Source organism: Bos grunniens, chromosome 5 (assembly GCF_055505025.1).
Source record: "Bos grunniens cultivar Pamir isolate PY7600 chromosome 5, Bosgru_T2T1.0, whole genome shotgun sequence".
Taxonomy (NCBI): Eukaryota; Metazoa; Chordata; class Mammalia; order Artiodactyla; family Bovidae; genus Bos; species Bos grunniens.
In genome coordinates, this window is record NC_141169.1 from 14,947,220 (window position 1) to 15,235,577 (window position 288,358).

At 36.8% G+C, this 288,358-nt stretch overlaps 1 pseudogene; it reads left to right on the forward strand.

Moving 5' to 3' along the window:
* Positions 1–216,530: 216,530 nt before the first annotated feature.
* On the forward strand, positions 216,531–216,631 carry LOC147371339 (U6 spliceosomal RNA; annotated as a pseudogene).
* Positions 216,632–288,358: the final 71,727 nt, after the last annotated feature.

The window sequence follows — 288,358 nt, forward strand, 5'->3', positions numbered from 1 at the left end:
TTTGCATATGATTTCCTCTAGGAGTTTTATAGTTTCTGGTCTTACATTTAGATCTTTAGTCCATTTTTAGTTTATTTTTGTGTGTGGTGTAGAAAATGTTCTAGTTTCATTCTTTTCCAAGTGGTTGACCAGTTTTCCCAGCACCACTTGTTAAAGAGATTGTCTTTTCTCTATTATATACTCTTGCCTCCTTTGTCAAAGATAAGGTGTCCATGCTATGCTAAGTCACTTCAGTTGTGTCCAACTCTGTGCGACCCCATAGATGGCGGCCCACCAGCTTCCCCCGTCCCTGGGATTCTCCAGGCAAGAACACTGGAGTGGATTGCCATTTCCTTCTCCAATGCATGAAAGTGAAAAGTGAAAGTGAAGTCGCTCAGTCATGTTCGACCCTTAGCGACCCCATGGACTGCAGCCTACCAGGCTCCTCCATCCATGGGATTTTTCAGGCAAGAGTACTGGAGTGGGGTGCCATTGCCTTCTCCAAAGGTGTCCATAGGTGCATCAATTTATCTCTGGGCTTTCTATTTTGTTCCATTGGTCTATATTTCTGTCTTTGTGCTGCTATAATACAGTCTTGACTGTAGCTTTGTAAGTATACCTTGAAGTCAGGCAGGTTGATTCCTCCATTTCCATTCTTCTTTCTCAAGATTTCTTTGGCCATTCAAGGTTTTTTGTATTTCCATACAAATTGTGAAATTATTTTTTCTAGTCCTCTGAAAAATACCGTTGGTAGCTTGTTAGGGATTGTGTTGAATCTATAGATTGCTTTGGGTAATATACTCATTTTCACTATAGTGATTCTTCTGATCCATGAACATGGTATATTTCTCCATCTATCTGTGTCATCTTTGGTTTCTTTCATCAGTGTTTTATAGTTTTTATATATAGGTCTTTTATCTCTTTAGGTAGTTTTATTCCTAAGTATTTTATTCTTTTTGTTGTAATGGTGAATGGAATTGTTTCCTTAATTTCTCTTTCTGTTTTCTCATTGTTCAGTTTCACCAGCTCCTGGAGTTTACCCAAACTCATGTCCATTGAGTCAGTGATGCCATCCAGCCATCTCATCCTCTGTCGTCCCCTTCTCCTCCTGCCTCCAATCCCTCCCAGTATCAGAGTCTTTTCCAATGAGTCAACTCTTCGCATTGTTAGTGTATAAGAATACAAGGGATTTCTGTGTGTTAATTTTATATCCTGAAACTTTAATATATTCAATGATTAGCTCTAGTAACTTTCTGGTGGTGTCTTTAGGGTTTTCTATGTAGAGGATCATGTCATCTGAAAACAATGAGAGTTTTACTTCTACTTTTCCAATCTGGATTCCTTTTATTCCTTTTTCTTTTTTGATTGCTGTGGCTAAAACTTCCAAAACTATGTTGAATACTAGTGGTGAGAGTGGGCACCCTGTCTTATTCCTGACTTTAGGGGAAATGCTTTCAATTTTTTATCATTGAGGATAATGTTTGCTGTGGGTTTGTCATATAAAGCTTTTATTATGTGAGGTATGTTCCTTCTAGCCTACTTTCTGGAGGGTTTTTATTATAAATGGATGTTGAATTTTGTCAAAGGCTTCTCTGTATCTATTGAGATAATCATATGGTTTTTAATCTTTCAATTTGTTACTGTTGTGTATCATATTGATTGATTTGCAAATATTGAAGAATCCTTGCATCCCTGGGATAAAGCCCACTTGGTCATGATGTATGATCTTTTTAATATGTTGTTGGATTCTGTTTGTTAGAATTTTGTTGAGGATTTTTGCATCTAAGTTCATCAGTGATATTGGCCTGTGGTTTTCTTTTCTCTGGTATCTTTGTCTGGTTTTGGTATTAGGGTGATGGTGGCCTCATAGAATGAGTTTGGTAGTTTACCTTCCTCTTCAATTTTCTGGAAGAGGTTGAGTAGGATAGGTGTTAGCTCTTCTCTAAATTTTTGGTAGAATTCACCTGTGAAGCCATGTGGTCCTGGGCTTTTGTTTGTTGGAATATTTTTAATTACAGTTTTGATTTCCATGCTTCCGATGCATCTGTTCAGATTTTCTATTTCTTCCTGGTTCAGTTTTGGAAGGTTATACTTTTTTAAGAATTTGTCCATTTCTCCCATGTTGTCCATTTTATTGGCATATAGTTGCTGATAGTAGTCTCTTATGATTCTTTGTACTTCTGTGTTGTCTGTTGTGATTTCTCCATTTTCATTTCTAATTTTGTTGATTTGATTCTTCTCCCTTTGTTTCTTGATGAGTCTGGCTAATGTTTTGTCTATTTTATTTATCTTCTCAAAGAACCAGCTTTTAGCTTTGCTGATTTTTGCTATGGTCTCCTTTGTTTCTTTTTCATTTATTTCTGCCCTAATTTTTATGACTTCTTCCCTTGTAGTAACCGTGGGCTTCTCCATTTCTTTCTTTTTTTTTTTTTTTTCTAGTTGCATTAGGTGTAAAGTTAAGTTATTTAATTGATTTTTCTTTTGTTTCTTAAGGTTAGCTTGTATTGCTATGAACCTTCCCCTTAGCACTGCTTTACTGAATCCCATAGGTTTTGGGTTGTTGTATTTTCATTTTCATTCGCTTCTATGCATATGTTGATTTCTTTTTTTATTTCTTCTGTGATTCATTGGTTATTCAAAAGCATGTTGTTTAGCCTCCTATGTTTGTATTTTTAATAGTTTTTTTTCCTGTAGTTGACATCTAATCTTATTGTATTGTGATCAGAAATGATGCTTAAAATGATTTCAATTTTTTTGAATTTACCAAGGCTAGATTTATGGCCCAGAATATAATCTATCCTGGAGAAGGTTCGTGTGCACTGAGGAAAAGGTGAAATTCATTGTTTTGAGGTGAAATGTCCTATAGATATCAATTAAGTCTAACTGGTCCATTGTATCATTTAAAGTTTGTGTTTCCTTGCTAATTTTCTGTTTAGCTGATCTATCCATAGGTGTGAGTGGGATATTAAAGTCTCCCACTATTATTGTGCTACTGTCATTTCCCCTTTCATACTTGTTAGCATTTGCCTTACATATTGCAGTGCTCCTATGTTGGGTGCATATATATTTATAATTGTTATATCTTTCCTGATTGATCCTTTGATCATTATGTAGTGCCATTCTTTGTCTTTTTTCACAGCCTTTATTTCAAAGTCTATTTTATCTGATATGAGTATTGCTACTCCTGTTTTCTTTTGGTCTCCATTTGCATGAAATATCTTTTTCTAGCCCTTCATTTTCAGTCTGCATGTGTCCCTTGGTTTGAGGTGGGTCTCTTATAGACAGCATATATAGGGGTCTTATTTTTGTATCCATTCATCCAGTGTTTGTCTTTTGGTTGGGGCATTCAACCCATTTACATTTAAGGTAATTATTGATAAGTATGATCCTGTTGCCATTTACTTTATTGTTTTGGTTTCGAGTTTCTAAACCTTTTCTGTGTTTCATGTCTAGAGAAGATCCTTTAGCATTTATTGAAGAGTTGATTTGGTGGTGCTGAATTCTCTCAGCTTTTGCTTGTCTGTAAAGCTTTTGATTGCTCCTTCATATTTTAATGAGATACCTGCTGGGTATAGCAATTTTCGTTGTAGGTTTTTCTCTTTCATCACTTTAAGTATGTCTTGCCATTTCCTTCTGGCCTGAAGAGTTTCTATTGAAAGATCAGCTGTTGTCCTTATGGGAATCCCCTTGTGTGTTATTTGTTGCTTTTCCCTTGCTGCTTTTAATATTTGTTCTTTGTGTTTGATCATCGTTAATTTGATTAATATATGTCTTGGGGTGTTTTGCCTTGAGTTTATCCTGTTTGGGAATTTCCAGGTTTCTTGGACTTGGGTCCTCATTTTAGGGAAGTTTTCAACTATTATCTCCTCAAGTATTTTCTCATGGCCTTGTTTTTTGTCTTCTTCTTCTGGGACTCCTGTGATTTGAATGTTGGGGCATTTAACATTGTCCCAGAGGTCTCTGAGGTTGTCCTCCTTTCTTGTAATTCTTTTTTCTTTTTTCCTCTCTGCTACATTTATTTCCACCATTCTATCTTCCACCTCACTTATCTTCTGCCTCAGTTATTCGACTATTGGTATCCTCCAGAGTGCTTTTGATCTCAGTTATCGCATTATTCATTATTGATTGACTCTTTATTTCTTTAGGTTCTTGTTAAACATTTCTTACATCTTCTGAATCCTTGTCTCCAGTCTATTTATCTGAAATTCCATTTGGTTTTCAAGATTTTGGATCATCTTTTCTATCATTATTCTGAATTCTTTTTCAGGTAGACTCCCTATCTCCTCCTCTTTTGTTTGGTTTGGTGGGCATTTATCATATTCCTTTACCTGCTAAATATTTCTCTGCCTTTTCATTTTGTTTAGATTCCTGTGTTTGGGGTGGCCTTTCTGTATGCTGAAAGTGTGTGGTTCCTTTTTATTGCTGAGGTTGCTCCCCGTGGGTGGGGTTGGACAAGTGGCTTGTCAAGGTTTCCTGGTTAGGGAAGCTTGTGTCTGTATTCTGGTGGGTGGAGCTGGATCTTGTCTCTCTGGAGTGCAATAAAGTGTCCCATAGTGAGTTTGAGGTGTCTATGGGTTTGGTGTGACTTTGGGCCACCTGTATTTTAATGCTCAGGGTTATGTTCCTGTGTTGCTGGAGAATTAGTGTGGTATGTCTTGCTCTGAAATGTGTTGGCTCTTGGGTGGAACTTGCTTTCAGCATAGCTATGGAGGCTTTTAGATGAGCTCTTCTCAATTAATATTCTCTTGAGTCAGGAGTTTTCTGGTGTTTTCAAGTTTTGGATTTAAGCCTCCTACATCTGGCTTTCAGTCTTATTCTTACAGTAGCCTCAAGACTTCTCCATCCATACAGCCCTGATGATAAAACATCTAGGTTAATAGTGAAAAGATTCTCCACAGTAAGGTACACCCAGAGAGGTTCACAGAGTTACATGGAGAAGAGAAGAGGAGGAGGGAAATAGAAGTGACCAGGAGGAGAAGAGGGGGAGTCAAAAGGAGAGAGACCAATCTAGCCAGTAATCAGTTCCTTAAGTGTTCTCCACAGCCAGGAACACCCAAAGAGATTCACAGAGTTAAGTAGAGAAGAGAAGGGTTGGAGGGAGGAGATAGAGATGACCTCCTTTTGAAGAGAATGGAATGCCTTTCTGCGTGCCTGGTGTCCTCCACCAGCATTCAGAAGTTGTTTTGTGGAAGTTGTTCAGCATTCAAATGATCTTTTGATGAATTTGTGGGGGAGAAAGTGGTCTCCCTGTCCTATTCCTCCACCGTCTTAGGACCGCCCCTGGAGTAGGGTCTTAATAGAATTCATTTTTCAAACAAGAAAATTTCTCAAGAATAAAAATGAACAGTATTAATAAATCAATAATTATATGAAGTGATAAATGCTTTGACAATACTTGGAAGTCAAATGCATAAAATGATTAGCATCTTGATTTATTCATACTCTTTTTTTCCCCCTTGTTTCTACCTTGGTAGAGTGGTTAATTTAGAAAATTAATAAGAAGGAATTATTCTAAGGCACAATGATTTTGTGTGAGACATTCTTCAGCCCTATATCAATAGCATCATTCTCTGCATTTGCAATCTGTTCTTATACTCAAGATATTTTAAGCTACGGAACCCAAATTTCTATATTAGTAAAATACAAAGTATGAAATATATGAATTCTTCAGTCCAGGAAAAAAAGGAGCCATAAAGTCACTCTGCCTATAAGGGGTGTTGCAGAAGCAATTTTCAGGTTCTTTTGCATAGAGCAGAGTTTATTTTTAAAATATAAGTTTCTTTTATTATTATTATTATTATTATGGCCTTATTATGCACTTCTTTTTTCCAAGTACTTTACATGCATCACTTCATTTTTCTTTTGCAAAACTTGTGAGATAGACATTATTATTTTATTGTGCTCATGAAAAAAACTGAGATGATGCTCAAACTCTTCTTATGATGCTCCACTGTATCACATTGCTTGAAGCTATATTATATGCTTCCTTAACTAAGCTACTAAATCAGTGGAATAAATGAAAAATAGTTATAGATCTCCCTTACATGGGAGTTTATATAGCACATGCCTCCCAACATTTGTGAGAACATTTTATCAAACAACCTACAAACCTGTTGTCAAGTCAAAATGATAAACAAATAAGGCACTTTGGATGATATGAGCAAAACTTGCTCAACCATACTGTAAATGATTTTTCAGCAGCTACCAATTATGAGACACTGAAGTAAATAAGATGGAAAAAATCAAGTTCGTATCTTCTAGGAACCAACATAAGGCATCAAGATAAAATAGGTTAAAACAGCTCTGTGCTGTGCTGTGCTGTGCTGTGCTTAGTCACTCACTTGTGTCCGACTCTCTGCAACCCCATGGACTGCAGCCCATCAGGCTTCCCCCGTCCAAGTGGATTCTCCGGGCAAGAATACTGGAATGGGTTGCCATCTTTCCCCTCCCCATTTCACCCCCCCCCCAAAAAAAAAAAGAAACCCAGCTTTACTGCATGGTATTATTAGGTTAGGAGTACAGCTGTAGTGTGTTTCCTTGGATGGAAAATGATAGAAAAGGGCCTTGCAAGAAAAAGGAGTGAACTTTCTAAAGGATGAAATATTTACTCTGTCTTCAGGAAAAAGCAAATTTCTTTTGTTGGGTAGACACGGACACACACAAGACACAGATACATATGCATACGCATACACCTGTACATTTACATATATGTGTGTAGGTAGTCACTTGGGTACTCATATCTATACATATATGCATACAACCTTAGAGGCTATGGAAAATCAACAATGAAGTGACCTTCTTTTAATTATAAAAATCTATATAGCATTTCTAATTCTAAAGTCTTTTTGAATCTGAGGTACAAGAACATTTTTTTGACCACAGTATATTTAATCATCAGACTTTCATCATAAAAAAATCCTATGGATATTATTTCTGTAAAAGGAAACAAAATCCCCTTGAAACTTTTCCCAGTATTTCTTAGGAAATTGTTATTTTTGTCATCGCATTTTCAGGACATTCTGAAAAAAATAATAAAGTTGTAAATGATAAGGCTCAGGTTAATATATTTGCCCTTTAGAAATAATGAAGGACCCATTCAAGAAGCTTTATCTATAGGGAATATGTTTTTCAGAAAATGACATATTTTATAGCTGAAATTCAAAAAGGGAGGTGGGACAAGGAGAGTAAATGTGTGTGCTACTTTATTTAAAATGACATTTAGAAGGAGAGTGAGTAAGAAGAAAGGGATCTGGTTCAGATATACTCAGTATTGGAAAATAAAACAAACAGTGTGTGTCTGTTTTCTTAAACTTTGACATTTCTTGTTAGAACTTTAAGACCTGACTCACTGGAATGAAAGACTGCAAATTCATTATTACATGACTTTATGTTTCTGTAACCCATTACATTCTACAGACAACCATTTTTATTATCTTTAATGATTTTTAATAGGCTTAATATATTGGAAAAAATATACTCACTGAATCGTTTTGCCTTAAAAATACCAACGTACAAACTTCCAGAGTACTGGAGTGGGTTGCCTTTGCCTTCTCCACATAATGTACATAACTACATATTATTTTTTAAATAATGAGGAAGACTAAAGTTTCTTTTCTTTTTAGGTTATTTTATTTGACTATCAAAAAGCATGAAAATTCAACTCACTAACTGGTTACATTTTAGAGATTTGGGGCAATATTTTTGCTTGAGTACATTCTTTTTTCAAAGAGACACTGAAGCATGTGACATAGAAAAAAAAACTAAAATCATATTAAAAATGTGGAAAATTGTTTGATAATATTTAGAAGTCAAATGCATAAAATGATTTCCATTTTAATTTATTCATACTTGTTTTTTTCCCCCATATTTCTAAGTTGGTATGATTGTTAATTAGAAAATTAATAAGAAGGAATTATTCTAAGACACAATGATTTTACATAAAGCATTATCTTTTGTCCTATGGCAATAACCATCCTCAGCATTTTGCAGAGTTTATTCTTATACTCAAAATACTTTAAGCTAATAGAACACAACTTTCCATATTTCTAAAATATGGTGAGCATATTTATATACTACATATTCACTATTTCACAACTATGTACTTAATATTTTTACTAATGATGTACTCTAACCATGGTAGTATAATTACAAATTTTTTTTACAAATATTTTTAATGAAATAATATGATGTAAGATATTTTATCACATGTGAAGTAAACTTATAAATCTGTGGATTAATAAAGTTTCAATGACCCAGTATAGTTTGTCAAATACTAACAATAAGTTTAATAAAATTCTTTTCTAGTGGAATACTGTGAAATTTTTAAAATTTATATTCCCTATTTACTTCTTTTATTAATTTGTGGCATGATTATTTAATATGTTAAACATTTGTATATTCTTAGTATACTGCTTAGGAATATTAATAAAATTATTCAGTCCAAAGTATACCTTCTTAATATTGGTTAATTTTAAATATTGTGTATTAATTTATTATTGAACATCATAACAGTCAATTTTATTGATACTAGATGATGTATTGTGGGCTTTTGAATACCTAAATAGACAAAAGCATCACATAACTATTTATTTAAAATAGCATAAAGGTGTAATAAAAATAAGCTCTATGAAGCAAAACCCAATCATTACTAGGTTTATCTTTTTTATATTAATTGCCATTCAAAACTGAGCATACACATATATATGCATATATATATATATATATATAATTTCTGAGCAAATTTAGAATAAATTGAAGATACGTATGCTACATTATTCCTAAGCACTCAGTATATGTTGTCTAACAATAAGAACAGTGACATACATGACTCTAGTACAATTATCAAAATAAGATTACTTAACCTAATTTAATCTAAATATAATTAATAAATGTACAGATATTTATAAATTTATAAAATTTAATTTAATACCATTATTTGGTTTACAGACCCTAACACCTTTCCAGTTTTCCCAATAATGCCCTTTATGTATAGCCTTATTATCTATCTTGATCCATGGTCTACTCGGGATAACACATTGCATTTAGTTTTCATATGTCTATGGCCCCCTTAAACTAAAAGCAGTTTGTCAGTCATTGTCTTTCAGGAATTTGATATTTTAGAGGAGTGAAGGCTAGTTATTTTGTAGAGTGTTCCTCACTTTAGATTTGTTTGATATTTCACTATGTTTAGCTGTATCACATGAGTAATATTGTGCCCCTCTCTTTCCCAAATAAAGGAGTGTTTCTCACATTAAAGATAAGGCACATTTGAGTTAAGCCAGTGACTCACATGACCATAGATAAGAATAAAGACAGTCCCAGAAACCTCAGCTTTTTGACTATGCCCTTTTTAAGTTCTCCAGCACAGTTAGAAGTCACATGATTATTATACTTTTATACTTCTTTACGATGATAGTCTATTGTAGCAGACCCTTAGTCTGTCAAAAACTGATCTTCAGTGGGTATTTTATTAATAACAACAAAGGCTACTTAGAATATCTTTTTGCCATAATGGACTATAAAAATGCCAGTCTCCATATTCTAATGGTCTTGAGGGTATCAGTGTCTTCAAACTGTCAGGAGGATGACCAAACTCGGACTGCCCTGTCTCTCAGTGCTTGCTGCCTGTAACAACTTCTGGTATCAAATGTTTCAGGAGGGTTAGGGGAGCAGAAGACATAAGTTCTTAAAAAAAAAAAGAATTTTTTATTTTGTATTGAGGTATAGCTGGTTAAAGATGTTGTGATAATTTCAGGTGATGTGAACAGTGAAGTGATACAGCCATACATATCCATGTATCTGTTCTTCCCTTAAACTCCCCTCCCATCCCATAACATTGAGCAGAGTTCCCTGTGCTATAGAGTAGGTCCTTGTTGCTTATCCATCTTAAATATAGCAGTGTGTACATGTCCATGCTAGACTCCCTAACTCTTAAAGTATCTCTTAGGAATGTCTCCCAAAGCTGTACTTCACAAAAATAGGACATCAAATTGTCACTGCCTTATCTGTAATTTTGAGGAAGGTGGTGTTGCTGTGACTTGAATCAGGAATCATAATATCAGAAGCATATCATACTTCAGAAACTGTATATCCTCCAAACAATGTGTGACATCAGTGAAATGGATGCTTCATGTCTTCCTTCTTGACATCCTTAGTTTAGTGACTAATACTTTGCTAATATTAACAAATAAAAGCAATGCCTTATGTGACCCTGCCTGTCAATAGGAACTACAGAACCAAGAGAAGTTTGAACGCCACCCTATGCCCACCTTTGCTATCCCACACATATACATGTGGCTTGCCAAATAAAATTTTTACCTACAACCAAATTACAAAGGAGTCTAGAAAATAATATGACATTGGAAGAAAAGCTATGACAAATCTAGACAGCCTATTTAAACACAGAGACCTCACTTTGCTGATAGAGGCCCATATAGTCAAAGCTATGGTTGTTCTATTATTGTGTATGGATGTGAGAGTTGGACCATAAGGAAGGCTGAACGCTGAAGAATTGATGCCTTCAAACTGTGGTGCTGAAGAAGATTCTTGAGAGTCTCTGGACTGGAAGGAGATCAAATCAGTTGATCCTAAAGGAAATCAACCCTGAATATTCATTGGAAAGACTGATGCTGAAGCTCCAGTACTTTGGTCACTGATGTGAAGAGCCCACTCATTTGAAAAGACCCTGATGCTGGGAAAGATTGAAGGCAGGAGAAAAGAGGACAACAGCAAATGAGATAGTTGGATGGCATCCCCGACTCAATGGACATGAGTTTGAGCAAACTCCAGGAGATGGTGAAGGACAGGGAAGCCTGGCGTGCTGCAGTTCATGGGGTCACAAAGAATTGGAAATGATTTAATGTCTGAACAACAACTAGAAAATGCAATTTGGGGCTTTATCGTCTCTACAGTGCAAAGAAGCATACAGTACAAGTTATACTGATGCACAGTCTCCATTACAGGATCTATTGCAGAGTCCTCAAAGCTTCATTTCTTGGCATCTTCAACCACAGTTTGATTAACACAGACTCTGAGTTCTACCTCTTTCTCCCAGTAATTCTAGTGTCCCCTTTATTGCTCTCTCTTGCTTTTTCTGCGTCACCTCTTTGCTTAAGTCATGACATCATTCTAGAAAATCTTTTAGGGGAATTTATTTTCAGCAGATAAATCTAAGCTGGTTGTCTTCTCTGGGATGCTGTGGAGCATGCAGGAACAACTCATGTTATGGTTTAGGAAGAGATACAGGTGGTGCTTGTGGTAAAGAACCGGCCTGCCAATGCAGGAGACATAAGAGATGTGGGTTCGATTCCTGGGTCAGGAAGCTCCCCTGGAGGAGGGCATGGCAACCCACTCCAGTATTCTTGCCTGGAGAATCCCATGAGCAAAGGACCTGGAGGACTATGGTCCACAGTGTCTCAAACAGCTGGACACGACTGAAGTGACTTAACATGCACACACAGCTAACTTCCAGTGTAGGCTTCACTTTTGTTGTTCCTCAACCAGTCAAGCATTATAAGTAGACCAAAATCTGCATGCCTTCATTTTCCTATAGGATGATATTTACTCTAGGAAGGTCCTTATGCAATTACACTTATGGTGAAGGGAGAGGGCCTATCCAATTGCTATAGAAAAAGCAGCCTGGTTATACTCATGAATATAACTCAAGGTGTGGCTCCTAGTATGCATTCTATTATCTCTTTTATATTCAAATACTTAGATATTTTTCTCATTTACACTGAAGAAAATAGTGAGTAATCAAATAATAAGCAACTTAGCACAAGTCATATTGCTGCCCAATTCCAAATTCTGAGTATTTTTGGTTTTACTCTATGTTCTTCAGAACATTCAGAAATTATTCTAAAGAGTCAACAAATTCCCAATCTGCTTTTTCGTATTAATGCATTAACTCTGTAATTTAGTTTTATGATTTTTATATTTTTAATTGAAATTCTACATTTTTCTCTAATTTAATATTTAAGTAGTTACTGGAATATCTTTATCTTCAAGATGTGTGAATTTCCCCAAATGTATATAATTTTTAATTTTGCTAAACAAAATTTAACATATGCTGACAGCCTGAGTAGAAGAAATGTATTCTCTCATATTTATTTCTTCCAGTTTTGTTGAGATATAATTGGCAAACAGCACTATAAAAGTTTAAGATGTGCAGCATAATGATTTGACTTACATACATCATGAAGTGTTTACAATAATAAGTTTAGTGAATATCAATCACCTCATATAGAAACAAAATTAAGAAATAGAAAAAATATTTTCCTTGTGATGAGAAGTCAGAATTTACTCTATTAGCAACTTTCATATATAACATTCAGCAATGTAAATTATATTTATTGTGTTGTACATTACATCCTTAGTACTTTTTTTTAATTTTTATTTTTTTAATTTTATTTTATTTTTAAACTTTACATAATTGTATTAGTTTTGCCAAATATCAAAATGAATCCGCCACAGGTATACATGTGTTCCCCATCCTGAACCCTCCTCCCTCCTCCCTCCCCATACCATCCCTCTGGGTCGTCCCAGTGCACCAGCCCCAAGCATCCAGTATCGTGCGTCAAACCTGGACTGGCATCTCGTTTCATACATGATATTTTACATGTTTCAATGCCATTCTCCCAAATCTTCCCACCCTCTCCCTCTCCCACAGAGTCCATAAGACTGTTCTATACATCAGTGTCTCTTTTGCTGTCTCGTACACAGGGTTATTTATTTCCATCTTTCTAAATTCCAAATATATGCTTTGTTATACTGTATTGGTGTTTTTCCTTCTGGCTTACTTCACTCTGTATAATAGGCTCCAGTTTCATCCACCTCATTAGAACTGATTCAAATGTTTTCTTTTTAATGGCTGAGTAATACTCCATTGTGTATATGTACCACAGCTTTCTTAGCCATTCATCTGCTGATGGACATCTAGGTTGCTTCCATGTCCTGGCTATTATAAACAGTGCTGCGATGAACATTGGGGTACACGTGTCTCTTTCCCTTCTGGATTCCTCAGTGTGTATGCCCAGCAGTGGAATTGTTGGATCATAAGGCAGTTCTATTTCCAGTTTTTTAAGGAATCTCCACACTGTTCTCCATAGTGGCTATACTAGTTTGCATTCCCACCAACAGTGTAAGAGGGTTCCCTTTTCTCCACACCCTCTCCAGCATTTATTATTTGTAGACTTTTGGATCGCTGCCATTCTGACTGGTGTGAAATGGTACCTCATAGTGGTTTTGATTTGCATTTCTCTGATAATGAGTGATGTTGAGCATCTTTTCATGTGTTTGTTAGCCCTCTGTATGTCTTCTTTGGAGAAATGTCTATTTAGTTCTTTGGCCCATGTTTTGATTGGGTCATTTATTTTTCTGGAGTTGAGCTGTAGGAGTTGCTTGTATATTTTTGAGATTAGTTGTTTGTCAGTTGCTTCATTTGTTATTATTTTCTCCCATTCTGAAACTGGGAATTTTGTATCTTTTGGCTGCCTTCATCCAATTTCCCTTCCCCCATCCCACTCCCAACTCTTTTAACAACAAATCTGATCTCTTTTTCTATGAGTTTGTTTGTTTCTTTTCTAAGTATAATTAATCTACAGCACTATGTTAGTTCCTGTTATACAACATAGTGATTTGATTGTTTTACACATTTAAAATAAAATGATCACCATGATAAGTCTCATTATCATTTGTCACTGTATGAAGATTACATAATTATTGACTACATTCCTTATACTGCATATTTAGTACCCAAGACTCATTTATTTTGCAACTGGAAATTTGTACTTCTTAATCTCCTTCACTTCTTTTCTCTCTTCATTTATCCCTTAAATGGAGGAAAATATTTTTTGTGAGTACTTGGAAAAATGAAAAAAGTCTGCTATTATATATATATATATATTTAAAAACCTCTGTAAATGAAATGGTTTTCCCTGTATAATATTTTCAAAAACTTGTATTCAGCCTATTTTCTATAGCTGTAATCATTCTTTCATTAGTTGGTTTTCTGATGACCATCCTTAGATTACTTTCCACTTAAATTTAAGCCATTTCTTTTCAGATGTTCCCTGAGCTAGTGCAATTGGCCATTTCTCTGCATCCTGCATACTATACGGAGGGTTATGCAAACTCTGAAGGATTAGTAGTTTCACAGAAGCGAAGGAGAGATACTACTAGGATTCAGATATTTTCTCAGTCTTTGCCTTTTCTTTACCTGCCAGCCATGAGCAAATTAAAAGCTTCCACCACTGACCTCAGCACACATTGCCAGTGTCTGAAACACCAAGCACTGCCTAAAGTTACTTTAGGAGTTACCTTCTAATTTATGTATGATGAGATTTGAACTAGACTTCTTGTTCCATTTCAGGGTGTCCGGTGGAATTCAGAGTACCCTTAGTTTTCTCGGCTCCTAGGAACACTGGGTTGTAGTTTTCCCATCTAACGCTTGGTTCAGCCAACCTGTTGACTAAATCACTGGCATATAGTTCCTCTCCCCAGTGGCTCATTGGCAAAGAATCCGCCTGCCAATGCAGGAGACACAAGAGATACGAGTTCTATCCCTGGGTCTGGAAGATACCCTGGAGTATCAAATGGTAACCCAATTCATTTTCTTGCCTGGAATATTCCAGGGACAGAGGAAACTCTGGCTGCAGTCCATGGTATCACAAAGAGTTGGATACAGAGCACACCCAGGCCCTCTCCAATTCCATGCTAGGATTTCACTCAACTTTAGATTAAGGCCTGGTCAGCTGAGGGTTCTGATTTCACATCTTTCATGCCAGTACTTCTCAGAGTCAAACTCTGCTTCTGGAATCCTCTGGCAGACACATGTGGTCCAATACCATATCGTCCACAAGTAATATACAATTTTTTATCCATTTCCTAGGCAATTTGATAATTTATTCTAGGTTTAATATGGAAAACTGTCTCAGTCTGTATTGATTTTTTTCTTTTCCTATTATTTTCCTTTGGTTGCTGTTGTTCAGGGCTCAGCCAGGTACGTCTCTTTGCAATCCCATGGGCTGCAGCTCGCCAGGCTTCCCTGTCCTTCACCATCTCTTGGAGTTTGCACAAACTCATGCCCATTGAGTCAGTGATGCCATCCAATCAGCTCATCCTCTGTCATCCCATTCTCCTCCTGCCCTCAATCTTTCCCAGCATCAGAGTCTTTTTCAATGAGTCAGCTCTTCTCATCAGGTGACCAAAGTATTGGAGTTTCAGCTTCAGCATCAGTCCTTCCAATGAATATTCAGGACTGATTTCCTTTAGGATTGATTGGCTTGATCTCCTTGCTGTCCAAGGTACTCTCAAGAATCTTCTCCAACACCACAGTTCAAAAGCATCATATCTTTTTTGTCACTCAGCCTTCCGTATGGTTCTACTCTCACATCTATACATGACTACTGGAAAAACAATAGCTTTGACTAGATGGACCTTTGTCAACAAAGTGATGTCTCTGCTCTTTAATATACTTCTAGGTTTGTCATAGCTTTTCTTCCAAGGAGCAAGTGTCTTTCAATTTCATGGCTGCAGTCACCATCCACAGTTATTTTGGAGTCCAAGAAAATAAAGTCTGTAATTGTTTCCATTTTTTCCCCATCTATTTGCCATGAACTGAAGGGGCTGGATGCCATGATCTTCGTTTTTTGAATGTTTCCTTTGGAATCTCCATGAAAAATTATGAACATACTGGATTTTGATTTCCAGCCTCCTCTCTGTGTGTTCTCCATTTCTGTCCACACCTCAGTCCTGTGTATTTCCTTCCTACTTCTCCCTTCAGAGCCAAATATTTTTATTCACACTTTTCTCAAAAATCACTGTGAAAAAGGATCCCATAAATTCATTTACACAATAAAGTGTAAGAGATATGGACTCAGAGACAACAGAGCTTGGGTTGACAGAATGAAGATGTAAAAAATCTAGTATATAATTAACCTGTGATTTCTGAATTGGTCCTACACACCACACCAAATGACTTCCATTTTGTTGTAGATGTTTATGGCCATCACTGAGAGGATTTAATGTTGCTTTTAGGGAATAATTATCCTTTAATTCCTGTAGAATAATTTGATTTTATGAATCTTTAAAGGTGTGAAAATGTCAACAAACATGGAAATTTATAGAAAATTTCTCTGGTGTGCTTTTGGCCTCTGTGATAAACCAAAAAGTCTGCTTTTTTGTTTGTTTCAAGGTGTATTTTAATTTAATGGGACCAGTACTTTTACAAGTTCAGAATCCTAGATTTAAATAGCTCTTTTGGTGATCAAGATACTTTATTGATCTCCATTTACTACTGTCCAGACCACAGACTAAATCAGTTCTCTATTTTGGTCCATTATGATACCCACCAGTTTTTCCTAAACAGAACTTTTTAGGTGATAAAACTGATAACTCAAGGAAAAGGGCAACTGTGACATTTAACAAGGACAAAATAAATGGTTCAATTTAAGGCCAATATTACTTTGCAGAATATGAAATGCCATACCTTTAGTAGTCCCAAAAGGCCAACATTTTTCAAAATCTCTCTGAAATGCTAAGGGATATTTCATAAAAGACTACAATCTTCATAAAATATATTTTTCTAGTAAATAGTTTCTGGCTTCCCATTTAATACATATCTTCTCAAAGACTAAAATTCAGAAAACTGAAATCTTCTTCATTCAACCTACTTTCATTTTAAAGATATACTCATTCTTTTAAACATCTAAATAAACATGTATTTTCTTTTCTGCAAGACTGCATTATTTTCCACAACCTCCAAACCAATTAATCATTTCACTTCACTAATTGCTCTAAGTATTCTCATTTTCATGAAAGCAGAAACCACCACTGAAAGATTTTCTTTAAAACTCTGCATACAATAAGATAGTTACGATATTGTCATCAACATACAGTGGAATCTAACTATATCATCTCAGAGTTTTTTTGTAAATCTACAACTGCTCTTAAAAACACTTTTTGCTACCTTGTTTTATTAATTGAATGGAAGTGAAAGTCACTCAGTTGTGTCCAACTCTCTGCGACCTCATGGACTCTACAGTCCATGGAATTTTCCAGGCCAGAATACAGGAGTGAGTAGCCTTTCCGTTCTCCAGGGGATCTACCCAATGCAGGGATTGAACCCAGGTCTCTCACATTGCAGGCAGATGCTTTACCAGCTGAGCCACAAGGGAAGCCCAAGAATACTTGAATGGGTAGCCTATCCTTTCTCCAGCAGATCTTCCTGACCCAGGATTTGAACTGGGGTCTCCTGCATTGTAGGCAGATTCTTTACCAACTGAGCTATCAGGGAAGCCAATTGAATGGAAAATTCTGTAAATTCTACAGTGCTTCACAATTTTCAAAAGTTTAACACATGATTTCACATAATTTCATAATAACACTCCTTTTTAAATCTCTTACCCCTGTATAACCCATCCCCATCATCCCTCTTGTCTCCCTACTGGTAACCACTAATCGGTGTCTAAATCTGTGAGTCTGTTTCTGCTTTGTTATTTTCATTTGTTTTAACTCTTTAGATTCCACATATGAGTGATAGCATATAGTATATGTCTTTCTCAGTCTGACTCACTTCGATTGATATGGTAATCTCTGAGTCCATCCATGTTGCTGCAAATGGCATTATTTCACTCTTTCTTATGGCTGAGTAATATTCCATGTGTGTGTGCGTGCACGCATGTGCCTGTGTGTGTGTATAACATCTTTTTATTTATTCATCTCCTGCTGAGCACTAAGGTTACTTCCATGTCTTGGCTATCATAAATGAAACTACTATGAACATGAGGATGCATGCATCTTTTCAAAGTAGTGATTTTGTTTTGTTTTGTTTTTTTCCCAAATATAATCACAAGTGGAATTTCTGGGTCATATGGTAGTTGAATTTTTAATTTTTTGAGCAATCTCTATACTGTTTTCCATAGTGGCTGCGCCAATTTATATTCGCACCAACAGTGTATGAGGGTTCCTTTTTTCATATCCTCCTCAACATTTATTATCTGCACTCTTTTTGATGATAGCCTTTCTGAGAGCTATGAGATGATATCTCATGGAGGATTTGATTTGCATTTTCCTGATAATTAGTGATATTGAGCATCTTTTAATGTTCCTGTTGGGAAAATGTCTACTCAATTCTTCTGCCCATTTTAATTTTTTTTTTTTTATGTTGAGATGTATGAGCTGTTTATATATGAAAGAAGGCCTGCTTTGACTAGAATATTGTGCCTTTATGAATACTCTCCTTTTTATAGAAAAACTGAGAGGCAAAATGCAAAGTGAAATATTGCCTATTGTTCATAGCTGGTATATTTCTCTATTTAATTGAACTACTTTTAGAATAATGGTATGTGTTTTTCTATAATGAATCTTAGTCTGTCATTTTATTTTCCTTGGTACCACCTTAATTTTTTCTTCAGAGTGTATTGCAATGATCACAGTCCAAACGTGTTATGAATTATAGAAGAGGGAAAAACATCCTTTTATCTCTTCCACTTCTATATCTTAGAAGCACAAAGTGATTAAGCCAGTTCAGTGGCTTACGAAGCATCAGATTGAGCATTCATTCTGACTATCATTTCTTTCCTCTGGTTCTTACTACTCAATGCTGAGACAAGATAGGAAAGAGTTCATCTTATTTCTCCTCTGAAAATTTGAGACGAAATACTATATAAGGATGTAACTGTTAGTCACTCAGTCGTGTCCGACTCTTTGCAACCCCACAGACTAGTAGCCCACCAGGCTTCTCTGTAAACAAACCATGAATAAATGTCAGGGTATAAAATTAGCATGTAAAAAAATAAATAAAATAAATAAAATTAACATGAGATGAAGCGAACATCTTCCCTGAATGATTAATTAATATTCCAAAGCTTGAAATGTTCTAACTTTGTAATTAAAAATCTTTATGCTTCGCTCAGTGTATGATATTATACATAGGACTTAATCAAATGTGGATTTGTCTATAGCTGTCAAAATAAAACAATAGATATCCTACCCTAATAAAGAAAAGAAATGTGAAACTCATTCAGCATGCCATCCCAGAGTGGAAAACTGAAGTAATTACTGCTGTCTTCTCTAAATCTGACATGTGTAGAATTACAACTATGTAGGTAGCTTTTCAAATGAAAGTCAAAGGGAAATCAGGCTTCGCAGGTGGTCCAGTGGTAAAGAATCTGCCTGCCAATGCAAGAGACAAAGGAGATGAAAGGTTTATCCCTGGGTAGGAACGATTCCCTAGAGGAGGGCATGGCAATCCACTCCAGTATTCTTGCCGGGAAAATCCCACACACAGAGGAACCTGGTGGTCTGCATTTCTATGGGGTCACAAAAGGGTCAGACATGACTGAACACACAAAACACACAAAGGGAAATCGTGTTGCTAAAGAGTAAATACAAATATTTTAAAATCACATATTTTATGTGGTCCAAATACATCCTAAATTCTTTTTAACCATTGTTCTAAAACACTGTCAGTTTTCTAAACTTTTGATGCCAAATTATTTAGCTCACTTTGTTAAAGCATTAATAGAGATGTTAGAGTGATGTTTTTAGTTGTATAAATAAATACAATTTAAGGTTTATTATGATATTTCATGCACACAAAATGTGTTAATGGTCATCATGTTAATTAGTAAGGATATATAAATATGGCAGTTAAAATATATGGACCTTACAGAAAAAGACAAACTCTAAATCATACTGATGAAAAGAAATTAGAGGAAAAGTTCTATAGGTTCAATTTAAATATAACTCATTTGGTTTATTAATTTTTATATTTATTAACTTTCTAATAGTATTCTAACAATTTTTCTACAATGACTTTATTAAATAATGAAACTAATACCTTATAATATGGATGGTAATAATAATAACTTTCCTTCTGAGAGTGACTTCTATCCCTTAAGAATCACTGGATCATTATTGGCTTATGTTAGGTCACCTAATATTAATAATTGCAAGTCATATGAGCTGGATGTTATTATCTCAATTGTACTGATCTGAAGATACAGTCTTTTTAAGGTTCATTCATCTTCTCCATAATCCTATCATTTTTAAGTGGTAGTGCTAATATTCAGGGATAAATATTTGAATGTAAAGATTATGTCCTTTCATTAACCATATTCCCATTTTTTATTTAATTTAAAATACAATTATTAATTTTCATATATAAATTAATTAAATCAAAATTTAAATTTGCAGTTTAGGAAAAGTTTATGCAGATTTTATACATTTTATCCCATCAAATCCTCTGTGAAATAGTATTCTTTTATTCTCATCTAGTGAATAAACAAACTCAAATTTTTTGAAGTTACTAAATTTGCCCCAGTTCACAAAATTGAATCAAATAGCTATATCCCTGATCCTTTCTGTTACCAGTGTCATGTCTTTTGAGCTGATGCCTCCCTTTCCTAAGAATAAAAGAAATTTAATTTCTTCATTAATATATTAAAAATATTTTGAAACACGTGGATGTATTTGTTGTATGCAATTTGTAAAAGTTAATATGACTTTAAAAAATATTTTTGCATTCCATAATTTTGATATTTATGTGATGTTTGTTTTATATTTACTGGTAGCAAAAATGAGCATTTAGTAATTTAAACACAGTCAATCACTTTTGATATTTAAAATATAAGAAGGTATCTAACTCTCCAACAATGTAAAAGATTGAGATACTATAGATATAACTCAAAAAACTTACCAAAATTTGTTAATTTATGTAATTTTAATATGGAGTATCAACAGTGTTTTAATGGAATATCAACTTTGCAGCTTTTTAAAAAACTTTGAAATCACTTCACAGACAAAAGGCATCCATTTCCAAAGTGATTATTATAACCAATATCTATTCTGAAGTGTTGAAAGTTATTATGAGTGGTAGAATACATTATCCCTCTGGCCTTATTAATAAAAAAATATTATGAGTTTTTTGCATATATCAAATGTTACATATAAAAATTTGTGCTAATCATCTATTTGTTCATTTTAACCACATAATGAGATTCAGTTCAGTTCAGTTCAGTTGCTCAGTCGTGTCTGACTCTTTGCGACCCCATGAATCACAGCATGCCAGGCCTCCCTGTCCATCACCAACTCCCGGAGTTCACCCAGACTCACGTCCATCGAGTCAGTGATGCCATCCAGCCATCTCATCCTCTGTCATCCCCTTCTCCTCCTGCCCCCAATCCCTTCCAGCATCAGACTATTTTCCAATGAGTCAACTCTTCGCATGAGGTGGTCAAAGTATTGGAGTTTCAGCTTTAGCATCATTCCTTCTAAAGAAATCCCAGGGCTGATCTGCTTCAGAATAGACTGGTTGGATCTCCTTGCAGTCCAAGGGACTCTCAAGAGTCTTCTCCAACACCACAGTTCAAAAGCATCAATTCTTCAGCGCTCAGCCTTCTTCACAGTCCAACTCTCACATCCATACATGACCACAGGAAAAACCATAGCCTTGACTAGACGGACCTTTGTTGGCAAAGTAATGTCTCTGCTTTTCAATATGCTATCTAGGTTGGTCATAACTTTCCTTCCAAGGAGTAAGTGTCTTTTAATTTCATGGCTGCAGTCACCATCTGCAGTGATTTTGGAGCCCCCAAAAAATAAAGTCTGACACTGTTTCCACTGTTTCCCCATCTATTTCCCATGAAGTGATGGGACCCGATGCCATGATCTTTGTTTTCTGAATGTTGAACTTTAAGCCAACCTTTTCATTCTCCACTTTCACTTTCATCAAGAGGCTTTTTAGTTCCTCTTCACTTTCTGCCATAAGGGTGGTGTCATCTGCATATCTGAGGTTATTGATATTTCTCCCGGCAATCTTGATTCCAGCTTGTGTTTCTTCCAGCCCAGCATTTCTCATGATGTACTCTGCATAGAATTTAAATAAGCAGGGTGACAAAATCCAGCCTTGATGTACTCCTTTTCCTATTTGGAACCAGTCTGTTGTTGCATGTCCAGTTCTAACTGTTGCTTCCTGACCTGCATACAGATTTCTCAAGAGGCAGATCAGGTGGTCTGGTATTCCCATCTCTTTCAGAATTTTCCACAGTTTATTGTGAATAATGAGATTAGGAGATACTTATACAGTAAACCTGAGAACTGGGTTCAAAGAGTTTTAATTGGAGGAATAACAAGAAAAGTATTGAAGTAAAGAGCAATACAAATAGAAAAAAAAAAATAGACCTACTTCTCAACCCTTAACACTACGAAAGTAAATTCTTAAAACTCAACAGAATGAAGTGTAAGATTAATGAATCTCAGCATTATTTGTTAATAAGCAAAAGACTTGAGGCCTCATTATCCAGTAGATCATGAGACACTTTTCACATGATGGTGGTTTCATAGTTCCTAAGAGCCACAAAAGCAAGAAAGTCTTAGTAAGCAAGGACTTTAAAGTTCTTTGTTGAATCATGCTAATTTTTCCCCATTGGCCAAATCAACTCACAGTCACCTTGTTTATTGTCCCATGGCCAGGAACATAGTCAGTATAAGAAGAGACTACCAAGGATGTGGATATATAAAGGTAAATTATTGCAGCCATTTGCAACAATCTAGAGTTCAAATTTGGAGAAGGAAATGGCAACCCACTCCAGTATTCTTGCCTGGAGAATCCCAGGAATGGGGGACCCTGGTGGGCTGCCGTCTATGGGGTCGCACAGAGTCAGACATGACTGAAGCAACTTAGCAGTAGCAGCAGCAGAGTTCAAATTGATTTTTCTTATCTCAAGTTTGCACTCTGTTCACCACAGGACCTGCATCTGAAAAACACCAGAAAATATATCAATAGTCCCAACACTGTTGAGGCCAGACCTCTCAGGCCCCAAATGAAATCAAATGGCTTATTCTTTATCTTACTGGCATCTCCATACTGCTTGATGAAATGTTTCTTTATTCTCCCTATACTATTCTCTAACAAATCTCTAAATGTACTTCTGCTGCCAAGTCACTTCAGTCATGTCTGACTCTGTGCGACCCCATGTACTTCTAGGGTCAGTATTTTGCCTTCCCACTTCCGCTTCCTCTACTATATTAAGAAAGCGTTAGTTGCTCTGTCATGCCAGACTCTGCAACCCTATGGACTGTAGCCCGCCTGGCACCTCGGTCCATGGGATTCTGATTCTCCAGGCAAGAATTGGAGTGGATTACCATGCCCTTCTCCAAGGGATCTTCCTGACACAAGGATCTAACTCACGTCTCTTATGTCTCCTGCATTGGAACGCAAGTTCTTTGCCACTTAGTCAGTCAGTCTTGTCTGACTCCTTGCGACCCCATGGACTGCAGCATGCCAGGCTTCCCTGTCCATCACCACCTGCCAGAGCTTGCTCAAACTTATGTCCATCGAGTTGGTGATGCCATCTATACATCTAATCCTCTGTCATTCCCTTATCTTCCTGCCTTCAATCTTTCCAAGCATCAGGGTCTTTTTCAATGAGTCAGTTCTTCGCATCAGGTGGCCAAAGTATTGAAGCTTCAGCTTCAGCATCAGTCCTTCCAATGAATATTCAGAACTGATTTCCTTTAAGATTGACTGGTTTGATCTCCTTGCAGTCCAAGGGACTCTCAAGAGTCTTCTCCAACACCACAGTTCAAAAGCATCAGTTCTTTGGTGCTCAGCTTTCTTTATGGTATAATTTTCACATCCATACATGACTACTGGAAAAACCATAGCTTTGACTAGACATATCTTTGTTGGCTAAGTCTTTACCACTAGCGCCATCTTTAAAGTTGATCTTCCTAGCACAGAATCTTCCATACTTATTTTCCCAGCCTCAATCCTTATGACCCTCTCCCATTCCCATTCACTCAAGTTTATTCCTCAGAACTGCAAGTGGTAGTTTGACGACTGTTTTTTCAGGTAAGCTTTCCATGTGTTTTCATTGTATCCCTCTTCAGTTCAGTTCAGTCGCTCAGTCATGTCTGACTCTTTGCGACCCCATGAATCACAGCACGCCAGGCCTCCCTGTCCATCTCTTAGAACTCATCAAAACCATACTTAACTAAGTCATCAAAAGTCTACTTACTCTTTGGTCAAATTATTTAGTGTTGTTTGCTCCAATAAGCACCATGAATGCAAGGACCACATCTGAATGCCATTTTTTAGTAGTAATTTTCTCCATAAACATTATTGTTATAGATGTCTCAATGTCAGAACAGACATGAATATTCTTTCATCTCTTTTTCTTCCCACATATCTCCATCTCCAAATGATTTCCCATTTTCTATGCAAAACAGAACACCTTTTTTTAGAAATTCAGAGTTTTAAAGCTAGTAATATAAACTGGGTTCTGCTACGTCATTGTGTCCAAGTCATCTGTTCTGTATTGGTTAATATTATTTCTTTCAGATGACAGGAAATGCAATTCAAACTGGCTTAAACAACAACACAAAAAACTTTATTGCCTCATGTAACTGAAATGTCCAGCTGTAAATTTTCAGGTGCAGCTTGATCCAAAGCCTCAAATATTGTCAACAGGACTTATTTTCTCTACATGCCTTGGCTCTAAATATGCTCTACAGGCTTTGTTCTCAGGCCCCAGACTTTTAGGTTTGAGTCCAACAGGGAAGAGTCTCTGCTTCTCTTTCACTGGCCCCAGGAAGCATCACATTGTATCCCAATGGCTTTGTCTGGGTGTTCATCACTTAGCCATCACTATGTGCTGCAGAATGTTCTATTTTATTTGTTCAAACTTGATCCCCCACCTGTCTGTCCTAACCTTGAAATTAGAGATAGAATTCCCTGTGAAAAATTTGGATACTTTCTCAAAAGGAAATGACAGAACCATTTTATATAGCTACCAGATGAAGAATATGTGGGAAATTCACACAATATATGTATCTTCACTATGAATCACACAGCTATAAGGCATTTACAGAATCATACATGATCATATTTATATGAAAATGAGAAGAGGAAAGATATATGCATTTGAATGCAGAGTTCCAAAGTATAGCAAGGAGATATAAGAAAGCCTTCCTCAGTGATCAGTGCAAAGAAATAGAGGAAAACAATAGAATGGGAAGGACTAGAGATCTCTTAAAGAAAATAAAAGATACCAAGGGAATATTTCATGTGAAGATGAGCAAAATAAAGGAGAGAAATGATATGGACCTAATAGAAGCAGAAGATATGGCATTTGTTGGTATTAGTTTTCGAGTTTAAAGTTACAAAAGTTAATTTTTGAAGCACTAATTTTGCATTTAAAATGTCATTCCCTTGTGTTTGTACTCTCACTGTGTTAAAAACCACCCTATAGAATGAAACTCCTGCGATTTAAAAAAAAAAAAAAAAGAAGAAGAGATGGCAACAATACACAGAAGAACTACACAAAAAAGATCATCATGACAGATAACCACGATGGTGTGATCACTCACCTAGAGCCAGACATCCTGAAATGTGAAGTCAAGTGAGCCTTTGGAAGCATCACTACACACAAAGCTAGTGGAGGTGACGCGATTCCGGTTGAGCTATTTCAAATCCTAAGATATGATGCTGTAAAAGTGCTACACTCAATAGGCCAGCAAATTTGGAAAACTCAGCAGTGGCCACAGGACTGGAAAAGGTCAGTGCCATTCCAATCTCAAAGAAAGGCAATGCCAAAGAATGCTCAAACTACCGCACAATAGCACTCATCTCACATGCTAGCCAAGTAATGTTCAAAATTCTCCACGTCAGGCTTCAACAGTATGTGAACCATGAACTTCCAGATGTTCAAGCTGGATATAGAAAAAGCAGATGAATCAGAGATCAAATTGCCACCATCTGTTGAATCATAGAAAAGGCAAGAAAGTTCCAGAAAAGCATCGACTTCTGCTTTATTGAGTACACCAAAACCTTGACTTCATGTATCACAACAAACTGGAAAATTCTTAAAGAGGTGGGACTGTTAGTCCAACTTACCTGGCTCCTGAGAAATCTGTATGCAGGCCAGGAAGCAACAGTTAGAACTGGACATGGAACAACAGACTGGTTCCAAATCGGGAAAGGAGTATGTCAGGGCTGTATATTGTCACCCTAGTTATTTAACTTATGTGCAGAGTACATCATGTGAAATGCTGGGCTGGATGAAGCACAAACTGGAATCAAGATTGCCAGGAGGAATATCAATAACCGCAGATATACATATGCCATCACCCTTATAGCAGAAAGCGAAGAGGAATTAAACAGTCTCTTGATGAAAGTGAAAGAAGAGAGTGAAAAAGTTGGCTTAAAACTCAGCATTCAGAAAACTGAGATCATGGCCGTAGGTCCCATCACTTAATGACAAAAAGGTGGGGAAACAATGGAAACAGTGAGAGACTTTATTTTGGGGGGCTCCAAAATCACTGCAGATGCTGATTGCAGCCATGAAATTAAAAGATGCTTGCTCCTTGGAAGAAAAGCTATGACCAACCTAGACATATTAAAAAGCAGAGACATTAGTTTGCCAACCAACAAAGATCTGTCTTGTCAAAGCTATGGTTTTGCCAGTAGTCATGTATGGATGTGAGACTTGGACTATAAAGAAAGCTGAGTACTGAAGAATTGATGCTTTTGAACTGTGGTGTTGGAGAAGACTCCCGTGAGTCCCTTGGACTGCAAGAAGATCAAACCAGTCAATCCTAAAGAAAATCAGTCCTGAATATTCATTGGAAGGACTGATGCTGAAGCTGAAGCTCCAATACTTTGGCCATCTGATGAGAAAAACTGACTCACTGGAAAAGACGCCGATGCTTGGAAAGATTGAAGGCAGCAGAAGAAGGGGATGACATAGATGAGATGTTTGGATGGCATCACTACTCAATGGACATGAGTTTGAGCAAGCTCTGGGGGTTGGTGAATGGACAGGGAAGCCTGGCATGCTGCAGTCCATGGGGTCACAAGGAATTGGACATGACTGAGTGACTGAACTGAACTGATATTTACATCATTTACTCTTACCTTTTGGTTACATAAACATGAAAAATATTATGCAATGAAACTCCAGAAGATCAATTTCTCTAACTGAAGAACATTTAATAATCTTTATTAGATATACTTTTTTTTTTTCTCCAAAGAGTTGAAGATAAAATGCAAAGCATAGAATTACTGATTTTGTGTTTATCTTATATATTCACATAGATATGTCAAAGTTCATTGTATATGTTTCTGATTATCCCTTCGTTGAAAGATATTACATATTCAAATTTTCTCACTTCCAAAATTAGCAGAGTAAAGAAATAGCTAATTTTATGTTCTAAGAAATATGAGGAGGAGAGTGGGAGGGATACACTGCATGCACTAAAAATATTGTGGTAGGAATTCCAACCCAGAGGTCAATTCTTACACTATTTGGAAAAATAAATTGCAGAAGTAGGAAAAAAAACCTGTGGCTGGAGAAAGATTCTCAAAGGTATGGTAAGAGGAGCATATCAGTTGGTCTTGGTTCTACCACTTCCTATCTGACTTTGATGGGCTTCCCCAGTATAGTGGTAAAGAACATGCCTGCCAATTCAAGAGATGCAGGTTTGATCCCTGGGTTGGGAAGATCCTCTGGAGTAGAAAATGGAAACCCACTCCAGTATTCTTCCCTGGAAAATCCCATGGAAAGAGAAGCCTGGTGGGCTACAGTCGATGGGGTCTCAAAGAGTAAGATATAACTGAGCATGCACACGTGAATCTGACTTTGATAAATTACTGAATATCTCTGGGCTTCTGTTTTCTTGTCTGTGAAATGGGAATGATAAGATCCACCTCTCTTGTATTGGTAACAAATATATGTGGCAAAATAATACCGAAGGTAATCATTGCTCCAATTCCTGAGGTAAAGGCAGAAGAAATGATGATTAGAACAAAGAAAAAGTTAAAACAAATCATCTAGACACAAAAATAATGTCAATGTAAAATTATGAAATTTATGCTCTTATGCTTTCTTTCTCCAAATATTTTACTCAAGAAATGAAATCAACTCTTGTTCACAGATGTCACTCTCCCTACTTTACTTAATTCTGCCAGTATTTTTCTTTTCACTGTGTTGAAGTTATGTGTGCCTGACAACAGAATCTACTCCAAACACATGGATAAGTTTCCCACCTGAAAGTGCAGTAAATACCCAAATTACTCAAACAGTTATCTAAAGTCTTTATGTCCCATTTTTCAAATCATGTCTAAGACTGTTGGGTGTATTTGAACAGGTAAAAGGTTAAATAAAAGCAACAGCAAAATATCTGATCATCCCATCAACATAGATGAGAATGTCAGAATAATTATAAATTATTTTATGAATTAATACTTTCTCTTACCTCCCTTGAGACTATGTTCATGTTATTAATTATTAATTGGTTAACATATCAATAAGGATTTATTTGAGGGTACAATTCTCTAAGCTTTTTGAAAAATCAGTTGGATTTAAATTTGATGGTGCACCTTTCCTAGCAAATATACAGATGAAATTGGTAAGTCAAAAAAATATTTTATCACTGACTATTATGATTATTAAAGTACTGGAAAAATTATTTGACAACTCGTTTCTTTTTCATAAAGATATCTAATTTTCTCTTTGAAAGTAGAGTCTCTTTGCCTCATAACCACAAAGACTGAAAGAAATCTTGTTTTATCCCCAAGTCTTCAAACTAGGATGTATTTTTATGAATGTGGTTCTTAAAACTACACATGTATTTAACTTGGTTTTTGATTTCACAATCTAACCATTTAAGCCATGACTGATAAATACATAAAATATTGTTCATATAATCTAATGCCATTCTAGATTTTATGTATAGAAAAATATAGACCTTTTGCAGATCACACAGAAATAATACATTCACACATTGACATCAGTCCTCCATGTGCTCTTGTACAATGGCCTGTGCCCCCCACTACACCCCCCCACCCCACATACACATACAGCTTAAAGCTTTTCCTCCTCTAAAGTAAGGGAATAAGACTCAAAAGTTTCCATATTTTTTTGCCTCTTTTACTGTCTATTCAAACATTCTATCCTGCCACATCAGTGTTTCTCCTTTTTCCATTTCCATTTACTCCCAATAATTTTCTGTGTGAGATTTCTACATGCTTTAACATTGAATTTGAACATGATTTTTATAAATGGTACAATTATGAATATTATTTGTTTTATAGATTTGGTAATTAACTCTTGAAAATGTAGTTTGATAAATTGAGAGAATTAATATTTGATATAAAAACACAACTAATGATTTTGTCAGAAGTTCCTAGAAAGCATGACTGCAATGAATCATGAGGTACTCAATATTAAAGTTATTTTATGTTTCCAGTGAGAAAATATTACTTTGTATTATATTTACATACAATTTTAACCTCTTTTAAACACTCTTTAATGTATTTCTTTAATTCCAATTTTTCCAATTATACTATGGGACAAGGGCTAGAATCATACTTAGCTTTTTTGCTGTGGCATAGAAATGTCTGACTTACACTTGTTTGTTATTTAGTCGTTAAGTCATGTCCCACTCTCTTGTGACCTGCTGAACTGTAGCCCACCAGGCTCCTCTGTCCAGGAGATTTCTCAGGCAAGAATACTGGAATGGGGTGCCATTTCCTTCTCCAGGAGATCTTCCCAACTGAAGAATTGAACCCATGTCTTCTGCATTGGCAGGTGGACTCTTTACCACTGAGCCACCAGAGAAACCTCTGACATACACTAGGTACTTGCTAAATGTTGGTTGGTTAGTGAATAAATCTTTTAAAAATTAAAAACAAATAGAGCTTGCACTTTTAACATCCCATCTTATAATTTATAAATTTATAAAATGTATATAAATTTTATAAATTTATCACTTGGTGATAAAAGTTCTTCCTGACATAGAAATTGGGTTATTTCATACCCCTACTTATATGTAAAAAAGTTATCTCTTTATTCTAACATTCAGAATAATTACCAGATCATTTTAAATCTCCTTTTATCCAATCTTTATCCTCCACAATATTCTCCCCCACACTTCCTTGCCTCTCTATTTCTGCTGTTATTACCTTGGCTTACAATTTTATCCTCCTACTGATATCTCACAAAACTTCATGGTACAACTTATTATATCACTCAAAACTTCCAGCCAGCTCAAAACTGCAACCTTGAATAGTGAAAAAATCACACCATTATAAGATATTCTGACTATATTATGATCCAGAGACTAACTGAAGAGGAAATGGGCTTAAGAAATGTTCCTTCATTTTTGTTGTCTCAATTCTAATGAAGACATCTATAGTACCTTTTGTTCAAGCATCCATGGTTAGTAAACACTATGTTGCATCCCTCTGAAATTATGGACTATGGAAAGAGGGGAGCCAAAGTTCATAGCTGAGGCAGAGTTCTGATATGCAGTTACACTACTGCATAAATTCTGTTTGAAGATCTGATTCCTGATATATACACAGAACCAGTCAAGTAATGGACAAAATTATTCACAGCTTATCAACAACCTTCATAACTGAAGCCATAGATCCTGAATGGTAAAGGCTGTAACTAAGCTACACAAATCTTATGATTTGCTCATTTATGTGTTCTTAATCACAAGAATTTTCATCTTTTTACTTCACTATGGCTCTTTTTCTATTTTAAAAAATGTTTCCTTTTACATTATGTTGGGTCCTCTTTCACTGAAATGCTATCACAACTTTGCTTAATATGTAATACGAAGACATGACTTAAAATACCTTGAGAGTCACAGAATTAAGTGGTTAAGAGAATGTGTTTTGTAGTCATACAGACCTTGCCATAAATTTTGCAATGACACTTTCCTGCCAAGTGATCATGGATGAATTTCTTAACTGCTCTGAGTCCCAGTTTTCTCCACAGAAATCTGAGGATAGTAGATATACATACATGATAGCTTTGTTGCCAAAAGCTACTGAAAATTCTTGGTAAAAAATGGGGATTCAAAAAAAATAGGGATTCATCATCATGGGGAATACAGTCTGGTATCGTGGGCACTGGTCAAGGCTATGCTCCTAGCAGCATGACTAAAAAGATCACTCATCTGTTTTAATAACCAACACCATTAACTCTATATTGGCAATAAAATTAAACATTTTTAGTCTGATTCATACAGTTGGTGTGAAGATTAGAAAAGAGCAAAAGCTAATAGTTTAATCTGAATATTTTTTATTATTGCACAGTTATATTATTTTTAGTTATAAAAATTTGTTGATTCAGGTGCTGATAATTTTGATTTACTAGCCCCAAGAATCATGAGAAATAAACTTCTATTGTTTAAGCTAAGTGTAGGACACAAAATAGAAAAAGATGAGGTCTTTATATAGGGAGTTTTCACATGCCATTGTCTTAAATATGATGTGGCTTCAAACATGGAGGGATAAGTACAGGAATTAGTGCCCAGGAAATAATAAACAAAAATCCAATAATAAATGCTTACTTCTGGGAGTAATAGATGCATGAGTTAAAAAGGGAGCAAGATGATAATGACAGCATTATCTTGGAAACAGCTAGCTCATTTTAGGTGACCAATTCTCAGGAAATCATTTTATTCTATTTAATAATTAACATTCATGTTCTATATCTCCTCTAAAAGTTTCAAATATTATACACAATTCTAAAAACAATAGGTAGTTGTTGATTAAATATTATTTTCTAATTACTATGTCGATAAAGGACATAAATGGTATGGACCTAACAGAAGCAGAAGATATTCAGAAGAGATGGCAGGAATACACAGAAGAACTGTACAAAAAAGATCTTCACAACCCACATAATCACGATGGTGTGATCACTGACCTAGAGGCAGACATCCTAGAATGTGAAGTCAAGTGGGCTTTAGAAAGCATCACTATGAACAAAGCTAGTGGACGTGATGGAATTCCAATTGAGCTATTTCAAATCCTGAAAGATGATGCTGTGAAAGTGCTGCACTCAATATGCCAACAAATTTGGAAAACTCAGCAGTGGCCACAGGACTGGAAAAGGTCAGTTTTCATTCCAATCGCAAAGAAAGGCAATGCCAAAGAATGCTCAAACTACTGCACAATTCCACTCATCTCACACGCTAGTAAAGTAATGCTCAAAATTCTCCAAGCCAGGCTTCAGCAATATGTGAACCGTGAATTCCTGATGTTCAAGCTGGTTTTAGAAAAGGCAGAGGAACCAGAGACCAAATTGCCAACATCCACTAGATCATGGGAAAAGCAAGAGAGTTCCAGAAAAATATCTATTTCTGCTTTATTGACTATGCCAAATCCTTTGACTATGTGGATCACAATAAACTGTGGAAAATTCTGAAAGAGATGGGAATACCAGACCACCTGATCTGCCTCTTGAGAAATTTGTATGCAGGTCAGGAAGCAACAGTTAGAACTGGATATGGAACAACAGGCTGGTTCCAAATAGGAAAAGGAGTACGTCAAGGCTGTATATTGCCACCCTGCTTATTTAACTTCTATGCAGAGTACATCATGAGAAACGCTGGACTGGAAGAAACACAAGCTGGAATCAAGATTGCCAGGAGAAATATCAATAACCTCAGATATGCAGATGACACCACCCTTATGGCAGAAAGTGAAGAGGAACTAAAAAGCCTCTTGATAAAAGTGAAAGTGGAGAGTGAAAAAGTTGGCTTAAACCTCAACATTCAGAAAACGAAGATCATGGCATCTGGTCCCATCACTTCATAGCAAATAGATGGGGAAACAGTGGAAACAGTGTCAGACTTTATTTTTTGGGGCTCCAAAATCACTGCAGATGGTGATTGCAGCCATGAAATTAAAAGACACTTACTCCTTAGAAGGAAAGTTATGACCAAACTAGATAGCATATTCAAAAGCAGAGACATTACTTTGCCAACAAAGGTTCATCTAGTCAAGGCTATGGTTTTTCCTGTGGTCATGTATGGATGTGAGAGTTGGACTCTGAAGAAGGCTGAGTGCTGAAGAATTGATGCTTTTGAACTGTGGTGTTGGAGAAGACTCTTGAGAGTCCCTTGGACTGCAAGGAGATCCAACGAGTCCATTCTGAAGGAGATCAGCCCTGGGATTTCTTTAGAAGGAATGATGCTAAAGCTGAAACTCCAATACTTTGGCCACCTTATGCGAAGAGTTGACTCATTGGAAAAGACTCTGATGCTAGGAGGGATTGGGGGCAGGAGGAGAAGGGGACGACAGAGGATGAGATGGCTGGATGGCATCACTGACTCGATGGACGTGAGTCTGGATGAACTCCGGGAGTTGGTGATGGACAGGGAGGCCTGGCGTTCTGTGATTCATGGAGTCACAAAGAGTCGGACACGACTGAGCCACTGAACTGAACTTAATTACTATGTCAATGTGAAATATATGAGATATTTTATATTTGAAGGGAAAATAAATATAAATCTTGATATCAAGGAATATTTTTCCTTGGAAGTCTCTACCTTCAAATACAAGCTTACAGAAGATCTTAAATATTAGTCTGAGTGATATCCCTGCTATGTGATAAAATCTGCAAAACTGTCACTCTCCTCTTCTTTCAACTTATATCTGAAACTGAATTTTCTGACTATTCATCACCATGAATTTATTCCTGTAACTGGATTTTGTCATATTTTTATTCCCATGCTCACTATTAGTTATTGTTGTGTTTTTTTTTTTTTAATTTAAACACAGTCACATAATAATTACCTGAGAAGAAAGGTAACTAAATGATATGATGCCCTTTTTTTGCCACAAGTTATGCATTGATTTTGGTTTAGATGTAAAACTTGGCACATACAGGCAAACAAAGAACAAAGAAGCATGTTGTTGGAATGAGTTTTACATTGGCCTCTAAGGATGGTCTTTGAGGCATAAGCTTATAGAAAGCTTTCTTACTGAGAGTTTTATGCATTCCCTCCTGCTGTTTTATCCCCTCCACTTGCTTATACACTAGAATCATTGTGGATTTCTATTTACAGAAATTCAGTTGTGTTATTAGGCTCAAACCATGACTCTTTCATATTTGAAATGCTGCATTTATTTCCACAATAAGCTATTTACATCAAAATCTATAAAATTAAAGAAAAGTTATTTAGAGGTTTCAAATGACTCAATGTAGTAGGAATCCTGAACCACATTAAACTGTTACAAGTTGGTCAAGTTTGCATCTTTCTCCTCATCTCAGTGACTTGCTTCTGCATGGAGTGTCTCTAAAGAACAGAAAGACACCACATAAACAGATGTGAGCAAGTGTGAGTTTGGATAGAATGAAGACATATCACAAGAAATATGGGCAAGATGCCCAGCATTCTGCAGAGACACCTGAATTCTGTTTTCTTTGCAATATGTAAAGTTTCCATGTCCAGTGGAGTCCCTTCTGATTTAAACTTAAGTAGAATACAAGAAATATTCCAGTTAGTTTGATGGTTTTCCTTTTGTGTCCATAAGCTTCATGAGGTCAGAAACTGTATTAGCTTTTCCTGATCCATTTTGTCATAACAAATACTCCCAAAATTTCACTGGCTTAAAAAAAAAAAAAAAAGTTTTTTATTTGTTCACACTATATGCAAGCTGTGTGTCAGCTGAGGCTCTGTTCCACATGTACTCATTCTGGAATCCAAACGGAATAAGCAACCACTATCAGTCATGTCATTCTCACTGCACAGAGAAAGGAAATAATGGTAAAAAAAAAAAAAAAATTGCATGGTTCTTAACATCTCTTCTTGGCAATGACATACATCACTTTTCCTTCCACGCCATTGGTCACAGCCAAGAATATGGGCAACCTTGATGTCACTTAAAACAAGAAATGGTATTTTCCTACTTAGATGTACACTGAAAATCATATGAGAATGAGAAACTAAAGAGGAAATCAAAAGCCTCTTGATGAAAGTGAAAGTGGAGAGTGAAAAAGTTGGCTTAAAGCTCAACATTCAGAAAACGAAGATCATGGCATCTGGTCCCATCACTTCATGGGAAATAGATGGGGAAACAGTGGAAACAGTGTCAGACTTTATTTTTCTGGGTTCCAAAATCACTGCAGATGGTGACTGCAGCCATGAAATTAAAAGACGCTTACTCCTTGGAAGGAAAGTTATGATCAACCTAGATAGCATATTCAAAAGTAGAGACATTACTTTGCCAGCAAAGGTCCATCTAGTCAAGGCTATGGTTTTTACTGTGGTCATGTATGGATGTGAGAGTTGGACTGTGAAGAAGGCTGAGTGCTGAATAATTGATGCTTTTGAACTGTGGTGTTGGAGAAGACTCTTGAGAATCCCTTGGACTGCAAGGAGATCCAACCAGTCCATTCTGAAGGAGATTCAGCCCTGGGATTTCTTTAGAAGGAATGATGCTAAAGCTGAAACTCCAGTACTTTGGCCACCTCATGCGAAGAGTTGACTCATTGGAAAAGACTCTGATGCTGGGAGGGATTGGGGGCAAGAGGAGAAGGGGACGACAGAGGATGAGATGGCTGGATGGCATCACTGACTCGATGGACATGAGTCTGGGTGAACTCCAGGAGTTGGTGATGGACAGGGAGGCCTGTCATGCTGCAATTCATGGGGTCGCAAAGAGTCGGACATGACTGAGCGACTGATCTGATCTGGTCTGATCTGAAGGATTATATTCCTCTTAGAGGAAGTTGTTGTTCAGTTGCTAAGCCATGTCTGACTCTTTCGTGACACCATGAGCTATGGCCCACCAGGCTCCTCTGTCCATGGGATTTCCCAGGCAACAATACTGGAGTGGGTTGCCATTCCCTTCTCCAGGAGACCTTCCCTACCTGGGGATCAAACCCACATCTCGTGCACTGGCAGGCAGATTCTTTACTGCTTAGCCACCAGGGAAGTCCTCTTAGAAGGGGGGCATCAAATAACTAGAAATAGTAATATGATCTAATAAAACTTAGTTTGACATTCACTACTACATGCCTTGAATCTAGGGTCGTTTCAGTCATTTTTCGTTGTTGTTGTTTAGTTGCTAAGTCATGTCTGACTCTTTTGTGACTCCATGTGACCCCATGAGGCTTCCCTGTCTATGCAATGTTCCAAGCAAGAATACTGGAGTGGGTTGCCATTTCCACCTCCAGGGCATCTTCCCAACCCAGAAACCAAACCTGTGTTGCCTGAACTGGCAGGCAGATTCTTTACCACTGAGCCCCCAGGGAAGCCTTTCGGTCTTTTAATAGCACTGTTACCGAACTCAGGTTTGGCTGCTCACTGCTTAAACACCAATACTCTAGAGACAAGTGTTGGCAGGAAAGGAAAGGTTACTTTATTTAGGAGGCTTGCAACTGGGGGATAAGGTGGACTCCTGTCCAAAAGCCAACTTTCACCTGTAGATCAAAGGGGAAGAGCTTTTAAGCGGAGTTTCAAAGGTGTACATACGGAGGGAGGGGACTATGTGTACAATAGCATAGGTAGCTTAGATAAATTGTTCATCTTGAAGTTGTTCAGGAGAAGGCAATGGCACCCCACTCCAGTACTCTTGCCTGGAAAATCGCATGGACGGAGGAGTCTGGTAGGCCTGCAGTCCATGGGGCCACTAAGAGTCGGACACGACTGGGTGACTTCACTTTCACTTTTCACTTTCATGCACTGGAGAAGGAAATGGCAACCCACTCCAGTGTTCTTGCCTAGAGAATCCCAGGGAAGGGGCATCCTGGTGGGCTGCCGTCTATGGGGTCACATAGAGTCGGACACGACTGAGGTGACTTAGCAGCAGCAGCAGTTGTTCATGCGGTAGTCTGCTCAGTGTCATCTTGATTGTTTTAAGTACAGTTGATCCTTAGTCCCAGGTTGATTTTTTTCCCATTTTCATGAGGCCAGTTCTTGGAATTGTGCAAGATGGAGCAGCTCATGTCATGGTTACTGTCTGAGCATCATGTAGTTAACTTCTTCCACTTGGTTAAAACCTTGGTATCTGCAAAACAAAGGATACGGGTCATATGGGTATCTGAGCTATATCCTTTGTTTTACAGATAGTCCTTGAAGAGGAACTAAAGCTCCTTGACTCTGCTTAATGGCTGAACTATTATTATTTTGTCCTATTTGAATGTGTGTGTGTGTGTGTGTGTGTGTTTGTTAGTCACTCAGTCGTGTCCGACTCTTTGCTACCCCATGGACTGGAGCCCACCTGGCTCCTTTGTCCGTGGGATTCTCCAGGCAAGACTACTGGAGTGGGTTGCCATTTCCTTCTCCTATTTGAATATTTCCCTTTATTTCTGGATTTTTTTTTAATTTTTCTGATTAAATTATTATTTTTTTTTTTTAATTTTTGGAACTAGGGGGAGGCCTAGGAAGTTTAAGTTATTATACAAACAAGAGTCAGGTGGAGAACATGAGGAGGTGGGGGGCTATCCCAGGAAGGCCTCACAGGGTCCTTCTCAGTTTCAGTACTTCATTCATTCACTGGGTATTCAGGCATTAATTTATCAACTTGCCACTATATGCCTGGAATACACTAGATGTTAAGGATACATTAACATTAATTCCTGGAATCACAAGAACAATACAGAGATTGTGTTGCAAGTACATTACAGGGAGACAGAATACCAGGTGCCTGAATGAGTTTGAGGAACAGCCAGGAGACTAGGGAAGCTAGAGCTGAGGCAGACAGAGAGGATATGGTAAGAGATGCAGTCAGGAAAATATCCATTCACCAAAATGTGCAGCAAAGATAGTCCTTTACACATACACATTTTGTTTTCTATGAGTAGGAAATCACTGAAGGACTTTGAGGAGTGACAGGATCCGACTTACATTTTAGGAACATTCTGGATGCAAAGCAGACTAACTGCATTGGGAAACTAGTTATGAATCTGTAATGAAGTAGATGAAAGATGGCAATGATTCATGCCATGGGGAAGCAGTGCTGGTGGGAAGAAATGGTTTGATTCCAGATATATTTTAAAGCTAAAACCTATTGGATTTCATTGTGGTTTAGATGTAGAGTATGAGACAAGAGATACCAAAGATGACCTATAATTTTTGCCTGAGTAAATAAAAGATTGATGAGGTGGATTAACTGTGCCAATGAACCCAATTTGTTCTCACCTTCCTTTATCCACATAGTTTGAATACAAGGATATTCCTTTAAATGCTTCTTTGCTGAATGTGTGCCTGGACATGTGACTTGTTTTAGGCAATGTAACAGTAATATGTAATACTTATAAATGCTTGCATATTGGGGGTGCCCTCCTGCTCACCTGGAATCCCAAGCCTCCATGCTAACAAACCCAAACAGAAGTCCACCTGATAAGAAACATACAGCCCAATCACTCTTGTCTCTGATAATAACCAATTAATCCCTCAAAGAAAGAATCAATTTAGCTGATCTGTAGCTAACCTCAAATGAATGAGTGAGCCCAGCTGATCCTAGCTCAAATTTCCAACCCACATAAATATTTGCTAGCTAATTGATTTCTGTTTTTAGTCACTACCTTGTCTGTGTGGCGGGGGGAGGGGGGGCGGTGGTGGGGGTAAGGGATTGCTAACAGAGTGGGATGGAGAAATGTTACATAGCAAAGCTACCTAACATAATGAAGTTACTATAAACTTTGATTGGGATGATTTTGTGAGGATCATTTTTAAAGATGAAGACTAGAAGATTATTTTGGACATGCTAAATGTGTGATGGTGATTCCCAGGTGGCTCAGTGGTAAAGAATCTGCCTGGCAATGCAGGAGTCTAGATGTGAGTTAGAGCCCAGGTTGGGAAGATCCCCTTGAGGACGAAATGGCAACCCACTCCAGTATTCTTGCCTATTAAATTCCATGGAGAGAGGAGCATTGGGACTACAGTCCATAGGGTTGCAAAGAATCAGACACGACTAAGTGACTGAATACACAAATGTGTGACTCCTGTTATGTGTTCAAGTAGAAGAAATGAACAAGGGAAATACAGTACAATTGGCAGGCAGCCTTAAGGACTTCATCAAGTTTAGTGATCAGTTAGCATGTATGTGTGTTTTTCTCCACTTGTATGAATAGAGAATAAGAGTAGACAGAGAGCTAGCTTGCTAGATATCTGTTATATGGTGAGATGTTTGAATCAGTTCTAATGAGGTGGATGAAACTGGAGCCGATTATACACAGTGAAGTAAGCCAGAAAGGAAAACACCAATACAGTATACTAACACATATATATATGGAATTTAGAAAGATGGTAACGATAACCCTGTATGTGAGACAGCAAAAGAGACTCAGATGTTTAGAACAGTCTTTTGGACTCTGTGGGAGAGGGAGGGGTGGGGATGATTTGGGAGAATGGCATTGAAACATATATAATATCATATTAGAAATGAATCGCCAGTCCAGGTTCGATGCAGGATACAGGATGCTTGGGGCTGGTGCACTGGCATGACCCAGAGGGATGGTATGCGGAGGGAGGTGGGAGGGGGGTTCAGATTGGAAACACAGGTACATCTGTGGTGGATTCATGTTGATGTATGGCAAAACCAATACAATATTGTAAAGTAATTAGCCTCTAATTAAAATAAATAAATTTTAAAAAAAGGAAATTTTGCAGGTCAATGAAAACCAATCGGAATAAATAAACAAAAAGTCTTCATGGTCTTTCAGTGTATCCCCTACATTTCAAATTTTATAGCCAGGCACTAATTAGGACCTATAAAACCCATGCTTGCTGCTTTGAGATTTAAAAAATAAAAATAAATATTAGATAACTTTTATTTATTTCAAAAAGAGATTAATAAATATAAAACCAAGTGAGAAAAGGGGTTTGGAGATTGAGACTAATCAATATACACTACTATGTATAAAATAGATAACTAACAAAAACCTATGTATAGCACAAGGAACTCTACTTGGTGTTCTGTGGTGACCTAAATGAGAAGAAATCCAGAAAAGAGAGGATATAAGTATATGTATGGCTGGTTCACTTTGTTGTACAGCAGAAAATGACATGGTAGTGTGAATTAAATATACTGCAGTAAAAAAATGAAAAAGTGTAATGGATTGAATGAAAGACTGCCTGATACTATAAGTTTAGAAGAAATGAGGAGATAGTAAAAATCATAAATAAAAGCAGCTGTAGAAAATTTCGTTAAGTAGGATTTTTGGTGGTAGACAAAAAGTAGGAAAGATCATTCACAAAGACATAGAAGACATAAAAGTAGACTAAAATTACAAGCTGGATGGTGATTATTAGACAAACTTTGGTAAGTCTTACCAATCGGACTCAAGGGTAGTGGTATGCTGGTAAATATTAACAATTTGCTTTTCAAAGGTTGGGGAGGCTGGTTGTCTTGTAACATTTGCTGTTTTCCATGCTGTACAATAAATTCTACCATCATTGCCAATTTCACACTAACAATATAGGTCAACTGACTTGCAAAGTTCCTGGAATTGAGCTATCATGCCTTTGCAGGTCACTAAATGCCATATCCAGCAAGCCCATCACTGATAGACATTCTTATAACTAAAGCAGAAATATCTTTGTGATTTTGAGAATTCTATATCCTGGGATATTAATCCCTCTAGATAACCTGGAAATTTATTTTTTATTTAATCCAAGAACATTTCTAAAAAGTTAAAATTACTTAGGTATTCAACTAAATGTGATTGATGTTCTTTGCCTCAGTGCTAGAAGGCAGTACTCAACATTTAGTTCTGACCTCTGTTGAGTTGCAACTCATTGAGCTCTGCTTGTGTTTGGGCTTTTGGTCTATCTTTGGTGAAGATAGATAGGAGGCTACAGAGGTGAAATTTATGTTGACCCCAAGTGCTTTGTCCCTAGCTTGGAATTGGGCATCTGTGAGGGGCAGTTCATGTAGACAGAAAAAACAGAATTTGAGGTCAGGCTGGAGTTTGCTTATGAACTCCTTCATTTATCTCCTCTGTAACCTTGTAAAATTAAACTCACTGTTTCCTCTACTCACACTTCTGACACCAGATGTGTGTTTTTTTCCCCCACACCAAACAATTTTCAATTCTTGGCAGACACTGACTGGGTGTCCTACAATTTAACTCAACTCTGATACTAACAGCACAGAGTTAGAACAGACTTCCCATGCTAATGGCTTAGTCTCACAAGACTAGAACCCTCCTCCTAGATGTCAGTTGTGAATAGTGGGTCCCCAGGTGACCCCAGGTTACATTTCATGCAAAGATGGGCTTGATAAAGGACAGAAATGGTATGGACCTAACAGAAGCAGAAGATATTAAGAAGAGGTGGCAAGAATACACAGAAGAACTGTACAAAAAAGATCTTCATGACCCAGATAATCACGATGGTGTGATCAATCACCTAGAGCCAGACACCCTGGAATGTGAAGTCAAGTGGGCCTTAGGAAGCATCACTACGAACAAAGCTAAGTCGAGGTGATGGAATTCCAGTTGAGCTATTTCAAATCCTGAAAGATGATGCTGTGAAAGTGCTGCACTCAATATGCCAGCAAGTTTGGAAAACTCACCAGTGGCCACAGGACTGGAAAAGATCACTTTTCATTCCAATCCCAAAGAAAGGCAATGCCAAAGAATGCTCAAACTACCACACAATTGTACTTATCTCACATGCTAGTAAAGTATGCTCAAAATTCTCCAAGCGAGGCTTCAGCAATACGTGAACCGTGAACTTCCTGATGTTCAAGCTGGATTTAGAAAAGGCAGAAGAACCAGAGATCAAATTGCCAACATCCACTGGATCATCGAAAAAGCAAGGGAGTTCCAAAAAACATCTATTTCTGCTTTATTGACTATGCCAAATCCTTGGACTATGTGGATCACAATAAACTGTGGAAAATGCTGAAAGAGATGGGAATACCAGACCACTTGACCTGCCTCTTGAGAAACCTATATGCAGGTCAGGAAGCAACAGTTAGAACTGGACATGGAACAACAGACTGGTTCCAAATAGGAAATGGAGTACGTCAATGCTGGATATTGTCACCCTGCTTATTTAACTTCTATTCAGAGTACATCATGAGAAACGCTGGACTGGAAGAAACACAAGCTGGAATCAAGATTGCTGGGAGAAATATCAATAACCTCAGATATGCAGATGACACCACCCTTGTGGCAGAAAGTGAAGAGGAACTCAAAAGCCTCTTGATGAGAGTGAAAGAGGAGAGTGAAAAAGTTGGCTTAAAGCTCAACATTCAGAAAATGAAGATCATGGCATCTGGTTCCATCACTTCATGGGAAATAGATGGGGAAACAGTGGAAACAGTGTCAGACTTTATTTTTTTGGGCTCCAAAATCACTGCAGATGGTGATTGCATCCATGATATTAAAAGATGCTTACTCCTTGGAAGAAAAGTTATGACCAACCTAGATAGCATATTAAAAACAGAGACATTACTTTCCCAACAAAGGTCCATCTAGTCAAGGCTATGGTTTTTCCAGTGGTCATGTATGGATGTGAGAGTTGGACTGTGAAGAAGGCTGAGAGCTGAAGAATTGATGCTTTCGAACTGTGCTATTGGAGAAGACTCTTGAGAGTCCCTTGGACTGCAAGGAGATCCAACCAGTCCATCCTAAAGGAGATCTGTCCTGGGTGTTCATTGGAAGGACTGATGCTAAAGCTGAAACTCCAGTACTTTGGCCACCTCATGCGAAGAGCTGACTCATTGGAAAAGACCCTGATGGTGGGAGGGATTGGGGGCAGGAGGAGAAGGGGATGACAGAGGATGAGATGGCTGGATGGCATCACTGACTCGATGGACATGAGTCTGAGTGAACTCCGGGAGTTGGTGATGGACAGGGAGGCCTGGTGTGCTGCGATTCATGGGGTTGCGAAGAGTCAGACAGGACTGAGTGACTGAACTGAACTGAAATGATGTTACCCAAAACTTCTACCCAAATTGGTGATAAGTCAGAGGTCCCCATAACCCCATCCTCAAGTTTAATAATTTGCTGAAACATCTCACAGAATCCAGGGAAAACAGTTTATTTACTGTTATGTAGTTATGGTAAAAGTTATTTCAAAGAATGCAAATGAACTGACAGATGAAAAGATATATATAGGACACAGTCTGAAAAGATCCCGAGTACAGGAGCTTGTGTCCCTAAAGTCAGACTTTGTCACTTCCCCAGTATATAGAAGTGTTCTCAGTCTGGAAGATCACTGAACCACTTTTGGTTAGGGTTTCTAATGATCAGATCAGATCAGTCACTCAGTCCTGTCCGACTCTTTGCGACCCCATGAATCGCAGCACGCCAGGCCTCCCTGTCCATCACCAACTCCTGGAGTTCACTCAGACTCACTTCCATCGAATCAGTGATGCCATCCAGCCATCCCATCCTCTGTCGTCCCCTTCTCCTCCTGCCCCCAATCCCTTCCAGCATCAGAGTCTTTTCCAATGAGTCAACTCTTTGCATGAGGTGGCCAAAGTACTGGAGTTTCAGCTTTAGCATCATTCCTTCTAAAGAAATCCCAGGGCTGAATCTCCTTCAGAATGGACTGGTTGGATCTCCTTGCAGTCCAAGGGACTCTCAAGAGTCTTCTCCAACACCACAGTTCAAAAGCATCAATTATCGGCGCTCATCCTTCTTCATAGTCCAACTCTCACATCCATACATGACCACAGGAAAAACCATAGCCTTGACCAGATGGACCTTTGTTGGCAAAGTAATGTCTCTGCTTTTGAATATGCTATCTAGGTTGGTCATAACTTTTCTTCCAAGGAGTAAGCGTCTTTTAATTTCATGGCTGCAATCACCATCTGTAGTGATTTTGGAGCCCAGAAAAATAAAGTCTGACACTGTTTCCACTGTTTCCCCATCTATTTCCCATGAAGTGATGGGACCAGATGCCATGATCTTCGTTTTCTGAATGTTGAACTTTAAGCCAACTTTTTCACTCTCCTCTTTCACTCTCATCAAGAGGTTTTTTAGTTCCTCTTCACTTTCTGCCACAAGGGTGGTGTCATCTGCATATCTGAGGTTATTGATATTTCTCCCAGCAATCTTGATTCCAGCTTGTGTTTCTTCCAGCCCAGTGTTTCTCATGATGTACTCTGCATATAAGTTGAATAAACAGGGTGACCATATCCAGCCTTGACGTACTCCTTTTCCTATTTAGAACCAGTCTGTTGTTCCATGTCCAGTTCTAACTGTTGCTTCCTGACCTGCATATAGGTTTCTCAAGAGGCAGGTCAAGTGGTCTGGTGTTCCCATCTCTTTCAGCATTTTCCACAATTTATTGTGATCCACATAGTCAAAGGATTTGGCATAGTCAATAAAGCAGAAATAGATGTTTTTCTGGAACTCTCTTGCTTTTTCCATGATCCAGAGGATATTGGCAATTTATGAAGGCTTCATTATATAAAGATAATTGATTAAATAATTGATTATTGTTTATTAACTCAACTTCCAGTCCATCATGCCCCTGGAGGTTAGGGGTAGACTCAAAATTTCCACTCCTCTAAACGTATAATTGGTCACCCTGGCAACCAGCTCTTAATCCTTAGAAGCTTTAAAAAAAGTCACCCCTTTAACATAAACTTAGATACAGTTGAAAAGGGCTTCTTATGAGTAGCAAAAGACACTTATTTTCATTAATGCTACAGATCTGATTCAAGAGCCAAGAACAAAACTATGTATAACAGAATACATGCCTATTGCTCTTATCACTTGAGAAATAACAAGAGTTTTAGCAGCTCTAGGCAGGAGTTGTGGAGAAGGCAATGGCACTCCACTCCAGTACTCTTGCCTGGAAAATCCCATGGATGGAGGAGCCTGGAAGGCTGCAGTCCATGGGGTCCCTGAGGGTCGGACACGACTGAGCGACTTCACTTTCACTTTTCACTTTCATCCATTGGAGAAGGAAATGGCAACCCACTCCAGTGTTCTTGCCTGGAGAAGCCCAGGGACAGCAGGGCGTGGTGGGCTGCCGTCTATGGGGTGGCACAGAGTCGGACACGACTGAAATTACTTAACAGCAGCAGGCAGGAGTTGAGTTGAAGACCAAACTATATATTTCTTATATCAAAGTAACCTTGGGGTATTAGTTAATCTCTCTGAGTTTTCTGTAAAACAGGGCAGTATGGTAATAATGCATACATAACTGAGTCCAAGTGCTCACTGCACTAAGGACAATAAACTAAAAAATGAGTCATCATGTCAAGGAATAGTGATTTTATTTGAAAAGCCAGTAGACCAAGAAGATGGCAGAGTAGTGTCCCAAAGTCTCATCTTCCCTGAGTTAGAATTCAGGCTTTTGTTATACTAAAAGAGGAGAGGATGTGGCTGGTTGTTGGGAACTTCTTGGGCTGGTCAGACCTAGAGGGGATGTGGTAATCCTTTGTTCTTGCAGCTGTGCACGCAGGTCTGGTTATGGTGTTCCTGTCAACCTCCAACAGTATAAATATTATTCTCTGGTCTGCAACTTTTCAATCTCTATATGAATGGAAAAGATTATACCTTTAAAGTCAAGTCTGGGGAAAAAAGCCTTGAGAAAGGGCTATTATGTATATTTCATGCTGTGGACAACATGTACCTTACAAAGATGCAGAACTGGCATGACTAAACACAGGCAACAGAGCACAAAGATTGGGCCTCTGCGAATAGATCCAATATGGAGTCAGGATTGTTCTTCTCTGTTACACTTACTATGTAAAGTAGTTTATGCTGGCATGTGATTATCAGCTGATATCCAGTTGCTCTTATTGTTTATTTAAATTTTAATTAAATCGGTATCTCTTTACAATTCTGTTCCAGAGTGACCTCAGGTGAGTTAACTAAGATTTGATATTTAATTTATACTTGAACATTTAATTAGACAATTAATATACACTGTCCCTTAAGCCTCTGCCATTCTATGATTTCATGAGGCTATCACCCAAGTCTCTCAGGCTGTTTGTTGCTCTAGCATGTTAATTGTTCTTTGCTTAAAACCAGCATTCATGTACAGATGACTTAGTACATAGAATTTTGCTTGAAGTTAGTGGACTCCCAAAATTTCTGCCATCTTCCATGCTTTACTTGTATTCTCAATCCACAAATAAGCTCTTCAAAGCTAAAGAATCCAGTGTGATAAATATTACTCTCAAGTGGTTATTTAAATTAATAAGATTAAGTAAAATACAAAATTTAGATTCTCACTTGCACATGGCACATTTCCAACGTTCAGTATTCACATTAAGGATACAGAAGCTTTCCATCATTGCAGAAAGTTCTATTTGATAGTGTCGCTGCTCTAAAATTATTCATGAGATATGACAACTCTTTTAACTATGGCACATAAAGTCAAACTTCTGATCTATGGGGATGGGGAATAAGACTTCGGACCAATATAATAACTTCTAATCATTTATTTCTTCTCAACTCAAGATCTATGCTCTTAGGTTGCAATATGAGAAAATTCCATCTTGCTTTCTCTGCTATATCTAGCCTCAGAGGTCTATAGCTATAAAATAACTTATATCTATATCTTTGTCTATATTTGTATCTAATCTATACCTATAAATAGCTAACATCATTTAGAAGACTTGTGCCATAAATGACTTTAAGTGCTCCATCCACTCATTATTTGCAGAAAAGGAAACTACAAGTCACACTTGTCTCACTGTTTTTAGTGGAATAGCCAGGAGTATAAATGAACCAATTGTATGTGCAATTCTTCACTTGTATACTGTATACCACTTCACATTCTTAGAATATACAGGTTTTCTAGGAGTAACTTTCCCATAGATCATACCGTCTCCTCTTGATTTAACCATGATGAATAATTAGAAAATTAAGATCAGGAAAAAAGCCTGATTTATATTTGTGGTGGACCATGAATGTAAACCTAATGAATGAATGCTAATGAATGTTGTTAATGAAATATACTTTGCCTGTTTAATAAAATCAAAGCTTTTTCATTGCTGTTTTTCAATCTTAAGCCTAATATCTAATATATATTATATAGTTGAATATATCTTAAAGTTGTAGCTATATTGTCCTAAGAAAAATACATTTATATTTTTGGTATATGTTCCTTTTATTGGTAATGGAAACTAATTAAAGATTTGTTTCCTTGAAAAACAGTTCTCCCCCAAATTTCTGCCTATCTAATGAATTAAGTAAATCATTGAAGAAATTCCATGAAATTTATTATTTCAAACTTATTATAAAACAAATAATAAAATAGTAAAAAGAAATAAATCATAAAAAACAATAAATAATAAAAAACAAATTTATTATTTCAAATATACCCCACTTATTTCAAACTATAATATACACTAGATTCATGGTCAGATCTGTATCCTAGTTGGGGCTTTTCTTTTCTTCTGTAGGAGAACAATATAGGTTGTTGTTGCTGTTGTTCAGTCACTAAGCCGTTTCTGACTCTTTGCAACCCCGTTAACTGCAGCACACCAGGCTTCCCTGTCCTGCAAATACCATGGAGTTTGCTGAATTCATGTCCATTGAGTCAGTGATGCTATCCAACCATCTCATCCTCTGCCTCCCCCTTCTCCTCTTGCCCTAAATCTTTCCCAGCATCAGAGTCTTTTCCAATGAGTCTGCTCTTTGCATCAGGTGGTCAAAGTACTGGAGCTTCAACTTCAGCATCAGTCCTTACAATGAATAGTCATGGTTGATTCCCTTTAGGATTAACTGGTTTGATCTCCTGCTGTCCAAGGGACTCTCAAGAGTCTTCTCTAGCACGACAACTCAAAAACATCAATTCTTTGGCTCTCAGCCTTCTTTATGGTCCAACTCTCACATCCTTATGTGACTACCAGAAAAACCATAGCCTTGACTATACAGAGCTTTGTTGCCAAAGCAAGGTCTCTGCTTTAGCAAGCATCTTTTAACTTTATGGTGCAGTCACCACCCACGGATTTTGGAGCCCAAGGGAATAAACTCTGTCACTGTTTCTACTTTTTCCCCATATATTTGACATGAAGTGATGGTACCCAATGTTATGATATTAGTTTTTTTTAATTTTGAGTTTTAAGCCAACTTTTCACTCCCCTCTTTCACCCTCATCAAAAGGCTCTTTAGTTCCTCTTCACTTTCTACCATTAGAGTAGTATCATCTGCATATCTGAGGTTGTTGATATTTCTCCCAGCAATCTTGATTCCAGCTTGTGCATCATACAACCTGGCATTTCTTATGATGTACTCTGAATATAAGTTAAATAAACAGGTAACAATATACAGCTTTGATGTACTCCTTTCCCAATTTTGAACCAGTTTGTTGTTCCATGTCTGGTTCTAACTGTTGCTTCCACTCTTGCATACAGGTTTTTCAGGAGGCAGGTAAGGTGGCCTGGTATTCCTATTTCTTTAAGAATTTTCCACAGTTTGTTGTGATCCACACAGTCAATGGCTTTAGCATAGTCAATGAAGAAAAAGTAGATGTTTTTCTGGAACTCTCTTGCTTTCTCGATGATCCAGCTGATATTGGCAATTTGGTCTCTTGTTTACCTGTCTTCTCTAAATGTGGCTTGTACATCTGGAAGTTCTCAGTTCATGTACTGTTGAGGCCTAGATTGAATGGTTTTGAGAATTACATTGCTAGCATGTGAAATGAGTGCAACAGTACGGTAATTTGAACATTCTTTGGCATTGCCTTTCTTTGGGATTGGAATGAAAACTAACCTTTTCCACTTCTATGGCCACTGCTGAGTTTTCCAAATTTGCTGGCATATTGAGTGCAACACTTTCATAGCATATTCTTTTAGGATTTGAAATAGCTCAGCTGGAATTCCATCACCTCCACTAGCCTTGTTCAGAGAAATTCTTCCTAAGGCCCTCTTGACTTCAGCAGAACAATATAGGTAGATACTGGAAATAGAAATATTTCAGTTGCCTTAAGAGTAATGTTAAATTTAAAGGAAAAAATAGTTGTCTCCTTACAAAAGATTAAAAATATTATTTTTGTGTGTTTGTTTTTGCTTACTTAGAATAATCTTCACCAGAAAGATGGATGTTTATCTCTTCTTCCTTATGTCCAGACGTAGATGACTTAGAATTTATGCACTTGTATGAGGAGCAGCATACTGGAGTGGTTTAAAGCATTCATTAATAGAAGTCAGCCTGCCTTGGTTTGCCTACTATCTTCAGTGTTCTTCTTGACCTTGGGTAAGTAATCTAACCTCTCTGCAACACAATTTTTTTATTTGAAGGATGGGAATAATAATTATCTTATCTGAAAAGAGGGAATAATAATTATCTTATCTGAAAAGAGTAGCTAAATTATAAATTAATTTATAATTAAAGGGTTTACAGATGTGCCTAGAGTAGTATGCTCTCCATGATCAATCTCTAAATTAAACTGAGATGCTTATAAAAAAGTATAAAATATTACCATATGAATATATAAATTTATTTTTAGTAGATAGTAAAAGGGGTCATTGTTTTTTAATTGGATGAAAAATAATGCCTTATGTAAGTTTCTATTTTTTATTTCTTTATACAGTAAATAGTAAATAAATTGTATAAGTTAAATGTGCTCTAGAGAAATTTTTACAGTAAAAGAACTTAAAGATTTTGTGTTTTTTACATTTTCTAAGAAATAAGCAAATTATATTTATATTACTCAAAATAAAGGATTTTCATAAGTATTTTTGCTCCTTATACAAAAATATCAAGTGAGATTTTAAAGTGATAAGATTGGCCTTTTCTAAATAAGGACCTCATCATTGGTTAGCTGTTTACTAGAAAATTATAATTATATTCAGAAGAAACCCAATACAGTAAACAATCTTAACTAAAAGCTAATTAGTTGGTAACTCTTAAATTTGTATTTTGCAGTTACAGAGCTTATCTAATATTTCTTGTAGGAGTTTTTAGTTTCAATTTTAAATTACTGCTGGCATCAGTGAAGGTTTGGACAGAGAAATGGAAATTACACTATGTTTTCAACAGAAAATGTGCTATAGTGATTTGGTTTCACATTTGGAGGACTGATGAAGCAAAAGGAACATTAAAGTGACATAAAGGTAGTAACAGTCGGAAGTAGCTACCGGGCATAGGAAGCAGCATTACTAGAATCTAAAAGCTTGGGGTGGGGCCAGAACAAGCCAGCACTCAGACCCTCATAGGAGGGTTGCTGGCTGGCTGATGCTAGTGACACAAGAGCTCAGAAGAAGGGCACCGAGAGTTGGGGCTAAGATCCTGACGAGGCAGCATTGTTCAGCTTATTAGATACCTGTGATAGGGCCTAATGAGGCTTGGGCTGAGAGTGATGTAAAGCTGGAACCAGTTACTGTCGCCTAGGTGAAGTACCCTTGTTTGGGCTATGCTGACAGAAGCAGCAGTAAGTGGAAAGAAGAAAGTCCCTTCTCTCTTCTTCCCGCTTCCAAAGTCCCTCTCCTGCCACATCTCCCTAGTGACAGAGAAAGATAAGGGAGAAATGTATCTTTTTTTTTTTTTTCAGAGTTCCAGCCTCAACATCAGGAGGCTGAGAACAGAAGAATAACCAAAGGCTTTATAACTGAAACATGATTAATAATGAGATGATTATGAATGTGAAAAAGTGAAAGTGAAGTCGCTCAGTCGTCTTTGACTATTTGCGACCCATGGACTGTAGCCTACCAGGCTCCTCCGTCCATGAGATTTTCCAGGCAAGAGTACTGGAGTGGGTTGCCATTTCCTTCTCCAGGAGATCTTCCCGACCCAGGGATTGAACCCGGGTCTCAAGCATTGTAGGCAGCCGCTTTACTGTCTGAACCACCAGGGAAGTATTTTTCAGAGTTCCAGCCTCAGTATCACGAAGCTGAGAACAGAAGGATAAACAAAGTCTTTAGAACTGAAACTTTGAGATGATTATAATAATGAGATGATTATGAATGTACCCAATGCTAACGGCTCTTAATCCATCTCATGAAGCCCCCACCATGCTTTTTCTCCTGTCTCTTTCCCTCTCTCTGTCTCCAGCTAAAGTACAATGAATGTTTCCTCCCACTTTCTGAAAAACCTTCTTGGTTTTCATGCTGAAAAACTATATCTCAAGAAGCTCCTTCCTTAGTCCTCAGCAGACTAAGCTGTTTGGTCACCTTACCCTAGAAATCAATATTTATTTTCTATTCAGTTCAGTCACTCAGTTGTGTCCGACTCTGCGATCCCATGGACTGCAGCACACCAGGTTTCCCTGCCCATCATCAATTCCCAGAGCTTGCTCAAACTCATGTCCATCGAGTCCTTGATGCCATCCAACCATCTCATCTTATGTCGTCCCCTTCTCCTCCTGACTTCAATCTTGCCCAGCATCAGGGTCTTTTCCAATGAGTCAATTTCTCACATCAGGTGGCCAAACTATTGGAGTTTCAGCGTCAGCATCAGTCAGTCCTTCCAATGACTATTCAGGACTGATTTCCTTTAGGATTGACTGGTTTGATCTCCTTGCAGTCCAAGGGACTCCCAAGAATCTTCTCAAACACCACAGTTCAAAGCATCAATTCTTCACCACTCAGCTTTCTTTATAGTCCAACTCTCACATCCACGACTACTGGAAAAACCTTAGCTTTGACTAGACAGACCTTTGTTGACAAAGTAATATCTCTGCTTTTTAATATGCTGTCTAGGTTGGTCATAGCTTGTCTTCCAAGGAGCAAGTGTCTTTTAATTTCATGATTTCAGTCACCATCTGCAGTGATTTTGGAGCCCAAGAAAATGAAGTCTCTCTCACTGTTTTCATTGTTTCCCCATCTATGTGCCACGAAGTCATGGAACCAGATGCCATGAACTTAGTTTTCTGACTGTTGAGTTTTACGCCAACTTTTTCACTCTCCTCTTTCACTGTCATCAAGAGGCTCTTTAGTTCTTCACTTTTTGCTATAAGGGTGGTGTCATCTGCATATCTGAGGTTATTGATATTTCTCCTGGCAATCTTGATTCCGGCTTTGTGCTTCATCCAGCCGCATGTTTCTCATGATGTACTCTGCATAGAAGTTAAATAAGCAGGGTGACAATATACAGCCTTGATGTGCTCTTTTTCCTATTTGGAACCAGTCTGTTGTTCCAATTTTAAGTACAATATATAATTTTATATTTTCTATTAAATTGTAAATAACGGCAAGGGAATTACATAATCAAAAGAACAGAAAACACGTTTTATTATAAATAGGTGTATACATCAGTAAGTTAGGCATACTAACCCAACCACTACACTTTTTTTACGATGATTATTGGCCTAGGAATGTACAGAAAACTGATGGTATAGAAGAGTATGTGAGAGGAAACATTTTAATTCTCTTCTCATTTGAGTGAAACTATACAGATTGCCACTGCCTGATAGTTGGAAAGATGTCTGTACCACTGTGAAGCCATAAACAGACAGATCACTGTATACTGAAAATCAGAGTGTTCTGGAACTGAATGTTGCCAAGTTCTGAATCAGATGAATGTTGGAATTATCAGTGTAGGCAAAGAGTATATTGGTTACCATATTGTCCACAGATGGCCATCCTTTTCACTGTATTGAAAAATATCTGACAGGACTTACAAGTTCAAGGGTAACATGCTGCCTTAAAATATGAATGCTTTCTGTGGGAAGTGATGTGACGGAGCACCCTGCCTTGTCTGAGTCATCTTGAATACGTCATGGTGCTGTCCTCATGTTACATGTCTGAGCTGTCACATGTCCTCCTTCACGAACATCTTTATGCCGTTTTAAGCAATTTGAAGTCGAACAGCCTACTTTTCTTTCATAGTCAAATTATTTGTTGTCTTTGATCTTATTACCCTTCAGAATATTTTTTACTGAAATTTAAGCCTCGTCAAGATCTGATTTCTTACTACCTTCTCAAACTTGGTTTCAGCTCCTCTGCTCATCCTCTGACATCTGGTAATACATGACCTAGTTCAAATTCAAATGTATCCATTGAGGTGAAGGCTAAGCTAGGGTAATTATAATAAAGGGATATAAATATATATATTTTTCCCCATGGAATAGTTCAGCTAGTTTAGGCTAGTGAGACAGCTGCACTCCCTGAAGTCATCCAGGGATCCAGGGTCTTCCCTTCATGTATTCTGTCATTTATTAGATGTCCGTTCTGCTTCATGGGTTTCCCTGGTGGCTCAGATGGTAAAAATTTGCCTGCAGTGCAGGAGACCCAGGTTCAAACCCTGGATCAGGAAGAGCTCCTGGAGAAGGGAATGTCAACCCACTCCAGTATGCTTGTCTGGAGAGTCTCATGAACAGAGGAGCCTGGTGGGCTACAGTCCATGAAGTCACAAAGAGTCAGGCCATAACTGAGCAACTAAGGGAGCGTGTGCATGTGCACACACACACACACACACACACACATGGGGTCTTCTGCATGGTCCAAATTGAGATTGCATTCCAGTCTGCAGGAGGAGGAAAATGAGATAAAATCCAAGGCAGCTGTTTATCTTGGCTCATAAGATAGGAAGAAGGTGCATCAATCAGTCTTCCAACTTTGGCCATTCAAAGCTATAAGGGAAACTGGGATCTCTAAATATCAGCAGCTAGGAGGCCATATCCTGAGGAAAAGGAAGAAAACAGATTGAGGGGTAACATCAGCAATGTTTCAGTGAAGCCCCTCATTCTATGGAAGCTTCAAATTGCCTAAATGAATAGAATCAATTCCTTTATTTTCTATGCTTTGATCATAAGAATGGTATTGCACATATCTCATCATATTATTTATTTCAATGTCTACTTCAAATAAGAGACTGAAAAATCCTTAAAATAAGGATAGAGATTTCTTCATTTATGTGGAAGACTCTTGAGAGTCCCTTGGACTGCAAGGAGATCCAACCAGTCCATTCTGAAGGAGATTGGCCCTGGGATTTCTTTGGAAGGAATGATGCTGAAGCTGAAACTCCAGTACTTTGGCCACCTCATTCGAAGAGTTGACTCATTGGAAAAGACTCTGATGCTGGGAGGGATTGGGGGCAGGAGGAGAAGGGGATGACAGAGGATGAGATGGCTGGATGGCATCACTGACTCAATGGACGTGAGTCTGGGTGAACTCCGGGAGTTGATGATGGACAGGAAGGCCTGGCGTGTTGCGATTCATGGGGTCGCAAAGAGTCAGACACGACTGAGCAACTGAACTGAACTGAACCCTTGCATGTGGTAGATGATCACTTCATGTTACTGAATTAATTTGAATAGATTGATTGTGTTGTTGTGAAAGCAAACTAGATACAGAGATTTTGACCCAACCTTGCTTTATAGGTGAACAACCTAAGGCCCTAACACAATCAAATGATTTCCCAAAATCTAGTTCCTGATGAAACTAGGATTAGAGCAAACTCTTTTATTTCTGGTTCAATTTTATTAAAGTAAGCCAAGAAATGGTGTGGGTCTGCTCAGGCATGGAAACCATTCATTTACAAAGTAAACACCATTTGATTGACATTGTGTTTATTGTGTATTTTTTAATGTTAACATTCAAATGCATCCTTCAGCGTCCTGATGCATCTTGACAATATGCATATGCTAATCCTTTGATTAAATTGGCATCATTTTACAATGTCCAGTTGGCCTCTTTCCAGTAAATATTGCCATCCTTAAATATCAAGCTGGTTCTTGATAGTCTTAAAACTGAGATTGTTATCATATGAAAAGAGCTAAAACAGTAAAAACTTTATGACTTTTAATTAATAAGATGAATTTATTAGAACAGTGGAAATATGCACAAATGATCGTGGAGGAATATGTATGGAGATGGTGCTGAAAATAATCAGAAAAAAAAGTTTTAGAAACTCAGTGTGCGTGACTACATTATATATAGGTTCTAGAATCAGTACACTTTAGTCACACCTTGGCTGTACTGCTTAGTAGCTCCACACTTTCAGAAAATCACTTTGTTGCAAGTCTCAACTCCCACATTCCTAAAATAGGAGTAATTTCTTAAGAACAACTTTTTAGAATAATTGAGCTAACATTTTTCCTGGAATGAAAGTGTTAGTCACTCAGTCATGTCTGACATTTTGTGACCGATAAACTATAGCCCACCAGGCTCCTCCCTCCATGGAATTCTCCAGGCAATAATGCTGGGAGTTGGACATTTCCTTCTCCAGGGGATCTTCCCAAACCAGGGATTAAACCTGGGTCTCCTGTATGGCAGGCAGATTCTTTATGGTCTGAGCCACCAGGGAAGCCCTGGATAGATTAAGCAAATAATAAATGATAGTTTTATTACTATCAGTATAGATCTAAGTGCCCTATAAAACATGACTGTAAGTAACATAAGCTAATGAAATTATTTTGTTTAAATAAGCTAATAACTCTGAAAAGTGAAAGTGAAAGTCGCTCAGTCATGTCTGCCTCTTTGAGACCCCATGGACTGTATATGGGTTGACATTCCCTTCTCCAGGGGATCTTCCCAACACAGGGATCAAACCCAGGTCTCCCACATTGTGGGCAGATTCTTTACCAGCTGAGCCACAAGGGAAGCCCAAGAATACTGGAGTGGGTAGCCTTTCCCTTCTCTAGAGGATCTTCCTGATCCAGGAATCCAACCAGGGTCTCCTGCGTTGCAGACAGATTCTTTACCAACTGAGCTGTCAAGGAAGCCCAATAATTCTGAAATGATCCATAAAAAATGATTGTTCCTCTAAATTCAGCCACAAGCATTCAGATTATTTTTTTTATCTTTGCTAATATACAGAGAAAAATGGCATAGTTTTTGAATTAGTCTACAATATGTTCAAAGCAATAGAGCAAAGCATGAAAATCTAGCACACTCCACTGGGAAAACAAGCAGTTGTTAGAGCAAGTAATCAAGAAATGCAGAGATTGGCAAATGCCTTAAAAGTGATGGGAAACAAACACATGGATTTTTTTTTTTTTTAAGGGAGAAAGATGAAAACATTTTCACCGCCAAAGTTAAAGAATAAGAGAAATTAAAACAAAGAGAGATAAAAGAGCCGTTTGTTTTCACTTGTATAGCTCTGAAAGTAAAGCGTTTTTATCATCTGCCACTTTCATTACCCAACTAATATCAGCCCTTGAGTACCAGACTGCTTACCAAAATAATGACCTCGAAGAGATTTTGAATTATACAAGTTCCTCCAGTGAGCTTTGAAACTTACTAATAATTGAATTTTTTGATGAAATGTTATTTGCAGAATTAATTGAGGTAAATGAAAATTATGTAGCTATTTGCACTACCATAGAATTATAGGAGTTTATACTGATTAACCCTGTCATTAATTTGTTGTTGAGGATTTAAAAGAAGGACTTCCAATGGGTTAACTGTGAATATTTGATTGAAATATTATAAGACCATAGTTTGTAATTGCAGGTTTAATATAACATTGAAAAGGTTGGATTCAAAGATAAAGAAAAGCACAGATATGAAACCCTCATAATAATTGGTCCCTGAAATTCTTATTACATTTTATACCATTTCATTCTATCATTTGAAGGTCTCAGTGATTACACTTTTATTTTATTTATAGATGGATGAAGTGAGGTGAATTTTTGCATGTTAGTTATACTTGTGATTTTTGAAGAAAATCTAAAACATAGATACTTCAGAACTGGGTTTCCATAAACTAAAAGAATTCTTACCAAAACATGCTTGAATCTATTAATATTCAAGTCTGTCTAGAATGGGACAATACTTTAGTAAAAGTAAATGTAAATTAAAGATTAATTGCTTTGGGTTTTAGTGGAAACATTTATTTCATTCAAACAGAGGAGATTGTGGTCGTAGAAAATCCTTATGTTTTGATATATTTTTATTTCTCATATCACATTCATATCACCCTTTTCTAATGAGTTATTGCTTAGTTGTTCAAGTGAAAATTCTTTGAGATATATTATTCAAAAGGAATTGACACTATAATTATGTCCCTTAGAATTTAGAACCTAAAAGAATAATATAAACCTAAAGAAAACCTATATGAACAATTCACAGTTAATTTGTTCACACTTCAACCATCAAAAATTTTAAGTAGATCTTAAAAATATTTTATTTTTTAAATCAATCGTCTAAGGCCACAATAATCATGCACAGAGCTCCTGTGAAATACTGATGTAATTGTATTGCTCAGTCATCTGTGGGCATCAGCTCAGTAGACTTCAGATCGGTCCACCCATGATTTTGCATGTTAGATAAATGTTGAAATCTGCCAGGGTGACTGGAGTGAGCCAGTGGTGATGGTAGAGACAGAAAGACTCAATAAGAACACAAGCAGTCATTGAGATACAGAGTGGGAATCCACTCTACAGCATTAATATCCACAACATCCTATTGGCCAAACAAGGTACAAATTTACATCAACATCGCAGTGTGGGAGAAGTTCCTCCTTTGTAGTTACAAGGATTGTAGTGTCACATGACAAAGGGTGTAGATACAGACTAAAGAATTTTTAGAAACTATGATATTATATTTTTCATATTTCTATAATAAATTTCTTTTTTTTACCCATCAGCCAAACAGTCTATATGCAGGAATTATGCAGTAACAGTTAAATAATATATTTATCTGACTTGTATTTCTGAACTATGTGGCAACTATACCTGCTATTTCCCAACTGGAAAAAAAGAAAGTTCTGTTTTGATCATTTTGGCTACATTTTACCAGTATGGGAACAATGAATGAAGCATCAAAAAATTAAACTTCAATAACCTATTGGATCCCACACCATTCGTTCATTTCAAACAATGTGGAAGGCTGTCCAGTCACATTGTAAGGATGCTTCCATTTAGATAATTACCTTTCCAGTGGGAAGTAGAGTCACAGAAATAACTGGGTGATAATATGCATTTTCCTCCACGGAAAATCATAAAAATTTGGAAAACAAAAATGTGAAGATCAAGTAAATATTAAAATCTACTTCTCTTTACTACAGTTCTACAGAGCATAATTACAAATCCTTTAAATATCTGTAGGAAATAAAATTTCTTTAAATCTCAGATCTAAAAAGAAGTATAATTCTACTGCAGAGGCAATAAAATTAAATTATGATATGAATAATTCAATGAACTAATATTTTTATCCATTATCTCAAATTTTCTTACTAAACAGCTATATTTTTCAGAATGAAGCTGGTATTAATTATGTCTTAAATTGGAAAATTTCTTCCCTAACCTTTTCTCTTAAATATCTTTAAATCCATGGCCTCTTTTCAAATGCATTACTCAATAAATGACTTGATTCCAAAAGTAATCATTGACCTTTAATAGAGGTAATTTTAGACTTTATCTATAAACAACAATCATTCAAATGAAAAGCTAAAAGAAAAATGGTATTTTCTATTTGGAATTTGCATTACTGTTTCCATGCTGAATTTTTAAAATAATGGTCAGTTTGGTTTGTTAATGCTCCATGGAGCAGAAAATTTGTCTTGTTCACTGATAGATTGCCAGAACCTGGGATAGACCTTGGTATGGAGTAGGGACTCCATAAATATTTTTTTAAAATATTTGTTGACTAAATGAATGATGTTATTATGTAATTGAATAGCATTTTTCCTTGATGATTTAAGCATAACCAATAGACAATCTTCCACCGTCCACATAACTGGAAAATAATAAAGACATATTCTAAGGGCTGTCATAACATTCATAAATTTCTTGAGAATGACATGCATAATCCTAAAATGAAAATCAGAGCTGAAAAGAGTTCATGCCATTTTCAACTTTCATACATTTTTCAGATTTCTTTCTAGGTTAATGTTTGTTTGAACTCTTCAATGTCAAATCGGAATGGCTCCTTTTAGTTACTTTGGCAATCAAAGCAGAACATATTGTTAAATTAAAAAATCTAAGACAACATTTACCTTTAATTAGCTTTTATATTAATAACTTTGTAAAATTTGGAGAGAAATGTTATTTGCAGTAAAGTAGGAATTGCATGGCTATTAAATTTGCCAAAGAACATCCATAAGAATGTAACTTTAAAAATTAATAATGTTTCCAATATTTCAAATACAGCTACTTATGAGATTTCCAAGGTCAGTAGAAAATTATTGTTTTGTTTTTATGCTATCATAAAATTCAAGTTGGATTCAATGTGTGGGAAATGAATCTTGAATTTCTTGTGATTTAAAAGAATTACACCTAATAAAATTATTCTAGGTGAATTTTTTTTTTCCAATTTTATTTTATTTTTAAACTTTACATAATTGTATTAGTTTTGCCAAATATCAAAATGAATCCGCCACAGGTATACATGTATTCCCCATCCCGAACCCTCCTCCCTCCTCCCTCCCCATACCATCCCTCTGGGCCGTCCCAGTGCACCAGCCCCAAGCATCCAGCATCGTGCATCGAACCTGGACTGGCAACTCGTTTCCTACATGATATTTTACATGTTTCATTGCCATTCTCCCAAATCTTCCCACCCTCTCCCTCTCCCACAGAGTCCATAAGACTGTTCTATACATCAGTGTCTCTTTTGCTGTCTCTAGGTGAATTTTTATCAAAGGTAAATTTATTGCATTCTTTTTCTATCCACTATATAATTAGTTTCTTCTAATAAATATTATGATAAAATTATAAAGTTGACTGCATTTTTAGGCAAAATCAATCTAGAAAACCACTTACATCTTTGAGAGGCAGAAGAAAAGATAAGGAGAGGGACTGATCAGTAGACTCAAATTACTGTAAATTTTCTGATTCTTAGGTTGAGTAGATAGTTTATAAGCAGTATTTATATTACTGTGTTTCATAATAGCATGCTTATAATTTATATGTATATTACATATCTTTTATGCAGGGAAAAATATTAATAGTAAAGTCATTTTCAGAGACAAAATGTAGTTACTTATAAATGCTAATTTTACTGAACTACTTTCATCTCTAAAAGAATATTAAGACAGAGGAACCAGAGATCAAGTTGCCAACATCCGCTGGATCATCAAAAAAGAGAGTTCCAGAAAAACATCTATTTCTGCTTTATTGACTATGCCAAAGCCTTTGACTGTGTGGATCACAATAAACTGTGGGAAATTCTGAAAGAGATGGGAATACCAGACCACCTGATCTGCCTCTTGAGAAACCTGTATGCAGGTCAGGAAGAAACAGTTCGAACTGGACATGGAACAACAGACTGGTTCCAAATAGGAAAAGGAGTACGTCAAGGCTGTATGTTGTCACCCTGCTTATTTAACTTATTTGCGGAGTATATCATGAGAAACGCTGGACTGGAAGAAACACGAGCTGAAATGAAGATTGCCGGGAGAAATATCAATAACTTCAGATATGCAGATGACACCACCCTTATGGCAGAAAGTGAAGAGGAACTCAAAAGCCTCTTGAAAGTGAAAATGGAGAGTGAAAAAGTTGGCTTAAAGCTGAACATTCAGAAAACGAAGATCATGGCATCTGGTCCCATCACTTCATGGGAAATAGATGGGGAAACAGTGGAAACAGTGTCAGACTTTATTGTTCTGGGCTCCAAAATCACTGCAGATGGTGACTGCAGCCATGAAATTAAAAGATGCTTACTCCTTGGAAGAAAAGTTATGACCAAACTAGATAGCATATTGAAAAGCAGAGACGTTACTTTGCCAACAAAGGTTCATCTAGTCAAGGCTATGGTTTTTCCTGTGGTCATGTATGGATGTGAGAGTTGGACTGTTAAGAAAGCTGAGTGGTGAAGAATTGATGCTTTTGAACTGTGGTGTTGGAGAAGACTCTTGAGAGTCCCTTGGACTGCAAGGAGATCCAACCAGTCCATTCTGAAGATCAGCCCTGGGATTTCTTTGGAAGGGATGATGCTAAAGCTCCAGTACTTTTTGGCCACCTCATGTGAAGAGTTGACTCATTGGAAAAGACCCTGATGCTGAGAGGGATTGGGGGAAGGAGGAAAAGGAGACGACAGAGGATGAGATGGCTGGATGGCATCACTGACTCGATGGACATGAGCTTGAGTGAACTCCAGGAGTTTGTGATGGACAGGGAGGCCTGGCGTGCTACGATTCATGGGGTCAGAAAGAGTCGGACACGACTGAGCGACTGAACTGAACTGAACTTTCATCTCTAAAAGAATCTTGCTGAAAACACGTCAGAAGAAATACTTTTCGGATTTTTTTCCTGGGGAAAAAATATAATCTTAATTTTTGGAAATGAAATTTATGAATATTATCTAATTCAAGTGTGAATAACATTGTCTCCTGACAACTTGGGAGAGATTAGTGAAGGACTTTATACAACCTTTCTAAATGGAAAATAATTCTATGCTGTTAAGTTATTTTGATTGAAGGAAAATACCCTTTTATTTTTCTTATGGTTAAATTTAAAATTAAGAAAACTGCACTCTAAGAAACAACTTATTTATTACTTATGATGATTCTTGTCTCTAAATATGAGGTTAAGAAAGCATATGTGTTTATTTTATGAATAGACACAGAATTGTACCAAAAATGAAACTGAAAGTGATTATTAGTGATCAATTTTGTCAGTTACAAAAACTCAACAATTTATAGGTTATTATATTATAATATTATAAATATAAACTATAATATATTATTTATATAATTGTTAATATATAATAAAGTTATGTGTACATAAAATACACAGTTAATGTTGAGACAAAAATTAACATTAAATTGAAAAAATATAATTAGATGAAACAATGATAGGTGCAAATCAGTTTTCAGATATCTAGGAAGTTTAGCTTTCTAATTCAAAAACATCAATATGAAACTGCTAACATATCATATACTTTGAAAATAAAATTATATAAATATTAACAAATTGCAGTAAGTGACATAATTATATTACATTATGTTAGGCATACAGTTGCAAAATACAAATGATGCATAGGGTTTCAAAGATTGTTATTTTTTATCATTCACACTTTCCTTCTTATTTCAGAGAATAAATTGACATTTCTCTATCCCTCCTCACTTCTTACTTATTTAGACAGATGTTTGCTGGTTGTAAGTAAGAAAAAAAAAAAAAAAACTCATGTTATTTAAGCAAAGAGAGAAAAGGACATATGTGTGCTTAGCTGCTCAGTGCATCCAACTCTATGCGATCTCATGGACTGTAACCTACCATGCTCCTCTGTTCCTGGGATTCTCCAGGCAAGAACAATGGAGTGGGTAGTCATCCCCTTCTCCAAGGGATCTTCTCAACCCAGGGTTCAAACCTGGGTCTCCTGCATTGCAGGCAGATTCTTTACCATCTGAGCCACCAGCGAATCCCCAAAGGGCATGTTACTAACCCATATAATAAGTCAATCAAGAGAAGTTTTTTGATTTTAGATATTGCTGGGTCTAGGAATTAAACAATGTCAAAGGGCTTCAGGCCTCTGTGTCCCTTGATTCAGCTTTACCTTTACTCTGTTTAGAGAAATACCATTAGGCCATCTCTACCTGTAGAGTGAGGATGATGCCTGTTCACATTTAAGTAGGTCCAGGCTCACGATCTCTCAGCTTAGTGAGCTTAATGAAAAGTGAAGGCATTTTATCCAATAATTCTGGAGAAATTCGCAAAGCTAATCTTCACTGGCCTTTAGTCACATGGATGTATAACCCTAAAAAATGGTTCTCAAAAGAAAAATTAACTTGAACAAACAAAAAATTCTGAATAGTTCGATTTTCTTATATATAAAACCAGGATAATGAGAGTGTCTGCTTCCCAGGGTTGATATGAATTAACTAGATTAACACACAGAATCTGCTTAGGACAGAACCTGATTCATATTTGACTGATTATCACTGGTATTGTTAAACCAGAAATCTGCCTTACATATCTCCATTTCTTTACGTTTGACCAATCTGGTTTGTTTGGTGGGAATTCTTGTCTTCCCGGTAATATGAAGTCCATCACAATGTCATTATCACCAAGAATACATATCACATTTTGCAGTCTTATAGCTCATTGTTCGGAGAAGGCAATGGCACCCCACTCCAGTACTCTTGCCTGGAAAATCCCATGGACGGAGGAGCCTGGTGGGCTGCAGTCCATGGGGTCGAAAAGAGTCAGACACGACTGAGCGACTTCACTTTCACTTTTCACTTTTCATGCATTGGAGAAGGAAATGGCAACCCACTCCAGTGTTCTTGCCTGGAGAATCCCAGGGATAGGGGAGCCTGGTGGGCTGCCATCTATGGGGTCGCACAGAGTCGGACACGACTGAAGCGACAGCAGCAGCAGCAGCAGCTCATTGTTGGTGTCCATTAGATGTAGCACTTAATGTTTACTATGCTGAGTTAAAATCATATCTATGTGTATCTTTCTACCTATGTATCCTGCAGGTCTTTTTCCTCTGTATTCTCCATGGTATCTACTTTAATATGATGTTATATTAATGGTGTTATATTAATATGAATGCAAATTTTTTTAACAGTTTGAACTGAATCTAGATATTAAATGTAAAATAAATTAAAAATTAAAAATCGTCACACAATACTGAAATTCAGTATATTAAAAAATTCGCTCAGTTTAACTTCTGTTAACTATGCTAAAATGCATAGGAAATATTTATATGCAAATTATTTCAACTAAAAAACACCTGTGTTAAGTGCTATATAAAATAGAGGCCAACAATGAAGATTAAAAGATTTGAGAAGTCGTTTTATATTCTGACATATTGAGCTGAAAATTGTTTATGTATAATATATAATCAAGTGATTAACTGTTAAAATCCATAGGGTATGCTAGATGGAAAGAGGTAACATTAAGAATGATTAAGGAATCAAATGCTTTTAAGCGCTTTTGGAAATGCATCTACAATAAAATAGATAAGCGGGGCCAAGTGGTGCTTAGGATCTTATTTTTCTATGCTTGTTTTGATTAGCTGTTATCTAATCATTAAAACCAGATTTTAGTTCAAAGAGGTATGTAAAATTGAAAATATCAATTGCCATGTCTCTAAATATTATAAATAACACATCATTAATTCAGATTGTTCTAGTCTCTAAATATTTAATAAACACTTGCATACGGCTGTTCAGGTACTGATCTAAACTTTGTAGATGAATAGTTTAATTTCTTCCTCAAAACACTGCTTTCACTCTTATTACCATTTTACAGGTGAAGAAGTTGAGCCACAGGGAGTTTAAACTACTCACTGAAGTTCAAAAGAAGTGAAGTCGCTTAGTCGTGTCCGACTCTTTGTGACCCCATGGACAGACAGTACCCTCCCAGGCTCTGCTGTCCATTGGATTTTCCAGGCAAGAACACTAGAATGGGCTGCCATTTCCTTCTCCAAGGGATCTTCCCAACCCAGGGATCGAACCCGGGTCTCCTGCATTGCAGACAGACGCTTTACCGTCTGAGCCAGTTCAGGCCTCAAGTAAAATTGAGAGTCAAGATTCCACCCAGAGGGCTTGGCTCCAGGGTTCAAACTCAGACATCACAGTTTGCCGCTTCTAATGTTTAATTATATCTTAGACTATATCCACATAGAAAAAAATAGAAAAATATAAAAGAAAAAGAAGATGAATACCAACATTAACAAATTTGATTCAACCAGGATACGCCAATATTAGGTAGATATTTACATCATTTGAGGTTAGATGTGCTATTCCTTTGCCAAATCTGCCATTTGCTTCAATCTGACAAATTGGGAATTGCTTTGACATCCACTTCTCAAGTGAGAAACTATTTTGTTATATCTTTATAAATGTTGATCATGTTTAAAATGTTGCCTCCTATAATAGATACTTATAACTTTTAAGTACCATTTGTCATTCTTGTATGTGGTGGTAATAATCACTGTAATGTACTAAATGAGTTAAAAGCAATACATAGAAAAAGCTCTTTTCAATGGGCAAATAAATATATGTCAACTGGGTTTATTTATCTGTGTCACAGAAAACAATGGATAAATTCAGATGTGTATACTTACTGTGAGCAGGCTTCAAGCCAAATTCCCTGAACGTTATCTTCCAGATAAGACAAATTCTTCCTACTCACAGTTTTTAAAACCAAGCACTTTTATGTTTACTTCAAAATGATAAACTGTTAAATCAATACCCTCATCTCTTTGTTTTTCTATCCTCCTTTCTTGTCTTTCTACGTGCTTGCTTTAAGTCTATTTTTAAGCTCTGCCCCATACCAGTTTCATATGCACACTTCAAAGAAGGGGGGCACTAAACATAGTAGTTTTTAAATTGAAACATAGTTGAAAAGTTTTCTAATCTACAGCACACAAAGTTCTTGTTGCTTTTTTTTATTAGTTGATATCCATGAAATTTTAAAATGTTAAGGGTTTATTTGAGCAAAAATTGATTTTAATTGGATGGTGGCATCCAGTCTAACAGATAGAAAGAGGCTCCAAGGAGCTGTACAAATGAAAGAATTTTACAGCCAGAAGGGAGCAAAGACAAGGAAGCTGTACTAGGCAAAGAAGTGCGTTGCTTACTTCAGTTATTTTCCTTCAAGGGATGACAGGCGTCTATCAAGCAGAATACTTTACCGATGCCTGATCCAGTCAATCATTCTTGATTGACTTGTTTAAGATTCCACTTCTGGGAGAGCTGAAACTGTAATTGTAAAGTCTTGGTTTTGTGACACAAGACTTAACATAAGCAACTCTATTTTGAGTCTATTGTGTTACTATTAACACACATAAGATGCTAGTTGAGTGAATATTATAGTGCTGAGAGGCAGAAGCGCAATAGATAAAGAAAAACACTACAAACAAAAAGTGAAAAAGAAAAAAAAAAGCTATTAAAAAACATGCTACTGATTCTGAAAAAAAAAAATTCTTGTTTTTAAAGCACATTTCCAAAACTATAAAATAAAAACACATATATGATGGCTTTAAATACTAGCCATTAGACAATAGATAGGAGAAGAGTGGAAAAGGAGGAGAGTGGAAAAAAGCTGGCTTAAAACTTTACATTAAAGAAACTAAGATCGTGGCGTCCGGTCCCATCATTTCATGTCAAATATAAGGTGAAGAAGTGGAAGCAGGACAGATTTTATTTTCTTGAGCTCCAGAATCACTGCAGACAGTGACTGCAGCCATGAAATGAAAAGACACTTGCTTCTTGGAAGGAAAGCTATGACAAACCTAGACAGCTAATTAAAAAGCAGAAACGTCACTTTGCGAACAAAGGTCTATATAGTCAAAGCTATGATGTTTCCACTAGTCATGTATGATTGTGAGAGTTGGACCATAAAGAAGGCTAAGAGCTGAAGAATTGGTGCTTTTGAGTTGTGGTGCTGGAAAAAGTCCCTTGGACAGCAAGGAGATCAAACCAGTCCACCCTAAGGAAAGTCAACCCTGAATGAGTATTGGAAGGACTGATCTGAAGTCGAAACTCCAATACTTTGGCCACCTGATGCAAAGAGCCAACTCATTGGAAAAGACCCTGATGCTGGAAAAGACTGAAGGCAAAGGGAGAAGAAGGTGACAGAGGATGAGATGGTTGGATGGCATCACTGATTCAGTGGACACAACTTGGGCGAACTTTGGGAGATGGTGAGGGACAGGGAGGTTTGGCATGTGACCATGGGGTCACAGAGAGTCAGATATGCCTTAGCAACTGAACAACAACAGACAACAGATGGCCATTATTTCTCAACCCTAAAAATGGTTGATTTTTGTGCATCCACTGACATTATAGTACATTGATGTGATTGTATCAAGATGGTTAGAAAATTTACTACTATAAATCAATGGGAAAATAACAATTTAATATCTGGCAGTTACAGCTTCAGAAAAAGATTAGTTATAAGAATGGGTTTGAGAGGTTCATATAAAATATTCTGAGATACTGATATTCAGAAATGCATTACTTACTGAGGAAATCTGATTCAGGTGGCATTAAAATATAATATTGCAATCTTATTTTTTTTTCAAAGCTAATATTCCCAATGCTATATATTAATCTTATTATTGTCCCTGTGTTTCTTTTAATGGACTTTAAAATTATGATCATTTTTCCCTCAAAAGTCGTTTAAGGTAAAATATTGAGTACATTTTAACTTAGGATGCTTTAGTGACCTCTAGTGTGCAGAAATTAACAATAGCATTTTATTTTCTAGATTATATACGCAAGATTTTAAAAATGGCAACTTTAGACCAGTATGAAGTGGATAAAAAAAAAGACAATCATCTTGGAAAGCAAATTACAATCAGATGTCAGTTCAACCTTTACAGAAAAGCCAACAAAATGCAAATTTTACTACTTTTATTCAACTCAGGTTAAATAGCTCCCCTTCCCATCTCTGACTGCTAGATAAGATGTCTTATTTGCATAAATCCATCTCCAGATTTCAGAGGTTCAGGCAAGCTCCTCTGTTGTCTGCCCTTTCTTTTACTGTGAGTTCCATGTTTTCTTCTGGGTGAGTGTGCAAAATGATGTATGCGGATTGCTAAATTAGGTGCCCTCGGAGAAGGCAATGGCACCCCACTCTAGTACTCTTGCCTGGAGAATCCCATGGATGGAGGAGCCTGGTGGGCTGCAGTCCATGGGGTTGCTAAGAGTCGGACACAACTGAGCGACTTCACTTTCCCTTTTCACTTTCATGCATTGGAGAAGGAAATGGCAACCCACTCCAGTGTTCTTGCCTGGAGAATCCCGGGGACGGAGGAGCCTGGTGGGCTGCCATCTGTGGGGTCGCACAGAGTCGGACATGACTGAAGTGACTTAGCAGCTGAATCTACTAGCCTCTGACACACTGAAACGTGACTTGTGATTAGGGCAGTTAAGCACTAAAATAAAGAAGCCTAATGTAAAGCCTCCTGCCATTCCCACAGATTTTTTTTCAAACAAAATTGGATATTAAGGAGATGAACCTATTTTTTTAAAGAACAATGTCTGTGAAGGACCAAAAAGTGGGATTTGAGCCAAAAGAAAGGTTTAAACTGAGTTTGGGAATCATTTTGGAGGAGGTTTTTAAAATTTTTACTTTAAATCCAATGAAAGATTGAACAATAGCATAGAGGATAATTATTCTTTATCTGTCAATGGCCAATACACACATATGATAAATACCAGCAGTGCCAAGAGATGATGAATGATATCTTCTAGCCTTGGGTTAATTTTCTATGGTTAGCTCATAACTTCTAAATGATAATGTGTTCACATGGAGACCATAACTCAGTTTATATTCTTAGAAAAGCTGTGAATACCTTAGAATCCTGTGAATGCCTGTTTCACCTCCTTTATCATGTCTTTACTGAAAAGTGAGTAACAGCAACATTGAGGGATTACACATTGCTTTGTGGTTTTTAATATCTAAAGAGGGACACTAAAAATCAGGAATCATTGTTGAATATTCAGAGGACATGCAAAATGCCAGATAATGATATTTTATTTGGCAATGCTATATTCTTAATGTGATCCAAATTGTATGAATAATCATCACTGTAAAAAAATCAAATAATTATTTTGTCTTTGTGTTTTGGCAAGTCTCCTATATGTTTCCTTTGGGTAGCTTTTAGATGAAATCATAAAGTCATAAAGTTTAGGGGACTGTAGCATCAGAAGAAAATAAAATATTTCCATATAATTAGAAGTTAAATGAAATTTGAGCTGATATTTTTAGCATTTTAAGATAAAATATTAATAAGCATGTTATTTAGTCAAATTTCTAATTATCCTCAGTTAATATAATACTCTACATTAGTATATATTTTTTTAAATAAATTAACTGGAACAGACTGAATTTTCCTAGTTTGTATAAAAATTCATACAAATGGTTGTAGAGTTATCAAATGACTTGAACATCCTAGTTTTTTTGCTTAACAGCTTGGACAAGTGATTAATTACAACTATACCCACTGTTACAACTAATACCAATAAAGGAAACATCACTATGAATTCCTTGAGACACATTCCATTTACTCTTATATTTGTTTAAGTTAAAAAAAAAAAAAAAAAAACTCACACAGTCGTCTCCGACTCTTTGCGATCCCATGGACTGTATCCCACCAGGCTCCTCCATCCCTGGAATTAGGGGGATTCTTTACCATCTGATGGAGAAGGCAATGGCACCCCACTCCAGTACTCTTGCCTGGAGAATCCCATGGATGGAGGAGCCTGGTGGGCTGCAGTCCATGGGGTCGCTAAGAGTCGGAGACGACTGAGCGACTTCACTTTCACTTTTCACTTTCATGCATTAGAGAAGGAAATGGCAACCCACTCCAGTGTTCTTGCCTGGAGAATCCCAGGGACGGAGGAGCCTGGTGGGCTACCGTCTGTGGGGTCGCACAGAGTCGGACACAACTGAAGTGACTTAGCAGCAGCAGTAACTTCTCCCCTGGAGAAGGAAATGGCAACCCACTCCAGTATCCTTGCCTGGAGAATCCCATGGACGGAGGAGCCTGATAGGCTATAGTCCACGGGGTCGCAAAGAGTAAAACAAAACTGAGTGACTTTTTACTTACCATCTGAGCTACTAAGGAAGCCCCTTGTACCTTGTGCCTACTCCCAGGTTAGTGGTCATATGAAAAAAATGAACACGCTTGAATCAACCATCTTTTGTAGACACTAAATATAAGAATGAATAATTCCCACTAGTTAAACGTCTGCCAGGTACCAAGTATCTGCTCTATGTGTTTTTGTGGTCTTAATCAAAACAGTCATTTGATGTGGACAACACTACCTTTGTTTTAAAGGTGAAAAAACTAATGTTCAGGAAAAAAAATTAGCAATATTATCTTTCATGTATTGAGCTCTGTCTATATATCAGATACTATTCTAAAATATTTTCATGCATAATTATTTTTAATCATAACAACACAAAGACATAGGTTTTATGTCGCTGGTGTTTCAGATGAAACAACTGAACCTTAAAGAAATTAATCACTTGACCATGCTTACATAGCTTTCGAGTAGTAAAACTGAGACTTTATCTCAGATCAGTCTGATTCTAAACTGTTCTCCTACTAGTGTTAACAGGGTGAATTAGTAAGAACAGTTGGAGCGTGTCAGCATAAGTCCCCTCACCCTCATTCCCAGGAAAAAGATACTATTTCTTTTTGCTTGTTTACTTACAAGCAGATTGAAGGTAGGTACAAAATTTACAGCCGAGGTTTGTAGAAATCAGACTTTTGAAAGGAATCCTTGTATAATCCTGAACACTAGGACTAGGACTTCCAGCTTGGGTGAAGAATCAAGTGCCCATGTCTGGCATGAAGTCATAATGTTATGTTATTACAAAGGAACTGTAAATGAATGGGGAAATGCTGAGTGCTTGTGGAAGAATCAGATCCATACAAACTTAAGAAGACTAAATATGAGTAGTGAGGAGAAAGGACAGGCTACAGAAACCTTGCTTCCTAGAAAAACGATCAGATTTTATCCATTGGTATCCAGCCCACTTCCGGACTATTCTGTTCTCCGTCCATGCTCCAAGTTTGCAATTTCCAGAAAAAGCAATATTCTTCCTTGCCTCTGACACTTCAGTTACAGTATACATTTACATGAATCTATTTCCTCACAATTTTTTTTCAACTTTGACTTGATAATTCCTACTCATTTATAAAGTTTTAACTTATACTCATGTTCCCGGGAAGCTTTATCTTATCCTAAGTCTATATTCCTACTTCTCAAATTTCCTAAAATACCTGAACTTCCCCTCTCATGCCTCTAATTACCTAATAATGTCCTGTTTACAAGACTGCCTCTTGACAGCATGAAAAGCTACAAAAACATAGGTTCTGTGTATATTTGATCTACCAGCACTTCAGTGCATTTGGCACATTGTCGGATAGGCGAATGAATATTAATCTGCAGCTCTCATTTTCACTGTGGATTATAATTACAATTTCAATATGAATAGAAGTTTTCTTTTTTAATTTATTAACTTCTCATGAAGAGATTGAAGAAAGATGAGCTGGAAGACCATCAGTATCAAGTTACAGAAATTGAATAAATATCTATAAAATGTTATAGAATGAATATGTAACAGTTTTGTTGAAACTGTAAGTTCTGAATTGCTCATTAGTGATGTTTTTTAAAACTAAATAATAGCATAAAAGTATTCCAATGTGTCTTTATTGGTTCCATTAATATTTAAAAGTAAAAGTCAATTTTTCCTCCCCTTTATTTTCTCCTAGTGATCAAAAATATATAATAGCTCTTACCTCATTCAACCACCTGACCTGCCTCCTGAGAAATCTGTATGCAGGTCAAGAAGCAACAGTTAGAACTGGACATGGAACAACAGACTGGTTCCAAATTGGGAAAGCAGTACGGCAAGCAATTCAGAACTTACAGTTTCAACAAAACTGTTACATATTCATTTTCATTCTATAACATTTTATAGATATTTATTCAATCTATACTTATTTAATTTATATGCAAAGTACATCATGAGAAATGCTGGGCTGGATGAAGCACAAGCTGGAATCAGGATTGCTAGAGAAATATCAATAACCTCAGATACGCAGATGACACCACCCTTATGGCAGAAAGCAAAGAGCTAAAGTGCCTCTTGATGCAAGAGAAAGAGGAGAGTGAAAAAGTTGGTTAAAACTCACCATTCAGAAAACTAAGTTCATAGCATCCAGTCCCATCACTTCATGAAAAATAGATGGAGAAACAATGAAAACAGCGAGAGACTTTATTTTCTTGGGCTCCAAAATACTGCAGATGGTAACTGCAGCCATGAAATTAAAGGACGCTTGCTCTTTGGAAGAAAAGCTATGACCAACCTAGACAGCATATTAAAAAACAGAGACCTTACTTTGTCAACAAAGGTCCATCTAGTCAAAGCTAAGGTTTTTCCAGTAGTCATGTATGAATGTGAGAGTTGGACTATAAAGAAAGCTGTGCACTGAAGAACTGATGCTTTTCAACTGTGATGTTGGAGAAGATTCTTTAGAGTCCCTTGGACTGCAAGGAGATCCAACCAGTCCATCCTAAAGGAAATCAGTCCTGAATATTCATTGGAAGGACTGATGCTGAAGCTGAAACTCCAATAGTTTGACCACCTGATGTGAAGAACTAACCCATTGGATAAGACCCTGATGCTGGGAAAGATTGAAGGCGGGAGGAGAAGGGGATGACAAAGGATGAAAGGGTTGTATGGCATCACTGACTCAATGGACATGAGTTTGAGTAATCTCCGGGAGTTGTTGATGGACAGGGAAGCCTGGCATGCTGCAGTCCATGGGGTGGCAGAGTTGGACACGACTAAGCGACTGAAATGAGCTGAACTTATTGATAAAATTTGCATCTTCTCTTCAAAGATGTTTTAAGTTATACACAATGGAATAATTCAGATTAAAAAAAATAAATAGCTACACACTCTCCATAATGAGTGAATAAACTGCAATTGAAGACACACTGCTTAAGCTTAACTGAGTGGTTTTTTAGTAGCTATGTATTCAAAGAGTTTGGCTAGAAATATAGTTCAAAGGATATATTTTTTGACTTTGGAGTTCTCAAAGTGCTCTAAAATCTATGATTATCAAAAACAAAGAGAATCTGTGCCTATATTAATCTGCTACAAAGAACTTATCTAACTGAATTTATTCTTCTTATAAGCAGTTTTGCAAAATCTGTTCAATATCTATTTATATTTATAAACCATCCGCCATGAAATAGAATAAAATTTACTGTCATATTCTACATTTTAAACTTGTTCATTATTTGTTCTTCTTGGTTTTCCAAGTCATTTAATTAAAATCACTCAGTGTTCCCTCTAGTATCTGATGGATACAAATAATATTTTTGAGACTCTAAGATACAAATAACATTTTTAGACTCTAAGACTAACAAGATGTATCCAGGCATCAAGCAATAGGAAAAAAATAAGAACTTATAAGAACTTAAACAGACAAGTGTTTATCTTTCCATGTAGCAAGAACTTGACATGTAAGCAGTCCAGTGATTATAGAGCTGTTCAAGAATGTCAAAAAAAAAAAAAAAAGCCTGTGCTTCTTCTATCTCTCTGCTACACAATCTTTTTTAACTAATCAATTTATTTATTTGCTAATGTAAACCCCACAGGTTGAGCATGTTGAATAGTATTTTTTAATTTATTTTTAATTGGAGGATGATTGCTTTACAGTTTTTGTGTTGATTTCTTATGAATCATGTTGTTGTATGGCAGAAACCAACACAATATTGTCTGGATTTTGTCCATAAGTTTGAAATCTAGCTATATATTTAGAGGCATCATTACTGTATTCCTCAAGAAGAGAGAAGGTCAACATGCAAAAATGAAAGACTTTATCCCAGTCTGGCTTTTCCTTTTTCTTTAGGAAGAGTTGTTCTTTCATGGGTTTTTACTTAACGGATTTTTTTTTCTCTCTCTTGATGTAAGTAACATCCCACCACTGATGCAGGAAAATCTCAGTACATTTTGTTTTTAGAAATCACAGCCTTGCAGTCTCTATGGAAGAATCAGACTATAAGGAGGGGAGGTGACATCAAGGTTTCATTGGCCAGACTTCAGTGTCAGCCACAAGTTTGTTCACTCTGCCCTTCTCAGTCTCTCTCTCTATCTTTCTCTCTATCTCCCTCTATCTGTTTCTCAGAGGATGAGATGGCGGGATGGTATCACCAACTCGATGGACATGAGTTTGAGTGAACTCTGGGAGCTGGTGATGGATAGGGAAGCCTGGAGTGCTGCAATTCATGGGATCGCAAAGAGTCGGACACAACTGAGCAACTGAACTGAACTGAACTGAACTGAAAGGTGGGCAACCTTGGATGATAGAAATGGGGATATATTGAGAAGTTATTAAAATAATGCAGATGAGACCTGATAGCAAAGAAGTAGTGACAATTTCTTAAAGTCTTGGTATATTTTGAAGAGTAGAACTAAGCAGCATATGTTAAGGAATTACACTAAGGGTGTGAGAATAAAGAGGTGTTGAAAGTGTTTCCAAGCATTTTGGTGAGCCAAAATTGCCATGTGTAGAGATGAGAAAGTCTATGAGACAGCAGAAATGGGAGATGGATATCTGGAGGTTACTTTGCACTCAGTGGGTTTGGTATGCCTATTAGAGATCCAGGTGGCATGCTAGCTAAACTGGTGTGAAACAGCTCAGGTTACTCTTAAGTGTGTAATATGTAACTAGGCCCTGGATCCCTGACTCCCTCCATATCTTTTCATCAATTACTATACTGCTGGTGCTGCTGCTGCTGCTAAGTCGCTTCAGTCGTGTCCGACTCTGTGCGACCCCATAGACGGAAGCCCACCAGGCTCCCCTGTCCCTGGGATTCTCCAGGCAAGAACACTGGAGTGGGTCAATTACTGTGCAGTAAGTACCAAAGTGGGCATTCCAGGGCAGTGAATTGGAGCAGTCGGTTTTGCCATAAATCTCTCACAGCTGTGTAATAAGATCATTATTACTATATACCATGTATCATTGCTATACTGAGGATGGATTGCATATGGCCCTATTTCTAAGGTAGACCATGAAGCTGGACAACGATAGTAGGGTGATATAGAGTAAATTTAACTTTTCCTACAGTGTAGTAATGGCTTCCCAGCTGGCACTAGTGGTAAGGAACCGACCTGGCAATGCAGGAGACATAGATGCAGGTTCAATACCTGGCTTGGGAAGATCCCCTGGATGAGGGCACGGCAGCCCACCTCAGTACTCTTTCCTGGATAATCGCAAGGACAGAGGAGCCTGGCAGGCTGCAGTCCTTAGGGTCATACAGAGTCAGACATGACTGAAGCGACTCATTATGCATGCATGCACAGTGTAGCAAAGCCTAAAGATAAGCCAGATAGCACTAAAGAACAAGAGTTGGTTGCAAGATTGCCTGAGTAGAACCCATAACATTTCTGCCTCACACATCAGGGGCACTTTTTGTCCTTTTGCTCCACATAATTCTTTCATCTGGAAAAATAATTACCAACTTGATAAACTGTCCCTGTAAAAGCATGGTTTGGACCATTTCTCTCTCAAGACATAATTATTATGTTACACAAGAGGGAAGATCAATAGCAAGGCATATGCTCTGAGTCTTTCTATTTTGCTATCTTATTACTTAGTTGTGATCTTTCTATTTAAAAATGAAATGCCCAAATAAAGAAGGAAATGCGGTGAATTAATAATGTCATTTTTGTCAACATTCTCTGTTACAAAAGAGCAAGCCAAATCACCATGCTAGGAAGAAGATCGACAGAGCTGGGTTCAGAAAGGATGACTATGGGTAAAAATTCTAGTTTGTTTCCCCTTCTTAACACAAAGGAGAGGAGGCAACTCCAATTCTGTACACATTTTAAAACAATTCAAGCAAAAGATCTCACCAGTAAAGTGCTAAGAAACCAGGGTGGGTAATTATCTGATTACAAAAAGGCAGCTTCTCTCTTAAGAGACCGAGACGGGTAGCTTTGGGGCGGGGGGGAAATGTTTTTAATTCCTAGACATCATAGAATGGGCCCAAAAGTTTCAAAACAACAACAACAAAAAAAACACCAGAATACTAATAATGATACCCCTTAAAAAGCCACCAATTCACCATGATCTCTCTCTTCAGAAGGACTAATTTATGTTTCAACTATTTTGTTCCTCCCGAGAAGGAAAAAATAACAGTACCATTTTGATGGGCATATGCTTGGCAAGATTTTGTTTTCAAATAGTTAAGTAACTTGTTGCCTCTCATCCACTTTCTCAGTCTGTACATCATACCTGCAAATGTGTTCAAATTGTTACATGATTCACATGCAGGTCAACTCACAAAATGTTAAAACGTTAAAACTACACAGCAAAGCTTTGTTTTTCAGGGGTGTCCTAAACAGGATTTCTATTAAAGACAACCACAATGAAACACCTTTAGACCATGCTGGAGGCATTGCTCAGGCCTAGGGAGGCAAAGAACAAGATAGAGCCCCCAAAATAGGATAAACATAAAATCTCATCTATTCTTTTTAATCTGGGTTCTGAGTTTTTAATGGTATTTACTTCACTGATTGATTAAAGTGTAGTTGATTTACAGTGCTGTGCTAGTTGTAGGTATACAGCAAAGTGAATCAGTTAAACATACATATATATTTATGTTTTCAGATTCTCTTCCATTATAAATTATTACAAAATATTTAGTATAGTTCCCTGTGATATATAGTAGGTCTCTGTTGCTTATCTGTTTTACAAATAGCAGTATATACAATATGTTAGTACTAAGCTTCTAATATATCCCTCCCTCTCTTTTACCTTTGGTAACTATCAGCTTGTTTTTTATGCCTGTTTGTCTGCTTCTCTTTTGTCTATAAATTCATGTGTCATTTTTTAGATTCCACTTATAAGAGATATCATATGATGGTTGCCTGTCTCTGCTTGGCTTGCTTCATTTAGTATGATAATCCCTAGATCCATCCACATTGCTGCAAATGGCATTACTTCATTATTTTTTACAATAGAGTAATATTCTGTTGTGTACATGTACCACATAGTCTTTATCCATCCATCTGTCGATGGACATTTAGGCTGCTTCCATGCCTTGGCTATTGTAAATACTGCTACTATGAACATTGGGGTGCATATATCTTTTCAAATTATAGTTCTCTCCAGATTCATGCCTAGAAGTGGGATAGCAAGATCAGACAGTAGCTCTATTTTTTAATTTTTTAGGAATCTCCACACTGTTCTCCATAGTGGGTGTACCAAATCTAGCCATACTGATTTTTACATGTTATCTGCATCAAAAACAAAATAGAAAAAGATTTCAACTTTCTTTTAGAGCACTCACGGTCCTTCAACATCTGGACCCAATAGTTTTATCTCCTGTCATCCCTTTCATTCCCACTCACCGTCTGCCATCTGGCCTGTGTAGCCCACGATTCTTTAAACTCACATTCAAGTTACAACTCTCATCTTGGAACAACGTTTTTTCTCTATCTGAAAATCATCAACTTGTATTTTTGAGTCTCTGTCAAATGTTACATACTTTGAGGAAAAAAAAAATTTCCTGATTCCAACAGGAAAGGTAATAGCAGCTTTTAAGTTACCCATGTAAAACTCTGATAATAACATTCAGTATGTTGTACAGTGTAATGTAATATGTGTTTACAGGTCTGCCTTTTCTAATGAAATGTGAGTGACTCATTAACAGGGTTATATCTCTTTAAACTTCATAAGTACAGTGTCCGCTCAAAGGGTTATCTGTTTGAATGAATCAGTCAATCAATGAATCAGTCAGTTAAAAGTGCTCTATTGCTACATTATATACATTTGGAATTATTGTGAGAGGAGAGATCATATCTTTTTTTGTTTTTGTTCATCACTGTTTACCTCATCTGAGAGTACTCTGTGATGTAAATTTGATATCTAAATGTATAAACAAATCACTTGTAGCTATTCTTTATCTCTGTATGGTTTTTTAGGTTGTCTAAATCATGATACAATTTTTGCTTTGTTACCTTCAAAGGGATATACAAAGTTTATAATATCTTTAGCTTTTATAATCTATAGCTACTTATTACATGTTTGTTTTATGATTGCCATATAGAAATATCTTAATATGTTATACTGGTCTGTACATCCAAAAGGCTCCTAGTAAAAGTTCATGGAATGAGAGATAAAATCAGTATATGAGAGAGAGAATCATGAATATTGTAAGTTTAAAGAAACACTTCAAAGTAATTTTCTGCCTTGAGTAGTTTAAAACTTTCAAATCACCTAAAGGGAATAATGTATTCCCTAAAAGCTAGTAATGAAAACAAAATAGAATACCCAAAAGTAAGAATCCTAATTATTTTGATATATAACAGACACTGGATTCTTGTTTAAAACATCTAGCTTCAAGGATACCCCAGACTTTGTATCAAGAAAAAGAAGTTATTCCTTTAATCCATATCTGAAGAAAATAAATCAATAAGAACGAGACAGCCACAAACAGGTTCTGTTTACCCTTTGCTGCCAATAACAAAAAAATGAGTTTCTTCAAATATCTGACAGTACTTTCTTAAGCGGCACTATTGGTTAAAATGTTTTTAGTTAGGTTTACTGGTGGCAAAAATATCTTCCTAATGAGAAACTACCCTTATTTCTCAAACCCTGTGACCATGAGAAAATTGATTGCTATAACAGAATATGTTGCAGGGTTACGTTAAGCTTTCCTTTTATGTCAGAATGCTCTGATCTTGAAGCTACTATCAAGTACAATAAGAGAAACAAATGAAAATCTCAAAAGGTATCATGATTCCATGCATCAGCTGTTGCGTTTGGAGAATGTTCTTTTGCAACAGCTAAACAAAATTGAAATGTTCCTGGTAACGTTTCTAGAAGCTGTGACCTATTCATAAACGTCCCTTGATCTAGAATTTTGCTTTCATTTCACAGAATGGTGGCTCAGTGTAAAGAATCTGCTTGCCAGTACAGAAGATAGGGTTTGAGCTGCAGGAGATAGGGAAGCTTCCGTGGAGAAGGAAATGGCAACCACCTCCAGTATTCTTGCCTGGAAAATCCTGTAGACAGTGGAGCCTGACAGGCTATGGGCATGCAAAAGAGCCAGACGTGACTTAGCAAGTAAGCAACAGCAACAAAATGTTGCCATTCTGGTTACTTCTTTTTATGTGTGTTAGGGGGGATTCATCTAGTATGCAGGCATCTGTATGGGCTAATACTGTATAACCCTGGCAATTTAAGTAATAAAGAGAGGGCCTACTGTTTTATTTGTTGAAGGCATCCAAAGTTCCTGGAAATGCAATGCAATGGAAACGACATGTATAGAATCATTCACCACGTAGTGCTTCAACACAGTAATATGGTTCTGAGTAATGAAAGATTCTGGAAAGAGAGAAAAAATATTGTTCAAACAATTTTGAAGTTATTTCAGCAGGTAAAACCAAGATGATAATGGGTTTCATAACTTTAAATAGTATAGTTTATCCTTCTCTGCCAGAATGGTCTCAAAGTATAGTCTGAAAACTTTCCCAATGGTTCTCCTGAACAAGAATATATCTAAAAAAATAAATAAATAAGGTGTTTACTAGGTGCTTTAAGAATATGACTATTAAAACTGAACTTGGTTTAATTAAACAAATGGTATACCAACCACTCAAAAATGTCCCATTTGTTTTCTTCTTCTTTCTTTTTCTTACCAATTTCACATTTCCCCATGATTTAATTAGGTTTATTCACTTTTTGGAAAGAGTGTACATACTGATGGCTTAAATTAAACCTCAGACCTAATTGAGGAAATCACTTACTGGAAATATGCACATAATAATAAAAAAAAAATCAACTGGAGTTTAATATAACTTGAGTGAGTCAGAAATAGAGTTTGAATATTTAAACATGAAATAGCATATTACTTGTGCTAAGAACTAGGCAGTCTGAATATAGTTCTCAGCATTTTAAGAAGATAAAAACAAAAAGAAATCAGGAAGGAAGAATGAAATTGTTTCAAAGTTGATTTGTTCTTTTTTGTTTTTTTTTACTTACCAACTAATAGACCAACAACCTATTCTCAAAATTATAAAACTCTTAATAAATCAATGTATGTAATGATTACACTTCCTAATTCTTATAAATGGAGAAAACACCCCCCTGTCCAAAGCTTTAACACCAGCAAATTCTTATATTATTATTTGTAGTTCCACTTAAATATTTAATTATTTATTTCAATCATTACCTCCATGATTGCCAGCTACTTATTCTGATGGTGAAACATGTTAAAGATTAAAATTAGATTATGTAAATATGAAAATGAAATGGGGTTAAAACAGTTCTGTTCATTAAAAAAAAGTTTTTATTTATTAGAAGACAATAATGATAATTAAAATTTCTTTAGAGTAAATGTGTGTTTCTTCTCCCCGCATGGGCTTGCTGCAGTGGGAGGCCTGAGAAGGAAAACTTGATGCTTAATGACTTCCTCTCTCTACCCCAGCTTGACAACTCCTTGTCTTTCTTCACGCAGTAGGGGGCCTCTGGTTTTTGCCTGATTAAGAGCAGGAAAAGAGAGGAAAAAGATTTTTCTTGTATTCTGGCATTTTATATCATCCACTGGAGGATGTTTAAAGTCCACTTGCTCTGGACTTAGCTCATGCTCATGTAGATATTTTGGGGCCTTGGAAGTCACACTAGAGAAACATTCCAATACATTCTCATTACAGGATGATGTAGATTTCTTTGGTGGGCCCTTTATAGTTCTCTCCCTGCTCTTGGGATTGGTATAACTCATCCTTTTATTGGGTTTGTACTCTCTCTGGATAGTCAGTCAGGAAGAATTTAAATTACCTCCTAGATGGCCTTCTCTGCTGTGGAGCTATCATTCGACCCTCAAGAAAATATAAATACCCTTGCCTCTGCTATAGGCAGAAAAGAGCCTCCCAAAGCATATCAAACTCTTTTTCTTCTTCTAAAGTGAAAAACAGTGAAAGTTACTCAGTGTCTGACTCTTTGTTACCCCATGGGCTATAGCCCTCCAGGCTCCTCTGTCTATGGAATTCTCCAGGCAAGAATGCCATTCCCTTCTCCTAGAGATCATCCCAACCCAGGGATCAAACCCAGATCTCCTGCATTGCAAGTGGATTCTTTACCATCTGAGCCACCAGAGTAGACTTTTCTTCTTCTGCCTCAAATCAGTATCTACCTTAAGCCTTTATTTTCATTTTTCTCAATCCCAAGACCAGTCCACTCTGTCCCTCAAGCAACAATTGGGCTTCTAAATCATTTCTCATCTGGCTTGAGCTAAAGTAAAAGCAAGATCTCTTTATGTTGTGATACACAAAGCTCAATTTTTCCAAAGAAATTCTCACTTCCCCTTTCCAACATGTTGGTCAGTTCCACTCCAACCATTATGTATCCAAGGTGTGTAAAGAACTGCTTTTATTCACTTTATTTGCTAGTTCTTCATTGGTAGCCTGCCATAGCGTTTTTCAATTTAAAATATTTGTTACATTTGCTATGATTATTGGTGTTTTTGTTTTGGATCACTGGGTCATTTTTTATTCTGAAGCAAAATTCCACTTTTATGCTCTGATGCTTGAAAATCAATTAATTTCAAGGTTATATTTAAATTATTATAATGAGATCATGCTTCCTATCTATTTATTTAGCCAACAATTAAAATAAATAATTCTCAATGGAGTTTTTAGTCTAAAAGCTCTTGAACATGTAAATTAAAATGAGACAAACAGGATAGTATATGCTATGAAATTATTCATGTAGCTATAACTTAGTCTAGATTCCAGAGAATATTTCTGAAGAATACAATGTTTAAGCTGAGAATGAGTAATGAATATGGGATAAGAAATTATTAAAGTGAAAATAGCATAGAAGAAAGCACTAAAGGATGAAAGGGTATAGCATATTCATGGAAGGGAGAAATTATTTTGTAAATAAAGCATTAAGGATAAGGAGGAATGTGGCAGGGTTTAAGCTAGAGAAATAGGCAGCTACCACATTACCTAAAGCTTTCTTTAAAAGAATATATCAAGGATTTTAGTTTTCATTAGCTTCAGGGGATATATTAAAGAAAAAATGTAGATTGAGGGAAAACAAGAAGCCAACATTAGAGATGATGGTGGATCGTTCTTGGATTATAGGAGAGGAAGCAGTTAACCAGACTTGGAACTTGAATACATATGAGATACGAGAAAAGGACTCTTAGACAACCTCCAAGAAAGTCACTCCATTAATAATCCCTGGAAAATAAAACAGGTCATATGACGCAGAACCACTGAATTATAGTTTTTAGGGAAGGAATGGATCCTAAGGATCCTTGAGTCTTACTCCCTCTTTTTGCTAAAGATAAAGGTAACTCCTCCCCCATTTAAATGAATGAGATGAAATGAAATTCTATTTCTCATGAAATTCTATTTCCTTCACTCCTTGGTCTACTATAAAACAGATTCTCTCATGAGGACACTGCTTCCACTCATATGGTGGCTGTCTCCTCTCCTACACTCCTCCACCAGTGATTAAATATTCTTCTCCAAGCACAAAACCCCTATTCCCTATAGACGCTTAGTTTATGCATCATTATCTTTCAATGTAGAAGCAACCTAGCGACTGCTCTCTCATTTTGTGAAGATTATTACCTCAAGGCTACCATCAATTTCTTCATTATTAACATTATTTTTCAGCAGTTTTAGGTTTATAACAAAATTAAGATTTCTCTTATACACCCCATGATCCCATACATGCATAATCTTCTCCATTATCAAAAGCATTCACCAGAATGGTGTATTTTATACCAAGCATGAACATATATTAACACATACAATCACAAAATCCCATTCTTAAAGAGATGGAAATCAGACCACCTACCTGCCTCCTGAGAAATCTGTATGCAGGTCAAAAAACAACAGAGCTGGACATGGAACAACAGACTGGTTCCAAATTGGAAAAGGAATGCATCAAGGCTATATATTGTCACCTTCTTATTTAACTTATATGCATATTTTTGCTTATTTAACTTATTACATTTAATTTTCTTAGCCTAACTTGAATTTGCAGTTGGGTTGTTTACCACTTGGAGAAGGAAATGGCAACCCACTTCAGTACTCTTGCCTGGAAAATCCCATGGATGGAGGAACATTGTAGGCTACAGTCCATGGGGTCGCAAAGAGTCGGACACGACTGAGCGACTTCACTTTCACTTTCACTTTCTTTACCACTAGCGCCACCTGGGAAGCCCATTACTTATATATAAGAAGAGAATACAGAGATGATCCAGGATACTCTGTTGTAATAGAAAAATTTTTATCTAGAAAATGGTCTTGTAGAAGTTAGGTGGTAGGTATTATTTTATTCTTACACTGAGTTAACTCAGTCTTGTTAGGCCAGCCCTTGGTAAGCTAAGTAAAAGTGAAAGTCACTCAGTCCTTTGCAACTTTTTGCAACCCCATGGACTGTAGCCCACCAGGCTCCTATGTCCATGGAATTCTCCAGGCAAGACTACAGGAGTGGGTAGCTGTTCCCTTCTCCCGGGGATCTTCTCAACCCAGGGACTGAACCCAGGTCTCTCGCATTGCAGGCTGATTCTTTACCATCTGAGCCACAAGGGAAGCCCTTGGTAGTTCAGTTCAGTTCAGTCGCTCAGTCGTGTCTGACTCTTTGTGACCCCATGGACTGCAGCATGCTAGGCCTCCCTGTCCATCACCAACTCCCAGAGTTTACTCAAACTTCATGTCCATTGAGTCGGTGATGCCATCCAGTGATCTCATCCTCTGTCGTGGGACAACAGAGCCCTTGGTAAGCTAAAGGGAAATGGAATAATTCTCTAGGGCCATATGAATTTTGAGTTTAATTTTAGCTATAATAATCAAAACAAATCAAAATAGTTTGAAAGTAATCTTGATGTACCTAGGGATTATACTAAGTAATATGTTAAAAAAAAATTATCAAGCTTAATTCTATTAAATTGCACAAGGCTTAAGATGCAATAGAATATGAGGTTCCCAGAGGTTTTTTGTGTGTGTGTGTGTGTGATGTCTTCATCATACAGAACTGAACCTCCTCTAAGGACTAAGAAAAAACACCTAAGTTAGCTCAGTTCAAGCATCATTTCTTGACATATCTACAAAATAACTGCCAAAAAGAAGTGTGTATATGGGGAGATGCACTGGATTGCTAAGGAAAATATTATACATAATGAACACTGTTTTTAGTAAAGACTCTTTTTATATAGAATTCGATAGGGGAAATGCAAAAATATCTCCTAGGGAGTCAGTTCAGGAGGCTCTTAAAATAATCTAGGTAAGGCAGGATAATAAACTTCACCATGACCATGGTGAAGAGTATAAGACATGGTTGGAGGGTAGAACTACAAGAAATTGGTGATGAACCAAATTGTTAAATAAAAAGAGGGGAAAGTAAGCTAACAAGGTGTTTGGTTTGAACAAATGGAAGATTGGAGTTGTCATTGACCAAGATAAAAGCCTCAGCACTTTGACACAGAGCACTGTTTAAGTGAAGAGGAGGAGGTTTTCTAAGCAGGAAAAGTAGAGGGGCAACAGGTAGTGGGTGCAGTAAAACCCTGCAAGGAGTTAGATGTTACCAGGTGATCAGGTGGGAGGTAGAGCATGAAAGTGCATGAGGCACAGAAAAATCAGTTTACAGGTTTCTGTAGGCCATCATAAGCCTCAACTGTCTTAGTTGGGAAAGAGAGGCAAAGCCAAGAATTGGTAATGCATGAATGTGATAGGTATTACACACATATATGGTGGTGGTGGTGGTTTAGTTGCTAAGTCCTGTCCAACTCTTGCGACCTCGTGGATTGTAGCCCTCCAGACTCCTCTGTCCATGGGATTCTCCAGGCAAGAAGACTGGAGTGGTTTGCCATTTCCTTTTCCACACTTACATAATACACATTACATAGAAATTCTGGACTCCCTCGTCCGCTACTGCCTCTCTTTCCCAGAAAACAAAATATATGGAGAAAGAGCAAATAAAAACAAAGCAAAAACTATACAGTGAAAAAGAGAGAAGTTAATATGGAAAGACTTATGTTTGAGTTCGTTGTTCAAGAACCCCTCAGATCAGCTCCTCCCTTTTCTTCCTTTAGGTTAATTACAGAAGCCAAAAGTTCCCCTATTTTGCCTAAGTTTTGATTGAATTCCTATCATTTTCTACAGAAAAATTGTGACTATTTGAATAATAATTTTCATATTCTAACAGAGATTTTTTCAATATTAAATCAAACCCTTCTTCAACATGTAATGGACAAAAAGCTTCACATTTTTGCCCTGATTTTTCTTCTGTTATTCTGGCTCGATTTCATTTCATGATCTTCTTTGTCACATGTTGATCTATCTTCTATACTTTGTCATCCCATTCTGTATATCACTTGATATAACTACTAACCAGAGTATTCAGTTTCTGCAGTTGTTCAAATTAGAGTTTAAATTACAGTATTTTCTATTTCAATGGCTTCAGCTATATTTATTCTTAATACTTACTATAAAAATACAGCAAACATTTCTGAAGAAGTTTACTTTTCCCCACTAAGTACTCAGAAAATTCACCTTTTGTAGCTCAGGAATGCCTTGTTACTACTATGCCTTAGAGTTTGTGTGTGTGTGTGTGTGTGTGAGACAGAGAGAGAGAGAGCATGTGTTTGTGTGTGTGCACACATGCATATTTACAAACTAAAGCTGTATATAAATATGTATGTATGTACAATATAAAGAACAATTATAGACATTCATATAACTACCAGCCAGGCTGAGAAATGAAGCATCGAAACTAGCTCAGGAGACCCCTGATCTCCGCCATGTGTGTCTAGTTTACCATCGCATCTCCCTTTTTTCCCCAACAGATAATCACTATTCTAATTTTTGTAATAATCACCCCACTCTTTAACATTTACTATCTAGATACGTCTTTAAGTAATATAATTGCTAGTTTTGCCTGTTTAAATTTTATATAAACTTATACTATAGTTTTATGACATACATGTATAACTTAAGTTAGCTCAAAAGCTATATTCATATTAGCCTATGGAGCTATAATTTATTTTCCCAGATATATAACATTCTAAGGCTGGACTTCCCAGGTGGTACAGTGGTAAAGAATCCGCCTGCCAATGCAGGAGACACAAAGTCGATTCTTGGCTTGGGAAGACCCCCTGGAGGAGGAAATAACCCATTCCAATATTCTTGCTTGTAAAATCTCACGGACAGAGGAGCCTAGAGGGCTACAGTCCATGGAGTCACAAAGAGTCAGACACCGCCGAGCACACAGGCCTTACTATTGCATTTACTTCTGCTGTCTCCTACAGTTGGGTTCTTTAAACAGCATGGATAGTAAAACCTTCTGGCTAAAAATCCCCTCAAAAAAGAAATATTTCAAATAAGAAATACTTTATGGTATGAAGTCTCAAAATATATTCTCAATGTAGACGATTGAGTGTTAAACATTTATTTTTGCTCTAGAACTCAAAGTCTGAGAGAGTCTAGAGATATTTTGAATCAAAAAGAGGAAAACGTTGTGCTGTTTACCCAACACATTTTAGTGGGGAAAATCCTGTTCAAAGAACATCTCTCAGTATACTTCAAAAAAATGCTTTGGCAAGTGGTACTCAGGGGTTACTGCCTATGTCAAATACTCCCTCCTCCCTTGCAATCACTCTTTCCCTTCCTTCCGCCTACAGTTTTGCCTCATGCATATATGACATGTGTGCCATAATGCACTGTGTTTTATTTTCTTTCTCTCTCTTTTTCTTTTCTGAGGATGGATGGTTCTCTCTGGAGACCCATATGAACTCTTGACTCCACTCAAATCATTTTATTCTCTTTCAGAAAGCAATTAGCTAAATGCCTCCCTTAATTATGCCCCCTGGAAATTCTGTCTAGCCAGCATGGATAATTGTATTTTCATCGACTCCTAGAATCACAGCTGAGATTGAGACTATGGTAGTTAAATACTCTTCCAGTCAGTAACCTGGATTGAATATGTAAAGAATAAATTCAAGATTTTTCAAGATATGTTGTAAAACTCCTAATCTTGCGCTGTCAGAGGCTGTTATAATTTAAATGAATCATCGAATATTACATTTCAAACCAAATCAATGTTTCTTATGCAGTGTCTATCTTATCATTTTATGCACTAAATTATGAATTGTGTGCAATATGTTTTACAGATGGTCCTTGATTGAAACCTAGGCAAATTAAATCGGGTTTAGAATGCCAGCTTTGGGTAGCTCAATTTCAGTTGATTTTTAAACCTCTTGAAGGGGTGAAGATGTAAAGGCTTGTGGCTATATAACTCTAAGCTCTGTGTTATTTCTAGGCACAGACCTGACTCTTTTTTCAAGTGTTCGCCCATTGCATCTGAATATTCGGATGCTTTCCCTCTTGCATCCATTCTCCTAAGCAAGCAGTATGCTATATCCCCATTCTGTGTGCAGCTCCCACTGTTACAGGGTCAACAGTGTCTCTTCTGATAAAACGGCTGCTCCTCTCCTCTAAGCTTCCTTGGCATCCTTTAGGATACATATATTCCCTACTCTTAGAATGGCATAAGTACAGGCTGTCTACTCTGATAACTGTAAACAAAAATCACATTTTATTTTGCTGGCTAACAAGAATTTTGCCTGGTTTTTTAGATGAGTTTTTCAACCTGGGGCAAAATGCTTAAATGCTTTCGTGAAAGCTTATACATCAAAGTCACAGCTTTGAGTCTAAGATGAATTTCTTAACATTTTCCCAAGATGCCTTATGAGTCAACTTAGAGGAAGAATTGTAGAAAGTCACATCATGAGGGATTCTTAAAGAACCTGGTTTACTTGAATTTTAAGTCAAAATTCTGTGCTCAGAAGTCTTCTCTTCAAAAAAGACAATACCTTATTGTTTTATTCAATGGAGTCTCATAATATTCAAAAATGATATAAGGATTTAGACCGACATCTTATTTTTATTATGGTTAACTATAATGATATTCCTTTTGATCTTATAGACATTGGTTAGAAAGTAACCATAACAAGGAAATTCTTGTACTACATGCAAAAATGAAGTATCTCACTAATTTGAACTTTGATTTGCAAATACAAAGCTAGTGTGAAAGTACAAAAAATGCAGTGAAGAATGTACTTGCACAGTGCCAGGCATAGTATGATGTGATATTAGCTATGATGGCAGTGATGGTGTTGGTTGAGATGGCAATTACTAACTCAGATATCTAAAAGGAAATTAGGTTTAATAATAAAGAAGACTTGGCACCAACTGGTTTAACTATTTTCAGCAAATTGAGATGAAATAAAAACAATAATACCAGTGTATATAAATAGATATCCATTCTACTCTGATTTTTGAGTTCTCTGGAATTTAACATACTATGAACTGAACCACTGAACTTCTAATTTCAGTAGAAATTATAATCATCTACACTGCATGCTACACACAAAAAGAGGTAAATTTGAATAAATAGGGCTTAATAAGGGGCAGATTTATTTATAAACTCTGTTCTAGGAAATAAACATACAATTTATTAAATAGCAAAAGACTAGTTCAGCATGATAAAAATTATTTCATTTTTATGATGAAACAGTGGTACTAAAATCTGTTGAAAAGTATGGTGAAAAATAGTAATATAATCAAAAGTTTTAAATAAATGAAGAGCAGAGGAACAAAAAAGATTAGGCTACACTTAGATATATAATTTTTGCAATGTACTCTTATTCCAACTTTACTGAAGCACAATTTATATACAATAAAATACATTTAAGGTAGTGTACAGTTTGATCAGATTTCAACAACCATATTCACTAGTGTATTCACCATCATAATCAATATAAAGATAATTGCTATCACCCTAAAAGTTCCCTTGTGACCCCCTTATTGTCAACTGAACACACTACTATCCCCAAGAAATCATTGATCTAGTGTTAGTCAGTCCTGTTCGATTCTTTGTGACCCCATGGACTGTAGCCCACCAGGCTCTTCTGTCCGTGGAATTCTCAGGCAAGAATACTAGAGTGGTTTGCCATTCCCTTCCCAGAGAATCTTCCCTACCCAGGGATAGAACCCAGGTCTCCCACATTGCAGGCAAATTCTTTACCACTGCACCACTTGGGAAACCCTCATTTATGTCATTAGATGTTAATTTTGTCCTTCTTAGAACTTCATATAAATAGGATCATACTGTTACCAACCAGGATTCTTGATCAATAGAAATTGATCAAAGGCCAGACAAGAAATTCAGGCAAGGCTTTATTGGGGCTCCTGCTGCAGCAAGGGGGAGCAAGAAAAAGTAACAGTTTCACTTGCTAGCTAGCTCACTGAGGGAGTAGTGAGCTGGTTCTAATATGGGCTGAGGGTAGGGTGTGTCCAGGGTCTGGGTCTGAGGGGTAATTAAGTGATTTGCTTACTCATTATGTGATGTTGTGTGCAGGAGGTATGCATACTACTACTACTACTAAGTTGCTTCAGTCGTGTCCGACTCTGTGCGACCCCATAGACGGCAGCCCACCAGGCTCCTCCGTCCCTGGGATTCTCCAGGCAAGAACACTGGAGTGGGTTGCCATTTCCTTCTCCAATGCATGAAAGTGAAAAGTGAAAGTGAAGTCGCTCAGTCGTGTCTGACTCTTCACGACCCCATGGACTGCAGCCTACCAGGCTCTTCCGTCCATGGGATTTTCCAGGCAAGAACACTGGAGTGGGGTGCCATTGCCTTCTCCGGGAGGTATGCATAATACCCTGCTTTTGCTCCTGGCTCTTCAGAAGTTGGGCTATTTGTCTTTTTGTATCTTTTGTCCAGAATTGGTCCAATTGCCCATACACACAATTATTTTTGGTCTCTTTGAGCTTCTTTATATTTTGTGCTTGAGGAGACATTTGTCCAGGTGCCAGCACTGCAGCAAAGGGTCCCAGGTCTCAGTCTGTCTCAATACAGTATATATTCTTTGTGTCTGGCATTTTTGCTCAGTATAATATTTTTCAGATTCAGTGTGTTATTGTATGAATCAGTCATTTTTTTTTTTTTTTTTGCTGAATACTATGCCAGGGTATGGATATACCACAATTTGTTTATCCATTCACTGTGATAAGCGAATGTATTGTTTCCTAGTTTTGACTATTATGAATAAAGATTCTGTTAACATCATGAGGAGTTCATTAATGTCATGAGGGATTCAATTATACAACATACATTTTCCTTGAGTAACTGGGTATGTGCCATTCTCTTTCCGAATTCATTATTACATTCAGTTGGTCTATTGGCTGTTCTAAACCTCTGAATATTATTTTATATTTCTCAATCATTTTATCATTCTCCTATCCCTCCAAAAATGATTGATGGTATGCAGAGACAGGATTAAGTGGAAGAAAAAATTTCCCCAGAATCTCTAGCCTAGAACTCAGCCTTTCTGATAATTTGGCTTTAGCCTGTAAGACCCCAGGCAGAGAATCCAGTCATAGCCACATGCGTGAACTTCTCACCAACAGACCTCTGAGCTAATGGATGTTATTTTAAGCCACTGAAGTTGAGGTAATTGTCATCTTGCAATAGAAAATTAATACAAACTGACACTTTAAAAACAATAAATTTCTCATATTTGGGCATTTTTATTATTTAGAAGTTTTGGGATTGTTCACATTATACTAAGTCAACAGAGACTTAGTATATTTGTCTGAACAGAGATCATGTTGCTCTTAAAATGAAGTAGACCATTCTTAACAGATTTTAGAGTTTCTCAAGCATAAAAATAGTAGACATACTTATGAAAGAATTTCATAATTCTTTCTTTATTAAAATTTCTGTCTTTTCAATTTCACAATAATGGTAGTCAAATAGCATGTCTTAAAATAAGTCTGTTGGTAAAGTCAATCAAATTCTGATAGGAAATGTTCATCTTATTTTATGAGATTACATCACAGTCAGATATTTTCATCCCCAAATCACTATAGCTTATTGAGAATATGTCTAATACTTTCAGTTTTGAATGTCTGACTAAGAAACAGGACATAGCTCACCTAACTATCATGGTGTTTGTTTCAGATACAAATAATAAAAAGACAAAAAAGGAAATAATTTTTGAGCTATTTTTACTATCAAGTGAAGGGTGTTTACAATTGCAGTCTTTTAATTTTGCTATAAATTTAACTTTTCTGAAGGCAAACAAATGTAGTAAGTAGGATATTAAAGAGTTATTACAGTGTTGCTTTAAAGAACACTTGCCCCAGGACATGTCTCCTGAATTCCAAAAAATACCTTGCCTAATTGCATTCTGTAGAATCTGAGAGAATGAACAAGAGAAATGTATTATGGATGGAATGCATTCCACCAGATTCTCTGGAAATACACGCTCTGCTATGTGTAACTCACTTTATCTACATTATCATTTTAATCTTCACAGGCAGACAGTGATATAAGCACCATCATTATCCTGTATTACAGGGCAGCAAACTGAAGTTTAGTGGGGTTAAGTAAGATCACAGCTAGCAGGATGCTAAATGGAAAACTCAGCTAGGCATACTGATCTTGTTTGCTTAATCACTGCACAATGCTGCCTCTATGCTTGAATATGAGGAATTAAATGCCTTCAGTTTAACTCAAGTGACATCATAAATGTTGACATTTTAAAATATTTTTATAATGTTATATATATTGCAGGTTTTTAGTTTTAAATTTGATCTTTTGTCTATATCAAAATAAAGAATTTTAAATTATGATCAATGTCTCTACAATGTCTTGGCTGTTTTCTCATTGTCTTTTACTTATTAATTAGTAGCTTCCTTTAACTGTGGTAATAGAACATATTTCAACTCTATGAAATTTGATGAGTCTTGCTTACAGTGTCAATAAATATGATATGTGCGATGTTGCATGATGCTTCATGAGGCGCTTCATGGAAAGAATCTACTGTTATTGTTGGCTGCAGATATGCATGGTAAATAATGTCAAGTAGGTCAAGCCAGTTAAATTGAGACGGCACACTCTTTAAATCCTGACTGATGGTTTTCTGCTTGTTCATCAGCTCTTAAGAGTATTCTGATTGCAGATCCATCTATTGTTTTTCTTCTGTGTCAGTTTTTTTTTTTCCCTGTATATTTTGAAATTATGCTATTGGATGCATGTAGATTTAGAATTGTGATATCTTCCTGGAGGCCTATTTTATCATTATGAAAGTTCCTCCTTTCCTCTTGAAAACGTTTCACTGTAACACCTGCTTTGTCTGATGCAGTATGGCAATGCTTCCCTTCATTAACTAAGCTGTTTACCTTTTCTCATCCTTTCCTTTTAACATTTCTGTGTCTTTAGGTTTAAAGTTCGTCCCTTTTAAATAGTGTATATTTGAATTTTATGTTTTATTCAGTCTCACAGTTTTATAGTTTTAAAAAGATGAGTTAACTTGGATTTAGAATAATTGTTGAAACCTATGGGCTTATAAATACCATTTTCTTATTTGTGTTCTATTGACCTACATGATGATAATTACTTTTGCTGAATGAACAGATACATTAGTTTTTCTCCCATTTCTTGCTTTTTTTTGAAGGCAGTATTTTCTTACTCTGTTTTTCCTTCATTAACTTATCTCAAGATTATGACTCCTAGAATTATTAAAATTTAATACAAAGTTTCTGTCCTCTCCCCATAATGCAAAGATGTGCCTAATATATGACTAATTTCCAAATGCCTTTTAAATGTTCCACAAGCTGATGTAATTCAAAATTACTTCCAAAGGATATTACATTACTTTTTTAATAAGCTATCTTGTATAATGAGTGGCTTTTTCTATTCTATTCTCTTTTTTATACCATAGCTTATACTGAGATACTAAGATAACATTGTCCATTTCTGAACCCATTGCTTGTTGAAAAAAAGAGCTATGTGTTGTAGACTCCTTGCTTCCTTCACTGTGCCTTGCAAATAGTAGAAGTTCAAATACATTTGTTGAATGAAATGTGAATATATGATTAGATGAATGAATGAATGCCATCAAATCTAGGTTTTTGGATTTAATGACTCGAATTACTTCTGAATGCATTGTCTTTATTTGGCTGCAGTATAGTTTTACACTTATTAACAACCATCTCCCTTCACTATATATTCCCCAAGGTACAATGTTTATATGAGGTACAACTTGTATGAGGTACTGATTGACATATGGTCTTGTCTCCAGAGTTTGCCAAAGAATGCAGGATATGGTAGAGGCACTGAGCACTCTGTTGAGATCAAAGTTACTAAATTCTCAAAGGCCAAGTTTTGAAAGGCCCTGGCAATGGCACCCCACTCCAGTACTCTTGCCTGGAATATCCCATGGACGGAGGAGCCTGGTGGGCTGCAGTCCATGGGGTCGCTAAGAGTCGACACGGCTGAGCAACTTCACTTTCCCTTTTCACTTTCGTGCATTGGAGAAGGAAATGGCAACCCACTCCAGTGTTCTTGCCTGGAGAATCCCAGGGACGGGGGAGCCTGGTGGGCTGCCGTCTATGGGGTTGCACAGAGTCGGACACAACTGAAGCAACTTAGCAGCAGCAGCTCCTTCATCTAATATGCCTCTTCTGCCTCTGGATATGAGAAAGGTAAAGTGTTTTATAGATTTACCACAAAAATTGTAGGAAAGCAGAGTGAGTTGCCGTTCTCCAGCACTTCCTGGCTGAGGAGGTGTTGTTAGCAGGCACAACTGGAAGAGACCAAGGAAATCGGTGAGGCTGTGCTCCTTCCTCCTCCTAACCCAGCAAACTGGGTAACAGCTGACAGTTATTATAATCAAACAGGAATACAAACTATGAAATCAGACTGAGATGTCATCAGACTGCTAGGAAGAAGAAGAAACAACAGAGCAAAATCAGTATCAGTTACTGAAGTACTGAGCCTTTCCATGTTTATAATTAAAGTTCCTGAGAGATTAATTTTATATACAGATTTTATTTTTCTGATTAAGCTTTCTGATTTCCATGATTGTTTTCCTGCATTACACTGAACAATGATCAGTTGCAATACTTTAAACTTTTCCTTCTTCTTTATTCAGCCCAGCTATCTCAGTGAATAAGCAATCTAAGCATAAATTTGGCTGTATTATAAGAGATGTTGACTTGCGAAAAAATGTACTAGCCACCATGGAAACTTTACTAAAAATGCAAATACGTTTTCCTCTCATAGAGAAATACTGAGTACTGGTAAAGCAATTCAAATATTAAGTGTTGCACCACAAGGATTTTCTTAATGTGTAAATAATGGAGACAATAATTAAATGTGACTGTTGGTTGTTTTCTAGTTCAGTTATATTTATCTTTTTTTTCTTTTACAAAAATATCAGCATATTTCTATAGAGTTACATTTTTACTTAATGGAACAAATCCTTATAGCATTGATCTGTGTGTAGTTTGCCCTAAATTAGCCAGCTTTTTATTTTGCTTGTATCCTCAAATGTACTCAATTTATTTTTTTTTTTAAGAATATGTCCTAGATTTGGAGTGAAAGAAATCTTTAAGCATATTTTTAGTTAAAATGCTTTATGCCTTGGAGGAAAAATGCCAATACACAAAGGAAAGAACTGAGGAATCAAATAATTCTAACCTTTTATAATCCCCACCCCCAAACAGTGTCTAACAAATTAGGCATTTCAGATAATAAGCCCAAAAGGATTTGTATAATGGAACCCCGCTGAGGAAGATTCATTAGCACATTAATTTATGAATATAAACAGTGTATTTGAGATATTTGTATATGCCCTGTGAACATATTAACTAGTTTATTTAGCACCATATTTGAATTAAATAAGCAGTTTGACCTCACTCAAGATGAATCATATTCACAAAATAGATTTCCATCTTCTGTGTATTGGCAGCATGTCAGCATTGAAACAAAACAACTCACACATGACTGAAGTCAATTCACACATGACTGAAGTCTCTCTTACATAAAGCATTTCACAAAAGCAAGAGATTGTTCTATCCAGCAGAATTAAATTAACTACTAAATTTTTCACTCTTAAGTATACTTTCTGACCAAGGGTTCCTGGGATATGGGGAATTAGGAATCATACATGATAAAAAGACTAAAACCTGATTTTACACTCATTGTTCAAAGAAATGTAAACAAAAGCAGCAAGTAAAGAAAAAGAATAGTCACAGGAAATTACAATTCATGAATTTCAAATATTTCTGTTTACCAAAGACAGTGTTTTCTTTATGGTCGCTATCACAGCCAATCTATCCTAATCTCAGGATATTGGAAATTATTTATATTCTATGTACAGTTTCCTGTACATTTTAATATATTAATACAATAAAATAATCTAAGGCCAAATCTGAAGTAGTACATCTTTGGGAGCAGAGCATACATCTCTGGGAGAAGACAATGGGTACAGGATTCTCCAAAATATCGGAAAACAGAATCAAAGCTATTATTTATAATATAATCAACTAAAGTACAAACGAAAGATAAAACTAAAGCAACAAACCTGTAAAGGGTATGAATTTATAACTTCTAATATTGAAGAAGAATATTCACAGTTGTACCTCTACCCATCCTTTATAGAACATCGCTTTGGAATATCAACAGGAAATTGATTTGCGTGTATATACTCATCCAATGTAGCTTTTCCTCCCAAGGCAGAGAAAATGGTTGGAATGGGGATATAAGAGGTCTTCCCTGGTGACTCAGATGGTAAAGAATCTGCCTGCAATGCTGGAGACCCTGGTTCAATCCCTGGGTGGGGAACATCCCCTGGAGAAGGGAATGGCAACCCATTCCAGTATTCTTGCCTGGGAGATCCCATGGGCAGAGGAGCTTGGTGGGCTACAGTCTTGTGGGAACTGCCTGAGTCTCATGGGAGTCTCATGAATGCCATCAGCTCTCATGGGGTTGAGAGACACGACTGAGTGACAAACTCTTACTTATTTACTTACTTACTTAGAGGTATAAGGACATGATTAAAAGACATTTGCCTTGGGAACTAGGGAGAAATAAAAAGAAGGACCTAAGACCAAACTTTCAGCAGGATTTCTTTACTCTAGTTCTTCTTTTCTTTCATGTATCTCCATCTTCTCTCTCACTTGACATTTGGCAAGTACCTTCACTGTCTCTTCCCCACCCTCCTCATAGAAACCAATTCAAAAGTATATAAACTACATCACATCTGTTTCATTGTCAATTCAACTATTGCTGATGTGGACATTTCACAGAAATAGCTAATGTTTTTAAGATAAATCAATTGGGAAAAATAACAGACTTAAGGAAGAACAAACAACTCATGCAGCCACAATTACCTAGTATTTTCAGAGCTACAGATTTCACACAAAACAATTCTCAATCAGGGACATTTCATATTTCATATGAGAATATTTGATGATTTTGAGAAGGAATGTAAAACCATCTAATTAGAGGCAAGTTCAAACTGAAACATTGGCCAAGTGATGGAATATAGCAATGCAATAAACAATACAGGCAATAGAGCAATCTGTAATACATGAGTAAGTTATTGACATTGACAGAAACAATCCTACACATGATCAAATAAATAGAAGTTCTTTTCTTAACAGATCTTCATTATCTTAATTTCCACGTCATAAAGGTTTAGAATTTCCTTGACAATTCACAATGACATTTGCAAGGTCAGAGCTCCCTCTCTGCCTGAACATTCTCTGTCTACCCAAATAAAATGAAAACAAACAACTCATTCCCTCCTTTCCTAGACAATGAACCTATGGATCAAATGTTTCTGTTCAGGAAATGTATAACAAACTCTTGCTTCCACTCCTCTCTCAGTCCTGTCTCATGAACTTCAGTTAGAATTTGTTATTTCCTTAGCAAATATCTTGAGCATCTAACTACATTTCAGTCTTATTAGAAGACAGTCTTACTATGTTTACTTGTATTGCAGCCTGACCCAGACTTAGCTTCCAAGTAAACATTGGTTAATAACTTTCTGACAGTGATGGCTCCTCAAATTTCCCTTTGCATGTCTAATCTCCACAGTGGTTCTTACCTGAATTAAGTAATCTAATAACATAAGAACATAAAGTTGACCAGAAACATTTTATAGACAAAGAATTTCTGTAAGAAAGCTAAGGATATATGTTTGACACCTATTAAGGGAAAGAGATTTTTAAACAAAGAGTAAACTTTAGAGGGCCAATGTTTTATATGTCTTTTTAGATATTTTATAATTCCTAATTCTGAGGCACATAATTAAAAATTATATTCACTTCAAGCCAAACAGCCATTTTTCATTATAAAATTATTTTCTCAACTTTGGTTTTATTGTTACTCCTCATTCCTAGAAAAAGCAGCTAAAGTAGGGATGTGCTCAATATTTTTTTTCCAGTCAAATACTCATAGGAAATAATATGCTCATTTTCTAAAATGTATTTAGATGAGCTATAACTTTATTTGAACCAGGAATCAAATTGCCAGCATCTGTTGGATCATCAAAAGAGTGAGAGAGTTCCAGAAAAACATCTACTTCTGCCTTATCGACTATGCCAAATCCTTTGACTGAGTGGATTACAACAAGCTGTCAAAAATTCTGAAGGAGTTGGGAATACCAGACCACCTGACCTGCCTCCTGAGAAATCTGTATGCAGGTCAGGAAGCAACAGTTAGAACTGGACATGGAACAACAGACTGGTTCCAAATTGGGAAAGGAGTACATCAAGGCTGTATATTGTCACCCTGCTTATTTAACTTATATGCAGAGTACATCATGTGAAATGCTGGGCTGGATGAAGCACCAGCTGGAATCAAGATTGCCAGGAGAAATATCAATAACCTCAGATATGCAGGTGGCATAACACTTATGGCAGAAAGCAAAGAAGAACAAAAGAGCCTCTTGAAGAAAGTGAAAGAGGAGAGTGAAAAAGTTAGCTTAAAACTCAGCATTCAGAAAAGTAAGATCATGGCATCTGGTCCAATCACTTCAAGGCAAATAGACAGGGAAACAATGGAAACAGAGATAGACTTTATTTTCTTGAGCTGCAAAATCACTGCAGATGGTGACTGCAGCCATGAAATTAAAAGACGCTTGCTCCTTGGAAGAAAAGTTATGACCAACCTAGACACCATAGTAAAAAGCAGAGATGTTACTTTGCCAACAAATGTCCATCTAGTTAAAGATATGGTTTTTCCAGTGGTCATGTATGGAGGTGAGAACTGGGCTATAAAGAAAGCTGAGTGCCAAAGAATTGATGCTTTTGAACTGTGGTGTTGGAGAAGACTCTTAAGAGTCCTTTGAACAGCAAGGAGATCCAACCAGTCCATCCTCAAGGAAATCAGTTCTGAATATTCATTGGAAGGCCTGTTGCTGATGCTGAAACTCCGATAGTTTGGTCACGTGATGTGAAGAACTGACTCACTGGAAAAAACCCTGGTGCTGGGAAAGATTGGTGCAGGAGGAGAAGGGGATGACAGGATGAGACAGTTGGATAACATCACGGACTCAATGGACATGATTCTGAGCAAGCTCCAGTAGTTGGTGATGGACAGGGAAGCCTTGAGTGCTATAGTCCATGGGATTGCAAAGAGTTGGACACAATTGAGCTACTGAACTGACTGATAACTTTATCCATAAACCAACTTCTTTGTTATTTCAGTAGGTAGTCTTCACAAAACAATATGACCAAACAATATCTTAAATCTGGTTACATCAGAGAACATTGCAAATATTATATCTAGAATATGCTGAGTGACTATTAAAAGTTAAAGTAAACATTTTGTGAAATTTTTTCATAGTCCGAAATAAAAGTTAAAACAAACATCTTAAATTTTCTTTTTGGACTAAGAGTTTAGCATTGGAGGATGTGAACTTTAAAAGTCACTGTCAAATAGGTCATAGAATGCCTTGATCAATATTAACTTTTTTTACACTGCTGTGATAAAAGTTTCCCAGGAACAAAAATAAAAATAAGCATTAACATTATATAATAATTATAGTGTATCGGGCATGGTATTCAGCACTTTCCATGAATTATATAATTGAATCTCATCATAACTCAATGTGACTATTACTAATACCCTTATTTAATGAGTGAGAAAAATCATTCTTGTTCCTGGAAAAGGTAGAAAGTGTTGTTTTCATAGAGAAATTGTCTAATTCCTACCTGTTTTGGAGATAAAGACATAGTATGTTATATACAGTTGGAGTTTTTGTTTTTTGGCTGCGGGAGTCATAATTCCCAGGCCAGGAGTGGAACCTGGACCCATGACAGTGAAAGTTCCAAATTCTAACCAGTGGACCACCAGCGAATTCCCCAGTTTAGGATTTTTGTATTAGTGAAAATATTTTTTCATTATACAATCTTGAAACATTTAATAGTTCAAAATAATTTGGTTGCATATTTTGCACTTCAGAGTTTTCCATATTTCTCAGTGGTGCTTCTTATGTGTTTCATGATGATTAACCAAGGTTTTTTTTAATCACCCACAAAAACTGCATGTTAACTTCCTGCTTCTTGAGTGTTTTTAAACAATTTATTAACTTTAACTTTTTAAAAATTTTTTATACCTAGAGCATTTTACAAACTTCAAAACATAAATTCTGTACAATTTGTTATATTCAGAAAATGGAATGACTTAGATACACAAATATCTACATTGTTTATTTATATATGCCATGTTTTAATGTAGTAATGATGTGGTGTTGAAGAAGCCTCTTTAGAATCCCTTGGACAGCAAAGAGATCCAACCAGTGTATCTTTAAGAAAGTCGGTCCTGAATATTCATTGGAAGGACTGATTCTGAAGCTGAAACTCCAATAGTTTGGTCACCTGAAGCGAAGCACTGACTCATTGGAAAAGACCCTGAAATACTGAAGGTGGGAGGAGAAGGGGACAACAGAGGATGAGATGGCTGGATAACATCACTGACTCAATGGACATGAGTTTTTGAGTAAGCTCTGGGTGTTGTTCATGGACAGGGAAGCCTGGGGTGCTGCAGTCCATGGGGTCTCAAAGAGTCGGACACAACTGAACAACTGAACTGATTCAACCATATGCAGATAGACAAACACATACACACTAAACCCCTCTGACAGGAAGTCAATAAAATAGAGATGTTCATATTTATTACAAAATAAAATTTGAAAACTAATTAGTTTCTTAAAAGGTGCATAGTATATATTTTTTTCTTTGTAATGAAGTAATTTTGATCAGAGGCAAAAATAATTTTTACATCTGTAGAACCAAATGTGAAAGATAGACAGCTAGAGTTCAGGTGTACCTTGGATGGGCCTCCCAGACCCCCATTCAGGAAGTGAGGCCTGCCGGGTTTGCACACTGCCTTAGCTTAGGAGGGTGACCTTTCCCAAGGTCACATGCCCACATGAAGATGACTTCCAAAGATGCCTATTCACTATGAGGATTGGTAAAGTCAAGAACCCTCACCCCACTGGGGAAAATTCTGAAGAAATACCTCATCCCCCACCTCCACTGAGACCCCATCCAAGTTCATCTTCTCCCTCTGCCCACTCTTTCTTCATCACTTCTTTCAATAGATCTAGAAAGTGTGAACTTAATAAACCTCCCATACCCTGCTCAACATCTCAGAGTCAACTTTCTGAGAACCCAGCCTGGGAAAGTATTATCTGTTTTGCTTTTTTGTTTGTTTTGTTTTGTTTTGTTCTACTTGAATGACTCTACCACTAGAATCATTCAGAGGACAGTAATAATAGCAGCCTATGGAAGGGAACAGTCGAACTGAAAACAAATTTCAGAATGACGCAGTCAGCTTTGTACTTGAGTCAAACACTTCAAGCCTCAAAGAAAGTGCACTCCAAACAGTGCTGCTCTGAAGGAAGTGTCTTTGATGAAACAGATTATGACAACAGGGAGAGTTCTAAGGACTATGTCCTGGAAAATATTTGTCCAGCTTTGAAAATAGATGTGTTTTTTAATGAAATATATTCAAATAATAAAAATGAATTTTGATAAGTTTGCCATCTGCTAGAGTGGAAATTGTATTATTCTTTGCAAATCCTTCCACTTAAATACTACAGTACTGTTTTTAATTTTGAGGAAAACGTGCCAAAATGTTACAAACTAATTCGGTCATTGTAACTGACACTTAGTTCAGTCGCTCAGTCGTGTCCGACTCTTTGCGACCCCATGAATCGCAGCACGCCAGGCCTCCCTGTCCATCACCAACTCCCGGAGTTCACTCAGACTCACATCCATCGAGTCAGTGATGGCATCCAGCCATCTCATCCTCTGTTGTCCCCTTCTCCTCCTGCCCCCAATCCCTCCCAGCATCAGAGTGTTTTCCAATGACTCAACTCTTCGCATGAAGTGGCCAAAGTACTCGACTTTCAGCTTTAGCATCATTCCTCCCAAAGAAATCCCAGGGCTGATCTCCTTCAGAATGGAGTGGTTGGAGCTCCTTGCAGTCCAAGGGACTCTCAAGAGTCTTCTCCAACACCACAGTTCAAAAGCATCAATTCTTCGGCACTCAGCCTTCTTCACAGTCCAACTCTCACATCCATACATGACCAAAGGAAAAACCATAGCCTTGACTAGATGGACCTTTGTTGGCAAAGTAATGTCTGTGCTTTTCAATATGCTATCTAGGTTGATCATAACTTTTCTTCCAAGGAGTGTCTTTTAATTTCATGGCTGCAGTCACCATCTGCAGTGATTTTGGATCCCAAAAAAATAAAGTCTGACACTGTTTCCACTGTTTCTCCATCTATTTCCTGTGAAGCAATGGGACCAGATGCCATGATCTTCGTTTTCTGAATTGACACTAATCCCACACAACATGAAAATAATAATTTTGCCTAAAATGAAATTTACCTGAGATTCGGAAGCTCAAACAATTTTATTGAAAGTTATTTCTCATTATTCTGAAATGTCAGGGTTATTTTATGTAAATATGCAGATTTGACAAAAGATATCATCTTTGTGGGGCTTCCCAGGTGTCCTAGTAGGTAAAAGAATCTTTCTGCAATGCAAGAGACATAGGAGACATGGGTTCAATCCCTGGATCAGGAAGATCCCCTGGAGGAAAGCCTGGCAACCCACTCCAGTATTCTTGCCTGGAGAATTCCATGGAGAGAGGGGCCTGGTGGGCTACAGTTCATAGGGTAGCAAAGACTTGGACATGACTGAGTGACTAAGTATGCACATACATCATCTTTGTGAGGTAGACAGTAGAGAGATTTGGATATAACTCATCTTAATTTAGCCCAGATGCAGGTAATATTTTAGTAATTTAAATGATAAAACTTTGTTGTAAATTAAGATTGTAATTTTAGTCTCAGGAAAAAAAAAAAAGCAATGAAAACATGATTACTCTATTGAAAATGGCTGGACTCACTCGCCGCATAGAATCATTTCTGAAGTATTGCCTAAGTAAAAGCACGCATAAAATATATCACAAAATAATTACATTGAATTACTTTGGCTTCACTTTTTGCTATTGAGGCAACATTTCTTACCCTGCCTTATCCTAATATGGATTGAAGGAACAAAACCTTTTATAACTATTCTCTATATTGTGAAATCAAATATGAGTTGTTTTTAAAATCAAATCCATTTGATATTCCTTGTAGTTTTCATAATGGCTCCCCAAAGTCAGGGTTGATAATAATTTCCTTAAGGAATGTGCTCAAGTATTAGCTTTTTTGCTCTTATTTTATTCCAGTGAGTCTTTACCTTTTCTCATGCTCTGTTTCATCCAGTGATAAATCCTCCTCATACAGTGTAATACACCAACAAATCAGTTTAAGGAGGTTGGCCCAATTTTCTGATGAGTCTTCAGGGTAAATTCTCGTAAGTACTTATGAAATGGTATGCAATTCTGTAGAACTATCAGAAAACAATTTTCATGTAACCACACAGTTTTTATAAGGAACAAAAATGGTAATTTCTTATAAATTTCCAATGGAGAAATTATTTAATTGAGTTCAGAAAATATATTGCTCAGTATTTTAGCTAATGAAAAGTATAGCAATTATGCAATTTTCTTTAAAATATGCAGACTACCCAATATTACCCTATTCTTTCTAAAAAGAGATTTTGTTAAAAAAAAAAAAAAGAAACTCCACCTTCCCTCTTTTTATAAATGTTATTTAGTGCTAAATATGTAGTGTGAGGCGAGAAAAAAAGCAGCCCTGGACACTGGATATTGGGCAACAAATCTGACACTCAAAGCTAAGCCTTAACATCATTACATGTTTATCTGCTGCTGAGTCATGGTGTGCTTGCATTGGACATAAACAATCTCATGAAACATCCACTTCATGATAGATCACTGAACAACCCACAAAATATCAAACATCCCCCTCTCTATTACTAAATGAGTGACTGCTACTTTACCTGTTACATATTTATTCTCACTTTAGTCTGTGTTCCATAGAGCTAAGATTTATTGGTATGCCTAATCACAAAATTGTCCCTGCTGTCTCATAATATCCAACTGAGAGCAAAACTCTTCTGCTTCTTTCACCGAATTACTCAGTTGATGCTTAAATTGTTCAAGTTATTTCCTGTTACCAAGATGTGCCATGGTTCCCAAGAACATTCTCTCTTACTGCAATCAGTATTAAACCGATTTAACTACAGGTGTGTTCCTGGTGGTTTGGGGCGCAAAGACAGTGACAGGAGCAAGATGGATAGGATATCATTCATAGAACACTAAAATCTGTTCCAATAGTAGGATCTTATAAGTAGACAACCAGATTTTCACATTGTCTTAAATATCTCACTAGAATAAACATAAATTGCATCTGGGATCCTTAAAATTCCAAAGTTAGATTATCCTTTCTTATTTTGGTCTTGGATAATTAAGTTCTGCTCTAATATATACACTGTTTCCTAGAGAAAAAGGATGATTCATCCACTGCCTTGCATCACTTCTTATTTGAAGATCTTTATGAACCTTCTTTGTCTTCTTACAGTAGGCTCCATAAAGCCAAGTATTGATGCTTCTTTTAAATAATCACAACCCAATACTTTCATCATGTTAACAGATCACCTAGGTATAGCAGATACCCCCTAGGTATAGCAAGACTACTTAAACTAACTATGGATGTTAAAGGAGAAGTTAAGTCCTAATTTTGGTGGCTTCCCTGGTGGCTCAGATGGTAAAGAATCTGCCTGGAATGTGGGAGACCCAGTTTTGACCCCTAGGTTGGGAAGATCCCCTGGAGAAGAGAATGGTTACCCACTCCAGTATTCTTGCCTGGAAAATTCCATGGACAGAGGAGCCTGGCAGACTACAGTCTATGGGTCGCAAAGAGTTGAACACAACTGAGCGACTAAAGACTAACACTTTCAGTCTTTCTAAGTCCTAATTTATTTTTTTCTTGAATATACCTAATTATTGTGTATACTGCATTTTTATTAATATCATAGTGTTAAGAATGGAAGACAGTCTTGCATTTGTTCCTTATTGTGGCAGATATTTAGAAAATATATCAGTTCTAAGCTTATTTAATTAACAATATAACTTTGATCTATATACAAAGGAAAAAGAGATGAAAGTAGAAGAAAATGTGACAAAAACCAATGATTTATCAAGTCAGCTTTAAAAATGGACAGGTCCAGGCAAAAATAATAAAGAATAAAAGAGGTAAACAATTGAATCAACAGTTTGATACAGTAAATATTCTACTAGTTTCCTACTGCTGCTGTAAAAAATAATTATAACAAGCATAGTGGTTTAAACAGTACAAGTGTATTATCTTACAGTTCTGTGAACCAGAAGTTTGGCAGAGTTCTCACTGAGCTGAAATCAAAGTGTCGTGAGGCTGCATTCCTTTCTTGAGACTCTAAGGAGTTTTTTGACATTTCGAGCTTCTTAGAGGCTGCTCATGGTCTTCAGTTCACAGCTCCTTTCCACCATCTTCAAAGCCGGCCACGTCACGTCACATGCCTTTAAAACTCTTCTTCAGTTCTCACATCTTTCTCTCTCTGACCACAGCTGGGAAAATTTTCTGCATTTAAGGACTCAAATGTTTAAGAGATTATGCCCACCCAGATAGTTTAGAATAATCTTCCCACTTCATGGCCTTTAATCTTAAATACATCCACAAATTTCCTTTTATTGTGTAAAGTAACCTATTCACAGGTTCTTGGGATTAAGATGTGGACATCTTTTGACATCCATTATTCTGCCTGGTACAGATATAGTTAAATTTTAAACCTCAAAGAGCAAAAATATGCCTTGCTTTCAAACCCGTATCTAGTATCTGCAAAAAGTGATCACAAAGTCAATAATAAAAAGTACCAAATGCAGAAATAATATAGACTATTCTGTTTGGGTACAATGGAGTAAAATTAGATGTAATAACAAGAGTACCTAAAATATTTATAGATCTGAAAATCCATAAGCCCTATAATAAAACACTCTTCAGATGGATTAAAAAGAGCATTGAATTGAAAATTACAACCTAATCATAAATAAATAACATAGAGAACTCAGTGCATCGAAAGCTTGGAGGTTAAACTAAAGTGATAGATATCTTTAATCTCATTATCTTCAAATAGGAAAGTTGAAAATAAATGAGGTTATTTATTCTCCCACAGATCTAAGAAAAGGACAACAAAATAACCATAAAGTTAAAAATAATAATAATAAAGATACAACTCTAAGAGGAAATCAAAATTGTTAATAAAGACAGTGATTAGATAGTGAATTTTTGAAGGATGCATCAGGTAGATAATGCTTTCATATTCATGACTGAGATAGAAATACAGAGAAGGAAAGAGAGTGAAACAGACAATCTAGTGTCCTGTTTCCTCTCTGACCTAATTGCCCACTAACTCTGCCTCTAACTTAATTCTCTCTGCCCATTACCACTATTCTTCACTGTCCCTGAAAAATCCCAGCCTTGTCCTGCCTCAGGACTTTACACCTCACTATAGGTGTTCACTATTTCCTTCCTTAAGCTCAATCTTGCTGACAGTTTTTAACTTTGAAGCCATCACTCCTTACCCTCCATGTTTCTCTCCTTCATCTTGTTTCTTTCCTCAACAATTTTTATTATCATCATCATCAGAAATACTATATTCTATTTATTATTCACTGCCCTCCACTGGAGAAGGCAATGGCACCCCACTCCAGTACTCCTGCCTGGAAAATCCCATGGGCGGAGGAGCCTGGTGGGCTGCAGTCCGTCGGGTCGCTAAGAGTCAGACACGACCGATCGACTTCACTTTCACTTTTCACTTTCGTGCATTGGAGAAGGAAATGGCAACCCACTCCAGTGTTCTTGCCTGGAGAATCCCAGGGACTAGAGAGCCTGTGGGCCGCCGTCTATGGGGTCGCACAGAGTCGGACACGACTGAAGTGACTTAGCAGCAGCAGCAGCAGCAGCAGCCCTCCTCTAGTCTAAAGTCAATGAAGCTAGAGACTTCGTTTATTTCGTTTTTTCATTGTTTTCCAATAACAGAAAATTCACATCTATGTCTAGTACGTAAGCTTCTTGTAAATAGTTGTTAATAATTACATGAATGAATTACTGAATGTAAAAGGAATTGATGAAAAAGAAAAACAGCTATAGACATACAGAAGATAAGAATTACAAAAAAATTACAATTTTGTAGAAATAGAAGTTCAAAGTTAGAGGAAATTTGTTTTTTTGTGTGTGAAAATATAAATTATGTTCAACATTTATTACCTATGGAATAACATCAAATAATATTTATACTGAATAGACGTAAGAGCAACAACTGATCTGAATATTTTAGATAAAGGTATAAATTATTATCTTTGCAGTAAAATTACATCTTTAATCGCCTATTCTTTTTTTTTTTTTTTTTCCATTGTGCTTTACTTGAGAAAGTTGTTTGGAAGTTAATTTGAGCAATAGTGGCTGAAAGATAGGAATGAGGGCAAATTCTAAAGAAGGGATGGTACATAGCTAAACTTGGATATATTAACGTCCCATCATGTAAAGAGTACACAGATTTGTTTTATAAGAATAAAGTACTTGTGTAAGACATCAAATTTGAATTTAGAATGATTCAATCAATAATGATTATAAGTAGAAACAAAATAGCATTATTATTATTTTTTTGGTCATGCAACGGGGCATGCAGGATCTTGGTTCCCCACCAGGGATTGAACCAGTGCCCTTAGCAGTAGAAGTGCAGAGTCTTAACCCCTGAATGTGGAGGGAAGTCCTTGGTCTCTCTTACATATGGACTTTAATCCCTATATCCATTATATGTATTACCATATTGAAGGGTCATTGCTCTTCTATTCACCAACTATCCTTTTTTTTCTAAACCCATCCAGATTTTCCCTTGGAAAAACACACTTCTTCCAATTTTATTTATCTCTATGATTTTGACAGTATTAAACTCATACCAATCTCCATGGATAAAACCCCAGTGACATTATTCAGTCAACATAATCTTGTCCCTTTGTTGAAAGTTTGGTTTAGAAATTTGTATATAATAGTCTCAATAAATAAGAGCTGGCATTCCCTGGTCAAATTCAAGGATTATGTGATGATGATAAGAGCTGATATTCTCCTTTATTATTAATGTGAATCAGATAATTTGTAACCTTTGGTGTTAATGACAGCTATTCTTCACATTCTTTAGATAAGATGTGCCAGCCTAGGGAAGAGGGCATTTCTGTAAGTGTCATGAAAAATGGAACTGGAGTTCTACTTCGGTCATTTCTGGGCTTTCCAGTTGCATAAATCTATTGACCTTTCTCCACTGTTGAAGCATGGCTGAGTTGGCATTTACTTTGTAAGGACACTCTGGGAATGCACATCTGTGTATGTTATATGTAAAATTTTGACTTTGACAAAATGGTTTTGTTTTGTTTTAAATTGAGAGAGTCATGCCATATATAAAATTATTTCTTTTCTCTAGCACAGCCTAAAACTGTTGTTCTTCACATCAAGTTAAAATATGCAGTAATTTTGCTTCTCTAACTGTGTTTTTGTTCCCTGAACCATAAAATAAGCTTAGATATGAGTATGTAGACACTTATTCAGCACATTATTACAGATTGGGATAATTGACTCTGTAATTATAATGTTTCTCTTTAGAAAAATGGAATAAGAGCAGTAATACTGCAATTTGTACATTGAGCCTTTTACATCATTCTGTCAGACTTCTGGCCTTCAAAGATTTCCTGAGTCTATTATAATATAGCATAATTCATCCATTTTGCTATCAGCACCATTTGTGAGACTATCCTCATTAATTACTTCCAATTTCAGTCATTTTACTTTAATCCAAAACCATGTCCTTTTCTTTCACACTTTTCCTATGATGTTTTGAACTTTTCTAAGGGAAAAAAATAATAATCCCAGACCTTTGTGAAGACAAGATGAACTAGTTTCTTGAAGGCTCATTTACAAAAAACAACAAAGTGCTCTTATTAGAAACAAGGGAACAATCAGTCCAGATGAAGAAAAAAGCAAAATGACCTAGGCCTACGCAAACCCAAATGAACCTTTCCTATGGTTCAAGATTTGGTTAGCGTGTTTCTATTTGTTTTCTTTTTCATTTTCATGCTTCTATGCATTTCCAGCTGGACTGACTCTGGAAGGAGCAATGAATTACAAGAAAGCTTGTTCTCATATTTCCAATCTGATTTCAACTTCTATGAGAAAGGTTAGGATAATCACAATAATGTTAGTTTCTTATCTAGACCCCATCTTTAAACCTTGAAAAGCTTACCCATCACTAGTTCTCAATTTCCAATGTTCCCTTCTGGGCTAGAATATTTGTTACGATTAATGTATCTCTGATCTTTCCCTCCGTCTCTGTCCCAGTCTCTTTCTTTCTTCCTCTGCCTTCCGAAGATAAAATCTTTTCGGTTTTCCTCTCACATTGATTTGTTTATTTTCAGCTCTTTCATCTTTGAAAGGTTAAGTTTGGAATCATGGACAGAGAAACACTGGAAAGTCCACTAGAAAAATATATTAGAGAGAAGATGTTAGTTAATTTTATGATTTTTTTCTTTTTTAAAAAAATATATCAATTCAGCATTCAGTCATATGCATAGATTTGACAATTAAGGTAGTGCTGCACAAATAATATTTGTTACTGTCATGTAGTTATAGTCATTGAATTTATTGTACAATGGATATGATTAAGAAGTTTTAAATTGACTAACACTTGTATGAATATTTTCTTATTTAAAACAATTGAAAACAAATTTAAATATGGAGTTTTGTTAAAGCAGGAAATCAGAACATTGGCTTCATTTCAGTTTCTCTATTCTGTGAATGTAGAATATAAGAAAAAAGAAAACCAGAAACATTCAAATACTATGAATGTAATTGACCATTTTTCCAGAAAAGTCTGTGATTCAGGGAAAATGGCTATATGGAAACAAGACTGAATTGAGAATTGACAGAGAGGATATTGGAGAAATAAAAAGAACTCATGGTCATTCTCCACCATAATTTTAGTCTTTATGACATTGTTCTCTCATAACATAGTGATATTCAAAATATCATTGAGTGAATTCTACTCGAGATCATTTGCTATAAGAGATGTTTTAGAATACATAATAAAACCTGAAAAAGTACAGTACAGCTTTTTTATTTACCTAGTCTTACTCTTAATACTTGTTTCTGCTATAGATGCTCTACTTAGAGCATATTAGGAAGACTGTCTAAGGAGTGGCTTAGAATTAGACATTCAGAGATTTAAATCTCTATCTTTTACTAATCTTTTAGATTTAAGCAAATAAATTAGCTCCTAATTCTAAATTATCTGATGAATATACATGGGAAAATTGTGTCTATCTTATATAATTATTACAAGAATTAACTTTAATACAAAAAAATACTGAACAGAGTAGCTTAAAATGTATTTAATATATATATTAGCAACTATTGGGAGCTTCCTTCATAGTTCAGTCAGTAAAGAATCCACCTGCAATGCAGGAGTCTTCCTGCAAGGCAGGAAACCCAAGTTCAATCCCTGGGTCAAGAAAGGTGATCCCCTGGAGAAGGAAATGACAACCCACTCCAGTATTCTTACCTGGAAAATCTAGTGGACAGTAGCATTAAATTTTGTCTTCATTATCCTTTCCTTTTATTGAATATAAAGCTATTATTCTGGGATTCTTGGTCTATGAAGTATATATGCTATGTTATGCTATGCTATGCTAAGTCACTTAAGTTGTGTCTGACTCTGTGTGACCCCATAAACGGCAGCCTACCAGGCTCCCCCGTCCCTGGGATTCTCCAGGCAAGAACACTGGAGTGGGTTGCCATTTCCTTCTCCAATGCATGAAAGTGAAAAATGAAAGTGAAGTCGCTCAGTCGTGTACCACAATAACAAATAATTCATTTTTATAAAGTTATAATTGCTTTTCTAAGAGGGATACTTTATAATATTTTATATTTAAGTACAAATATTTTGATTCAGTTCAGTTCATTTCAGTCACTCAGTCATGTCCAACTCTTTACGACCCCATGGACTGCAGCATGTCAGGCTTCCCTGTCCATCACCAACTCCTGGAGTTTACTCAAACTCATGTCTATCGAGTTGGTGATGCCACCCAACCATTTCATCCTCTGTAGTCCCCTTCTCCTGCCTTCAGTCTTTCCTAGCATCAGGGTCTTTTCCAGTGAGTCAGTTCCTCACATCAGGTGGCCAAAGTATTGGAGTTTCAGCTTCAGCATCAGTATTTCCAATAAGTATTCAGAACTGATTTCCTTTAGGATGGACTGGCTGGATCTCCTTGCAGTCCATGGACTGTCAAAAGTCTTCTTCAACACCACAGTTCAAAAGCATCAATTCTTTGGTGCTCAGGTTTATTTATAGTCCGACTCTCACATCCATACATAACCACTGGAAAAACCATAGCTTTTACTAGACAGACCTTTGTCAGCAAAGTAATGTCTCTGCTTTTTAATAAGCTGTCTAGGTTGGTCATAGCTTTTCTTCCAAGGAACAAGCGTCTTTTAATTTCATGGCTGAAGTCACCATCTGCAGTAATTTTGCAGCCCACAAAAACAAAGTCTCTCATTATTTCCATTGTTTCCTCATCTATTTGCCATGAAGTGATGGGACCAGATGCCATGATCTTACTTTTCTGAATGTTGAGCTTTAAGCCAACTTTTCAGTCTGCTCTTTCACTTTCATTAAGAGGCTCTTTAGTTCTTTGTGTGCTGCCATAAGGGTGGTGTCATCTGCACATCTGAGGTTATGGAAATTTTTCCTGGCAATCTTGATTCCAGCTTGTGCTTCATCCAGCCCAGCATTTCTCATGATGTACTCTGCATGTAAGTTAAATAAGCAGGATAACAATATACAGCCTTGAAGTACTCCTTTCCCTATTTGGAACTAGTCTGTTGTTCCATATCCAGTTCTAACTGTTGCTTCTTGACCTGCATACAGATTTCTTAGGAGGCATGTAATCCACACAGTCAGGAGGCATGTAATCCACACAGTTAAAGGCTTTGGCTAGTCAATGAAGCAGAAGTAGATATTTTTCTGGAAATTTCTTCCTTTTTCGATGAGTCAGTGGATATTGGCAATTTAATCTCTGGTTCCTCTGCCTTTTCTAAATCCAGTTTGAACAGTTCACAGTTCACATTCTGTTGAAACCTGACTTGGAGAATTTTGAGCATTACTTTACTAGTGTGTGAGACGAGTGCAATTGCGTGGTAGTTTGAGCATTCTTTGGCATTGCCTTTCTTTGAGATTGGAATGAACAGTAAGCTTTTCCAGTCCTGTGGCCACTGCTGAGTTTTCCAGATTTGCTGGCATATTGAGTACAGCACATTCACAGCATCATCTTTTAGGATTTGAAATAGCTCAACAGGAATTGCATCACTTCCACTAGTTTTGTTTGTTGTGATGCTTCCAAAGGCCCACTTGACTTCACATTCCAGGATGTTTGGCTCTAGGTGAGTGATCACACCATTGTGATCATCTGGGTTGTGAGGATCTTTTTTGTATAGTTCTTCTGTGTATTCTTGCCACCTCTTCTTAATATCTTCTGCTTCTGTTAGGTCCATACCATTCCTGTCCTTTATTTTGCCCATCTTTGCATGAAATGTTCCTTTGGTATCTCCAATTTTCTTTAAGAGGTCTCTAGTCTTTCCCATTCTATTGTTTTCCTCTATTTATTTGCTTTGATCACTGAGAAAGACTTTCTTATCTCTCCTTGCTATTCTTTGGAATTCAGCATTCAAATGGGTATATATTTCCTTTTCTCCTTGCCTTTAGCTTCTCTTCTTTCCTCAGCTATTTGTAAGCCCTCCTCAGACAACCATTTTGCCTTTTTGCATTATTTTTCTTGTGGATGGTCTTGATCACTGCCTCCTGTACAGTGTCATGAACCTCCATCCATAGTTCTTCAGGCACTCTGTCTATCAGATCTAATCCCTTGGATTTGTTTGTCATTTCTACTGTATAATCATAAGGGAATTGATTTAGGTCATACCTGAATGGTCTAGTGGTTTTCCCTACATTTTTCAAATTGTCTGAATTTTTCAATAAGGAGTTCATGATCTGAGCCTCAGACAGCTCCCAGTCTTGTTTTTGCTGATTGTATAGAGCTTCTCCATCTTTGGCTGCAAAGAATATAATTAATCTGATTTCAGTGTTGACCATCTGGTGATGTCCACATGTAGAGTCTTCTCGTGTGTTTTTGGAAGAGAGTGTTTGCTATGACCAGTATGTTTTCTTGGCAAAAATCTGTTAGTCTTTTCCCTGCTCATTTTGTACTCCAACGCCAAATTTGTGTGTTACTCCAGGTATTTCTTGACTTCCTACTTTTGCATTCCAGTCTCCTATAATGAAAAGGACATCTTTTTTGGATGCTAGTTCTAGAAGCTCTTTTAGGTCTTCATAGAACCTATGTTTTGATTATGCCTATGTAAACACAATATAAAAGAGAAATACAATAAAGTGACAAACTAAAAAATTAATAATAATAATGAGGCTCTATTAGATTAGATTTTGGAACATGAGGCATAACCAGAAAGGCAGCTGCCCCCTCGTCCATCCTGCCCTGCATGTTCGTGGGGAACTTGGTGGTAAACCATTCCTAGAGGACCTGCTTCGGGGTGAGGATTTTCTACAGTAGCAGAGAAGCTCCGTCACTGAGATCTATTGAAAGTCAGCCCTCCATGCAATGGTTTGTTAAAAAATAATATAGGAAAATGTAAAGAAAAGTAAAAAAAAAAAAAAAATTATAGATTTTGGTGTCAGATACACTTGAATCTAAAAAGAACCTTTCTGCCTTTAAGATCATGACTTGATGCAAATTCCAACTTCTTGTAGCTCCAGTTTCCTTGTTTGTAAAACGAAGATAATGATGCCTATTGTGTTGAGAGCCTTTGAAAATTAAACCAGATGATGCTTAGCAGAGCTCTTCAAAGAGAGTAACTAACAGTCAATGGACCTAGCAATAATAAGCAGTATTACCACCATTAGTTGAAGATGGTGATGAGTATTTTTAAGTACAAAGAATGACCCAATAAGAAGAGGTAGCTCACTGAAAATGAGATAAACCTTCTAAAAATCTCTAGGTTTCTATAGGCTAAAGGCTGCTGAACTGACATTCTGTTGCCATAATACTGGGAAAGTGAAATACCTATTTTTCTTATTTGTTAAATGATGAGAGGAACTAATTTTAAACACATGAACCACTTTGATGAAACTTTTCTCCCTCCTATAATTGCACAAAGACTTTTTAAACTTTCTTAAGGTTGTTGTCAGTATGATACTGTTTATTTCCACCTATGGAGCTGCTCTGTCTTGGTGTTCCTTCCCTAGCCACATTTAACCAGCTTTAACTGGTGTCAACTCTCTGTGACCTCTAGTGAGGCAAATGGCTGAAGCATCTGGCAGGTTCATTTGCACAGTAATGAGTTCTGTCTACTAGTCTGCTAGAGACTGATGGAAAGAAGAAGATTACCTTCCACCACTGCCTATTAAATGTGATTGACATTCCTGTATGATATCTGTCTTCCTTAGCAGCCCTCTCTCCTCCTCTAGAAACCGTTCATGAGCACATGTACTTAAATGAGGTCTGAAGCATTGTGCTCCTACTTTCATATATTTTGTTTTAATTGTTATGAGATAAAATAGCAGATTTTTTTTAAAAAAAGAAAAAATGATACTGTGTATAACTGGTACAAGAAGGAAGATTTTCATTATGAAAAAAACACATTAAAAAAAAATTTGTCACTTCAGTGAAAAATACAGAGGAAAAAAGGTAGAAAATATTTCCTTAGCTCATTATGTTTTCTTTAGCATCTTAATCGTGCTATTTCATTTGATATTTTCAAACATTGGCATTTATGATAGCTTTTACATCTACATTTATCCTCTAATCTTCCTTTTCATTTTTTCATTCAGTTTCTACTCTCTATTTTAAGATAACTTAGTTTTATAGTACGATTGCCATAAACATCTTTAAAAAATCTCTTCATACCTCTGTAAGATATAAAACTGCAACACTTACATAATAACTCTAATTTTATACTTCTACAAGTATACATACAGCAGAAAACATTCCAAAAACCTCAAAATAAAAAGTATATTCTAATTCTTGTAAAAATTTTCTATTATACTTGCAACATTTCAGGCAATTAAATCCTATAAATTTATTTTAAGGCCTTATTTTTAAACAAAATGGAAGACTAAATTCTATTTAATTGCAAGAAATCATGGGCAAGTCATATTGAAATTCTCTCCAGGAGTGAAACGTGGGAAGGATTTTCCATTTTGAGATATTTAAATACATTCCTGCTTATGTTTTATAATCTACATTTCATCCCAAACTTCAGCATGGTTTAATTTTTAAACGTACCCAGTCACATTATTGATCCTATGTTCTGATAATTAGTAAAACTTAAATAGCTGCCCACCATCTTTGCACTATATGCATTGGGTCCCTGCCTCATCATTTTTCCCCATAGTACAACCACCATCTATCTATCTAGTTATCACAAAGTTCTGTCTGTTAGTTTAAGTTTTGGGTATAGCTCCAATTGGAGCTACTTTGAGGCATGAAATCCACCTTGCTCTTACCTAGAAGTTCTGGATGTACTGGTTTGAATTAACTGCTTGACTAAAGCAATATAACCATGAAAGTGAGAAGAGAGCAGAAATGTATTCTCATTCACTCTACATTCATTTTCATCAAATGAGAGAACAAGAGGCAGACAGCTGCAGGAGAGAAAAGCAAATTCTGCTATTTGGAGTCACTAAACAATTGTACTGCATCAAAAGCTTGTAATATATTATTCCAATTTTTGCTGTTGCAGAACAGTAAGCACTAAAGAATGGTAGATATCATCTGTCAGCTCTAGCAAAACAATCGTTCTCTACATTTTTATATAAAAACTAAAGTCTGGCTTCTCCACTGATGATTGCTTCACTAGTGTATGGAGAAAAAGCTATTGGGATCTCTTCTGGTATTAGTATTATAATTTAATTTAACTCAGGGCACAGCAGGAAATTGATTAATAGCTACAAAATGCACACGTGATTTAAAAGCATGAAAAGTAATTACTTCACCAATTACAGAAAGTCTAAATGAGCTGTGATTGACAGTACATGAAATGCATTAGAGTTGAAAAGTTGATTGGAAAGAAAAAGAAGACATATAATCTGCCAGATAGCTGTAGGAAATGCCATCTCTGGCATTGTATTGGCAATATCTGAAATTGTCTTTAAATTCTGATCTTCTAATGATTATATTTAGTGTTGCTGGGAGAATTAGTGATAAATCTCTAATACAGTAGTTCAACAAGTTAATGCCCAAATAAAAACAACCAAAGTAGATAATTTAAACACATAATATTCATTCAAAACTAGATAGATACAGCATATTGACAACTAATCTTAAAACAAAATGTTTTCTTCCAACTGTGAATAGACTAAAATTCATCATCAATTCTTAAAACAGGCTTTTATAAAGGCAGTCTAGATTCAGAGATTATATCCATTTCCCTTTAGAAATGAATATATGTGTGAAATTAGCATTTATATTTCATATTTGATATAAAATTTACCTAACTTATCCTAAAGCCATTTATAACAAATTGTCTATACTTTTATTCACTCTGTATGCCTTAAAGAAAAACTCATTTTCCCTTTTCTGATTTCTGGAAATAACTTGAATGTTTAGGATTAACTTTGGCCTTTTATTATTCATTCAAATTCTGCTTCTTTTCTGGGGTTTAAAGATATACATTTATGAATCATTCAGTGTGTCAACCACATGTGGATTCTACAATGCTGTGAGCATATGTTATGTCTATCCTGCTTTCTGATTTTCTGATTGACAGCATGTGTTTAAGGGTGACTAGACTTATTTCCTGCAGTTTAAAATTGATAGAAGTTTAGCAAAGCATATTCACTGATATATAATATTGCTTCCCTGATGACAGTGGGAATGAAAATTGACATACAAACTCTTTGAACTTCAGAAAGAGAGAAACTTTAGCAGATTGTGGGCTTATGCAAATAGTGACATAAATTAATTTTGAAAATGTTGAGATTACAGCAGGAAGAAAGAAATTTGAAAGTGAACCAGTCAAAATTTCATGATATTATAGAATATTTTCAAGCACTTTTCATTTTATGAATTTTAAATATGGACATTATTCTTTTTTATAAGGTACATCTTATAAATTTTATTAATTTGCAGTTAAAAAAAGAAATTCAATTATACGGTATGAAATTAAATAAAGTTCCACTGGAACTTTTGAAGAAATATATTACAACTTGAGTTTTGTAGTAACAAGTTAGAGCATAAAATATTGATATAAAACAATGAAAACTACCAAAAACTACCGAGAATATATTCATCACTACTGAAACTGACATTATCATAGAACATCAAGAAGGGAAAGAGTTCATTATGATTTCTATTTAAAAATCATTTTAAAAGGTTTGATTTTCATTGAAAAAATTGATCAATATAAATTAAGGACAACAAAATTATTTTTCTACAATTTCTGTTAGTCAAAATTTCAAAATTAGAAGACCAAAGTTCTAGTTTTTTAGCCTAGCTACACCCTTTTGTAGGCTTCCCTGGTGGCTGGCTCAGTGGTAAAGAGCCCGCTTGCTCATGCAGGAGACTCTGGTTTGATCCCTGGGCCAGGAAGATCCCCTGTAAAAGGAAATGCCAACCCACTCCATTATTCTTGCCTGGGAAATCCCATGGACAGAGGAGCCTGGAAGGCTACAGTCCATGGGGTCGCAAAAGAGTTGGATACAACTTGGCAACTAAACAACAACAGCAACAAATCTTATTGTTTGTTGTTGTTCAGTTTTGTATTTCAAATAAAAATTCTTTGAAAATTTTACAAACAACAACCCTTTTGTAGTCCTTAAACAGACCACAATCTCTCAGGTATCCGTAATCTTTTTGATGCCTGGAATCTCTACCTACACTTTGGTTCTTACCTTAGATAAAACTTCCTCTAGGAAGATATCCTCAGATATGAGTTGGACATATCCTTAAATATTCCACAAACACCTCATTTGCTTTCCCTGAGATCTTATCATACACATTTTTTTTGCCTGTTTACTTATCTTTAGTCTTTATAAAATGTCCATGAGGACAGGAACCACATCTCTTAGCACAATGTCTTATATCAAATATGTCAACAATAGATAGTTATTGTACAAAACAAATGAGTTAAATAGCATGGGATATGAGTTTGTCTCCACAAGAAACTATTATTTTTATGGACCAGAATAGTGTCTTATTAAGCTTTTTTATTTCCAGTGCCTATTACAAAGCCAAGAATACACTATATATTCAATAAATATTTTATTAAATAAATGTATTTTCAAATGAATTTTGGAGAGATGCAACTGAATGAAGAGGTAATCCTTACATTTACAAACCCCAAAACTTGCTATAAGTAAACAAGAATGCTTCCCTATGTCAGAAGAGAACATTCGGTTTTTTTAAACAAAAGGAGCTGTCTCTTACTTAACAGAAAATTTTTGCTTACATTATGCTCTGATATAAATGTTAATGTGAGACCTCCTTTCTGCTTCTCAGCCCAGATGTAGCCTCAAGTACTTCCTTATTTTCCCTCCAAATGGACAAGATGTTTGCTTTAAAAAGGAGCTAATGTATTTTGTATTGTGGAAATGAAAAGAAATATTTGCTCAGAATACAATACCTGAAAATAAGAATACTGTGTCAATGGTTTTCACAATAGACAGAAATATGGGTGGCAATCACTACTCACATGTGGAGCTGTTTCACCTATTATTTTGTGGCAAAGTAAATATTATGTGGTGACAAAAAAAAAGGGCCGAAGAATCAGAAAAATCTAGATTTGTCTAAATCCTGTTTCTGCCAAAGACTGGCATCTTGGGAAAATTAGTCAAGCACTTTAAATATCAACTCCTTCAATTATAGATTAAGAAAATAATATATGTAATTCACAGAACTTACGGTAAAGATTGTGTGTAACCCTATGAAAGTCTCTTCTTTAGTTCGCCAAAAACTAGTTTCATAGCTTTTCTCTGAAAGAGTTAGAGGTCTATAGGATCAAAACTAATATTTTGCCAGATGCTCTGAGTTCCTGACTATTTCTAAGTCCTCAGTAATGGTGTCCATGATACTTGGTGGTTACCACAGATAATTGGATTATTTCTTCCCTCATCCAAATACCTTCCATGGGTAACTTTACTAAAGGAAAATCCAAGTTAATATTCTCAGGAGTGTTTTGGAATTCTTAAGGCTCTGGTTCAAAATTCAAACCACAGAGTCAGGAGGTTGAAAATTCATCACAGTTTTCTCTAGTCAACATACCTTCTCTGATTTGATTCATGGTATTAATTAAATTATATAATCTGGGATCTCAAGGTTCTTAGTACCTTGAAGCCCAGCATATGTTTTTTTCTCTTAAGGGGCCCAATTCTATAATTGCAATCTCAACTTTCAGGATGATTGCTTGTTCTATGGGTTTTCAAAGAATTTTCATTTGAAATACAAACCTGAACAAAAATGATTTTGTTCTTGGATATATTTCTCTATCTCCAGGCAAATAGCTACTTATTTGTTGCCAACCCAAAGGTTACCAAAAATCCCTAGAGGTTGAATCTTTAATAAGTACCTAAAAAAATTTTCTGCCACAATAGTTTGCACAAAATTCCAAATCAGGGTTACATTTAAAAAGCCCTTTCTATTGAATTTCACTACAAATGGTGCCATATTCCATCATCTTCCCAAACTCCTAGATTTCTCCTTGGCTCACAGTATATTTTACAACTGACCACAAAACACATATTAAACATTTAAAATCCATAACAATGCTGGATGTATAATAAGTTCTCAATAAATGGTAGCTAACTTTTTAATCCAATAGAATGGCTTTTCCTAGAGATGGAACTTCTAGCATAACAGAAGGCCACTGTGGGAGAAAAAAAATCAGCAAAACATTTTTCCATTTTTTGTTTCACAGGTGAATTGGAGGAACATTTGGACTAGCTCCAAGTTTTCAAATCTGGTTTTAGGCATTCTGTAATTTTCCTCACTGCCTCCTGTAACCTATAAGTAATAAAATCAAGCCTCTGTAGCTAGGGTTCACAACTGGCTGAGACAACTTTGTGCCCTCGCCCTTTGTTAAAACAACTTTGTTATTGTAACCTTTTTCTTTTTCACCATTGTTATGTCTAGGAGAACATCTCAAACTATTTTTCATTTCAAAGGAAGGTTAGAAAGGCCTGACAGGCATAGGTAGCTAAGAATTCTGAGGGCTTTGAAATAAGAGTCCCTGCACCCTTCTGACATGGCTCAGCTACGCAGTAAAACAGTTGTAAGATTTACAAGTATCTCAACCCAAAAGATAGCAGAGTTGGGCTAAGTTCAACAAGCTCCAAACATACAAGCCTTTGCACTTTGTTATTCTTTCGCTGCCGGAACAATCAGTCTGAATTTGACAATCTGTTGCCCTGGGCATTGTTGGAGCAAGAGACCTAACATCATTGTTGAACCTGTCCCTGTGTCTAACCTTCCTTTATGAGCTTCTGTGGGTGTTTAGAATTATAAATTAAAAGAAGGTTACAAACACTGACTATGAGGGTCTTTTGTGCAGCTGTATTAGTTCTGTTTAAAACATTATGCCAGCCATATTTCTTAAACACCGTGCAAAGAAGCAATAAATAGAAGACATCTGTGTTCCCAATTTATCAGATTTTTATATTTTTTAATAAGCCAGCTATTTGCTAACACAGTATGATACCATTTATGGCACTTACAGATTAAGACAACTGTGCCTAGGCAGACAGCTTCATGTAAACAAGTGGCTGCGAGTACAGAAGAGGGGTGTTCACTGAGACGAAAACTAGAGATCTGTTGCCAAAAAGCAAATATCCACCACATTTTTTCCACAAGAAAATTCTATGGTCCATTAAACCACAAAGAACAATATCGTCTTGCTAAAAAAAGTTGTATATCTGTGTGTATTCCTAAGGCTTGCATGTATAAGTCGCTTCAGTCATGTCTGACTCTTTGTGACCCCATGGACCATAGTCTTCCAGGCTCCTCTGTCCATCAGGTTCTCCAGGCAAGAGTACTGCAGTGGGTTGCCATGCCCTCCTCCAGATAATCTTCATGAGCCAGGGATCGAACCCATGTCCCTTACATCTCCTCCACTGACAGGCAGGTTCTTCATCACTAGCAACACCTGGGAAGCCCCAGCTTATCTGTGTTCAACTCTTTGCGGTCCCGTGTACTGTAGCCCGCCAAGCTCCTCTGACTATGGGATTTCCCAGACAAAACTACTGGAGGGGATTGCTATTTCCTTCTCCAGGGGATCTTCCTAACTGAGGGATTGGACCTGTGTCCATTGGCAGGTGGATTGCTTACCACTGAGCCACCTGGGAAGCCAATATATGTGTATATATACATACACATATATATACATATAAATATATATATATATATATGCTGTGAAAGTGCTGCACTCAATATGCCAGCAAATTTGGAAAACTCAGCAGTGGCCACAGGACTGGAAAAGGTCAGTTTTCATTCCAATCCCTAAGAAAGGCAATGCCAAAGAATGCTCAAACTACCGCACAATTGCACTCATCTCACATGCTAGTAAAGTAATGCTCAAAATTCTCCAAGCCAGGCTTCAGCAATATGTGAACCGTGAACTTCCTGATGTTCAAGCTGGTTTTAGAAAAGGCAGAGGAACCAGAGATCAAATTGCCAACATCCGCTGGATCGTGGAAAAAGCAAGAGAGTTCCAGAAAAGCATCTATTTCTACTTTATTGACTATGCCAAAGCCTTTGACTGTGTGGATCACAATAAACTGTGGAAAATTCTGAAAGAGATGGGAATACCAGACCACCTGATCTGCCTCTTGAGAAATTTGTATGCAGGTCAGGAGGCAACAGTTAGAACTGGACATGGAACAACAGACTGGTTCCAAATAGGAAAAGGAGTTCCTCAAGGCTGTATATTGTCACCCTGCTTATTTAACCTACATGCAGAGTACATCATGAGAAATACTGGGCTGGAAGAAACACAAGCTGGAATCAAGATTGCTGGGAGAAATATCAATAACCTCAGATATGCAGATGACACCACCCTTATGGCAGAAAGTGAAGAGGAACTCAAAAGCCTCTTGATGAAAGTGAAAGTGGAGAGTGAAAAAGTGGGCTTAAAGCTCAACATTCAGAAAACAAAGATCATGGCATCCGGTCCCATCACTTAATGGGAAATAGATGGGGAAACAGTGGAAACAGTGTCAGACTTTATTTTTCTGGGCTCCAAAATCACTACAGACGGTGACTGCAGCCATGAAATTAAAAGACACTTGCTTCTTGGAAGGAAAGTTATGACCAACCTACATAGCATATTCAGAAGCAGAGACATTACTTTGCCAACAAAGGTCCATCTAGTCAAGGCTATGGTTTTTCCTGTGGTCATGTATGGATGTGAGAGTTGGACTGTGAAGAAGGCTGAGTGCCGAAGAATTGATGCTTTTGAACTGTGGTGTTGGAGAAGACTCTTGAGAGTCCCTTGGACTGCAAGGAGATCCAACCAGTCCATTCTGAAGGAGATCAGCCCTGGGATTTCTTTGGGAGGAATGATGCTAAAGCTGAAACTCCAGTACTTTGGCCACTTCATGCGATGAGTTGACTCATTGGAAAAGACTCTGATGCTGGGAGGGATAGGGGGCAAGAGGAGAAGGGGACGACAGAGGATGAGATGGCTGGATGGCATCACTGACTCAATGGACGTGAGTCTGAGTGAACTCCAGGAGTTGGTGATGGACAGGGAGGTCTGGCATGCTGCGATTCATGGGGTCACAAAGAGTCGGACACGATGGAGCGACTGATCTGATCTGATCTGATGTATATATGCACATATACATGTACATTCCAATATATATGTAGATATAAAAGTATATATATATATATGTTTATATATTTTATAGCACTCTCATTACCTTTAAAATAAAATATCATAGGATGAAAAACATAGGAAAGAACGTTGAACTAACAGTTGTATATCCTAAAATATTCAAGCCAAAAAATAATCAATGTAACTATAAAATATTATATTTAGGATTACTGTAGTTTGTTTCCACAGATATAATGCACTCTTACCCCTTCATTTTTAGATTCATTCTTTTATTCACTACAAGTTATTTATCTTAGATGTATAAATAGAATGGGAAAGGATAGTTTACAGTACCCTGAGGATAAAAGTAGAGTGTAGATAAAGAACAGAAATGGGAAGTATAACTACAGTGCCTTAATGAAAAAGCACAAAAAAAGGCAGGCAGATATTGGCAGCAATATATGAAATCTAGACAAGCAAAGAATTTTTTTCATAGCCAACATGGCCCCAGGAATGAAGCTGGTTTCCCAGAGTAGCCCCTAGTCTTCAGTGAAGGGAATCATTTGCAAAAGCAAGATAGGAAGCAAGATTAGCCTGTTTGAACCACATATTTAACTACTATTTTTTCATTATATTATTAATTGATTTTTCTTCAAAAATGCATTGGGTGATTCCTATGTTTTTACAACTATTAATTTAGGTTGAACAAATAACAAGGTCTAAACCAGAAGTATTTACCTTCAAAAACTTAACTCTGTACTATGTATAAACTTATTTGATGAGGTTGCATTTGTAACATATTCAGAATATTGCAAGTACAGTATAAGACATTTCCTTTCACTAACAAACCACATAACAAGAAATATTTGTGATGACCACATCTTGTTATAAAATGATCCAAAAAGTAGGTGCAAAGGCAAGGGTTTTCTTAATGGGTTTACTTAAAGGGTTGATTTCTCCTGTTAACTAATAAAGATCACTGCCAGCAGGACATAGGATTTTAAAAAGATCTCCCTCATCTTCACACTGCTATTTTTTAAAATGGGTAAGCAATAAGGACCTACTGTAGAGCATATGGAACTCTACTCAATGCTATGTGGCAGCCTGGATGGGAGTGGAGTTTGGAGGAAAATGGATACATGTATATTTATGGCTGAGTCCCTTCACTGTTCACTTGAAACTATCACAACATTGTTAATAGGCTATACTTCAATACAAAATATTGTTTTAGAAGAATATTTTCTGAAACACTTAAGAAGGGATTGTTATCCCAAATCTGTAAAGAACTCTTAAAACTCAACAAAAAGAAAACATAAACCTGATAAAAACATGGCCTAAGACACCTCATCACAGAAGATAAATGAATAAACATATGAAAATATGGTCCACATCATATGTCATCAGAGAAAGACAAGTTAAACCAACAGTGAGATATCTCTACACACCCATTGCTGCTGCTGCTGCTAAGTCACTTCAGTCATGTCCGACTCTGTGCGACCCCATAGATGGCAGCCCACCCATTAGAATGGCCAAAGTCCAAAGCCCCAACAACATCAAATGCTGTGAAAATGTGGAGCAAAAGGTACTCATTCATTGCTGATGGGACAGCAAAATGGTACATCCACTTTGGAAGATAGTTTATCATTTTCCTATAAAAGTAAACATACTGTTATGTGATGTATGTGATCAAGCAATTGTTTTCCTTGCTTGATACTTATCTGAAGGAATTGAAAATTTATGTCCATGTAAAACCTGCACAAGGATGTTTGCAGCAGCTTTATTCATAATTGCCAATGTTTAGAAGCAAACAAGATGGTCTTCAGTAAATTAATGGATTGAAAAATCCTGGTACATCCAGAAAATGGAATATTTTCAGTTCAAAACACAAATAAGCTCTCAAGTCATAAAAAGACTTGGGGGTAACATTAATACATAGTGTTGTCATTGTTTAGTCGCTCAGTCATGTCCAGCACTCTGCAACGCCATGGACTGTAGCACGCCACGTTTCCCTGTCCTTCACCATCTCCTGGAGTTTGCTCAATCTCATGTCCATTGAATCGGTGATGTCATCCAACCATCTCATTCTCTGTCGTCCCCTTCTTCTGCCTTCAATCTTTCCCGGCTTCAGAGTCTTTTCCGATGAGTTGGCCCTTTGCATCAGGTGACCAAAATATTGGAGCTTCAGCTTCAGCATCAGTCCTTCCAATGAATATTCAGGACTGATTTACTTTAGGATTGACTGGTTTGATCTCCTTGCTGTCCAATGAACTCTCAAGAGTCTTCTCCAACACCACAATTCAAAAGCATCAATTCTTTGGCTCTCAGTCTTCTTTATGGTCTAACTCTCACATCCATACATGACTACTGGAAAAACTGTAGCTTTGACTATATGGATCTTTGTCAGCAAATAATGTCTATGCTTTTTAATAGGCTGTCTAGGTTTGTCATAGCTTTTCTTCCAAGGAGCAAGCATCTTTTAATTTCATGGCTGCTGTTACCATGTGCAATGATTCTGGAGTCCAGGAAAATAAAGTCTGTTACTGTTTCCATTGTTTCCCCATCTATTTGGCATGAAATGATGGTCAACATAGATCCCAGATCCCTCTTACCAGATAATTATAAAACAAAACAAAAATAAATAACCTCTGTCATTGGCTCTCCCTCTCTTTACTCACTTCCTAAAAAGATCTTGAAGTTCTTTCCCATGTTAATACAAGTAAAACTATGTCCCCTGGTTTGATTAATTACTATATAAGTTCATATGCTCTCGAGGTGGCGGAAAGCTTCATTGCTCTGTTGTCCATTGGGAATCCTTGCCATAACAGGAAGCCCCGTGCTGTACACCCTGCCTTCCTAGGCACACCAAAGTCCACTATGCTCTGAGGTCCCTACCATTCCACAGTGGTTCTCGTCTGCTGGGCTCAGATCCTGCTACGAGGAAGAAACCATTGTCCCTGTCTTACCATTGGGAATGTTTCCATTTTTGCTCCACTAAAATTAGAATTTTCACTTCTCTCCCACAATCCCTTTCCTCCACATCCTCTCTCTTTGGTGGTGGAAGTCTAGATCCCTCCTAACTTCCCTTCAAAGAACCTTTAGAAATTTAATGTTGGTCTATTTTTCCTATAGTTTGACAAGTTAAAATGCTGAAATCCGACTCTTTTTTTAAAATTAGGTGCCCTTATTACATTAATGTAGCATGCATGAATCAACAATAGCAAAAAGTAATTTTAAATAGATGGTTTGATTTTTAACATTTTTGTTTCTGGAAATGGAGAGAGATGGCCTTGGAACTTAAAAATTTTCCAATCCTATTAACCTGAGACTGCTGTCTTATTAACTTATAACTGACAATATTAATAGTATGCACTGTTCATTATTGGACATGAGCAAAGTTAAAAGAAATTTAACAAATTATCTTACTTCCCTCCTTTTTAAATTCCAAAATGGCCAATTTCCCTATGAATAACATTTGCTATAGATGAAAGGAAGTGCTGTTCTTTATTTATAATAAGTATCTGACATCATGAATCAAATAATTAAATCATACAATTGGCAGTGCTGGCCTGACATTCAGAATAATACAAAACATGGAAACTGATATTTAAAAATAATAGCCCTTTCCTGAGTTACTTATGTGGAAAATTCTAACTAAAATGGATTATGAAATAGAACTAAGTTATATTTTTTAAAGCTTAAAAAGGTGTTTTGGGGATGATAAAACAGTATCTAGAGCACCCACATCAGTTTGAAATAAAATGGAAATATTAATAAAAAATTCAAATCCTACATGTTCAACATTAATAACTTGAAAATATCACCATTTTAGGATGTCATGTTAAGGTGAGTAAAAGATCTGGAAGTTTTCATTCTCTGGCAACCCCCTAGCTACTGAGGATAGTGTAGAGAAAAAAAAAAAAAAAAGATATTCTTAAACATTTGTTGCCCACTGCCACAGATGAGTTATGTTCATTTTAAGAGCCCTCTAAGATGGGTAGAACAAACATTATATTTTATGCTTGACAGTCTACAGAGTTTCATCAACCTGATTAAAGTCTGTCAAGATCAATTCCAAACAATATGCAGGAAGTTAAATAAAATAAGATACTCAAGAGAAAAAAAATAAAATGTTTTGCTGCGTGTCCAAACTTTTACAAAGACATTAGGACGTGTAGCCTAGTTTTGATTGACAAGATCAGATGTTTCTTGAAAGAAATAATGTGACATTTTAAAAGAAAATTGAAACAATTTATGCTTTTAAGTTTATAATCCTGACACTTATTAATAACATTAGGGTTCTTCTCCACACACTCTGTCTACTCCTATCCTATACTATAAATATCTATATAATTAAAGAAAATATTTTCTCAATTTACTATTCCCATTCAACTTGTGTGTTCTTGGAAAACATATTTCTTGTCCATGCTACATAGTAGCTTCCAAGATTTGTGAAAATTTATTCCTAGGAAGAACTAATTTTAAGTAAAACATTTATTTTAGACTCTTAATACATCTACAATCCTGCCTTTTCATATTGTATTTATTTTATTTTAATCTGAATGTTTGAAATAATATATAAATTATGGTAGATAGACTCCCAAGCTAGCACAAAAAGGGTCCAACCTCCTAGTCTTCATGACCTTGTATACCCTCTTCCCTTGAGTAATTTATTCCAACCAAGAGAATTTGGAGATGCTGAAAAGTGTTTCCATGATTAGGCTACAAAAGATTATGTCTTTTGTCTTGTTAGCAGATTCTGTCTCTTGTTGGCTTTGGTGCAGTTAGATGTAGAAAGGCCTATGTGCCAGGAAGTGAGCAAAAACTATAGTCAATGTCCTTAAAAAAAAAAAAAAAAACCAACGGCCTCAATTCAACAGCCCACAAAGAGCTGATTTTTTTCAGGAACCACCAAGCGAGCCTAGAAGCAGATCCTTTCACATTCAAGCCTTTAGAAAAGCCCCCAGCCCTGTCTGATATTTTGTCTCTAACCCTGTGAGAGATCCTAAATTAGAGGACCCAACTAAGTCATGCCTAGATTCCTGACCAATAGATATCATAAAAAGTATGTAAACCACAATTTTAATCACTGAATGTGTAGAGATTTATTAGGCTGTTAAGAGATAATGAATAAAAGACTGACATCACAATGAAAATAAATCAAAAGAACAGCATGTTTAATGTTATGAATTGTTGATATGAAGAGTTTCTTTGCATTCAAAAGTAGATTTATATTTTCTGAAATTCTGTATTAGTTTGGGTGTGTGGACCTAGCATCAATAATAGCAAAATACCACCATCTGCTCAATGGCTTACATCATGGTTCTTCCGTCCTTGGCCCCTGAAATCTATGTAATCCATAAGCCGAGTTGATTCACACTCGATTTTTTTTTTTCATTTCCACCCACGTCTGTCTTTTCCTACTCATTTCATCATTGCTGGCATTTATACACTACATCATGCTTTCTCTACTCACTTTATAGGTCCTCTTTCTCCTACTCATCCATTTTATTCAGAAAATCCAGGGCAAGACCTTAGGATTCATGTCTGATCATGTATGTGTCTAACCATTTATAGCTTTTGTAGAATAAAGCACCAAATCCTTAATGGAATGCACCTGTGTAAATAAGACATGGCACCTGCCGACCTCTCCAGGCTTCATGTGATGGATTGTGCTGTATACTTTAGATAGACTGGCATTTTGTTTTTACTTCTTAAATGGGCCATACTTTGTTCTTTTACATGATTCTTCCTCTGTCGGGAGTACTCTTTTCTTCTACAGTTATTTCACTTAGAACACTGATATTTCAGCTTACAATCACTTCTTGAAGGGAAAATTTCCCCACTCCCCAGTTTAGGTTAGATTTCCCTGTTGCATACTTTAATTCTACCCTATACTTAATAGTGCTTATTTAAAATACTAACTCAATATCTCTCTTTCCTACTAGGTTTTAGTTTTCTGAGGACAGGAAGACAGCTTCCCATTTATTCCAGTATCTAAAATGGCAACCCACTCCAGTATTCTTGCCTGGAGAATCCCATGGACAGAGGAGCCTGGTGGGGCTAGAGTCCATGGGGTCGCAACAGTCAGACATGACTTAGCAACTAAACCCCCACCACCAACAACAAAATATGTAGGCTACAACAGATGTTTCATTATCAAGGTTCTCAATTGGGAGGATGTGATTTTTCCCTCCCAGGACACACTTGGCAATGTTTAGAGACATTTCTGGTTGTCACAACTAGGGAGGAGGAAAAGAGTGGGTGCTCTTAGTACCTCAGAGATAAAGATAAAGGATGCTGCCATGCATCCTACAACTCACTGGGCAGCCTCTGTAATAAGGAACTATCCAGCCCAAAATGTCGATAGTACTGAGGCTGAGATGTGCAGGGTAATATTTATTGAGTGAACAAGTCAAATAACTAATGAATAAACTAATTTTTCATTTTAAATAAATGTAAAATTCAGAAAACATGAAACGAAAGGTTTTGTTTTTATTAGTATATTATTTTTCTTTGTAATATATTTAATAAAAATATATTCATTTATTCACTCTATTTTTAAGCATTAACTGACTCTTAGTCATTGCTCATGGTGATCATAGGGATTCTGTGATAAACCCTGTACTTGAGGATCTTAAATATCAGAAGAAGTAAAAGATGATAAACTCATAAATAATTAGGCTGTGATAAATGCTAGATAATAAATAAACAATGATATAGAAATTGATAGAGGAGATAAGAGTTGGAAATACTTTAACAAAGACAGCCAAGGAGTCAGTTATGCAAAGAACTGGAGGAAGAATATCCCAGGTGTACAAATAGTGAATGCAGACTCCACTAGACAGGAAAGACCTTGATGTATGCAGGAAACGTAGAGGATTCCAGTAGAGTTGGATCATACACACGTGAAATTATTTCAAAGAGCGAAGAGAATTTACTGAATAGTTTGAAGTAGAAGAATAACATGATTTGTCTTATATTCTTAAAATGTCATGATACTTCTGTGTGGAGAATGGATAGGGAAAGAAAGATGAAGGGAATAAAGTAAGGCACTGCTTACAAGAATACAGTGAAAATAATAATCTGGAGATGTAGGAGGCTTTTCTGGTGGCTCAGACAGTAAAGAATCTGCCTGCAATGCAGGCAACGCACTTTTGATCCCTGGGTTTGAAACATCCCCTGGAGAAGGGAATGGATACCCACTCCAGTATTCTTGCCTGGAGGGCTTCAGTCCATGGGGCTGGAAAAAGTCAGACACAACTAAGTGACCAATGTTTTTACTTTCTTTTGGAGATGTGAAGACGTAAAGAAATGAATGGATGTGAAGTGTATTTTGGAGATATAATTTGTGTGATTTGTTGAGAAATTGAATGTTGATAATGAAAAGAGAGATATAAATACTAACCCTAATTCTTTTTTTTTTTCTTTTGGCTTGAGTAAATGAATTAAAAATGTTATGCTTCATTGAATTTGTAACGACGGAAGAAAAAGCTATGGCATGGATAATCAAGCATTCTGTCTTAGATATGAGCCATTTGAGATATCCATGGGTAATTCTATAAGAGATTTATAGACCAAAGTCAGTTTACAAATATGGTCTACTACCCGGTCTCATAACTAAAGTTTTATTAGAACACAGACACTCTCATTCGCTTACATATTGTCTCTGACTGTTTCTGTGCTACAATAGCAGAATTTCAGTAGGGAGCATATGGTCTGCAAAGCCTAAAATATTTTCTATACAGCCCTTTACAGGAAAAATTGCTGAGCCTGCTATATTCATTTATGTGAAGTGTCCCAAGCACCAAAAAAAAAGCACCTGGCATTTCATAGATGCTTAATAATATGTGTTGTTGAAATTAATTTTAAGCAGACAGTTAGACTTAAGAACTTGGAGGTCAACGATCAAGTCTTAGATTGAGATATACATTTTGAGATCATCAGGGTGGTCATCTTTTGAAAACTTAGAATTAAATAAGTTGCCTAAAAACATCATGTTAGGGACTTCTCTGATGGTCCAGTGATTAAAAATCCACTTTACAATACAGGGGGTGCAGGTTTGATCTCTGGTCCGGGAACTAAGATCCCATATGTCCTCGGGCAACTAAGCCCACAAGCTTCAACTACTGAGCCCATGTACCACAAGTAAGACCTGACCCAACCAAATAAATAAATAAACACTGTGTTAACAAAAAGAAAGGGAATAGATAGAAGAAATAGTAAAAAGTAAGGCAAGGGAAAGGGGAGGAGAGTTGAATCTTAGAAACATGTTAAAATGTAGAGATGTCATAACAAAATACAAGGAGACACTTGTAAGAAAAAGTGTATATGGTACTTTATGCTGAAAGAGGATTGAGGAAAGAGAGGAAAATGATTTGTGTTAATTTGGAAAAGGTGCTTAGAAGTAAAGTGATAATGATGAGAGCCAGATTGGAGTGTTCCAAAAAGAGAAATGAATAACAGTGCAGACAATATCTCCACTCTTTGCTAAAACTCAAGCACAGCAATTAAATTCAAGCAGAGCATTTGCAAGATGCTGTAAAGACAAGGAAGATTTTCTTTTAAGTGATTATTCTTTAAACAAGAGATACTGAAAGGTTTTAGTGACAGCAATTATAGAAAGGGGAAAAAGAAACTAATATTGTAACTGTGAGGTAATAACTTCTTGAGAAATTAGTAGAGATACAGTTCAGAGAACAGTTGGAGGGTTTGTTGTTTGACAAGAGAAGAAACATTTATTCGCTCATAAAAGATGTTCAAATGGAGCAAATGGATGCAAATGAAAGAAAAATTGAAGATGTCACTGAAATAATTTTCAATTGCAAATAACAATAAAATTCAATGTGGCTACTTAAAATAATGTAAATTATTATTAATTTATTATTATTATTGATATGAATACTGTTTCATATAAGCTGAAAATTCAGGAGAAATAGTTCTAAGAGTGTTTAAATCTGTTCTAATGATGAATCAGTTATAAAAATGTAATTATACCTGGTTGCTCTATCATGGCTCTACCTCTATATTTGCATTAATTCCCTGTACTAGCCTGTGGCATTACATTAATAGCAGCAGCTTCAAATCTTACACCTTTGCACCACCTAATCTGAAAGAAATTGTAAGCTTATTTTCGTTAGAAATTTCAGAAAGATATCCCATTTCACAGTCTTTGATTGATTATATATTTTTCATCACATCATCTTTAGGTAAGCAAAGAGTATAAATTAATTGGTTTAACCCTATTTTGGATTGGAGTCTGTTCTACCTAGTCTCACTGCTGAGTCTTGAGATGATGGTTAGAAATTCCAGTGAACTCTGAAGTGTAGTAGCCAAGAGAAAGGTGAATGATTAAAGGTGAGTACAAACCATAAGGGTTTCCCTGGTAGCTTAGCTCATAAGGAATCTGCCTGCAATGCAAGAGACCCTGGTTTGACTCTTGGGTTGGGAAGATCCCCTGTAGAAGGGATAGGCTACTTACTCCAGTATCTTGGGCTTCCCTGGTAGCTCAGACGGTAAAGAATCCACCTGCAATATGGAAGACCTGGGTTCGATCCCTGGGATATTCTTTGGTTGGGAAGATCCCCTGGAAGAGGGCAAGGCAACCCACTCCAGAATTCTTGCCTGGAGACTCTCCGTGGACAAGAGCAGCCTGGCAGGCTACAGTCCACGGGGTCGCAAAGAGTAGGACATGACTGAACAACCAAGCAAACACACATCAACCATACAGTGATTTTTTTTGTATATAAAAATGGTGTGAACTTTAAATTATACAACTAAATATTAATACATCTCACTTTCTATGCACATTCTTTAATTATGCAAATCTCTCAGTTTTAAATGAGCTTCCCAGTTGGTGCTAGTAGTAAAGAACCTGCCTGCCAATGCAGGAGACATACGAGACCCATTCAATCCCTGGGTCTGGAAGATCCCCTGGAGGAGGGCGTGGCAACTCACTCCAGTGTTCTTGCCTGGAGAATCCCATGGACAGAGGAATCTGGTGGGCTACAATCCATAGGGTTCCCGAGTCGGACATGACTGACACTATTTAACATCTATGCACGCTCAATTTCAAATTTACACTCCAGAATTTGAGTAATTTTGAATATCAGAGATGAAGTGAACAGTAAACTCTGAGTACTGAATTTTCACTTTGTGGAATCACTTTGAAAGAGAACTCTAGAATCTACCCTGCTGCTGTTTATGTGCATCATCAAGGGGTATTTTTAAAATTCTTATTCTATCATTTATATATCATTATATAATTTAAAATGTTATAACAATGTCATCTGAACATTGGGAGAAGGCAATGGCAACCCACTCCAGTACTCTTGCCTGGGAAATCCCATGGATGGAAGAGCCTGGAAGGCTACAGTCCATGGGGTCGTGAGGAGTCGGACACGATTGAGCAACTTCACTTTCACTTTTCACTTTCATGCACTGGAGAAGGAAATGACAACCCACTCCAGTATTCTTGCCTGGAGAATCCTAGGGACGGAGGAGCCTGGTGGGCTACCATTTATGGGTCCCACAGATTCAGACACAACTGACATGACTTAGCAGCAGCAGCAGCACTTGAACATTCATTAATTTATGAGTCTGGTGCTTAATATACACTTAATACCCAATCATTTTAGGGAGAAATTTAGGTGCCATGTAAGCTAATGGATAGGGTAAATGACATCATTATTGTTCAGCTACTCAGTCATGTCTGACTTTGTGACCACATAGACTGCAGCATGCTTGGCTTCCCTTTCCTTCTCTATCTCCTGGAGTTTCCGCAAACTCATGTCCATTAAGTCGGTGATGCCATCCAACCATCTCATCCTCTATCATCCCCTTCTCCTACTGCCTTCAATCTTTCCCAGCACCAGGGTATTTCACAAACTGGTCAATCCTAAAGCAAAATCAACACTGAATAGTCATTGGAAGGACTGATGCTGAAGCTGAAGCTCCAATACTTTGGCCACCTGATGTAAAGAGCTGACTCACTGGAAAATACATCATTATATACCATGTAATTTGTTTCAGGGATCATGCACTACAGAATACAAGAGAATTCTTTGGGAATGAAAATCAACACCAAGAGGGAAAATATATTAATGCTTTTACATTTATTTGCTCCAAGAATGAGCACATGCAAATACATGCACATGTTCATTCTTTGTATTCGGATGGAAACTTTAACCTTAAATTATGTAGATTTTGAGTAGAAAATGTGGATAAAATTCAAAACAATGTTTCTAAAGAAAGAATAAAATGTGGTTATCATGTAAGATTAAGAACAAGAAAGAATTATCAGGCAGTTTTCCTCAAAGGGAAGTCATTTAATTCTATAAAAATTATAAACCATAGGCCACAAACCCCCTTTTACAAGAAGCTGCATCTCTATATTTTCTATTATTCATTTTAACTTCTGGCTAAAATTTCCCAATTCGGGCTTTTGATAATCTTGAAATTGAAGCTTCATAGTATTTTTTTTTTCTTTTCAGTAGAGACTTTCAAACACCAGGAGAAAAGTAATATCGATTATCTAAACACATTGTGAAAATGTAATATAATTTTAAAACATTTTGAGACTCAGCTGAGGTTTTGCTGTATTTTGTTTAAAGTGATGAGTCAGTCCAGGTGTGTGGCTTCACTGAGAGCTTTCAGCTGCTGGAGAGCAGGTGCAAAGCTGATGACTCTTAGGATGAAGCCAGGAGAAGAGTGTTACCAGATGAGGGGATGGCAGGAGCAAGCATTCAGGAAGCTGAGGATGGTCACAGACTGTGGTTGTATACTGCCACGGTCAGGTGGATATCATGGATCGACCATTATGATAGGGAGATTGCTTTTGTAATAAGTGGTTAAACTCGTTTAACAGCATTATGTGGAGGAAGGAGAATAGAGACCCATCTCCAACAGAACTGAATATTGCAACTTAGCCTAAAGTCTTTCAGAGTCAATGTATGCATCTACTGAGTGTATATATCTACTGAGAGTGTAAGTAGATAACTCAGGTTGGCTCACACCAAGGATTGAAACTTGCTTTCTATTTTAAGATATATTAGCTATCTGTTTTTATCATGTTTATGTATTTTATATATGGAATTGGATGTGTGTGTGCACATATACTCAATATATATTACCAATGCAAGGTAAAATATAGAACACAGTTAAAGATATTGTTTTTTCACATAGCCAAGACAGTTACTTTGACAATGACTGAAAAGAAGTTGACATCAATATAAGAAAATAATCTCTGAAAATGATTCTTAACATCACATCTACAGGATTCTTCCCGAGCTCTCTTGTTTACAACTCAGTAAAGTCCAGTGGAAGTGAGAAATAGATTTAAGAGACTAGATCTGTTAGATAGAGTGCCTGATGAACTATGGACTGAGGTTCATGACATTGTACAGAAAACAGGGATCAAGACCATCTCCATGGAAAATAAATGCAAAAAAGCAAAATGGCAGTCTGGGGAGGCCTTACAAATAGCTGTGAAAAGAAGAGAAGTGAAAAGCAAAGGAGAAAAGGAAAGATATAAGCCTCTGAATGCAGAGTTCCAAAGAATAGCAAGAAGAGATAAGAAAGCCTTCTTCAGTGAACAATGCAAAGAAATAGAGGAAAACAACAGAATGGGAAAGACTAGAGATCTCTTCAAGAAAATCAGAGATACTAAAGGAACATTTCATGCAAAGATGGGCTCGATAAATGACAGAAATGGTATGGACCTAACAGAAGCAGAAGATATTCAGAAGAGGTGGCAAGAATACACAGAAGAACTGTACAAAAAAGATCTTCACGACCCAGATAATCACAATGGTGTGATCACTGACCTAGAGCCAGACATCCTGGAATGTGAAGTCAAGTGGGCCTTAGAAAGCATCACTACGAACAAAGCTAGTGGAGGTGATGGAATTCCAGTTGAGCTATTTCAAATCCTGAAAGATGATGCTGTGAAAGTGCTGCACTCAATATGCCAGCAAATTTGGAAAACTCAGCAGTGGCCACAGGACTGGAAAAGGTCAGTTTTCATTCCAATCCCAAAGAAAGGCAATGCCAAAGAATGCTCAAACTACCGCACAATTGTACTCATCTCACACACTAGTAAAGCAATGCTCAAAATTCTCCAAGCCAGGCTTCAGCAATATGTGAACCATGAACTTCCAGATGTTCAAGCTGGTTTTAGAAAAGGCAGAGGAACCAGAGATCAAATTGCCAACATCTGCTGGATCATGGAAAAAGCAAGAGAGTTCCAGAAAAATATCTATTTCTGCTTTATTGACTATGCCAAAGCTTTTGACTGTGTGGATCACAATAAACTGTGGAAAATTCTGAAAGAGATGGGAATACCAGACCACCTGATCTGCCTCTTGAGAAATTTGTATGCAGGTCAGGAAGCAACAGTTAGAACTGGACATGGAACAACAGACTATTTCCAAATAGGAAAAGGAGTACGTCAAGGCTGGATATTGTCACCCTGCTTATTTAACTTCTATTCAGAGTACATCATGAGAAACGCTGGGCTGGAAGAAGCACAAGCTGGAATCAAGATTGCTGGGAGAATATCAATAACCTCAGATATGCAGATGACACCACCTTTATGGAAGAAAGTGAAGAAGAACTAAAAAGCCTCTTGATGAAAGTGAAAGAGGAGACTGAAAAAGTTGGCTTAAAGCTCAGCATTCAGAAAACTAAGATGATGGCATCTGGTCCCATCACTTCATGGGAAATAGATGGCGAAAAAGTAGAAACAGTGTCAGACTTTATTTTTTTGGGCTCCAAAATCACTGCAGATGATGATTGCAGCCACCATCTGCAATTAAAAGATGCTTACTCCTTAGAAGAAAAGTTATGACCAACATAGATAGCATATTGAAAAGCAGAGACATTACTTTGCCAACAAAGGTCCGTCTAGTCAAGGCTATGGTTTCTCCAGTGGCCATGTATGGATGTGAGAGTTGGACTGTGAATAAAGCTGAGCACCAAAGAATTGATGCTTTTGAACTGTGGTGTTGGAGAAGACTCTTGAGAGTCCCTTGGATTGCAAGGAGGTCCAACCAGTCCATTCTAAAGGAGATCAGTCCTGGGTGTTCTTTGGAAGAACTGATGCTAAAGCTGAAACTCCAGTACTTTGGCCACCTCATGTGAAGAGTTGACTCATTAGAAAAGACTCTAATGCTGGGAGGAATTGGGGGCAGGAGGAAAAGGGGATGACAGAGGATGAGACGGCTGGATGGCATCACCGACTCAATGGACATGAATTTGAGTGAACTCCAGGAGATGGTGATGGACAGGGAGGCCTGGCGTGCTGCAATTCATGGGGTCAGAAATAGTCGGACATGACTGAGCGACTGAACTGAACTGAAAATCCACATTAAAGTTTTTTCTATTTTCTTCTGCTAATGCAGGCACACACACGTGCACACACACACCCCTCTAGCAATAGGCGAGTGTTTTCAGAAGTTCTATTGATGTAAGTTGTTTCTAGTTTCAAATAAATCTCATATAAAATCTGCTAGAGGGAGCACAAAGATAAACTACTTTTACTCTTGTCATTTCATTTAACACTAAGAAAATATTGAATGCTGAAGGGACTCTCAAAATGTGTTGATGGACAAGGAAAATATTGAGTGTCCAAATTCTAAGGTCAATACTTACCTTGAGCAACAATATATCTTAATATTTCCTCAAGCAAGAAACCAATAGAACATGTATATCTGTTATCACCTATTCTTGTCTATGTGTCATAGATTTGATAGCATTAAAGAATTTCAGAACTTATCCTGACAGTTTCCATCTGGGAATCTTCTATTACTAATATACTATAGAATATTTGTGTTTTTTTTTAAAGGTTATTACCAGAGTTCTGATTTTAACTGCTTGGAGTCTGTTTATATAACTAGCGATTAATATGTCAAGATGATGAAGTGATTTTCACTCTCTCTTTAGACACTACATTATGAACTTAATATGATTTTACTCTCTACTAAATCATGAAAATAAAGTTTCTGCAATAATGCTTAGGGTTTTAGGCATAACATAGACTCTCTGAATACAGAGTGACTATTGATGCATATCCACAGATACAAATAAAACTTAGAAGAAATACATTAGCGAAACATCAGGTGGGGGGAGGTGTGTCCCATGGTTAATATCTATTTCTTTCCTAGGGCTTATTGTAACACATTACCAGAAACTGGGCGTCTTAAAACAACAGAGATTTATTATCTCACAGTTCTGGAGGCTATAAGTCTGAAATCAAGGTGTTCTCAAAGTTAGTTTTTGTAGATTCTGAGAGAGAATGTATCCAACACTTGTCTCCTAGCTTCTGACTGTTCTCTGCAATCCTTAGGGTTCCTTGGCGTGTAAAATGCATCGCTCCAATCTCTGCTTCTGTTTATCACATGGAATGTTCCTTGTGTGTGTTCTCTGTGTCTCCTCTTTGCATTATAAAGTCATACATGACTCTTTGTGACCCCCTGGACTGCAGCACACCAGACTCCCCTGCCCTTCACTATCTCCCAGAGTTTGCTCAAATTCATGTCCATTGAGTTGATGATGTTGCCTGACCATCTCATTCTCTGCCATTCCCTTCTCCTTATGCCATCGATCTTTCCCAACATCAGGATCTTTTCCAACGAGTTGACTCTTCACATCAGATGGCCAAAGTATTGGAGCTTGAGCTTCAGCATCAGTCTTTCCAGTGACTAGTCAGGGTTGATTTCCTTTAGGATTGACTGGTTTGATCTCCTTGCAGTCCAAGGGACCTTCAAAAGTCAACTCAGTACAGTATACAATTAGACTCATAAAATGCAAGGTATACATGTACTTTGTAGAAATAGGCTCATTTATCAGTCCACATTAAATATATAGAATTAGTTTAGACACATATATTTCTGAAAATATGATATTCTAGATAACTTAGGAAATCCATTCAAAACTGGAAACTTAAATATGCCTGTACAGTATTTATTAATGTACCTTGAATTTATAGCTGAACTAGCAATAGAGGGAGGGGAATTCTCAGAGAACAAATTTGCTAGAAAACATGACTTGGCCATAATGGTGAGTTGGCCTCATCATCAAGGACTAAAGCCAACAGTTGCCTTTAAGAGAGCTGCCATTCCTTGTCTACAGCTTTCCATTTTAAAAGTTCACATAAGTGCAGAATGGAAAAAAATAAAATGTCTAGGACCTGTGTGAGAAGAGAAGTTGGATGAATGTTTTAATATAATTCCATGACCCAAAAGGAAATATTATGAAAGACTGTCTCAGCTTTGGCTCTTGATAGGTAGGGGTGGGGCGGGGGGGAATCTTCCCTAAGAATTTCTAATCACAAACCATAATTGAATTTAAAATAGTTCCAAATTGGTAGTGTCCCAGATGCCTGGCAGGAGGAAACTCCTCTCTGGAAGAAATAATCTTCAGCCTAGAGCTCCATGTTTTACCCCAGGATAAATGCCATGGAAAGTAAGCTCACAGTGGAAGCTATAAAGTAAACAATAAAACAAGCCAGCGTGAGAGTAAGAAATAATAACAAACAGGAACAATGAGACTGCAGATTTTAACATGTATACTAGGTGACACTTCAACTTAAATAAGAATTATTTAGTTGATTTAAAATTTAAAAGAAGATATTTAAAATGAAAGGAACAAGAGACTATAAAAAAAGACCCCAAAGATTTTTTAAAAAACCAAATAGACTTTCCAGAAAAGAAAAAAAAAATAACAATTAAAAAGTACTTCATAAACTAAACAATATATGGAAAACAGCTGAAGTGAGAACTTGTGAATGAGAAAATTCATCCTGAAAAATTTTCCTATAATGCAGAAAGAGAACTAAAAAGAGGTTAACCATGAGAAAAGATAATGAAGAATTTCAGAAAGAGAAAACAGAGTATAGTTGAGAGATGAAATTCAAAGAGCTATTAGATGAGATATCAAAAAAAACTGTCCCAAAATAAAAATAATTAGATTTAGGGAATCAAAAACTCATTAAGAAGGATAAAAGGAAATAGGCTCATTATAATGAAACTTCAGATGGCTGAAGAGAAAGGGAATATCTTAAAAGAAGCCAAAAGGAAAAAGACACACTATGCCCAGCCCCACAGCAAAAGAGAAATAAAAATTAAACTGACACTTGGTATTTTCAGCTGCCACAATGGAAATCAGAATTATATCCTCAAACAACTAAGAAAAACAATTGGCAATCTAAAGTCAAATACCTAAAGAAACCATTATGCAAAGAGAACACATTAAAAATAGTCTTTGTTTTTGTTTGTTTGTTTTCTGTTCGTTTGTTTCTGTTTTGTGGCTTGTGGGCTCTTTGTTCCCAAACAGGGACTGAACCTGGGCCATTTGCAGTGAAAGCACCCAGTCCTAACTATTGAACCCTCAGGGAACTCCCTAAAAGAAAAACTCAAAACTGAGATGGCACAACCATTAGAAGAAACTTGCTGAGGAATTTCTTTAGATTATATAGGCGAAATTAGTAAAATGAACACAAAAGTTGAAAACACAAAAAGCAATGTGGAGTAAACAAAATTCAAAATAAAAATTATGCTTTAGCTGTATAAGATAATATTAATGATATTAGATTTATAAGATTATAAAACAAAATACAATTACAATTCTATACAGCCTTATGAGTCATGAGGTTCCTAACTGGAATATCTTCCAAAGTTCCTTACATTGTTTATATGGAAGATGTAACTATATGTCCCAGTCAACAGAAAAGAATAAAATTTGGGGAGTTGAAGTAGAAAGGAAGCAAGGGGAATATTAAGAGCAGGACAAAGAGCAACACACAACACATGATAAAATGATAGATATCAATCCACATTTTATTAGTAAAGCACATACCAAAACAAAAAAAAAACTATCCCACCTAAGTGACATTTACAAAGACATGCCAAATTTAAGGATCAATTCTGAAAGTTAACTCCTGGAAAAGTATGCAGACACATACAATTAGGCAGCAAGAAATACTAGGGAAAGAGAGCTACATATTATTTAAATACAAGGTAAATAATTGGGAATTCAGTCACAAAAACAGGACAGAATTAGAATAGCTGGATTAAATCCAGAGAACTCAATGAGTTTTTTATGATCTCAAGTTTCCTTGAGGATGGATGGCTTAGTTCTCAGAAACAATAGGCCTTCCCTTAGGTACCTACTCTTCAAAGTGTTGTTTGGAACTGAAGTTGTCTTGAGATATAGTTTGAACTTGAGTCATGAGTCCCAGTTTAGTGCATTTGGCAGAACAGGTATAAAATGAGAAAATTATTGATGGTAGGAAAAATGAGAGATATTACTGAAAAGCTGTGGACTATATTACAATCAAATTTAATAAACAATGTATATTATTTAAACACAAGAAAAAAGTTAATCACCTAAACAAGAGATTCTGTTGGTGCTAGAATACTGGTTTGGAATTGGAAAAGTAACCTACATTATCGTGTACAATAAAATACTGTATAGATTTCTCTTCTGTACCCTGAACTTTAACCAAGAGATAAGTATTACATCAAAAAGTTTAAGGGTTTTTTTAGAATTTTAACTTGAAAATCTTATTAAACAGGATTATCTTATATAGCTATAATAATTTCAAGACAGGTATACTTTTAGTGAATAAATTCTTTGTGACAAGTATTTATTATTATTATTATTAATTTTAGTTATAGTTAAAAGACATGCTTTATAAAATAGTTCAGCAATATTTTTTAACATTAAATTGTGTTTTGTTGAAAATCACAGGGAAATTTCTTTGTATTTACATAAAGAATATGTCACCCATTCTCTTTACCTTAGAAAGAAAGAGAGTGAAGTTGTTCAGTCGTGTCTGACCCTTTGCGACACCATGGACTGTAGCCTGCCAGGCTCCTCTGTCCATGGGATTTTCCAGGCAAGAATAGTGGAGTGGGTTACCATTTCCCTCTCATTACCTTAATATTCAGGATTTTCTAAGTTTAAGTTGCTCAGAGAAATAATGTTGGTTTGCCTCAAACTGGTTTCCTACTGTATAAGTAAGGTGAAAAGTGAATAGCAGCAATAAAAGCTACTAAGAATAAATATCCAAGGATGAAGCTAAAATTTTCCAAATACGAACCCATGATTTGATTTTTTGCTAGATAACTTAATGTTTGTTACTTTAAAGGAAATATCAGAACTGCATAAAACTATCTTCTAGAGTCAGAACTACTTAGAAATGTAAATATTCTGCTCTGTTTAACTAGTAACCACCTAAATTAAAGACTTATTGGGTCATTTCCTGTTCCTGTTAGCTAAGTTCATTCTTGGATTGTTTATAATGATACTAATTTGCATCACCTTATTTGACATACTGGACTGTTTTTTCTAAGAAGGAAAAATGTACTTAGAAAATTTTGCTATTTTATCATAGAACTTTCACTAAAATTCCTTCATAGATTTTCATTGTGAAGAGTAAAAGTAGTCTTGAGAAACTGCTCTGAATTTCGATTGCACGTTTTTGTCTGTAGTAAAGAGATTTTTCCATTGGCTTCTTCAGGGAGTATACATTGTTATGCCACATGTATCAGGAGCACTGCTATTTCTCAAATTAAGTACATGTGTATTCATGCCCCCATATACTCATCTTGATAGTTATAAATCAAAGGAAGCATTTCAAGAAGTCATCTGGCCCATCCTTACATTTCCAGGCCTAATTGCCTTGGAAAGAAGCCAGAAAAGGAATGATTTAACTTACCATTAATAATGTCAGAGTAAATGATTTCACACCTAGCATAGTCATCCTCTCTAGCATTCCAAACCTTAAAGACTCCATTTCTACCTACTTTAACCTAAATACTTTCTTCCATTTTAGAAACCCTTTAATTTTTGTGTTCCGTGCTCATGATCGCTATTTTACTGTAAAAAAACTAGTAAAATAACTTTACCGGCACTCTTTCTTCTCCAAGTGCTGTTTCCTCCCCCCACCCCACTGATCTTTTAAAACCTGTAAAACACTGTTCAAGGTCTTATAAATCTTTGTTATAACATCAAGCTATTTACTGTTTATAAACATGTATAATTAAGTAAGGACTGAGGGAAACAGGGCTCCGAGTTGGAGAATTTTAAAAATTAGGCAGTGAGTTTAGAAGGAAGGGGAGATCATGGTAGTTGTTTTCTTTAGATTTCTTACCAAATGCTGACAGAATGTTACTTCTTATTATGGCTCCAGTAGAGTTTAAGTGTGGGCATATGTGTGATACTACTTTCTCAAGTACTGAAAATGAACTCGTATTTCTTCTAAGATATAGTCATTGAGATAGATATACAGGTAGATACAGTTATTGAACCAGATTTATCAGAAGTCCTCCATATTGCCCACAGTCAGTCAGTTCAGTTGCTCAGTTGTGTCTGACTCTGGGACTCCATAGACTGCAGCCCATCAGGCTTCCCTGTTCATCACCAACTCAATATTGCCCACAGTTATCAGTAATACAAATAAAAATCCTGTAATAAAAATAATGGCATAAACGGTGAACTCTAACAATGATTCATAAGTTCAAATAACGAGCATGAGATCATGTACATGATAATTGTTTTGAGTTTTTCAATTTAATTTTTCAAAAACGAATGACTTTTCTTGAAAGAAAGCTTTGTCTGATATTTTCCCCTAAACTGCTAACCCTGTACATGCCACTTAAACCTTCTTACATGGTTTATAGTCCTTGATTTTCACTTTATGACATTCACTTAATCTTAAGTCAACCAATGTAATCAGTTCAGTCACTAACTCTTTGGACCCCATGAATCACAGCACGCCAGGCTTCCCTGTTCATCACCAACTCCCAGAGTTCACTCAGACTCACGTCCATTGAATCCATTGGCCATCCAGCCATCTCATCCTCTGTCGTCCCCTTCTCCTTCTGCCCCCAATCCCTTCCAGCATCAGAGTCTTTTCCAATGAGTCAACTCTTCGCATGAGGTGGCCAGAGTACTAGAGTTTCAGCTTTAGCATCATTCCTTCCAAAGAAATCCCAGGGCTGATCTCCTTCAGAATGGACTGGTTGGATCTCCTTGCAGTCCAAGGGACTCCCAAGAGTCTTCTCCAACGCCACAGTTCAAAAGCATCAATTCTTCGTCGTTCAGCCTTCTTCACAGTCCAACTCTCACATCCATACATGACCACTGGAAAAATCATAGCCTTGACTAGATGGACCTTTGTTGGCAAAGTAATGTCTCTGCTTTTGAATATGCTATCTAGGTTGGTCATAACTTTCCTTCCAAGGAGTAAGCATCTTTTAATTTCCTGGCTGCAGTCACCATCTGCAGTGATTTTGGAGCCCAAAAGAATAAAGTCTGACACTGTTTCCACTGTTTCCCCATCTATTTCCCATTAAGTGATGGGACCAGATGCCATGATCTTCATTTTCTGAATGTTGAGTTTTAAGCCAACTTTTTCACTCTCCTCTTTCACCTTCATCAAGAGACTTTATAGTTACTCTTCACTTTCTGCCATAAGGGTGGTATCATCTGCATATCTGAGGTTATTGATACTTCTCCCGGCAATCTTGATTCCAGCTTGTGCTTCTTCTAGCCCAGTATTTCTCATGATGTACTCTGCATGTAAGTTAAATAAGCAGGGTGATAGTATACAGCCTTGACTTACTCCTTTTCCTATTTGGAACCAGTCTGTTGTTCCATGTCCAGTTCTAACTGTTGCTTCCTGACCTGCATACAGGTTTCTCAAGAGGCAGGTCAGGTGGTCTAATATTCCCATCTCTTTCAGCATTTTCCACAGTTTATTGTGATCCACACAGTCAAAGACTTTGGCATAGTCAATAAAGCAGAAATAGATGTTTTTCTGGAACTCTCTTGCTTTTTCCATGATCCATGAATGTTGGCAATTTGGTCTCTGGTTCCTCTGCCTTTTCTAAAACCAGCTTGAACTAATGTATAAGAATACATTAAAACATAAATTTGTTTACTAGCGGAAAAGCTCTGTTAGGAACTACTTGAATTCAAAATGAGAAAGTAAATACAGTTCTCAAGAGTGTGTTCTTCAGCAGAAGAAATATTTTTTGAATTGTCAGTAAACATATCACTTGTTTCATTTGTAAGTGACAGTGTGAGAAACTCCATTAAATGTAATTAATCTGAGAATGGGAAATTTCTTGGTTCAAATAATAAAATGCCATGCTACCACATCACAAAGTTCCTGGAGGCATCATTCATACAGAACAGAAATGAACAGTGTCCCCTGTAGTTACACAATACAGAATTCCTAAATCCAGATTAAAAAAAAAAAAAATTCATTACAATTTGGCCTTTTTCTCTCTATCTCTTACAGACTTCTTCTCAATTCCATTTTAATGTATATTGACTTAATTCCCAAGCCAGTCCTCTTCATGACACATTAATTCTGTCACTTAGGCCAGTAGGAGGTGAACATATCATTCTTTATAGTGTCAGAAAAATCCAGGTATTGATGCTTGATTGATCCAGCCTGCTCACTTGGATCAGAAATCAATTCAGTGTGGCCATGGGAATAGGGTTAATCCTATGAAAAATACATAGCCTAGGGAGTCACGTAATTTCTATCAGGCTGCCATTAACAGAAACATATGGAATGGATGCTGAGAAAGCCATACATATATCAACTGAGATAAGTAAATATGATAAAGGAAAAAGTATACAAATACTAGGAGGGAGGTCTGAAGATATTTCAGAAAAATGGAAAACAGAAATTACCTACAGGTGGGGAGCATCAGGGCAAGTGTAATTGAGTAGATAGTATTAAATTATAACATGAAAGATGCCTAGGATGTTGACAGCGAAGAACTAAAAAAGTGATATTCCTAAATGGGTAAAATAAAAACACAGGAAAAGACCTTCAGGCAAGGAACAATGCAGTAAACCCAGAAAACTGCCTGTTGTGTAATTTTTGAACCTGTGATGAAATATAAAATGGAAAAGGTACAAAAAATAGACTGGAAACAGAAAATGAAGGGCTTTGAATTCCAGGGGGAAAAAATTGGGATTATAAATAATGACTAGTCCATGACAGCTTGAGCAAGGGAGTGATATGTTCAAATTTGAGATTTGAAAAGATTCATATTGAAGCTGTTCATAAAAGGCACTGTGCCAGGGAAGAGCTATTTAGGAGGCTATGACCGCAGCCCAAGTAAAATAGAATGAGGCTATGAACCAAGGAAATGTACTTGAAAGGGGAGTGAAATTTCACAGCTCTTTCAGGTAACTTTCCCTTGAACTCTGACCCTCTATCACCTGGCATATGTGAATGAAATATTGGGCTTCCTGATGAAAAACTCAGTGACTTCTCTGAAACCTTGGCTTTATTGACTTCTTTTCATTTGTCCCTGTAAACCAGTAATTGCTTTTAAACAATTATTTTTCTCTTGGCTCTCACGATACACACTATAATATAAGAAATCTTATTAGTAGCCCTCATTCCTAACAAATATTCAGTCTTTGCATCTCTCTCTGTCTTTCTCTCTCCCCTTCTCCATTTGTTCTTTTCATTATCTTCTCAGTCACTTGCTCATCCACTCTAAAGCTGCTTCTTTCACCACTATGTGGCTGCCTCTTCAGTTGATATTGCTAGCCCTGCTGCTGCTGCTGCTAAGTCGCTTCAGTCCAACTCTGTGCGACCCCATAGACGGCAGCCCACCAGGCTCCGCCATCCCTGGGATTCTCCAGGCAAGAACACTGGAGTGGGTTGCCATTTCTGTCTCCAATGCATGAAAGTGAAAAGTGAAAGTGAAGTTGCTCAGTCGTGTCTGACTCTTCGCCACCCCATGGACTGCAGCCTACCAGGCTCCTCCGTTCATGGGATTTTCCAGGCAAGAGTACTGGAGTGGGGTGCCATTGCTTTCTCCTGCTAGCCCTAGATCACTATAAACAAAGCTAGTGGAGGTGATGGCATTCCAGTTGAGCTATTTCAAATCCTGAAAGATGATGCTGTGAAAGTGCTGCACTCAATATGCCAGCAAATTTGGAAAACTCAGCAGTGGCCACAGAACTGGAAAAGGTCAGTTTTCATTCTAGTCCCAAGGAAAGGCAATGCCAAAGAATGCTCAAACTACCACACAATTGCACTCATCTCACACACTAGTAAAGTAACGCTCAAAATTCTCCAAGCCAGGCTCCAGCAATACGTGAACCATTAACTTCCAGTTGTTCAAGCTGGTTTTACAAAAGGCAGAGGACCAGAGATCAAATTGCCAACATCCGCTGGATCATGGAAAAAGCAAGAGAGTTCCAGAAAAACATCTATTTCTGCTTTATTGACTATGCCAAAGCCTTTGACTGAGTGGATCACAATAAACTGTGGAAAATTCTGAAAGACATGGGAATACCAGACCACCTGACTGACCTCTTGAGAAACCTACATGCAGGTCAGGAAGCAACAGTTAGAACTGGATATGGAACAACAGACTAGTCTAAATAGGAAAAGGAGTATGTCAAGGCTGTATACTGTCACCCTGCTTATTTAACTTCTATGCAGAGTACATCATGAGAAATGCTGGGCTGTATGAAGCACCAGCTGGAATCAAGATTGCCAGGAGAAATATCAATAACCTCAGATATGCAGATGATACCACCCTTCTGGCAGAAAACGAAGAAGAACTAAAGGGCCTCTTGATGAAAGTGAAAGAGGGGAGTAAAAAAGTTGGCTTAAAGCTCAACATTCAGAAAACTAAGACCATGGCATCCGGTCCCATCACTTCATGGCAAATAGATGGGGAAACATTGGAAACAGTGGCTGACTTTATTTTTCTGGGCTCCAAAATCACTGCAGATGGTGATTGCAGCCATAAAATTAAAACACACTTACTCCTTGGAAGGAAAGTTATGACCAACCTAGACAGCATATTGAAAAGCAGAGACATCACTTTGTCAACAAAGGACCATCTAGTCAAGGCTATGGTTTTTCCAGTGGTCATGAGTTCATCCAAAGCCATGGATGTCTGAAAGCTGAGCACTGCAGAATTGATCCTTTTGAACTGTGGTGTTGGAGAAGACTCTTGAGAGTCCCTTGGACTGCAAGGAGATCCAACCTGTCCATCCTAAAGGAGATCAGTCCTGGGTTTTCATTGGAAGGACTGATGTTGAAGCTGAAGCTCCAATGCTTTGGACACCTGATGCGAAAAGCTTATTTATTTGAAAAGACCCTGATGCTGGGAAAGATTGAGGGCAGGAGGAGAAGGGGACGACAGAAGATGAGATGGCTGGATGGCCTCACTGACTCAATGGATATGGCTTTGGATGAACTCAGGGAGTTGGTGATGGACAGGGAGGCCTGGGGTGCTGTGGTTCATGGGGTAGCAAGGAGTCAGACATACTGACTGAACTGAACTGAGACTTTCTTTTGAGCTACGGACCTCCAACCATATTAGTTCACCTGATTTTCAACAAAATGCTTTATCCTCCAAGGCCTACCTTGTACAGAAACCTCATCTATTGTCTTTTCTAGGATCATTCAACCCTACTCATTTTCCCATTACTGTTCAATAAACTTATCAGTTCAAGAGGCTTAGGTCAAATGCTCCCTCATCAGGAAGACTTCTGACATGTCTAACCATGCAAGTTATTCTTTCTCTAATGTGCCACTGTGCCTGGTACATGCTTGTCATGTCACATGTTTAATATACTCATTAATTTTTTTTGTTAATGCAACAAATATTGATTAAGCTTTCTGTGTTCAGGCTCTACGCTAGCAATTGAAAAATATAACATTAAACAACACCACCATTATTCCCTGCTTTCATGAAACATTTATTAGTGTTAGTCGCTCAGTCGTGTCCAACTCTTTGCAACCCTATGGATTGTAGTCCTCCAGATTCCTCTGTCCATGGGATTCTCCAGACAAGAATACTGGAGTGGGTTGCCATTTCCTTTCCCAGGGGATCTTCCCAACCACAGGGAGCCAACCCAGGTCTTTTGTATTGCAGGCAGATTCTTTACTCTCTGAGCCACCAGGGAAACACATATCCAGTGGTAATGTCCTTCTGTATAGACTGTGTTGCTTGTATCTAGCATAAGAATTGTTATGTAGGGTTCTACAATAAATATCTGTTCGATGGGATTAATAAATGAAGGTGTTATCAACTTTATCTTCTTTAATATTGAAATATTTTGAGTGTTGGTTTATAAAACATTCACAGTATGAGATTCTAGAGACAAGGTTGTGTTTTACTTCCTTCCATGCAGAAGGACAGATTCCATAAGACACTTTCATAAGCCTTAGTGACTGGCAACAACAAGATTGTTTTTACTTTAGACAGGGTTTCTTGATCTTGACACTATTGTCAATGTATATCAGATAATTTTTTGTTGTGGGGGCTTTCCTGTGCATTATAAGTTCAGCATATATGTCCTCTGTCCATTACATGCCAGTAGCACTCCCAGATGTGACAATGAAAAACATATTCAGACATTTCTAAATATCCCAGGAGTGGAGAGGTGAGGGGTGCAAAAATGATACCACTTGGGAACCAATGGTTGTAGAGATTTTGAATTATCCCAAATATGGTGGAACTGGGGGAAAAAATGAGCCATTAAAAAAAAAAATTCCTGAGGAACTGAAAATGTGTTTCAAATTAACTACTTTCTGATTTGTGTGACTATTACACAATAAAAAATATATAATCTTCCCCTCTTTCATTTGCAGAATGCTCTCCAGAAGACTGCCATTCCCTGGCTGTCTTTGGGGAGAACTGAATGTGATTTTATATTTTCAATCGAACTTTTCTGACAAGGCTTGTCTCGTGAAAAATAAAATTACTATATGTAATGTAAAAAAGAAAAATGCATTAGGAAAAAAATGTTTCAGGTTTTCCCAAATCATAATAAATTCCATATAGCCAAAGAATTTCATAACTATAATGTGCTTATTCTCAAAAAGTAGGTTGTGCTAATGTTGTTCTGCATTTCTCTGAGATAAAAACTAAAAGATTTTCTTAGAAAATTTAAGTGGATAAACATGTTGTGACATGAAAACATCAAATATATTCCAGGCGTTTTTGAGCTTTCATTTAAATGAAGGCATAAAAGATTTTCTATTAGTTAACACTGTCTTGAAAGAGAAAAAAACCCCACAGAATAAATGGAAATGTAGACAGTAATATTTATCTTGCAAATGTACCTTTAAAGGTAACAATTTGGAATTTTTTCAATCACATTTATGTGTCCACTTGATTGTGTTCTCACAGTGGATTTAAAGAGATTCAAATAACAATTCCCTGGGCAGAGCAATTTTGCATGTGCAGTTATATCTCTTGTAATAGAGAAAACAGAGCTAAAGGATGATGTTCCTGCTATTTAGAGCCATTTTCTTTCACCTAAATAAAAAGAAATAAGGAAAGAAAAGAAACCTAGTTTGTAAGGCAGGAAAAAAGAAAGAAAAAAGCACAGTGTGTTGAACAACAGCAATTATGACACACTGATTATTACATTCTCTATATTTAGGAGCAAATGCAAATGAAATCCCTGGCAAGCCTGAATACTGACCAGTGGGCACTATTCCACTATAGGTCTCCAAAGATTTTATTAAGTGCCATTAAATCATTTGCATCTGGATTGGGCTCCAGAAGACAAGCATGGGTTGAAAATGGGGATGATGGTATGCATGTCCTTTAGAAGCTATAATTTTCCAAAGTGAAGTATCTTCATTTAATCCAAAATAACCATGTTCTTGAGGGCCATTTTAAACAGATGTTCAAACAGCTTTAGATCATCTCCCAGTGAACCAATTTAGATTTGAGATGCAACATATTTTTCTTATTATTAAAAATCACCCTAGTTTCCATGTGCTGTTGGACTCTTTTAAATTTTGAATTTTGACTAATCAGCAGGTTACCGCGACTATGCATGTAGAAGGATAACTAAAATATAGACAAAATATAAGTTATGCATATTCAGGGAATTCCTTTAGTAGTTAAAATAATTTTGCTATGATCTTTAAAATTCCTCGCTTTTCAGAAGAACATTGTCACAGAATTTATTTTCATCTATGTCATTTAACAACTATTCTGTATTTTCCAACTACAGTAAGTCACTCTAAGGTAAAATAAGTTTATAAATATATAAGAAGTTAATGTAGTACCTCACATTAATAATCATATTACCTCATAGAAAATAAAGAGCAATAAAGTTTATTTTAACAGAACTTTCTAAAAATAAAAAAGCTTCCATATTATTGTAAACTGAGAACTTTAAAACATCGCCCCATGTAACATCAGTTCAGTTCAGTTCAATCGCTCAGTCGTGTCCGACTCTTTGTGACCCCATGAACCGCAGGACGCCAGGCCTCCCTGTCCATCACCAACTCCCGGAGTTCACTCATGTCCGCTGAGTCAGTGATGCCAACCAACCATCTTATCATCTGTTGTCCCCTTCTCCTCTTGCCTTCAGTCTTTCATACCTTCTGTTAATTTATGTGTCTCCCTCACTAAAATGTAAAAACTCCATGAGGTTTCAGACTTTTATCCATGGTTATTGCTTTCAGTTCAGTTCAGTTCAGTCACTCAGTCCTGTCCGACTCTTTGCGACCCCATGAATGGCAGCATGCCAGGCCTCCCTGTCCATCACCAACTCCCGGGGTTCACTCAGACTCACGTCCATCGAGTCAGTGATGCCATCCAGCCATCTCATCCTCTGTGGTCCCCTTCTCCTCCTGCCCCCAATCCCTCCCAGCATCAGAGTCTTATCCAATGAGTCAACTCTTCGCATGAGGTGGCAAAAGCACTGGAGTTTCAGCTTTAGCATCATTCCTTCCAAAGAAATCCCAGGGCTGATCTCCTTCAGAATGGACTGGTTGGATCTCCTTGCAGTCCAAGGGACTCTCAAGAGTCTTGTCCAACACCACAGTTCAAAAGCATCAATTCTTCAGTGCTCAGCCTTCTTCACAGTCCAACTCTCACATCCATACATGACCACTGGAAAAACCATAGCCTTGACTAGACCGACTTTTGTTGGCAAAGTAATGTCTCTGCTTTTGAATATGCTATCTAGGTTGGACATAACTTTCCTTCCAAGAAGTAAGTGTCTTTTAATTTCCTGGCTGCAGTCACCATCTGCAGTGATTTTGGAGCCCCAAAAAATAAAGTCTGACACTGTTTTCACTGTTTCCCCATCTATTTCCCATGAGATGATGGGACCAGATATCATGATCTTCATTTTCTGAATGTTGAGCTTTAAGCCAACTGTTTCACTCTCCACTTTCACTTTCACCTTGAATGAATGATCAGTTGTGTCCGACTCTTTGTGACCCCATGGACTATATGTAGTCTACCAGAGTCCTCTGGACAGTCCTCTGTCCATGAGATTTTCCAGGCAATAGTACTTGGAATGGATTGCCATTTCCTTCTCCAAGTGATCTTCCCTACCCAGGGATCGAACCCGCATCTACCACATTGTAGACAGAGGCTTTACCCTCTGAGCCACAAGGGAAGTTTGCTTTAATCTTATCCCAGAAGCCAAGGCATTGACCCCACCCACCAAGCCCTTTATTACACAAAAGCTCTGAGCGATCAAGCTTAGTTTCTGGCCCCGGATTGAATTATTCTCCTCCGGGGGGGCTAAGAATCCCAGTGTCTTCGAGTGATTCAATAAAAACCTTTCATCTTGGGGGCTCGTCTGGGATCCTTCAGGACAAGGTAAGGATGCTTGGAGCTCTAGTTCTTTGTTCTCTTAGCAAATACGTTTTCTGCTGTGTTTTACTAACTCTAGGGTGTGCTTGTGTGAATGAATGACATGCCCTGCGTGAAGCAAGTAAGGAGCCCTGCTCTGTGGTTCCATGGCGATCTCATACGGCTTATGGCAGAAACCTGTCGGGGGTTTATACCGACCTGCCAATGCCAAGAGGCACCCAATGTCTCCTTCAGGAACCGACCAGAAATGGGCAAAGCATGTGGACCGAACTCTCCTTTCTTGGTCAAACTTTTCTGTCTCTTTGACCATTTCATAATTCCTTGGGAATTAGAAGTGGTAACCTAATCTATGGTAACCCACTCCAGTACTCTTGCCTGGAAAATCCCATGGATGGAAGGGCCTGGTGGGCTGTAGTCCATGGGGTCGCTAGAGTCGGCTTTTCACTTTCCTGCATTGGAGAAGGAAATGGCAACCCACTCCAGTGTTCTTGCCTGGAGAATCCCAGGGACAGGGGAGCCTGGTGGGCTGCCGTCTATAGGGTCGCACAGAGTCGGACATGACTGACGCGACTTAGCAACAGCAGCAAGTATTTGCTGACTGACTGAGTAAATACAGTCTATTCAAATACGACTGGGTTTTCCTGGTGGCTCAGTGGTAAAGAATACTTCTGCAAGGAAGGAGAAGCAGAGGCACAGGTTTGATCCCTGGTCTGGAAGATACCTTGAAGGAGAAATGGCAGCCCATTCTAGTATTCTTGCCTGGAAATTTTCATGCACAAAGGAGCCTGGTGGGCTACAGTCCATGGGGTCACAAAAGAGTGGAAACAATTAAGTGACTAAACAATAACAACAAAAATATGACTACAGAAAAAAAGTGAAAGTTTTCACTCACTTTTTAAAGTAAATGCCAAGGTCTAATGTGAAAACAATTTTGCTTATAGAATTAAGGTTTTTATATTCAGATTGATCTGAGTATAAATCTTGATTGTTGCCACAGGCTTTCTTTTTATTTCTTTGTCTGTAAAATATAGCCTCTACAAAAGTACTTGACAAAAAGTAGTTACTCAAAGTTATTTTCATTCACTTTCAGAAATTTTGGGAAATCACTTAAAGGGGGAAAAAAAAATAACTGCTATTATATGCCAAATGGAAAGAGTAATATTTATGGTATGTCCTTTTAATACTTTCCCACTGAAATAGCTGAGAAGTTATTTATTTGCACATCCCAAGCAAAAGATAAACTAGCATCTTCTTAAATTGACCTATCCCATGTGTAATCTTGCAAATAGTAGGCTACCCTGTAGTTAATGTGATTTCACATTAGACTTTGTGTCTTGCATGATTATAGCAATAGGAGTATAACACCAACTGTCAGGGCACATTAGTCTCATACCAAAGTGGGAACTGAATTTCCGAACAGCTTTTCTTAAGGTGATATAGAGTCTTTATTTTATAGAAATAAAAGATATGAAGCACTTTCTACTTTCTATTCTCTATCAGTGAATTTCTTAATTAAATCAAACATTAGTAGAAAGAAAAGAAATTATGCCAACCGAGAAATGCAACTATGATTATGTTTTACTGATGCCAAGATATATGTATTGAAAGTGACAAGATCAGTCATTCATTTGTCTAATCAATGACTCAGTCTCTGTCCATGTTCTTTCTTGGTTTATCCTTTCATCAAATTCCTTGCCCTCGGGTTATATCTTATTTTTGGCTGCCATATTGTCCATTGCACTTATCTTGATTCTTTCCTCATTGGCTTGATTCCTAACACTCACTAAAAGTGATGGCTTAGAAATTCCTTTTTAAAATTCTGATTAGGGTACTTTACTCTCAATCCTTACATAAAAGCTCATCAAGGCCTAAAAGGTTCACAAAAGTCATCACAGTGATTTCCATTGGGTAAGGATTCTGATTCCAGTGTATGCTCAGTCGTTCAATTGTGTCCAACTCTTTGTGACCCCATGGACTATAGCCTGCCAAGCTCCTCTGTCCATGGAATTTTCCAGGCAACGATATTAGAGTGGATTGCCATTTTCTACTCCAGGGGATCTTCCCAACCCAGAGTTGAACCTGTGTCTCTCCTGTCTCCTGTATTGACAGGCGGATTCTTTACCACTGCACTAACTGGGACACCCGACTGGCAAATAGCACGTGCTAAAAAATAGTTATAAAATAAGAAAAAACAAAACCACATTTTATTAGTTCTGGCCTGGCACAGTTCAATAGTAAGTTTTTGTTAATCACTTGGTTCTTAAGGCAACTTGAAGCAGTGATGTGTGAGCCCCAAAATAATAACTTCATTGAAGTTTTAATTATGGAGAGAAATTTGTCTTTGCACATTGTCTGAGCTTGATCTCATCTCTATTACTTACAGATTATGTAAACTATTCTATATTGTTTCATTTTCCAACTCCAACATAGTGATAATAACTTCCTATTTCTTTGTGAGGAGCAAATGATGTCATGTAAACTGTTGTTTGAAAGGCCCCTGATACATTAAATCTTTAATAATCATCATTAATTATTGAGAATACTATGACTATTGTGTGGAAAGGTGTAAAGTCATTGAAATGAAAGAGTCACTGAAATAAATGAAGCATCATTAACCTTACAGAAATCAGTACAATCTGGCCAAAAGCATTTATTAAATAAACTTGCTGCTTACACAGAAGCCCTTGATTAATAAGTTATCTAACTTGACATTCACTATACTAGATGTGCTGTGGAAAAGTCAGATGGTTTGTCACTTTAAACTATACTAAATATCTAGGGAAAAAAGATTCACATTGTGATTACACCAGAATGCCCTTGAAAACTGGAGATTATTTATTCAGATTTGTCTTTTCTCAGTACCTTAACGGGCATCTGACAGTAGGACCTAATGAAATGAAGTAAATTTAGATTAGATAAATTGAGTAAATGTGTATATGATATGCAAAAATGTGTGTGCTGTCTTGGTTTATATATATTTGTGAAATAATGTGAAACTATGAAAATGGTTCCCAAATCAAAAAAAGGTTGGGGAATTCAGTGTGAGACATTTTAATTTTAAATCTTCAACTGTTGACTATGACTATAATAAAATCTAATGTCTAAAAACAAAAAAATGCATAATAAAGTTATTCTTTACTTTAGCAGTATCAAGAAGATGTTCTTAAATATGTAGTTTTTACTTTTATAATTTAAAAAGACTATAAATCAAGTTAGAAATGACTTTTTTTGCTTACATATCATACAAAACTGACTGACAAATTTTATTTCTCATAAAATTAAAAATGCTTCACTTCATTTAGGAAAATCATATTTTCTCCTTTCTATTTCAAGAATTTTATGTTGAATTTTATTCAAAGCAATTAGGCACTTTCAATGCTATAAGTAGGTCCTGATGATTTCTTAATTCATGCAATATATTTTTATTGAATGTCTAATATATGTGAAACCTGCTACAAGGGGAAAAATTCTATTTCCCTGGAGATTTCATTCAAATAATGATACTGACTACTCTGGGGGGAAACATCTATAATTTAACCAGTGTAAAGCCAGATATAAATTTCACTTTATCGTTCTGTACTACTCAGTATTCCTTCAATATTTGTACATATTTGTTTTATGCCTTCTAAGTGTGAGATACATCCTGCATCCTGAGAATACAGTATTGAAAAGGGAATAATGTGTGTCATGATGAAACAAAGAAAACACAGAACAGAACTTCAAGGATAACAGAATTTTTAAATGACTCTGCAAATAATAAATTGATTTAAGTTTTAATTATGGTGAGAAACATATCTTCAAATTTGTTAAATTTGGGAGGACATACCTTAGGAAGGACTATTTTTTTCTTTTTTCATTTAAAGAGATAGAAGCTGAGTTTCTTAAAGATAATATTATTTGCTCCAGTTAAAGATAGAAATAAAAATAAAATGTGTCTCCTGAATCTCCTGCATCTAAAGCCAATATTCTCTCTGCCATAACACTCTCCTTTCAGTTTCTCATGAAAACACAAGCTCCACGGTGTTTTAGAAAGATCCAACCCTAGTATCTCATGTCTGAAAATTGTTCAGCAAATTCATTAGCTGACTTCTCAGACTGATTTTTCCTTTGCAAACGTGTGTTCTTTGAAACCAGAGTGGAAGAAAAAGGATCTCATGTCCTAGTCAATGAAGCTCAAATTTAGGATTCTAAAAAGACTATAGAAACAAAACAGCCTGGGCACCATTGTGAGTGTCCAACTCCAGCTGAGGGGATTAGAACTCTAAATAAACCAGACAGAAAATGACGTTCTTTCAGCATCCCAATAATACGTTTTATATTTTCAGGTTGAAACCGAGTAATAATCAGGGCTTTTTGCCTTTTAATTGCCAGGTAAAATATTGGATACCCAGTTAAATTTGAATTTCAGAAAAACAACAAATAATCTTTTGTAGAAGAATTTGCTATGAAATATTTTTACTTGCTAAAATTACTGATCTTACTAGGAAAAGAAAGAAATTGCAATTGTTCTATTCAGTGAAAGATTTTCTAAGAAAATTTAAAAACAGGAGAAGAATTCTGTAGTATTTTTCTGACATACTCATTCTGACATTGAAAAAAGAAGGGGCAGGGGCCACAAAAGTATGGGACTAGCTAGTGGCTGTACCTCTGACTCATGACTGTGGTACTAAGACACCCAGAGATGCTGGGCTCAACTCCATTGTGAAGCACTACACATCACGACTTGCTCAGAACTCTTGCAGTGAGCTCTTGTTCCTCCTGGTATGGATTTTTTCTCTGTATTTCGGGTGAATCAAGTTGAGCTGCTCCCAGCTGCTCCCATATTTCTATACTGACTGGTGCCAACAACAGAGAAAAATACACCTTCATCCCCACTGTCACTTTCTCTGCAGCTGACTTGTACCTGGGGGCAGGATAGTGAATGATTTTATAATGAGCAACTTGGTAGAACTCTTTTCTAAATATTGTTGTATGGCCGATTTTCTCTATCAATAGCATAATCGTTCTTGATAATTTTATCACCATAGAGGAATATGCCCTATGGCATATTGAGCATGCTCACTTTTAAAAGTATTAAATTTAGACTGGAAATTGTATTTTCAGTTGCCTATGTTATTATAAAACCATATACTTGAAGACATCAAAATGACAGTAGTCCTTGTTAATCAACATGCTTATTTATTTTCATGATGAACAAATCTGAATTCTCCAGGATAAATCAATACTGACAGATTAAATAAGCAAAAAGTTGCTTATTTAACTGAGCATCTTTTGTTACATAATTCTATTTAATATCTAGTATTATCAAATTTGAAATGTTCTAATTTTATTTGATGAATAGTAACGTTGAATGTTTCCTCTACTGTCTTTTAGTCAAAATTAAATAAAGTGCAATCTCACATAAAGTATAATTTTACATTTGCACCTTCATTAAGAAAATACATATATAGTTATAAGACAGAAAGGGATGCTGCTAACAGACACACACACACACATACACACACACACAAGGTTTAAAATGCATAGTGAGTCTAGAAGAAAATGAACTTTAAGGAATCTTTTAGAAAATACCTTGACTTAATTGCTAGGCACTGACCTTTGCCTTTCTTCCAGAAGGTATGAGCTGATTATAGCCAGAGAATCCCGTTAACCTCTCTTGACATTGAACAAAATAATCAGACATAGAAGAAATGCAAAAGAATCACCCAGAATGTTCGTTAAATAATCGTGACAAAAATCATGGCTCTGGACATTTTCAAGAACTGGTTTTCAGTCTTGGAAAAATACATATTACAAGTAGCAGAGAGTATGAACTTACAGTCATTCATTGGTTGAATTAGATAAGAATATAGTGTTTACACAACTAGAAATTTCCCCATTTTATTCTACAGCAATGGTAAAAATCTTGACACTTCTCTCTGAGGAGTATTCTGCATGCATGCATGCTAAGTCATTTCGGTAATGTCTTGACTCTTTGTGACCCCATAGACTGTAGCCTGCCAGGCTCCTCTGTCCATGGGTTTTATAGGCAAAAATACTGGAGTGGGTCATTATGCCCTCTTCCAGGGGATCTTCCCCACGCAGAGATAAAACACTTGTCTACTGTGGCTCTTGAATTGCAGATGAATTCTTTACCACTGAGCCACAGGGGATGCCCCAAAGAGTATTCTAACTGTTTATAAATTATTGGTCAAACAACAGATGTAAATTGGCTTTCAGAGCATCTTAGGTGGTGCTTCCATCTTGGCTTGAATATTCTCTAAAGGTAATAGATCTTTCACATTTATTCCAGCCTGACTTTTCAGCTCTTTTGGCTGGGAGAAAAGAATCACCTTGTAAAGTAAGTAAATAAACAAAATATGGAAAATGGGCTTTCCCAAATCTCTAGGTCAAAAAACATGTTTTATTTTCCTCTTTAGTTAATAGGCATACAGTTTATATAAAAAATAATCACAATGTAACTATCCAACTGAAGGAGCAGCCAATATGCAATTGGGAAAAAGGCAAACTTGAAACTTGGATATAATTTACTGAAATTGTGTTCCATTTGATTTGAGTGTGCTGAGATTAGGTATTGTTTCTAACAGTAATGTACATAACAGAGAAAGTAAGGAAGTTTTAAAATACAATTTTAGAAATAGCCCTGAAGTGAATAGATGTTTTATTTCATTTCAACAAACACTGTCTGAGTTGGTATGTACTAAACAGAGTATTCAGAACCACAACAACCACAAATAGAATAATTCATGGAAACTGTCCGGGGAAAAATTGTGATAGTACATATATAAATCAATAATTAATAACAATATGCAATTGTTTCTAATGCCTTAGAAAACCTGCAGTAAGGAACTCACAGTAAAATTCATCTAGGTAACCATTCCTGTCTCCAAAGTCTTATTATACTCCCCAGAAAATTCAATAAATAATTATTCAATGAATGCATAAATGAGTTGTGAAATAGCAGAAGAGAGAGTAATTAGTTCCGCATGCAAAAGTCTAGAAAGGTTTCAGAGAAGTTGACCTTTAAATCAGATCTTTAAAGATAAATAAAATATTAACCAGAAATTATAAAGAGCAAACACCCAAGCCAGAAGCAACAACATGGAAAATAGGTGTAGTTTCCTTCTATACTCAGGAATAGTAATTGTTCTGATTTGTGAGCTATAAGTTGTATATGGAAACTGAGAAGTCCATGGTAGATGATGATGTGAAAATATAGATTAAAGCTACACTGTAACTAATGATCTGAATTGAAGTCAGTTTTAATTTATATAACAAAAAGTTCATGCAATTTATTTATTCTTTCTTGACTTAAAGTAATATTAATATTTTTAATGTATCCATTCATTTAATGTCTTATTGATAAGGTCTTACTAGGAGGCAGGCACTAATCTTACACTGGGTGGCATAGTCTTAAACAAAACAGATGAAACCCATTCTTGTTTGAACAACATAGCCTAGTGTGGTAATAGATGATTAGGGAGACAGAAAAAAGCAAATGTACCAAAAGTCTTTAATATTTATTTCTTTATCAAGTATCTGTTGAGTGCCTCTGTATGCCAAACACCATTTAAAATGCAAAGATCCTTACACTATAGATTTATATTAGATAAAAAATGTTAAGACCCAAAAAAAAGGGGGGGGGGCAGGATATGGAGCTAGAGAGTTACTGAAGCCAGTTTTGAAAAGTTAGCTATTTTTAATAGAATCATCAAGAAAGACCTTTAAGAAAAGAGGATATTTGAGTACAGCCCTAAAAAGTGAGGAAGAACAGTCAAAAGAACATGGCAGAAGTAACCTCAAATTAAAATATCTTTGTTGAGGTCCAGAGAAGTCTGTGGATAATGTGACTGGAGGAATCAAATGATGGAAGGAGAGGAATCAAGGTCAAAGAATTATCTGGGGCCATGATAATTAACTTCTCAAAAGTCAGTGAAATAAATTGAGGACATATTGAAGGGTTTTGATCACTGAACTGAATCTGATGTTAGTTTATAAACCTAGTTGCTGTGCTGAAAGCAATAAAAAGAAAGAAAGAAATGAGGTAGATGCAGTTGTAGTAATGTTGGTAGGAGATGATAGTCACAATCTAGACAATTTTCAAAGGTAGAGTCAGCAGGATTTACTGATAAACTGTGTGTGAAGAATAAGAACAAGGAACTATCAAGGGATGTACCTTGATGCATCAAGGATAATGCAAGCAAATGGAAAGACAGAGTTACCATACATTCAGGAATGAGCATATTTGTGAAGGAAAGAACAGAAGTGCCATTTTGTAAACATTAATATTGGGGGCACATACTGGTATATTCATATTTTTAAAAAATTAATAGTTGAAATATGGAATTCAAGAGAGTGGATTGGCTGAAGATGTAAATTTGAAATAATTAACATTTAGATGGCATTTGCATATACACTCTGGATAATGTCAAAATAGATTAATTGTGGATAAAAAAGAAAAATACAGGGACTGAGCCTATAGAACTACAGTATTTGCAAGTCAGGGAACGAAAAAGAAAACTGCAAACTGCAAAAAACTTCAAAGAGCCATAAAGTAAGAGAACCAAGTGAGATTGATACTGTCTATTCAGTTGTTAATGGAGAAGGCAATGGCACCCCACTCCAGTACTTTTGCCTAGAAAATCCCATGGACAGAGGAGCCTGGTAGGCTGCAGTCCATGGGGTCTCTAGAGTCGGCTTTTCACTTTCATGCATTGGAGAAGGAAATGGCAACCCACTCCAGTGTTCTTGCCTGGAGAATCCCAGGGATGGGGAAGCCTGGTGGGCTGCCATCTATGGGGTCGCACAGAGTCGGACACGACTGAGGTGACTTAGCAGCAGCATTCAGTTACTAAAAGGGCTCCAAATAGTGATATGTTTAGCAGGTTAAGGGCTGCTGAGTGATTAAACAAGATGTGGATTCCACAATGTAGGGATCACTGGTCACCTTGACCAGAGTGGTCTCAGTAGAATGATAGTGACAAATATATATATATTGGAGTGGGTAATATGTGAATGAGAGGAAAATACTGAAACTCTCTAGACAAATGTACAGAACTTAGATGTTAGATCAAGAGAGTAAAGGGTTAAGGGAGAAATAATTGAAGGAAAAAACTAACATAATATGTTTGTGTTTTGATGGAAGAAACAGCAGAGAGGGGAAACTGATGATACAGAAAACAAAGTGGAAAAAACAAACAAAAAACAACCCAGAAGTGATGTCCTTGAGTTGAAAGAGGATGCAAAGAACAGAGGAAGGGGCCTGACAGCAAGAATGGTTCATCCTTTGCAATTAAAGGGAAGGAGAAATATATAGGTACAGACTCATGTAGAGTGATAGATTTAATGATAGAGTATTTAGAAAGTCTCTTCTAATTGCACCTATCTCAGTAATTGAGTATGGTTTTTCCAGTGGTCATGTATGGATGTGAGAAGTGGACTGTGAAGAAAGCTGAGCACCAAAGAATTGATGCTTTTGAACTGTGGTATTGGAGAAGACTCTTGAGAGTGTCTTGGACTGCAAGGAGATCCAACCAGTCCATTCTAAAGGAGATCAGCTCTGGGTGTTCATTGGAAGGACTGATGTTGAAGCTGAAACTCCAATACTTTGGCCACCTGATGAGAAGAGCTGACTCATTTGAAAAGACCCTGATGCTGGGAAAGATTGAGGGCAGAAGGAGAAGGGGATGACAGAGGATGAGATGGCTGGATGGCATCACCAACGTGATGGACATGAGTTTGAGTAAACTCCAGGAGTTGGTGATGGACAGGGAGGCCTGGCGTGCTGTGGTTCATGGGGTGGCAAAAAGTTGGACACCACTGAGCAACTGAACTGAACTGAACCATAATTGAGAAGCAAAGTTATCAGCAGAGAGTAAGAAAATGAAAGGGCTGTGCAACAGTCATGTAAAAAGTAGGAGAGTAAATGAACTAGAGAAACGTAGTAAAATTGCCTGGCAGTGCTAAGTACCCACTTGAAATTCCTGGTCATGAATTTAAAGTGAGATCAGCCAGCATAGTTTTATATTTTCTGTAGCTATTGTGAGCTGCTTTCATGGAATGGAATAGGTGGAGAAATGAATTAAAGATGTATTGCAGTTATTATAACAGTTGCTAATGTTGCTATGGAATTCAAGTAATGAAATATATATGAAAGAAATTCAAAAGCGGTAAAGTATCATATAAGTATACTTCATCACTGGGATTCAACACTGTAAAGTCCCATGTAGTAGCTTTGCTTTATGAATGCAAATCAGAGTGCCATTGATTGGTGCCAATCTTTAAAGCAAATCAAAGATGCCTAGTAGTCTCACAGGTCTTGAAGCCTGTATCTGACAGATCATACAATAAATTAAATTTCACATTACTACATGATGAGGATTAAAAAGACCTGGCCAAGAATGTATGTATATGACTGTGACAAGAGCTGTGGCATTTTCATTTTTCAGGATGCTTGCACGCTTTCTGAAGCTAGTATTACTGTGGGACTCTAATAGAGAAGCTTTGCATTAGGATTTAAAATGTCCAGGCTTTCTCTTATATGTCATGTTAATAAGTTTCCTTCCATGAAAAAAGGATGCTTTTGCCAGTTATTTCCCTGAAGATTCCTCTGTGAAACAAGTGTTCCACTCCAAGAAATTCTTTTCATATTGCAAGATTAGATCAATTTCATTCATTACCATCACCCTTGGCAATCTCTGTACAACTTTTTGGAATAATTGAGTAATTCAACAAATTCAACAATGGCTTCAGCGCTCCCATAACTGAAGAATGGTTCTTTACAATCTTCATTTTCCATTCAAGGCTTTGGGAAGGGAATTGCAATTTGAAAGGAAAGAAAAAATATACATTTGACCGAATGGATTTTCAATATTTGGTTTGAAAATAAGGTCTTTTTGAGCAAGTGGCACTTTCTCATTCCTTTTCAATCACTTTTCTTTCAAACTTCTTACATTGCCTCTTAGTATATATTTCTTTATATTTAAAAACATGTTCTTTTTGAATACTTACATTTACCTAAGACTACATTAAAATTTGTGTTTAGTTTTTAAAATAATTTTTGAAAACATTTGTTTAATAATGTCATAAAAATATAAATATAATTTGAAAATGGTCATGATCAAGCAAATTCTTAAAATTGCCTTAACTAAGATGCATCATTAGGCCCAATGTATAGTATAGTAATAGTGTGTACTTTACTCAAATAAATAAATTCTATAGATCAATCTTCAAGAGATAAAGGAAGAAAGAAAGCTAATTGCTAGTGTTTATGTTCTTTATGATAGGAGCAAAATAATTAATCATGTATGTTATGACCTCAAACTTATCTTTATAAATTATAATAATTGGTTGAGGAAATAATTTGGTTTAATCTAAACTTCAGCAATTATAGATATAATTCTTATTGAGGATTTATTTTAGGTATGTATAATCAGGACTTTTCTATGGGATTAATGTAATATATTTCTATGACCAATCAGGGAAAAATATGATAAAATTTATTTCAAATGGATTAAATGTTAAAAAGAAATATAAGTTTTTATTCTCAAAATATCGATTATTTGAAATTAAAAAATCTTAAATCATTAAGAAGAGCATGGCATCATATACTGCATTGAAAATGTTGCAAAGGATCACAAATATGGAAAAAGCTCATACAATTTCTCCTCATTTTAAAAAAATGAGGATAATGGGCATCCCAGAGAGGGAGGAGAGAATGAGGGGAATGAAGAGTTTATTTAAAGAAATAGTTACTGAGAACTTCACAAACCTGGGGAAGAGACTGGATACACAAATTCATAAAACTAAGAGAACACATAATTACCGCAACACAAAAAAACCTTCTCCAAGACACAGGATATTAAAACTGTCAAGTTCAGTTCAGTTCAGTCGCTCAGTCGTGTCCGACTCTTTGTGACCCCATGAATTGCAGCACTCCAGGCCTCTGTGTCCATCACCAACTCCCGGAGTTCACTCAAACTCATGTTCATCGAGTCAGTGATGCCATCCAGCCATCTCATCCTCTGTCGTCCCCTTCTCCTCCTGCCCCCAATCCCTCCCAGCATCAGGGTCTTTTCCAATGAGTCAACTCTTCGCATCAGGTGGCCAAAGTATTGGATTTTCAGCTTTAGCATCATTCCTTCCAATGAACACCCAGGACTGATCTCCTTTAGGATGGACTGGTTGGACCTTCTTGCAGTCCAAGAGAACTGGACATGGAACAACAGGCTGGTTCCAAATAAGAAAAGGAGTACATCAAGGCTGTGTATTGTCACCCTGCTTATGTAACTTATACGCAGAGTACATCATGAGAAACGCTGTGCTGGAAGAAGCACAAGCTGGAATCAAGATTGCCGGGAGAAATATCAATAACCTCAGATATGCAGATAACACCACCCTTATGGCAGAAAGTGAAGAGGAACTCAAAAGCCTCTTGATGAAAGTGAAAGAGGAGAGTGAAAAAGTTGGCTTCAAGCTCAACATTCAGAAAACGAAGATCATGGCATCTGGTCCCATCACTTCATGGGAAATAGATGGGGAAACAGTGGAAACAGTGTCAGACTTTATTTTGGGGGGCTCCAAAATCACTGCAGATGATGATTGCAGCCATGAAATTAAAAGACACTTACTCCTTGGAAAGAAAGTTATGACCAACCTAGATAGCATATTAAAAAACAGAGATATTACTTTGCCAGCAAAGGTCCGTCTAGTCAAGGCTGTAGTCTTTCCAGTGGTCATGTATGGATGTGAGAGTTGGACTGTGAAGAAAACTGTCAAGAATCAATGACAGAAAAAAAGAATATTAAAGGCAGCCAAGGTAAAAAGATGGCAATCAGCAAAGCTTATGGTAGATAAGCTTTCATATCAGCCCCATAAGCTATCATCAGTCTTCTTAGCCGAAACTCTACAGGCCATGAGATTGGAATGACATACTCAAAGTATTGAAAGATAAAACTGTCATCCAAGAGCATCTATCAATGTTACCATTCAGATATGGGGACAAAATAAAGGCTTTCCCAAACAAAGTTGAGGGAGTTCATCACCACTAGAGGCTTCCCATGTGGTTCAATGAGTAAAGAATTTACCTGCAATGCAGGAGATATGTGTTCAATTCCTGAGTCAGGAAGGTAACCTGGAGGTGGTAATGGCAACCCACTCCAGTACACTTGTCTGGAGCACCCCATGGACAGAGGAGCCTGTGGGCTACAGTCCATGGGGCCACAAAGAGTTGGACATGACTGAAGTGACTGAGCACGCATGCATGCCACCACCACTAGATCTACCTTACAAGAAGTGCTGAATGGAGCTCTTCTGCCTAAACCCAAAAACAGGCGATATGAAACTTTGACTAAGGGGACATAAGTAGACTAACAAAATCAGAAAATAGCAACTCAATATATCAGAATAGGCTGTTAAAAGTATAGTATAATGATTAAAGAAAAAGTCAGTAGAAATAACGACAGCATAACTTCAAGTTGGTAATGAACTCACAACGTAAAAAGGGATCATTAGAGACAACAAAAACTTAAGGAAAAGGATAAAACTTTAATAGGCAAATTAAGACAAGATGCTATCAACAGAAAAAAAGGACTATTTTATTTATGATACATTTTATACAAACCTCATGATAACCACAAAACATAAATCTAACGGAAGGCAAAGAAAAAAAAATGAAAACATTGTAGAAAACCACCTAACTAAAATAACAGAAACAAGATAAAAGAAACAGGAAGATATAGAGTAGCCAGAAAACAAAAAATAGAATGGTGGTACTAAGCTCTTATCAATAATCAATATAAATGTAAATCAATTGGATTCACCAATCTAAAGACACAGACTAGACAGGTTAAAAAAAAAAAAAAAAAAACAAGACTCAACTGTGTGCTGTGTCCACAAGATTCAGTGCTGGCAAAACCAGGCTTAAAGTAAAGGGGTAGAGGACAATCCTCCAAGGGAATGGCATCCTAAAGAAAGCAGGTGTAGCCCCATACTCATTTTAAAGGAAATAGATTTTAAGCCAAAAAAAACTATAACAAAAAATGAATATTATATAGTGATAAAGGAGACAATTCATCAAAAAGACATAGCAATCACTAATATATATGCCCCTAACGTAGGGGCATCAAAATATATAAAGCAATTAGTATTAAACCTAAACAGAGAAATAGGCAACAACACAATAATTACAGAGGACTATAAAAGCCCAATTACATCAATGAGTAGATCATCCAGACAAAACTCAACAAGGAAACAGCAACCTTAAATGAAACATGAGACTGGGTGGACTTGATAAATGGATACAGAGCATTCCATCTAAATGTAACAGAATACATTCTTCTCAAGTGCAAAGGGATCTGAACCATTATCTGGGATATAAAACAAACCTTGGGAATTTAAGACTGTAATCATATGAAGCATCTTTTCCAATCCCATGGTATGGAACTAGAAACAACTCTAGGAAGAAAACTGGAAAAAAATAAGTGGGAACTAAACAACCTGCCACCAAACAACTATTAGGTCAGTGAAGAAACCAAAGAAGAAATGAAAAAATACCTAAAGACAAATGAAAACGAAAATAGCCGAAACCAAAATCTGAGTTTGCAGCAAAACCAGTATTAAAAGGGAAGTTTACAGCAATACCTCAAGAAATAAGAAAAATCTCTAATATACAAAGAATATGAAAACACTAATTCAAAAACATTTACATATACTCCTATATTCATTGCAGCATTATTCACAATAATCAAGATAGGATAACAACCTAAATGCCCATCAGTGGATAAATGAGTAAAGAAGTTTTTATATTATATACAGTGGAATACTGCTTAGCAATAAAAAGATGAAATCTTGCCACTTATAGCACAATGGTTCTCACATTATGCTAAATAAAAGTCAGACGGAGAAGAAAAAACACTTTATGATTTCACTCATATGTGGACTATTTAAAAATTAAGCAAACCAAAGTCAACAAAAGCGAACATGGATACAGAGAACAGATTGTGGTTACCAGAGGCGAAGGGGCTTGGGGAAAGGCAAGATGGGTAAAGGAGATCAGCTGTAGGATTATGAATGCAAACTAAACTCTTGGTGATGGGCACACTGTAGTATATACAGAATTTGAAGTGTTTTACATATAAGACGTGTCATGTTATAAGCCAACGTTACTTCAATAAGACAATGTACCGTTACACACCTATCAGAACAGCTGAAAAAAAAAAGTGATGGCCCAAAATGCTAGCGAGATTTAGATTATAACAGGGTAAATGTTTTCCACTCTGGAAAAGAGCTTGAAAATTTCTTGTTAAACTAAACTTATAATTACTATAAGATCAAGCAGTTGCACTCCTAGACATTTGCTCCAGATAAATGAAAACTATGTTCCAAAAAAAAACCTTCAGTTTATGTGTGCATGAATCTTCAGAGCTATTTTCTTTGCTATAGCCCAAAACTAGAAACAACTCATGTTCTTAACTGAGTGAATGTTTAAGCAAACTGTGGTACAGTCATACCATGGGATACTACTTAGAAATCAAAAGGAAGGAAATAGTGATACATGCTACAGCTTGGAAAAATCTCCAGGGAGTTATGCTGACTCCAAAAGCTGATACCAAAAAACCATATACATGATTCCACTTATAACATTATTGAAATGAAAAATTATAGAAATGAAAAACGGACTAGTATTTGTCAGAGGTTCTGGTTGAAGGCTGGGGATGGCAGAGATGACAGGCAACAGGGCAAAACAAGGTATCCATGGTGTAATGGAACTGCTTTGTGTATTGAATGTGGTGGTAGATACACAAATACATACACAAGGATAGAGGACTGTAGCAATGCCAATTTCTTGGATGGGATATTGCCCTGTAGCTTTGAGCGCTGGTATCGCTGTGTGAAGATCAAGGGCACATAGGGTCTGTCTATGTTATTGGTGACAGCTGCAGGTGAATATACTATTACCTAAAAAAACAAAAAAATAAAATGTGTGTGTATGCAGGTATATGTGTATATATTATTTTATTGATTTCAACAATTTTCTAAGATATCTGAATATTTATTAATGACATTATGTTATTTGCCACTGTTTTTCTATCTTAATTGCATATAAATTAAAGATGTGTTTACCATTTATGGTATCTTAGAGTCAATGCAATAAAATAATATTCTCTTAAAAGTGAAAGTTAAATGGTCAGTAACTCTTTGCGACCCCATGGACTGTAACCCACCAGGCTCCTCTGTCCATAGAATTCTTAAGGCAAGAATTCTGGAGTGGTTTGCCATTCCCTTCTCCAGGGGATCTTCCCAACCCGGGGATCAAACCCAGATGTCCTGCATTGTAGGCAGATTCTTTACTGTATGAGCCACCAGGGAATAAGTGATTGATGGTATTTTTCAACTTAATGCTACATATATATATATGATTTTAAAATTATATCCTAAACATTTTAATTACAAGAGAATATTTTTGTATTGTATTATATTTTCTTAGAATATAATTAAAATGTTTAGAATAAAATTTTAAAATCATAAATATTTACCATCAAGTAGAAAATACCATCAATCACTTCTAAATCACCAGGGAATCCATACATATTTATATTCTCAGATTATCAATTAAAATTTTGAATTATTAATATATTTCTGAAAGATACTCACATAAGGTCTACTAAATTCAAAGCAGATTGGGCAATTAATAATGTGAATTTCCTCAGTGCATTTCAATAGGTTCCACATTTTCACATAGCCTCAGGGAAGACCAGAGAAGCACTTGATTAATGCAAGAAATCCTTCTCCTATGTCAAGCAGGCTTTCTAGTTCTGAAGTTGATTAGAAATAGGGATTTGAACATAAGGACTCCTGAGGATTTTATCTATGAAGCAAGTGCCTCAGTTTTCAAAAGGTCAGGCAAAGAAATTGGTATATTTAGTTGATATTCCCAGTCTCCATCACAGTGCCTTTTGAAATAATGAATAAATATATCAATACAATTGGAACATTGAATATAAATCTCCAAATTTTAGTACTCATTTCAGAACACTCATTCCCAAAGCATGTCTGTGCAATCAGTTAAGAAATACTCTTCAGAAAGGACCAGGTATTGCATTGAAATTGTCTCACCAAAAAGTAGTAGATTTTATTTTACCATTAATCTTATCACTGTCTTTGGTAACAGAGCTGTGCAGAAGCAATTATGATTCTTTATAGGCTCCAAAGTGAGAATCCAATCATCAGGCAATATCTTTTATAAAAAAAGCTTTTATATTGGTCAGAAAAACAGTGGACAATATATTTCTACAAACATGTTTAGCTATATGGATTAAGGTTTGGCTAGGTAAGAGACCAACCAACATAGGTCAAAGTTCATGGCAAATGTAATTCTTCTCTTTAAAAATTTATTATACAGAGTGAAGTAAGCCAGAAAGAAAAACACCAATACAGCATACTAACGCATATATATGGAATTTAGAAAGAAGGTAATGATAACCCTATATGCAAGACAGCAAAAGAGACACAGATGTATTGAACAGTCTTTTGGACTCTGTGGGAGAGGGTGAGTGCGGGATGATATGGGAGAACGGCATTGAAACATGTAAAATATCATATGTGAAATGAATCGCCAGTCCAGGTTTGATGCATGAGACAGGGTGCTCGGGGCTGGTGCACTGGGATGACCCAGAGGGATGGGATGGGGAGGGAGGTGGGAGGGGGGTTCAGAATGGGGAACACATGTACACTCATGGTGGATTCAAGTCAATGTATGGCAAAACCAATACAATATTGTAAAGTAAAATTTATTAATTAATTAATTAAAAATAAATAAATTTTAAAAATTTAATAAGTAATCCATCCATTGTTTCCAGTGGTTTTGATTTCAGTACCATAAGTGCTTTATTTAGAAAGAAACTGTTAATAAATTTGTCACTTTAGTTCAAATTGAGACCATACTTTCTAGCCAGTGATCTTTGTATTGAAAAATCCATGTATTAACAGTCCCTTTTTCTATCATACCATATAATACTTAATCTAATTTTAACATTTATCTCTGAAATTAATACATGAATTCAATAAAGTGGTTTTTTATCCCCATTTTTACATATTACAGATGCCAAAGATTTTTTTGAGAAAGTATGTAAGAAATAACTTCTTTTAGATGTATTCTAAATAAAGTTAAATTGTAATGCTTAAGAAATGCTTAAGCATTACTAAAGCTTAAAGCTTAGTAATGCTTAAGAATGCTCCAAATATTTATCTTTTCTTCAGGATATAGACTATGTATTTCTGATCATGTGAGTCCCCAAAATTTTGTTCTAACATCCACAATCTAATGAGAGAATTTGTTCTAAATTCTCTCATTCTCTAACTCCAATAGAGCTGTGCTTTGTCCTCATTTAAATATTTAGTCTCTAATGTCGCCTATTTCTACTATAGGAAATCTTTTTTTTTTTTTTTTTTAATTCTAGGAATTTACTATAGGAGTTTTATTTATTTATTTATTTTGGATCTTACCCATTGTGAACTCTACCACTGATCACATCAATCGTGCCTTTTTAGTGCCCTAGAAGCTTCTATTATAACCATCTTAAACCAAACTCCTTTTCCCCATCATAATCTAAAGTTTATAGTTGCAAAAGCAGAACTTTTAAATGATAGGGCTTTCACACAAGAAACATAGACTAACTAAGTGTAAAGGAAGCAAAGGAAGTATTAATCTCACTACCTCCCTTTGCCTGGAAACATAAGGAAAGAAGTGGGAAAACTCCCAGAAAAGGATTACTGCTTTTACTAAAAGAATAAACTTGATAGTGAAGAGGGAGATACCCTACAGACTGTGAGTAGTCTCTAGAGAATTGGGTCTCCTTATTCAGTAAATAGAGAAGTAGATTTTTGTTATTGTATCAGTCTAGAATAAAGGCATTTCTCCAATGAATTGTGGGTGTGGATACTGGCACATGGTGCTTCCCTCATAGGTCAGCTGGTAAAGAATCTGCCTGCAATGCAGGAGACCCCGGTTTGATTCCTGGGTCAGGAAGATCCCCTGGAGAAGGCATAGGCCACCCACTCCAGTATTCTTGGACTTCCCTAGTGGCTCAGCTGGTAGAGAATCCTTCTGCAATGTGGGAGACTGGGTTCAGTCCCTGGGTTGGGAAGATTCTGTGGAGAAGGGAAAGACTATCTATACACTTCAGTATTCTGGCCTGGAGAATTCCATGGACTGCATAGTCCATGGGGTCACAAAGAGTTGGACACTACTGAGCAACTTTCTTTCACTTTTCACTTTCATACTGGTATATAAAGCAGAAAATTAATTTGAGTTATACCACCAAAAGAGCCAACAGCATGGATTAAGAGATTGGAATGTTCAGAATTCCCAATATTGACAGAAAAGAAGCTGACTAAAAATGCTACTCAACTCCCAGAGATAGAATATTTCTCAGTGTTCTGTCCAGATATAGCCAAGAAAAGTCTTTGCTATGCTCTGAATGTTTGTCTTTCCCCCCAAATCATATGTTGAAATCCTAAATCCCATATGGTGGCATTACTAGGTGGGGCCTTTGGGAAGTGTTTAAGTCATAATGATGGAGCCCTCATGATTGGGTTCATGGTACCTCGATCTTTGCTCTTTCAACCTCCAGCATGCATGCTATCACTTGAGTCGTGTCCAACTCCTTGTGATCCCATGGATTTTAGCCCTCCAGGCTTCTCTGTCCATGGATTCTCCAGGCAAGAACACTGGAGTGGGTTGCCATGCCCTACTCCAGGGGATCTTGAACCTAAGTCTCATGTCTTCTGCATTGGCAGGTGGGTTCCTTACCACTAGTGCCACCTGGGAAGCCTTCCACCTCCAGAACTGTGAACAATAAATTTCTGTTGTTTATACAAGCTACCCAGTCTGTGCTATGATGTTATAGCAGCCTGAAAGGAGTAAGACAGCTCTCATAGAGAAGGAATCCAAAAAACATGGAGAACATACTCCTAGAGATATAATTGAGAACTAGCCCAAGAATACTCCCTTACCATCAGTGAAGGAGGCCAGCACAACACTTGACCAGAGAGAATTATTATAGAACAGTTACTGTTGTATGTCATCCGTTTTTCCCTTTAGACACTAGATAATAGAGTGTGGATGGCAATTATTGTTTCCCATTGTATGTTGTATAACTGGGAGAAAGAGAACTTTTAATTTTTTAACTTTAAAATTTATTGATATCTGATGGAAGAGAAGCAACATCTAATCTGATGAAGAGACTATCATGATATTCTGCACTTGGAGCCTAATTCCATGGTTGGATGAGACTTTGAAGTGTGTTCCTTAGGAAAGAGTGAGTGGACTTCGTATGCAGAAAGTAAATATTTGTGTAGAGAGAGAGGATTACCATGGTTTCTATTATTGTTTCTAACTATTTATTCTTCTTCTCTGTAAGAGGATTAAATACCCTTGCCAATTGCTTATGTGTCCAACCGTAACTTCTAATGGGAAGAGTATAGTCTCCCAACCCATAGATATTGGGCTTAGCCATCTGACTTCCTTAGTCCATGGCATACAAAATGACTTTTTATGTGACAAATCTAAGTCTATCATTATAAACATATCATTTGAGATAAATTCAAACTAGCCATTAAAGTTAAATTACTTCAGTCTGCTTTTTATTTAAAGTCTTCAAGCTTCAACTTAAGGAATATTCTGAAAAACAAAATTCTTATTTCTATATGATAGTTTATCAGGGAAATTTGAAGTCTTTCTTGGTAATTTACCTAATAAATCATAACAGGCTTACTACCTTTTTAAAAACTGGTTTTTTTTTTAATGTGCTTAAACCTAGACTGTTGATCATATCTGAAAAGAGCAAAATATGCCAATTAGCTGTAATATAGCATATGGCCATCTAACCCAAATTTGACCTATAATAGTGTTTGGTGATCTTTATTTTAATATCTTACTGAGTTAGTATTGTAGTATTTACCAAACTGTATACTGCAGAATACTATTACTATTTGATGTTCCAGAAACAAAGAGACCCATGATTTAATAAAGTAGGGAATTGTTGCGTAATATATCCATCTTTGTGAAAATATACTATGCATAATGATACATTTCAAACACAGAAAAGTCCAGAGAAGGGAATGATGAACAAGCATATACCGTTGTACTACAGAGCTCTATTGTATCTGTTTTGCCACACCATTTTATTTTTAGAGATAAAACAATATACATATAACTGAAGGCTCTCTGCGTAGCCCTCTTGATAGGAGGTACTATTTATTAGTTCCCTTTCACTCATGTTGAAACAACCTAGGCTCTTACCCGAGATCACAAAACTAGTAAGGAATTTAAGTGATGCTTCAGCTTGTTCTAGCTCATAATCTAGATTTCCTTCCTGAAAATAAATCACAGGGATAATGTAGGTTCATATAAAAAACAAAAAGAATTACATATGACACATATATGTGTTGTAATATCTCCAACTAAGACTTCGAAGTTAAACATCTAATCCCAAATGTCTACAGATGATAGCCTGTAACTACAAAATAATCTGTATATAAAGCTACACAAACCTAGCTCTTCAAGCACAGGTGTATATATTTTTTAAATTTTATTTATGGCTGCGTTAGGTATTCACTGCTGCGTGTGGGCTCACAGGTTGTGGCAAGCAGGGGCTACTCTGTAGTTGTGCTGCACTGGCTTCTCATTGCCATGGCTTCTCTTCTTGCTGAACTTGGGCTTAGAGCACACTGGCTTCAGTAGTTGTGACTCATGGGCTCTTGGGCACATAGACTCAGCAGTTGTGACCCCAGGACTTAGTTGCCCCAAGTGTGGAATCTTCCTTCCTATCTTCCTAGACCAGGCACTGACCCACGTTGCTTGCAACACAGGTAGACTCTCAACCACTGGACCACCAGGGATGTCCCTAACTGTATATTTTAATTCAAGTGTTTGTATTTCTCCCTCGACTTTACACTCACTTTAATAAAACACTATCCCTTCAGCAAAGATCTTGGTACATAGTGCTTGTGTGCATGCTCAATCATGCCCAACTGTTTGCGACCCCATGAACTGTAGCCCACCAGGCTCCTCCGTCCATGGAATTTTCCAGGCAAGAACACTGGAGTGGGTAGCCATTTCCTCCTTCAGGGGATCTTCCGAACCCAGGGATCAAACCTACCTCTCCTGCACTGGCAGGAAGATTTATTCCCACTGTGCCACCTGGAAAGCCTGTCACATAGTAGGTATTCATTAAGTTCTCAATGAATATAGCTAAATTTGCAACATATAAAAGAGTGTATAAAACTAATTATGATTAAAATATTCTTTCAGATACAGAGAATTATAGTATTCTTAATTATCTTAAAATAGATCATCAGATCAGATGAGTCACTCAGTCATGTCCGACTCGTTGCAACCCCATGAATCGCAGCACGCCAGGCCTCCCTGTCCGTCACCAACTCCCGGAGCTCACTCAGACTCATGTCCATTGACACAGGGATGCCATCCAGCCATCTCATCCTCTGTCATCCCCTTCTCCTCTTGCCCCCTATCCCTCCCAGCATCAGAGTCTTTTCCAATGAGTCAACTCTTAGCACGAGGCGGCCAAAGTACTGGAGTTTCAGCTTTAGCATCATTCCTTCCATAGAAATCCCAGGGCTGATCTCCTTCAGAATGGACTGGTTGGATCTCCTTGCAGTCCAATGGACCCTCAAGAGTCTTCTCCAACACCACAGTTCAAAAGCATCAATTCTTCAGTGCTCAGCCTTCCTCACAGTCCAACTCTCACATCCATACATGACCACAGGAAAAACCATAGCCTTGACTAGACGGACCTTTGTTGGCAAAGTAATGTCTCTGCTTTTCAATATGCTATCTATGTTGGTCATAACTTTCCTTCCAAGGAGTAAGCGTCTTTTAATTTCATGGCTGCAGTCACCATCTGCAGTGATTTTGGAGCCCCCAAAAAATAAAGTCTGACACTGTTTCCACTGTTTCCCCATCTATTTCCCATGAAGTGATGGGACCAGATGCCATGATCTTCGTTTTCTGAATGTTGAGCTTTAAGCCCACTTTTTCACTCTCCACTTTCACTTTCATCAAGAGGCTTTTGAGTTCCTCTTCACTTCCTGCCATAAGGGTGGTGTCATCTGCATATCTGAGGTTATTGGTATTTCTCCCGGCAATCTTGATTCCAGCTTGTGTTTCTGCCAGTCCAGTGTTTCTCATGATGTACTCTGCATATAAGTTAAATAAGCAGGGTGACAATATACAGCCTTGACGAACTCCTTTTCCTATTTGGAACCAGTCTGTTGTTCCATGTCCAGTTCTAACTGTTGCTTCCTGACCTGCATACAAATTTCTCAAGAGGCAGATCAGGTATTCCCATCTCTTTCAGCATTTTCCACAGTTTATTGTGATCCACATAGTCAAAGGCTTTGGCATAGTCAATAAAGCAGAAATAGATGTTTTTCTGGAACTCTCTTGCTTTTTCCATGATCCAGCAGATGTTGGCAATTTAATCTCTGTTCCTCTTCCTTTTCTAAAACCAGCTTGAACATCAGGAAGTTCACGGTTCACATATTGCTGAAGCCTGGCTTGGAGAATTTTGAGCATTACTTTACTAGCGTGTGAGATGAGTGCAATTGTGCGGTATTTGAGCTTTCTTTGGCATTGCCTTTCTTTGGGATTGGAATGAAAACTGAGGTTTTCCAGTCCTGTGGCCACTGCTGAGTTTTAATGGAACTGAAATTGTTTTATTTATCTATTTTTATTTCTTTAAAACTAAAAATTTTTATTTTTTTAAAATTTTATTTTATTTTTAAACATTACATAATTGTGTTAGTTTAAATTTTTATTTTAACACAAACATTTTATTTTGTAGAAGAGGCAGACAAAACTCAAACTTTGCCATTTTTATTTTTACTTCTCTCTATTCTCTATGTTAGTGAGAGTTAAAAAAACCTACACATCAAAAATCTTTTTACATATAATGATCAAGTCAAATACCATCATAAGGTGACCTTATGCAGTTATTTATTCCCAAATACTCATTTATCATATTCATTTTCTGTCAGCATCAGCAGCTGCATTCTAACTTACTTGTTCTTGACCTAGTGTTTCAAGTTGACAGCTAATTTACATGAATAAAAATATTTTGAAGTAAAACATCTAAACTTTCTATTTTTAATCAATGATAGGATTTTAAAAAAATAAACAAGAAAACAAAGTTTCATGCTGTAGTGTGATAAAGATTTTTTAATTGTTTGATAGCAATATAGGTTTTCCAGGTGGCTCAAGGGTAAAGAATCTGCCTGCCAATGCAGAAGACACAAGAGATGTAGTTTTGATCCCTGGGTTGGGAAGATCCCCTGGAGGAGAAAATGGCAACCCACTCCAGTATCCTTACCTGGAAAACTCCATGGACAGAGGAGCCTGGTGAGCTTCAGTCTGTGGGATCGCAAAGACTCCAACACAACTGAGGGAGTGAGCACACACACACACACACACACACACACACACACACTGAGCAATATAGTTTTTTAAAGGCTACAGCATTTGAAAGGGTTCTTAGAGTAAGAAATACTGTGATTTTCTCACAGGTAAATAAAAGAATGGAAAAATTTGCAACTGAACAACAGCCAAATGTCAGGCTTCTGTCTCTCTATATTTAAGTCTTTTTGAAAGTAAACTTACCTGATATTTTCCTCCATCTTGAGTTTTTGTATCACACTGTTTAAAGAAGTTCCATTACAGGGTGTTTTTCTAATCATTCAATTGTTCATAATAATGCATTATACCATAAGCAAAAGCTCTAAACTTTTGAAACCCATTGTGATTTTTGTGACATTTGTTTTTTAGGGACGAAAAACCTTTTTATAGATCCCCTTAAGATCTTTGGATGGGTATAAAAATTAAACTGGATAAGATAGGTTAACAGACAAGGAGCAACACATGTATTTAATGTAAGTTTTACAAAACATGGGATCATTAATAGGATAAAAACATACAAGTATATTTAATATAAATTTTATGTGAAACAGTAGCCTTCATAAGGAAATGAAGACCTGAAGAAACAGACTTTAGTATTCTGATGCTAAGTTTGATGGAGAGTGGAGAGTCATGGAGGAATATGATAGGTTAACAGTATGATGTAAGTAATCAACTGGGGAATCTTAGCAAGACTCTTTTGGATTTTTCAGTGTCCATTTGTCTTTGGAAATAAAGATGTTCCTTTCCTCTGGGTATAGGGAGGGCAACTCTCATATGAGAGTTTTATGACCCATTTCATGGAGGAGGCATGGAGGGAAGGTCAGATGGCCTTCCTTTTTCTACTCTCATCTAGAGTTCTTTGACTTACAATATTCAATATGACAAGGTGCCTATTTTGGGATAGCATGTCAGTGCGTTCTCTTGGCAAAAAATCTATGAGCCTTTGCCCTGCTGTATGCTGTACTTGAAGGCCAAATTTGCCTGTTATTCTAGGTGTTTCTTGACTTCCTACTTTTGTATTCCAGTCCCCTATAATAAAAAGGACATATTTTTTGGGTGTCAGTTCTGAAAGTTCTCATAGAACCATTCAACTTCAGCTTCTTCAGCATTACTGGTCAAGGCATAGACTTGGATTACTGTGATATTGAATGGCTTGTCTTGGAAGTGAATAGAGACCATTCTGTTGGTTTTGAGATTGCATCCAAGTTGGGCATTTCATACTCTTCTGTTGACTATGATGGATACTCCATTTCTTCTAACGGATTCTTGCCCACAGAGTTTTGCCAAGAGTACGCACTGATCATAGCAAATACCCTCTTCCAACAACACAAGAGAAGACTCTACACGTGGATATCACCAGATGGTCAACACCAAAATCAGATTGGTTATATTCTTTGCAGCCAAAGATGGAGAAGCTATATACAATCAGAAAAAACAAGACTGGGAGCTGTCTGTGGCTCAGATCATGAACACTTTATTGCCAAATTCAGACTTAAATTGAAGAAAGTAGGGAAAATCACTAGACTAGTCAGGTATGACCTAAATCAAATCCCTTACAATTACACAATGGAAGTGAGAAATAGATTTAAGGGACTAGATCTGATAGACAGAGTGCCTGATGAACTATGGACGGAGGTTCGTGACTTCGTACAGGAGACAGGGATCAAGACCATCCCCAAGAAAAAGAAATGCAAAAAAGTAAAATGGCTGTCTGAGGAGCCCTTACAAATAGCTGTGAAAAGAAGAGAAGCAAAAAACAAAACAGAAAAGGAAAGATATACCCATTTAAATGCAGAGTTCCAAAGAATAGCAAGGAGAGATAAGAAAGCCTTCCTCAGGGATCAATGCAAAGAAATAGAGGAAAACAATAGAATGTGAAAGTATAGAGATCTCTTCAAGAATGACCAACAACAGAATGATCTCTATTCATTTCCAAGCCAAACCATTCAATATCACAGTAATCCAAGTCTATGCCCCGACCAGTAATGCTGAAAAAGCTGAAGTTGAACGGTTCTATGAAGACCTACAAGACCTTTTAGAAAATTAGAGATACCAAAGGAACACTTCATGCAAAGATGAGCACAATAAAGGACAGAAATGGTATGGACCTAACAGAAAAAGAAGATATTAAGAAGAGGTGGCAAGAATACACAGAAGAACTGTACAAAAGATCTCCATGACCCAGATGATCACGATGGTGTGATCACTCACCTAGCGCCAGACATATTGGAATGTGAAGTCAAGTTAAGCCTTAGGAATCATCACTATGACAAAAGCTAGTCAAAGTTTTGGAATTCCAGTTGAGCTATTTCAAATCCTGGAAGATGATGCTGTGAAAGTGCTGCACTCAATATGCCAGCACATTTGGAAAACTCAGCAGTGGCCACAGGACTGGAAAAAGTCAGTTTTCATTCCAATCCCACAGAAAGGCAATGCCAAAGAATGTTCAAACTGCCACATAATTGCACTCATCTCACACACTAGTAAAGTAATGCTCAATATTCTCCAAGCCATGCTTCAACAGTAAGTGAACTGTGAACTTCCAGATGTTCAAGTTGGTTTTAGAAAAGGCAGAGGGACCAGAGATCAAATTGCCAACATCTGCTGGATCATCAAAAAAGCAAGGGAATTCCAAAAGACATCTATTTCTGCTTTATTGACTATGCCAAAGCCTTTGACTGTGTGGATCACAGTAAACTGTGGAAAATTCTCTAAGACTTGGGGATACCAGACCACCTGAACTACCTCCTGAGAAATCTGTATGCAGGTTAGGAAGCAACAGTTAGAACTGGACATAGAGCAACAGACTGGTTCCAAATAGGAAAAGGAGTACGTCAAGCTGTATATTGTCATCCTGCTTATTTAACTTATATGCAGAGTACATCATGAGAAACGCTGGGCTGGAAGAAGCACAAGCTGGAATCAAGACTGCTGGGAGAAATATCAATAACCTCAGATATGCATATGACACCACTCTTATGGCAGAAAGTGAAGAAGAACTAAAGAGCCTCTTGATGAAAGTGAAAGAGGAGAGTGAAAAAGTTGGCTTAAAGCTCAACATTCAGAAAACAAAGATCATGGCATTCGGTCCCATCACTTCATGGCAATAGATGGGGAAACAGTGGAAACAGTGGCAGACTTTATTTCTTGGGCTCCAAAATCACTGCAGATGGTGATTGCAGCCATGAAATTAAAAGACACTTACTCCTTGGAAGAAAAGTTATGACCAACCTAGACAACATGTTAAAAAGCAGAGACATTACTTTGCCAACAAACATCTGTCTATTCAAGGATATGGTTTTTCCAGTAGTCATGTATGGATGTAAGAGTTGGACTATAAAGAAAGCTGAGTGCTGAAGAATTGATGCTTTTGAACTGTGGTGTTGGAGAAGATTCTTGAGAGTCCCTTGGACTGCAAGGAGATCCAACCAGTCCATCCTAAAGGAGATCAGTCCTGAGTGTTCCTTGGAAGGACTGATGCTGAAGCTGAAACTCCAATACTTGGCCACCTGATGAAAAGAGCTGACTCATTTGAAAAGACCCTGATGCTGGGAAAGATTGAGGGTGGGAGAGAAGGGGATGACAGAGGATGAGATGATTGGATGGCATCAGTGACTCAATGGACATGAGAGTGTGTAAACTTCAGGAGTTGGTGTTGCACAGGGAGGCCCAGCGTGGTGTAGTCCATGGGTTCAGAAAGAATCGGACACAACTGACTGACTGAACTGTCCTGAACCCCATCACTGTTAGGGTATAATGCTGAATATTCATTGTTATTTTAGATAGTTTAATCCACTCTTAAAATCATGTCCCAGAATTGGAGAGGGTATAAAGAACACAATACATTAACAATAGATAGATAGATAAGATCAACAGGTCAGATCAATATCTTGAGTTCAGTTCAGTTCAATTGCTCAGTCGTGTCTGACTCTTCTGACCCCATGAATTGCACCACGCCAGGCCTCCCTGTCCATCACCAACTCCCAGAGTTCACTCAGACTCATGTCCATCGAGTCAGTGATGCCATCCAGCCATCTCATTCTCTGTCGTCCCCTTCTCCTCTTGAGTTAGGAGGCTAATAACAGAAATATATATGGGAATATGTATATCCATATATACTCAGCAATTTATACATAGATAAAATTAGTCAGAGTAGAAAAGTCAAGATGAAGTGACCAAAAGAAATAGGATAAATTTAGCTTTATTAGAAGCCATTTACAAAATCATATAGGTATTTTATTAATACTATAGACTAAAATCTCATAGCATAGTCTGTGAACTTGGATGGCTCCTAAAACACTTTTAGGAAACATCAATGTCAAAATTTGGAGAAGGCAGTGGCAACCCACTCCAGTACTCTTGCCTGGAAAATCCCATGGACGGTGGAGCCTGGTGGGCTGCAGTCCATTTGGGTCGCTAAGAGTAGGACATGACTGAACGACTTCACTTTCACTTTTCACTTTCACGCATTGGAGAAGGAAATGGCAACCCACTCCAGTGTTCTTGCCTGGAGAATCCCAGGGACGGAGGCGCCTGGTGGGCTGCCGTCTATGGAGTTGCACAGAGTTGGACACGACTGAAGTGACTTAGCAGTAGCAGCAGCAAGGTCAAAATTATTTTTATAAGACATTTTTTGCCATTGACTTTTTTATGTGCCAACTTTATACTGATGGTGGTTAAAATTACTGGCACTGAGCATGAAACAAGACAGTTGCACAAAACTGAAGTAGTCATTCAAATTTTTGCTATGCACCATGTACTCAGTTTAAAAAAAAATAGTTTCGCATAAGAATGCTTTCAATGAAGCACTAAAAAAATAATAATTTATATTAAACATTAACCCTTGAGTATGCATCTGTTTTAATATTCTGCCTAATGTTCTTTGCGGAGAAGTCAATGGCATGCCACTCCAGTACTTTTGCCTGGAAAATCCCATGGATGGAGGAGCCTGGTGGGCTGCAGTCCATGGGGTCGCGAAGAGACTGAGCGACTTCACTTTCACTCTTCACTTTCATGCATTGGAGAAGGAAGTGGCAACCCACTCCAGTGTTCTTGCCTGGAGAATCCCAGGGACAGGGGAGCCTGGTGGGCTGCCGTCTATGGGGTCGCACAGAGTCAGACGCGACTGAAGCAACTTAGCAGAATGTTCTTTGACAAAGTACAATGATTGTACTGAAATCTTCTCTTGAATGAGTCCAATAGAAGTACTTTTGTGATTATTTGGGTGGTTATACAAACTAGCAGCTTTCTTCATGGAAACAAATTTGTACTTGAGAGAACAGCTGATAAAGTATGGTTATTCAGGCTAGGGTATTTGGCAGATATTTTCCCACAAATGAACAATGAGTCTGTCACTTCCAGAAAAAAGGAATTACAATATTTTCTGCAAAAGGTATAATTTGAGCTTTCAACAAAAATTGTAATTCTACAAAAATGACATCTACCATTATGAGCTTGAAAATTTATCAACACGTAGAGACTTTTCAGAGGATATTGGTGGCGATATTAGCAAATGTGATATTTAGTATTTTCTAATATTTCATTATGGAATCGGTGGTGGTTCAGTTGGTAAGTTATTCCTAAATGAAGTAATAGGCATTTTATAATTTCTCCATCTCAATATATAATATTGATAAATTTTAAAATAATAATAATAAACCCTTTTACACTCTTACACTTTTAAGATTTATACACTGAAGCGATCATGAAATCAAAATTTAGAGAATTGCTGCCATGGACTTTAAACCCTTTGCTCCAACTCCTGGAATGGTGATTTTTTTTTAATTACTCTCCATTTATTCCAGACAGCCCTCCTAAAGACTGATCACATCATTTTTAAAGGTCACCAAAGTCAATGTTGCTTATGCACATCATCCCCCTGCCTAAACCAGTCAGATCCTTGCCTCACAATTCAGCTTTTCAGATATTAATACTTTCCATGCTGCAAAATCCATTCAAATGCTAACTCCTCTTCAAAACTTCTTGGGTACATCTGTTGCCTTCCACAAGAAGTCATCTTTTTCTGCCTTTGAGATCCTTAGGAAGATTTTTAAATCATTCTTGCACACTTGCAATATTGTACATTTTAGCATGAGTATAGCTGTCTTTCTCTCATTATTTTTGAGCTTCAGAAAAGCAAATTCATGCTTTTCACAGTGCCTTGCACTCAAGAGGTGCATTTTACTCATTCATTCATTTAGGGATTACCCACCATATGCTGGAGAATGAAACATTGGTTAGATATGGAACTTTGCATCATGGCTGTCGATGTTAGTTACAGAAAAGATCTGATTAGGTCTTGTTTTATGTAAAATTCTTTCCATATAACAGCATTAAATCTCTGCTCTGTCTATAGCTGTTTAGCTAATTAATTCCCAATGTTTCATGGGTTACATTTACACAGAATAATTCATTTCATGAATTGGATGTATATCAGATTTGTTTTATAAGAATAGAATAATAAATAAAGGTTTCTATAATAATAAATCAGTTCATATAGAGTTTTAATGTATTTTTTTCACACAGACTATGAGTGCACAACTCTGTATGTCAATGTTCTTTTTCCAACATAATTGAATAACCCCAAAGATGTCACTCTGGGAAATTACCCTGAGATATGATTATAACTCTGAGTTGATATGATCACTGCAATTATTCTAAAAGGCTTGGTCCTACTTCCTCTTTTAGAATACTTTCTGTAGTTACAGTTTCACCTCTGTTGTATAATTATTTGATTGATATTAGAGCCTTCCACTGGACTGCAAACTCAAGGGCAAGAACATCGCTACATCTTCAGAACCTAATCCTGTGCCTGGCACATGGTAGATCTTATATGCTGGTTAAACAAATAAGTCTAAAGAAATAAATGCTTCAGGATATTAATAACATATGTTTTCATTATGAATTTCACAATTCTATGATGCACAACTCTGTATGTCAATGTTCTATTTCCAACATAATTGAATCTTTGTCTTTACAATTACTAATGGAGAACAGGAAGTACTATATCTAGGGTAGTTGTGGCTACAAAAACAAAAGCCATAGACAACATACAAAATGTTAGATGAAGCCAAAGCTGCTTGTTAAGCACTCTGTGATGTATTGGGCAATAATATTTGTATGCAGAATATGAGGCAATAGTCCAAAAGTCTACGGGTTGCTTTTTTAGGGAAAGTTAAGTATTTATGAGAATTCTCTGGCAGTCTAGTGGTTAGGACTCTATGCTTTCACTTTCAAAGGCCAGGGTTCAACCCCTGGTCAGGGAACTAAGATCTCACAAGCAGAGAAGGAAGAAAGTCAAGTATTTACTTTGATTACACTACTATTTTCTTTGCCCAAGTGTCCTTATTCATAGAAATGGAGAAAGCTATTGTGATCGTTCCTAAGGTGGACCATCAGCTTCTACTTTGCCTCTGTCCCCTCCACTTTTCATACAGTATTTATTTGTCCTGCCACCAGAATTTCCTCTTGAAAACCTAGTCTCCTCATGTAACTCTGTTACACAGTAAGTACCCTTTCATGATTATCTGATCCAGTGGTTCTTAACTGCGTAGCAACCTCTATCTCACAGGGAACAGTTGGCAATGTGTGGAGATATATTGTGGAGAAAGAAATGGCACCCCACTCCAGTATTCTTGCCCAAAGATTCCTGTGGACAGAGGAGCCTTGTGGGCTGCTGTCCATGGAGTCACACAAAGTCAGACACAACTGAAGCGACTAAGCATGCATGCATGCACTGGAGAAGGAAATGGCAACCCACTCCAGTGTTCTTGCCTGGGGAATGCCAGGGACAGAGAAGCCGGGTGGGCTGCCATATATGGAGTCGCACAGAGTCGGACACGACTGAAGTGACTTAGCAGCAGCAGCAGCAGCAGCAGGAGATATATTGGATTGCCACAACTCAGGAAGCGGGGGGCATTATATGAATCAAATGGGTACAGGGCAAGGAGAAAGCTAAATATTCTACGATGCACAAGACAGCCCTCAAAACCAAAAAGTCGATAATGCAGAAATTGGGAAACTGGCCAAGGAATAACGTCCAAATCAGTGTATATCTCAAGTGAAATAGTCTTACCACTCTGTCTACATCTTTCACATAGGAATATATTTGTGGTTTAAGGGACACATCTGGCAAACACATGTGTTTTAGTTGATTGTCTGCCCCTTTTGGATGCTTCAGATGCTTTCCAGTCTGCCACATCCTCCACCACTTCTTATTGTCTTCATCCAGCTGTCCTCACTTATTCACATTTCCCACCTCTCATAAAGCATCCAGTCTTGGCAAACCCTCCTTCACCTTCACAGAAAAGCCCTACAAACCTGCCTAAGTTCCTCAATATGCCCTTTCATGTGTCTTTGTCTTTGCGTTTGCTGCAAAATCGAACTGGAATTTCCTACAGCTGTGCCATTTGCCTGATGAATTAATCCATGTCCTTCCAGAGTCACTCCTTTCCTGTGTGTCTTTTTGTTATTGTTCAGTCTTTCAGTTGTGTCCAACTCTGCTACTCCATGGACTGCAGCACACCAGGCTTCCCAGTCCTTCACTGTATCCCTAAGTTTGCTCAAATTCATGTCCATTGAGTCGATGATGCTATATAACCATCTCATCTTCTGTCGCCCCCTTCTCCTTCTGCCCTTAATCTTTCCCAGCATCAGGGTCTTTTCAAATGAGTCTGTTCTTCACACCAGGTAGTGAAAGTATTGGAGCGTCAGCTTCAGCATCAGTCCTTCCAATGAATATTCACAGTTGATTTCCTTTAGGATTGACTGGTTTGATCTCCTTGCAGTCCAAGGGACTCTCAAGAGTCTTTTCAGCACCACAGTTGGAAAGCATCAATTTTTCAGTGCTCAGCTTTCTTTACAGTCCAACTCTCACATCCATACATGACTACTGGAAAAACCATAGTTTTGACCACACGGAACTTTGTCGGCAAAGTGATATCTCTGCTTTTTAATTCATTGTCTAAATTTGTCATTTCTTTTCTTCCAAAGAACAAGTGTCTTTTAATTTTGGCTGCAGTCATCATCTGCAGTAATTTTTGAGCCCAAGAAAATAAAGTCTATCATTGTTTCTATTTATTCCCCATCTATTTGCCATGAAGTGGTGGGGCAGAGGCTATGTTCTTAGTCTTTTGATTGTTGCGTTTTAAGCCAGCTTTTCACTCTACTCTTTCATCTTCATCAAGAGGCTCTTTAGTTTCTCTTTGCTTTCTGCATTAGGGTGGTGTCATGCACATATCTGAGGTTATTGATATTTCTCCCTGGCAATCTTAATTCCATTTTTTAAATTTATCCAGTCTGCATTTCAAACAACATAATAAGCAGGGTGACAATATACAGTCTTGACATACTCCTTTCCTAATTTTGAACCAGTCTGTTGGTCCATGTCCAGTTATAACTGTTACTTGTTGACCTGCATACAGGTTTCTCAGGAGCAGGTAAGGTGGTTTGGTATTCCCATCTCTTTCAGAATTTTCCACAGTTTGTTGTGATCCACATAGTCAGACTTTAGAGTAGTCAATAAAGTAGAAGATGTTTTTCTAGAATTCTCTTGTTTTTTCTGTGATCCTGTGGATGTTGGCAATTTCATCCCTGGTTCCTCTGCCTTTTCTAAATCCAACTTGTACAGCTGGAAATTCTTGGTTCCCATAGTGTTGAAGCCTGGCTTGTTGAAGGATTTTGAGCATGACCTGGCTAGCGTGTGGAATGAGCACAGCTGGGTAGCAGACTGAACATGTGTGTCTTAGCCATGTATTTCATTGTGTCTATTTTAGCAGAGTTTGCACAGAGCAACATTTTGATGCTCATGCCTTTTCCTTCCCTTGAGATTCTTCAATACTAGGGTCATGTTATAATTTGTATGCTCTCTTTGGCAGCACCTAAGATAGTGCCTGGGCATACATTTAAGAAATCTCATTGAACTCCTTTATTATATCAATTTTAATGCACTCTTTATAAATCACAGCTTCCATATACCTAATCATTGTGGAATCCAAGTAAAGAATATTTTACACTATTTTTCTGTCATCACTATTATAGACAGTAGAATTAGCATTGCTGTCTTGTGAAACTGCAGGTATTAAACTATACAAGAAAAGCAAAAGACATTGATGACAAAGACTGAAGAATAGTTAATATATTTAGTAGGGAAGAATAATTTTCAAAATCAATGAATTTAATATATGATAATTATAGATGTTTCTTTGTGTTTATCTGTATAGTCTAAGTTTTCTAAAGTAGCTAGATGCTGCTTTTAAAACAAGAGGGAAAAGAACATTTATATTTTACAGACCAATATTTTTAGATTAAAATTCATTTACTTTATTGTAATATCGGAGTAGGGAATGGCTGATTGGGCCCCCATTCTTGCTGTAAAGAACAAATTAAAAAAACAAACTCACAATTCATGCAGCCATTGTGGAAGCTCCTCAAATAATTAAAAATAGAATTACCTTATGATCCAAAAATCCTACTTCTAGGTATGCATGCTTCTAGGCTTATGATCAAAGGAAATGAAATCAGGTTCTCAAAGAGATATTTGCACTCTCAAGTTCATTTCAGCATTGTTTACGATACCCAAGACAGGGAAATAACCTAAATGTCCATGAATGACTGAATGGATTAAAAAAAAAAAAAGTGATGGATTGTATCTCCACACAATGGATTCTTCAGCCTTTAAAAAGGAGAAAATCCTGCCATTTGCAATAGCATGGATGAACCTGGAGGACATAACACTAAGTGAAATAAGCCAGACAAAGACAAATATTGTATGACCTCACTTATATGTGACATCTACAAACTCATAGAAAGGAAGAGAAGAATGGTGATTACCAAATGCTGGTAGAAGAGGAGAATGGGGAAATGTCACTCAAGGATACAAAGTTTCAGTTATATAAGATTGATGTCCCAGAGCTCTAATATGTAATGATGAATATTGTGTTGTGTACTTCAAGTTTTTAAGAGGATAGATCTTAAGTCTTCTCACCACAAAAAAGAAGATGGTAAGTATGTGAGATGATGAATATATTAAGTAGCTTGATTGTGGTGAATATTTCATAATGTATACATATATCAAAGTTCAAGTTGTATACCTTAAAATATGCACAATTTTAACTGTTAATTACACCTCAGTGAAGCTTGGGACTGGGATAGGAAAGCACATATAACACTTTTGAGGCTGAGCCATTAAGGATTATGTGGTGGCATCAGCATTGTAGTTTGGATACTGTACATTTTCTGTTTTTTCTTTCAGTCTCAGACATATGCATTTATAGCACGTGACCAAATAAAGGTGTTGAGTGAACAAGGGCATATGTCTAGCAAGTGCACACATACCAGGCCTGATGGAACAACATTTCTTGGAGAAAGCTCAGAAGCAAGAGCACAAGCAAGTGTTCATTAAACACAGAGATGCAGGTATCAGATTCAGCAGATCCAGGAGTCAGATTATAGGCGATGGATCTTAAATTTGGCCTGGGTGACTTCTAAATTAGATGTTGGAAAAGAAACAGGCTCCTTTCATGTGATGCATCAAAAGGAAGGGCTGGCATGGAAGCCTTATAGTCACCCAAAATGGATTGCCTTAAGCACCAAGTCACTACTAGTTTCCATGGAGTTTGGAAGGGAGCTCAACTCCTCTCCGGGAGGTTAGCCTGTAAGGGATTAGCTTTGAACAAATTAACCCTTAATTTCTAAAGTTAAATCTTAGTAATGATCCCTCTCATTTATTGAATGAACATTTACTTTACCAGTGCTAACTGCCTGGGACTGTCTGAGCCAGCCTCTAAACTCTGTATAATGATTCTAATGCATTCCATATAAAAAAGGGATCTAGAAACTCTAAAGCAAAAGTCTTTTATTTTTACCAATAAATAAAAGCCACAGAAGTGAACAAGATTGGCAATAAAGATACAGCTTCCCCTTGCCAATTCTTTAGTCTAAGTAGAATCAGGTTTCTTGCAAATAGCCATGCAGCTAGCACAACTGTGTGTTTGGGAAGATAGAATAAATAGTCTTTCATTAAAAAGCTTAGCATATTATTACATTAGATTCAAATTGAATTCTAAAAAGCAAAAGGTCTTACTCCATAACAAAACCTTCATTAAAAATACAAGCCAAAAAGCAATTTAAATGGGATTTGCAAACCTCCAGGTTACACATTTCTCATGAAATCCAATTAAGTCAAATAAATACCAAATCCTAAGGATATAAGAGTTTAGTCTATTCTGTTTAGATGAATAACATCAAATTTATTAAGAAAGAGTTTTTAACTTTTTTTAAGAAGTCAAGTATGTCTTAATGGGAATTATAAAGCTATATATTTCCTCACAGATTTTTAGCTTAAAATACTTCATAAACATAAATATTCCCAAAGGGAGTGATTTCTAAATGTGGTAAATATTGACTTTATGAGATATATTGGTTGCACTACTTTTAAAAGTGAATTCAGAGGTTCCTAAGCAACAGAGATGTTTAGTTTCTATGATAACACATTTTTAAAATACATGAAAGGCAATATTTAACATCCTTAACTTTTACATTGTTAATTTCTTGAACTCATATTTCCAGTTCACTTCTCTGATAGAATATTATCCTAAAACATATTTCAATGCCTGAAATATCTTTCTGATCACCTAAAATACTTCTCTGATACAAAATTATAAATCATTGTTTGATATTCTCCAATGATCCAGTAATGCTCAGCTTTTTTTTCCATATTAAGTTATTATTGCAAATATTACTAATACACTATTGATTAATGCACTATAACTACAACATTTTCATGGATAATTTTGAAAATTATCTTTCAACACAACGAAAAGATTTTCTTTATAGTTCTTTCATGTATCCTTGGATGATTATAACTTAATTGCTAGATTGAGACTGGGCCAAGCATTGATTTTATTCCTTTTTTAATACTATTTTGGCTGCACTGGGTCTACGTTGCTGCACGTGGGTTTTCTCTAGTTTCAACTACTCTTTAGCTGCAATGCTCAGGTTTCTCGCTGCAGTGGTTTCTCTTGTTTTGGAGCAGATTCTAGGGCACACAGGCTTTAGGAGGTGCTGCTGTGGGCTCGGTAGCTGCAGTTCCTGGGCTCCAGCATGCAGTCAGTAATTGTCATGCACAGGCATGGTTGCTCCGCGGCATGTAGGGTCTTCCCGGACCAGGGGTCAAGCCAGTGTCCCCTGCATTGCAAAGTGAATTCTTAACCACTGGACCACCAGGGAAGCCCTCTTTTTTAAAAATAGATATTAGTACTGATGACCACCTTCTCAGAGGTTCTCTGTTCCCCAGCATGGTTCCTCTTTGTGAAAAGTACTATAACTCTCAGATACTTGCTCCATAAATAGCTAATATCCATAAGTAGTATCCATAATACCCATATACAGCTGATAATATTGGGGAAAAGCCACAGTTATAATCAGCTTATCGCTTATGATTCTCCCCTCTCTGGAATCCTAATCACTTTAATCTCATTTCTTCTGCAGTTCTCTGATATCTTTGACAGATAATTTTATAAATTAAATTCTTCAGTTATTGTACTTTGAAGCATTTGTCCACTCAAAGAAGTATTCAGCTCCATTCAAAAGTTGAAGTCTGTCACAACAGTGCTGTTCACTTATCTATGTGTTTGTTTCTCTGTTTTTCAACCTGCCTGGTAACAAAGTACATAAATTTTGGTACATTCATGGCATTGAATACATGAAGTGATTAAAAAGAATGAAGCAAATTTACATGGCCTGATACAAAAACATCACCAAGTTGTATTGTTAAGGAACTAGCCTTATTTTATTTATACCTTTTGAGTTAATTGTTCCCTAAATATATACATTAAAAATACAAAAAAAAAAAAAAAAACCCACATAGTTTTAAAATCCTGACAGCAGAGTTCTTTGAGTGATAGTACAAACTTAAGAATGGAGCCACTTATTTCAGAGTTGAACATGACGGAAACAAAGGTTTATCTTCTAAACATATGAAAAGAGCATTAACAGGCAAGCTTTAATGGTAGAACATCATATCTGAATGTTACAATATTTGTACTCTAGTCTGAGTCTTTTAGTTGAGTAATATTGAAAAGTCTCTAACTTCCGAATGGCTCAATATCCAATCTGTAGGTTGACAACATTAAACAATATAATTCCTTCCTAGAATTCTGTGACCCATTAATGTGTTATTCCATACCTGACAACTTTACAAATAAAATAAGATAAATAAGAAAATAATAAATAATAAAATAAATGGATAAGCATCTTATATAATCAATACATGCTCCACTGATACATATATAAATATATAAATATAAAATATAAAACTATATGTCATATAACATATGTTACATAATGCAAAATATAATAATGTATAATATCTTTACATATCTGGCATATAACATAATCAATTTGTTAGCTACTCTGAAATAAGGCTTTAAGATTGAACTGTCTTTTCTCCACTGATACATTATATTAATGATATAAAAATATATAATGAATATAGCATATATAATCCATAAGTAATATATACCATATATGTTGTTACATATGTTACTATATAAGTGTAAAATATAGCATTCGATTTAATAACTAATCTTAAATAAGTTTTGTACTTTAATTGTTTCATCTTTGATTTATTATATCAATATTACAATGATGTATATGTGACATGCTATTTTATATATGTATATATTCAATTTACTAACTAATTTGCAATAGTTTTAAGTTTAAACCTACAACTTTAGGTTAACTGGTTATTCTGTGTGTGTGTGTGTTTGTGTGTGTGTGTATAAGTGTGGTGTTTCACTTAATGACAAAGTATATTTCTAAATTACTAAGTTTATTTGATGACTACAAAAGACCTTTCTGGTTCCCAAGAGCTTTTACTTTTTTGGCTGTATTCCATTCTGAAAGGTTTTTTATTACTCTCTTACAACCTTGATTATTATAGATATTTTAAATTTTAAATAACATTTATTAGAACACATTTTTTTAATGTGTTAGGATTTAAACTTGCAAAAACAGCCTCCAACTATAGAGTTTTGATTACCCAAATTAATAAATATAAATGTGTGTGTGTGTGTGTATTCCCCTTGTAAGGTATCAAATTTAATGAATGCATAAGCCAATTTATTATCAAAAAACATAAAAGCTAAATAGTAAGGTCCAAATGCAATACTTCTATGTTTTAGTGTCTGTGAGAAAGTTGGTAGTCTTATTTAGCCTGGTCAGTGTGTATTAAAAATGTAAATTCTCTATTATATTTAGCACTACATTATTTTAAGTAATGGCTGCAATATTTTAGCATGCAAGTATAAAGCCACTGGAGCAGACACTGTGGGTACCCTGTCTAGATCCCTTGAATTCCTTTAACTGTTTCTGTGGTTCCCTTCTCCAGCTTCTGTCCATTGCTTTTAAGAGTTTATACCTATGATTCTCTTCGGAGGACTATCTTGTCTACTAGAAGGATTTGTCAACCCTCAAATGCAAACAACTGGAAATACTTTGAAGTTTCACCAAAAACTCCTTACCATCCAACTGCGGTACCGTTAGCCTGCTGAGTGGTGTAGGAGTTTGAAAATCTAAATCCTATGCTTTAAGACAAGACAAACTCTGAGACATCATTTACACTCCAGAGATGCCCCATAAGATCAGGCCCAGGGCAAGTCTCTCCCTAAAATCATATTATTTCTTTTTGTTTTGTTTTGTTTTTAACCATTTCTTGGTCCTTTATTATTTTATACATTTCACATTTGGTTGGAAGATTTAGGTTTCTTTTTTTTTTAATTTTTTAATTTTTTAACTTTACAATATTGTATTGGTTTTGCCACATATCAACATTCTTGACTTCTTACTGTCATCCTTTTCCCACTCTTTTGCTGTGTTATACTGAAAGTACGCCTTTAAATAAGTCACCTGTATGCAAAACCTTGTTATTTCTACTTCTGGGAGTATTGAGTTAAACCAATCAACTTGTAATTGAGCATCATCTTGCCACAGTGATAAGGAGAAGAAGTAAGGCACACTACCCTCATCTTGACTCTAACCACACTTCCAAAGGAAAGCATCACTTTGTGAGGGGAAAGGCAAGGGGACAGTTCTCTTACCCTGCAGCTGTGCTGGTGGAGGGTTGCACCCAAGGTAAAATGACCGTCCTTGTGCAGAACATACAGAAGCTCTGTCCACCCTGAACTCATCCTCCCTTAGCATGAACATGGGGCATGTGCTTAGCTAGGCAGATGGCATTACTCTTACTGAAATTTTTCCAGTAAATGAAAAATAACATTTGTTTGACTCTCACTATATACTAAGTGGAAAATAGTTTCACATATGCAGTAAGGTTTATTCTAATCAAGTACTTTAAAAGATATTTTTAGCTACTGTTTAAATCCTTAGAAGCAAAATATTCTTATATTGATATGTTTAGTGTTTTTTTTCCAGAATTTAAATAACACAGCAGATGGTAGTATTATTTGAAGCAATCTCAAATTATTTTACCTAAATTTAATTACATTACATTATGATTACATTATAATCCTATTAGAGAGAAAAAGAAAGGGGAAATAAAAGTGATGTTTAAATTAAAGAATTATATTCAAAATTGTTAGGTATAATAATACAGCTAGAGCAAATGGCAGAGGTGATAGCATACTTTGAAGTCAAAGTAAATTATTGTTAAAAATGAATGTTTTAAAATACAAAAAATTGCAATAAAAATAACTAATTTTGACATTATTTATTACTGTTTTGTAATGACGATCTTTTTATTAAAACAAAAAAGTTTTATTTAAATTAACCTACATTAATACTCTTAAAATTCCCTCTCATATAAATTAATGCTGCAGTTTACCTACCTCTTTAAAAAAAAAAATCTCTAATTATATGAGGTTGTATTTCCATATGTGTCTGCATCAGAAATACACCATAAAGAGCAGTTTTGTCTTTTTGTTTCATAAAATTATCATTTTTAGCAATAGTATTCTTGAATTTATACCCGTTTTATATCTTCTGGCCCAGACACATATGGTCCTTCAGAGGACACAAAGCGTGTCTGGTGCTTTGCATCACTGCTTCTCAATCATGCATAAGAATCATGAGGAAAAGTTGATAAAACACAGGCTTTTGGTTGCCACTCCAAAGATTCTGATTCAGTAGCTCTGGGTTGGGACCAGAGAATGTGTTCTTTTTTCAAACAATATAGCGGTGGTAACGCTGCCTGCCTCAGGGATCACATTTTCAGCCAACATCCTCTAGGTGACATTATTCTTTTTGTTTTCTGGTAAAAGATTAATGTCGTGGTGAACATCTGGTCCCATAAATTCTTTTCACCTCTTGTTTTATATATGACAAAGAATGCAGGGATTTTTTTTTTTTGATGGGGGGGTTGTTTTTTATTTACTTTGAATTTCAAAATTACACTTTAGGTTATTTTGCAATGTAAATGTTGGGATTTTTCAAAAATCCAAAAGATTAGGTTCATCAAAGCATATATTTTGAAGAAAATATCTAGCTGTTGACAGGCTCATCAGAGCATTATGTCTGGAAAACTAGATAAATCTGTCCAAGAGAATCACCTTTTGAGGAGTAGTGTCAACTCATTTCACCCTCACAACTGTCGCTTCACCTCTAACTAGCTGTCACCTATCTTTCACTGGATGTTTGGCCTGTCCTTGATTGCTTGATAGCTTCCCATTATTTTTCACCTCATCAAGAAAAAGTAGTAAAATGTGAGAACTAACATATTATTTATATCCTTGAAAGAACAGTTACTCCATGTGTCTTGGAATTAACTAAACCTGGGATTGAATCCTGGTGTTCTGGGACTCAGTCACATGGTGTCTTCAATTTCCAGGCAGCTTGCATCTATCATGACCTCTGAATCGCAGAAGACCCTCATACAGCATTTTATCGAATAATTAAGTGTCTCAATTTTGGATATTTTATTGCAAAAAGTTTTGAAGTTTTATCAAACCTTTTGTTGTGGTTGTTAAATATTTTTGACAGACTTCCATAGCTTTTCGTTATTGGATCGAAATCCTTGACATTCCTTCTGTAATTGTCTGTTTTATGAGAACATGTACAAGATACTTTTCTCAGCTTTACTTTCTCTCATCTGAAATATAAAACGTACAAGATGACCTACATTCCCAGCTCAGAAGTCATATTATTCCAAAATCCGTATACCACATTTCTCAACTAATTTTCATTTGGAGATGGTGAACGAGACAACAAAAGAGACACTGATGTATAGATCAGTCTTATGGACTCTGTGGGAGAGGGAGAGGGTGGGGAGATTTGGGAGAATGGCATTGAAACATGTATAATATCATGTATGAAACGAGTCGCCAGTCCAGGTTCCATGCAGGATACTGGATGCTTGGGGCTGGTGCACTGGGACGACCCAGAGGGAGGGTATGGGGAGGGAGGAGGGAGAAGGGTTCAGGATGGGGAACACAGGTATGCCTGTGGCGGATTCATTACGATATTTGGCAAAACTAATACAATACTGCAAAGTTTAAAAATAAAATAAAATTTTAAAAAAATGAGAAAAAAAAAGAGAAAAAGGAAAATGAAGGACAAATGAGGTTTGCATACATTTTCATGAAGGAAACTGTATTAAAATTATTGATGGAGTTTATACTACTTCCCCAGGCCAATTTCCTAATCCCAAATGTAATGTTTGGGCTCTATATAAACCCATATTGCTCAATTATTTATGTTGTATTGTTCAGTCACTAAGTCGTGTCTGACTCTTTGCAACCCCATGGACGGCAGCACACCAGGCTTCCCTGTCCTCCACTGTCTCCTGGAGTTTGCTCAAGGTCGTGTCCATTATTTATCGCCTTTGAGAAATCATAGTACTAATCACTGCAGTTAACTTGACACTGGAGAGTGGCATTATTTGATAGCTTTGAAACATTATCAAACTCCAGATTTGTATAATAGACATAGCTTTCTGAATTCCTAAAGTGGATTTTTTTTTTTTTTTGAGAAACATCATAAATATATAACATAAAGTAAACAGTTCTGTGGCATATTTATATAAGAAGATACAGTTTGAAACAGGATCTAAAAGAACTAGTCTTAACTTATATCACTCCTAATTTTAATAACATTTTGACAAAAACTTGGCTTTTATTATGCTTCCGTAGAAATCCTTTGACTTTCAAAGGAACCGGACCCTTGCCATACAGGGCCCTGGGCCAACCGTTTACAGCTTTGGCGTCTGTTATTCTCCATCCAAGCTTGTCACTTCATCAGAGCAAAAGCATCTCTTTTAAATCTGGAGAACAGCTTTCTGGGCAGAGCAGGAACAGAACTCTTTGGCCTCTTCTCCTCATGAATTCCCTCAGAATCATCACAGAAGTACCTCAGCATGGTGGACACTCACTTTGAACAGGATTATCGAGTCAATCTAGGCTTAACTTGTCTTTGAGGTTCACCATCTCTACACAGTCTGCTCTCACTCAACAGAGAAGCAACCAGCTCTCTGGCTAATGTTTCCTTTCCTCGATATTAGAACTCGCCTTTCCAACAGCTGTTAGTTTTTAACTACTTCACAATCTCATTTCAAGACACGTAGAGATATTTGAGGGCCCATCCTTACCTTTTGAACATCATAAAACACTTAAAATCTTACCACAATATATTTAAACCATTGTTTATTCTAACTAACAATACTCCTTTCTGTAGTCCAGACTCCTAATTTTAGTAACTAAGTAAAAAAAAAAAGTATTAAATTTTCAGATGGAAAAAACCAGGATGAAGAGAAAGTGGTACAGATTATGCAGAGACACCTGGTTAAAAATCAACAAGAGCTTTAACATAACAATGAAATATTACATTGACAGGCTTCAAAATCAATTGCATAGATAGTATGGTGGAGGTATGATAGTTTAAGTGAAAAACACAGAAATTCTTATCTAGCCACAAGTTTAATACAAGCAAACAGTATAATGATACTGTTTGATATAATGATATATATATGCTCAGTTGCTTCAGTCATGTCCGACTCTTTGCGACCCTATGGACTGTAGTCCAACAGTTCCTAAAATGGTAGGATTATCAAGGCAAGAATACTTGAGTGGGTTTTCATGCCCTCCTCCAGGGGATCTTCCTGACCCAGGGACTGAACCCGCATCTCCTGTGCCATCCTACATTGCAGGTGGGCTTTTTACCACTGAGCTACTGGGGAAGCCCTATATGTGTGTGTGTGTGTGTGTGTGTGTATTTATTTATTTATTTATATTCTGCTAGCTTCAGAAGGTTTTCTAACTTTGAATCTTGTGTCTGAAGAAAGTATTTTGAAAAGGAATCCAGAGTAATTTTCTAAAACCTTAATATAACATAAGAATGATTCAAGGAGCTATCGCTGACAAAACAGTCTGACCAGTTGTGAGTTAGAGATGGAGATAAATTATCGTTGGATAAGAAATGGAGCATACTGTTGTTTTTTAAATTTACAGTTAGTTAATTCGGTGCTATTCTTGAAGATGAAATTAAGATCAAAAGGGAAAAGATAGCTGAAACATGTTTTGGCTCAGATAAAAATCAGCTTCTAGAAAGTCATCAGTGGATGGCAGAGAAAGAAAATTCCTCACCTAAAAGAGGTGTGAGCAGATATCATGCAACTAATTCTTAAATTACTCCTACCCTAGAATTAAATTAGAAAACAGAACTTCTGTTCTTCTACCCAATTTTAAAAATCCATGACTCCTCAGTCTGAATGGCAGTGTCTTAAGGACAAGTATTGCTTTCTTTCATACTACTCAATTTTGAAGGCTCTCTTAGAAATGGTGTCATGAATCATGGTGTTTCTTTTATCCCTAGTACAAGTGCATGATTTACCTAATGAGAGCAAAGAGCATCATAGCCAGGAAGAAGGAGATATAAGGCAATACTGAACACAGAGGAAATCAGTGATTTTTAAATGAATAGAGAGTTTTCCATTTATCTTAAATTTTATTTTAAAATATAAAATTTATTGCTCATGATTTCCTTAGCAAATGATAACCAGAATCGTGGTTACTTTTTATTGCAATCTGAGAAGTGTCATAAAAAATTCTTCTGTTTACATAGCTTTAACCTTTGTTTTCCCCAGTGGTCTAGATTTCCTGTGGCAGAGTGTTTTCCTTACATATTTATAGATGACAAAGTATGTGTAACAAAAAGTATACTTAAGATTTCTTCAAGTGTGTACAGTGAAAGGGGTTTTTTCCCCTTATTTATAGAGCATTTTAAAAGTGAAAAAATTCAGGGAAAAAACTAGCAAGAGTTTGAAAATCTTATTACTTAAAAAGTAAGCATCAGATTACATTTTAAAATAAGCTTCAAATACTATGCTTTTGCTAGATTTTCATCCCGAAACACTTTCTATTTGGTTGATCTTTATGTGGTGTTTCATATTTCCTGTGATATTGAATGGTTTGCCTTGGAAACAAACAGAGATCATTCTGTCGTTTTTGAGATTGCATCCAAGTACTGCATTTCAGACTCTTTTGTTGATCATGATGGCTACTCCATTTCTTCTAAGGGATTCCTGCCTGCAGTAGTAGATATAATGGTCATCTGAGTTAAATTCACCCATTCCAGTCCATTTTAGTTCGCTGATTCCTAGAATGTCAATGTTCACTCTTGCCATCTCCTGTTTGACCAGTTCCAATTTGCCTTGATTCATGGACCTAACATTCCAGGTTCCTATGCAATATTGCTGTTTACAGCATCAAACCTTGCTTCCATCACCAGTCACATCCACAGCTGGGTATTGTTTTTGCTTTGGCTCCATCCTTTCATTCTTTCTGGAGTTATTTCTCTGCTGATCTCCAGTAGCATATTGGGCACCTACTGACCTGGGGAGTTTCTCTTTCAGTATCCTATCATTTTGCATTTTCATACTGTTCATGGGGTTCTCAAGGCAAGAATACTGAAGTGGTTTGCCATTCCCTTCTCCAGTGGACCACTTTCAGACCTCTCCACCATGACCTGCCCATCTTGGGTGGCCCCAAACAGCATGGCTTAGTTTCATTGAATTAGACAAGGCTGTGGTCCATGTGATTAGAATGACAAGTTTTCTGTGATTATGGTTTCATATTTCCTGCCTCTAAGAAAATGTTTTTGGATGTATATTGGTGTATTACCTTTGGGCAACACCATTACAAGTGTGTTTAAAGAAAAAATAAGAAAACAGTCTAGCAGGTTATAACATTTTGGTGTTAGAAATAGAGGCTCAAATTTCAAACTGAATGGGTTTGGTGCTAGGATATCATTCATCCACTTCAAAAAGACAGTACAAAATTAGGTGAACAAAATCATAGAATGCAAATGAGACATACAGGGTCTTCAGAATAAATCCTTTCTGTGGGTCTTTTCAAATGGTGCAGTACTGTCATTTATATAGGGATGAATTTTCTGACATTTTACAATTCACAAAGATACATTATCAAGTTTTCTTGGAGATGCCCCTATGTATTTAAAGTTTTTTTTTTTAATTTACATAATTGGAATGGAATAAAGGCATCTAACTTCCCAATGTAAGGTATTTTAGTCTTTTCCAAAAATATTACAGCCTTAATGCAAGTTAATTTGTCTCCCCAGAGAGCTTTTGATATTTTTAAAAATTAATTATGGGACTCTGATATATTCTGATTATTTCAGGTTGAATATTTTGCTACAATTTCTACTAATATCAAATAGCAAAATATAAAATGGCACATAAAGGTAGTATGAAAGATCTTCAACAGAAAGGAGTAAATTGAAGTAAATATTAGATTTCCTAAATGTTAATTTTTAGCTTAAGATGATGGTCAGAAGTTTTATGCTAATTGTACGAATTTTTTCTCCTGTGAATCTTGAATTCACAAAGCAAATTATAAGTGCTAAACAGACTGCATGACAGAAAATAAGCTTCCAGGGTTGAGTAAGCCTGCAGTTGTATCTGCAAGAAAGTCCAAAGAAGAGATTGACATCAATGAAAAGGGTCTACAGGTTCCTCTGTCCAATGAATTTCCCAGTCAAGAATACAAGAGTGGGTAGCCATTTTCTTCTCCAGGGGGTCGTCCCAAGCCAAGAGTCAAACCCAGATCTCCTGCATTGCAAGCAGATTCTTTACCAGCTGAGCCACCAAGGAAGCCCAAATTTCAAAACATAATGCATCTCTTTTTGGTTGAAAAAGTGAAACAGAAGAGGAGATGGAGGATATTTTCCCCACTATAATGAAAAATATGATGGAGAAAAACAATAAAAGTGTTGGTTTTGTCCTATAAGTTACAAAGGTCACTATCAAAGGATGCAAGAATCCCAGAAATGTGGATACCAAAATATTTGGTGATCCTCCCAATAGGAGGATTAGACCTGTTAACAAAACATGTTAAATCCAACCATGATCATATGACTTGCTTTGGCCAGGAAATATGAGTGAAAGTGACATGTTCCATATCTAGTCTGAAGGTTTAAATGTAAGCTTACTATATTTTCTTGTCACTGATAGCAATTCTGGAAGCATGCATTATAACAGAGGTTTCATCAGCCCATACCCTAGATAACTGTGGTGAGCAAATGTCCTGGCTTGCCTGCAATAGAGATGAAGCACATGTAAGAAATAAATTTTACTGCTTTAAGTGAAATTTTCAGCTTGTTTTCACTGTACCATAGCTTATGCTATTCTGACTGATGCATTAAGCCATGTGGCCTATGAGGACATCACTGGAGGTTGTAGTAAAGAAGAATGATTCGTGGTGACTTGAAGCAGTCTGAAGGATAGTGGCACATTTAAGATATTCCATTAATTTCGCACACACACACACACACACACAAATATTTGCACTGGATATCTGTATCCACAATGGTATCATTGTGGATATCTGTCATGCAGGGAGCTCACAGACACCTATTACTAATACCACACTGTGCAAATATAACAGATTTTATGGCAGAAAAACAAGCAGAGAAGTCAGAGAGAAGAAGAGTGGTAGTAGAGTACATGCAGGCGTGTGGTATATGTATATGTATATGTAAACAGCGTGTACATATGTATACAGGTGCATATAAAAGGCTAGGGTCTCGAGAGAGCCAACCAGTTATATTCTGCTTGTCTATGTTCTAGTAGTACTGATAAAGAGAAATATTAGAAAATGTAGGGGTGCTATCATTATAATGTTATGAGTATTGGGACTGTCAGAATGGTATGACCTCTTTCCTAACCACCAACCTTGGCCTTAGAACAACTCTCCCAAGGATTGAGTCGACATAAGAGAAATCCCCAGTGATACACCTACTGACTTGAGTGGGACCATTTGAGAGAGAACAAATTCCTCTTACATAGGAACTTCTAAAAAATTATCTACACTCAATCAAGAATTTTAAATCATACTGTGTTTGGCGTGGCCTTTCTGTATTCTGGCAGTTTGTGGAGTTCTCTTTATTGGGGAGTTTCCTCGCTGTGGGTGGGGTTGTACGGGTGGCTTGTCAAGGTTTCCTGGTTAGGGAAGCTTTGTCAGTGTTCTGGTGGGTGGAACTGGATTTCTTCTCTCTGGAGTGCAATGAAGTGTCCAGTAATGAGTTATGAGATGTCAGTGGGTTTGGAGTAACTTCAGGCAGCCTGTATATTGAAGCTCAGGGCTGTGTTCCTGTGTTGCTGGAGAATTTGCAGATTCATGTTGATGTGTGGCAGAACCAATACAATTAAAATAAATAAATTTAAATTAAAAAAAGAATTTTAAATCATGACGTCAACTCACTCATTTTTCTTCTGTGAGTACAAGTAAGAAGAAAGTCAAGGGGTAAGAGTATTTAGAAAATATCTCTTTTTGTAGAAACTAAGAATAAGGGAAAAGCCCTTTCTCCCTAAGAACATTTTGCTGTCTTAACCATTTGAGTTTAACCATGTGGCTTCTCTGGTGGCTCAGCTCTTAAAGAATCCGCCTACAATGCAGGAGACCTGGGTTCAGTCCCTGGGTTGGGAAAATCGCCTGGAGAAGAGAATAGTTACCCACCCCAGTATTGTTGCCTGGAGAATCCCATGGACAGAGGAGCCTGGAGGGCTACAGTCCATGAGGTTGCAAAGAGTTGGACATGACTGAGCGACTAACACTTTTACTTTCATAAGTCCAATGGTCATCCAGAAGTATGGCTGAATGCATAAGAAGACATTGGTGATCTCTCAGAATAATCCTGAATCAACCTTCTAGAAGCAACTCTCCAATGTCAACCATGTGGATGGCATAAGTTAAGGCCCCAGAAAATTCTGAAATGAATAAAAGTATTGCACTTAATTAAAACTTCCCAAGGCCACTCTTGACTAAAAATAAATTCTCTATTCCATTTCTATTCTGTTATGGCTGGTTATTTTGTGCAATATAGCCTATGAGACCATGAAATCAGTGAAAACATTAAGAGAAGCTTCATGAAGACCTACCAATGATAACATGCTGATACCTTCCCTTATTAAACTCCCAAGGACAAATTAAATATCAGAAATTAGATTGTTCTTACTATAATGGGAATTAAAGCCCAATATTAAATTATTTTACTTTGTGAATTTAGAGAAATTAAAAGCTAAAATCTACCCACCCCCTCTACTTTATATTGTACTTAGTCTCAGCTGAAATATTTCTCAAAACCAAGTGGAATTGTGCTTTTCTCAGCAGTCGTAGCCTGCACTGTCTTTCCCTCAATTGCTTCTGCTTCCATGACATGAATTTAATGCCAGGTCTTTCACAGACTGCCAAGTGCTTCCCTGGTGGTTTAGATGAGAGTCTGCCTGTAATGCAGGAGACCTAGGTTCAATTCCTGGGTCAAGAAGATCCACTGGAGAAGGAAATGGCAACCCACTCCAGTATTCTTGCCTGGAAAATTCCATGGACAGAGGAGCCTGGTGGGCTTACAGTCCATGGGATTGCAAAGAGTTGGACACAACTGAGCAACTAACACTTTCATAGGCTTAATGTTTCAAGATTCTAAAGAACTAATCAGCCTTGCAAGATTGTCACTGCACTGGGCAACATCCACCAAATTTAGAAAAGAAGCCAATCTGCATATCTCCTCCCCAATCAGTCCAGACAACAAAATGTTATTCCTAGAATACAATGAGAGTTGCTACAGACTCACTACTATATGGCTGATAGAGGGTAGGCAGACAAAACGTTTGTCATGAGCCTCAGCAGGATCTTAGTTAATCTATAACCATTGAATGGGATCAACAACCTTGAAGTTATCCATCACTTCGTGAGAGTAATATCCCAGGAGTAGTTCAATGTCATACTCCGCCTGTATCATGCTTCTGGAGAGGAACACTTCCCTTGGAAAGTAGCAATTAAGTCCCTCTTGCTTCTCAACTAGTTGGGAACCTTCCTAGGCGTGAAGACATGGGTTCCCAGCTCTAATCTGTAGTGTCTATCCCTAGCCCATCTTCTGTTGTTTATCCCTAAGCATTGTCTGTCTCTTTTGTGACCCCATGGACTGTAGGCCACCAGGCTCTTCTTCCATGGGATTTCCCAGGCAAGAATACTGGAATGGGTTGCCATTTCTTTTTTCAGAGGGTCCTCCCGACCCAGGGTTCAAATCTGCATCTCCTACATTGGCAGGTGGATTCTTTACCACTAAGCCACCAGGGAAACCCCAACACACTCTTTACTGAGGTCTTGATTTCTGTTTCTCTCCTGAACTCTCTGTTTTTGCCATTTCAGCATTGAAGAGCATGTGAATTATTTGTGTGTTCAGTTCAGTCATTTAGTCATGTCTGACTCTTTGTGACCCTATGGACTGCAGCATGCCAGGCTTCCCTATCCATCACCAACTCCTGGAGCTTGCTCAAACTCATGTCCATCGAGTCAGTGATGCCATCCAACCATCTCATCCTCTGTCGACCCAGGATCAGGGTCTTTTCCAAGGAGTCAGTTCTTCCCATCCGGTGGCCAAAGTATTGGAGTTTCAGCTTCAGCTTCAGCATGGGTCCTTCCAATGAATATTCAGAACTGATTTCCTTTAGAATGGACTGGTTTGATCTCCTTGCAGTCCAAGGGACTCTCAAGAGTTTTGCCCAACACCACAGTTCAAAAGCATCAATTCTTCAGTGCTCAGCTTTCTTTATAGTCCAACTATCATATCCATACATCATTACTGGAAAAACCATAGCTTTGACTAGATAGACTTTTTTCGGCAAAGTAATATCTCTGCTTTTTAATATGCTGTCTAGGTTATTCAAAGAACAAGTGTCTTTTAATTTCATGGCTGCAGTCACCATCTGCAGTGGTTTTGGAGCCCCAAAAGATAAAGTCTGTCACTGTTTTCATTGTTTCCCCATCTACTTGTTATGAAGTAATGGGACCAGGTGCCATGATCTTCGTTCTTTGAATGCTGAATCTTAAGCCAGCTTTTTTACTCTCCTCTTTCACTTTCATCAAGAAGCTCTTTACTTCTTCTTCACTTTCTCCCATAACGGTGATGTCGTCTGCATACCTGAGGTTATTGATAACTCTCCCAGTAATCGTGACTCCAGCTTGTGCTTTATCCAGCCCAGTATTTCGCATGATGTACCCTCCATATAAGTTAAATAAGCAGGGTGACAATACAGCCTTGATGTACTCCTTTCCCGATTTGGAACCAGTATGTTGCTCCATGTTCAGTTCTAACTGTTGTTTCTTGTCCTGCATACAGATTTCTCAAGAGGCAGGTCAGGTGGTCTGGTATTCCCATCTCTTTCAGAATTTTCCACAGTTTGTTGTGATCCACACAGTCAAAGGCTTTGGCATAATCAATAGAGCAGAAGTACATTTTTTTTCTGGAATTCTCTTGTTTTTTTCTATGATCCAACGGATGTTGGCAATTTGATCTCTGGTTCCTCTGCCTTTTCTAAAACCAGCTTGAACATCTGCAAGTTCATGGTTCACATACTGTTGAATCCTGGCTTGGAGAAGTTTGAGCATTACTTTGCCAGGATGTGAGATGAGTGCAATTGTGCAGTAGTCTGAACATTCTTTGGCATTGCTTGTCTTTGAGACTGGAATGAAAACTGACCTTTTCCAGTCCTGTGGCCACTGCAGACTTTCCAGATTTGTTGGCATATTGAGTAAAGCACATTCACAGCATCATCTTTTAGGATTTGAAATAGCTCAACTGGAATTGCATCACTTCCACTAGTTTTGACTTGACTTCACATTCCAGGATGTCTGGCTCTAGGTGAGTGATCACACCATCGTGGTTATCTGGGTCATGAAGATCTTTTTTGTACAGTTCTTCTGTGTATTCTTGCCAACTCTTCTTAATATATTTTTCTTCTGTTAGGTCCATACCATTTCTGTCCTTTATTGTGCCCATCTTTGCATGAAATGTTCCTTGGTATCTCTAATTTTCTTGAAGAGACCTCTAGTCTTTCTTATTCTATTGTTTTCCTCTATTTCTTTGCACTGATCACCGAGGAAGGCTTTCTTTTCACTCCTTGCTATTCTTTGGAATTCTGCATTCAGATTGTGTATATCTTTCCTTTTCACCTTTGCCTTTAGCTTCCCTTCTTTCTCAGCTATTTGTAAGGCCCATTTAGACAACCATTTTGCCTTTTTGCATTTTTTTTCCCCTGGGGTTGATCTTGGTCACTTCCTCCTGTACTGTGTGTTCATGTGTTCATTAAACAATTCAGAACTAAGAGAACTGCCTGCTAGAGAAGAGGCCATCATATCTTCACTTTGTTTCTGGAGAATCAACTACAGCAGATTCTGAACTGAAGCTGCTGTTGAAACTTATGAGTGTGTGTCATTGGAAAGGTGGTAAAAACCATTACCTTTACCAGTCAGTCCTCATGATGCATTTTCCTTAGTATCCTAATGCTCTAGTCCTTGAGTTTTCTCCACACACTAGATAGAGCGAATTCCAGTGGGTTGTTTCCAGACACTGATCCTCTACTGGCCTTAGGAAGGCTTGGCTAGTTCGTACAGTTACACTTACTTAATTTTGACTCTTTATTTTTCAGGATGAGCACTCTTTCCTTTGTCTGAAGCCCTTTTTAGGTTTGTGGTCCAGTTATGTTTTTGTTAGCATTTTCTAGTAAATCCATCTTGTTGGGTCCCCACAGCTGTTGTTGTTCAGTCACTAAGTCCTGTCCAACTCTTTGCCACCCAGTGGACTGCAGCACAACAGGCTCTCCTGTCCTTCACTATCGCCCAGCTGCTGCTAAGTCGCTTCAGTCGTGTCTGACTCTGTGCGACCCCATAGACGGCAGCCCACCAGGCTCCCCCGTCCCTGGGATTCTCCAGGCAAGAACACTGGAGTGGGTTGCCATTTCTTTCTCCAATGCATGAAAGTGAAAAGTGAAAGTGAAGTCGCTCTGTCTGGCCCGACTCTTAGCAACCCCATGGACTGCAGCCTTCCAGGCTCCTCCGTCCATGGGATTTTCCAGGCAAGAGTACTGGAGTGGGGTGCCATTGCCTTCTCCGCACTATCGCCCAGAGTTGCCTCAAATTCACATTCATTGAGTCAGTAATACTATCTAACCATCTCATACTCTGCCACCCCTTCTCCTTTTGCCTTCAGTCTTCCCAGTATCAGGATCTCTTCCAATGAGTCAGCTCTTTGCACCAGGTGGCCAAAGTACTGGAGCTTTCAGTTTCAGCATCAGTCCTTCCAATGAATATTCAGGGTTGATTTCCTTTAGGATTGACTGGTTGGATCTCCTCACTGTCCAAGAAACTCTCAAGAGTCTTCTCTAGCACCACAATTCGAAAGCATCACTTCTTTGGCACTCAGCCTTCTTTATGGTCCAGCTCTCACATCTATACATGACTACTGGAAAAACCATATCTATGACTATGTGAATTTTTGCTGGAAAAGTGATATCTCTGTTTTTTAATATGCTGTCTAGGTTTCTCATAGCTTTCCTTCTAAGGAGCAAGCATCTTTTAATTCCATAGCTACAGTCGCTGTCTGCAATGTTTCTGGAGCCCAAGAAAATAAAATCTGTCACTGAGATATCTGAAACCATAAATTTTGGGACTGCCAAAGGCATCAGTATTCCAACCTCATGACCAGTGACCAGTTTCAGACTCTGGATTGGTTAATCCTTTCCAAGCAATATTTTCCCATGTACATTATATTAAGCCAAATTTCAGACTTACACTATCATTGTCTTACTTGCTTTTCTTTGTGTCATCATGCCCATGTTTTTCCTTGGAGTCCTAATTCCATACTTTTTCACAGTATATTTTCTCAAGACCCAAATGTTCACTGGGTACTTTGCTACACTATGCCACTTTGAATCTCAAAAAAAAGAAAAAAAATTTTTGATTAACTGAAATTCAAGACCTTCTTTACTCAAACATGTTCAGATCTACTTTTTTTTCCCATATAAATAGCACCCCAATCTTTTGAAGATGCTCTCCCAGTTTCTCTGATTATGGATATTATTAATATTGCTAAGAAGTCAACTCTGGTTTTCTGGTTTTCCTTTTCTGTTTTTTTGTTTAATGATCAAGTGCCTAGAACAATACCTTGCACATGATTGTTCCTCAGTTAATACTGACTGAATGAATGACTGATTATTTTTCAGGCTTTATTCAAGATTAGTCTCCCCATGGGTTTATCCTTGTTGTTTAGTCATTAAGTTGTATCTGATTCTTTTGCGACTCCATAGACTGTAGCCTACCAGGCTCCTTTGATCTTCGGTTTTCCCAGACAAGAATACTGGAGTGGTTTGCCATTTCCATTTCCTTCTCAGGGGATCTTCCCAACCCAGAGATCAAACCTGTGTCTCCTGCATTGCCAGGTAAATTCTTTACCACTGAGCTTCCTGAGAAGCCTCATGGGTTTAATCTAAAAGGAATCAAATTAAAGGCAACCAAAGTACTGCCACTCTATTGGCCTAGAGTTAAAATTTTTCACAGAATCACTGAAATACAAGATACAATACAGCAAAGAATCGCTTTGCCACCTATGGCAGTAAGACTGTGAATTTAAAAAAAAAAAAATTATCTGTTTTCCCTAGATCATTTGCTTCAGCCATGCTTGCATTCTTGGTGCTTGTTAAAGCTCCATGCCTTGCTTAAGGCCAGGGAATCTTCTATAGATATTGGCATTGATTGCTATAAAGACAAAAAACATACCTCAACAAGGGAAAAGTCACCCACAAAGTCTTCATTCAGAAAATGGCATTTACAATTGCTTTCTCTCTTAGTCTAGTCTCCAGAAACACCAACTGCCAGTTCTAATTCGAGGCATCTTTTCTCCCCTCTATATACAAATCCTAATTTTTGTTTCCCTTTTGCACTGCTTGTTTTGGCTACAGGATTGTTAGAAACGAATAGAGTACCACCACCAGTTAGAGCCACTCCTTTCAGCAAGCCAGAATCCTTGACCTCTCAGTGTCCATTTGTTTCTAAAACTGTCTTCTGCCTTGTTTATCCCCAAGGATTCCATCTGCACCCAGGTGACACACTTATTTTATATCTTTAGTCCTGGTATATTTATTTTTATAAGGATTTTGTCTCTACAGTCACTGCTCAGATAATTTTACCAAAAAACAGCAAACCAAAACAGAATACTTAAAACTCAAGAGATATAAAAATCCATTCAATGGTTAAACTTCAGAAAAACCATTTAAAACTAATAAATAAAAATGATGTTAAAATACATTTTTGAAAAATTAAAGTGTGACTTTCATATAAATCTAACATGAAAATCTGTCAAAGATTATATTCAATTTTATTATTCAAAAGCTAACCAGTAAGATGATAAGACTAATTAAAGGAAGATTTGAGAACCAAGGGTTTATATAATCAGTCAGTCGACAGACTGCTAAAAGGAACTGTCTAACAGATACAGAAGCGATTTATGTCCTTTAAGGCCATACAACTGTAACATTTGCATTTATCTATTTCTACCAAACAAAAATCTTTAAGTTCACATGTAACACTAACAGTTTTTAGGACTCAAATAAAATTTTAAATTCTAAGTCAAGCACAGTGTTTTCTTTGATAAAGTTAAATAAGTTTTGGATGAGCCTGTTTTTTAGACCTAAAAATATATGCAAGATTTGTAAGTCCATCCACCTGTTATATTTCAAATTTGGATAACTTTTCTTAGCAAAAGAAAATCAAAACACAAAGAGAAGTTCTGCAGAGAAGATTTAACATTAGATTAAGAGTTTAATCTGAGATTTTTTTCTCTTTATAATTGAGCTGAGATACTAAGAAAAAATAGGAATACTTATTATAAGTAGCATCATCATTTTTGCCAACTGCAAGCATAGATTTTAAGAAGATAGTAATTCAAGTAGAAATAGCATTCAGTCTAAAATAGCACATATTCAATTCAAGCACTGGAAATAAAAGAATGTTAAAATTAGAAGGATATGGATAACTTTACTTTTTTAAAAAAGAATGGGTATCACTCAGTAAAGCCTTTTTTTCTTTAATTGTGGAAGTTTCCCTTAGAGGTTTTCCCCATATGGAAAAATCATTATATCAACCTGGCACATAGGGATATAAGGTTCAGTGTACAGGGAACAGAAATTCATGTCTTTAATTTGGTAGTTCCATGTCAGGAAATAGTATTTTTTCCCTTTTTATATTCTTGTTTTCATTCCACTGAAGACTCATTTAAAATAATTACAATACCAGCCTCAGCATATAAGTAGGACCAGCAAGTCAGTCATGAACTTATGTTGGCACGATTTATACGTGTTTTAAAACATACCATCCCTTATTTAACAGACTTACAGAGTATTATGTTTTCCTGAGTGGGTTTTAAAACATAATTTCAGTACTTTATCCCTAGGACAAAATATCTTTTTATCCACAAGATTACACAAATATTTATTTGTCCACAGAAAAGTAAGCATAATTTGAAAGCAAAATGAAATTTGAGAATGCAAGCATCAAATAATCATCATTTAAAAGTAATTCTTCAATAAAGGAAAAAGTCCTGTAGTAATTAGCAACATGCATATATATATACATATGTGTGTGTGTGTGTATATATATGTAATGACAATGATTGCCATAAACTTACATGAAATAGTTTTAAAATATCATGTATTTATTTAATAAAGATATGTCAAGTTTCTCAGCAGGATTTGATTTGTAATAAACATATTAATAGACAGTTAGTTATGGATATTGAAAACCCATTAGTACAAATTACTGCTCACTTACCATCAGTTACATGCAGGGTCATGTAAAATATCCGAGTTAAAACTTTTAAGTGTGTACTTAATAGCTTTCTCCTATTGCCCCCTAATCCAATTATTCATGCAATTAAATAATAAATACAAAATATATGTTATCATTATTATATCCTCTCTCCTCTACTTGCTAACTGTACTGTGTCACCTTAAGCAAATTATTTATCCCCTCACACTTCATTTGCCCATCTGTGTAGGGAGATGATGTTAATAGCACCTACCTAAGGACATTGGTGTGAAGTTAAAATGATTTAATAGTACATGTAAAGTACTTAGTAAAGAGTCAAGTATGCTGTAATCATGCAAAAATATTAGGTGATTATAATTATAATTAATATTAATAGTACTAGTGTGTTCCTTAAAGTCTCCTCTGCACACTGATCAAAGATGTAAGTGACATTGAACTTATCCTCTTGATCCAGTTCTTTTGAGACAATTGCAGAAATACAAAACCATTAGTGAGACACGGTCAGAAGATCACTAAAGTAGTTTTGGTTCATTTATTTTCTGGAAGAGGGATGTGTGTATGTGTGTCTGTAAACCAAAACACATATGTCTTCTAAATTTGTATCACTGTTACCATCTAAGCCTTACTTTTTTGTCTTTCCTCTGTTAACTAAAAATAAACTTTTATTTAAATTCAGTTTTCATGTAGATACTCTGAAGTATACTTCCTACACTACCACAATGGTAAATTCAGTTTTCACCAAGGTACTCTGAAGTGTACCTCCTACTGCTAAATTCAGTTTTCACCTAGGTACTCCGAAGTGTTCCTCCTACACTACCACGTGGCTAAATTCGGTTTTCACCCATGCACTCTGAAGTATACATCCTACATTACCACGTTGGATGCTCTGGAAATTCTTATGAGGCTTATATCTAACCGAGAGCAATTTTTAATTTATCAAATTAGAAAGAACAAATGCAAATTAAGGTATACATTTCTTGACTTAAATCACTGGTATACTTAACACATCTTGTTAGAAAGAAATATTTTTTCACAGAATATGTTTCTATTAAACCATGTAACTAGTATATCTGTTTTGTTTTACTTTTAAAAATAAACAGTAGTATTCTATTTTAATAAGAATAATTGCCACAATTGATTAAGTTGACTACTCTGCAAAAACTCCAAAGTATTATGTATTTTGTAATATTGTACCAATTTTACAAATGAGAAAAGTGTGATTTAGAGAGGCACAGAACTTGGCAAAGCCCACCTGAAAGTACAGAGGAGAACAAGGAATTTACATCATGTCAGGATATATCCGAAGACTAAGAACTGTCTGCACCATATTAAGAATGAATTAATTTTGGAATGGAGGAGATATATATACTCTAAGAGAGAATAAAGTGGCAAAGAATCGTTAAATCTACTCTATAGTGATAATTGCTCTATTTAATATTTTTCTTTAGACACAAATTGTTCCTGTATGGGAATAGGATATTTAAAATATTTTATGGCAAATTTACTGTCAGTTCTACTCAATGTAAGAAAAAAAAAGTATGATATGAAATTGTAACAGTATGTGTGATTTTTTAATATTGATACCTCAGAGAGTCTCAGAGAGGACAGATATTATTTTTAATCATTTGTAACTTTAAAGCTACTTAGCATCTGGAAAAAAAGTTGTCTATAAAATAATGTATATAGCCACATGGTTAGTACATCTGCCACTGAGTTGTTCTGTGGGGTATTTTTAATCACACCTGGAAAATACATATAATATATTACCATTAATATTAAACTTCCTTCTTTAAACATTTTTGATATATCAGTCTACACACTAATAATAGATTGTTAAAATAAAAAATCAAGAAAGACTTGATAATAAATATACGATATCTTTGTGTCAAGTCTAAGGATTATTTTTATGTCTTACCTTTCTACTAGGATTCACATACATTCACAATGGTTCTTCAATAGAAATTGAATAACTCTGAATGAACTTAATTTGTTTCTAGAATTTTAGTTAGCAATGTCTAAACTTTGAATCCATCCGATATGTAAATGAATGTTTCTAGAAAGAATCACACAAAAGATTTTTATATGAAGTTGAAAGGTTGAGAAAAGGCAGTTTCCCCATATTGTATCTACATTATATTTCTCCCTAGTGTTCTATAGCTGCTGTAACAAATTGTCACATTCTTGGTTATTTCAAAATTACAAACACCTATCAATTTACTGTAGTTCTGGAAGTCCAACACAGGTCTCGTTGGGCTAAAATTGGTGTCAGCAAAACTTCATTTCATTCTATAGTCTCTAGGGGAGAATCTGTTTCCTTGCATTTTTCCAGCTTCTAGCGGCTGACCGCACTCCGTGATTAGAGTTCCCTTCCTCCATCTTCAAAGCCAGGGTCTCTGCATCTCTAGCATCATTCTTTCACAGATACATTGCTATCTGATTTTCCTCCGCTACCTCCCTATTTTACTGATAACTGCTGTAATTATAATGGGTCCTCCAGTATAGTCTATCTTCAGATCAACATGTTAGCAATCTTAATTCCATCTGCAAACTTTATTTTTCTTTGTCACGTAACCCAGCATACTAGTAGGTTCCATAGTCATCTTTGGAGGCAGCTATTCCTTGGCTCACCACACTCTTCCCAGTGTTTTTACTGCTTTTGCTTTAAAATTATCAGCTACATTATTATCACATTCACATCCTCAAGAAACTCTTATGAAGAAGATATTATTCTCTGGCTTAGCATACTATAATCCCCAAACAGCATTCTCCTTGAATGCTCTGCTGTGGAGAATGACATAGTTTAAATGTGCTTCTGCAGCCAGAATCCTGACTAGGAGTGGCTAAGTGACCAAGGCCTTCTAGTTTCCTTTTGCTTTAAAATGGTCAGACATAGCTGCCCTCATATATTATTTATCCTTTCTACCTTGGTTGCATAAATAATTCCTGATTATAGATGAACCACGTGGTTTGCAAGAGGAAAAGGCCAAGAGAATCACAGATACGGCAGCCTCAAAATAGATGGCCACCAAACTAATGCCTGAAGCTGATTTTCTCACGAGTTTATCTCACATGAAAAAAATCAGTATTCATTTGTTTATATGACTATTGGGCTTCTCAGGTGGCGCTAGTGGTAAAGAACCTGTCTGTCCATGCAGGATACATAAGAGAAGTGGGTTTGATACCTGGATCGGAAAGATCTTTTGGAGGTAGTCTTGACTACCCACTCCAGTATGCTTGCCTGGAAAATCCCACGGACAGAGGAGCCTGGTGGACTACAGTCCATGGGGTCTCAAAGCGTCCAACACTAGCACACATGCACATGAGTATTAGCAGTTTATCCTGTTGCTTGCAACTAAGTCCCATATGCAATTAATAGCCTAAAGTATTCATATCAAAATCACTGCAGATGGTGATTGCAGCAGTGAAATTAAAAGACGCTTACTCCTTGGAAGGAAAGTTATGACCAACCTAGACAGCATATTAAAAAGCACAGACATTACTTTGCCAACAAAGGTTCGTCTAGTCAAGGCTATGGTTTTTCCAGAGGTCATGTATGGATGTGAGAGTTGGACTATAAAGAGAGCTGAACACCGAAGAATTGATGCTTTTGAACTGTGGTGTTGGAGAAGACTCTTGAGAGTCCCTTGGACTGCAAGAAGATCCAACCAGTCCATCCTGAAGGAAATCAGTCCTGGGTGCTCACTGGAAGGACTGATGTTGAAGCTGAAACTCCAATGCTTTGGCCACCTGATGCGATGAGCTGACTCATTGGAAAAGACCCTGATGCTGAAAAAGATTGAGGGCAGGAGGAGAAGGGGTCGACAGAGAATGAGATGGTTGGATGGCATCATCGACTCAATGGACGTGGGTTTTGGTGGACTCCAGGTGATGGACAGAGAGGCCTGGCGTGCTGCATTTCATGGGGTCGCAAAGAGTCGGACATGGCTGAGCAACTGAACTGAACTAAACTGAATTCACATCAATTTTACCTTGAAACTAGAAGCAGCATTTTAAGCCTTTTTCTGAAAAAAAAGAAAGAAAGAAATGTACTTAATCACTTCTGACTGTTCCTATTATTTACCAAAAAAAAAACCCCAATTTTTTGAGCAAGTCGTAATGTATGTAGAATAGTATCAAAGTAAACAATAACAAAAGAACATAATAACTTTTCTTCTAAATTTCATAATGTTCTGTGCCAGTTATCAACCAAATGTCTCTTACCTCACAATTTACCCATCCTTACCTGTTCTTCAAAAATGAATCTGGAACTTTATAGTTTTCCTTTGCCAGTTGGCAGTAAGCTTTGCCAATGGCTTTGCAAGAGAAAGGGCTTTTCCTTCTGCTTCTGGCGCTCATTTGGAAGGCTTGTGCTTTACACCCATGCACTTGGCCTTTCCAGCACTGCTGTGGTCCAGGCGGCTTCTAGCTGCTCCAGTGTGTTTGGCTCTTGGAGCACACACAGCTTCTCCAGCGTCAGGCTGCTACAGCGCACGTGCAACTTCCCTAGCGCCCAACTCCTGCCGTGTACAGTGTGCCATGTACGCAGCACCAAGCGAGTTCCCCCACAACTCCCTTAGGAAAAGTCACATGACAGAGTGTATCCATGAGACATCATTCTGTGCACAGCTTTCTTCTATACCATATAGAACTGATTTCCTGCAAGTTCAAGAGGGAGGAGTTCTTGCAAATTCCACCAGCACCTCATCACAGTGATATCTTTGTCTGTATGGCCATGTCTGCTGGAAAAAGGTGTAGCTTTCAGCCCTGGCAGGGTGGAGAGTGGGATTCTTCCGTAGGGTTCTGGTAGTGGCGAACACACATCTGTTATTCCCATATACTTCAGAGATTTTTTTTTTAACATTTTACCAGCCTTTACTGTTGTTATTCAGTCGGTAGGTGGTGTCTGACTCTGTGACCCCATGGACTGCAGCCCGCCAGGCTTCCCTGTCCTTATACATCCCCAGAGTTTGCTCAGACTAATGTCCATTGAGTCTATGACGCCATCCAACCATCTCATCCTCTGTCCTCTCCTTCTCCTCCTGCCCTGAGTCTTTCCCAGCATCAGGGTCTTTTCCAGTGAATTGGCTCTTTGCATCATGTGGCCAAAGTTTTGGAGCTTCAGCTTCAGCTGAAGTCCTTCCAATGAATATTCAAGGTTGATTTCCCTTAGGATTAATAAGTTTGATCTCCTCGTAGTCCAAGGGACTCTCAAGAGTCTTCTCCAGCACCACAGTTCAAAAGCATCAATTCTTAGGTGTTCAGCTCTCTTTATAGTCCAACTCTCACATCCATACATGACTACTGGCAAAACCAAAGTTTTGACTATACAGACCTTTGTTGGAAGTGATGTCTCTTGTTTTAATATGCTGTCTAGGTCTGTAATAGGTTTTTCCTCCAAGGATCAAGTGTCTACCATTTCATTAATCTAATACTTAAACATTCTTTATATTAAATGTTCCCGCTTCAAATTACTGGGTAATTCTGTCTCCTGAGAAGACCCTGACTGATTTGCATTCTTTGAAGTACTGTTATATTCAGTAACAATGACATTTAAGAAGTGAGTGTAGAATTTACCTTAATGCAACTTCTCTAAAAAATGTTTCTCAGAACCTACCACGTGATGTACTCCAGGAAAAATGGGTCCCAAAGTCCTATAGCTTAGATAGTTCTGTTTCAGTCAGAGATTCATAGAACCTATATTAGTTCTCCCAGATGTTTTGCAGCAAATATAATCAGATTTTGTTTAAGCCATAATTTTCTGAATGGAAATGTCTTTGTAAACAGTTTGTTAAATAAAAACAACTGTAGCAATCTGTGAAACATCGGGATGGGAAACAATCTTGGAAAATGTCTTCCTAAAAATATCCTAAAAATACTACTCTGTTAGCAACAACAAAAAGCTTTTGAAGAGTACAGAGAACATCCTCCTGGCATTGTGTGCTACTTTGAGACTCTTCCTTTGCAAATGCTAGGAACATTTTGACTATAAGGAGAATTTTTCATTTTTCAATAAATGTATTACTATTCATTGTGGGTACAACCTGGCATAATTTTCAATAGATATTTAAGTTGTGAATAGCTGAGGGGAAAAAGAGAGCTTTCAGTTCATGTTATCTCATGCTAATCGTCTCCAAGTGTGCTATTGATCACTGTATTTGTTATAAGACTTGCTCTTAATCAAAAATAAATTCCTAACTGAAGTCTTGTTTGCCTGTCTTTTATTTAAAGAAGATTTAAATATCTTTAAATATTAGAGTTGCTCTCTAACACTCAATATCTGTGGCTAGCCACTGCTGAGTGAGCTTAGCTAAAAGACCAACACTAACTGCTGTAATAAGGGAAAGATACATAATGTAATGGTGATATGATTGTTATTTAAACTAAAACTGCAGAAATTGCCATTATTTTCCAAAGGCATAGCCTGATTATAACAAAATATCTAGACTCACCATTCCCTTTTTATATAATAGCTCTGCGATGATAGATTACATTAAAGAACTCAAACTTACTCTTTAAAAGAAGATATATTTTTATAATTATACTGATTAAAAAGACACAGCAAAAAATATTTCAAATTTTCCCTCCCTAGTGCTTGAGATGTTTATCAAAAATTTTGACTTCACATTGATGTCTGTGTCCCTTGGCTTATAATAGTAAGTATTGTAATACCTCTATTGGAGTTTTTTTCATGATTTCTTGAAATGTTGATGACTTATTATAAAGTTCATGAGAGCAACATTATTCCTCACATTTTTTTTTTGCTCTGTGTACATAAGTAAATTCATAACATATAATCACTCTTCAATAAATGATGAAGTCAGAAATCATCATAATAAGTAATAAAATAGCTAAGATCTACAATTAAATGTTCAAAATGGCGTTAATAAACTTCCTTTATGAAAGTTCTACATTTGAATTATTCCAGTGTTTACTCCACTGCTGCTGCTGCTGCTGCTGCTGCTGCTAAGTCGCTTCAGTCGTGTCCAACTCTGTGCGACCCCATAGACAGCAGCCCACCAGGCTCCCCCGTCCCTGGGATTCTCCAGGCAAGAACACTGGAGTGGGGTGCCATTGCCTTCTCCAAGGCATGAAAGTGAAAAGTGAAAGTGACGTCGCTCAGTCATGTCAGACCCTTAGTGACCCCATGGACTGCAGCCCACCAGGCTCCTCCGTCCATGGGATTGTCCAGGCAAGAGGACTGGAGTGGGGTGCCATCGCCTTCTCCAGTTCACTCCACTAGTGCTTCTCAACTACACTGCAGGTAGGTGGTAAAATTTCTTGGTGCCTTACCCAGATCCTCTTTACCAATTTGTCTTTACTGTCAGTGCTGAAACGAATGGCTTATAACTGTGACCCTCTCAGAAGGACTGCCTTTGGCTGAAGGGAGCCAACTTTCCTGGGAACAGTTGGGCAGTTACATCACCTTCTCTCCATTTACTGACTCATAAAATCATAGAAATTCTGTTCCTTAGCCTCAGGGTGATACAACTCTTACTGGGGTAATTCACTATTAAGGAATAGCCCTCATTCCCCGTGTGTACCACACCAAAACTAGTTCACATCCTTGCTTAGATTTTTCCCTAGACTACTTGACTTCCTTCATTCTCTTACAGGATTTTCCTACAGAGCTCTCACGCAATACACCATGCACACCTGAATCTTTGTCTCAATCTCTGCTTCTAGGATATAAGAAGTGATCCCTAGGCAGCTGACTGTAGAATGGGATTCTGGTGTTGAAAATATGGTGAACCACTGAAATGAAGGCTCCATCTCAGGCGGTAGGTGGAAAATCGACAGTCCCTGGTCTGTTGTAAAACTATAGTTTTTAACACTTTCACCTCTAGTGAATTTGGTTTATTTGCAGTTGAAAAAGGATGCACTGGTATTTGATATCTGATAAATAAAATGTCTCTGGTCTTTGGCTAGAGATATTTTAGAAATATGGCTATTATAGTAATAATAATAATTGAGAAATTAGATAGCTATTGGTAAGCAACATTGGTACTTTGAAAAGAAAAAAATGACAGACTTGAGATAATCAAACATCAATTCCTATAATTCAAATAAAAATTTAAGAGAGTCAGTGCTTGCTTTGGCTGTACATGCAATAAAATTGGAAAAAGAAGAATATCATGGCCCGTGTACAAGGATGACATGCAAATTCATAAAGCATTCCATATTCAATTAAAAATGTGAGCCAGAGGCTTCCTTAACATTTGATAAAACAGTTATTTTTTCTAGTGGGTGGACGGATCATGTTAAGAGACTGGAATAGAAGTTTATTTCAAGTATAGATAAACATAGAAGAAGGTTGAATGCTCATCTTTGCAAATCTCTTTCATGAAGCCTGGATCACACTTATGCAAGGATCCTGAGACTTGAAATGGGAAAATTAGGTCGAGGAAACAGAATACTATGAGGACCTAAGTCCCCCTGAGGTTTCTCAATCTAGAAAAGTAACTCTATATTTTATCCTCTTGCTAAAGGATAAAATATATCCCCATGCTTCAGAGCTATACAGAACTCTCAGATAAAGCAGGGCCTTTCCCAGTCAATGTCTGTGTTCTTCACCATGGTCTCCTATAGCCCCCACATGCCTAACAAATCAATTATAAGCTAACCAACTGGAACAGTGCTACATGACAGAGGAGCTGCCATAAGTGCCTAGCGTTTAGCAACAGGGACTGGGAGGTTATGACTAGGAGTAGATCCTGTGGGAGCTGAATCAAGAGGGCAGAATACAAAAGTGAAAAAGAAAGAGTTTGTCCATAAGGAAACTCATGACACAAATTTAATTTGACTTAGGCCCCTATAGCCAATTTGATGATGTTTCTGAGATGTGTCTTCAGCACTGTGAAATAAATAGACCATACAAAGTGTAGAAGGGGCCAGGACTGCCATGGCAGATTGCAGAGAAAAACAGCCATGCTTGATGTGGGAATTGTAGAATGAATCTGCCATGCTTGATGTGGGAATTGTAGAGTGAATCTGTCATGAAGAACGATAGACGACACCAGCTGTCTCTCATCAGGAGGTCCGTGATTTGTCATTTGAAGCTAAAAAGGAACACATTGTGAGTCAGCAACAGCCCTGATAAAATGTTCAGCCATGTCTCTTCTTTTTGAAACTAGGATTATTGTTAGAAGATGCTGTTACAGGACTGAAATCCCTAGCAACAGTGAAGATGATTGATCTCAATAGCAGAGGCCAAGGGTAAGCAAGGTGACTGTAGACACCATAATGGGACAACAAGTTTGAAGTGGTAGCCTGTGGAGCATGACCATGCATGACAATATATAAAGATGTTTGGGGAGATGACTAAACAAATATGGTGGTTTAGGGCAAGAGACATAGGCAGCAGGCATGGCAGAGCCTGGTGGGCTGCCGTCTATGGGGTTGCACAGAGTCAGACACGACTGAAGTGACTTAGCAGCAGCATATATTATTAGACATTTGCATCATATTTTATGTATCTTCTTTATTATTATTAGACTTAAATTCAATCAGCTAGTGTTAGTATCTTTCTGTTTGCACTTGCTTATTATTGATTTAATATTACTCCTTGGTTTCAAAGTATCTTATTTTAAGTTGATGCTCAGTTCAGTTCAGTCACTCAGTCGTGTCCGACTCTTCGCGACACCATGAATCACAGCACGCCAGGCCTCCCTGTCCATCACCAACTCCGGGAGTTGGTCCATCACATCCATCGAGTCAGTGATGCCATCCAGCCATCTCATCCTCTGTCGTCCCCTTCTCCTCCTGCCCCCAATCCTTCCCAGCATCAGAGTGTTTTCCAATGAGTCAACTCTTCGCATGAGGTGGCCAAAGTACTGGAGTTTCAGCTTCAGCATCATTCCCTTCAAAGAAATCCCAGGGCTGATTGCCTTCAGAATGGACTGGTTGGATCTCCTTGCAGTCCAAGGGACTCTCAGGAGTCTTCTCCAACACCACAGTTCAAAAGCATCAATTCTTCGGCGCTCAGCCTTCTTCACAGTCCAAGTCTCACATCCACATATGACCACAGGAAAAACCATAGCCTTGACTACACGGACCTTTGTTGGCAAAGTAATGTCTCTGCTTTTCAATATGCTATCTAGGTTGGACATAACTTTCCTTCCAAGGAGTAAGCATCTTTTAATTTCATGGCTGCAGTCACCATCTGCAGTGATTTTGGAGCCCAAAAAAGTAAAGTCTGACACTGTTGCCACTAATGAGTCTTAGACAATTATACTGTTGTTACATTGTTTTGTGGAAACCTAATATAACAGTTTTGAAATTATGAAATTTATGCCTATATAATCCTTATACCCAAAAGCTGTATTTTTTTAAGACTCTAAAAAACTGATCTCAAAAGTAAATGTACATCCTCAATGAATTTGATAATAAATAATCAAGTGGAGAAAAGGAAGAAGACAGGAACTTCTTTCTAAGCCTACAAAACATTTGAGAAAGAAATATAAAACAAACAAAAAAAATTAGAGGAAGAAGTTAATATAGTCAAAATATAAAATTAATAAATAGAAAATATGAGAAACAAAATTTTTAAATATCTATGGGAGTTCTTTATTAAAAACAACTAGATTATCACTGCCCACTAGAGCTATTGATGATAGACATATTCTATATCTCCACTGTCTAAAGTAATTACATGTGACACTTGAAACATGATGAGTAGAACTGAAGAAATAGATTTTCAATTTTATTTAATTTTAATTAATATAAATTTAAAGGACATATGACTAGTTGTTAATAATACTAGACAGCACAATCTTAGGTGAATAATTTTTCACAAGGATAATCCAAGGAAAAAGATAAAATTTTAAAATATCTTATGAATTAAAAAAAGTATAACCAAAGTCAATGTACAAATAATAGATTTGGTTTGGAAAAAATATATTTGATAAAGAATAGAGATGAAGGATAATGCCTATAGTACACAAAGAACCTTTACAAATTGGCAAAAGGGAATAAATAACCATACAGGAAAAAAGTAGATATGAAGGAACAATTCAATTTAAATAATAAATAAGGCCAGGTGTGACAGTCAAAGTTATAAAAATCCCTGGCATCCATTCCCTTGCAGAAATGTGTCTTTTTTTTCTAACCAATAAAATATGGCAATGATAAAATGGTTAACATTGAGTTAATGAAATAGAAGATTGTTCTGGCTGGATCAGACCTAACCTTGAAGCAGTAGAAACAAACTCTCTACATTGCTGGTTCTGAAGAAAAAAGGTGTCATGAGGAAGTCATGTAGCATGCAGGATTTTAGTTCAGTGGTCAGGGATCAAACCCATGTTCCCTGCAGTGGAAGCACAAAGTCTCAACCACTGGACTGTCAGGGAAGTCCCTTGAGGAAATGAATTCTACCGACAACATGAGGATTCTTGAAAACGGACCCTTCCTTAATCAAGCCTCCAGATGAGAGTGCAGCCTAGCCAACACCTAGATCAGCCTTGTGAGAGTCTAAGCAGAGAATCCTTCTGAGCCATGCCTGAACTTTTGACTTACAGAGTCGATGAGTATTGTTTGCCGCTGCAAAACTCGTGGTAATTTCTTATGCTGCAGTAGAAAACTGATACATGAACACAAAAAGATGCTGAAAATAAGTAGTGAGAAAAATGAAAATTAAAGAAATTGTGAATTATTTCTATTGTGATGGTTTCATGACTGGAAACTCTTTGAAATTCCTTCCAAAGGGAGAGTCCAATTCCCCATGATATAAACTAGCCTTAGTGACTGATTTCTAATGAGTATAATGAGGTAGAAGTGATGCTAAATGACTCTCCTGGAGTGCCGAGATTTCTTCCCTGGAATGCTTGCCCTTGGAGCTGAGCCACCATACTGCGGGGAAGCCAAAGAACTCTTGGAAAAGCCACATGTATGTATTCTGGCCACTAACCCCAGCTGAAATCTCAGCCAACAGCCATCATCAACTTGCCAGATTGTGAGTGAGCAAGGCTTTGGATGATTCCAGCACACAGCCTTTAAACAAGCCCAACTTAAACTGAATGAGACAAAGAACAAATTCTATCGAGTCAACCCACACTGCATATTCCCAGCAGACGCTGTCAATATTTTAAATCACTAATTTGGGGTGGTTTGTTACATAGCAAAAAGATAATAGGACATTTTGCACTCATCTGATAGGTGAAAGTTTAAAAGAACAATAACACCCAAGGCCTGAAGGGATATTGGGGAAAAGCTCTAACAGGTGTTAGGTACTTGGTTTTTCCAAACAAGTATAAACATCTGGCCCAAACTAGAAAACACACCCCTCCATTGACACAGTTGCAACAGTGAATTGGATCCCTCTCTTGGAGCATTTATAGATGGTGTTTGTATGCAACAAGCTGCTCGAGCCCTGGCAGGGGTCTCTATGGGAATAATGATAGAGGATCTGTGCCTTCTCCGCTTGTTGAACTCTAGAAGTTTTCTGAAGTGTTCCTGTGTGATATTATAGAAAATATCCTAAAGTCTAGAGTCTAACTGCTAGCAAACATAAAGCTGCTGCTGCTGCTAAGTCGCTTCAGTCCTGTCCAACTCTCTGCAACCCCATAGACGGCAGCCCACCAGGCTCCCCCATCCCTTGGATTCTCCAGGCAAGAATACTGGAGTGTGTTGCCATTTCTTTCTCCAATGCATGAAAGTGAAAAGTCAAATTGAAGTTGCTTAGTCGTGTCTGACTCTTAGCGACCCCATGGACTGCAGCCTACCAGGCTCCTCCATCCATGGGATTTTCCAGGCAAGAGTACTGGAGTGGGGTGCCATTGCCTTCCCACCCCCATATGATAGGTAGTGACAATAAAAGCTTTTCACAGTGCACAATATTTACTCAAATATTGCTGGCAATTATTTAAAGCAGAAGTTCAACAGTAAATAGAAAACAAGCAAATGGAAATTGAAAACAAATACAAACACAGTGAAAAACAAAAATTAAAATACTTTTAATATCTATTGATAAAAGATAGTTGATAAAATTATTGTATATCAAGTATGTGGAAAATAAGAACTCCCATATATAAACACTTTGTATAAATTAATTATAAATCATATATATATGTATATAATTCACTCTTTTGTTGAAAATGAGAAAAAGAAAATCAAAGTTGATTATTCCATAATAAATAAAGAGACGGGAGTTGATGTGTGTCAAACCAAGTAGGCATCAGTTATTTTAGCAGGCCAGAGTTTATTACCTCGCAAATATAAGTCACACCATGGGCTATTTCAGCTTCTCCTTAGACACTTCAGTACTCAACAGCTCCAGATGGAAATAGTCACATTTTGCTCATTCTATCTTTTCTATTTCTGACATAAACTTTTCGGTTTTGATGTTCAAATCAATTGTTAGAATAAAAAGCTGAATAATTGCATATTTCCTTTAAGTCTGAGAGTCTGCATTATTCTATAACTGATGCTACTTCAGAAAAGCAATATCCCAATCAAACAATTGTCTGGTTACTGCAGTTCCAAGTCCCCTGGGAAGCTGCTGGAAAGACTGAGGGATACATTTAATAGGAATCTTTCCATCTTCCTTTGCATTAGAAGTGCAAGTAGAGTACATAAATCTGGTAAACGGCATAAAGGGAAAGAACAAACAGTGGGAGAGCTGGGTGATTGAGAACAAGGCTCTGAATCACGGCTACTGAATTCCCAACTCTCCTTCTACCATTTATTAGCTCTGTAAATTTGGGTCATTCTTTGTAAGGTATAGGTAATAATAGTACCTATTTCCTAGTGTTGTTCAGTTCAGTTCAGTCACTCAGTCGTGTCTGACTCTTTGCAACCTCATGAATCCCACCACGCCAGTCCTCCCTGTCCATCAGCAACTCCTGGAGTTCACTCAGACTCACGTCCATCGAATCAGTGATGCCATCCAGCCATCTCATCCTCTGTCATCCCCTTCTCCTCCTGCCCCCAATCCCTCCCAGCATCAGAGTCTTTTCCAATGAGTCAACTCTTCGCATGAGGTGGCCAAAGTACTGGAGTTTCAGCTTCAGCATCATTCCTTCCAAAGAAATCCCAGGGCTGATCTCCTAGTGTTGTAATGAGGTTTAAATGCATTAATATCTTTAAAGTTCTTAGAAATGCATTTGGCATGCTGTAAGAGTTCAGTGGATGTCAGCTGATATTATTATAATTATCATTCTTGACAACTGAGCAGTCTAGTTCCAGAAGCAGCAAATAACTAGTTCCTGTTATTTTCTAAAGGGCTAAGGTGCTTTATTCCACCAATGATGACATTGTAGCAAATGCTGTAGACACCCCACCCACATCCCCTGGCCTTCCCCACTTCTATGCACTCTGCACCCTCCTATGACTTGACTTCAAATGAAGTTGAAGAACTAGAGAACTAACATTCCTATCCCAAGAGCAGCTGTCAATCAATGACTTGACAGGAGTTGGTGTCTAAATACCCTGGGCCCCCTTTCCCCTCAGAGAAGTAATTTTGAGACACAAGATTTACACCTTGACTAGAGTTCCTATGCTTTAAGGTGGAGTCATGGAGGTTTATTGGCTGTCATCCTTTCTTGACATCCTCCCAGGAGTGCAGTTGAATCCTTATTTCAGGGTTAACGTTAACTGAGACAGACTTCTAGTTGAGAAACACAGTGACTTACACTGGACTTTCAAGTATGGAAAATACATTCAGAAATCCTTCAAACTGATAAATAGCGTTACCTTTCCCTTATGAAGTGCTATAAAATATAACTGAAAAAATAATTAAATGAATAATGGTTAAGAGCCGACAATCCAGTGTCAGTCTGCTCCAACTCTTGTTCCACCTTGGCAATGTCACTTAATCTCTCTGTAACTGAATGTCTTCATCTGTAAAATATTAAAATATTACCAACCATATGGGCTTCCCCAGTGGCTGAGCAGTAAATACTCTGCTGAGCCACAGGAGATGGGTTTGATTCCTGGATCAGGAAGATTCCCTGGAGGAGGGCATGGCTTCCCCGGAGTATTCTTGCCTGGAGAATCTCATGGACAGAAGAGCCTGGTGGGCTACAGTTCCTAGGGTTGCAAAGAATTGGACACAACTGATGCAACTTAGCATGCATGCACAGAAACCACACAGAGTTGTTATGAAGAACTAATATGCAAAGTACTCAGAATGTGATCCCTGCTATTATTAATAAAACTGAGTTGATAGTCAGAAGCTAGGTTGCCATGATACAAAGTAAAATACTGATCTAAGTCTCTCTCCCTCTCAATCTAATGTCTTCAATGTAGCCTACTCCCTGAGTAGGCTGCTCTCCCAACCCACTGCTCACCCCAAACCCACTCCTGGCACCATGGTCTGTTCCACAGTTTTTTGCCCCACTTGCAACAAAAAGCAATTTTGGCTCAAATATTGCCCCACCAACTCCTTCATAATCATTTCCCAGTCTCCAAACTCAACACTAAAATGTGATTATAAATTGGGCTTGATGTAGGTTTTTTTTTTAGTACTATTATATTAAAAAAAACAACCTCTCATATCTTCATTGCTATATCATATCCATGGGTTGAAAGGAAAATTTCAGGACAAGTAGCATCAGGGAGGGCTTCCTGGGTAGCTCGGCTGGTAAAGAATCTGCTGCAATGCAGAAGACCCCAGTTTGATTCCTGGGTCAGGAAGTTCCCCTGGAGAAGGAATAGGCTACCCATTCCAGTATTCTTGGGCTTCCCTGGTGGCTCAGCTGGTAAAGAATTCACCTGTGGTGTGGGAGAACTGGTTTGATCCCTGGGTTGGGAAGATCTCCTGGAGAATGGCATGCCAACCCACTCCAGTATTCTTGCCTGGAGAATCCCCATGGACAGAGGAGCCTGGTGGGCTACAGTCCATGGGGTTGAAAAGAGTCTGACACAAGTGAGCAACTAAGCACAGCACAATATCAGGGAAGGAACATCATTATTCTCTACCCCAGTGTCCTAAAAAGCAGAAATAGGGTGGAATCATCCAGCGATGGTGTGACTGAAGACAGGAACATTGAGATGAGTTATGAAAGACAAACTAACCTGGAGTAAGGCGGGAGCGAACTAAAACCTTCTAGTGTAAAAGAGCACCATATGCTAAGGTCCCGAAACCCACCCTCATCTCCCACTAACACCCTAGTGTTAGGGAAATTGACATTCAGATAAGCTGAATCTCCATAGACTTTCCAAGATCCCCCCTTCTGTAAAGGGGAAAAAAGCAAACATGTAAGAATATTTATTGTCTTTGTCAGACCATAATGCCTGAAACCCATACGCTGGCTCAGAAAACAACTGCAAGTAACATTTAAACAAGTGTCTGAAGATGGTGTTGTTCCCTTCCTGAATACTTATCTTCACCAGCTTAGAAACTTGCTCCAAAGGTTACCTTTTGTTGGAAGCATCAGGTAGAATTCACCATTCCCAATATTTGTTGAATTGTAATCTCTCCTATGTTCCCTGACCCCCTGTTATAAAGAAAATGAAAGAGGAGGAGGAAAGTGGAAGAAGAGGAGAGGGAAGAAAAAGGAGAAAAGGGGGAAGGGAATAAACAGCCCCTGGTGTTTTCCCCATTTTTACCCCCTTATCTTCTTCTCTCAGGCAGGTTTTTCTCTTATTTCCTTCCTTTTTAAATTCCCATCCAGATCCTTTCTGTTGTGCTCTCTAGAACGCTCACTTCATTTTTAACTACCTCCTCTGAAATCTCAAAATTTCTGCAGAATTTTTCTCTACATCCAACATCAACTAAGTCATAGCTTTCGAGTTTTATATTGCTTGGCCTATTTGTGCTTTCCAGCTGGTGACTCAGCTGGTAAAGAATCTGCCTGCAATGTGGGAGACCTGGGTTCGATCCCTGGGTTGGGAAGATCCCCTGGAGAAAGGAAAGTCTACCTGTTCCAGTATTCTGGCCTGGAAAATTCCATGGACTGTATAGTCCATGGCGTCACAAAGAGCCAGACACGACTGAGCAACTTTCACTTCACTTCACTTCATTTGTGCTTTCACTCTCTGTAAATAATGTCTGCACATTAGAATTCGCAGAGATACTTTAATAATTGCAGGTGCTTGAGCCTTGCTTCCAGAGATGAGAATTTAATTAGCATGGGGTGTGTTCCTTTCATAAATGTTTATGGAAAGTGTCCAAAGTGATTCATGTGCAATAAGAGCTAAAAACCACTGCAGACTGAGTTATTCCAGAGCAAAGTTTTTAATCTTAATATGTAATGTGATTTTATCTTTAATATATAAACACAGATACATATTATCTGTTGTTTTCTGATTCTTATACATGATATGGTCTCAATAAATGTGCACTGAATTTAAAAAGAAAAGGAAGATTGGTTGGGCTTGGACATTCTGACAGTTGTGAAGTGGTATCTCGCTATCGTTTGGACTTGCGTTTCCCTGACGACTAGTGATGGTGGGCAACTTTTCATGTGCCTGTCAGTCATCTGTATGCTCTGTTGGAAAAATGCCTATTGAGGTGCTTTGCCCATTTTTAATTGTCTTTTTTAAAAATATGAGTTATATGGGTTCTTTGTACATTTTGGGTATTAACCCCTTATCAGACATACCATTTGCAAATGTCCTCTCCCATTCAGGAGGTGGCCTTTTGGTTTTGTTGATGTCCTCCTTTGCTATGTAAAACATGAAACCATAAAACTCCTAGAAGAGAACATAGGCAAAACACTCTTTGACATAAAGCATAGCAATATTTTCTTGGATTGGTCTCTCAAGGCCAAAGAAATAAAAGCAAAAATAAACAAATGGGACTGAATTAAACTGAAAAGCTTTTGTACATATAAATATACATATATATATATGCATACATATATATAAACACACACATATATATACATATATATATAATGGGGTGTTACTATTACATTTACTATATATTATATACTTTATATATGTGATGGAATATTAGTCATAAAAAAGAATGAAATATTGCCATTTGCAAAAACGTAGATGGACCTTGAGAATATTATGCTTAGTGAAATAAATCAGACAAAGACAAATGCTATATATCACTTATATGTGGAATTTTAAAAATAATATAAATGCATGCATATATAAAATAGAAGCAGACTCACAGACATAGGAAACAAACCTGTGGTTGCCAAGGGGAAGAGGGAATGGGAAGGGACAAATTGGGGGTATGGAGGTAACAAATACAAACTACTATACATTAAAAAGGTAAGCAACAAGGATTTACTGTATCGCACAGGGAATCATGTCCAATATCTGATAATATCCTGTAATAATCTATAATGGAACATAATCTGCAAAAGGTGCTGAATCATTATGCTGTATACCTGAAACTAACACAATGTTGTAAATCAACTATTCTTCAATTTTAAAAACTTGTAAGTTTGAATAAAATTTTTGTTTCTTTTTGCCCTTGTTTCTCTTGCCTAAGGAGACAGATCCAAAAAAAATATCGCTAAGACCTGTGTCAGAGAGTATCATACTTGTTTTCTTCTAGGAGATTTATGGTTTCAGGTCTGACATTTAGAACTCATAAACTCCCATTTTGAGTTTATTTTGAATATGGTGTGAGAAAGTTTTCTAATTTTCTTCTTTTACATATGGAATCTAAGTAATAAAACAAATGAGTGAGGTTACAAAACAGAAACAGACTCACAGATACAGAGAACACACTACTGGTTACCAATAGGAAGAAAGGGGGGTAAGGGCAAGATAGGGGAAGAGGACTAAGAATGCAAGCTACTAGGTATTAAACAGCAAAGATACAAAGGTATGATGTTCAGCACAGGAATTATAGCCAGTATTTCATAATATCTTTATATGCAATATGATAAATTTGCATATATCAAAATATATATGCAAACTTACATAATTTTGCAAATATCAAAACAGTGATTTGATATTTTTATAAAAATGTCGAAGCACTATGTTGCAGACCTAGAACTAATATAACACTATAAATCGACTAACCTTCAATTTAAAAAAATTGGGCTTGAAAAAAAAATTTCCAAACTGGTAACCACCACAAATTCTATGTATAAAACTATGAACAAAAATTCCAAATAATGAAGACCTATTGTACATCTTCATAGTCATTAAGTAACTTTCTAACCAAATTATTTTACCCTAAATTAAATATTCTTCTCATTTGAACTTGAAAAGCATCCAGTGTCAGTAAAGACAAGTTATATTAACTTAAAATTGAGACTAAGTGCTAGGTCACAATCGCCTGTCCAGCTGGTGCTGTCTCCTGCAGATGCTCCTCTGGAAACTGAGGAGTCTCTGGAAGCTGACTGCTTATGCTAGTCTTTGCAGTATCGGCATTTGCATTCAAATCTTAACCCGCCTTTCCTCAATATCAGAGCCATCCATTTTCACCTACAGTCCCTCTATCCTAGCTGAGAAATGGTCTGTCTTCATCATGCATTTTTTCAAATTTCTGTCTTCTGCCTTGATTTCTTCCCTTCCTCTCCTAAAGTCCAGACTTTTACATTAAGATTTCCTTGCTGCAATAAGGACCTTCATCTCGAGCAATGGATACCCAAATCCCTAGTTGTTTTCTGATTTAGGGGGTGATGGAGTCACAGGAGAGAGAGCAGGGTGAGTTATGTATATTATAAGCAAAGAGTTATATTCCATCAAAGTTATTTAGGGATTGTGTACAGAATCTTAATTTATTAATCTGTTTTGCTAACTACTAAAACTGATCAAGGTTAGAAGCTATGTCTCAAACACCTTTGGATATGTACACTTTAGCATGTTGCCTGATATATTAGAAGACTTTAATAAATGTTGGCTCTGTTGGTTGCTGAATAAATTTATGAGATGACAAAATGGGACAACACAGAGAGATGCATGTTGGGTGGGTGGTATTTGAAATTTGATCACAAACCTAGGGTAGACCACATAACTTTATGCTCACAGGAAATTCCATTTTAGCTGGTTAGTATCAAGAACAAAATGCAGCTTGCTTATACTATAGCAGACTAGAGCTGTTTTACCCAAAAGGGAAAGATAATGACCTCTCCTATGCCAATAAACACACACACCTAAAAAAAAAAAAAAAAAAAAAAAAATCCCACTGAGAATACATTTTGATTTAAAAATAGAGGAAAATAAGGTATTAGTTGAAATAGGTTATAATAAGGCAGTTTGTTAAGGGCTTAATTATCCACACTACCAGAGAAGGGTATGATGTTATGGAGGAGGAAGAAATCATAAAACTTAGCAGCAGGGGTTCATCTTCTTAAGTATTAAATAGGTAATTAATCTTAACTGCAAGAGGCAATTAAGACTCACTCAGTAAAGTGAAGAGTTTTAGGCTCATAGTCAAAGCAAAACTTCAAGCCAAAGCAGGAATGGAAAAGGCAGGAGAGCAAAATAAATGACACCTGTGAGTACTTTTCTTTTGAAAAGTATATTAATCTTTATGTTGTTTCTGTATTAATCTGTATCACTTGGGGAAAAAATTAAGTTGCACTTGAGATAAAATTTTATTTTATTTAGAAAAGAAGTCTGAATTTCGTCCTATTTTGATAATTTTTTTCTGCAGTTTCTATAAGCATACAACTGTATGTGCCAAAAGTGCACCTCTGAAGATTCTACATGTTCTAGAAATCTACTGACAATAAATCTATATAAATGCAAGTTGGGAGAAACATGGTTAGTAGGATCCTTTATGAATACTTTAAAAAGTATATAAATTCTAAAAGCAAAAGTTTTCATTAAAATAATAAAACTGTAATTTCACCCTATATAAAATATTAAGCAAATAAATTTGGAAACATTTAACTAATACTGTAATTTTGGAGTAAGGACAGAATATACTGTGTTAATTTGCTAGGGTCACCATTATAAAATGCAGCAACATCTAAATTTATTTAAACCATAGACTGGTTGGTTTAAACATCAAAAATGTTATTCACTATTTTCTCAAGGGTCTGGAGGCTGGGAGTCCAATATCCAAGTGTCATCAGGATTGGCTTGCAGTTCTCCATTTGCTTGCTGGAATGTCAAGGGCTTCAACTGTACACACAGGCCCCCGGTGCTTCTCTATAATCCTAATCTCTCCTTTTTAGAATGATACCAGTTAGGTTAGATTAGGACCCATTTTAACAGCCTTATTTTACTGTAATTACATTTTTAAAGCCCTATCTCTAAATCCAGTCACATTCTGAAGTACTGAGATGTTGGGGTTTTAAGATATACACTCTTGCAGAACACAACTCCATTCACAATCCATACATATAGATGTTGAAAAAGCATATAGAGAACAGCATCAAAATTCCAGTTGTACTTTCTTGCTTCATGATTTGAAGTCACCTATTTAAATCCAGTGAATAGGATTGGATTCTTAAGCATAGGTGATCAGATAAAAGCATTAATGTGGATGTTCTCCCTGATTTCTACCAGCCCCAAAGTAGAATCCTGTACTTGGATTTCAACTCCCTTCTCACTACAACACACCTAGCCTCCTATTACCACAGGTGTGTTTGTCTTTGCAAGACCAGTTACTGGATTTCTTGTCTGTAAGATGAGAGCTATAGAGTACCTACTTCATAGGTTGTGACGATTGAACAATTGAATACAATAAAAGCTCATAAAAAATGCCTTTTCCCCTCAGAGAAAGCTCTACATATAAAAGATTGGAATTAACTACAGAGATCAAATTTCCAACATCCTCTGGATCATCAAAAAGGAAAGAGAGTTCCAGAAAAGCATCTATTTCTGCTTTATTGACCATGCCAAAGCCTTTGACTGTGTGGATCACAATAAACTATGGAAAATTCTGAAAGAGATGGGAATACCAGACCACCTGACCTGCCTCTTGAGAAACCTATATGCAGGTCAGGAAGTAACAGTTAGAAGTGGACATGGAACAACAGACTGGTTCCAAATAGGAAAAGGAGTACATCAAGGCTGTATATTGCCACCCTGCTTATTTAACTTACATGCAGAGTATATCATGCGAAATTCTGGGCTGGATGAAGCACCAGCTGGAATCAAGATTGCCAGGAGAAATATCAATAACCTCAGATATGCAGATGACACCACCCTTATGGGAGAAAGTGAAGAAGAACAAAAAAGCCTCTTGATGAAAGTGAAAGAGGAGAGTGAAAATGTTGGCTTAAAGCTCACCATTCAGAAAACAAAGATCATGGCATCCAGTCCCATCACTTCTTGGCAAATAGATGGAGAAACAGTGGAAATAGTGGCAGCCTTTATTTTTCTGGGTTCCAAAATCACTGCAGATGGTGATTGCAGCCATGAAATTAAAAGACGCTTACTCCTTGGAAGGAAAGTTATGACCAACCTAGACAGCATATTAAAAAGCACAGACATTTGCCAACAAAGTTATGACCAACCTAGACAGCATATTAAAAAGCACAGACATTTGCCAACAAAGATCCATATAGTCCAGGCTATGGTTTTTCCAGTAGTCATGTATGGATGTGAGAGTTGGACTATAAAGAAAGCTGAGCACAGAAGAATTGATGGTTTTGAACTGTGGTGTTGGAGAAGACTTTAGAGAGTCCCTTGGACTGCAATGAGATCCAACCAGTCCATCCCAAAAGAAATCAGTCCTGAATATCATTGGAAGGACTGATGCTAAAGCTGAAACTCCAATACTTTGGCCACCTGATGTGAAGAGCTGAATCATTCGAAAAGACCTGATGCTGGGAAAGATTGAAGGTGGAAGGAAAAGGGGACGACAGAGGATGATATGGTTGGATGGCATCACCGACTCAATGGACATGAGTTTGAGTAAACTCTGGGAGTTGGTGAGGGACAGGGAGGCCTGGCCTGCTGCAGTCCATGGGATCGCAAAGAGTCGGACATGACTGAGTGACTCAACTGAACTGATTATGGCTACTAAGTACCAGAGATAATATATATAAAGTGCATGTGCCAGAGCTTGTTGCATAAAGTTACATTACAAAATAATTAGTTTTATTAGTACTAGTGTTTGCTACAAGTGCATGTTTATAGCTACTACTACCATTATAGTCATTATTTTAATTACTGCTATAACCATTAACATCCACTGTATAACATTTATACTTAAACTACTGATGTTTCTAAAAGTCTAAAATTAAAGTTGGAAAAATGTTATTGCCCTCACTTAAACATTTTAATGACTGTCAGTTGCTTTTAGGACAAAGCACAAACTCTTCTATGGCTCATAATTTTCTGAAGACTCTAACTTCTATGAGACTCATCTCTAGCCACTTCTTACCCACCACAGTATAGCCACACAAGTAATATTTCAGATCCCTCTGCAACAGCAAAGGGCCTGCCTAGAGTGAAAGAAGCACTCTTCTTGGCACAAGGACTATAGCTAGGGGGAAACAGTCAAGATCCTTGCACTAAGAAGCGTATATTCAAGGAGAGGACTGTGGAGGCAGATAATAAGCAAGTAAACATATAAGCCAGTGAAACATGCTTTGAAGAAAGTCAAACACAAGTCCATGAGAGAGATTGAATTGTGGCCAGCTTGGGATGAATCGATTAGGGAAGATTTTGCTGAGAAATTGACATTGAAGGTGAGATATGTGTGAGGATAAGTACAGTGAACATTCTAGGCAAGTGGAAATGCACTTTGTGAGTTCATGAAGCTGACAAAAACATGGAGTGACTGGGGCCCACTGTGCACAGTTGAGAAAATCACTAGATGAGATCTAATGGTTGGGAGCATCCAGATCCTTCAGGTGCTAATCTGTGTGAGGAGATTGGCTGTTATTATTTTAAATTAATTTTTATTGGAGTGTAGCTGCCTTACAATATTGTGTTCATTTCTATTGTAAAGCAAAATAAATTAGCCATATATATGTATATATCACTTGTGGGAGGAAAAAAAACAAATATATATATATATATACAAACACACACCCCTCCCCTCTTTTGGAATTCCTTCCCATTCAGGTCACAGTACTGCATTAGGTAGAGTTCCCTGTGCTATGCAGTACGTTCTCATGAGTTACCTGTTTTATACACAGTATCAATAATGTATATGCACCAATCACAACAGAGGAGTGGATAAAGAAGATGTGGTACATATATATAATGGAATATTGCTCAGTTATAAAAGGGGATGAAATTTGGTCATTTGTAGAGATGTGGATGGACCTAGAGAGTGTTATACAGAGTGAAGTAATTCTGAAAAAGGAATCTTGTATATTAACACATATATGTGAAATCTAGAAAAATGGTAGAGATTGGTTTTTATTATAAGGGCAGTGGAAGCCGTTAGAAAAACTCAGGCCTAATAAAACAATATCCATTTTACATTTTCATAAGACAACTTCAATTACTTTGTTTAGAATTAACTGGGAATATACAGTCATGGAGACTAATTAGAGGGCAATGGTGATAATCCACGGCTTCCCAGGCGGCTCAGTGGTAAAGAGTCCGCCTGCAGTGCAGGAGATATGGATTCGATCCCTGGGTCGGGTAGACTCCCTGGAGAAGGAAATGGCAATCCACTCCAGTGTTCTTGCCTAGAGCATTCCATGGACAGAGGAGCCTGGCAGACTACAGTGCACGAGGTCAAAGAAGCAGACACAACTGAGTAACTAAGCAGCAGCAACAATGATAGTTCAGGTGAGGAGTGATGGTTCTTGGCTTTGAGCAACTGTGTGAATGATGCAGAAGACAGGATGAGAAAGTTTTAGAGGGTAGCACTGAGACCTGTGTTCCATATTATGGCAAATACTGTTATTCTCTTGTATCCATTCTTTCTTTCATCCTTACTAGCAGAGCTAGTTGATTTTTAACTGAACATGTGGCTACCTAGGAAGGAAAACAGTCTAAGTTCTGAACAACGGAACATAGAAGGGGTTTGTGTAACATCATAAAGCATGCTGAAAGGCAAGCCAATTTCTTTTTCATAGTTCTTGTTCCTCCTGTCAGAAAGTGGACCAGGAGTAACCATCTTAGTCTGTTTACCAAGGATGGTGAAGCAGCATGGTATCAAAGAACATAGGTTACTGAGAGTTAATCTTGAATATGGATGAGAGAAAAATTAATCTCTATGTTTTAAACCCACTGTATATCATTAAATATACAATTCAGGAACTCAGAGAAGTTGTCAGGGAAAGGCTTATGAATTTAGAACTCATTTGCTTAAAGATGATATCTAAAGCTTAACACTGACTGGGATCATTGAGGAAGAAAATTTAGCCAGAGGAATTATCCACAAACTGAGCCCTGGGGCACTAGAGTTAGGGAAGAAAAGGAAGTTTCATTAAAATAAAATAATAAGGAGCAACCAACACGACTGTGTTGTCTTTAAAACTCAGAGGACAAGACTTCAAAGAAGGCAAGAGTGGTTAAATAATAGGTCAATCAATGAGGACAAAGGAAAAACCAGTGAATTTGCAGCTGCACTATTGGCGACCTTGACAGGAACAATTTCACTTGTGTTGCATGGACAGAAGCCCAAATTTAGTGGGTTGAAGAGAGCACAAAAGGGAAAAATAATAAAAATATGATGATCACAGGATGCCCATCTGAGTTTTTTAGTTTGTTTTGTTTTTGTTTGTCTTTTGTTTGTTTGTTTTACCCTGATAGAAAGTAGTAAAAAGAGACAAAAGTGGAGGAGGGTAAAGGAGGTGAAGAGGAATTTTGCTTTGTTTTGCTTTGTTTCATGGCAAATAATAGATCTATTTATTCTTTTAAAACATCCCCAGCCATGGTCTTTCTTGTTGACTTTTTCACATGTGTTCTCTGACTAGAGTAAACAACTTTCATTCACACTTTTCTCCTGGCTTTTCCATGCAGCCAAAATTAAATATGTCCTTTTTTGTGTGTGTGTGTGCTCACAGTAAAATCAAGCCTAGAGAGAAAGAAGTCTCTTCTTTCATAGGCAGATTTTTACAGTAGAAAAAGCAGAATCTATTAGTCAAATGGACCTTCTAAATCTGAGTTATTTAATACTGAAGTAGTTGCTTAACATTCTGTCTTAATTTTCTTATCACTAAAAGAAATTATGCTTTTTAAAATTACTGAAAGTCTGCTATAAAACCTTAATAAGATAATATGTAAAAGGCTTTTCATAGAACAGTGGTTCTGTTCATTGTGAGCCTGTCTGGGTTCCTCTTTTCCTCTTGTCTCTTAATTTCTACAGATCCTTTCTGTGCTTCAACCTGTTAGGTAGGTAGAATAGGGAAAAGGAGTCCAAAATGGCAGTGGCTAAAAAGACAAGGAAGGGAAAAGCCCGCAAAAATAGAACAAAGGAAGGTCAAAGGAAGGTCCGAGGACCAGAGTGAAGACTTCAGGTAGAACAAACAGCACTGCTGGCTAAGCCCAATTTGCATAGGGCAGGCCCAGGTGGAGGAAAAAACATATAAAAGGAGGAGCCAAAGCGCTTTCTCTTTCTCTTTCTCTCCCGCATGCATGCGCTCTTTATCTCTCCCTCTGTCTCTCTCTCCCTCCCCTGCATGCTCCTCCACTCCCTTCTCTTCAAGTCTTTGGGTTGGCATGCCCTCAAGCTTCGAGGATGGATTCTCCTGCTATCTTCTAAATAAAATAGAGCTGTAACACTGATTTGCCTAAGAGCTATAACACGGTTTGTCCAAGATCCGAGAGCTGTGACGTGCCGAGGGCTTTAATGTCCGTTGCTTCAAATCTTTGTTGTGATGAGACAACGAACCGAGGAACATACACTCATGTGACAAACCTATTTTTGTCCATTGCTAGACTGAGCTAGAATATCACTGCTTTTTTCAGTAGTTTTAATTACAAGGAACAGAGACACACTCATGTCGCCTCAACCTGGGACATATACTCAGTTTTAAACTATTAAAAGGTAAAATTATGAAACAATTGGGAAAATATGAACACCATTGGATATTCAATGATTTTGAGGATTTACTTTTCACTTTGGTGAATATTAACATAATAGAGAATTTTGAAAAAACATTATATTTTGGAACTAAAATATGTATGCATTAAATTATGTGATGAATGGAATTTGATTCCAGGAGGAATGTGGAAAGAAATTTTGTAGTAGTGCAGAGGAAGCAATACTGGCCACTGATTGATAAGTACTGAAGCTGGGTCCAGGGAGATCCTTAAACTATTCTTTATATTTTGTATATGTTTGACATTTTCCATAAAAATGTTACTTTTTAAAAATTTTCTATTAATACTCTGGTCACTTGACCAGTAGGGATTTCCTGTTAGCTTACCTTTGCAAGAGTTCTAGCTGTTTACCCTATTGGCTCAGCACTCTTTCTTTTCTATTGTATATCTGGCTGTTTTTCTAGGTCTGTCTTATTGACCAGCCCTGCTCCAGGTGCACCACTTGATTATCTCACTTACTTAAAGGAGAAGTTTATCTCCCAATCTCTTAAACCTAAATGGAAGCCTGCCTTCAGATCCAAAGGCTCACTAATGTGTTCTATTAAACTATGGGCCATCTACACCAGGTGTCAACCCTTAGCATCCCACACTGGCTTAAAATGTTGGGTGCAGACTATAATCTCCTTCAGATGAATAGGTTATATGAGAAGAACAGAGCAGTAAAAATATTTTTATTTCTTCAATTGCCTGAATCATGCAGTCACCACCTCTTTCATCTCATTAAAAAGCAGAAAGGACTAAAATCAAGTTCAGTTATGCATGACTTTTTTGGAGTCCATCTCCATGACTAGCTTTTATTTTTATGTAAGATATGTGCATTACTTGAAGGAAATAATATTTTGAAATAAAATTGAAGGCAAGAAAATTCTGTTAGAATTTAGATGGAAATCAATGACTATGGAAAGTGAATGCATTGAATATTTTAGCAAATTTTTACTGAAGCTATTTTGCATTTTAATTGCAATTTTCATCTTAATTTGGAGGAAAAGATAGATGTATAATCCATAAAAAGCCCCTGTAAGTCATCAGTGAAAATTTTCTCTAAATTAGAATTTTATATTTTAACTCCACTCCCAACTAAAGTTCATATATCATCCACTTCCATAGCCTTGATAGAACAACCTGCTCCACCCTTTCCACTCCATTCAAATTTTGTATTGAATGTAGAATTTAGGACAGAAAATGAAAGTTAGTGAATTTCAATTGACTAATGAGTTTCTTCATTTTTTAAAATAAAATCAACCTTGTAAACCAACTATATTCAAAAGTAAATAAATTAAATGAAGACAGTTTCATATATAGAACAATCTTCAAGAAAACCACACAATGTTGCCATACTCCAATGTAGTTAGTTGGGTTAAAATGTAAGTTTTTACTTTCAGTCACCCCAAAGCTCTATTCATTGGTTACATTAGTTCTTTCACATTTAATAATGACCTAGAAAGCAGGTTTGTTCCAATGGGTGACTGGAAATATCAAACGTAAATGCTAATACCTTCTGTGAAAGAGGCCTAGTCTTATGCCACTCATCTTTTTGTTTCAGAATGAATAAACTATGTTCAGTAGGAATCTGAGATTAAATTGTTTCATACTGCTGGAACATGTTCTTATTTTATACTGAAACTCCACATCCTCTTCTTTCTTTTATAGCACATTTGGGAGGGAAAAATCAATGATGTACTAGTTGCTCTCTGAAATTATGTGTCTTAGACACATGCATTGCTTGGGTCATTGCTTTTTTCACTAGTGGAAAATATAATGAAAACTGCATAATGGGAAGAACAATCCCAATGAGAGAAGGTTAAACTGGTGCAGAATTTTAAACCTGAAATGTGAGATATAGAATAAGTAATAGGTTGACATCTCGGTAAAATAATAATTTCCTCATAGGAAATACACTGGATTAAAAAGGACTTTTTAAAAATATTCCTGTGATTAGAATATTCTTTCTCTACACCAAAAAATTTACTTTAATCTTAAGTGAAGTTAACATCCCTAATGAATCTAAAGCTAGGATACAGAAATTAAAAGGACCTAGTATGTGGAACAGGCAAGCAATCCTGGAAAGTGCACCCCTGAGGAAGTGTCATTTAGGTATTATTTATATGAGTAAATCCCTGAAGGAAACTGAGAAATGAGCAAACATACTAGTCAGAGTTTTAGTTAGAATATACATACATGGAAATGACAGGAATATTGACTATAAGAAAACTAGGACATGTTTAATGACATAAATACAAGAAGTGGCATGATATTCTTATTTCTTCCAAATGAAGGAAATCATCCATTTCCAGCCTGAATTGAGAATTTCTTCTATATTTCTCCACTCCTCAAGAAACTTGAATTAATTCATAGTCATATTATTATATATAAAAGTGAATCAGGCTAAATTCAGAGTACTATGAGAAAATAAATGTCTGTTGTTGAAGCAATTCATTGTGTGATACTTTGTTAAGTTAGCCCAGGGCAACACACACAGTGTGTAAGCAAACTTTGGTATGAGATCTATTATGAGTCTGCTTTCACAATTCACCATTCTGCCTCAAGCAGGTGAGTGGCAGAAGGGAGACTGTCATCAGACCACAAATTATAATGGCCAAAGCATTTTGGGGTATGAAAAAGAAGGAGGAAAAAAAGCCTAATAAGAATTTTACAATGGAATGTCTTTACATCTTTCTATGAAAAGATGATAGCCTTGAGATAAATTACAGAGGACAACCTTAATAATGAAATACAAAAGAAATAAACCTCAACATAAGGGAATTGGATAAGAAGATGGACAGAAAGGACCAAGCAGAGGGAAAATCGACTCAAAATGCTATTCCTGGTCATTACAGAAGCACTGGTATAAGTTAAACTATGCAAAAGCCTTTGACTGTGTGGATCACAATAAACTGTGGAAAATTCTGAAAGAGATGGAAATACCAGACCACCTGACCTGCCTCTTGAGAAACCTGTATGCAGGTCAGGAAGCAACAGTTAGAACTGGACATGGAACAACAGACTGGTTACAGATAAGAAGAGGAGTACATCAAGGCTGTATATTGCCACCCTGCTTATTTAACTTACATGCAGGGTATATCATGAGAAATGCTGGGCTGGAAGAAGCACAAGCTGGAATCAAGACTGCTGGGAGAAATATCAATAAGCTCAGACATGCAGATGACACCACCCTTATGGCAGAAAGTGAAGAGGAACTAAAAAGCCTCTTGATGAAGGTGGAAGAGGAGAGTGAAAAAGTTGGCTTAAAGCTCAACATTCAGAAAACTGAGATCATGGCATCTGGTCCCATCACTTCATGGGAAATAGATGGGGAAACAGTGGAAACAGTGTCAGACTTTATTTTTGGGGGCTCCAAAATCACTGCAGATGGTGGCTGCAGCCATGAAATTAAAAGACGCCTACTCCTTGGAAGGAAAGTTATGACCAACCTAGACAGAATATTCAAAAGCAGAGATATTACTTTGCCAACAAAGTTTCATCTAGTCAAGGCTATGGTTTTTCCAGTAATCATGTATGGATGTGAGAGTTGGAGTATAAAGAAAGCTGAGCGCTGAAGAATTGATGGTTTTGAACTGTGGTGTTGGAGAAGACTCTTGAGAGTCCCTTGGACTGCAAGGAGATCCAACCAGTCCATCCTAAAGGAGATTAGTCCTGGGTGTTCATTGGAAGGACTGATGCTGAAGCTGAAACTCCAATACTTTGGCCACCTGATACGAAGAGCTGACTCATTTGCAAAGACCCTAATGCTGGGAAAGATTGAGGCCAGGAGGAGAAGGGGAAGACAGGATGAGATGGTTGGATGGTATCATCGACACAATGGACATGAGTTTGGGTGAACTCTGGGAGTTCATGATGGACAGGGAGGCCTGGCATGCTGCAGTCCATGGGGTCGCAAAGAGTCGGACTTGACTGAGAGACTGAACTGAACTGAAACCCCTAAAGGAGGAAACTAGAAGAGGAAAGTTGCTTTTTTACCCTAGTAGATTGTTAAGACAGAAATTAAAAATTAACATCAAAATCTTACAGTATGTCCTTGGTTAAATTCAGTGTATATGCTTATTAACTGAATAACTAACAGTCCATTTTATGGCTGAAGCCATATTGGCTTCCTCAGATATTTTCATATGATCTTTATAGAATATTGAGGCAAGGAAACCCTTGGGATATTATTATGGAGAGATATCAGATATATGTATATCCTAAATGGCTATTTCTTTTTATTTGATCAGAGTGGGAAATGTTTTGTTGTTGCCTTAAATGTTGATAATATTAAAAAGTTAAAATGAAAAAAAAAAAAAAAAAGGATAGTGGGTAAGCTGTTACTAATGTGATTATCCATGAATTAAATTGTATGAAAGTAGACAAATTATGATGCAAGTGAATGAGGATATAATGAACTGAAATATCAAAGGAATTGACATATCATATAAAGAGAGATTATTTCATATTAAAATAACTTAATGAAGTCATTTTAATTATTACTAATTAATATTGATCCATTGCATTCCAATAATATTATAAATTGCACAGGATGATTGGTTGATTCTTCTTGGCATTTTACTAGTAAAAGAAATATTGTTTTATCATCCTTGTCAGAGACACTTATGAAATTGGAGATGGAGTATGTTACACAGTATGCCTATTGAATGATTTCAAATAATTGAGTTTATGAACAATGGATACCATAGTTATACTAAATACAAAGAGAAACGTGAACTAAATAAGTGATGAACTATATATCTTATCTCAGAATCGATATTCATCATAGGATTTGATTTTAGATGTTGTTGCTTGTGATAATGATGATGATCTTTCACAAACTTTAAAAAGATAATGTATTTATTAGCCATACTCTGGTAAAATTTTTGTAAATAAATGGAGTACAAAAATGATACTCTAATTCTATCATTTTTATTTTGCTGAATAAAAACTTTTTTGAATACCTAATCTTTCAAAAGACAAAATGGGTAATTGCAAAGATGCAATTTGTCAATGAGCTACTTTCATGCATTTAACAAGGAGTCTACTTAATCAACAAATAATTTTTGAAAAATGCTTCAAAATTAACCAGTTTATTTCTCAGCAATCCTGAAATACTTCAGAATGTAAAGTTCTTTATAAGAAAGAAATCTAAACAATGAGACTATTTGACAAAAAGTGTTCTACACTTACATTTTGGATAAGTAATTTGCAATGGCTTTGTTGATTCTAGAGGGTGTCAAACTAATTTTCAGCAATTATTATTTTATATGTATATATAATTAGAATGTGAGTAAAAGCTGTTTTTCTTTTTAAATAAAAAACATGATTGGTACACTAAAGTGATATCCTGATAAAAAGCCATTTTGACATGAGATGAAAAAGTAGAGCTATAAACAACTTCATGGAAGAAAATTCTTAATTTAAATATATCCATCAAAACTACAACAGCTTACTGACAATTTAGTTTAGTTATAATTCTTCATGATTAATGTGTGATTGTTCATTCAATAAATCTATACACATCACTCCTTCCATTTCATTACACTCATCAACATAAGTAACATTTTTATGTCACCTTTCAGCTTTATAAATTACTACCTATAATTTTTAAAATTCAAAATTATTGATTTTTATTTCCAAAGTACTTCTCCCCTTTTCTACAATCAAGATTTCCTGATAAAAGAACAGAATTCAGAGCTTTTTTAATTAGAGTGGACAACAAGTCTATCAAAGGAGAAGCAACAATTCCCAAGAGAACTGGGTTGATCATGGGCTTTGAGCTGACTTAGCTGCATTGCTAAAAGCTGACTTTTGCCCCCGTGCAGCAAACTTAACCTGAGTCAGGTCTGGCAAATCTTACAGCATTACCAACCCCAACAAATGTTACAAGAATCAGAAAGTCATATAGAGAACCATGAAAGACATAAGCCCATCAAAATCCTGAATCTCCATATTTTCTAGAGAAATTTGTTTTTTCATGAAAGAGTTCCAAAGCAAATTTTAGTGTGAATGTATATATTTATGTGCATGTGTGAAACTAACTGTCTCCCTTTATTATTTTTCCACAGTCTGCCATTGTAGTCTTCATAGTGGTTGTGAAACTGGTGTGCAATTTACCAGAAAGAAACAACGTCAAAAGAGCTTCCTCAAGGTAAGTCTTATTGGTGTTCTGCCAGAGTATACATAAGAAATTATTTAGAGATCTTATCTAATACGCAAAAAAGATGTCCTCTTCTTTATAGGGGACTGGAAAGCTAAAGCAGGAAGTCAGAAACTACCTGGGGTAACAGGCAAATGTGGCCGTGTATAAAACGAGCAGAGCAAAGGCTAACAGAGGTTTGCCGAGAGAACACACTGGTCATAGCAAACACCCTCTTCAAACACACAAGAGAAGACTCTACTCATGGACATCAAATAAGATTGATTATATTCTTTGCAGCCAAGATGGAGAAGCTCTATACAGTCAGCAAAAACAAGACTGAGAGCTGACTGTGGCTCAGATCATGAACTCTTTATTGCCAGATTCAGACTTAAACTGAAGAAAGTAGGGAAAACCACTAGACCATTCAGGTATAACCTAAATCAAATCCCTTATAATTATACAGCAGAAGTGACAAATAATTCAAGGGACTAGATCTGGTAGACAGAGTGCCTGAAGAACTATGGATAGAGGTTCATGACATTGTACAGGAGGCAGTAATCAAGACCATCTCCAAGAAAAAGTAATGCAAAATGGCAAAATGGTTGTCTGAGGAGGGCTTAAAAATACCTGAGAAAAGAAGAGAAGGGAAAGGCAAAGGAGAAAAGGAAATATATACCCGTTTGAATGCAGAGTTCCAAAGAATACAAGTAGAGATAAGAAAGCCTTCCTCAGTGATTACTGCAAAGAAATAGAGGAAAACAATAGAATGGGAAAGACTAGAGATGTCTTCAAGAAAATTAGAGATATCAAGAGAACATTTCATGCAAGATGAGCATAATAAAGGGCAGAAATGATATGGCCCTAACAGAAGCAGGAGATATTAAGAAGAGGTGGCAAGAATACACAGAACAACCATACAAAAAAGATCTTCATAACCCAGATAATCACGATGGTGTGATCACTCACCTAGAGCTAGACATCCTGGAATGCGAAGTAAGTGAGCCTTAGGAAGCATCACTATGAACAAAGCTAGTGGAGGTGATGGCATTCCAGTTGAGCTATTTCAAATCCTAAAAGATGATGCTGTGATAGTGCTGTACTCAATATGCCAGCAAATCTGGAAAACTCAGAGATGACCACAGGACTGGAACACTTCAGTTTTCATTCCAATCCAAAAGAAAGGCACTGCCAAAGAGTGTTAAAACTACCACACAATTGCACTCATCTCACTTGTAACAGGAGACGGCACTGGTGACTCACTCCAGTACTCTCACCTGGAAACTCCCATGGACAGAGGAGCCTGGTGGGCTGCAGTCCATGGGATCACTAAGAGTCAGACACGACTGAGAGAATTCACTTTCAATTTTCACTTTCATGACTTGGAGAAGGAAATGACAACCCACTCCAGTGTTCTTGCCTGGAGAAGCCCAGGGACGGGGGAGCCTGGTGGGCTGCCATCTATGGGGTTGTACCGAGTCAGACATGGCTGAAGTGACTTAGCAGCAGCAGCACATGCTAACAAAGTAATGCTCAAAATTCTCCAAGCCAGGCTTCAGGAATATGTGAATCGTGAACTTCCAGATGTTCAAGCTGGACTCAGAAAAGGTAAAGGAACCAGAGATCAAATTGCCAATATCCATTGGATCATCGAAAAAGCAAGAGAATTTCAGAAAAACATCTACTTCTGCTTTCTTGACTACACCAAAACTTTTGACTGTGTAGATCACAACAAACTGTGGAAAATTCTTTAAGAGATGGGAATACCAGACCACTTGACCTGCCCCTTGAGAAATTTGTATGCAGGTCAGGAAGCAGCAGTTAGAACTGGACATGGAACAACAGACTGGTTCTAAATCAGGAAAGGAGCATGTCAAGGCTGTATATTGTCATCCTGCTTATTAAACATATATACAGAATACATGATGCGAAATGCTGGGCTGGAAGAAGCACAAGCTGGAATCAAGATTGCCGGGAGAAATACCAATAACCTCAGATATGCAGAAGACACGTTTTATGGCAGAAAATGAAGAGGAACTAAAGACCCTCTTAATGAAAGTGAAAGAGGAGAGTGAAAAAATTGCCTTAAAGCTCAACATCAGAAAACTAAGATCATGGCATCCAGTTCCATCACGTCATGGCAAATAGTTGGGGAACAATGGAAACAGTGAGAGACTTTATTTTGGGGGGTTCCAAAATCACTGCAGATGGTGGCTGCAGCCATGAAATTAAAAGACGCTTGCTCCTTGGAAGAAAAATTATGACCAACCTAGACAGCGTGTTAAAAAGCAGAGACATTACTTTGCCAACAAAGGTCATCTAGTCAAAGCCTTGGTTTTTCTAGTAGTCATGTATGGATGTGAGAGTTGGACTATAAAGAAAGCTGAGTGCCAAAGATTTGATGCTTTTGAACTGTGGTGTTGAAGAAGACTCTTGAGAGTCCCTTGGGCTGCAAGGAGATCCAACCAGTCAATCCTAAAGGAAATCAGTCCTGAATATTCACTGGGAGGACTGATGTTGAAGCTGAAACTCCAATACTTTGGCCACCTGATACGAAGAACTGACTCATTTGAAAAGACCCTGACGCTGGGCAAGATTGAAGTCAGGAGGAGAAGGGCACGACAGAGGATGAGATGGTTGGATGGCATTACTGATGCAATGGACATGAGTTTGAATAGGCTCCAGGAGTTGATGATGGACAGGGAAGCTTTGCGTGCTGCAGTCCATGGGGTCGCAGGATCGGACATGACTGAGAGACTGAACTGAACTGAACTGAACATCTATCCTAACTCACTTTGGAAAAGCTGACCATCATTAACTTGTGGATAACTTTTTCAAGGACTAGAACATGCACTCAGCTGATACATGAGTAAAAACATGCAGTTCCTTTTCCTAAGTCCAGAGTGGGAATATATTTATAGGAGATGCCATTTACAAAATTTAGTGATAAATAATGAGGGTGGCGTTGTGGGGGACAGACAAGGTACAATGAAGAGTCAACTTAGTGGAATAGAAAATATCTGAATTCAGTTTTGATAAATGAATAGTAATTTACTCGTAAAATAAGGAAAAAGCCTTCCCTGGCAGGAAGAACTTTAAGAGCAATGATTAAAATAAAAAAAAAAAAAATACCAGGGTTTGTGTGGCATATGTGATAATCAAAAACTAGTATTCTTTTTTTTTTGACTTTTTAAATTGAAATTATTTTTTTAATTTTATTTTATTTTTAAACTTTACAATATTGTATTAGTTTTGCCAAATATCAAAATGAATCCACCACATTTATACATGTGTTCCCCATCCTGAACCCTCCTCCCTCCTCCCTCCCCATACCATCCCTCTGGGTCCCAGTGCTCTAGCCCCAAGCATCCAGTATCGTGCATCGAACCTGGACTGGCATCTCATTTCATACATGATATTTTACATGTTTCAATGCCATTCTCCCAAATCTTCCCACCCTCTCCCTCTCCCACAGAGTCCATAAGACTGTTCTATACATCAGTGTCTCTTTTGCTGTCTCGTATTCTTGAAGTATAAACAGAACATTTGTAGAGTCAAGACATAAAATAGGATAAGAAAAGAGGTCCTTAATCCTAAATCATCCTGAATGCTATGCCACACAATTTAAATTTAATTTTGTAGATAATGGGGAGTCATTAAGAAATTTTGAGAAGAGTAGAACTGGAAGTAAAAACCAATCCTAGGCTGATAAAAGTCCAGGAAGAGGAGCACAAGGCAGATAAAATAAAGTAACAGAGGAGGGTGAAGGAAATAAAGACTTCAGTTATTATTTAGGCAGCTGCATGAGAAGAATTACAAGGATGAATGAGTCTGCCATGATTTTAAAGCTTCTGGCTTGTGATAGTAGGTGAGTTTATGGTATTTAATTACATAGAAAATAACAGATTTGTAGAATGCCAGTGTATTTAATTTTGAGGTAACTGATGGGCTTGATGAAATTTCCAAAACAGATTTACACACAAAAAATGTTGGCTCTTAGGAGAGGAAAGAGACATTGATTGCAAATAAAGTTGTTGGTGTTCAGTTCAGTTCAGTCACTCAGTCATGTCCGACTCTTTGCGACCCCATGAATCACAGCACGGCAGGCCTCCCTGTCCATCACCAACTCCCAGAGTTCACTCAAGACTCACATCCATTGTGTCAGTGATGCCATCCAGCCATCTCATCCTCTGTCGTCCCCTTCTCCTCCTGCCCCCAGTTCCTCCCAGAATCAGACTTTTCCAATGAGTCAACTCTTCCCATGAGGCGGCCAAAGTACTAGAGTTTCAGCTTTAGCATCATTTCTTCCAAAGAAATCCCAGGGTTGATCTCCTTCGGAATGGACTGGTTGGATCTCCTTGCAGTCCAAGGGACTCTCAAGAGTCTTCTCCAACACCACAGTTCAAAAGCATCAATTCTTCGGCACTCAGCTTTCTTCACAGTCCAACTCTCACATCCATACATGACCACAGGAAAAACCATAGCCTTGACTAGACAGACCTTTGTTGGCAAAGTAATGTCTCTGCTTTTCAATATGCTATCTAGGTTGGTCATAACTTTTCTTCCAAGGAGTAAGCATCTTTTAATTTCATAGCTACAGTCACCATCTGCAGTGATTTTGGAGCCCAGAAAAATAAACTCTGACACTGTCTCCACTGTTTCCCCATCTATTTCCCATGAAGTGATGGGACTAGATGCCATGATCTTAGTTTTCTGAATATTGAGCTTTAAGCCAACTTTTTCTTTGTTGGTGTATATGTAGCAATTAATGCCACAGGGTTAAATTCACTAATAATTTGACTCATCAATAATTTTTCATAATATCACAAGTTTATTAATTTTATATATTACTAAAGGAATAACAATGTGGAAATAAAACCTAAATCAACACAAAACTCATTTTTACAGTACAATCTCTATGCAATTTATCATTCATCTAACACATGATATCTCATATACTGTCTATTTCTCAACACATGCAAAGTCAGAAATATATAACAAATCATCTAAGCACTTCCTGGACTTATAGTAATTCATAGAGAATATAACTATGTAGCTACACTCACAAAATCTGACTTTTTGTAAGCCACAAAGAAATGTTTTTGGCCTGACCATCAGTTGTTAGGAAGCTATTATAGTGTTCCTAACAAATAACATTTTGGTCTTACAGTAATGCATGACAAGGATATTGAAAAGAAAACTCAGGCTAAAAGCATTTCATGGTTAAGAAAGAAGTTAGAGGTCAATAGTAGTCAATACAATAGTCAATACAATAGTAGTCAACTATTTTTTTCCCAACAACTAATTTTCATTTAATACTTGCTAGCCACCATTCTAAGCACTTTACATGAGTTGACTTATTTAATCCTCACTACAGTCCTATGAGATAAATACTATCATTGCTTCTATTTTATGGATAAATAACTGAAGTAAAGATAGGAATCAAATTTTGGACAGAATTTATACAATAGTAAACACCTTTTAAAGATTGATAGATGATAGCATTCAAATACATGCTGTAATCTGCTACGATGGATTTGTGGTAACTCCTAGCCTTTTGATATACTCTGCTGTGTTCCATGTAGCAGCATCATACGTATTTATAATAATAACTTTATCATAAATGAAAAAACTTAATCCTTTTATGAATCCACATTGGTAAACCTAAAGAGAGGTGGGCAAGAATTACATATCTTTTTATTCTGTCACATGACTGTAAGGTCAATAAAGACAGAGATTTTTGCCTATAATGTTGTGTTCATAGCACCTGGAACTAAGTCACGTAGCATTTGGCAAAACTAATACAATTATGTAAAGTTTAAAAATAAAATAAAATTAATTAAAAAAAAATGTCTTTAAGTTAACAAATGAATAAAAAAATTAATTAAGCCATAATGGTCTAAAATATGGGACAATAGTCTATTTAATTGAAGAACATAAAGTGGAAAACACAAGGTTTTTTCTTTAAGAGATTACTGTGTAGAAAATTTGTTTAATATTATCAAGTGATTAGAAAAAACTAATACAATGTATTTGCCATATACCCCAAAACTAATGAAAGACTATCATTTATAATTTTAATATAGGGCCTTGATTTCCTACTCATCTTTAAAAATAACTTTGTAATTGTTATGACTATAAATGTTTTTGAAGGACAAAACGGGATAAATACAAAATTGAAAAAAATTTATAATGCATCATCCAGGAATAACCACTGTTAAACATGCAGGGTTTGAATATCTACTATCCACTCTATGATGTTATTCAATTTCTATTTAAAAACTTGCACTATGTATATTGTTTTATTATCTTCTTTTTTCTGTTAAGAATGTACTATCAGAATTTCCCTATACCATTAAATATTATTTGAAAACTTTAGTTTTAGGGATCTACATCTTTCCATTCTCTGAATATATCAAAATTAATCTGACTTTTGTTATTTCTAGTATTTCATTTTACTGATTTTTGTACATAGTACTGTATTTACTGATTTTTGTAAGTAGTACTGTATAGACATCTTATATGAAATACTTGAGCATATTTCTAATTATATTTAAGAATAAATTAGGAAAACTTAGATTTAAGAGGTTAGAGATGATTTCATTGTTAGAGCCTTAAGAATGTTAAATTATAATACAAAAAGATGTGTGTATGATGTTTATCTATTAAGAATGAATTGCATTATTTTATGTAAATATCATCAGGTATAATTTCTATGCTTTATTTCTGCCATTATTTGGTATTTACAAAGATGTCTATTATGGATCAAGTAAATTGCTTGTCATAAGATAGAAAATTAAATAGCAATTATGTGAAAGGCTTTCATATATTTATTATCTTTATCTATGCATGCTTAAAATTAAGAAACTATTGATTTATGGAAGTGTTTTAAATAAAATTGGATCACTATTTTAAAAGGAATAAACACGTAGATTTGGAATCTATCATTATTTTTCAGTTGAAATGACTATCAATTCACTAACCATTAAACGTTGGTTTCAGTGTCATGTATTAATAAAATTGCCCACTTCCCTCAAATGTTCTCTAATTTAATATGTTTTCCTTTAATCAGCAAAATAATTACAGGCTGTATTGGTACAACCTAGAGTAACAAGCATTAATACTTATAAAACTTAAGTAAATAGAAGTTAATGATGATGATCAAATATTATTATTCTATTAAGAGTAATAAACCTCTACTAAGAGGTTTAAATTCTCTTTCATAACTGTTTGGTTACATTTAACTTTATACTGTTAAAATAATTTAGACACAATTTTTGATCCAAAATCAAATTTTACAACTGAACAAGCTTGCAAAAATCAGGATATCTTAACTCACAAATCTACGTAAAACCAAATAGCTTCCGATATAGATGTCAGAGATGACAATTTTACAGAGAACCTTTAAGAATAAACCCACTTATAAATTCTCATGTAAAATTCAACTGCATATTAATATCTTCACATTTTTTTTAATTTAAAAGCAACACTTATATTCACATTTTTACCCTAGAAATCATAATAAAATCAGACAAGATTTCATCTTAGGAAATATTGTATGCATTCTAGGCACAAGCTTTTATACTAGGAGCAGCGAGCAGAGATTTTTTTTGCATGACAGGAAAATTAAAGTCTGTTTTGTAACACTCAACTGATATCTAAAGTATTATTTTCTATTCCATTTGCCTGGTTTCTTATCTCAGTTGTGTGGAGCATTTTGAGAACTACTTATACGAATAATTTAATATTGACCCATAAGTCATCTACCATTGAACATTTTTATCAGACATGTACTCAACTCAGTGTAAATTATTAGTTCTCACAAATATCTGGCATAAAATGACCTTTTAAATTTTTTAATATTGAAACTGTGAGAACTAAGGACATTGTAGCAAGGAAAGAAAAGGAAAAAAAAATAAGGACTTTAAAAAAAATACATAATAAACCTGAACCAAAATTCAGTCAAATTAAATAATTATTTTAAAGACAATAGAAACAATAAAAGCATCACTACTTTGTATTTCTGGTCAATTATCCATTGAATGTTGTTATAACTTTGAATTCTACACAAGTTTCCCAAGTGTGCATTATACACTATTAAAGCAGAGGTGTAGTGGTTAATATAGTAAAACAAAAATGAAGGAGAGATTGTTGAAGTTCTGTAGCCAAATAACTTGAGGGAAATATACAGAATGTTGGGGCTTCTCCTGTGGCTCAGCGGTAAAGAATCCAACTGCAGTGCAGGAGGCACAGGAGATGGGGATTCGATCCCTGGGTCAGGAAAATCCCCTGAAGGAGAGCATGGTAACCCACTCCAGTGTTTTTGACTGGAGAATCCCCATGGAAGGAGGAGCCTGGTGGGCTACAGTCCATAGGGTTGCAAAGAGTCTAACATGATTGAGTGACTTAGCACATGTGCATGCATACAGAATGTTACACTTTCAGTTGCTTTCATTCCATAGTTTATTTTCTTATAGTACGGTGCCCAATATACTTATGATATAATACCCAATATGCCATGGATATTTCTTATATCCTATAAATTTCTTATCCTATAAATTCTTAGGATATTTGTATCAGTTTTTTCTTGATGTATAACAGTACAGTTCAGTTCAGTTCAGTCGCTCAGTCGTGTCCGACTCTTTGCAACCCCATGAATTGCAGCACGCCAGGCCTCCCTGTCCATCAGCAACTCCTGGAGTTCACTCAGACTCACGTCCATCGAGTCACTGATGCCATCCAGCCATCTCATCCTCTGTCATCCCCTTCTTCTCCTGCCCCCAATCCCTCCCAGCATCAGAGTCTTTTCCAATGAGTCAACTCTTCACATGAGGTGGCCAAAGTTCTGGAGTTTCAGATTGTTTAGCATCATTATTATTTAGCATCATTCCTTCCAAAGAAATCCCAGGGCTGATCTCCTTCAGAATGGACTGGTTGGATCTCCTTGCAGTCCAAGGGACTCTCAAGAGTCTTCTCCAACACCACAGTTCAAAAGCATCAATTCTTCGGCGCTCAGCTTTCTTCACAGTCCAACTTTCATATCCATACAAGACCACTGGAAAAACTATAGCCTTGACTAGACGGACCTTTGTTGGCAAAGTAATGTCTCTGCTTTTCAATATGCTATCTACGTTGGTCATAACCTTGATGTATAACAAGCCATCCCCAAATTTTTAATCTATGATTTTTTTTTCTAATTTTATTTTATTTTTAATCTTTACATAATTGTATTAGTTTGATTTTTGAGCAGCTCTGCTGATTGGACCAGGCTCCACTGATCTCTGGATTCGCTCTTGCTTCTCTCATTAGTAAGCAGGTTAGGTAGGGCCTGGATAGTCTACTGTCCTTAGCTGGAGCATCCTGGCTCTGCTTCACATAGTCTTTTGCCCTCCAGCAGGCTAGCCTGAGCTCATTCTCCTACCAGAAGCAGAGTACAAAAGAGAGAAGGGAAGCATGCCAACCTCCTGAACCTACACTTAAAAAAGACAAACATCACTTTCACTGTATCCTCTGGGCCACAGCAAGCCACAGGTGCAGCACAAATGTAAAGGGTAGAGAACTAGATTCCACCTTTTGATAAAAACACCTCATGAGTTATACTACAAAGGATGTGTACAAAGAGAAAATTGGAGTATGGAGAATAATACTGTAACCAATCTACCATAGAGTTTGACCACAGAATCCTTTTTTTTTTTCCCACATAATATCTTTCAAGATTGAATTTGTAATTCGTGTCTCAGAAATACTAACATATAAAGATTTTGTCATCCATCTCATTCAACATATATTAATTGAGCACTATTTGAGTCCAGTTAGCAACTAAACTTTTGGTACACAAAGTAAGTTAAGAACATGTTCTTCATCTACAAGATAATTCAGTGACGTTTTCAATGGTTTCCCATGTAGGTGGAGTCAACTATTACATTGGTGTTTTCTAATAAACTGCACTTAGTGTTATTTACACTCCCGTGTTCCTCTTCACTGCTGACTCTCTGGCCATGTAATTTGCATACCAGTGGAACATTAGTGGGTGTGAGGCAAGCAGAAGCTTGATAAGTGCTTGCACAGGCAGTTTGTCCTCTTGGAATGGTAGCTATTGCATCTCAGAGATCACAATCTATGAGAAAACTCAAGCTTGCCACATGGAAAAGCCAGTGGATAAGAATCAAGAAATGGAATGGATATCCAGATCCAAGACCCCAGATATACGGTCCTAGTCAACCTACTTTATTCAGCTCTAGCCATTCAAACTACAACAGTTTAGGCTAGGGATATTATGGAACTAATACCAGCTATCTTCACTTTCCTTGCCTGAAATTCTGACCCACAGAATTATGAACAAATTGTTTCTTGTTTTTAGTTTGGGATGGTATGTTATGTACCAATAGATAACTGTAAGAGAAATACCTGAAGAGTAGTTGCTGCTGTAACAGAAAAAAAAAAAAAATCCAATATTGGCCTTGACTCTTGAAAGCAGGCAAAAGTTTACATAAGGATGGCATTTCTTATAGAAAACAAAGACAGACTCAGTGCAGTTCAGTTCAGTTCAGTCACTCAGTCATATCCGACTCTTTGCAACCCCATGGACTACAGCACACTGGCTTTCCCTGTCCTTCACTGTCTCCCAGAGTTTGCTCAAACTCATGCCCATTGAGTCAATGATGCTATCCAACCATCTCATCTTCTGTTGCCCCCTTCTCCTCCTGCCTTCAATCTTTCCCAGCATCAGGGTCTTTTCCAGTGGGTCGTGTCTTTGCATCAGGTGGCCAAAGTATTGGAACTTCAGCTTCAGCATCAGCCCTTCCAATGAATATTCAAGGTTGATTTCCTTTAGAATTGACTGGCTTGATTTCCTTGCTGTCTAAGTGATTGCTATGTGCTATACTTTTTTAATATCAATATGTGCCTGAGTTTTCCCATTACTATCTCATCATTAAATAACAAGTATGTATAGGCAGAAAACTTCCCTTTCTAATTCATAGATAATCTGAATTAGGAGTCATACCTGAGCGGCTGCATCCAAAGAACTGTGTCTAAGGATCCTTATTTGCACTTGATCCTAATTCAGATGACAAGAACCTATCTAAATCTGATAGCATAAGGAAATACAATATTGAGGATCTTGGGAGGAGCAAAGTGTTCTTTGCAGATGGAAGAACTATGAATTATTAGATATCAAAAGTTGGACTGAGGTAAACAGTTACATCAGTTGCTGCCACAAGCCCACACTTTTCAATATTCACACCCTTATATCATCTCCTCCCATTCTAGCTGACTCTAGAATCAGCTGTGCATCTTGCTTTGGGCAATGGAACATCAGAATGACACTTGATAGGCACCAACACATCGGTTTAGTCCTCATACAGCACACACTCTTAGGACTCTTGAGAACACCGTTTTATTGGAAAGCACAACCTAGGTATGTGGAGAAGTCCTATGGGGGAGACCTGAAGAATCCAGTTATTCTCGACAACTGAATCTCCAGATGTCTGGCATCAGCCTGAATTCAATCAATCAATAAACCTCAATTTGTTTGAGGCAGCCCACCTGACGGCCCAACGTCATGGAATAAGATGGGTAATTTCCACTGTTCCCTGCTCAATTTCTGACTATAGAAACATGGACCAAGTTGTTACTGTAAGTCACGAAGTTTGGGAATTGTTACGGAGAAGCAGATAATGACAGAGTATGCTGCAGGCTGGTGGAAGAGTGAACATCATTGAGGAATCAGATGACTCAACAAGTATCAGCAGGCATAACAGAAACATTACATAATGAAGAGTGTTGCTGCCTCACAGAGATGAAAAGTAGGTGATAAATGGATAGATGACAGATAGATGATAGATAGCCATTGGTATCTTCCTTTTATTGAGATAATTGGATAATTGAAAACTATCTCTATGACACAGCGATAAAATTCTTCAAGTGCGTCTAGCCCACCAGGTTATTTCACATTAAGTTATAAAATTTAATAACATTCTTACTTGTTAAGTATAGCCTTTATAAAATCTAGACAGTCATTTTATAAGCAAGTTATATATGCCTACTTTTATTTTAGTTGGGCTTCCCTGGTGGCTCAGCTGGTAAAGAATCTGCCTGCAATGTGGGAGACCTGGATTCGATCTCTGGGCTGGGAAGATCCCCTGGAGAACGGAATGGCTACCCACTTCAGTATTCTGGCCTGGAGAATTCCATGGACTGTAGAGTCCATGTGGTCTCAAAGTCGGACACAACTGAGCGACTTTCACTTTATTTTAGTTAGTTTTACAATCTTAAAATAATTTAATGAAAATTGGCAAATAACCTTGTGTATGAGACAGCAAAAGAGACACTGATTTATAGATCAGTCTTATGGACTCTGTGGGGGAGGGAGAGGGTGGGAAGATTTGGGAGAATGGCATTGAAACATGTATAATATCATGTATGAAACAAGTCGCCAGTCCAGGTTCAATGCACAATACTGGATGCTTGGGGCTGGTGCACTGGGACGGCCCAGAGGGATGGTATGGGGAGGGAGGAGGGAGGAGAGAGGAGGGTTTAGGATGGGGAACACATGTATACCTGTGGCGGATTCATTTCGATATTTGGCAAAACTAATACAATATTGTAAAGTTTAAAAATAAAATAAAATTTATTTAAAAAAAAGAAAATTGGCAAATAAAAGGAGATGGTCTTATTCTAAAGAAGTAGATGTAAAGAGGGACTACACTAGAAAGGAAATTTTCCAAAAAATTTAATATTAAGAATACCTATTATATGTAAGGCACAGCGCTTATAATTTTGATATTCTAAATTCCACCTAAACCTATCTCAATCTGAGAACACGTTAATATGAAACATTATGTATCTAACAAGTTATTGTTTAGTCGCTAAGTCATGTCTGACTCTTTTGCATCCCCATGGTCTGTAGGCCATTAGGTTTCTTCTCTTCATGAGATTGCCCAGGCAAGAATACTGGAGTGGGTTGTCATTTCCTTCTCCAAGGGATCAACCCAAACCAGGGATTGAACCCATGTCTCCTGCATTGGCAGGCACATTCTTTACCACTGAGTCACCAGGGAAGCCCATCTAATAAGTAGCCCATCTAATAAATAATTACTAAAAATTCCCATGACTTTTAAAGTTTTCTATGATTTTGTATTTTCTATTTCTTGAAAAAGTAACATTAAATTTTAATATTTTTATCTTTATAAATGACTATTAACCTATATATACTTGTTAAATGATACCCCTGTAATACAAGGGAGGAAACACATTAAACATGTTTTCACTGAATACAAATCAGAAATCTTCATGTATAAAATATTGAATAAATATAAACAAAATAAGTAAATAAGTTATATAATATTTCTGTGATCTATGCTGATTGAAGGGACGTTTTGTGTATGTTTATTTGTTTGTTTACTTGAAACAGTTCTATGAAAAATTAGGTTAAGAGCAAGAACGTTAGACATCAACCTGCCAAGGTTCAAATACTCACTCTGTCACTTCATAACTGTATGATCTATGTCTCTGATCCCACAGTGTTAAAATGAGACAATATTAAAGGCTTTTTCAGAGCATTGATATGAGCGTTAAATAAGGTAATATACATAGGCTGTCAGAGCAGTAATACCAGAAACAATATCATCAGTTCAGTTCAGTTCAGTCTCTCAGTCATGTCTGACTCTTTGCGACCCCATGAATTGCAGCACGCCAGGCCTCCCTGTCCATCACCAACTCCCGGAGTTCACCCAAACTCATGTCCATCGAGTCAGTGATGCCATCCAGCCATCTCATCCTCTGTCGTCCCCTTTTCCTCCTGCCCCCAATCCCTCCCAGCATCAGAGTCTTTTCCAATGAGTCAACTCTTCGCATCAGGTGGCAAAGTAATGGAGTTTCAGCTTTAGCATCATTCCTTCCAAAGAACACCCAGGACTGATCTCCTTTAATATCATACATGATACCTGCTGCTGCTGCTACTGCTGCTAAGTCGCTTCAGTCGTGTCCGACTCTCTGCGACCCCATAGATGGCAGCCCACCAGGCTCCCCCATCCCTGGGATTCTCCAGGCAAGAACACTGGAGTGGGTTGCCATTTCCTTCTCCAATGCATGAAAGTGAAAAGTGCAAGTGAAGTCGCTCAGTCGTGCCGGACTCAGCGACCCCACGGACTGCAGCCTACCAGGCTTATCCGTTCATGGGATTTTCCAGGCCAGAGTACTGGAGTGGGTTGCCATTGCCTTCTCCGGATACATGATACCTAAGTATAAGTTATTGTTATTTTTTTAGCAGTTTAGTTGCTAAATTTCTCTTCAATTTAGGTAAATTGCCCATCCACATCATTTGTACCCCTCTGGATTACTATTGATACTAATTTATCCAAAAGGAAAATGAAACTAAAGCTTATTTACTTCCAGAAAATCTTTTAACAGCTTTACTCTTAGAAATAATACATTGATTGATTTGATCATTATAGCCACTCCATGAAGCAGAAACTATCATCAGCCTCACTTTAGAAATACAAAAGCAAAGCTTCAAACAGTTTAAAGAGGCTGCCCAAGATGTGCCTCCAGTAAATGATGAAGTCAGAACTCAAAGTATTAGCGCTCCAGAACCTGCAGTCTTAATTATTATATTAACTTACCTCTGAATTACCTGATTTCCAATTTTTTCTGTCAAAAATTGGATCCTATGAAAATTACTGCCTATAGCAGTCTTCTTTCAACATCTTTGCTGCTGCTGCTGCTAAGTCGCTTCAGTCGTGTCTGACTCTGTATGACCCCATAGACGGCAGCCCACTAGGCTCCTCTGTCCCTGGGATTCTCCAGGCGAGAATACTGGAGTGGGTTGCCATTTCCTTCTCCAATGCATAGAAGTGAAAAGTGAAAGTGAAGTCGCTGAGTCGAGCCCGACTCTTAGCGACCCCATGGGCTGGAGCCTAAAATGCTCCTCCATCCATGGAATTTTCCAGGCAAGAGTACTGGAGTGGGGTGCCATTGCCTTCAACATCTTTATCTTTGCATAAAAGACAGAGAAAGAAAGCAAGAGTGCCTGAAAGAATCAAGGGAAAATCATATTGGTGAGAGAGACAGGAGTAAAGAACGAAGAGGTACATAAACCACCGCAGTGAGCCCCTGTGTTGTTCTAGGAACTGTGAATACAGGAATGAAAGAAAAAAAAGAAAACCGACACTGAGAAGTTCTTTGCCTGTGTGGAGTTTGCACTGATTCCAGAGAAGTCTCATAATGAAATAATGACAAAATTAAAGAATCAGTACAAGTTAACTAAGTAATAAGAAGAGGACAAACCAGCAGAAGGGGAACCAAGATATGCCACCCCAAAATAGGCCACTTTGGCATATTGATTATTTTGAGCTAAAAGCAGTTGAGAAACAGCAGGTACAGGCAAATCTCTCCATCTTTCCCCTCCCTGCCTAAAAGCAGGACATAAATTTCCCATGAAAAAGGTGCCCTTCCTGTATCAAGAGAAGGGAGCACTCATCATTGGAGACAAAGAATTGATGACAAGATGATTCTGCATAAGCAAATATTTCTAAAATAACACTTATCTTCTATTAGTTCCCTGCATATATTTCCTAGTCACTTTCCAACAGTTTATTGGCTCTGGAAGCCCAAATACCTTTTCTTTTGTCTAGTTGCTTCTCTACAAGTTAGCACTCTCTGTTTAAAATCATGCATAAGCTGTCGGCTTGTCTTCTCTCCGTTTAATTTGCAGGTCCCAGTGACTTAACCTAAAAAGGCAGAGGAAAAGTTTTTCTTTCCTTGCAAGAGTAATGACATAGAGAAATCAGGACATGCTATTTTGGAGACTGCACCAAACAAAGCCTCTCTGAATAAACATCATTTGTATTAAGACTTGAGAAACTAAAAAAGTAGAGGGAACTACAAAATCTGTGGCCTAAGTGAAGGGAACGGTGGTCTGTTCAAAGCACAAGAACAAGGATCTAATGTGCGTAGTGGATAGTGAGCAAAGGTGAGAAAGGAGGAAGATGAGGTTCCAGAAGACAGAGACCCAGCTCAGGATTTGTGTGCCAGGCTAAGGAATTTAGAATTTATCCTATTAATAGTTAAAATAGAAAGCCATTGAATATCTTTAAGCTGAGATTCCACTTGGTAAAAGAATATTTTGTGTCTTTCATTCATGGAGGTCACCAGGCATATCTTCCTGTGACAGAAATGCAAACCGGTATACGGAATCATGTTTGTTGTCTATTTTGTTAAGTGTTGAAAGGAAGCCTCTTATTGAAACAGATCTAAGGGTCCAACATAATATAGAATACATCTTCTGCATATCTTTAGGTCTTCAGTGGCCACTCAAACTTGTTATTAAACCTTGAATTTATTCTCTTCCTGAACTATTTTCTTTTCCTTTTGTTTAAAATTGTAACCAAACATGGTTTAGTCTTAATGATTTTAAAATGTAACAAGTGTAGTAAATGTGAAAATTACACTTGAGACATTTTTTATTAGCAAACAGTAGATATTTATACCATTACAGAGTGCGACTTTTAAGGTTGAATTAATAACAGATTGAAGCAATTAGAATAAAGATATAAATCATAAACTCATAAGGATTTTATTAAATCTCTATAACCCTCTAACTATACTTTGTTTTTTCTTGCTTATTAGCAAGCAACTGAGACATAAAAATGAAGGATTTTTCTCTGAGCCACTGGTCCCTCTAAAGATGCTTCAAAATCTGAATAGTTCAGAAGTAAAGCAAAGTAGCTTTCAGTTAGTTTTCTTATAAGGGTCTTTCCTGAGGGGGTATTTAGAGGTGTGCCATAATATTTGATTTTAATGCTAAAAAGAAGTTATTTGATTTGCCCAAGGTCATCAATTGTCACTATAAGAACAGAGAAAAAACATCCAGCTCTTTACATCACTCACAGCAACAATTATTTATATCACTTTTTGTTGAAAATTTTATGCTGGAAAGCATAACAAAGCTTCCTTTTAGGTAAGTGAGTTTTCCTCTGTTTTAAATGAGATATAATTAACATACAACATTAGTTTTCGGTGTACAAATGTAATAACTCACTATTTGTTTATAAATTGCAGAATGATCACCACGATCTGTCTAGTTAAAACCCATCGCCATACATAGTTACAGTACTTAATTTTCACCTTTTACATGACTCTCTATGCAGATTTTGGTGTGCTACCCAGTGAGCACAATGAGTGAGGACAGATAATCAGACTTTTTATCGTCTCAGCTACAATCACTAGCTCTTTCACTTACCATTGCAACAGAACCTACCATCCTGATGCTCAGTGACTTAAAACAACAGCAGTTCTTGTAATACTATCACTCTAGTTCTGGGGGTTGATGGAATTCTCTTTGAGAATTTCTTACACAGTCGCTCTCAGATTGTAGCTGAGAATGGAGTCCTCTCAAATGCTTCTTCACTTCACATGTCTGTTGATTGATGCTAGCTGGGGGCCATAATGTCCACAGGAGGCCTTTTTACAAGGCTTGAGCTGCCTCACAGCATGGTCGCTTTTATAACCTAACTTCAGAAGTCACATAGCTTTAATTCCAATCTAGTCAAGGGCCTGCCCAGCTTGGGGAGTGAGCATGGACACTTGCAGCTCAGTGGGAAGAATGTCAGTGTCAGTGCAAGAAGAGCATCTGGGACTAGACAGGTTGTTCCCGCCATCCTGGAGAATGAATTGTGCATAGTAGCTATACTATCTAAATCAAGTTTCTGAATCCCTCTGTGCTTCCATTCTTTCTTCTATAAAATGGAAACTGCTTGACTTATTCTACGTGGGATTATGCAATTCTGATTAGGATGTTCAAAAAAAAGATAAAATAAACTTTCGAGCACAATAACTGAAAGATGTTACTGGAATATAACTATTCTTTAACTTATGTGACAAGGAGGAGAGAACAGAAGTGTTAGATTCCAACTAATTGTCTAGAATTATTTCTAGCTTGTCAATGAACTGCCCATACAAGATATGCAATTAAGTCAATATTAAAACAAAAAAGCAAGCCCTATAAAGCCAATTCCAAAAATTGTGTACAAGTACAAACTTGAAAATGAATTGTCATAAGACTTAAAATGTTTTATTTATGATAATGTAGTGGTTCAATATGCAGTGCAATTGTTAAAATATTGAGAGCTTTAAATTTTAATTTTTCTAATGAAATACTTGGTGCTTATGCATATAAATTTTCTGTGCTTCAGTTGTCTTCATCAGTAAAATTAAAATACTTTTTAATATTTACTATGTTAAATGATCAATTAGAAAAAGTTTAAAATAATACCAACATTAGTAGTGAATATCAGTCAGTTCAGTTCAGTTCAGTCGCTCAGTCATGTCCAACTCTTTGTGACCCCGTGAATCACAGCATGCCAGGCCACCCTGTCCATCACCAACTCCCGAAGTTTACTCAAACTCATGTCCATCAAGTCGGTGATGCCATCCAGCCATCTCATCCTCTGTTGTCCCCTTCTCCTCCTGCCCTCCAATCCCTCCCAGCATCAGAGTCTTTTCCAATGAGTCAACTCTTCGCATGAGGTGGCCAAAGTATTGGAGTTTCAGCTTCAGCATCAGTCCTTCCAATAAACACCCAGGACTGATCTCCTTTAGAATGGACTGGTTGGATCTCCTTGCAGTCCAAGGGACTTTCAAGAGTAATTCTCCAACACCACAGTTCAAAAGCAACAATTCTTCGGCGCTCAGCTTTCTTCACAGTCCAACTCTCACATCCATACATGACCACTAGAAAAACCATAGCCTTGACTAGACGGACATTTGCTGGCAAATTAATATCTCTGCTTTTAAATATGCTATCTAGGTTGGTCATAACTTTCCTTCCAAGGAGCAAGCGTCTTTTAATTTTACGGCTGCAATCACCATCTGCAGTGATTTTGGAGCCCAAAAAAATAAAGTCGGTCACTGTTTCCACTGTTTCCCCATCTATTTGCCATGAAGTGATGAGACCAGATGCCATGATCTTAGTTTTCTTGAGCTTTAAGCCCACTTTTCACTCTCCACTTTCACTTTCATCAAGAGGCTTTTGAATTCCTCTTCACTTTCTGCCATAAGGGTGGTGTCATCTGCATATCTGAGGTTATTCATATTTCTCCCAGCAATCTTGATTCAGTACTATTGAAATTTGAATCTCAGTTAGGTTTGATCATATCACATAGAAAGCATGAAATAATGACCAAATTTACCCCCTCCAAATATCCTAATATTTAAGCATATCATGGGTCTTATATTTGGCTTTTTTCTTTGCCTATGAATCCTGATGATAACTCTATTTAGTTCTAGCTTTCACTAAAGATGTTTTCTAATGATTCATATGCAGAAAAAATAACAAATGTTGTTTAACTAAGAAACTCAGAGAGTAGGATCATGGATCAATATGGGTGTACTTGCCTAAGAAAACAAACTGAAGAATATATATATATAGTTCATTAATTAACTGCCATTATTTTAGTGAACAATAGAAGGAAAATAATATTATTTAAAAATAAAATTTAAACAATTATAATTTAAAAAGTAATTTTGATGAGCTATAAATAAAGCGCCATAAATAAAGCTATATATAAAATGATTTATTTTTCTATCTAAAAAGTAAGTACAAATCATTCTAAAATAAGGAGATTGCATATTCTGTCACTTTTGTCAACTAAAATTTATACAAGCAATACAAACTTTAAAGATTTGGGGGAATATAAGTGATACAGTGGAGTGTGATTAAAGGCAGCAATTTTCTCAGTTATCTAAAAATATCACCCTTAGCCACCAGTGATTCATTTAAGAAATATTTACTGGGTACAATAGGTTTTATGTGTGTGACATTTTCTTAGATCTAAGAAGCCAAAAATGGAAGAGATACAAGCATGGTCCTTAAAGGTCTTGAAATAAAGCAACATGATGAATTTCTATAAGGTAATCATGTAATTTAATTGTATAATTGCATTTTCAACTTCCATCCTATGGCATGGGCTAGTTTGTTGGTGGTGGCGTTGTGTTGTGTTGCATGGTCATTTCCAGCTCTGCGATCCCACGGACTGTAGCCTGCCCAGCTCCTCCGTCCATGGAATTCTGCAGACAAGGATACTGGAGTGGGCTGCCATTTCCTGGGGGATGTTCCCAACCCAAGGATTGAACCTGGGTCTCCTTCATTGCAGGCAGATTCTTTACCATCTGAGACACCAGGAAAGATTACTCTTTGTCAAACTAGTTGCATGTTCTTTTTGGATCTACAAAAACCCACGTTTTTGTGAGCTCCATTTGCAGTTAAATGTGGTCTTGTGTCTGAGTTTTAGTCAGGGCAATAATAGTGACAGTGGAATGTGCCACTTTCAGGACTAGACCATGGACTTCCTAGGACACTATTCGTGGCCATCCCCCCCACACCTATTTCATACAGAAAAACAATGAAACCCTCAAAGGTATGTGAAGATGATGTAAAACCCAGGAAGTGACCAAGATTATCTTAATGTTTTCCTTTAGCTTGACCGGGAACTTTTTTAAAGATTTTTTAAATTTTTATTTATTTATTTTTATTTTTGGTTGTGCTGGGCTTTCGTTGCTACACATGGGCTTTCTCTAGTTGCTGCAAGCAGGGACTACTCTTCATTGCAGTGCATGGGCTTCAGTAGTTGTAGCGCATGGGCTCAGTAGTTGTAGTTTACGGGTTCTAGAGAGCAGGTTTAGTAGCTGTGGTGCACAGGCTTAGCTGCTCCATGACATGTGGAATCTTCCTGGACCAGGGATTGAACCCATGTCCCTTGCATTGACAGGCAGATTCTTATCCACTGTACCACCAGGGAAGTTCAGCTTGACTAAACTTATTTAAACATGTTTCTTCTTGACTATAGGCATCTGACCTCCCTTTTCTTACAGCATTTACTTTAGAATGTTTGCAGTCCAATACCTCTCCACTAGCTGACCTAGGCTCCCACCTTTTGTTTCAGTCACCTTGAATCCAATCTCTCCTTCCTGTTATATTAGTCTTGACCTTTACTGCCACAGACCACTATTCAGTCTCTTCCTTGCCAGTTTAACTTTTTCTGGTGCATTTTCTTTCAACATAGGAAAACTAAGTTTCTATACCACTTCATGGACTCCAACACAAGCTATACAGTAATACCTGTTTGGATTTATCATAAGTGAAAACTCAATTATCTTTATTGAACTGTGAAATTTGGAATTTGTTACTTAGAAAAATTATCTTTCCCTTAATTAATATAATCCCACAATAATACAAACTTCTGAGGACAAAAATCCCTTTTTTCTTATTCACCAAAGCTTTCCTATCGTGAGAACCCAGAAGAAGGGACAAGATCTAATTAGGGTGGTTCAGAGAAGTCTTCATATAAGATAATGTTTATCTGAAGTCTTAGTGAGAAGAAATTGTCAGGATTGATGCTCTCCAGAGTGATCAACAATATGAAACTTTAGTCGCACACGACTGAAGCGACTTAGCAGCAGCAGCAGCAGCAGCAGCAGCAGCCATAGAAGAAAGCATAATATAAAGAACCTAGTCTTTAGCTATAATTAGGTTATGTAAAGGCAAGAAGTTTGCAGTAGTATTATGTGAATAAATAGGATATGGATTTTAATATCAGAGTCTGTCATTGAGTGATGAATTTTAAGATTCTGAAGGGATTTTCTTCAGACCAAGAATGAGAGAAAAAAGGAAACATTCAGACAACATGAAAGTCAAAGGACTGAACAAATCCTTGAGGCTATTTGGGAATTTAATTTAAAACTCTGAAGAAATAATTAGGCCAGAAGCAAATACCAAAGCCAAGCTTAAAGAGCCAAGAATATATGAATCACAGTTGTTAGCCAGAAGAATGTAGCTGGTTACTACAGCAGTCCAGTGGAAGTCTGCTGCTGCTGCTGCTAAGTCTCTTCAGTCATGTCAAACTCTGTGCGACCCCATAGACGGCAGCCCACCAGGCTCCTCAGTCCCTGGGATTCTCCAGGCAAGAACACTGGAGTGGGTTGCCATTTCCTCCTCCAATGCATGAAAGTGGAAAGTGAAAATGAAATCGCTCAGTCGTGTCCGTCTCTTAGCGACCCCACGGACTGCAGCCTACCAGGCTCCTCTATCCATGGGATTCTCAAGGCAGGAATACTGGAGTGGGTTGCCATTGTCTTCTCTGCCAGTGGAAGTCGAAAACACCAAAATCTGGGGCATTATGGCAGAAGAATTTAACCTTCTAATTGAAATCTATAGAATTCTGTAATAAACAGATTTTGAGAAATTGTATAGAGGAAAGTCCATGGACTTTGGTTAATGGCTTCTGGTCTAATCGAGTAAAAGATAATATAGTCATTGGCTGAAAGTAGATAAAAAGGGAGCAACTATTTTGAGGTTGTTCAATTGTTGTTCAGTCGCTAAGTTATGTCCAACTGTCTGCAGTGCAATGAACTGCAGCATGCCAGGCTTCCCTGTCCTTCACTATCTCCCAGAGTTTGCTCAGACTCATGTCCACTAAGTTGGTGATGCCATCCAACCATCTCATCAGATCATTTAGGATAAAATGAATTTTGAAACCTGTATGGGATATCCAGGTGGAGATCAAGTCTTAATTTGTCTGAAACTTGGATCATCAACTGGATACTCCATAAAGTTTTCAAAAAGAAAATGAAAGTTGTCTTCTGCTGAAAGTTGCAGAGTTTGGAAGCTTTTTGATGATGAAATAGGGGTATAGCACACACAGAAGACTATTAAGAAGGTTACCAGTTGCAAATGAGTCAGTGACAGAGTGATAGAGCAAAAGCAAAAACTCTGAACTTCAATGAGAAAGAACCAATGACTGCAGGTCCTTGAAGGATCTGTGGAAATTTGTTTTAGATAAAAGTAAGTCATGTACTAGACGGGCTTCCCATCTGGCACCAGTGGTAAAGAATCCATTGTCAATGCAGGAGACATGGGTTTGATCCTTGGGTCAGGAAGATCCCCTGGAGAAGAAAATGGCAACCCTCTTGAGTATTTTTGCCTGGAAATCCCATGGATAGAGGCAGTGGTGGCCTACAGTCCATGGGTCACAAGGAGTCCAACTTAACTAGGCATACATGTGCGCAGGCACTCCACAGGCTAGGATGCAGTGACACCTACTTGTGTGGCTAGTGTAATGAGGAACTTAGCCCAGATGTTACCCCTTTCACTGTCCAAAACTAACCTCAACAAAGTTACATGTGGGATTAGCCCAAGTTGAAAAATGAATTATGATATTTGAAGTAGGACTTATGAGATTCCTGCAATCAACAGCAGCTAACAAATAGATTCTGAGTGAATAAAGCAAAAAATAGTTTGTTTTTTGTTTTTATTAACAGGGAATTTAAGGGCAGTTGATATTGGAGCACCAGCTATCTGAACCATAAAACAGTCACCAGTGATCAGTACAAAAGTTATTTTCCGTACTTGAAGATGTATTAAAAATGGACATAGGATGCAGTAAGTGGGGTGGTCATTGAACAAGGAGACTACACACTTGCCTTTTGTTAAGTTTGTTAATTAATAGTTGCTCTCACTTTGATGTATTTACCTAAAATTAAAAAAAATTTCCTAATTTTTAAAACTATTTCAGGGAGATTATCAAACAATGAGCTGTCTATAAAATTTTATCAGTTCTCTTTTACTACATCCATTATATATGCTTCCAACTAAAGATTTTTTTCCTTTTTCCATTATTAATAAACAACCAATACTTTGAGCACTGTATGTGAACTATAAGATTCTCAAGCATTACATCTTAAGATAACAGAATATTTATTGGCCTCTACAGAATTGCATATAACTTGTTTGAAGTTTTTAACTGGAAAAATAGTAAGAATATTTTGGAGCCTTAATCATCACAACATCTTGTCAATAAATAGCTCTCTCTCTCTCTAAAGCCATCTATTGGTCTTCATTCAAGTGAAACAGTTTAAAGCAAAGTAAAGCACAAAGCATACTCACTAGAAAACTGTTCCACACTACAATGGGGTGTTTAATAAGATGCTGTCAATTTTGGAATGGGGTACGTTACCAGGAACGTTGGGAAGTAATTAAGGTGTCATTTTATTTAGAAACCATTGCCTTATACAGTAGCCAATTTATTTTTAAATACAGCTATGCTAAGGCATCAAATATTGCTCAGGCGCTAAAGACAAGCAGACTGGTTTCAAATTCACTTACTAGCATGTGACTTTTTCCAGGCTATTAAACTCCTGAAGCATCAGTTTTTTTCACCTTTAACATTAATAAAATAATAATATGTACTATACCATACTTATAGGGAGATTTTATTAAATAATGTATATAAAATATTTATAAAGTGTGAGTGTGCTCATTCGCATCCAACCCTTTGTAACCCCTTGGACTGTAGCCCACCAGGCTCCTTTGTCCATGGGATTTTCCCAGCAAGAATACTGGAGTGGATTGCCATTTCCTCCTCCAAGGGGGTTATAAAGTACATATTGTTACAGCTTTTATTAGAACATGAGTACAACAAGGCAGAAGTAAGGGGTAGGAGCACAGTTAGAGTACTGCAGAGAGCACTTTAATCACTGTATACAATTATTTCTTTTATCCTAAAGAATATGGTCTGATTTATAACACTACACTATTAACTGACTCATGATCAGATAATTTTCTTATTATTTGTGAAGACCTGCTCAAATTGCCCCATGAAAAAGACTCTTTTGTACGTTTTACTTTCTTACACATTTTCCTCTAACTCACGGATAGTAAGCATCCCATTCATTGTCTTTTCTTAATGTGTACCTAGTGAATTCCAGGAAGAGAAATGGATTCAGCAGCATAATATTAAGATGATATCTGTCATCAAAGAATGAGTGCATTTTGACAGCAATTCACCTACTGGTTGACCATTTATCTCTGGTAACACTGGAAATTCAAACCCGTCAGCAGCCACCAGTTAAATGGAAAGATTAGTAGAGCACATGTTCAACAAATAGGTTTACTCCAGAAAGATTCAACTGAGTCCTTACTTGGTTTTATACTTGCTCTATAAATTGTAGCTTTATTGACTCAAGAAGCTACATTGATTAAATAAAAATAACTAAACAATTTCTTCCATTTACACATTAGAAGTCAAAGAAAACTCTAAAGTATGTAAGGATCGTGAGTTTATCCATTTGCAAGGTTAACATGAGGCTTCAAGATGAACGTGAACATGCCAATCTAAATTTATGGAACTAGAGTGACAGTGACAGTATGGAGAAGGCGATGGCACCCACTCCAGTGCTCTTGCCTGGAAAATCCCATGGACGGAGGGGCCTGGTGGGCTGCAGTCCATGGGGTCGAGAAGAGTCAGACACGACTGAGCGACTTCACTTTCACTTTTCACTTTCATGCATTAGAGAAGGAAATGGCAGCCTACTCCAGTGTTCTTGCCTGGAGAATCCCAGGGACCGCAGAGCCTGGTGGGCTGCCGTCTATGGGGTCGCACAGAGTTGGACACGACTGAAGTGACTTAGCAGCAGAGTGACAGTAGGGAAATTTGGGAACTGATTAGTCAGCAAAATGCTGGAAATAAAGGAAAGTCTCAAGAAAGCAGTGCCCATTCATTGGTCAGCTTTTTAAATTTCTATAGCTAGTAATAGAAAATATAATGGGAAAGCCCCACAGAGATTGAGGTGTGAAGTTTTTATCATAACAAATGAAGCTAAAAAGTAGAGTACGAGAGTGTTACAGGTTGAGTTGTGCTTCCCCCCCGCCCCCACAAAAAAAAATATATTCTTACATTGGAAGTCCTAACCCCCAGCACCTCAGAACATAAACAGATTTGGAGAAAGGTCTTAAAAGGGGTAATTCAATTAAGAATTGAGGGAATTAAGTATTAAGGTCTTTAGGGTCCATCCTAATATGACCGAAGTCCTGCTGCTGCTGCTAAGTCGCTTCAGTCGTGTCCGACACTGTGCAACCCCATAGACAGCAGCCCACTAGACTCCTCTGTCCCTGGGATTCTCCAGGCAAGAACACTGGAGTGGGTTGCCATTTCCTTCTCCAATGCATGAAAGTGAAAAGTGAAAGTGAAGTCGCCCAGTCGTGCCCGACTCTTAACTACCCCATGGACTGCAGCCTACAAGGCTCCTCCGTCCATGGGATTTTTCAGGCAAGAGTACTAGAGTGGGGTGCCATTGCCTTCTCTGAGACTAAAGTCCTAGTAAGAGCAAATCTGAACACAGACTTGCACACTCACAGATGAAAGATGATGTAAAGATAGATAAAGTGGCTATCTGTAAGCTAAGGAGAGAGGCTTCAGGAGAAACCAACCCTGTATACACAGATGTCTTGATCTCAGACTTCTAGCCTTCAGAATAAGGAGAAAATAAATGTTTAAGTCACTCCATTCTGTGCTTTGTTATGGCAGTCCTATCAAACTAATAAAGAGAGAAAAAGAAGAGGGCCAGCTTGGGGAAGGCCGATATTCCACTTCCTCCAAGGTCATATCATGCCACCATCATCCCCATCCTTCCAAAGTGATCATTACCCAATCTCTAGGAACCTAGATCTTCAAGAGGGTATTTGAGGTATAAACACTTTCTTGATCTCCTTGGTGGTCCTTATTTAAAATTTTTGTACATTATATTGGAGCTAATCATTAACTCTCTTCCTGTTTCTTGACAATTTTTATGTACTAATCCTCATTCAAAGGAAGAAGCCTTTGACCAGTTGAGTGTTGGCAAAAGAAGTCATGGGGGTTGACATATAGATTGACCTTCTTAGATCAACACATAGCTTGACCTTCTCAAATACATACTATTATGATTAAACACTAGATATTCAAGTGTATGTATTATTAAAAATTTTCAGTTGTAAATTAACTCAATAGAATCCAAGAACATTAATAAAACAAGATAACTTATTGAAATATTAATGTTTGCTTGTTTTTTCTTTTCTTTTTTTTTTTTTTCTTTTTTTGCTTCTCTGCCACTTATTATCTTCTACCAAAAGGGAGCCAGCCTTTGGAAGTCCAAGGATTTTGATGGTGTAGAAAACTTCATAAGTAAGTGATACAATAAATTGTTTTTGTCTTTTGAGAAAAATAATGTTTAATTGGGAGCTGAAACTGACTGGCTGGAATGTTGACATAGTTAAAAATACGAAGTTCACAACAAGCCTCACCATTCCCTAATATGTTTAGTTCTGTTTCTAGGAGACAAGTCAGCTCAAAATTCATGAGCCCTAACCAAGGTGTTGGAGAAGACTCTTGAGAGTCCCTTGGACTGCAAGGACATCCAACCAGTCCATTCTAAAGGAGATCAGTCCTGGGTGTTCTTTGGAAGGACTGATGCTAAAGCTGAAACTCCAATACTTTGTTCACCTCATGCAAAGAGTTGACTCATTGGAAAGATTCTGATGATGGGAGAGATTGGGGGCAGGAGGAGAAGGGGACAACAGAGGATGAGATGGCTGGATGGCATCACCGACTCAATGGATGTGAGTTTGGGTGAACCCCGGGAGTTGGTGATGGACAGGGAGGACTGGCATGCCACAATTCATGGGGTCGCAAAGAGTCGGACATGACTGAAGGACTGAACTGAACTGAACTGAACTGAAAACCAACAAAAAATAAAAGAAAAGAATATGTTAGGTGTATAGGCAGAATTTACATGAGGGAGTATCTTTAAGAATCAAGGAGGCAAAAAATGTAGATTATGGAATGGAAGGTAGAATTCTAAGTTCTACAGTAACGGGCATCTAAATACTTCTCCAGGGAAGTGCTGAACCAGGAAAGAGAACTCAGTCTTTTAGAAATTGGTTGTATGAACTATCTTTACATGCTATTTTGCTTCATTCGTATCTGACTCTTTGTGAACCCATGGACTATAGCCTGCCAGGCTCCTCTGTCTGTGGGACTCTCCAGGCAAGAATACTGGAGTGGGTTGCCATTTTCTACTCCAGCGGATTTTCCTGACCCAAGGATTGAACCCGAGTCTCCTGCATTGGCAAGTGGGTTCTTCACCACTAGCACCACTGGGGAAGCCCATGGTGTACCGAGGGAGATGCTATATCTGTTACAAAAAGATAGAAAAAACAGATCCAAAAGCTTGAAGAAAGGCAGTTTATTGGGTCACATGATTGAAAAGTTCAGAAATTATTTGATCACCATTGAAATGATACCCCAGGATACAGTTTCCTATTCTCTATCTTTTATTTCTATTCACTACATCATCAGCGCTATTATCCAGCAAACTCTCCTCTCTTGGTTTTAAGACAGCTTAAGTAGCTCAGACTTACATAATTTGAGCTTCATATTTTAAAGGAAAAATGAGATTATGTTATCCAGGGTGCCCTCCCTAAGGTAAAGTATCATTCATTTCATTAGCCCTGAACGTGTCACACACATTCATCTATGAACCAATCAATGTAGCCAGAGGAATGTACTGTGCTAATTGGCCAGGCTAACATAATATGCATATTTCCAGGTCTTCAGGTTAAAATCAGTTTTACCCAAACCACACAGGATGAGATTGAAAAAAGTGACAGTTTTCAAGGACAAAAATGGTTTCCAAAAATAGAATAGACAAGATTTCTATATTCCACATCTAGCTTGAAAGCACAGAACTGCAGAACACCAAGGGAACACTGCAGACTCGACAACATAAATAAAAAAACTAGCATTAAATAGTAAACAAGATGGGGAAGACGAGTATACATGTGACAGATTCATGCTGATATATGGCAAAACCAATACAATATTGTAAAGTTAAAAAATAAAATTAAAAAAAATAAATAGTAAACAAGAGCTTAGAAGTCATTATCTCATTTGGTGGGATAGTGTCCAGATCTCCTGATTTCTGAAAGAGGAAAGGTGCTCCTATAATGATTGAGATGAAATTCTCATGCAGCACAGGAAAAATACAACTTTGAGATCAATCTGAATTTATTTAATAGTATGTACAAAGTAATATTTCTTTTACATTTGGATTTGTGCATTAAATTTAATACCCTTTCATAAGGATGTTAGACTTGCTTGTAAATGCTGACCTAACAAGGATACTGAACTTATAAGGTTAAATGATATCAATGAAACCATGAAAGGTCACCACAGAAATGCAACATATACGTATATATGACTTGGGATAATGTCATTATGACTATTCATCAACTAATGAATATGTAAAATATAACCCTCCATTTACTGAAACCTATCCTAAAAACTAGAGTATTTCTTACAAAGTTATCACATGAATTTAAGAAAAATGAATAGAGTGGACAGAAAGGAATATTTTACTTCAAAACAAAGCCTCTTTAAAGAAATAAAAATAAAAGAAGAAAACAAAAACCATATATCACATTCCTCTTGATACCTCTCTGCTTTAACCCTTTTTTTGGAAAATATTAAAAATGTACATCTGTACTTCAGAAAGAAGAGACCCTTTGGTTACCAGTATTGGGGTTGTGTTTTAATTTTTTTTAATGAAAATTAAATATGGATTCAAACACAAATTATATGGAAATATTTCAAGTCTTGAAAACTTACAGTTTTGCCCACATATTCCAGCAGAATAAATAATGAAACCAGATGACCTCCAGTGGTGACAGATGGGCTCAGCTTTTGACAATGTGATTCTTATATTTGCTCTAAGCTAGAACATCTTTAAACTTGATGAGGAATAAAATGAAAATGTTATTGCACAATATAAAATAAGACTCAGTCATATAAATTGCACATGAACCTGGAGAGTTAATTTGCAATAAATTGAGCTACATATAATTTTACAAACATTTATTCTAAGTCAGTAAAGCAGAAGCAGTTTTACAATATAATAGTTCAGTTTCTAAGGATGGTGCAGGGTTGATAGTAAATTAGTTTTCTCCTTTATTTCACAAGAATATTTGAAAATTAATTCATTTTATTTCCCTTAATAACTTGGTTAACTGAATGATATGTTTCTCCAAGAGATTCATGCCAAAAGTCAGTACCTTCAAAAGCCTAAGAAGTTTTCTTATTTGATTTATTTGTCTATCATTTAGAAATCAATTACTCTCTATAGAAAGTTTATTTTATTATTGGGTTATATAGTATTATTTTTTCTCTCTAGCACCCAGAACATTTATTTTAGAAAAATAGATTTTATTTTTATTACTCATTATGTTTTGAGTTAATAAATAAGAAATCTAAAAATACTTAAAGTTTTATTATTTCTTAATAAGAAATCCAAACTTATACAAAAGGTTACTGAGATAAATTAAATGCCAACCATTTACATGTTTATTTCATGGCAAGGTACCAAATTTTCCTCCTTTCTTTCCCAAGTTAGAGTTAGCTAGGAATCTTTTCATTTTGGTCTTAAATTGAATCAATGGGGGGCAAGTATGCATTCATTTTAGAATATATCACAGAATGATTTTTCACTATAACTTTCCTTAGGGAACAATCTGCTATCAGATAAATGTTTTAGCTGCTTGCCATCAGATCATTCCAGTTATGGAATGCATAACTAGTTTGACTCCTGTTTTTTTATTAGATTGGGTTGTAGACATTAATATCTAGGGTACATTTTTCAAGATACCAAGTAGAGTTAAATCAAGCAGTTAGGGAAACTAGAGAGCTTCCTTTGTGACTCATTTGAACAAATATACATGTGAAACAAAACTGTTGTTTAATTGAAATATTTAAGGCAAGCTCACCATTTTTCTGAGTTCTACTCTTCGCCTTTGCCTGTCAAGGAGAAGCTGTATGCAATGGTAAGTGAGAATACAGATTATTAGATAGGTAATCAGAAATTCTAAAATGATTTTTTTTTCCAAATGCAAAACTACTCAATGTCCACAGGGCAATAATTATTGTATTCCACTTGACAAAATTCATATATTTCTATGGATATGAGTTATTTACTTTTCTATCTATTCCCTACACCTTGGAACTGTAAAAGTTTGACAAAGAAAGTCACAGATAATCCATCAGGCTGAGTTAAACAAGACTTCTAGGCATCTCTTTTGCCCATTTCAAAGTCTTCCAAATTTTTTTCTTGACCAATAAAATGAATAAGCAGAAGTATATTAGTTGTTTGATAAGAATACCATGTTCCACCTTCCAGATAAAGAAAAAAAAGAAGGAAGAGAACAAGAAAGAAAGAGGATGACTAGAAAGACGAGGGAAAGGAAAAAAAAAAAAAAAAAGCTGGCAAATAGAAACTTCACAAACAAAAAGAGTCCAAAAAACAATAATCCGAATATGACACAACTAAAATATGACACAAATTAAATGACGGAGGAATGTAGGAAAATACAATCCTCTTGACCTTGACTCTAAGAACATTCTCTTTCAAGGAGCAATCCAGATCCCACCAGATGTTATCTGCAGTGGCTAAAACTCGCAGTCATAATAATGGAAATGGAACGTATTTATCTTCATCCTTTGGAATCTGTTAAAACAAAAGTGAAAGAATAATTTATGGTTTACACAAAAATATGTGAATATGAAAGATATAAAATACAATGCAAAAGAAACCAAATGTGTCTCAGCATTCCAAACAGAAAATAAAAGCAAACAACGTGTTGTGAAGCAGTAAAAACAGCTAACATTTATTTAACATGGGAAACCACCTTAGTAAGCAGTTTACATTGATCATCTCATTTATTCCTCACAAAACCACTACCAGTAGGGTGCATTTTTATTGCCAGTTTACTACTAAGGAAAATGAGGCACCAAGAAGTTTTGTAGCTGGTGATCAGATTACACAATGGAGTGTCAGAATCTGGACTTAAACCAGGCAGTTTGACACCAAGGTCAACAGAGAAGAGATTGGAAATGAAGATTTCTAGAGCATGTACTACAGATACACTGAAAACCAGTCATCTTATTATAATTCTTTCTATAGTGAGTATCAGAAAAAATCCAAACTGGATGGGCACGAGGCACATTTATGGGTTAATAGATCTGAGAGGCCCAAGAGTATAAATCACCTCAAGAGCAGCTTGATTCAAGGGCATACACAATGCCCTCTCTCTCCGTTTGCAGTTAGATTTTCCATGGCTTCTATATTTAGGTTTCATTTGGTATCAAGATGGTTCTCAGCAGTTATAAGTCCACATCTGCCAAGTTAAATTCCAAAGACGAAAGGAAAGAGGGAAAAGGGAGAGATGTACTTCCACAGATGTGCTAGCCTGTATCTCTGCTGAATCATAAAACCATCCTGAATCAATCAATGTGACCAGGACAATGTGAAGTTCTGCTTGGCCTGATATACATATCTATTCTGGACCTAGAATCTGAGCTAGAACAACCAAGTCATCATAGACTGATCTTGAGATGTGTTTCATTTCCTGTGGAAAAATTGGGAAGTTATTTACCTAAAAGGTAAAAAATAATAATAATAATAATGGTAAAAATGAGATATCCGATATACATATATACGCAGCCCTTCTTTAATTTGTAGGAATTACAACTCACCTTATAAGTACACCTATATTGGATTTTTTTCCTCCAAAACTCTAACAGTATTGTAACTTCATTGTCTGAAACAGTGTGTGTAACTCTTAATAACTCAGCTGATTGCTAATAAAAAAATATTGCTTATGTCTAAAAATAAAAGGCAATGGGATAATATATGATTTGACTATAAGAACTAATTAAGGAAATAATTTTATCAGTTCTTCCCCCATAAGGCAGATACTCCAACTTCACAGTTTGGTAACATCTGGCCTGTAGTACTGAAACATTTACCATGACATACAACATATTACAAAAGCTAATCTAACTTACCTTCACTGCTGCCTCCCACAGCTCTCTCATTCTTACATATGAAACGTGTCATCACTTTTGAAATGGTCTGTTCCTTCATTATTTTATGTTTTTGTGCTTTCTGCTTTTTTTTTTTTTTTAAGACTGCTCTTTCCTGTCTACCTGTCTTCTCTACCAGATGAATTGATAATCATCTTTCATAACTATGGGGCTTCCCAGGTGGCACTAGTGGTAAAGAACCCGCCTGCCAATGCAGGAGATGTAAGAGGCATGGCTGGGATCCCTGGGTTGGAAAGATCCCCTGCAGAAGGAAATGGCAACACACTCCAGTATTCTGCCTGAAAAATCCCATGGTCAGAGGAGCTTGGGGGTCTACAATCCATGGGATCACAAGAGTCGGACACAACTGAGTGACTAAACAACAACATCATAACTAAATATATATCAGTTCTTGGGAAATTTTCCCAGACAAGTCCAGGTAAGTTTATATGCTCCTACAGAGTGGGCTCATATGATGCAATTATTAATGCAATTAATATGATGCATTATTAATTATATTTGTGTACCTGATATATTTCTTTACACAATTTGCACTTTCCAGTGACAAGGATCGTGTTTTATTCATGTCTCTTTCTAGCACCTACTGTAACACGGTGTCTAGAACATAGGAGGGACTCATACATACCATATTTCATTAAACCTAAAATGTCATGCATTGAAGATGTAAGATGCATTGTCACAGTATATACTAATAAGAAAGAACATAACCACTTTAGCAATAGGGTTTTTATTTTATAATTCCTAATAGGCTTTATCATATAGTCCTGAAACTTCCTGAGTCTGAATTTCAGAATCTTTTTCAACTCAGATAGATTGATACCTGTTTTTTCCACATCAGCCTCTGTGCCATTGTCAACACCAATGATGCAGTGTTTAATTAAAAGATTCTCAACAATTATTCAGAATTTTATTTCAAAGCACTGACATGCTTTATACTGGGCTTCCTTGATCTTAATACACCAAGGACTCATTTTCCACTTCAACTGTACTTAAATGAACTTAAGTACTTTACTGATGAAAATGTCAATAGTATACAGTTGTCTTGTTTTATCATCAGTAAGAATAATCAAAATCGTGCATGCTTTAAGCTGAACTATATTAAAAATGCATAAATAACTAAAAGAAAAGTTATATCCTATTTTTTCTAACATATTATAATAAAAATTTTCCAACATGGAGAAAACTTGAAAGGTTTTTGCAGTAAATATCCATAGACATAGTACATAGCTGATACAATTAATACTTTGTTATACTTGCTTTATCACATATATCTCATCAATTCATTTGTTGATCAACCTATATTACTGTTGATGAACTACAAGTTTAGCTGCAGAATTCAGACTTTTTTTTATTTTAGCCATCCTGGTTGCTTGGGGGTTCCTGCAGTCTGCCTGGTTGTCAGAGGTGCCCCATCAGCATTTGCTGAGTGTCCTAGGAGTGGAGAGACAGGGACTCCGTGTCCTCCCCCTCTGCCATCTTGGCTCTGCCTCTGTCTTTTTATTTTTTGTGTTGTAGAAGATTTGCAGTATTTCCTGGTTACCAGTTCTTTGTCAGATATAGGTTTTTACAATACTTGTATTTTATATTTGTATTTCCTTGATGACATCTTTAAATAACCAAAGTTTTACTTGATGAGGTCTAATTTATCATCTTTTTACGGTAATTTCTCTTTAATATCTTAGCAAACCTTAGCTTACCCACAAGTTGTGAAGAATGTCTCCCTCCTCATGTTTTTTTGTGATTCATAATATGGTAAATATTCTCAGATTGTGTCTTGAACATTATAAATGAAATGATATAGAAGTTCTAACTTTCATGCCTCCAAACATTCTTTTTTAACCAAGATTAAATTTACAGTTTAAATGAAGATACTTTTAAGCCCTTTATACATAAGTGTGTAACTCCCTGTAAATGTAATAGAAAAATACAAAAAAAAATAGTATATTATGATAATGAAATCAATAAATAATACAAAAGCCTGCTGATATGGCACTATTGATTTTCAGATTTAGCCTTTTAGCAATTTTGAAGTATATAATATAGTGCTGTCGACCATAGTCATTATGCTATGCATTAGATCTTCAGAAGTTACTCATATTCTTGTACTCTGTAAAGTGAAAGTGAAAGTGAAGTCACTCAGTCGTGTTCAACTCTTTGCAACCCCATGGACTGTAGTCTTCTAGGCTTCTCCATCCCTGAGATTTTCCAGACAAGAACACTGGAGTAGGTTGCCATTTCTTTCTCCAGGGGATCTTCCCCACCCAGGGATCGAACCCAGGTCTCTCCCATTGTAGGCAGACGCCTGAGCCCCAGGGAAGTCATTTAACATCTCCCCAATTACCCCATCATTATTGATTTTAATACCTTGATGAAAACATTGGAATGAATGTAAATGTATCAGTTGCCAATAATTTACCAAAAATAATCCATATTATCTAAGTTTATGAATGTTTTTAACATATAAAAGTTTTTCAGATTAGTTTTTGTAACAATTCCATCCAGCAGTCAGTATTTTTTGTATCTACCTATACAGGCCTATACAAAAAAAAAAAAAAAAATTAAAGAATGATACGCACAAAGAAACAGAGCACAGCCATAAGAAAGAAAAACACAAATGGCATTATTTAAAAAAAGATTAAGGCTGGCATTTGGAAAGAATTAGAAATAGAAAACAGGAAGTTAAGAGATTAAAAAGTTTAAAAGGTAAACATAATTAAATCCAAATCAGAACCAGCTTTGCCAGAGTGAAATACAAGTTAGAAATGGGAAGAATATTATAGAACGTGTTTATAACAAACTGAAACCCCATCACAGGGCTGTGAAATCCAGCTGACATAAGGGCCTAGTAGGCAGATAACTGTAGTAACAATTGAAAAAAATGATTAAGGTTAAGTTTCATTAGAATGTAACTTTTAAAGATACTCATCAAATAAAATCAAAGGTAAAGGATCTATAACAAATTGTAATAGACGATACTTGAAACGTATCACTTCCAAACAATACAATTTGGAATCTGACAATGTAAAGATATGTTTTCACTAGACAGATGAAAGAATAGCACTTTGACATTCGTTGCTTTCCAAAGTTCATCCTATTGGAACATATTTATTTCCCCAGTCTCATGTATAAAATTTAAATGAATGTGTTTTTATTTAAATATTCACTTTTTTATTCTCTGTGAGAACTTGTGGTTCAGATATATTTGGAATGGAATTATGATTTTTTAGCCTGTGATGTTAAAGTTTTCCTTTCCAATCCTAAGAGAATTGAATGAAATTTTCTGTCTTGAATTTGTAGAAATGAATTGTCAAATGATAAAAACAATAAAACAAAATGTGTTCCATTTTGAAAGAACTTTAGAGAGGTTTTGGTTCTCACACAAAAGAAATGATTGGCCTTTATATCCTAAAATTTCCAAGTTACCACTGTCTACATCTGATTCATGGACCTGCCTCAGATTCCATTTTCTAAAGCAGATAAACTGTGTAATAAATAATCTAGCTTCATTTTCAGTATGATTTTTAGATAAGAAAAATGTAGCAAAGAAAGATGGTAAGGTAGAAATTTTCAGAGAAAGAAATGAAAGTTGTATTTACCCCAAATGTTTTTATTCTTATAGTAACTGAAGTTATCACTATTATAGAAAATAATAAGAAAACTAAAATAATAAAATAATATGTTTATAGTTAAATCAGTAAGTAGACTAAAAAATAATGTGTTTACAGGTAAATCAGTAAGTAGACTAACATTTTATTGCATATATATTGTGTATATATATGTATATATATATATTTGTGTACATATATGTATTAAATATAACAGGTTACTTTGCATTCAGAAGTCTTATTGAATGGAACTTTTAACCTTAACCAGGGATCCAGAAAGTCCATTTAGTATCCAATTGCTGTGCTGATCACTAAATAAAAATCCTCAATATTTAGAGGCAATTTATGATTTTCCTATAGTGTAGCAAATGCCATTGCCTGGAACTGACTGTAACTATGACAGCATTAGACTGTTCTGTAAACATATATAATACTTTCTGAAAGGTTAGTTCCAATTTTTCTGTTAAGTTGATGACTGTTCTGGGTTCTCTGTATTTGTGTGGTTATTTTCAATTAACAAAATAATCTGTAAGTCCATTATGTACCTGGCAAAACAACAAAAAAAGAAAGTACAGCTCCTAACTTCCCAATAATCTGAGAAGAAAGCCTAAAAATCACTGGGAAGAAAGTCTAAGCTTTCAAAGAGAAGAGAGGCAACTCTCCAGCTATACTTCCTTAAAGGTTTACTTGGGAACTGGCTTTCAGGTTAAGATCTAAGATGAACAGAAGCCACTGAAGCACAAGCCCAACAATGTGAGAGAATGTTTTCCCCAGGTTCTTGGAGATCTCAGAAGCAACAGTCAAGAGAATGTCAACAGAGTAAAGAGGAAGATAAAGAAATGTTTCATTATCTCTATGTTGTAAAATGCATAAATGTTCTTAATTTAAAAGAACCTAATAACTTACTCACTTTCCACTTACTTCATAATCCTGTTAACATTGGTCTAACATATTTCCAGTAGCTTCTTCTCAATCTTTTCCCTGCATTCATTCATTCTCATTCTACATAAGAAGCTTTAAATACTATTTCTGCCAAGCTCATTTACTTCCCAAAGTGGAACCATTTACCAATTTTACCAATGCCTCCTATACGTGATCTAATGTGTGGCTATATCTTTCTCTCTCTTCATTTCTCACCAGCCCTATAGGATAACTTGTGTGCTGGGCTCAGCTGTTCAGTCATGTCTGACTCTTTACAACCCCAAGGACTATAGCCCACCAGGCTCCTCTGTTCATGAGGATTCTCCAGGCAAGAATAACGGAGTGGGTTGTCATGCCCTTCTCCAGGAAATCTTCCCAACCCAGATATCAAATCCAGGTCACCTGCACTGAAGGTGGATTCTTTACCATCTGAGCCACCAGGGAAGCCCACAGGTTGACCCTACACATTCTTAAAAGCCTGTTTCTCCTTCCTCTGTCCTCTCACAAGCCCTGTGTTCCTTCTTTATATTGCCTCATGTTGTATTTTGTCATAATTTATTGTTACCTGTTCCATTTTTATATATTCTCTACCAGATTTTATGTTTAGAAGAATATGAGCTTTGAAATGAGTTCAATAGAGATGTAACTTTTAAAATCACTTATTTAAAATTTTTAAAAAATTAAAATAACTCCAAAATCACTGCAGATGGTGACTGCAGCCATAAAATTAACAGATGCTTGCTCCTTGGAAGAAAAGCTATGACCAACCTAGACAGCATGTTGAAAAGCAGAGACATTACTTTGTCAACAAAGGTCCGTCTAGTCAAAGCTATGGTTTTTCCAGTAGTCATGTATGGATGTGAGAGTTGGACTGCAAAGAAAGCTGAGCACAGAAGAATTGATTCTTTTGAACTGTGGTGTTGGAGAATACTCTTGAGAATCCCTTGGACTGCAAGAAAATCCAACCAGTCAATCCTAAAGGAAATCAGTTCTGAATGTTCATTGAAAGGACTGGTGCTGAAGCTGAGACTCCAATACTTTGGCCACCTGATGTGAAGAACAGACTCCTGGGAAAAGACCTTGATGCTGGGAAAGATTGAAGGCAGGAGGAGAAGGGGACAATAGAGGATGAGATGATTTGATGCCATCACTGACTCGATGGACATGAGTTTGAGAAAGCTTCAGGAGTTGGTGGTGATGGACAGGGAAGCCTGGCATAGTGCAGTCCATGGGGTTTCAAAGAGTTGGACATGACTAAGCAACTGAACTTTCAAAAACATTTTTGTCAAATCATACTGTGATTTTCAAATTCTTCAGATATATAAAACTTCATTTTTTTAATAATTTTCAAACTCCCCATTAATTTCCTGAAATAAAATTCTTAGATAAAATAACTTACCTATATAGAGTTAAAGGAGAAGGCAGTGGCACCCCACCCCAGTACTCTTGCCTGGCAAATCCCATGGACGGAGGAGCCTGGTAGGCTGCAGTCCATGGGGTCGCGAAGAGTCAGACACGACTGAGCGACTTCACTTTCACTTTTCACTTTCATGCATTGGAGAAGGAAATGGCAACCCACTCCATTGTTCTTGCCTGGAGAATCCCATGGACGGAGAAGCCTGGTAGGCTGCAGTCCATGGGGTAGCACAGAGTCGGACATGACTGAAGCGACTTAGCAGCAGCAGCAGCAGTCAATACTCAAGCAGGTCTACACTAAATGAGATGAAGTGGCCAGAGGGTCATGGCTTTATGTAAAATAAAAGTAGGTTCATAACCATTGAACCTGATCCAAACTGTATACATTTGTTGTCTTAAATATTATCATTGGGATTACTGTTAGTTATTTTATTTCCTACAATATGAAACACTGTTAGTAAATTCTCAAACAGAATAATGGATAATCTTCCCTTGATTTGTTCAATAGTACATGCCTACAAAATTGTGTCCATTAAAATTATGCAAAAATATCCTTTGTGTTTATATGTAAAATGAAAGAAGGGTCTATTCTCAAATAATTATAAGGGAGTTTTTCCACTTGCAACACTGAAATATTTAGAAGTCTTTAGGACACAGTAAAATTACATTGTATGTGGGACTCTCCCCACATTCTATGATTTCTAGCACTCTGATCTAAGTAAGAGCCCTGACTGCTTGCAGTGCAAAAGGATAGTGGCAACCATAAACCTACTCCACAAATTTCCAATCCTACTCGGCTCTCAGGAGTTAATATGAATTTTAAAATACCCTATTTAAGATGAATTTTCCTCAGAAAGAGGTACCCAACACCATCACTATCCAAGATATAATGAAAATATTTCTTAGTGATGGGGAGGTGTTTGAAAAACTCACTCCTTCCTGTTCTCTAAGACCTAATTTTTAGACAATTGTTTATAGCTTTCAAAATTTATGTTACACAGTGTGCAGCTAATAATTGGTCAAACCAACTGTGTGTATGTGCAGGTGTTATCTTTGGAGCACAAAATAAGTACCTTAATAAGTATTTGTTGAATTGCATTTAAATTCATTATAATCACTACATGCATCACCCTTTTTCTGTTTTTATTTTAATATTTTGCATAATCAGAATTGTTGAGTTTGCCCCCAAGTGCTTTGCCCAATAATGTGTACATTATAAGATTAAGTAAAATTTCTTGAGTGAATTAATAAGTGAATGACTAAATAACTAATTGTTGGGCCAGAGGTTTAGCCAGAGACCTCAGATGATCTGCATCTAGCTTCTATCTTGTCAACTCTAAAATGATTAATTTTAACCATTCTTGTAATTTTAGAAAATATGACTATTGGATTTTGACTGAGATTAGAGCCTCTTTTTCTTTCCTAGACCTACTTGTGTTTGCAGTTATACCAAGAGCGACAAATGCACAACCATCTTTGCATCTTTTGAATGTGGCCTCGGGTGCCACAAGCTATGAGTAAATTGACACAACTGGATGGCTTAGGTCAGGAAAGAACACTCAGACGCCAGCTTCAAGGCTGTTTAGCCAACATACCTCATACACCCTGTCAGGGCAGGGAGCCTCTGCAACAGCAAGGTTGCTGAAGTGCTGTATAATGCAAAGTATAGACCCTGTTGGATCAAAAGTAACAACTGTGAAATAGGGAGCTCTTGATAACCACAAGTGTATTAAAGAACAGCATCCCACCATGCGGTGACTTTAGCCAGCTGTGTAAATTTGCCTTGGGCTGAACCAGACTTTTGCTGATTCCTCATTAGGAAAACTCTTGGGTATGCACCTTTTGGAGTCAAGAAAATGAGACAGTGGTGGGAGTGGGGGAGAATCTCAGTACCTGGGTGCTTGTGGGCAAGCAAACTAACTGGATGCAGTCATAATGTAAACTTTGCTAGATGAAAAGATCGTAGAATAAATGTTGGGAATAAATGTCTCACTGATTTATCTGCCCTTGCTCTCTTGAATAATAGAGCACTAAATCAGCCATCAACACCAGACAGTGTTTCTCTATCTAGAGAAATGTAAAACAGTAGTTATTCATTACCTTATAGCAATGCAGAGAGGCTAACATATCTTTATAGTGCCCCCTTTTTTAAAAGAGTCAACAAATATTTATTACCTACATAGCTTGTGTGAGGAGGTGTTATGTTTGTTTAGTACATACCTCTGAAATACTACCACTATCCTTAATTTATGTTCTAATAATACATTCAAAAACAAATGAAAATTATGTATGTGTGGAAAGAGAAAGAGAAGGAGAGAGAACATAGGGAATAGATAATAAGCTAGTATAGTAATCTAGTGTGGCACAGAGAAATGAAGAAAGGAGGTTTGAAGATGGGTTCTTCTTTTACTGGGGCAGTCATAGAGGACCTCTCTGAAATGACTTCTGAGTTTATATGTTTTCATTTATAAAATATGTGCTGCTGCTGCTGCTGCTGCTAAGTCACTTCAGTCGTGTCTGACTCTGTGCGCTATGGTACAGGAATTTTCTATCAGTTTGGCAATATCTGTGAACAAAGATCCCCTACATCACTACCTTCCAGTTGAGGGTAAAGAGGGAGTGAGAACAAAAATTGATTAATAAACATAATAAATAATGTGATAGAACATGACGTGTGCTTAGGGGAAAAATGATGCTGAGAGGAAGCTTGAAAGAGTTGGTGGCAAGTTGTTATTTGAATAGGTGGTCAGGAAGCTTGTTGAGGAGGCAGTATTTGATCAAATATTTGAAAAGGTGAAGATACCTGCTAAAGGATTATTTGGGGTAAGAGTAATCCAGGCTGAAAAAACATCTATTTAAAATTTGGGAGTGGTTTGCTTAGGGATTTTCAGAAAAAAACAAGAAAGCCAGTTACAACCAGAGCAGAGCTGGGGAGGGGAAGAAAATTGGGAAATGATTTCAGAGGTTTCTGGATTTAGTTCTAAATAATGATGCTGTAACTATGAGTCAGCTTTTTATCTCACCAATGGGTGTTTCTCTATTTGAAAGGAAAGAAGCTTTGAGATTAGGAGGTGCACCTGCTCAGAATAAACTCTTCTTCTCTTTCTTGATCTGTGAAAATCTTGCCCCCCAAGCCCCATCTACACACCTATACCCATGCTCATTCTTGGTAGAGAGAAATACTAGTCTAAGCCCATGGTTCACCACCCTGCCTGAGACTCAGAATCACCGGTGCAGCTTATTTCACTACATACATGTCACAGGCCCACTTGGTGACCCAGATTCACATCTAGATTATGACATAAACCTCTCTTTTGGTTGAAAATCTCCCCAAGGTTTCTTTGATAGGCAGTCAGTTATAGAATCCACTGCTCTGAATCTACTCAGTGTGGTCTGAGCCAGTGTTATCTGGGAGTTTGTTAGTAACATAGAATCTCAGACCTCATCAGAGAACTGTGAATCAGACTCTATGTTCTAACAAACTCAAGAGAGGTGTATAGCATGTTCAAGATTGAGATATACATCTCTATATCATTGCCCTACTTCTCTACTCTTTTACACTTACTCTGTGTAGATATACCCAAGCACTTCAAATCTATTTCTTAGAGGGAAATAAGTATAGGCCAAAGAAATAAATAATCTTTCCCCTCAAGAGAAATTCTTCCTGGGACTTCCAGTGTAAATCTGTTCTTCTTTCCCACAGTATTTTTATAACCTGGAAACAATTTGTAAAAAATTATATGTGGTCAGAAATCCATCATGCTAATTCTATGTTATTTGATATCATAATAATATAATTATTCATTAATTCATTGGTGAAACAGTTTTTATGAAGTTTTTTCTGAAGCATTCTTGAAATTGAAAACTTTTTTCTCTCAGCTTAAAAGGATGAGTAGGCTCTTCTGAATGTTTAAAATTTTAAAAATGATCAAATCCATACAAAAAATTTAGGGGGTACATTTTAAGGGTCTGGTAAACAAAGTAAGTTTTCTTTTACATTTTGTTTTCTTTTCCCTTTTTGTTTTTAATGAGTAGACATGAATATTTACAGTTATGGGCTCAGAATTTCTTCACGTAAGCTTTTAAGAATAAATACTAGCCTATAATTGAAATAAAATATTTTTTTTATTTTTTTTTATTTTTTATTTTTTTCTAATGTACTGCTTATCCTAAATTGTTGACATTATGAAGCTAAGAAAAGCAGACTATTTTAGGATTGACCATGGATGGTATCTACATATTTTAGGCACAAATATTATAAATCATATATCTAATAAGGGATTTTTTTTTTTAGATGAGCTCACACTTTATTGGTTGCATCAACAATAAATCCAATAGTATGTCTAGAAGTGGAAAACCATGCTTATTTCCATTCTCAGAAAATGCACAACATGTCTAAGGATTTAAGGGTTCTTTGCAACAATTCCATGCCCTATTCCTCCCACACTGGGTCCTCAAGCTGAAAGTACAAGTTCGGGAAATGGTACCCATAGAGTTTCTCCTCTCTTATTTTCTTTTTTTTTTTTTTATGTCTATCACAGGGCTACCGAAATAAAATATTTTTAATCAAAAAAATGGGAAAGGAAGTCTTTAAGATCCTTCTTCATATATATGTGCATACATATATCTATGTTAAATGCAGTGACATATCTAAAAGAAATAATAAACTTAAAAACATATATAATTATGTCCATATAATTCCCACAGCTGCCAGAGTAATAATCTCACAAACTCCAAAACTACCAACAAAGAACAAATAAATATATCAGAGGATATTTTTCTCTTTAGGTTCATGACAAAGAAGATTTTTAATTCAGATTCAATCATCACAGCTGAAAGTGAATATATTGCAGAAACAGAGCCTGTGATATTAGCTATGGTTGACAATGAATTAAAGCCATTCCCAATGACTCATAGTTTTTCTTTTTTTCTTTTTTCCCTGTACTGGCAGCCAGTCGAAAAAGTGGTTAATCTATTTAATATATACTTTTGAAGCTAGGGGTGTTGCTTCATCATTAAGAGTCCATGCTTTACGACATGGGAAAAATTCATTTGAAAACAGGCAAGTCTGGACTTCCCTGGTGGTTCACTGTGAAGACTCCCTGCTCCCAGTGCAGGGAGCCTGGTTCGATCCCTGGTCCGGGAACTATGTTCCACATGCTGCAACTAAAGACTGAAGATCCCACATGCTCCAGCTAAGACCTGGCCTAGCCAAATAAATAAATACATATTTTTTTAAAAGAAAAGCAAAAGGACAAGGCTGATTTGCTAAATGAAATTTAATCCAATTCTGTGTGAATATCACTCTTTGGTAGGGTCATCATCATGATGAAAGATCATTAACTGAGCCACAGATCAGCAAAATAAGTCATTCAGGAAAGCAGAGTAAGTAAAATACTTTGCAAGGAACTGCAAAACACCGTCACAAGTTTTAACAGCTGGCTTGTATCTTCTAAAGCTAAACTTGACCTAAAACTTTGTCAGATAAAATATACCACACATAAAAGTGTTGTTGTTCAGTCGCTAAGTTGTATCTGACTCTTTGGGACCACATGAACTGCAGCATGCCAGGCATCAGTCCTTCACTGTCTCCTGGAGCTTGCTCAAACTCATGTCCGTTGAGTCAGTGATGTTATCTAACCACCTCATCATCTTCCAACCCCTTCTCCTCTTGCCCTCAGTCTTTCCCAGTATCAGGGTCTTTTCCAATGAGTTGGCTCTTTTCATCAGGTGGCCAAAGCATTGGAGCTTCAGCTTCAGCATCAGTCCTTCCAATGAATGCTGTGCTGTGTTGTGCTAAGTTGCTTCAGTCGTGTCCGACTCTTTGTGACCCCGTGGACTGTAGCCCACCAGGCTCCTCTGTCCATAGGATTCTCCAGGCAAGAATACTGGAGTGGGTTGCCATTCCCTTCTCCAGGGGCTCTTCCCAACCCAGGGATCGAACCCAGGTCTCCTGCATTGGCTGGCAGGTTCTTTACTACTAGCACCACCTGGGAAATCCCTTCCAAATAATATTCAGGGTTAATTTCCTTTAGGATTGACTGGCTTGATCTCCTACTGTCAGGAGTCTTTTCCAACACCACAGTTCAAAAGCATAAATTCTTTGATAGCCTTCTTTACGGTCCAGTTCTCACATCCGTACATGACTACCAAAAAAACTACAGCTTTGACTATACGGCCATTTGTTGGCAAAGTGATGATGTCTCTTCTTTTTAATATGCTGTCTAGGTTTGTCATGACTTTTCTTCCAAGGAGCAAGTATCTTTTAATTTCAAGGCTATAGTCATGGTTCACAGTGATAAAAGTGTTATTGTAAGACAATTAGCTGCATTATAAAAACAAAAGCAGGTAATAAGTAAGGGTTGGCTAAAAATTTACCAATATTTTATTTAAGTGCTGTTACTAGTCAAAGATTTAGATAAATTACACTGGTTTTTTTTTCTATAAACTATTAAATCAAATTTACTTTAAGCCTTTTATTATCTCAGAGATCAGCCATACTGACCACTAAGAGCAACTGGGCATCCTTGCCAGTGTCCTGTGGTAAACAGAATGATCTCCGGCAAGAAGAAAACCTCTCTGCTATTATTCCATCCCACACCTCATTATGGCATATTTATTCTTACTGGTCTTTCCTGTGTGATTGTTTGAGAAATAAAGGAACAAAGTAAATGCTATATAGATTTTAGGGCTGTTTTAAAAAGTTTATTAAAAACTTTTCCAGATGATGTTATGGTATTATGGGTGATTTTATTTACTTGGATATATTTTTTTAGTATTTTCCAAGTTTCTGTAAGTATATATGAATTACTTTCAAAATTTAAAAAGAAAGATATTTCAGAAATACACCAAATGGGTATTGTAAGTGGAATGAACATTATAATGATCAAGAATGCCTGCATGCTAAGTCATTTCAGTCGTGTCTGACTCTGCGACCGTAGGGACCATAGCCCACCAGGGTCCTCTGTCCATGAGATTCTCCAAGGAAGAACACTGGAGTGTATTCTCCAGGGAAGAATACTGCCAATGCCAGAGGGGTTAGTAAGAGACACAGGTTCAATCCTTGGGTCGGGAAGATCCCCTGGAGGAGAACATGGGAAGAACATGGGGTCAGTAAGAGACCCAAGGACTGAACCTTTGTCTCTTACTGACCCCTCTGGAATTGGCAGGTGGGTTCTTTACCACTAGTGATACACGGGAAGCCCCAGTGATCAAGAATAATAGTACCAAAAAAAAAAAAAGGATAGTAGGTTTACTTCGTGGCATGATAATATATTGTATTGCTAATTTGTGCCTTTTCACTCTTGTTAGTTTCCTTTTATTAAGTCATGACTTTGGGCTCCTTTTCCTCAGAAGCAAACAAAAACTTCCTTGCAGCCCTCCTATCCTACCCTTGCCTCATAAAAAATTTTAGTTTACAGTGAATATTGAGACTGAGGACTTGAGAGAGGAAGGAGGAGGCTAAGAAAATGTTGTTGCAATGTGAGAGAATAAAAGAAAGGCTGTGCGATGGATTCAAGGAAGCCTGATTCTTTACACAGGTAAAGTAGGTACTTTACACAGGCAAAGTTTCACAGTAGGCTAAAGCTAAGGGCGTTTGGTAAAGTTTGGACTTACTTGTGCATCTGAGTGGAATATGACATATATTCACTAAACTGCTTGCTTCATGTAGTTACACTCCGTGGAAGAATATCTCTCACAGTAAATGGCACATGTCTTTTGTATTCAGATCCCCAAAATATCCATTAAAGATAATGTCAATCACTGAGTCCTTCCCAGACTTACTGAATCAGAATTTCTGAGTAGAAAGCAGTCATTTAAATAAGCTTCCCTAGTCATTTTAATCACAGTAATTTGAATACTATCATTATAAAGGCATAAATGAATATTTATTAAAGACTTCTATATTTAGAAATCAGCATTTATCATATCATTACACATATTAATTTTAACCCTGGGAACAAATCTCTCATATTTCTCCCCAAACAGAAAGTCTCCTTTGGTCCACAACGAGACAGGACAGTGAGAATCAAGCAGTGAATATGTAACTGAAATACCATGCTCCTCCCTTTCCACATTCCTGACCCATCAGAACATTGACTGCAATGGGCAGGAGGTTATTAATCCTTATTTTACCATGTTGACTAGCATCCATTTGCTTCTGTCTAATCTAAGGCAAGTAAATGTATTTTTTCTTCCAGAAAGACTTTTTATAGAAGAAGATACCCACAAAGACAGATGCTTGGAAAATGCACGACAATAGACATTCTTTCTCATTGACCCA